At 43.5% G+C, this 288358-nt stretch overlaps 7 protein-coding genes, 1 non-coding gene and 2 pseudogenes across 34 annotated transcripts in view; 6 read left to right on the forward strand and 4 right to left on the reverse strand.

Annotated features, from left to right (window-relative positions):
• The window catches only part of SCAI (suppressor of cancer cell invasion), a 138840-nt gene extending 109910 nt beyond the window's left edge, over positions 1-28930 (reverse strand). For all 3 annotated transcript variants that reach the window (XR_013443844.1, XM_036112929.2, XM_036112930.2), the window contains exons 1-2: positions 28806-28930; positions 28041-28085 (exon numbers count right to left, since the gene is read on the reverse strand). Coding sequence is in view for 1 of the 3 variants with exons in the window: in XM_036112929.2 (XP_035968822.1) it covers positions 28041-28085; positions 28806-28858 (98 nt within the window). In the remaining 2 variants the exon portion in view is untranslated. The remainder of the gene's footprint in view (positions 1-28040; positions 28086-28805) is intronic.
• Positions 28931-32150: 3220 nt separating this feature from the next.
• PPP6C (protein phosphatase 6 catalytic subunit) lies at positions 32151-70893 on the reverse strand. 2 transcript variants are annotated; one of them, XM_036112920.2, is made up of 7 exons: positions 70703-70891; positions 47297-47392; positions 41145-41210; positions 39890-40031; positions 36963-37042; positions 36580-36789; positions 32715-35411 (listed from the first exon to the last, which is right to left on the reverse strand). In XM_036112920.2, exons 1-7 carry the CDS (start codon positions 70775-70777, stop codon positions 35163-35165), a joined length of 918 nt encoding a protein of 305 aa, XP_035968813.1. In that variant the 5' UTR covers positions 70778-70891; the 3' UTR covers positions 32715-35162. The 2 variants fall into 2 exon arrangements, with proteins under 2 accessions (XP_035968814.1, XP_035968813.1); XM_036112921.2 differs by lacking the exon at positions 41145-41210 and having other exon boundaries at positions 32151-35411; positions 70703-70893.
• On the forward strand, positions 54357-54811 carry LOC118548800 (mitochondrial import inner membrane translocase subunit TIM14 pseudogene; annotated as a pseudogene).
• A 5283-nt stretch (positions 70894-76176) lies between the features above and the next one.
• On the forward strand, positions 76177-98440 carry RABEPK (Rab9 effector protein with kelch motifs). 4 transcript variants are annotated; one of them, XM_036112919.2, is made up of 9 exons: positions 76261-76284; positions 78229-78287; positions 79392-79464; positions 80958-81115; positions 84372-84524; positions 88158-88319; positions 90876-91025; positions 93326-93475; positions 93969-94290. In XM_036112919.2, the coding sequence occupies exons 4-9, from the start codon at positions 81106-81108 to the stop codon at positions 94259-94261; spliced, it is 918 nt and encodes a 305-aa protein (XP_035968812.2). In that variant the 5' UTR covers positions 76261-76284; positions 78229-78287; positions 79392-79464; positions 80958-81105; the 3' UTR covers positions 94262-94290. The 4 variants fall into 4 exon arrangements, with proteins under 4 accessions (XP_077917887.1, XP_035968810.2, XP_077917886.1 ...); XM_078061761.1 differs by lacking the exons at positions 79392-79464; positions 93969-94290 and adding an exon at positions 98135-98440 and having other exon boundaries at positions 76177-76284; XM_036112917.2 differs by lacking the exon at positions 79392-79464 and having other exon boundaries at positions 76177-76284.
• Positions 96375-100832, reverse strand: HSPA5 (heat shock protein family A (Hsp70) member 5). Its single transcript, XM_036112916.2, has 9 exons — positions 100690-100832; positions 100389-100608; positions 100056-100287; positions 99501-99638; positions 99046-99158; positions 98574-98964; positions 98204-98441; positions 97713-97880; positions 96375-97278 (listed from the first exon to the last, which is right to left on the reverse strand). The coding sequence occupies exons 2-9, from the start codon at positions 100508-100510 to the stop codon at positions 96716-96718; spliced, it is 1965 nt and encodes a 654-aa protein (XP_035968809.1). The 5' UTR covers positions 100511-100608; positions 100690-100832; the 3' UTR covers positions 96375-96715.
• Positions 100833-101012: 180 nt separating this feature from the next.
• LOC118548798 (hypoxanthine-guanine phosphoribosyltransferase) lies at positions 101013-108813 on the forward strand. The gene is made up of 2 exons (XM_036112922.2): positions 101013-101499; positions 106251-108813. The coding sequence occupies exon 2, from the start codon at positions 106344-106346 to the stop codon at positions 107013-107015; it is 672 nt and encodes a 223-aa protein (XP_035968815.1). The 5' UTR covers positions 101013-101499; positions 106251-106343; the 3' UTR covers positions 107016-108813.
• Positions 108814-110545: 1732 nt separating this feature from the next.
• GAPVD1 (GTPase activating protein and VPS9 domains 1) lies at positions 110546-188210 on the forward strand. Of its 11 annotated transcripts, XM_078061754.1 has the most exons (29): positions 110553-110729; positions 118386-118433; positions 120922-121093; positions 136979-137196; positions 139441-140284; positions 143448-143534; positions 145149-145283; positions 145429-145618; positions 147373-147453; positions 148965-149125; positions 151930-152059; positions 153965-154090; positions 160164-160337; positions 162166-162306; positions 163379-163513; positions 163990-164109; positions 168146-168223; positions 168349-168719; positions 169700-169787; positions 170778-170858; positions 174220-174342; positions 176001-176130; positions 177161-177270; positions 177556-177715; positions 178375-178562; positions 179159-179372; positions 181297-181369; positions 182460-182657; positions 184192-188210. In XM_078061754.1, the coding sequence occupies exons 4-29, from the start codon at positions 137012-137014 to the stop codon at positions 184330-184332; spliced, it is 4464 nt and encodes a 1487-aa protein (XP_077917880.1). In that variant the 5' UTR covers positions 110553-110729; positions 118386-118433; positions 120922-121093; positions 136979-137011; the 3' UTR covers positions 184333-188210. The 11 variants fall into 11 exon arrangements, 10 of the variants coding, with proteins under 10 accessions (XP_077917880.1, XP_035968800.1, XP_077917881.1 ...); XM_036112907.2 differs by lacking the exon at positions 120922-121093; XM_078061755.1 differs by lacking the exon at positions 120922-121093 and having other exon boundaries at positions 151930-151996.
• On the forward strand, positions 186580-190605 carry LOC118548751 (single-stranded DNA-binding protein, mitochondrial pseudogene; annotated as a pseudogene).
• Positions 190606-194398: 3793 nt separating this feature from the next.
• The window catches only part of MAPKAP1 (MAPK associated protein 1), a 281556-nt gene continuing 187596 nt past the window's right edge, over positions 194399-288358 (reverse strand). For 7 of the 11 annotated variants that reach the window (XM_078061773.1, XM_078061770.1, XM_078061762.1 and 4 more), the window contains 4 exons: positions 283457-283597; positions 268954-269091; positions 246219-246316; positions 240546-241067 (listed from right to left, as the gene is read on the reverse strand). In XM_078061773.1, coding sequence (XP_077917899.1) covers positions 240942-241067; positions 246219-246316; positions 268954-269091; positions 283457-283597 — 503 coding nt within the window. In that variant the 3' untranslated portion in view covers positions 240546-240941. The other 4 variants (XM_078061769.1, XM_078061768.1, XM_078061767.1 and 1 more) reach the window with 4 other exon arrangements.
• LOC118548809 (U5 spliceosomal RNA) lies at positions 229108-229220 on the forward strand. The gene has a single exon (XR_004923756.1). It is a non-coding gene; the product is annotated as a U5 spliceosomal RNA (small nuclear RNA).

Below are 288358 nucleotides of genomic sequence, written 5' to 3' on the forward strand. Positions count from 1 at the left end.
ATTTTCTTTGAGTCTTCTTCAGTTTCTCTAAAAAAAGATCCCTTCAATTTCCTGAATTAGCCACAGAAATCTGGTGGCCAACGGTCAGGAGCAACAGTATATTTGGGAGATGAGGTGAGAGGTTGTAGGTCCATTGTTCAATACACAGATAGTCTCCACTTTCCGTCCCATTTGTCACTCCATCCTGAAATGTCTTCAATTTAGAGATCCCTGAATAATTGAGGGGGGGGGAGGGCAGGTAGTTGCCTGGCTGCACACTGTAAGGCAAGGACCTGGGGATCCAACATTTCAGTAAAGAGACTCTGAACCAATGCCTCATTTTCGGTTCAATGTCTCACTCCCACCTCTGAAGTACCTGATGCCACTTGAGAAATTTGTGGAGTGAATCAGTTTACTTCTTATAGGCACCACATCTTCAGATCCTAAAGATAATACCTAAAGGGTAATAACATTTCTCTGTGCTAATATGTCAGTTACTTTTTCCTCTATCAAGTTTCTATCATCAAAATTTTTATTAAATCTCTCATCAGCTACTCTGCTCTCACTCTCCTTATTTTTAGTCTTAACCTTTTCTGCTTTTTTAATATTAAAAGAGAAATGTATATGCATATGGAAGTGCATCATTTTTAAGCAAAAGTTAATCTAAATTTATAATAACATTGGGAGGAAGATCCTATGAAGTACCTTTTAAAAATAAAAAAATTAAGTCTCAAATGATAAAATAAAATGCAGAAAGTAAAAAAAGTAGCAAGTGACAGAAACAGAATTTTAATCTGTCTATTAAAAGAAGAGTGGAATGTTAGATTTGAGACCAATACAAAATTATGTAAAATATAAAAATAGGCTAAGAAATATAATATTCAACATACAGATGAAGAGCACATATTCTGTGTACATTTCTTCTCATTCTTGGAGTAAATCAAGAAAATTAAGAAAAGATGGAACTCCAAGAACCAGGAACTCAAATATAAAACACAAAAGGATAAGCTTAAAAGGAAAATGATTGATCCAAGAAAAGAAAATGAGTAGAAAAAATATATTTCCTATCAGAACTTAAAATAGTGCCAGAAAGAGCAAATGCAGAAGCAAAGGGAAGGAGAGGATAAGGAAGGCAAAGGGATGAAGAGGTGAGGGAAGGAAGAGGGGGAAGAAGAGAATGAGAATACCATCCCTGACCCAGCCCTCAACGCTGGGAGTGGGGTACGAGCTCAGAGAGAACCTCAGCAGAAAGCAATGTGGAGACTACATCGGGTCTGACATAGAGACTATGAAGAGAGCCAGGACCTTAAGCCTGGTGCTGATTAGATGGGACTTCTGGGTTGTCTCTGGGGAGCAGGGATGAGTAAAGTATTTTATAAGGCTAAAAAGGGAAGGAAATGTTTATCACTAAGAGAGTGCTTTGCAGAATACTGAATTACTGCTTTACACTTTGGAAAATGCTAGTTTAAACCACTGAATTTACTTTAAGAACCTAAAGCCTATTACATACTGACTAAAACCGCCTAATAACAGTAAGAGCTTGCATTTCCTGAATACGTACTAAGCCAGATTCTACGAGCTTTAAATGTTATGAGAGTAATAATAATAGCTAACATCTGCAGAGTACTTACCATGTTAGGCACTATTTTAAGCAATTCACAAGAATTCATGTAATCCTCAAAACAAAGTACATGAGGTACATAGTATTTTACAGTTGAAGAAACTGAGACACATGCAAGTGAAGTAACTTGCCCAATAGTCCAGAGCTAGTAAGGGACAAAGCTCTAGCTCTAAAGTGTGATTCGACACTGCCTCTGCTGGACAGGTTATAATGCAGCTGCAGCCTGAGCCCAAAATAAAACTTTTCTGGGGGCACCTGGGTGGCTCAGTCGGTTAAATGTCCAACTCTTGATCTCAGCTCAGGTCTTGATCTCTGGGTCATGAGTTCAAGCCACATATTGGGCTCTACGCCCAGTGTGGAGCCTACTTAATAAAAAAATTTAAAAAATAGGGGCGCCTGGGTGGCTCAGTCGTTAAGCGTCTGCCTTCGGCTCAGGTCATGGTCCCAGGGTCCTGGGATCGAGCCCCACATCGGGCTCCCTGCTCCGCGGGAAGCCTGCTTCTCCCTCTCCCACTCCCCCTGCTTGTGTTCCTGCTCTCGCTGTCTCTCTCTCTGTCAAATAAATAAATAAAATCTTTAAAAAAAAAAAAAAAAAATTTAAAAAATAAAAATGAATAAAAAACTTTTCTGTAAAAAGAAATTTTTATCACATTTAGTGGCACATTCTTTGTCCTCTTCAGAAAGTTCTTTAATGTTGTTATGAACTGTATGCATTTTTAAAATAATTAGTATCAACATTCTATGACCCAGAAGTGAACCAGACTGATTTTAAGTCTTGCCCTAGAAAAGATTTTAACATAGATCAGTTACAAAGACTACCTATAACTAAAATTACAGGACCATCTCTATTCCTTTTAGTGCTTTATAACATTAGTTTAAAACCTATCTGTGAATGTCAAGGGGTACTCATAATGGAAGAAAGCGTGTCACCAATGTAGAAGCAGCCTAGAAAGCTTGTAATTTCTTAATAACCTTCTCTCAATTTGAAGAACCTAAAACTACTCTTATTTAAAGTGTCAATACTGTTTGTTTCCTGAATAATAATGGTTTTCAAAGGGTTTGGCAGTTTTTACTTTTGTTGGTAGTGAACTAAAAGCTGATACACCAACGGTTAGAAGCCATGAGGTGGCAAGAAAAGCAAGGCCATCACCATACATTTGAAATTTCAAGTAACTTACTAAACCAGGCTCTATTTCCCCAAGTGCCACAAGTATTCTTACCCCCTTCATGATACTAGGCAAGTTATTCATATCTGAACTGTACCTGCCTTGTTTCTCCTACCCACACAATAAAGGAATCCAAATAGATGTTCCTTAAATGTCCCTTAAGCTAGGGGGCCTGGGTGGGTGAACTGGTTGGGCGTCTGCCTTCGGCTCAGGTCATAATCCCAGGGTCCTGGGACCGAGTCCCACATCAGGCTCTCTGCTCATCAGGGAGCCTGCTTCTCCCTCTGCCTCTCTCTCTCAAATAAATAAAATCTAAAAAAAAAAAAAAGTCCCTTAAGCTTGAAATTTCTATAATTCTCTATAGTATATATCTGAATGTGTATAGTAGAAATGGGAAATGTATTTTAGAAATAAAAAGAACTACAGATAAATACTTTGGCACAATTACTTATTTACATTTTCTACATTTCCATTTTGGGCACAGAAAAGGAAATTGTTTACTTACTATATTTTATTCCTAAGAACTTAAAGCCCCTCTCCCAATACATTTCCAAACCTAATCTCAGAGAATAAACACTATGTAAGAAAAAGAAATAATACTTCTTCAATATAAAATTAGGAAAATTCTTAAGTTTTGGTTTAAATTTTTTAAACAGTTTAAATTACCTAACTGTAATTCTCAAATGCCTATTCAACATAAAAGCGTGATTAAAAATACAAACATTGGGAGATTTATTTCCAATCGCCTAGCCATCCAGTAAAATTTTTTTAGCATTGTAAGCTTTATTTCCTGTCTGACATCCTCAGGGATCTAGTTTGACAGCTCCCCTGTACAATTTCTACTATAAGACTTTCCCAGCCTCTCTTGGCACATGTAAACTGCTGCTAGGTAATATTTCTTTTGGCAACAGACTACATACTTGATAGAAACAGACCTTCAATTGAACCCTCTCCACTCAAATTCACATTCTTCCGCAACATGTGAATCTTAAACTGAGTCTACTATAACAAGATGGACACAGTTTATGGTATTGAAATGTTACATATTCACTAAATTTTCCCTGAAATAGAATCTTAGTTACAATGTCTCTTGAACAGATATAAAAAAAATGGTTTTGGCAAATCATATTCTGAACTAGAGTTATTTTTCTTTCTTTCAATTGCCCTAGAGTCACAGACAGATAACTCATCCTACTAGGTTATTTAGGAAATAAAAATAAAATCGAAATCTAGAAGAATAAATGCAACAATATGAATGTTACTTCTAAAGTGTAAGAACTATACTGCTCCCACCTTTTTCTTCAATATGTATTCTAACCAACAACAATCCACTACCAAAGAGGTAAAATGTACCTTTTAGAGACTGAAAGAGTCCAAATGAAGTACTAAAAGAACTCCTTAAATCAAAATCTCTTCTTTTAAAATCTCAATACAAACCCCAAATGTGCTTTAATTTAATTTAAATATCTATTTGGCCCTAATCCTCCAGTGATACTAAGTTTTATCAGAGATAGAACCTGCCTGCTAGTTTATAATCTACATTAGAGGATAAAAGAGTATACAAATTTAAAAGTATAGATTATGCTGGTATGACAAAGTTTGAAAAAGCACAGTCTTGGAAGATTTATTCATTATTAGATCTATGACCTTGAACAGATCATTTGTCTTCTTAGAAAATCAGCTGACCAAAACTCAAATGTAAACAAATGAAAAATCTGAATGGTCCTATGTCTATTAAAGAAATAATCTGTAATTAAACAGTTTCCCTAATGAAATCACCACATGGCTTCACCAGAGGATTTTTCTAACCATTTATGGAAGAAAAAGCATCAATATTAACAAAACTTTTCTAGAGAAAAAGAAGGAATGTTTCCCAACCCATTTTATGAACCAGGATAGCCTTGATGTCAAAATCTGAAGAAGGGCAGTATATGAATATAAACTCAGATGCAAAAACTCTAAAAAATATACTAGTTCCTCTAAAGTATATATAGCAATATATAAAAAAAGATAATGCATCATGACTAAGTACAGTTTATTCTAGAAATGGAAGCTTGATTTAACATTAGAAAAAAATCAATGTAATTCAACACACAGTAACAGAAAAAAAAAGAGGAGAAAAAAAATCATATGATCATCTCAATAGACACAGAAACAACATTTCATAAGATTAAACACCCATTCATGGGGCACCTGGGTGGCTCAGATGGTTAAGTGTCTGCCTTCGGCTCAGGTCATGATCCCAGGGTCCTGGGATCGAGCCCCACATCGGGCTCCCTGCTTGGCAGGGAGCCTGCTTCTCCCTCACCCTCTACTGTTCCCCCAGCTTGTGCTCTCTTGCTCTCTCTGTCAAATAAATAAATAAAATCTTAAAAAAAAAAAAAAAAGATTAAACACAGATTCAGGATTTTAAAAAAGATCTCAAAGACTTCTACTTCTGGCCAAGATATAGTAACAAGGACCAGATTTATCCCCTTACATTAAACAACCAAAAGAAAGCAGACAAAATAGTTTAGACAACAGACTGGTTTTCAAGACACTGTACATCAGGCAACAAAAAACAGTATCTCTGAGAACAAAAAGTAAATCCTACAATTGCCCCAGCTTACCACTTTGAGAGCATTTCCAAGGTGTGGCACAGGGAAGAGGAGCCCAGGCAAAGCCCAAGGAATATCCTAAGTTGAAAAGATGGAGCTGAGAGTCCAGTAAGACCAAGACAGCTAGAGTTCACAGGGTAGAATACTGTAGAGGAAAAAAGCTAAACAGAGAGAAAATACTAGAGATCTGTAGGGAGTTCCTTTAAAATATTCCACTGAATATGCACTGGCCCATGCATCCAAGAAAACTACCAAACACAGAGGAAAAAAATCACCCAAGAGGGATTGCGGGAACAGTGCCTAGAGTTTACAAAGGCCAACAATAGTGCCTATTCCCATTAGCCAGACTTAGAAAACCTTTTAATTTCCTGCTAGTGTATTCCACAGGGTCTTGCCACATAATAAAGAATAAGCCCTAGTACTGAAAGCCCTAAATGTTGCTTTGATCCTACCCAACAAAGCTTAAAACCAATACCCAAAAGGATCAAAATATTTCTATATAATTTAACTGCGTCCCCGGAAAAATCTCCAGAAATGTGTAAGAAGGACAAAAACAAAACCAAACAAAACTCCAGTCGCTCCACAATGTCTGGCATCCAAACAAATATTACTAGGTATCCAGAGAAATAGGAAAATATGACCAGTGATGATGAAAAATTCAACCAATCAAAATCTACCCAGAACTGACATTAAAATAGCTAGCATAACTATGAGCATAAGCAGTCTTTTTCTGTAAAGGGCTAAATAGTAAATATTTTAGGCTTTGTAAGCCATACAGTCTCTGTCACAACTATTCAACTCTGCCACTGAATAAAATTCTTAAATAGCCTTGTCACATGAAAAACAGGACATACAAAAACCAATAAACATCTATAAAGGTACTTGACTTCATTAGTCATCAGAAAAATGCTAATCAATACCACATTGTACCCTAGTAGCAACAAGCACACTCAACACCTAGATCTTGATTTTTTTTTTTTTTTGAGTAGGCTCCATGCCCAACATGGGGCTTGAACTCATGACCCTGAGATCATGAATCACATGTTCTACCCACTGAGCCAGCCAAGTGCCCCCAGATCTTGATTTTTAATACCATTCTCCACTAAAAGGAAACAGGATTCCATGGAGAAATGTCTGATTCTATGACTGAGGCAAGAAATATACAAGATGAGCCTGGAGCATCTTGTAGTGCCAAAAAGTAAGGAAGCATTAAAAAAAAACTTTTTTAACCCACAATGGTAGGAGTATGTCAAAGGGACACAGCAGCAAATTGAAGAGCACCCACAATGGCCAAAACTGGAACAATTTAGGCACCAAAAAAAAAAAAAAAAAAAAAAAAAGAAGAAGGTAGTGTTGGAATATAACCCAATGTATTAAAAAAGAAAAAATCCAGGGCAGCTGGGTGGCTTAGTCAGTTGGGTATCTGCCTTCAGCTCAGGTCATGATCTCGGGGTCCTAGGATCCAGCCCATCGGACTCCCTGGCTTCTCCCTCTCCCTCTATCCCGACCCCTTCCACTCATGCTTGAGCATGCACTCTCTCTCTAATGAATAAAATCTTAAAAAAAAAAAGAAAAAGAAAAAAAATCCATGAATCCAATTATATAAATAAATGCCTGAATATAAATAAATAGACAAATAAATAAATGGAGAACAGACAAGTCTCCTATAAAGAAGAATTTAAAATAATTTATATACTTTGTCTTCAAAGAAGTGACACATAACACCCATTCTTTAAGTATGGACTGCACATAATGATTCCCTATCAAAGAGTATAGTATGAAAAGGGGGAATAAAGGAACAACTTTACAGTGAATTCTCACAAAAGTAGCTGATGGGAGTGTAAACTGGTACAACCACTTCAGAAAACAATGTCAATATTTAGTTGAAAATACCCATTTTATATGACCCAGAAAGTCTTTAGACGTATACCCTAAAAAACTCTTGCACACATACAGGAGATGCTTTAAAAAAATGTTTGTGCTTGCATTATTTGTAACTTAGAAACAATTCAATTATTCATAGGAGAATGGATAAATTGTGACACAGTTGGGCGCCTGGGTGGCTCAGTCACTTGAGCATCTGCCTTTGGCTCAGGTCATGATCCCGGGGTCCCGGGATCGAGTACCGCATCGGGCTCCCCGCTGAGCAGGGAGTCTGCTTCTCCCTCTACCCCTCCCCACTGCTTGCGCTCTCGCTCTCTCTCTCACACTCTCTCTCAAATAAATGGATAAAATCTTTGAAAAAAAAATTGTGACACAGTCAAGTAACTGAATACTATGTAACAGTGAAAACGAATGGCACATCTATGTGCATCAACATGAATAGATCTCAAACTCCTAATGTTGAATGAATAAAGCAAACCAAAGAACAAATTCAGTATGATTTCATGTATATAAAGATTACCAAATCTAAAACTAAACAATATATGTACAGTTACATCCATATGTTGTAAAACCATGAAAGAAAATGCAAGGAAATGAAAATGATTTCAAATAGTGCTTTCCTCTAACAGGTGAGGGGAGGAGGTGAATGCCATAGAAAAGAGGCATATAAGGAACTTCCAAGATATTGATAATATACTAATTTTAAAGTTGGCCAGTGGGAACAAAGATATTAATTTTCTTCTTATTATTTTTATTTATTTTTTTTAGAAGATTTTATTTATTTATTTGACAGAGAGAGAGAGACACAGCGAGAGAGGGAACACAAGGAGGGGGAGTGGGAGAGGGAAAAGCAGGCTTCCCGCTGAGCAGGGAGCCCGATGTGGGGCTCAATCCCAGGACCCTGGGATCATGACCTGAGCCAAAGGCAGACGCTTAACAACTGAGCCACCCAGGCGCCCCTCAACAAAGTATTTCTTAAATACCTATTGCGTTCCAGATATTTTCTGTGCTTTATAAACAAACATACATTCCTGTCCTCACAGACCTTACATTCTAGTAAAGGAAGAAGATCTCTAGAAAGCAAAACCTAGATTGAATGAATGGGGGAAAAAAAAAAAAACACAACTTTTTTTTAAGGGGGGGAGGGGCAGACAGAGAGGGAGAGAAGAGAATCTTAAGTAGGCTCCACAGCCAGCTCAGAGCCCAATGCAGGGGCTTGTTCTCACAACCCTGAGATCACAACCTCAGCTGAAACAGAACTGAACACTTAACTGACTGAGCCACCCAGGTGCCCCTAAAATCCAACACTTTTTTTAATTAAAAAAATCAAAAGTAGAGCAGAGAAAGGGATGTTGAGAGTACAGGGCAGATTGCCATATGAAATACTGAATTTAACTTGAGACATTTAAATTTTTTTTATTACAAGTAAAGCTGTATTACAGAAACTCTTAGATGTTTACCAGTTTATAAGAAACTAGGAAAAGTCAGGAAACCTGGGTGGTTCAGTTGGTTAAGCGTCTATCTGCCTTCGGCTCAGGTCATGATCTTGGGGTCCTGGGATAGAGCTTAGCAGGGAACCTGCTTTTCCCTCTCCTTCTGCTGCTCCCCCTGCTCGTGCTCTCTATCTTGCTCTCTCTCTCAAATAAATGAGTGAAAAAATCTTAAAAAAAAAAAAAAAGAAAAAAAGAGGGGCACATGGGTGGCTCAGAAGGTTAAGCGTCTGCCTTTGGCTCAGGTCATGATCCCAGGGTCCTGGGATCGAGATCCACATCTGGCTCCTGGCTCAGTAGGGGACCTGCTTATCCCTCTCCCTCTCCCTCTCTCCCTGCTCATGCTCTCTCTCTCTGTATCTCTGTGTCTCAAATGAATAAATAAAATCTTTAAAAAAAAAAAAGAGAGAAACTTAGAAAAATCTAAAAGATGAAAACATCAACAATATGTTAAGGGAAAACCATTTTCTGCTTTTGGTATTCTTTTTTTTTAAAGATTTTTAAAAAAATTTATTTATTTGAATGAAACATATGAGTGGGGGGGTGGACGGGTAGAAGGAGAGGGAGAAGGAGGCTCCCCACTGAGTAGGGAGCCCAATGTGGGGCTCGATTCCAGGACCCCGGGATCATGACCTGTGCTGAAGGCAGATGTTTAACCAACTGAGCCACCCAGGTGCCCCTGCTTTTAGTATTCTTGAGAATGTCAAGTAAACTATCCATTAAAAGTCCTCAGAATATTAAAAAAAAAAAGTACTAAGCATACCTAGATACTTTTAGAATATCTGTTAAATGACTGGCTGCACATGAAATCTGTCTTAATGACTCCATTTTCAGAGCTAGCATTTTTCATAAAATAAAGAAAATTTTTATTTTATTTTTTTAAGATTTCTATTTATTTGAGAGACAGTGAGAGCAAGAGAGACCACAGAGGGAGAAGGAGAAACAGACTCCCCGCTGAGCAGGTAGACTGACGCTGGGCTCGATCCCAGGACCCTGAGATCATGACCTGAGCCAAAGGCAGATGCTTAACTGACTGAGCCACCCAGGTGCCCCAATAAACAAAATTTTAAAGAATTTCTGAAAATGAATGGCTCAGCTCTCATTTACCTTTCCATCTGTTACCTTTATTTCTTTATGTAGCGTCAATTTTCAAATAGAACACACACAAAAAAATAGAATATGCTGCAAAGGATAAAACAATGTAAAATATGAGAGAAGAAAGAAAAATCTGAGAGCTTCAGGAATACCATGCTGATTGAATCAAAGACTACATTCCTGCACCTGAAGATTTCTCCACTCGGTAACATTTCAAATTACTTGTCCATCATCTAGTCTTGAGCACGAGGTCATTTGTTATCCAGGAAAATTAAGTAACATCACTTACATTTCTACCTTTAAATCTTATATCTAAGAGACGTGTAATAGCATAAACTGTCTAGAAACAGACTTCTTTTCATTCTTAATGGTCTTTATTTTCTTTATTTTCTTATTTACTTTCACTTTAAAAGTAAAATTGCACTAGGTTATCCCAAACAACTAATTTTACCTAATTACCTTAGCCATTGGAGAGGAATATCTGATAAACTACACTATGTCAATTACAGAAAATGGTAAAATTAAAAATAATGGTTTTAGTAGGAAATTTGAAGTACTTGAAACTAGAAGACATGCATTTCAAGAATCGTTTTCATTTTACTTATGGGACTTTAATAAACCCTCATAGGAAATTATCTCCACTAAAGTTTAAAAAAAAAATGCCAGTGTCACTATTTCACTCTGTAACCACAAAAATATCATAGAGAGAGAAAAAACTGTGTTTTGTCCTGCCTGAGCCACTTGCTAGCTGTGTTACTCTAGGTTAAATCACTTTACTTTCCTGAGCCTCAGCTTCTCTATTTGTAAATGGGAACAATACCATCTGTCCTCTAATGAAGTAACAAACATAAACCTGACCTGATAATAAGCACCAATGAGCAACCTGGGAATTATCTTCCCTTGGTCCCCTCCTCCCATTTAGTTCATTGACTCTACTCTGTAATCAACCTGAACACTAAACAATTAAGAATTGATAAAAACAAATAGTTGAACCAAATACTTAAGATCTATACATTTTATTGCATGTAAAGTATTCATTAATAAATTTAAAAGGGCTTGTTAAAAAAATGAACTAGTGACAACAGGTAATATATATGAGAAATCACTGGCTAATATATCAGTAAATGCCAATCATTATCAAGAAGTCCAAAAACCAGCAACAGCCCACCCTGATTCTGAAATTTCTTCATCACCTTTTCCCTAATCTTCTTTCCCAAAGGAGTCCCTCTGGTCTTCACCTCTTAAGTGCAACTTTAAGCCTTATAAAAATCTAAAACACATTTATTAATTCTTTAGGCACTTTAGACTTCCCGACATCCCTCTGTCCCTAACACTGTAGGAATATTTACTCCATCATTTCAGACTGCAACCTTTCTGCTGGCTATCCTTCCCCTCCCTTGTCTAAAAATAATAATGCCATTAATAGTAATAGTGACCAGCAGTATTAATGAAGAGCCAACATTTTGTGACAGGCACTATCTAAACACTTTGTATGTATATAGCACTGAAGACTCACAACAACCCTATGAAGTAGAAACCATTTTATACAAGAAACTGAGTTACAAAGAGGATGTTGTTTTCCAGGGTCACACACCTCACCTGAATCATTCCAAAGTCACTGCTCATTATTAACATGCATACAACCTTCTATATCAGAAGGACTTAAGAATGGAGTTATCTGGGCAGGGACATTACTTCCAATTTTTGCTATTTTGTACTATTCTTTAAATTTAAAAGACCCATAATTTAATAAATACATAAAATGAAAGCCTAGGAGATAAAAATCTATAAGGGAAGAGGATACAGAATCTGTTTTTCTTCTTTTATGATACTAACAGCGGTTCTGAAGGTGGAAATATGTCTTGTTTCTAAGTTGAAGCACGTTAATATATAGTAAGGTCTCTTCTCCAAACTCTGGCAAAATGGAATACCAAGTCAGTCATCCGCTATTGTATAACTTAGCGGCTTAAAACAACAGTCTTTAATTGTGCTTTGAATCAATCTGCAGTTGGGTAGGACTTGGCAGGGACAGCTCTTCTCTGCTCTACATGGGCACCCACTGGGGCTGTATGATGGGGATCTGGAGGATTAGGATCCACTTTTAGGACGGTTCACTCACATGGCTGGCAAGCTGAGGCTACATGTCAGCTGGGAGTTCAGCTGGGGCTGAGGGCCAGGAGCTTCAGTTTCTCTCACACAGACTCTCACTTGAGCCCTCATAGCACAGCCTGGGAACTTGGTTCCAAAAGTGAGTATCCCAAGAGAGGAAGGTAGAACCACATGGCATTTCTGTGACCTAGCCCCATGAGTCAGACGGTTGTGCCTGAGCCATGCTCTATTGGTGAAGGCCTGCTCTGGTTAAGAGATGGGGACACAAACCACAAGAGCAGATGGAAGGAGTGTCAAGGTCACAATGTGAGGAGAACATGTGGAATGAACCCGGCAAAAAGCAACAGGTAAAGAGACTGAAAACAGGGGCTACTTCTCCCTCTCCCTCTGCCTGCCACTCCCATGGCTTGTACTCTCTCTCTCTCTGGGTCAAATAAATAAATAAAATCTTTAAAAAAAGAGAGACTGAAAACAATAACCTGGAGCTTCTCCTCCTCTGTGGTGAAATGAATTCGATGGCCTACAAGTAATTATCTTCAGGGCCAAATGATAGAGAAAAAGAGAAGAAAAGATGGTTAGGTACTTCCCAGATTAAGAGAGTGACAAAATGAAGGAAAGTGAGTAACCTCTCCCTAAAAATTAAAGATATTTGAGTTGGAAGAAACTTCTGACATCACTTAGTTTATTGCCTTTATTCCAGCAACTACTAGAAAATTGAGCTCTATTCATTTACTCTTCAACAAAGGTTAGGGAAACCTCTTATTTTTAATAAAATTCTAAATTCTAAAATGCATAAGATTTTATTCATTCATTTCATTCTCTATTGTTACTGGCAGTAAAAACCCTTGAAATTGAAAAAGCATCAAACATTTTCAGAGTTAACAAGGTAAGGGAAAGCTGAGGCACCTGCATTCTCTTTCAAAGAAGATAGGTTTATGGGCAGAGAGAACAACAGATTACCAAATGACTCTTGGAAAAAAGATGAAATCAAACCCCTAGGGCATGTAGGGAAAAAAAAAAGAAAACGAGTGACTAGAAACCAGCCAAAGCCCTGGGGATTTCACCAGCATGCTCTGGGATGCTCTTCACACACATCCTTACACAGACTCCATCCCTAAGCCACAGTTCTCTCCCACATATCAGAGCTAGAAATAGCTCTAAAGATATCTAATCCAGTGGTTTCCAACGTTTTCAGGTATAAGAACCTCTTTTTAAAACTAAAAAATTCTATGGCCATATATATAACAATTGTGGTTTTGTTATCTGTTTTGTTTTGTTTTATTTTAAGATTTTACTTATGTATTTGAGAGAGAGAGAGAGCATGAGCAGTGGGGAGGGGCAGAAGAAGAGGGAAAAGCAGACTTCCCAATGAGCAGGAAGCCTGACACAGGGCTTGATCCCCGGACCCTGGGATCATGACCTGAGCTGAAGGCAGACGCTTAACCGACTGAGCCACCCAGGGGCCCCTGTTAACTGGTTATTAAGAAAAATCAACAATGAGAGAAGTACCTTGAACTCACTAACACCTCTACTAAATGCCATTGGTATTTTGTCACAAGGGCATATAAAATACGGAATAGCAGGTACATGAGACATTTCATTCGGATAAAATTCTTAGGAAACACTGAAATACATGTCAGCTATTAATGAACATGTAAGTAAACCATATTTGAAAAGACGGAGACTGAGGAATTTCAAAGGACCTCCTTTTCTGGTATGTTACAGTAGGATTTCTCCTACTGTGCTTACTGCTGCATTCAGTAATGAATCTTTCCCAATACAGATTCTATAATTCTCTTATAAATTATGAAAAGCATTCCCCTTCTAAGAATGTAGCAGGAGGGGAAGAATGAAGGGGGGGAAATAGGAGGGGGAGAAGAACCATGAGAGACGATGGACTCTGAAAAACAAACTGAGGGTTCTAGAGGGGAGGGGGGTGGGAGGATGGGTTAGCCTGGTGATGGGTATTGAGGAGGGCACGTTCTGCATGGAGCACTGGGTGTTATGCACAATGAATCATGGAACACTATATCTAAAACTAATGATGTAATGTATGGGGATTAACATAACAATAAAAAATTAAAAAAAAAAAGCATTCCCCTTCTTTTAAACTTGTATCTCAATAACTGAAAACTGGTTTGAGACAATATAGATACATATTCCTATTTTTTAAAAAAGGTAAGAAATCTCTTACTCATTGATGACAATTTCATTATCACCAGCTAGGAGTCACCACAATAGATAAATGACTTGCTTATCTATTGTTAGAAAGACAGGCTAATGGCAACTGTTCTAAATCTAAAGTCTTTGGGGGAGGAGGGCCAATTGTTCTCTAAAAATATGTAGATAATGCTACAGTTTGGAATTATCACAATAACTTAAAAATTCTGGGGCACCTGCCTGGCTCAGTCAGAAGAGCACGTAACTCTTGATCTCATGGTCGTGAGTTCAAGCCCCATGTTGGGTGTAGAGATTACTTATAAATACATAAATAATAAATAAATAAATAAATAAATAAAACTTTAACAGTTCTGACTGCCACTTTGCAGGCTTTTGGAAAACCATGTGTGAGCACCTTCATCATGGGCTCCTCCATCCAGGAAGAATGCCCAGGATCCTGCCAAACAGGCACATATGCTTCTGAGGCCCATGGGAGTATATGGAGAGAGCTTGGGAGAAGGAAACCCAACTGCAAAACAAGAATATAAAGAATGATGCCTAGCTTTAGTGTGCAATGTTTCCAAAACAGCTGCCCAGTTTATGAAAACACAAGCATTTCTCCTTTTGTTCAGCTCGTGGTGAAGATGGACATTTCACGGCAGACTGCATCCATGAAGAGAACCCACAGCTAATTATGCAGAAACTACGACAAATTTAGGAGCACTCTGGCAAACTAGGGATGAAACTAAGGCCACAAAAAAGATGAGGCTTATGTATCAGTCAGAGTTCTCCTGAGAAACAGAACCAACAGGATGTGTGTATGTGTGTGTGTGTCTAGATAGATAGATAGATAGATAATAAAGAATTGGATTATACAATTTTGGAAGCCAAAAAGTCCCAAGATCTGCAGTCAACAAACTGGAGACCTCAGGAGAGCCGATGGTATGATTTTAGTTGGAGTCTGAAAGCTGGAGAACCAGGAAAGCTTATGGTTTAAGTTCCAGGCTGAGAGCCAGCAGGCTAGAGACCCAAGAAGAGCAAGGTTTCACCTCAAATTGAAAGCAAGAGAAGACTGATGTCCCAACTCAAGCAGTCTAGCAGGGGAAGTTACCTCTTATTCAGACTTTTTGCTCTTTTCAGGTCTTCAACTGATTGGATGAGGCCCGCCCACATCGGGAAGGTCAATCTACTTTACTCGGTCTACCAATTCAAATGTTACTGTCATCCAGAAACAGCCTGACACACACCCACAATAACGTTTGACCAAATATCTAGGCACCAGTCAAGTAGATACATAAAATTAACCATCACCCACTCTTCCCAGACAGCCAAGAAGGGGTTGAAAAAAAGTTCAAAACCTAGTGACAGATACCAGGCAGAGGAAAACTGAATTTCATTGGGCAATGACCTTTTGGCTCTTGCCTTAATAGGAGTGAACATGAGCATGGACTGCCTCCCAATCTGTGGGACAAAAGATCAGGGACAGAGCAAAGACTCTGAAGAGGAAAGCAAATGGTTAGAGATTTGGCTATTACGACAGGCACACATCACTGCCTGAAAGTCAGTTGTCCTGCAATGCCTTTAATCAAAAGATAGCTGCTTCCGAAACATACAAACACACACACACACACACACACACACACACTCTCTCTCTCTCTCTCTCTCTCTCTCTCTCTCTCCCCCAATGCCCATCAGAGACCTACCCAGAAGGAGAGAAAGCTTAGCCAGAGACTGATCCCTTGGGTACAACAGAGCCAGTGTCGAATGAAAGGAGACCCTCCCCACCCCCCAAATCACAGGCTTATATCTCAGCCCTTGTGAAGCCAGGATAGTGAGTCAGGCTGTTGGCCAGGGCTGTAGTCATTTCAAGCTCAACCAATGCAGGACCCTCTTCCAAGCTCACTCACGTGCTTGCTGGCAGGCTTTCTTTCTTACCATGTGGCCCTCGCCATTGGCTGCCTGTCTTCACAACATGGCAAGTGGCTCTCGTCTGTCCAGGGCAGCCTCAAATCATGGCAGCTAGTCTCCCATAGAGCAAGTGATTTGAGAGAGAAAGGGAAAGAGTACACCCAAGACAAGCCAAAGTCTCCTGACGACCTGATCTGGGATGTGAGGTCTCATCACTTCCGCCGTTTTCTAGCCACTAGAAGGGAGACACAAAGTCCATCCCACACTCGAGGGGAGGAGAATTAAGCTCCATCTTTTAAAGAAAGGAGAACCAAAGAATTTGTGGACAGATCTTTAAAACCACCACAGGGACTAAAAGAATTATTGAAGGAAAAAAAGTAGCTGGAGAGTTATTAAGACATCAATGAATGTTTTATTCTCACTGTATTCCCCAGTCTCCAAGACAGTCCTAGCCTCAAGGGAGGTTTTGCTTGTTTTCTGAAAATGTGAGCTCCTTGAGGAGATGACGCTGAGGGAAGGGTGGAAGAACAGTACCTTTGAGGGCAGAAAGGCAGAAACAAGAAGAAAAAAGGAGTGAATTATCTAGTAAGGGGAAGGACTTCTTTAGGACCCACAAAAAGAGGGGGCCTGCAACCCCACTTCCTAGCAGTGCTCTAGATAAATGACAGGTCCTGGGAGGGAAATGGGTGTGTGCTATACCTAGGAAAACTGAAACTTCTACACTGGAATCCCCATACCTAGCAAAAATTCATGTGCCTGAAGTGGGCCATAACTGTCAGAACCACCAAACATCAAGGAACCATACTCTCTCAGACAACACTCTTACCAGTCACAGCCATTATGAACTGAAAACTTACCTTTCACCCTTTGCCTGGCTCCTCATAAGGCTCCCAGATTCTTATACAACCCTAAGGAGGGGAGGATGCCCATTCTTAATCACTGAGATTGAATTTTTCATCAGTGTGGTGGATTGGGGGTGGGAGGGGCACATGTCCCAAGGTTGGATTTAATTTCATGTGAAGGAATTAAAATGTTGTAACATTTCTTGGTTACCTGATTTTGTGAAATAAAATTCGTACCTACTGGGGCACCTGGGTGGCTCAGTTGGTTGAATGTCTGACTCTTGGTTTGGACTCAGGTCATGATCTCAAGGTTGTGGGATCAAGCCCCACATCAGGCTCTGCACTCAGTACAAAGTCGGCTTGTCCCTCTTTCTCCTCCTCTGCCCCTCCCCCGGCTTGTGTGCCACCCCCTGGAATAAACAAATAAAATCTTTAAAAAAATTCGTAGCCCTACTATATAGTCAATTAATTTACGGATATCTTTTACAACTCATTAATCTTGGTATTTTTTTTTTTAAGATTTTATTTATTGGGGTGCCTGGGTGGCTCAGTCGTTAAGCGTCTGCCTTCGGCTCAGGTCATGATCCCAGGTCCTGGGATCGAGCCCCGCATCGGGCTCCCCGCTCCGCAGGAAGGCTGCTTCTCCCTTTCCCACTCCCCCTGCTTGTAAGCACAAGCAGGGGGAGTGGCAGGCAGAGGGAGAAGCAGGCTCCCCGCTGAGCAGGGAGCCCAATGAGGGACTCGATCCCAGGATTCTACGATCATGACCTGAGCCGAAGGCAGACGCTTAACCGACTGAGCCACCCAGGCGTCCCAGATTGTGGGAAACTCTTAATAACAAACATACTTCTTTCAACAAATAAAGAGCATGGGGAAAAATAGAGTGGGAAAACTACAGACTTAAAAGAACTTGAGATCTAATCAACAAATTGCAAGCTACAAACCTGACCTGGATCCTGATTTGAACAAACATTCTATTTTTACTTATTCTTTTAAAAGATCTATTTACTTTAGAGGAGGGGAGGGGCAAAAAAAGAATGGAGAGAATCTCAAGCAGACTCCCCACTGAGCACAGAACCCAAGGTGGGGCTCAATCTCATGACCCTGAGATCACAACCCAAACTGAAATCAAGACTTGGATGCTTAACCAACTGAGCCACCCACACACCCCGAACAAACAGACATTTTAAAAAACGATCGGCCAAATGTGGAAATCTAAACGCTGACAAGATATTTGATGATACTAGGGGAATACTGTTAATTTTTAAGTTATCGTTAATGGTATTGTGGTAATGTGTTTTAAGAGTCCTTATCTTTCGGGGCGCCTGGGTGGCTCAGTCGTTAAGCGTCTGCCTTCGGCTCAGGTCATGATCCCAGGGTCCTGGGATCGAGCCCCGCATCGGGCTCCCTGCTCCGCGGGAAGCCTGCTTCTCCCTCTCCCACTCCCCCTGCTTGTGTTCCCTCTCTCGCTGTGTCTCTGTCAAATAAATAAATAAAATTTAAAAAAAAAAAAAAAAAGAGTCCTTATCTTTCAACAACACATACTACCATATTTAGACGAATACCATGTATGGCATATGTTTCAGGTAGAGTAGGAGGGTATATAAATGAAACAAGATTCAATTGATAATTATTGAAGCTGGATGAACAATTTAAGCCTTCTAATTTTGTCTGTATTTGAAATTTTCCACATTAAAAATACACATACAGACATATATGCACACATACATACATAAAAGTCAAAGTGGAGCCTTAGAGGCTAGCCTGCTTAACTTTCTTCTACCTACTCCCACCCTCCAGGGAGCCCCTGAATTAGTCCCAATGAATCTTTGGGCTCATTTATTTTATTTTATTTTATTTTATTTTATTTTATTTTATTTGACAGAGCGAGACACAGCGAGAGAGCGAACACAAGCAGGGGGAGCGGCAGAGGGAGAGGGAGAAGCAGGCTTCCCGCGGAGCAGGGAGCCCGATGTGGGGCTTGATCCCAGGACCCTGGGATCATGACCTGAGCCGAAGGCAGATGCTTAACCAACTGAGCCACCCAGGTGCCCCTGGGCTCATTTCTTAACACCCTTAAAAAATCACTGCTTGAGCCAGTCTAGGTTTTATTCCTGAGTAAAATATTACCATGAAAATGCTTAGCACTTTGACCATACTATCTTGGGCCCTGTAAAATCTGTTTTTGCAGAACTGAATTTTAGTATGTCCTAGGTTTTCACTGACACATGCTGTAAGAAACAGCTTTACCAAAACCACCGCATTTCTGTAGGGATGTTACTAAGGCAAACACCATCATACACAAACTCTCTAAGTAGAGGATATTCCTGTGTTTCAGTGTAAACTGGAAAATGTTCACCTGGTTTTCAATATAACTACCTCCAGAATCTGTTCCTCACTAAAGAGTATGGAGATCTATCTCCCAGAGATAAACATTACTTGTTTGATGATTACATAGAGAAAAACTGCAATGGACAGATAATACTGCAAAGAAAGAACATCCAAAAAACAGAAAGCAGTCTGGTTTATTTCCACACCATGCTATTACAACGCTCTACTCTTCTTCACATTTCACTCAAAATGGTCTCCGTTAGTTATTTCATTCATTTGCATAACGTGGGTAACTATTTACTGATGACTTCCAACTCTGTATCTGAAGCCCTACGCCCTTTTCAGCTCCAGACCCATATTTCCACCTGCCTGGTGAGAGATGGTGAACTCTGAAGCACTTTACACTCCATAGAGTCAAAATAAACTCATAATCTTACCCTTCCAAATTTGCCCGTCTCTGCTGTCTCCATTAAAAGTGTTGCCATCCAAACTATTATTCAAGCTAAAGATACTGTGAAGAAAAGGAAAAGGCAAGCCATAGACTGGGGGAAAATATCTGCAAAACATTTGTTTCCAGAATAAAGAACCTTATAACTGTATACAGACAAACAACTGATAAAAAATGGACAAAAGATTTGAAAAGAAAACTCACAAAAGAAGTTTTATGAATGGCCAATAAATACATTAAAAGATGTTCAACACGATCAATCACTAGGGAAAGGCAAATTAAAAACATAATGATATATACCCCTAGGCAAACAATGGTGATGGTTTCAAGGGTATACACGTGTGTCAAAACTTATCGAATTGTACACTTTAAATATGTGTGGCTTATTGTATGCCATTATACCTTGATAAAGCTTTTTAAAAGAAAAAGAATGGCAATACCAAATATTGGCAAGGATATGGAACACGTGGAATCCCAAACATTGCTGGTGGGAATGCAAAATGGTACAGCCACTTTGGAAAACAGTCTGGCAATTTCTTAAAAAATTAAACATACACTTACTGTAAGACCCAGCAAGCCCACTCGTAGGCATCTATCTACTCAAGAGAAATGAAAACATATCTGCCTGAAGACTTAACTCAACTGTTCATTAACAGATGCATTCATACTAGCCAAAAACCAGAAACAAGCCAAATGTCTGTCAACTGGTGAATGCATAAACAAATTACGGTAAAATCATATAATGTAAAAACATACATACATTGCTCCCAAGCGATAAGAAGAAATTAACTACAGTTATGAACAAGAACATGGATGAATCTCAACAGCATTATGCCAAGTGGAAGAAGCTAGACACAAAAGACTATCTAATGAATGATTTACTTACATGAGATTCTAGAAAAAACAAAGCTATAGTAATAGGGAAAAAAGATCAGTGGTTCCCAGAATCATGACAACAAGGCAACATGAGCAAATGTGGGGGTGGGGAGGGTAGCAATGGCAGGTTCAAGATCATAATTACAGTGGGTGGTTACACAATGTATACATTTGTCAAAACTCATCAAATTGCATACTTAAAATTGGTGCACTTTTTTTTTACACTAATAATACCTTGGATCAACATGTTTTTAAAAAGACTAGAAGGAAAGGCAAAATAAAAATATTTAAACTAATAACACTCACAGGTATCATTTATTAAATATTTAACGCATGTCAGTAACTGTTATCATGTACTTTACATTCATTACTTCAATGAATCTATTTTTTAAATAGACAAAAATCTCTGCATTCACACAGTTTACATGCTATTGAGGGGGGGAATAATCCTCCAAAGGAAGTACTGTCAACACCTGCTTTTTGCAAAAGGGCAAACAGTTCAGAGATTAAATCTATACTTTGTTCTAGAGCCCAAAGGCAGTATTTGGAAGAGCTGGGATTCGACTCTAGTCCAGGTTTTCTCGACTTCAGCATCACTGACAATTTGAGCTGAATAATTCTTCAACGTGGGAGGCCACTCTACACATTGTAGGGTGTTTAACATCATTTCTGGCCTCACCCACTAGATGCCCTTAGTTTAACAACCAAGAATGTCTCCTCCAGACATTGCCAAATGCCCCCAGGAGGCAAAACTGCCCCTTTTTGAGAACCCCTGCTTAATCTCTAAAAACTGAAACCACAGCCCAAACTATTAAAAACACCTTTCTTTTTTTTTTTAAGATTTTGTTGATTTATTTGAGATAGAGAAAGAGCAAGCGAGAGAGAGAGAGAGAGAGAGAGAGCGAGCATGAGCAGGGGGGAGGGGCAGAGGGAGAAGGAGAAGCAGGCTCCCCACTGAGCAGGGTGCCTGATGTGGGGCTTGATCCCAAGACCCCAGGATCATGACCTGAGCTGAAGGCAGACACTTAACAGACTGAGCCAGCCAGGCACCCCTAAAAACACCTTTCTTTCCACACCTGACACTGCCCTGGTTCAGGTCCTAAATTCAGCTCACTTAAGATCTTGTCATTAGTCAGTCCATCCAGGGTCTACTCTGTCTTTCAATAGTCACACTATGCCAAAGTAACCTCCTAAAAACCTCCAGGGCCTAGATGAGATGTCTGTGAAAAGTGCCCTCACCACCCGTATGCAGAATTACTATAAACCCTTTGTATACATACAAAGTCATTACACTTTCCCATTGTTTGGGTCTGTCTTCTCCACTACCACATGAGTTTTACCCCAGCAAGGGCCAAATCTTACTTGTGTCTGTATCCCTGGTACCCAGGACTAGAGAGCATTTAAATGGTTTTAGAATTCAAATGTAATTCAAACAAATTACATATACCAACAAAATGCTTAGATCTCGGGGCGCCCGGGTGGCTCAGTCGGTTAAGTGTCTGCCTTCGGCTTGGGTCAAGAACCCAGCATTCTGGGATCGAGCCCTGCACTGGGTTCCCTGCTCAGCAGGGAGCCTGCTTCTCCCTTTCCCTCTGCCTGCCCATCTGCCTACTTGGGATCTCTCTCTCTCTCTCTGTCAAATAAATAAAATCTTTAAAAGAAAAATGCTTAGATCTCTTTGCTTAAAACACATCACTAAAAAAAGCCCGCACATCATACAGTAAAGCTTTAAACAACAGGAATCCTATGCAAACAAATGGGTCTTGTTCCTGATAGGATGAGAGGATGTTCTAACTCATAACCCAAACATTATTAAGCAGACATGTTGAGGTCTTCAGAATTTTCCAAAACCACATAGAGATCAAATTTCCTAACCTTAAAACTCCTTTCGGTCTAGTACAGTTTATCAGCGTCCTTAAATAGTGTCACAGTATTTTGGACCACTAAAGCTCCAACCTACACTAACTCCCTCTTGCTACCAACGCATTTATTGGTTCACTATAGTTTTACTGAGCACCCACTCAGTGCTAAGGGTACAAAGATGTACTAAGATAAAGAAATAAAAGTTTTAGTGAGAAAAAAATACAGGAAGAATTAATAAGAGTAGTGTATGAAATGCTTATCTCAAATTATCTTAGTTCTTCTTAAACATTATTATAGTTTGGTGTGTACTAGGAATGTTCTCAAAAGATACGAGGGGGGAGGGGAGTGCAGGATGGGGAAACGTGGGATTCAACAGGTGCTGGGGATTAAGAAGTCCCCTCGTGAGGAGCACCAGGTATTGTATGTAAGTGTTGAATCACTAAATTCTACACCTGGAACTAATATTACACTATTTGTTAACTAACTGGAATTTAAATAAAAACTTAAGAAAAAGAATAATTCAGCCACTAACTAATGTCTATCAAAAAGAATGACTTAACACCAACTACCCTAAAATAAAAATGATACTTTTGGCAACCGTTTTCCCAACTATAACAGGATATATAGCCTAACAGTCAACAACTCTACACAGCAGGCCAACTCAAAGGGGTGCTTAAGACCAAGTTCAACAATTAATTCATCTTGAAGTGTTAATCAGGAAGTCATTTCATTTGATATTGAGAGTTTTTATGGCCACAGTATGCTACTGATAATAACAGCTATACAAAATTTCTGGCTAGGATCATTACGTCCTTTCTTTATAATCCATCTTTAGGGCCTTAATTAGTTATTTTGTTCTCTATTTTTAGAGCAATTCCAGAACTGTTTTCTGGGGAAAATCACGGTCTTGTCCACAGGACCTCTTCAGAGATGTATGCTGGCGGTCCGTTCAGTTCTAAATCCTGACTTGATCAGGGTCTGACCTAATCAGACATGCGAAATACATGCTCTCATGATTCTTGACTAAGAATAGAAGCCTCAACTCATTGCTGCCTGATGCTTACTAAAACTTGGTTACAAGAAATAATATTCAGGAAGCCTACACTGGGGACTCCCAGAGGCAGCAATTCTGGAGAAAGGAAAGGCGCCTCAAGGAGGGACCTACTGTTAAAGGAACATCCCAAGAATTGAGAGTGAAGGACAATTTAATCTTTCTTACAATATGTTCTCTCATACAGCTCTCAAACTTGTTGGTCGCAGGAGAGCCCCTTAACAACTCTTAAAAACTATCTTTGTGAGTATATCCATCGATATTTATATTAGATTGTAAAAGAAAAATTTTAAACACAGTAATACAGAAACACATATTCCATTAGCCCTCAGAGTTGAAGTGAAATCACTCCTACTTGTAGCCTCAGAAAATTCCACTGTGAATGAGAGTGAATAATAGCAAAAAAGGCAAGTAAAGTCTCAGTATTATTAAGAAAATAGTTTTAGGGGCGCCTGGCTGGCTCAGTGAGAAGAGCATGTGACTCTTAATCTCGGGGTTTTAAGTTTGAGCCCCACGCTGGATGGAGAGATTATTTAAAAAATTAAATAAACAAACTTAAAAAAACAAAGACAGTAAAAAAAATCTGTTAATTAAAAGAAAAGAAATAATATTCATAGAGAAGTATTTAGGACACATTCATTCAATAATTCAACCAACTATTTTTTAAGTGCCAGGCACTAGTCTAGATGCTGGGAATAAACAGAATCCCTGCAGCTTCTTCATCCTTGTTTATCTCTGAACCAAGCCAGCCATCAGTGAGATGTATATTTATACACTGATTTGGCTCTTTGGAGAATGTTCACTGGCATTACATGAACCTGGGTTGAGAAGCATTATAAGAAGCAATCTTTAAAAACTCACTACTATGTTTATTATTAGGATTCCCTCCCCCCAAAACACAGGTCCCCACAATGAAGACCAGTGAGACAAATTTTTCTCAGATCTGACAATCAAGGGGCACCTGCGTGGCTCAGTAGGTTAAGCGTCTGCTTTCAGCTCAGGTCATGATCTCAGGGTCCTGGGATGGAGCCCAGAGGCCAGTTCTCTGCTCAGTGGGGAACCTGCTTCCCCCTCTCCCTCTGCCTGCCACTTCCCCTGCTTGTGCTCTCTCTCTCTGTCAAATAAATAAAATCTTTAAAAAAAAAACCTAACAATCAAAAAAAGTTGTACTTCTCTTAAACAACATGCATATGGGGGCACCTGGGTGTTTCAGTTGGTCAAGCATCTGCCTTCGGCTCAGGTCACAATCCCAAGGCCCTGGGATCAAGCCCCCCAGGGGGCTCCCTGCTTCTCCCTCTGGCCCTCCCCCTGTTCCTGCTCTCTCCCTCTCTCTCTCAAATAAATAAACAAAATCTTAAAAAACAAACAAACACGTGTTTGATTTTATAAACACCATGAATCTGGAAGTTGAGCTTTATTTTCTTCTTTGCTTTGTTTGAGAAAACTAAGAGCCAAATACGGAACCCATCTTTAGTAACTACAGTATTTTCTAGTCTATATACTAACTTTGCCACTGGTTTATTATTCTTCTCTCATTTCTTCTTTGCCTTAATACCTTATTTTTAATCCTTTAGCCTGTATACATTTAGAAAAGAGGCGGGAAATAAAGAGTATTTGATGGCTGCTTTTTTAACATAAAATTGATTGTGTACTTTCTATGTGCCAGGTACTATTTATACTAAGCACTTTACAACCCTCTGAGGGTTGGACTTCTTTTTTTAAATTATTCTTTTTAAAAGTTTTTTTTAAAGATTTTATTTAATTATTTGAGAAAGAGAGAGAGAGCACAAGCAGGGGGAGTGGCAGAGGAAGAGGGAGAAGCAGGCTCCCACTGAGCAGAGAGCCTGACTTGTTTTTAAATTTTTTTTTAGGTAAGCTCTACACCCAACATGGGGCTTGAACTCACAACTCTGAGATCAAGGGTTGCCTGCTCTACCACCTGAGCCAGCCAGCCATATATAGATAATATATGTATATTATTTCCATATACAGCTGAGGGAACTGAGGCTCAAGGAGGTTTATTAACTTACGTATGATCTCACAACTTGTATGTGACAGAGCTAGAATTCAAATGCAGCCCAAATCATTATACCTAGGCATACGTACAAGTTATCACAGGATCAGATTAGGTGAAGGAGAGGGTGGGAAAGTCCACACACAGGATGTGACATTTGAGCTAACAGTCTTAAAGGAGGGAGCTTGCCAAGGAACAAGGAGAAAGTATTCCAGAGAGAAAAGGAAATCATGTGCAAAAACCCAAAGCAAAGAGAGAACATAAGTTCTGGGAATGGCAAGCAGAACATAGAGTTACATTCAGCAATTCATTCATTGTGCAGGATTCACCAGAAAGTTAAGTCATTTAATATTAGACATTTAAGAGGTCCAGTATTGAGAATTTCCATGGCCACAGTATTAAACTGTCACTGGGAAGACAAGCAGAAGTGAAATAAAGGCAGTCTCTTTTTTGGGGGAGGGGGCAAAGGAGAGAGAGAGAGAGAGAGAGAGAGAGAGAGAGAAGAGGGACAGAGGGAGAAGGAGAGAGAGAATTCCAAGCAAGCTCCACGCTCAGCACAGAGCCAGATGCAGGGGCTCGATCCCACGACCCTGAGATCACAACATGAGCTGAAATCAAGAGTTGGATGCTCAACCAACTAAGCCACCCAAACACCCCAAAGGCAGTCTCTTTTTATCATTAGGCTAAAAAGTCTGAATTATGTTCAATAAGCAATGGGGAACCATAGAAGGATTGAAGCAGGAGAATTACAAGATCAACTTGCACAGCATGATGAATGAATTACAGATTTGAGGTAGAGAACGCAGTCAGGAGGCCACAGCAAGAGACTGACAGCAGAGTAATGAGAGTTAAAATCTGTCCCAAAAAAACATGTAATGTAAGCCACATATATAATTTTTAATTTTTGTATAGCCATGTTAGAAAAGTAAAAAAGAAAAAAAAAGAAAATAATTTTAGTAATACTTTTATTTAATCCAATATATCTAAAACATGATTTCATCATATAATCAATATAAAAATTAGTAATAAGAAATTTTGCATTCATTTTTTCATACTAATCGGAAATCTGATGTGTATTTTTACTTAGAGCACACCTTGTTTTGGACATTAAATTTTCACTGGAAATATTTGATCTGTATAGAGATTTCATAAAACTTACAGATGGAAAAGTAGATTCACATACCCAAATTTTTCCACACATACTTGATTATTTTCCAGGGAGTCAAGTACCAGTTTTTGAATTTAAATTAATTACAATAAATAAAATTTAAAATTCAGTTCCTCAGCCATGCCAGCCGTATTTCAAGTGCTTTATGGTCATATATGGCTACCATATTGAACAGTACAGACCCAGAATGACAAAGGACCTTTGGCTGGTAGCACTTCTGTCATCAGCATTTCATATCTACTTACTGTTGAGGTATTCTGTGTCCTAACATCGGTAACTTACCAAGTATTAACTATGACAGTGGTCCTACTGGTCACATCCTCGCTGCTGTAGCTTACTTTCTCTCTAGACCACTGCCTACATCTGTGCAAAAGAAATCTTCTCATGACCACACAGAATTGCTATATAGTATCTGACATGTGAAATGCACACAAAAATGTCTGTGGGATGGATATATGCTCTTCTTCATCACTCAAGTAGTAATTCACTTGTCTATGGACTACTTAAGCCCTCCGTTTCTATTTCCCTATGGTTTGATTATTTATTAGACTCTATGTACTAAGTATGATGATAAAAGAAAAAGCAGTAAGAAAATCTATTTTCAATTGCGTGTTTATTAGAGGCATTATAGTACAATGGGTAAGAGCCTAAGTTCTGGAGTCAGACTGCCTGGATTCAGATGTGGGTTCCGTTATTTATTAGATGAGTGATCTTGGCCTCCCTGTGCCTCACTTCCCTCTTCTGCAAAATAGTGATAACAGTACATACTTCCTTGGGGTGCTTCAAGATTATAGAAGATAATACATATAAAGCACTTGCACATGGTACTTGGCACATAGTAGATGTTCAATAAACATTAGCTTTTAATATATTTTATTTATTTTTTAAAGTAAGCTCTATGCCCAACGCGGGGCTTGAACTCACCACCCTGAGATCAAGAGTCGCACACTCTACCAAGAAAAGCCAGCCAGGTGCCCCAACATTAGTTCCGTTTTGTTTTTAAGATGTTATTTTTAAGTAATCTCTACACCCAATGTGGGGCTCAAATTCACAAGCCTGAGATCAAGAGTCTCATGCTCCACAAACTGAGCCAGCCAGGTGCCCCCCCACCACGCCCCGAAACACCAGCTTTTTAAACAGAGCTGGTGAAGAAGTTGAAATTATAGCTAAAGTAAAAAACTAGGATTTCTCAATTACCCACGTCTCTTTCCCATATAATCTTACACACACACACACACACACACACACACATACACACACGGTACAGGTAGTACACTGACCTCCTCAAAAGAAAGGTCTTGCATGTAGTTATATTCATTACGAAAGGAGCTAAATAAAAAACTTCATCTACTGACAGTGTATAACTATGCAGTATGGCATAGGTGTAGCCAAGCAAATGGAAAAACACGAAGCAAAATAGGAAGGCATTTTGCCTTACCTGCTTTTCCGTTTTCGAGGTGGTTTCTCCACTATGCCAGTCAGTCTACAAACCAAACAAATAAGACGGTAACTAAAAGTAACATATAAGAACACATCTCCTGGCCCTACTGTGCCAGTCAAAAACTCAGTGTACCACCCTCTAGGACCACAGGCTCGCTAAGCTCATACCTGACCTTACAAACACCTTATGCTCTGTTTCCCCTATTGACCAAGACCAAGCAATCCTGGGACTCACGGTTCCCCTAATGTCTGCTTTGCCCAAACCCTGCTCTCCCTGCTAGTCCCTCACTCCATCCTCAGCTCCTATTCGTCACAGCCCCGCTCCCCAAAACCACCCACCTCCACCTACTCATTGTCTGCCTCGTCACCCCCGAAAGCCCCTCCGGCCTCCCCTCTCGCGTGCCCACCCCCTCCCGAGCGTGCACTGCCCCTCCGAGCCCCGCCCCCCCGACCCCGCGCCCCCCGCATTCCACGGCCCGTCCACGGGGCGCGCGCGCCCTGCCCCTCCCGGCCCCGCGCCCCCAGTCTCACCCCTCGGCGTCCCTTCCCTCACACGCCCCTCTCACCCGGCATCGAGGATGCGATCGCCGCCCAGCCCACTCCCCCGCCCCTGGATGCCCCCTAATCCCCCCTCAGCCAGAACCCCCCGCCCCTCCCGTCTCGGAGCCCCGAATGCTTCACGGCCCCGAGCCGCTGCCCCTGGGCCCGCTCCCGCGCCCCCACCCCATCCCCAAACCCGACCTCGACCCAGCTCCCGCCCCACCTGGGGGCCAGGCGACTCCGCGGCTGCTGGGGCTGCCGGGCTCCTCTGACCATCCGGCTCCTGCTCCGCCGCGGGAGCTGCTCCGGCGGCCGCAGGGCTCGCTCGGGAAGCTGAGGCGGCGGAGGCTGGAGTAGGCGGAGAGGCGGGAGGAGGGCCTCGCGCCTCTGCCTGGCATGCCGCGGGGCCCGCCCCCTCCGCGCCTCTCCCCGACTCCCATTGGCTAGAGCCGTAGTGTGGCCGAAAACCTGGCAGTCGATTGGACGCTCGGGCCGTCACATCCCGCCACCTAGGTTTGGTTGAGACTGCAGGTGGCGGCGGAGGTGCCTTAGAGACTGCTAGCAGGGCAAGGGAAACCTAAGCGCCACCATGCGCTGCAAAGTAGAAACTGCATCTCAGGCTCCAGACACCTGCCGGCAGGTTCTCCTGGCTCTGCGTCCTGCATTCCACACACCAGCTGGCGCCCCCCAACACTGCACCACGCCAGGACCAACAGCCAAGCACTGCAATTTCCCAAACTCTGGCAGGTGCGACCGTGAGGTAACTCTCCAGAACGAGCTTCATTTTGAACCACTTCGATGCAGTCCCTAACTCCACATCATGCTGAAATGGTCTCACAGCTCACAGGTACCTTTCATAGAGGATCCAGCAAGAAAACTGCAAGAATCTACCAAAATAAAGCATGTTTCAGATGCTCAGTCCCCTGCAGAAAAGATCACAAACTTGTGTGCAGACTTCCAAGAAAGCAAGAGGTTTAAAAAATTACCATGAAAGAAAAATCATCACTGCAAACAGAATTGATGCCATAACTAAAAGCAATGTGTTCCATTTTGGAAGGACTAAGTAGAATGGATCCTTGAGTGTGTACTAACCATCCTGTGACACTGCAGATGATTGTAAATTCAATGCCAGTTAATCGATTTAAAAATAAATTTCACTGCATTTTTATTGTTGACAGACCTAAACATGCAAGACTACCAGCACATAAGCACAGTATTAGTTACCATTCCTATTATACTTGAATAAGGCCATCCTTGAGAAGAAGACATAGCTCATAAGGGGCGCCTGGGTGGCTCAGTTGGTTGGGCGACTGCCTTCGGCTCGGGTCATGATCCTGGAGTCCCAGGATTGAGTCCCACATCGGGCTCCCTGCTGAGCAGGGAGTCTGCTTCTCCCTCTAACCCTCCCTGCTCTCATGCTCTCTCTCCCAAATAAATAAATAAAATCTTTAAAAAAAGAGAGAGAAGAAGACATAGCTCATTAACATATTAAATTCTTCCTTCAATGTAGTCTACAGCCTCTCTACATTCCACATGAACAGGTTTTTGTTTTTGGTAGATACTTGGCAACTATTTGGAATTGGGAGGAGGCATCAAACTTTCTTTTGCTATTGCCTTTTTATTAGAAAATGTTTTTATGCATCAATAATGCGACAGCCTAGAGTAAATCACACCAGCACGCTGGGGACAAATCTCTCACTGACCCTCACAAATGGCAAAAATTAGGACACTAGCTTTTCACAAAACCGAATTTATTTGGTGGAAAGGGCTATCCTTTATTCTCAGATGGCTCTTTTCTATCTTTCATGTTAAAAATGACATTCCTTCTATGAAATAATGGTAAATTGTAGTGGGGGGTTTTAAATGGCTTTGACAAGGAAAAAAATGTCGAACGTCTGTTGGTTCCCCTAATTTTTATGTAATCCCCAAATCACCAAACTATGGACAGCCTTGATCTCAACCAAACCAGAAGGGGGGTGGGGGCAGAATAATTTGTCAGACAAGAGTGTGGCAGGTGGAATAGGAGTCCTGGTGGGGAGGGCCATCAACTCACTAGGAGACTGATCTTGAAATATCACTCATTACATTTCTTAAAAATAGGGATTAAAATCTTGTGTCATTTTCAAGATCTTTTATAATTGGCCAACTCCTGATACATGGTTCTGCCAATAGAGCTGCTGCTTTCATCTCTTAAGCCTTCCCAAGGGGCACCCTCAGTCCTATCTTCATGTCACATGCAAGTTCTAGTAATCTCTGTTCCTGTTTTTACTAAATAAGAAATGTACATCCCATCATTCTTGTCCACATTTAATTCACACTTCCTCTTTTAAGCCTTTCCCAATTACTCCATTCTACATCACTTTCTTCTCCAAATTCCTTGTACTTTCATAAGCTACTGTATCAGCAATTATATATTGCCTTAGATTATTCTTACTTCCCATCTACATTTAATTTGGGCAAACGGTATATTAGAATGAGCCCTCAATAAATGGCAGCTTTGGGCCAGGGACTGGGTACTTTATGTGTGCTATTTTTAATCCTGAGATCAACTCTGGTATTTTCTTATTTTAGACACAGAATTTTAAGATCCAGAGAACCCAGCTCGTGCAGGGTCACATAGCTACAATAACCAATACTGCTTAAGATGGCTTAAGAGGGTTTAAGACATACTCTTGTATGCCCTAAAGGGGTTCAAGTTCCAGCTTTCCTTTGCAACCTTGGCAAAGTCACCTATCTAAATCTGTTCCTTCATCTGAAGGGGGTCAGGGGAAGAAGTAATACAGTCATAGAACCATGGTAAAGGTAAACACAAAACAGGGCACATACAGCTTTCAGCTGAGTTAGCTATTACTGCCTGGCAGAGCTGGGTTTTTTTACCTACATCTGATCCCAGAGCCTATATTCTTTACACTACTCCATAATGCCACCATGCAGTCTTTTATATCTCATTCCCATTTATACACAAAAGCAGAGTGCTGAGAACAATAGTGGGTGTCCAGGGATCGAGTGGAATATACTTATGTAATAAGTATTTTGTTGATACACACACATACAAAATCCTCATAAATTTCACGCAGTTTGAAAAGGAAATATTTGAGTGATCCAAGCCAGCATAATCTCTCATGAGGGTAAGGAAAGGCAATCACCAACTGATTGATAAGGAAATAGAAAATTAAGAGGGGAATAAGGAACAAACATTCCCCAGGCATCTACTGTGTCTGGCACCAGACTAGGGGACTTTCCAAATGCTTTTTGGTGTTTTATTACTGTACACTTCATCAGCATGAATGCACACTGTAAACATACAATTTGAAAGAGTTGGGATGATCTCATGATGTATGGTTCTGGGCACTGGGTCCAGGACGTAACAATGAATCTTGCCTTTAAAGAACTGGAAAACGTAGCTCAAAGTCAAATGCAGAACAAGAAAAAGTTTCACTTCTGTTTACTAGTCAAGCAACCAAGTGAAGGAATAAGCATTTTTTAATTTAAATTGTGTTCTATAAAACGCTAACTTCTTCTCGGGACAGGCTACAGACTATGCATTAGATAAAAGTTTCTGACAAACTTCCTATAATCTTTTTATTAGTTTACACTGAGAGAATATAGCACCCTTCATCCAAGGAACTGAAGGTGCTTTACAAACATTAGCATTTAAAAAACAATTACATTTAAAAATCTGGATTCGTGCTGTTAAATCTCTTCAACTCCAGATACACAATTTTCTGTAGGCTGATGGAAAGAATTCTATTTCTGACAACGAAAGAGGCTCAGAAAGAGTTCGGATTTGCTTTCGCAATACAGGCATTTTCAAAACCTGGTGCTGGGCTTACAAAGCAAAAACACACAAATCTGAATGCAATGAACAATATTTCAAACCTTATTTCAAACGCAAAACCCAGGGTTTAAGACGTCACAATCTTCCAACAGTTCTGGTCATCCAGATGGAGTAGGAGCTGATGCAGGTTGCATATTAGATGTGCTCTTGATCCAGACTTTTTAGGATCACACCCAAATGAACACATTTAAAGTGGTGCGATATTTCAGGAAAAAGCATTAAACCAATAAAAAGCTAGCCAAGAGCATATCAGGAAAAGGGGAAAGAAAGTAATTGGCAATTAAAAGTAGACAGTTCTCACTAGAGCCTAGGACACTTTATTAGAAACCAAGTATATCATCAGCAAATAAAAATAGTTATTACCCCCATTAATACAACATAAAGGATTTTACATTCAGCCTAGATACAGGGAGTAACAGATCCTCCTGCCTACAAATCTATGACTTGCAAGTATCTTCCACTACATGATTACTCTATATCGTACATAGCCCTTATTTATTAGAGGGATCCAAATATTCCTTTTAGGCTTACAAAGTCCAATACATTCACTCTCTCTTCCCTTTACATGTCTAATAGTAAAAACTATTTTTTTCATGCAAAAAAGCTGTTATTCAGCTGAAGAGAAAAAAATCAGACAAAATAGAGATGGCAATTAAGGAATGGACAGAAAATTATTGGCACATGCCCAACTAGTGACAAACAAATGCAATACACCATGACTTAAAAATAAAAGTCACATTACAAGGATAACTAAAACAACTACATCATTTTAAGCTAAGGAGTGTCAAATGGGAAGGGGAGGCTGAGGTTACCGATTTTATTGGTACAACTTAAAAGCAGAGGAGAGCAAGCACTTAAATACAATTTATGGTAACAGAAAAAAACACTGCAGAGAGCTGTTCAAAGACCACACCAAGTTGTCTGCATCATTAATTTCCAGTGTTTCACAATTAGTAAAATACATAGCTACATATCCCTGTAAGATAAAAATACGTTTCCCCCTGAATTACACTGGGGTCAGGGCAGTAACAGAAAGCTACTGACCCAACAGTTCAAGTGTGTGCAGCAAATGTCTTAGCCACTTCTTTCATATAGCTATACAATTAAAAACTAAACAAGGAGCTAGGTGGTTGCAGAAAATAAAAATCAAAATTATTGTGCTCATTTAATAAAAGAAAAACCCTGATGAAAAATTATGTGCCAAGAAGCTTAGACTATAAAGATTTTTATTGCATTTTTAGGTAACCTGGAAGTTCTTATCCTGAAGGGGAAAAGTTGGTTTTCAAAACTACCTGAACAGATACTAAAGTGCTTTATTAATTGGCTGGCTTCACAAAGATTTCCTGGAATGACAAAAAATAATTATAGTAGTAAAGGGATACCAACTATTTCACAAAATAGTAAATTCCAACATCATTTATGACCACAGTCATAAGAGACACTGGAACACTTGTCCTTATTAAGTGGACAGTTGCATATAAAGAACTGATCATCACACCCTTTGGATATTCAAATTACTTACACAAAGCCGAAACATGGTATCACAGACCTTTACAAAATAGGACAATTTGTTTCTTTCTACACTTTTTAAAATTTGCTTCAAATTACAGTTCACAAATACAAGAGTCCTGACTTTTCAACCTTTCCAGTTGCAGTTAAAAAATGAACACGTTCTAAAAGTTAAGGTCAAGTGTTACAGCAAGAGGAGAATGATTCCTATTGAAAAGTACACAGATTTTACTTAATGATACTCATGATAGATTGTAAACTGGATCTATCACATTCTACTCAACTGGTATCAAATGAACATATCAGCATTACAAGTACTAAATGTTTTTCTATTACTATAGAGAATATAAACCAAAACATTAATATGGCAGTTATGTTCTTTAGGCACAGTTTAGTGATTTTTTTTTTTTAAATAAATACTATTGAATTTCAGTTGAAGTTTTAAACTCAATAACCAAAGGGTCAAAAGCTCTGATTGGGGGGGAAAAAAAGAATAACTTTAAACTAACAATGTAAGCTGTTTAAAATTTCTAACACTTTAACCTATCTGGGTTTTATTTAAGATTACTTTATTAAAAAATACAAGGAATCTGAAAAAAGATCAATACAATTATCTTACTGTACAAAGTCATAAGCTGTAGCAGTTTTAACTAAAATTTAAAAACACAACAAGGAGGGCAGCCCTTTAGACCAATTTATTTTATATCCATTTAAAATATCATCCAACAAAGGACAATGAAGTTTACAGCTGGGACAGGTATACATAACTCGAGGCATCTGCAGTCCATCGTGCCCACTGAATAACAACTTTGCTGCTGAAATTTCTTAAAACTTACCAAACTAAAACAAAAGGCTGAATGATACAAAAGGAGGAGCATTTCGGTGTAGTCTGTTCTGTCAATTGGCTTTTTAAAAAAGAGGAAACACATCCTGTTTCCCCCAGACCAGTAAATAAGCAAGAGCTACATGCAGCAGTGTGAGTATTAAGACATTTCTCAAGTCTTCTCAAATGAGTCCAAGGTGGGGACGGGATGGGGGAGAAAATTGATAGAAAAACATTGCTGTAGACACCATAACAAACAATAAATTTAGATAATTTAAAATTAAAAAAAAAGGCAAGAGGCAGCATTTCAGCAGCAAAGTGCTTGATAAAAAGTATATTGTAGAGGGTAATACACAAAAGTTGGGGTAAGAAGAGGGAAGAAAAATGGGTCAGCAGGATGGGCGAAGGCCTCAAAGGAAATACGGCGTCGTCGTTCTGGGAGGAATAACACGTTCTGAATCTGGAACTGCCCGGAATAACTTTGGTTCTCTTGTATTTACATCTTTGAAGACCATGATCGAGGCAATATTTCCACAACGATAGCAGTAATTAGGAGCAGACCATACTGTTACCAGCTTCTCATCAAACATAAATTTATAGCCTTCGTGCACTAGTTGGTGTGCTCTGCAGATGAGTTTTAAGTTGTTGATATGAACAAACTGCAATTTAGAAAGGTTTTGTTAAGTATCTAGCACATTTTTTAAAAACCATGCTATAAATATATTATATATATTTTATATATATATATATATATATATATATATATATATATATATATATGAAAATAATATTTAAATAAAGTATAGGGGTGCCTGGGTGGCTCAGTCAGTTAAGCGCCTGACTCTTGATTTCCACTCAGGTTATGATCTCAGGGTTGTAAGATCGAGCCCCATCCACACTGGGCATGGAACCTGCTTAAGATTCTCTCTCTCCCTCTCCCCTCCCCAAATAAATAAATAATAAATAAATAAATAACAAATCTTTTTACTACTAAAGTTCTCATGATTATAGAACCCATTCTACTAGTTATCCCCACTACTTCCAATAAGTTATAGACAAATAGAGCTGCTTTGGCCTAAGTTATAGAAATCACACAGTCACATAATTTATTAGAAGTTTCTGGAAGAAAAGCATTCTATAAACACTATCAGATATGAAACAAAGTTTTTATGGTATAATAAAAAATATATCGCTATCAGTATCATTTACTGAGGGTGCAGTATGATTCTTACAAGAATTCTGAGATTTATTATTCTTCTTTTGTACCTTAAGGAAACAGAGGCTCAGAGAGCATAAATAATTTACCTAAATTATGCTGAACCTAACTCTCTAATTCCATTGTGCTGGATTACTTCCCAATATAAGCTCATCCCTATGTGCGTATATAATGTCTATGTGTGTGTTTTTTTTAATTGAAAACAGCTGAACTTCAAAAGTTGGCTTTTCACTATATATATATCTCAAATCATCATGTTGTACATCTAAAACTAATATGTTACACGTCAATCTAAATTGAAAATATATATTAACATTTTCTATGTATATGTATATATGTATATGTATATATATATAAAAGTTGCCTATCTTGCCCTTGCTATCGTATTACTTAATTGAAATATTTGAAAAAAGAAAAAACATTTATTTTACACATATTACCAAGTGGATACTGAAGGAGGTGCTTTCATTATGTGATCTCATTTAACCAATAAGGAAAGACCTACATGATAAACTAGATGAGAAACAGAAGGTTGTTATCTATAGCCACAATAGTTCTTTATGTAGTCCATTAGCACCAACAAACCATTTTTCAAAAAATATTGGCTTTACCTCATTTGTGACCTTTGCGCCAAAAAGCCAACCTGCTCCTCGGGGACTGATTGCCCAAGTATCCACATCTTCAGGATCTGACCAAACCAGATCACAAAATGCTCCTTTATGAGGAATTTCCTGATTCCGTTCAATGGTTCGAATCTGATCCAGTGTTTTGATATCAGGAGATAAACCACCATGAACACACAAAATCTGCTCATCTATTAACTAGCAAAAAGGATAATAAGAGTTGAAAGTATAATAATAAACTCAGTCATATCTAAATTCATCAATGAACGTTAATGATGTCAATATAATTGAGATGGCAATTAGATAAAAGTATGCAAAGGGTTATTGGCAGGAAAATACTTGAGGTTTTACAAAGATTTACATAAACTTACAGCTGCTACTGTGAGCATGTCAAAAACTTTGGTACAGTATCTCCAGGCATTAGCATTTCCATATTTGGTTTGGCACTCATCTGTGAAAGAAACAGAAGAGTTTCTCATTAATGAAGTTCTAAAGCTGCCAATAAAAATAAAGAACGCATCCAATACTAAAGAAGTTTAACTTAAACTAGGACAGCAAGCTATGACCTGGTTGGTCTTCCACGTAGAGCCATGAAGGAGACTTATGTTTAACTAGTCTAAGTATGTGGTCCTGCTTTTCATTCCAGAAGTGGCCCTACAAAGCAGTTCAAGTTATTGATCAAAATGCTATGATCAGAAAGAGCTAAATATTAAATTCATATCCCAAAACAAATGCTTTGGTCTATTATGTTATGCATATGGGACAATTCTATCAAACAGAGTAATTTATTTAATGTGACCACCTTACTCTAGTAGGGTAATCAAACACATCAGAGGACCCTTAATTATAGGAGCATTGGTGATTCCTATCTCAACATTTCTCAGGCCTAGGTTGTCTCTTCTGAGATTTTCTGCACATTGTGCAATGAGATACTCGAGCTCCAGTAAGTACACCTGCAGTCACCACTGGAGACAGACTGCCAATCAGGCTCTGATATATTCCCAGCTGAACACTTTCTCTGTTGTCTACAACAGTTAATAGGATATACATCTCTTCTTTCATTAATATCATGGAAGTTCTGTTCTTTGACTTCTTCCTTAATTTGAAAAAAACCTGACAGGGGTGCCCAGGTGGCTCAGTCCTGCCTTCAGCTCAGGTCATGATCTCAGGATCCTGAGATTGAGCCCTGCATCGGGCTCCCTGCTCCACAGGAAGCCTGCTTCTCCCTCTCCCACTCCCCCTGCTTGTGTTCCTGCTCTCGCTGTCTCTCTCTGTCAAATAAATAAAATCTTTAAAAAAAAAATTAAAAAATAAATAAATAAAAAACCCCTGACATATCACTATTGCCATAAGTACAAATGAAAATGATATAGAAGACTATGGGGTATGATCAATCCTCATGGTTTTCTAAATTACCTCTATGTGTGAAGCAGGATCCTTATGTAAACTTGCCATGAGAGCACTAACACTGGGCTGAGCTTGCAGGCAGGAATCTTCTTTTTCCTCTTTATACATATACAAAGCATTTGGTTCATAATAACTGCTCAGTATATGTTTATCAGTGTGAAATGAAGGCCCAATATAATTAATAGCTATACATGGACATTTTTACTACTTTATTTATTTATTTTTAAAGCTTTTATTTATTCATTTGAGAGAGACAGAGAGAGAGAGAAAGAGAGAGCACAAGCAGGGGAGAGAGGCAGAGGGAGAAACAGACTCCCCGCTGAGCAGGAAGCCCAATGCGGGGCTTGATCCCAGGACCCGGAAATCATGACCCCAGCCAAAGGCAGACGCTCAACCATCTGACCCACCCAGGCGCCCCCATTTTTACTACTTTAAAATCAATGTTAAGTTCCATGATAACTAAAATTATCTCCCGCTTGAGAAGCTAGTGGGCTTCCTTTTATTAAACAAAATAATAGATGAGCACAGCTTGGGAACAAAAGAATTCAATACTAGATGTTGCGCTGTTATCATTTTCTTCAGTCAAGGCATCTTGATTAAAATAGTCCTCTTTCCTCTCCCCTTTTATCCCTTTGCCCTACACTGATAAATGTTGGTCAAATTTTGAGGTGTAATTATAACAATCTTAGAGCCAGTTGCTTTTACTAAGCTAACACCACAGTACGTACTATCCAAACTATTGACTATTCTTGCAAAAGAATCAAAAAACTTTTATTTTAAATGGTACTTGATATTTTGTGAATGAAAATCAAAAGTAACTTGTAAAAAGGAGACAAATATTAGCGATCTAACTTTTCAATTACTATAAAGAGTTATATAAATCATAAATTATCAAAATTTCTCAATTTAGTAATTGATAATGGCTTACAGATTGAAGAGTAGGAGTTTAGATTATCTTTATTATGACAGAAAAGAATCCAAAATATAAAATCTAAAACTAAAGTGTTATGAGATTAATATTTTCAAATATCTCAATATCTGTCTTAATTATGCTTAAGGAAAATTCATGTTAATAATCTCAACAGTTCTGCCATCTCCTTCAAAGAGCTTCCTAACCTCATTTTTTCCCCCCAACCTCATTTTTTAAAACTTTAAACCATATAAAAGTTTTATAGAAGCAGATATTTTGCTTTTAAAGGTTAAGTTTCGTTTCTGACCCCTGAGGTCCTAGCATTCTCTGGATGGAGCAGATAGATAATTATATATATTATACACATATAATATTATATATATGTAAAAGGATATTCATTCAGCTATGTGTGTAACAGCAACTTAAAAACAATTCCAATGTCCAATGTTAAAGATACTGGTTTAATCAATCATAGTACAACCATACAGCATAATACAATGCAGCTATAAAAATAATGTCAATGAAGTAAAGAACGGCTGGTAGCATTAAGTGAAAAAAGCAGGTATGTGCACACACAAATATGTTCACAAACACACACACGTACATATATATATATTTCTCAAACTTTCAAATGCAGAACATTCACCTTCAGCAGATTCTAGGATTCCCACCCCAAGAGGTTTCAGTGGGGCCCAGCAATGTAATTTTTAACAAGCACCCCTGATGATTCATTTGAGCTAAACTGAGGGCTACACTTTGAGGCAATGATCTAGGACAATGTACACCAAAAGTTAAGAACAGTTCTCTCTCCATGGTAAGGTTCTCAATTGATTGGGGGAAGAAGAGTTAAAGGTTGAGAAAGTGGAAAAAGATGATCTGTATTTCTAATTTTACTATAAAGCACATGTATGACTTGTATGGCTTTTCTCCCAAAGAGGAAAGTAAAACAATATTCAGAATCAGAGAAATAGAAAGTCTTACCATAAAATCCATACACTTGTGTTATCTGTCTACTCTCATGATTTCCTCGCAAAAGTGTAATACGATCAGGCCATTTAGCCTTTAGTGCAAGAAGGTAAGTGAAGGTCTCCAAACTATAGTAACCTCTGTCTACAAAATCACCCTGTAGAGTAAAAGTTTAGAGTTAGAAACAATACAATAGCAACAATATTTTTTAAAATTATACCAAAGTGTGCAAACTCAGAGACACGGCCAAAAATAACAAAAATGAAGAGTCACATGTTGAATTACTTGGAAATTGGGTTTTAACAAAAAACTCAAAGTAAATAAGCGGTCTCTACTAAATGTGCTAGTCTTATGATTCAGGAGGCCTACAGGAACCTGCTGTGCAATTCTCTCAAGGATCTTCCCTGCAAAGCCATCATTTTTCCAATTCTCTATTACCTACATTAGCAGATGTTTCTAAAAGGTCATATGAGAATCAAAAATTTTTAAATGAATTTAAAAATCACTTTATTATTTTTTAATATTTATTTATTTAAGCAATCTCTACACCCAACATGGGGCTCAAACTCACGACCCCGAGATCAAGAGTCGCATGCTCTTCTGACTAAGCCGGCCAGGCGCCCCCAAAATCACCTTAACTATATCAGAAAAACTATCAACTCGAAGAAATAGTGTTTTTGTAAAAGCAGATACCATAATTATAACAGTGTTCTAAGTTCAGCTGTGTATTTAACAACTGCATGTGAAGTCATACTATTTACACTTCCCATTAATGTTTTACTTGGGACAATGTTAGATCAATAGGAAAACAGCTGAAAGAATAGGAAAATGACCCAGAAATCTTTAGAATGAAGGAAAATGATAGGATTTAGAAAAAATTCAACAGTAACATTACATTCCAAAAGCAAAGTAAGCAAATATGTGCATATATTCATCAATCCACAGATTGATAACAGATGAAAATGAATGCTCAAAAAAAGTGTGATAAAATAACAGTAAATTGAAGATCTGTGCCTTAAAGTTGGGTGGTTCTGGACTATTTTTCTGCCAACCATTACTTAGGGCTACAACCCAGTCCTATGCATATGGCAATTTACTAAAGCAATTATTTTCAACTAGACAACATGGCAAAATGTAAAAAAGTATCGCATGGCCTTTTCATATAATTAGTGAATGTCACATGACAATGAAATTATTATGTAATGTACATGTAACAAGTCAGACCCTTTCCATTTTAAATAAGTATGTGGTATCATTGGGGTTTACATACCATAAATATGTAGTTTGTGTCAGGAACCTGACCTCCAGTTCTGAATAGTTCACAAAGGTCATAAAACTATAAAAGAAAGGCAATATATGCTGATTACAAATTCCTGTGAAGGAGTAAAATAATAAAACTGAGAGCGAAATGTGTAAAGAAGCATGTAATTAAGAAGCCCTCAAATACTGACACTTATAAAAAGAAATAAAGTGTAAGCAAAACTGCCAAGCACACAGCTCTCAAGTCTAAAAAAAGCACTAAAATATATCTCACAATTACCAGTAGAGTCATTCCTAGATCATTAATGTTATAGGCCTTCCCCCTCAAATTTCTTTCATTTTATCTTGTCATCTAGAATTTTTTAAGTAATCTCTATGCCCAACGTGGGGCTTGAACTCACAACCGCAAGATCAAGAGTCACATACTCCACCAACTGAGTCAGCAAGGTGCCCCACCATTTGAGAATTTGAAATAACTGATCAGTTATCTAACTTGTTAATAAGCTAACCTAACCACCCCACTCCATACTCAGCATCTATTTTAATGAGACAAAAGATAAGGAAACGAGTAGATAAGAATTTTTTTTGAATGAATTTACATGACACTTCACAGCATCATGTAGAGCACATCAACCTACCTTCCTACACTCTACTTTGGAGATGTATACCCTCAGGCTCTTTAGCTGTGGAGTGTCTTCTCAATAATCAGTAAAAAAGAATTGTATATTTCATCATATTCTATTTCACTGAAAATTGGTAATTGACAAATTGTACATGTGGTAATCTCAGTCAACTAGATTATCTTAATCCTAATTCCTAAAGAAAACTTCAGTTTTTCTAAGAAAGGATTTTGGATTAAAGGAATTTACTATAATATATTGTACCAAGTACAGCTAATCATTTCCTACACAGTTATCTTTTACACTTGAAAATAAAATTATTAAATTTCTAACACTTAAAACGGTGGTCACCGTGAACAAAATTGAAATTTAAATGTTAACTACTAAAAGAAATAAAGCACTACGCTTTATAACAGTATTTCATAAGTCTGAAGTTGTTCCTTGCTTAGAGTTAAAAAAAAAACTTTAGAAAGTTTAAAAAAAATTTTCCTTATCTTCTTAAAATTAGCAAGCAAATAAATGAAACAGTGTTCAATTTCAGTCAAGTGGTAGTCTATTATTTGTCCAACATATTTGCTGTCCATTTCTACCATGTGGAGCCCTTCCCTTTGAAAGTATATTTCTTAGGGCACCTGGGTGCTCAGTCGGTTGACTGTCCGACTCTTGGTTTTGACTCAGGTCCTGATCCCAGGGTTGTGGGATTGAGCCCCACATGGGGCTGAGTCTGCTTGGGATTCTCTCTCCTCTCTCTGCCCCACCCCCTCCAGAGGCTCTCTCTAAAATAAATAAATAAATCTTTATAAAAAAAGTACACTTCTCTATTCCCATCCCACAGATGTATATATGATGCATGTATATCATATATCATTTACATAGCATATATGTTTATATATATACACACAGCATGAGCAATAAAAATATGTGTTACTCTGGCTTAGTAATTCCACTTCTGTGACTATATCCTAAGGGCAAAAATAAATAAATAAATAAATAAGTACATAAATAAATAAGTAAATGCTGTGTGAATATATAGAAAATGTGTTACAACATCATTTATAATAATAAAAGAAACAACCTTCATGACTAACATAAGAGACTATTTTAATAAAGTATGATCTACCAACTCAAGACCTGGACCAATCATGAATAAAGATTATGATGGAAACTATGTAGCAAAACGGAAAAATGATTAGGGAAAAGAATGGAACACAAAACTATAACTATAATAAACTACACAATTTTACTATGTATACACACAGAGTCAGAAAGGGAACATTTAAGTTTCATGAAACAGTTGCTTTTGTAAAGGTATGGTGGAAGAGTGAGCGTCCTTAAACTTTTCTATTGATAGTTATAGAAATATGTTCTTAAATAAAAATGTAAGTTTCCATTTACCCTATATATATTTAATAGATGATCAAATATTCTGCTTCAGGGACCCAACAGTTCCTACTCCATAATGGAAGTTTTTTCCAAAATTCTTTAACATAATAAACATTTACTGAGAACACGTGCAGACAACTAAGCTCGTCCTACATTACTGGAAGCTCACCTCATCATTTCACAAATAATTTCTACCACCTATTATATGTTTTCCACATCATGGACACTCTGTAAGTCTCATTTTATTTTTTTAAAAGATTTATTTATTTATTTTTAGAGAGAGAGACAGCGTGCACATGAGCGGGGGGAGGAGCAGAGAGAAAGGGAGAGAAGCAGACTCCATCCTGGGTGCAGAGCCCAACATGGGGCTCGATCTCACGACCCTAAGATCATGACCTGAGTTGAAACCAAGAGCTGGGCACTTAACCGACTGAGCCACCCAGACACCCCTGTAAATCTCATTTTAAAATAAAAGCAATCCTGAGGGGCGCCTGGGTGGGTCAGTTGTTAAGCGTCTGCCTTCAGCTCGGGTCATGATCCCAGGGTCCTGGGATCGAGCCCCGCATGGGGCTCTCTGCTCAGCGGGAAGCCTGCTTCTCCCTCTCTCACTCCCCCCTGCTTGTGTTCCCTCTCTCGCGGTCTCGCTGTCAAATAAATAAATAAAATATTAAAAAAAAAAAAGCAATCCTGAGAAGTGGATTTTATTCCATCAATAGAGACAAGGAAATAGTTGGCTAGCTCAGTAGTTTTTAAACTTTTTAGTTTCAGGACCTATTCATAGTCTTAAAACTTACAGGTGCCCAAAAACTTTTTGCTTATATAATTTATATCAGTTGCTACTGACCATATTGGAAATTAAAACTAATCATTTTTAATATTTAATTTTTTAAATCAATAACAACTCATTAAATAGTAAGATATACATATTTCTAATGAAAAATAAACAAGGTTTTCAAAAATAAAACAAATCTAATGTCTGGCTAAACTGAATATGGCTAGATTTTCATAATTTGCCTCTGCATTAATCTGCTGGGATATAGTGATGAAAGTATATGAAGAAAATCCAGCTTCACACAAGTGTATTTTACAAAAAGGAAGAATATTTTAATAATCTTTAGAGATAATGGTGCATATTCTTTTAATATATCAACACTTGATAAATGATCTTTTTCCTATTCTGTTAGTAGGGCTAACACTCTCAGTGGCTAACACAATGGTCATTTGGAAAACAGAAATGATATTTCATTATACATCACCAAAAAACTGTATTTGTTACTATCACCACCAACAGAAAAGTCTTCAAACATCAGAAGCTGACACTCTGCCATCAAGATGGTGGGCTCAAATTTTCTAAAATTCTCATTATTTGAAAACTCAAATTTTGTCACTGGCAATAAATACTGTCAATTGTTTTCCTTGAAGTGACTGGCTCACTCCTTCACTGTTGCAAAGATGGTTGCCAAATACCCATAGCTTGTCATTCATTCTCTCAAGTAAAAATAGTGTTCCATAAAAAGAGAAGCTACTTCAGCTTGTGACACAAAAAGCTACACAACTATTTTCCTTGAGCAAACCATCTTTCCTTGGTATGCAGCAGATGTGCTCTATGCATACTTCCTGTTTCCATCATAGGACTATTCAAAAGATGTATCAACTCAAGGGTTAAGAATTACAATTAATATTACTGCTTCATCAAGGACATTCTTTGTGATCATGGTATCTCCCCTGCCAGGTCAGTATCATCATCAAGGACATCCTTAAGTGATACTGGCATTTTATTTTACTGTGCATGCATGTTGGTGAAGAATACACTAACAATGAGCACAGTCTGGTGCTACTCCCTTGATTCATGCTGAGATACCTGCAGTTTTACCCTCAATTGATTTTGTACCACCTTACAGACCTTCAAAGGTCCACAGGCCATACCTAAAAAACTTGTGACCTAGCCGAAGTGACTTCTTGAACAGTTAATGTGTAGCCAAGCCAGGATTTAAACCAAGCTCTGACAATGAAGTCCACAATCTCCTCACTAGCTTACACTGTTTCAATGCTTCTCAGCACTTTATGCTTGCCAAAATTTTTTAATGAGTTTATTTATACTCATAATCCAATCTTACAATGCCAGAACTGGCCCAAGGAGAAGACAACTCTACAAATCCCAAAGGATATATCTTACATACATTTGGAAGCTCCAAAAGTCCCATGCTTTTGATTAGCAAGTGATATAAAGGGTCAAGTATAAGAGAAACAATATTCAATTTGGTGGTAGTCTTAACATGGGCTTACACCTGAAACTAATGTAACCCATTGTATACCAACTATACTTCAATAAAAAAAATTAAAAAGAACATGGACACCAGCACCAAAGTTAAGTTTCAAATCTCAACTATGTCCCTTAGTAGCTGTGTGAGTTTGGGCTAATTCTTCCATCTTTCAGTCTAAGTTTCCTTTTCTACAGAATAATCCAATCTTACAGGACTCTTGAAAAAATACGACATGGAATATGTGAAAAAGCACTTTGCTAACCTTCAAAACACAAGAAGATGTTAGCTAGAATTGTACATTTGACTGAAGGTGTATATATACTACAAAAGTAAAATTTTATTATTTTAATTAATTTTAGTAGTTTGAAGTTGTCTCTAATTTCCTGACCTTTGATCATGGCTGTAAATTACATACTAAAAAGTGGCTGTAAATTATGTACTAGAAAGTCCTGATAACCCAGGTAATCCATCAATTTTAATATTATAATCAGGGGAAAACATTACTTGATTTATTTCAGCACTCAGGAACGTGTTATGGCATGCTTATATTAGTATCATTTATCTTAGCAAAAATACAAATGTTTATTATATTTTTGCAGAGAACTTATATGGAAATTTTAAGAAATGCACTCCTAAAGTCTACTCTAGAGAACTAAGATTTTAAAAGATCTGAGATGGAGGCCTAAGTGGCACAGTCATTTAAGCGTCCAATTCTTGGTTTCAGCTCAGGACTCGATCTCGTGATTTGAGATCGAGCCCCGCCTAAGCTCCGTGTTCAGCACCAAGTCGGCCTGAGTTCTCTCTCCCTTTCCCTCTGCCTCTTCCCACCCCTCCCCCCACCTCACATAAATAAATAAATCTTTCAACAGATCAGAGATGACATAATGGGCTCTCTATTTAGAAGCTGATAACACGCAAATGCCAGATTTATTATGACCTCAACTACCCAGAGAACAAATTGAAAACCAAAAAAGAAAACAGCCCTCTAAAGTGGTCAAAATAGAACTTAATTCATGGAGCAGCCCTCAATCACAACCAATTTACACACATTTCTGCTCCTTTAGGCAGTCATTCAAGGCAGGGAAATGGCACAGATGACAGCAAGTCCTGCTGGCATTGATAAATATATTGTTTACAATATATGTCTTATAGCCACAACTCCATTGTATGCATACAGCAGACTGAGTGAGTGTTCTGTTCAGCTTTCATTCCCAGTTATAAAAAAACATACACACACACACACACACACACACAACACCTCTACAAATACACAGAGGGTTTCCAACCGGGCTACACACTGACATAAGAATCTAAAGATGAGGTATACTCCTCCTGCCACTGTCTTCAAACTCTTAAAAACAAAAACCCAGCAGATGAAAACACAAGACTAATCTTTCTCCAATTCTAGCAGTGACTTGCTGTAAAATCATGCACCAACAGTTTTATCTTTCTGAACCTTTGTTATTCTCATTCCCACTAAGGAAATGATACATTTTCAATAAAATGTGACGAGTGAATAGAATGAATAAACAGAAATGAATAGAATAGAAAATAGAATAGAAAATTAGCACCTAAAACCAAAGCACCGCCTGTTAATCACAATCACTGTGAGCTGTCCACATTTATTTTCTCTCTCCCCCTTCACAGAGCAATAATGCTGCATTCTATCCACTTTGCAAGTATAATTTCAACAAACTCCATGAATAATTTGACCACTGCTTTTACTCACTGTAACAGTAACCAGGAATCATTAGTGTCACACAGACTGAGGCAATCTATCAAATGACCAGCTGTTTTTGTTTCTTGTTTTTCTGGTGGCTTTTTTGCAGCATAAGTGGAAACACACATGGACTATGGACAGTACAAAAGCTAAAAATCTGCTCATGAAATTTTACCTGTCCGTGTATGTCTCCACACACTGTTACTGGTGTCGATACTGGCTGGACATTTGACTCTTCTAAGAGGAGGTCACAAACATAGTCACATAGCCGCTGTAAGAAGAGAAAATAAAATGCAACCTTTCACTACAATATTAAAACTAAGGATCGAATACAAAAAAGACAAGAACTAACACATATATTGTTTCATAGGAAAGGAAACTACCCTTTAACGATTCTGTGGTTTGATTCGTCAGCTTCCACCTTCATCTCATAATGCCTGAGGATGATACAACAGCTATTCCAAAATGCAAACTCCCTGGCCACACAGACAATAGGTTCTAGAACACAGCTTTAAAGAAACTGTAAAATGATACTTTTCACCAGCAAATGTAAGAGTAAATAATTCTAATAGGAAAAGGTTTTTATCTACTAATTTTTAAAGTAAATGGCAGGGCACCAGGGTGGCACAGTCAGCAGAGCACCCGACTCTTGGTTTTGGCTCAGGTCATGATTTCACGGTTGGGAGATCAGGCCCTGCAGCAGGCTCCATGCTCAGCACGGAGTCAGCTTGGGTTTCTCTCTCCTTCTCCCTCTGCCCCTCCTCCTCCCACCTCTAAAATGAATTAATGAATCTTTAAATAAACAAATAAATACAGTAAATTGCAAACCATGCACTTACCATATGACCTAACAACTGAACTCTTAGCAATGAAAATTTATGTCCACATAAAAATCTGTGCACAAATGTCCACAGAAGCTTAATTCATAACAGCCAAAAACTGGAAATAAGTTGGTGTCCTTCAACAAATGAATAGTTAAACCAATTGTGGTATATTTATCCCATGGAATACTATTCAGCAATAACAAGAAACTACTGACACACCTGGATGAATCTCAAGAGGTTTACGCTGAGAAAAAAAACCTATCCCAAAGGTTACATACTGTATGATTCCATTTATATAACATTCTTGAAATAACAAATTTATAGAAATGGAGACCAGGGGTGCCTGGGTGGCTCAGTCGGTTAAGCATCTGCCTTCGGCTCAGGTCATGATCCCAGGGTCCTGGGATCGAGCCCCACATCGGGCTCCCTCCTCTGCGGGAAGCCTGCTTCTCCCTCTCCCACTCCCCCTACTTGTGTTCTCCCTCTGTGTCCTCTCTCTGTCAAATTAATAAATAAAATCTTAAAAAAGAAAGGAAGGAAAGAAGGAAGGAAGGGAGGAAGGAAGGAAGGAAAAAGAAAGAAAGAAGAAAAAGAAAGAAAGAAAGAAAGAAAGAAAGAAAGAAAGAAAGAAAGAAAGAAAAGAAAGAAAGAAAGAAAGAAAAAAAAGGAAGGAAGGAAGAAAGAAAGGAAGGAAGAAAAGAAGAAAGAAAAAGAAATGGAGACCACCTTAGTGGTTGCCAGGGGTCCAGAAATTAGGGGTGGCAGGAAGGAAGTGGGTATGGTTATAAAAGGACAAAATGAGGAATTCTTGTGGTAATGGAAGTATCTTGAATATGGTATTGGATACATAAAACTACAGATGTAATAAAATTGCAGAGAAATAAATACACACACACAAATGAGTATAAGTAAAACTGGAGAAATCTGAACAAGATCATGGGTTGTATCAACGTCAATATCCTGGTTCTGGTATTTTTACTATAGTTCTACATGACCTTACTAGGTAAAACTGAAGGAAGGGTACATGGGATCTCTCAGTATTACTTCTTACAACTACAAATAAATCCAGTTATCTCAAAATTAAAAGATTAAGGGCGCCTGGGTGGCTCAGTTGGTTAAGCAACTGCCTTCAGCTCAGGTCATGATCCTGGAGTCCCTGGATCGAGTCCCGCATCGGGCTCCCTGCTCGGCAGGGAGTCTGCTTCTCCCTCTGACCCTCCCCCCTCTCATGTGCTCTCTCTCATTCTCTCTCTCTCAAATAAATAAATAAAATCTTAAAAAAAAAAAAAAAAAAAAATTAAAAGATTAAAATTAATTAATTACAAATGTAAACCTAAAATTGAGGCGTCAACCCTACTTTTTAAAAAAAACTCTTTAAGTGTTTGCATTTAAAAAATATTTATCCTCTGAAAACACTCATATCAAAAGATTTCGAAGAAAGAAAATGATTCTCACAACAGTGCAGTGGAGAAGGAAGTGTACAGTCCTGCTGCACATGGAGAACTGGGGGAGAACCTACCTTCCATCTGAGACCGATTTATAGTACAGTCAGAGGCCCTACCAGATTTTATAATAGGTCGGCCAAGAAAGGAGAAATTAAACTACACAAGCATTAAAAAAATATTTAAAAATAAAAATTAGTTGATTAATTAAAAAGGGGCACATTGCTGGCTTCTCAGGGTCATGAGTTCAAGCCCCACGTTGGATGTAGAGCTTACTTAAAAACAACAACAACAACTACACAAGCATAATGAAATGATTAAGAAATCTAAGAGCTTCCTGGGGGGCGCAGTTGGTTAAGCCTCCAACTCTTGGTTTCGCCTCAGGTCATGACCTCAAGGTTGTGGGATTGGCCCCACATCAGGCTCCATGCTCAGCATGGAGTCTCAGTTGGTAGAGCATGCGACTCTAGAACTTGGGGTTGTAGGTATGAACCTCACATTGGGTGTAGAGATTACTTTAAAAAATAAATAAATAAATAAAAATCTAAAAGCTACAATTTAGGGTGCCTGGGTGGCTCAGTGGGTTAAGCGTCTGCCTTTGGCTCAGGTCATGATCTCAGGGTCCTGGGATCGAGCCCCGTGTCGGGCTCCCTGCTCAGCAGGAAGCCTGCTTCTCCCTCTCCCACTCCCCCTGCTTGTGTTCCCTCTCTGTGTCTCTGTCAAATAAATAAATAAAATCTAAAAAAAAAGATTAAAATTAAAAAATAAAAATCTAGGGGCGCCTGGGTGGCTCAGTCGTTAAGCGTCTGCCTTCGGCTCAGGTCATGATCCCAGGGTCCTGGGATCGAGCCCCGCATCGGGCTCCCTGCTCGGCGGGAAGTCCACTTCTCCCTCTCCCACTCCCCCTGCTTGTGTTCCCTCTCTCACTGTGCCTCTCTCTGTCAAATAAATAAATAAAATCTTTAAAAAAATAAAAAATAAAAAAAAATAAAAATCTAAAAAAAAGAACTAGGGACAGAGACATATATATATATATATATATATATATATATATATATATATACACACACATACACACTTCTATTACCTCACTGCATTAAAAACCACCTGTGTCAAATCTTTCACTTGACACAGATGATAAGACTGAGACCCACAAGCACTCAGGTCACTAAGCTACTTAATCTTAGCAACAGATCTGGAATCCAGGTTACCTACCTCTTTTCACTGTACTATCTTGAATATTTACTGAGAGCCTAATATGATACCAGTAATTCCAGAAACAAAGTAAATAAAAAGTAAAGACCAAACAGACTAAAAGCCCTGCTCTCAAGAGGCTTACACTCTAATGAGGAGAGATATAGAAAATAAAGAAGTAAGTAAAATATATATTCATACTACTTTTTCAGATAGTGGTAGGAGGAATGGAGAAAAATTAAGCACTGTAACGGGAGTAAATAGTGGCAGGGGCAGGAGGCAGTACTGATATCTTAAATAGGGTGAGCACAGAAGCCTTACTGATGAAGTGACTTTTGGGCAAAAATCAGAAAAAGGTAAGGTTATGGGGGAACAGTATTGCAGCCAGAGAGAATAGTAAGTGCAAAATGCTTAGAAGAAAGCATGCTTGCTGTCTCAGAAACATCAAAGCTGGAGTGGTTAGTGGACTGAATAAAAAAAAACAGGAGAGCACCACAGAATATTTTTAGGTCCTTGGGGGTGAAGGTAGCTTTTAACAGGAAGCCATTGGGAGGCCCTAAGCAGAGGAGTGATTATGATCTTATGTCTGCTATGTTTTATGGGCTATGAGGAACTCAGGAATAGGAAAAAGGTAAAGGCAGAAGCAGGACACCACTTAGGGGGTTTCTACAATAATCTAGGTAAAAGTTAATACTGGCTTGGACCAGCATCATTAAAGTAGGAAATGGTCACAAGTGAACAAATTCCAGATGTTTTCTGAACACAGCATCCACTAGATTTGAGAACAGTTGGAAAGAGAGTATTGAAAGAAAGGAATCAAGGATGACTCAATGTTTTTGGCTTAAGGGGCGCCTGGGTGGCGGTTAAGCGTCCAATTCTTGGTTTTGGCTCAGGTCATGATCTCATGGGTCGTGAGATCAAGCCCTACATTGGGCTTCGCTTCGCGCTCAGTAGGGAGTCTGCTTGAAGATTCTCTCCCTCTGTCCCTCCCCCCACTCGTGTGCTCTCTCTCTCTAAAAAATAAATCTTTTTTATTTTTAAAGATTTTATTTATTTACTTGACACAGACAGAGAGAGAGCACGCACAAGCAAGCAGAGCGGCAGGCAGAGGGAGAGGGAGAAGCAGGCTCCCTGCTGAGCAAAGAGCCCCACATGGGGCTCGATCCCAGGACCCTGGGATCATGACCTGAGCCAAAGGTAGACGCTTAACTGACTGAGCCACCCAGGCACCCCAATAAATAAATCTTTAAAAAATTTTTTTGGCTTGGGGTGCCTGGGTGGCTCAGTCGTTGAGCGTTTGCCTTCGGCTCAGGTCATGATCCCAGGGTCTTGGGATCGAGCCCCGCATCGGGCTCCCTGCTTGGCGGGAAGCCTGCTTCTCCCTCTCCCACTCCCCCTGCTTGTGTTCCCTCTCTCGCTGTGTCTCTCTCTGTCAAATAAATAAATAAAATCTTCAAAAAAAATTTTTTTTTGGCTTAAGTAACTGCAAGGGTGTTAATAGTCATTATTGAGATAGTTAAGACTCCAAGGAAAGACTTTCTTACTGTTTTTACCTTTTAAATAGAATTTATTTTTTAGAGCAGTTTTAGGTTCACAGTAAAATTGAGAAGATACAGAGAATTCCCATATATCTGCTGCTCACAAACACATACATACAGCCTCTTCCACTATCAACATTCCATATCAGAGTGGTACATTTGTTACTGATGAACCTACACTGATGCATCATTATTATGCAGAGTCCATAGTTAACATTAGGGTTCACTCTTGGTATTGTACATTCTATGGGTTTGGACAAATGTATAATGACATGTATACAGAATTGTAGTATCATACTGAATAGTTTCACTGCCCTAAAAATCCTCTGTGCTTCAGCTATTCATCCTTCCCTCCCCCAAACCCTGGACACCACTGATCTTTTTACTGTCATCATAGTTTTGCCTTTTCCAGAGTGTCATACAGTTTAAATCATACATAAGTAGACTTTTCAGATTCCCTTCTTTCACTTAATGACATGCATTTAAGGTCCCTTCATGTTTTTTAATGGCTCGATAGCTCATTTCTTCTTAGTACTAAATAATATTCCTTTGCCTTGATGTACCAGTTTATTTACCCATTCACCTACTGAAGGACATGTTGGTTTGTTCCAAATTTTAGCAGTTATGAATAATGCTACCATAAACATTCATGTATAGGTTTTTGGGTGAACACAAGTTTTCAATTAATTTGGGTAAATAGCAAGAAGCGTGACTGCTAGACTGTACAGTAAGAGTTTGGCAAGAAACTGCCAAACAATCTTCCAAAGTGGTTGTACTATTTTGCATTCCCAGCAAGCATGAATGTTGAGTTCCTATTGCTCCCCAACTTTCCCAACATTTGGTGATATCAGTGTTCTGGATTCTGGCTGTTCTAATAGGCTTGTAGTGGTATAACATTGCTGTTGTTGTTGTTTTTAAAGATTTTATTTATTTATTTGATAGCAAGAGACACAGCAAGAGAGGGACCACAAGCAGGGGGAGTGAGAGAGGGAGAAGTAGGCTTCCCGCCAAGCAGGGAGTCCAATGCAAGGCTCGATCCCAAGACCCTGGGATCATGACCTGAGCTGAAGGCAGACACTTAAAAAGACTGAGCCACCCAGGTGCCCTGGTATAACATTGTTTTAATTTGCATTTATTTTCCTAATGAAGTGTGATGAGGAGTACCTTTTCATATGCTTGTCATTTGTAGATCTTCTTTAGTGAAGTGTCTGCTCAGGTCTTTGGCCCATTTTTCAATGGAGCAGTTTGTTTTCTTATCGCTGAATTTTATGAGTTCTTTGCATATTAGGGATAAAAGTCCTTTATCAAATGTGTATTTTTTTTTTTTTAAGATTTCATTTATTTGCGAGAGAGAGAATGAGAGACACAGAGCATGAGAGGGAAGAGGGTCAGAGGGAGAAGCAGACTCCCTGCTGAGCAGGGAGCCCGATGTGGGACTCGATCCCGGGACTCCAGGATCATGACCTGAGCCGAAGGCAGTCGCTTAACCAACTGAGCCACCCAGGCGCCCTATCAGATGTGTATTTGCAAACATTTTCTCCCAGTGTGTGGCTTGTGTTCTTGTTCTGCGAGTGTCTTTTACAAAGCAAAAGTTTTTAATTTTAATGAAGTCCAGCTTATCAATTATTTCTTGCATGAGCAGATTGTTCTGATTTGTTTCAGTTTAGTTTGGGGGATAGGGAACAAAGAATTTGATTTTTTTAATTTTTTAAAAAATTTTTATTGTTATGTTAATCACCATACATTACATCATTAGTTTTTGATGTAGTGTTCCAAGATTCATTGTTTGCTCATAACACCCAGTGCTCCATGCAGAACGTGCCCTCTTTAATACCCATCACCAGACTAACCCATCCTCCCAACCCCCTCCCCTCTAGAACGCTCAGTTTGTTCTTCAGAGTCCATCGTCTCTCATGGTTCGTCTCCCCCTCCGGTTTCCCCCCCTTCATTCTTCCCCTCCTGCTATCTTCTTTTTTTCTTTTCTTAACAAGGAATTTGATTTTTTTTAACAACCTCATTGAGATATAATTCACATACCAAAAAATACCCCTTTAAAGCACAAAATTCAATTGTTTTTTTAGTATACTCAGTGTTCGGAAATCATCATCATAGTTTTAGAACATTTTCAGTGCTTGCTGGTGGTGGCTGGGTCACTGTCTGGTAGAGGCATGGGAATGAGGCCTTTGAGCTGGGATGAACCTTGCTCTCGGTGAAGGCCAGGGAGCTGAGCGAGAGCCATGGACAGTATAACGGTAGCAGCTGGACTGACCGCTGCTGCTGCAGGATTTGAAGGATGTTATGTTTTGCAAGCCATGAAACATATGGAGCCTCAAGTGAAACAAGTTTTTCAATGTCTACCAAAATCTGCCTTCAGTGGTGGCTTATAGAAGTGGGTTGGAACCCAAAATGACAAAATGAGAAGCAGCATTAATACTAGGCATACTACTGCCAATAAAGGAAAAATAAGAGCTGCTCATCGATGAATTATGTTTTTAAATCACCCAGGCAAGGGAGAATCTCCTTATATAGCAGCCAAAATCAATGAAGCTGAAGATTTACTAGAAGGCCAAACTAAAAAGTGAAGTAAATGTGTGATGAATTTTAAGTTATTGTTAGTTTATGTATATGAGTGACAGCTTTTTATAATAAAATGCCTCAAAGCTACAAATTAAAAAAAAGAATGCTTTCATCATCCCTCAAAAAGCTATGTACCCATTGGTAGCCTCCTCCCACAACCCCACCCCACAGCCCTAGGCAATCACTTATCTACTTTCTATCTCTATGGCTTTGTCCACTCTGGACATCTGGCCTTTATGTGACTGGTTTCTTTCACTTAATATAATGCTTTTCATTATATGTAATGAAAATGCTTTTCCATATTGTAACATGCGTTATTACTTTGTTCCTTTTTTAAATAAATAATATTCCACTGTACGTATTTATCACATTTTACTTATCCATTCACCAGTTGCTACACATTTGGATGGTTTCCATTATTTGGCTGTCAGAATCTGATTTTGACACATTAAATCTCAGACGCCTAATCTGATTTTGACACATTAAATCTCAGACACCTATCAGACTTCCAAGTGCCCCAGATGTGCTGTAAACAAGTGATCAAATGAGTCTTGAATTCAAGGAAAAGGATCTGAGCCAGAGAGACCAATTTAGAGACTGTCAGGATATACATACACACATACATACATACATGAGACTAGAAGACATAACTAAAGTGGTAGCTACAAAGAGAGGAAAGGATAAGATCAAGAAATGATCCTTAAGATACACCAATATTTAGAAGTTAGGGAAAATAGGAGGAACAAGCAAAAGAGACAGCTTGGTGAGACAGAAAGGCAACCATGAGCATGTGGTATCCTGGAAGTCCAGTGAAGAAAATAGTTCAAAAGAGGAGTGATTGGGGGCACCTAGGTGGTTCAGTCGGTTAAGCATCTGCCTTCGGCTCAGGTCATGATCCCGGAGTCCTGGGATAGAGCCCCATGTCAGGCTCCCTGCTTGGTGGGGAGTCTGCTTCTCCCTCTGCCCCTCACCCCGCTCTTGTGCTCTCTCTCTCAAATAAGTAAATAAAATCTTTAAAAAGAGAGAGAGAGAGTGATCAAGGGGCGGGGGCAAAAAAGGAAAAGAGGAGTAATCAACTGTGTTCAATGCTGCTGGAAGGTCAAATTTTGGAGAAGTAGAGTAGGGCTGAGAGGGAATACTCCTTTAAGCCTAATCAACAAGTACCATTCCCAGAATATTTTATACTCTAAGAAAAGGAGCATACCAATTAATACCATGGTATAGTTCAGAGGTTAAGAGCACAGCCTTTAAAGTCCAAAAAGATCAGAGGTCAAAATTCAGCTCTACCTCTTACCTATTACTTAGCTTACTGTTTGTTACCTTAGCTGTGTACCCCTGAGCAAGTTACTTTATCTTTCTCTGTGTCTCAGTTTCCTCATCCACAAAATAGAGATACTTACCTGGAGATTCTGAGGATTAAATAAGATAGTGCATGCAAAGTGCTCTGCAGAGTTGTTGTTGTTGTTTTTTTAAGATTTTATTTATTTGAGAGAGAGAATGAGATAGAGAGAGAGCATGAGAGGGGGGAGGGTCAGAGGGAGAAGCAGACTCCCCGCTGAACAGGGAGCCCGACGCGGGACTCGATCCTGGGACTCCAGGATCACAACCTGAGCCGAAGGCAGTCGCTTAACCAACTGAGCCACCCAGGCGCCCTCTGCAGAGTTTTATACATATACACAGGGTTATATACTCAGTCTGCCACATATATATGTACTCTGAATTATAAAACATGACCTAAAAGGATATACACCAAGCCCACAATAGCAGTTGCTGGAGATGTCAAACAAAAGGAATTCTACTTTCATCTTAATTTCTTTTACTTTCTAAAAAAGCATGAAAAACATTTATTCTTCATGGAAGGAAACAGATATATTGGTAGATTATTTTTCCTATTTTTCAGTAGTTACTGCATTTCTTAAAAAAAAAAAAAAAAAAGACGACTAAAATGTCAAAACTAGAAAAGAGCCTTAACTGAAAAAAAAAAAAGCAAGATGCAAAATAATGTACATGCTACCTCTTATATTAAAGAAAAAACAGGGCACCTGGGTGGCTCAGTTGGTTAAGCGACTGCCTTCGGCTCAGGTCATGATCCTGGAGTCCCTGGATCGAGTCCCGCATCGGGCTCCCTGCTCGGCGGGGAGTCTGCTTCTCCCTCTGACCCTCCCCCCTCTCATGTACTCGCTCTCTCTCATTCTCTCTCTCTCAAATAAAAATAAAATCTTTAAAAAAAAAAAAAAAGAAAAAACATATATATACACACACATATACATACACACACTTGCTTGTACTTAACTTGTACATGCCTAAACTGTCGTTTCTGTAAAGATCCATAAGAAACACAACACTGGCTACCAATATGAGGAAGGGAACTGGGTGCTGGGGGCAGAGGTGGAAGGAAGACTTAACATTTATATTTATAGTCTTTTATACCTTCTAAGTTTGGAAAAATATGAATGTATTACCTATACAAAAAAACTTATTAGAAACATATTACCAGAAAGAATAGTCTTTCCAGCAGATGGTACTGGGGCAACTGGATTTCCACATGCAAAAGAATGAAACTGGACTCCTACCTCACAGCATTTACAAAAATTAATTCATAAAGGATGAATGACCTAAATATAAGAGCTTAAACTATGAAACTCTTAGAAGAAAACATAGGGGTAAATCTTCTTGACCTTGGATTTGATAATAAAGTCTTAGATACATCAAAAGAATGAGCAATAGGGGTGCCTGCATGGCTCAGTTGGTTGAGTGTCCGACTCTCGATTTCGGCTGGGTCATGATCTCAGGATTGTGACATCAAGCCCCACATCAGGCTCCATGCTCAGCACAGAGTCAGCTTGAGATTCCCTCTTCTTCTTCTCCCCGCCCCCCAACACTCGCACATGCGCTGTCTCCTTCTCTAAAACAAGTAAGTCTTAAAAAAAAAAAATGAGCGATAAAAGAAAAAAATAGATAAACTGGACTTCATCAAAATTAAAAAACCTGTGTGCATCTAAGGACATTATCAAGAAAGTGAAAAGACAACCAACTCACAGAATGGGAGAAAATATTGGAAATCATATATTTGAGAGGGGTTTACTATCCAGAATATAGGAAGAACTAAAACTCAACAAAAAGATAAAAAACTCGGGCGCCTGGGTGGCTCAGTTGGTTAAGCGACTGCCTTCAGCTCAGGTCATGATCCTGGAGTCCCTGGATCGAGTCCCGCATCGGGCTCCCTGCTCGGCAGGGAGCCTGCTTCTCCCTCTGACCCTCCCCCCTCTCATGTGCTCTCTCTCTCTCATTCTCTCTGTCTCAAATAAATAAATAAAATCTTTAAAAAAAAAAAAAAAAAAAAAGATAAAAAACTCAATTTAAAAATGCGCAAAGGGGGTGCCTGGGTGGCTCAGTTGGTTAAGCGTCCAACTCTTGGTTTTGGCTCAGGTCATGATCTCAGCGTGGTGAGATCAAACCCTGCACCCAGCTCCCTGCTCAGCAGGGAGTCTGCTTAGGATTCTCTCTCTCCCTTTCCCTCTGCCCCTCCCCTCATGCGTGCGCACTCACACTCTCTCTCTCAAATAAATAAGTCCAAAAAAAACGGGCAAAAGATTTGAATAGGCATATTTCCCAAGAAAATATACAAATGGCCAATAAGCACATTAAAAAATACTCAGTATCGGGCGCCTGGGTGGCTCAGTTGGTTAAACGACTGCCTTCGACTCAGGTCATGATCCTGGAGTCCCAAGATCAAGTCCTCGAGTCCCGCATCGGGCTCCCTGCTCAGCAGGGAGTCTGCTTCTCCCTCTGACCCTCCCCCCCCATGTGCTCTCTCTCTCTCATTCTCTCTCTCAAATAAATAAATATCTTTAAAAAATTTTTTTTAAAAATAAAAAATACTCAGTATCATTAGTCATGAGGGAAATAAATGCAAATCAAAACCACAATGGGGTAACAATTCAAACATACTGGGGTGACTACAAGTTTTTAAAAATGAAAAATAACAAGTGCTAGCAAGAATGTGGAGAAACTGGAACCCTCACACATTGCTGACAGGAATGTAAAATGGGACAGCCACTTTGGAAAACAGTCTGGCAATTCTTCAAAATGATAAAAAGAGGGGCGCCTGGGTGGCTCAGTAGTTAAGCGTCTGCCTTCGGCTCAGGTCATGATCCCGGGGTCCTAGGATCGAGCCCCGCATCGGGCTCCCTGCTCCACGGGAAGCCTGCTTCTCCCTTCCCACTCCCCCTGCCTGTGTTCCCTCTCTCACTGTGTCTCTCTCTGTCAAATAAATAAATAAAATCTAAAAAAAAAGAAATGATAAAAAGAATTATGACATGCCCAGGACTACCCCACCTAGGTATAAAGCCAAAAAATTGAAAGCAGGGACTCGAACAGATACCTTTACACCAGTGTTACTACAGCATTATTCACAATAGCCAAAAAGTGAAAACAACCAAAGTGTCCATCCACAGGTGAATGGATTAACAAAATGTGGTACATCCACACAATGGAATATCATTGAACCATAGAACAAAATGAAGTAATGGTACATAGTAGATGAGCCTTGAGAACGTTATACCAGTCACAAAAGGCCACATACTATATGATTTGATTTATTATTTTTTAAAGATTTATTTATTTATTTATTTGACAGAGAGAGAGAGCGAGCGAGAAAGGGAACACAAGCAGGGGGAGTGGGAGAGGGAGAAGCAGGCTTCCCGCCGAGCAGAGAGCCCGACTCAGGGCTCAATCCCAGGACACTGGGATCATGACCTGAGCCGAAGGCAGACGCCCAACAACTGAGCCACCCAGGCGCCCCTATATGGTTCAATTTAAACGAAATGTTCAGTATAGGCAAATCCATAGAGATAAAAAGTAGATTAATGGTTGCCTATGCCTGGGGTTTAGGATAAGGGTGAAATGGGGAGTTACTGCTAACAGATATGGAATTTCTCTTTGGGGTAATGAAAATGTACAAACACTGATTATGGTGATAATTATAGAACTCTAAATATACTAAAACCCACTGATTGTACACTTTAAAAGTTAATTTTTTTTTTTTAAATTTTAAAAAGATTTTTATTCATTTATTTTAGAGAGAGAGAGCAGGGGGGAGAAGCAGAGGGAGTGGTAGAGACAATCTCAAGCAGACTCTGTGCTGAGTGCACAGAGGCCAACGCAGGGCTCAATCTCATGACCCCAAGATCATGACCTGAGCCAAAATCAAGAGTCGGACAGGACACTTAAGCAACTAAGCCACTCACACACCCCTTTAAAAGTTCATTTTAGGGGTGCCTCACCGGCTCAGTAGGTAGAGCATGTGACTCTTGATCACAGGGTCCTGAGTTCAAGCCCCTCCGGCACAGAGCTTACTTAAAAAAATTTTTTTAATTAAAAAAATTTAAAAAAGGGGCACCTGGGTGGCTCAGTCGTTAAGCATCTGCCTTTGGTTCAGGTCATGATCCCAGGGTCCTGGGATTGAGCCCCACATCGGGCTCCCTGCTCCATGGGAAGCCTGCTTCTCCCTCTCCCACTCCCCCTGCTTGTGTTCCCTCTCTGTCTCTCTGTCAAATAAATAAAATCTTTAAAAAAAAATTAAAAATTAATTAAATAGGGGCGCCTGGCTGGTTTAGTCGGTAGAGCATGTGACTTTTGGTCTCAGGGTTCTAAGTTCAAGCCCCATAATGGGTATAGAGATTACTTAAAAATAAAATCGTAGGGGCGCCTGGGTGGCTCAGTCATTTAAGCGTCTGCCTATGTCTCAGGTGGTGATCCCAGGGTCCTAGGATCGAGCTCCCCATCAGACTCTCTGCTCAGCAGGGAGTCTGCTTCTCCCTCTCCCTCTGTGCTCTCGCTCTAAGTAAATAAATAAAATCTTTAAAAATAATAAATAAAATAAAATCTTAAAGAAGCACCTGGCTGGCTCAGTCAGGACAGCATGCCACTCTTATCTCACGGTTTTGAGTTCAAGCCCCACAATGGGCATGGAGCCTACTTAAAATTTAAAAACAAATAAATACTCTTAAAAATAAGTAAAGTTAATTTTATGATATTTAAGTTATTTCTCAATAAAGCTATTATTTTATTTAAATATATATATTACCTGTTAAAAAATAATAATTACCACCTTGATGAGAACCACTCAAAACCACTCCTCATGGACATGGCTATCCTTCCAATTTCAAACATTTCTGAAATTTTGTTTCTGATGTTATACAATTTTTTTTTTAAGATTTTATTTATTTATTTATTTGACAGAGAGATATCGGAGGAGGAACACAAGCAGGGGGAGTGGCAGAAGGAGAAGCAGGCTTCCCGCTGAGCAGGGAGTCCAATGCGGGGCTCAATCCCAGGACCCTGGGATCATGACCTGAGCTGAAGACAGATGCTTAACGACTGAGCCACCCAGGCGCCCCGGTGTTATACAATTTTTAAAATAAAACAATACAGTGATGTTTTCTAAAATATTTTATTTATTTATTTATTTGGGGGAGAGAGAGCACACACGTGCACGAGAGCACATGAGGGTGGGGGGGACAGAAGGAGAGGGAGAGATGATCTTAAGCAGACTCCCTGCTGAGTGCAGAGCCCAACGTGGGGCTCGATCTCACAACCTGGAGATCACGAACTGAGCCGAAACCAAGAATCGGACACTTAACCAACTGAGCCGACCAGGAGTCCCTAAAACAATACAGTCATGTTTTCAAGTACCTATCTTGGGACCTTATCTACCTTTTTTAGGTATAATGCCTTGCCTAATTAATATTTGTAATATTTTTTTAGGTACACTCACCAAACCTTCTCAAAGAGAATTCTACCAACGTATTTATAGAAGTGCTTTGCTGTAATCTGTACAAGAGTGGGCAGAGTTTTCTGTGTTGCCCATGAGACCTGCATGTTATCAGGCACTTGTCCCATCCACACTTCCTTTTGGATTTTATATCTTTTAAGAACAGGCCAAACTTCTATCAGAGAAGGTCAGAACCCATACCAGGAGCACAATTTGAATATATATTTCCCCCAACACATCCTTGGACACAAGCCACCAAAGAAGTTACCTCCCATTCTTCTCTCCACAAGGCATCTCTGAAAGAGAAAAGTTCTCTATCTCCTACAATGTTGATTTCTCTACTTGCCCACCCTCACAAAGCTGTTGGTTACTTGTAAATTTGGGGGCTCCACTGCTTACACCCCTAAAAGATCAATTACTAAAATGTTACCTAAGGAAACCTACTATAGGGGCACCTGGGTGGCTCAGTAGCTTAGCCATCTGCCTTTGGGTTGGGTCATGATCCCAGGGTCCTGGGATCAAGCCACACATTGGGCTCCCTGCTCCGAAGGGAACCTGCTTTTCCCTCTCCCTGCCCCTCCCCCTGCTTGTGCATGCTCTCTTTCTCTCTCTCTCTGTCAAATGAATAAATAAAATCTTTAAAAAAAAAAAAAGAAAAGAGAAGAAAGAAGCCTACTATAAACTCGACTCTGAAATAAGCCACACTGTCTTTCAGGGAGGCCTGTCATCACCCTGCATTATACTGCCCTCCTTTCCCAATTGCTTTTTCCCAAATTACACTTTAATGTCACGCCATCCACCTGTGGTAAGGGGCATTATAGGAACAGAGCTTGTCATCCTGTAGACTATAAACAAGATGCATAGGATGCTGTTATTAAACAGTTACCTTCAAGGAGGACCCAGGGGAGGACCGTCTCTGCTCTCTCTATCAAGGATAGATGTGATTTCCTGAGAAGCTTGTGTTTGTCATCTTTTAGACTTGGGGAATTTTTTAGCTGATCAGTTTCTATCTTTCAGTAGACTCCTTGAAAGCTTAGGGCTTAATCTCAAAGAAGTAATCTGGTCATCACAGCTTTTATTTTATATACAATTCTTACTTTTAGGGGCGCCTGGGTGGCTCAGTCGTTAAGCGTCTGCCTTCGGCTCGTCATGATCCCAGGGTCCTGGAATCGAGCCCTGCATCGGGCTCCCTGCTCAGCAAGAAGACTGCTTCTCCTTCTCCCACTCCCCCTGCTTGTGTTCCCTCTCTTGCTGTGTCTCTCTCCATCAAGTAAATAAATAAAATCTTTAAAAAACAAAACAAGTCTTACTTTTACTGCTGGCTCCATCTTGGTTTCCTAACTTTACATTCTGTCTCATTTTCCTTACTTATTCTATATGTAATTTATCTTGCTATATTGAATACACCTTTGTAAACCATTCTATATCCTTTTTGGAACAAATTAACATTTTGAAACTAATCACAGCACAGATTCCTGAGGGACTCCATGATTCCCATATATGAATGTGCTAGAATTTGTACCCACGTATGTCTGGCTCTCCTAGCCCATAATGCCCCTTGAACTGCAAGTCACCCCTGGTAACTGGCCCACACCCCCCAGTGCTGACCTGAAAGTAACAGTACAACATAAGCTCAAGAACGTTACTGTGAAACCTTGCCAATCTCAAAAGCTGGAGAGTGTCTAGGGAACACACGTAAACTACTTAGGCAGCATCTTCAACCCGAGACCAGGCACACTACCTTGAGTAAAATAACAGTTGTCTCCTGTCACTGCCACTTCTGCAGTCCCAACTGAGGATTTAGAGAGTTGAGTTTCTAAGCCAAAGCTATTGCCTCTCATCTCTCCAGTTCAGCACACACAAAAATAAGTCCATTAAATCTCAATACAAATTCTATATAAGTCAGCCAATTACACACACAGTGGCCTCAGAGAGCCCAGCCTTGCCATGGGAGAAGACACATGGTCCTTTCTTCCAAAGCCCTTCACAGCTTTGTTCTACTGCTCAGTTTGTACAAAGCGTGGTTTCTCTTACTGCTCCAAAACAGTCTCTGAGGCAAGATTCTCAATCTTCTCCAACTTTGGGGCAAACGATACCCATCTCTCCCCACGGTGCCCAATTAGTTCCTAATCTTGAACAAATAGGGGTTGATAGCCCCCTTCCTAGAAGACCCTATTTCCCTTCTCTACCTTTTTTCAAGATACTTAGGGTTCCATTCTATTCTCTGCTCCTGTCTCTCTGTCCCCTCTTGTCCCTCAAATACACTGGGTTTTAAATTTCTGTGATTCTCTGTTTTGACCCTGCTATCTAAAACATATCATTTCCTTTATTTACTTCAACATACTAGTACTTATACAATCTCTTGGCTTAAGAAATAAAAATCTATCTAAAATTATTTTTTACATAGCCTTTGTATAGAATTCCTACTATAATACAAATCACTGGGAATGAGGAGCTGGAATCCAAAATGATAATAATATTCACACCCTTACAATCCAGAAGGAAATATCCGTATCTTCAGTCTAAACCAGAGTTTCTCAGCCATGGCACTACTGATAATTCTTTCCTTTGGGGGGCTGCTGTCCTATGTGTTATAGGATGTTTAGCACCGTATCTGGCCTCTATACCCACTATATACCCATAGCAACTCCCTAGCTGTGACAATCTAAAATGTTTCCAGACACTGCCAAATATCTTCTCAGGGGCAAAATCACCCCCAGCTGAGAATCAATGGTATAGACCTTTCTTCTGAGTTTACTACTATTAGAGCTATTTACGTCTGGAGCACATTTGACAATCAGTAAATATTTGTCAGCCTGTGAATCCAACACATATCTGGACATCTCTACCTCAATATCTTGACTTGGCAGCATCTCAGACTCAGTACAGCCCAAACCAAACTCCCTTGTATTCTTTAATCTAGTTACAGTATTTACTAAGTAATCTATGCCAGAACCTGAGATTACACTGAATTCTTCTCTCTTCCTCATAACCTAGACCTAACCTGTCAACAGGTCCTAGTGTACCTTCTTCAACTCCTTTTATTTATTTATTTTTTTAGTAATCTGTACACCCAGCACGGGCCTTGAACTCATGACCCAGAGATCCAGTTGCATGCTTTTCTAACTGAGCCAACCAGGGGTCCCCATCTCCTTTTAAACACCACAATCACTTGTCACTGCCTTACTTTAAATTCTCATGTCACCTGGCCTACTGCTTCTATGACATTTTTGCCCATTCCAAACCATGGTCCACAAATGTTGCCAGAACCTACTGTCACAGTCCTCCTTAAAAATTTCTCAAGAGCACTCCTCTATGGCAGTGTTTCCAAAACTCTACTCAGATACCACCTTTATGATTTTTGTCATATTCCTACCACATACAACAGTATATCCCTGTAATAGTTTTCTTTGAATCTACTTTTCTTTTTAGTTAGCTACATTTTATTTTTTTTAAAGATTTTATTTATTTATCTATTTGAGAGAGAGAGAGAGCACGTGAACAAGTGGAGGAAGGGGCAGAGGGAGAGGGAGAAGCAGACTCCCTGCTAAGCAGGGAGCCCAACATGGTGCCTGATCCCAGGACCCTGAGATCACGACCGGAGCTGAAGGCAGATGCTTAACCCACTGAGCCACCCAGGCACCCCAGTTAGCTACATTTTAAACAACATCCCAAAGTCACAGTATGATTTGTTTTTCCCTGAAATATAAAAGCATTTCAAAGTGTCTATCCATGTACCGCCTAAAAGATAAAAATCCAAGTTTATCAGCCTAGTCTTCCATGATTAGCCTCTGCCTGCCTTCCCAGCACCACTTCCGGCCATACCAAACTACTTGAACCAGCCATGTTCTTTCAGATTAAGTTATACGATTGCATATGGTATTTATTCTGCTAGCACATTTCTTTCCTTCCTGTTTTGTCTACCTGAACACACTCTGCTCATCCTCTCACTGTTCCTCCTTGGTGAAACCATCTCTAGTTCCAGTTAGATGCTTTTAATACGTTCCCCAATATCCTGAACAGCCCTCTATTATAGCACCTAACACACCATGCAACAATCATTTGTTTACCTCTCTATCTCCTTTACTATATTGAGAGCCCCTCATAAAGAAGTACCAGATTCTATCTCTAGCACCCATAGGGAACAGTACTTGACAAAAGGAGACATCTGAAGAAATGTTTGTTGTAAAACAGTATACAATTAGATTCAACAAACCTTAACCGTTTGTCTATCACATACAAGACAGTGTTCTAAGACTATGGAGAACACAAAAATAAACAAATATGATCCTGGCCCTCAAGATGTTTGTAGTCTAATGGTAGAGACAGACATATTTGCTATCATAACAACACAGAGTGGTAAAAGGAGCAATAAGGTGCTATGGGGCAAAGGTCAGTACAGAAAAAAAAAAGGGAATTTTTTTTTTTTTAAGTAGGCTCCACGCCCAGCATGGAGCCCAACCAGGGGCTTGAACTCAGCACCCTGAGATCAAGACCTGAGCTGAGATCAAGAGTTGGACGCTTAACCAACTGAGCCACCCAGGTGCCCCAAAAGTGGGAATTTTCAATAGCAAATAAATGCAGGTATATACTCCACTGAGTCACTGTGGCAAAACCCACATAAACCTCAAGTCCTGCTCTGATATTTGTTCTGCCTTACACAAGGATTGTGTAAATGACAGAATGGACATGAAAGTACTCTGAAAACTGTAAGCAGCTATCGTACATTCTAATCATTGCTAATAATTCTGACCGTGGAATCCAGGAGCCCTGCATGGAGAAAGTGGCATCTGAGGCAGAGCTCAAAAAGGACATGGAGGGTATTGTATAGAGGAAACACAAATGGTAGTTATAGATGTGAACCCTGGACCCAGACTACCTAAGTTTGAATCCCAGCTCCTCCACTTACTTACTAGCTGTATAACCACATAAAGATACTTATAATCTGTCTGTGCTTTAGTTACCTATCTATCAAATGGGGCAAATATTAGTAGCCAACTCACAGATTATTAAATGATTTATTATTTGTGCTATGTAAGTATTAAAAATACTAGGTGATAGAAACAGACTGAGCAAGAAACAAAGATGGAGAAAGTACAGAGCATATTGTCAGAAGAGGGCAGTCCAATGTGCTTAGAATGGAAGGTAAAAAGAAACTTGATGAAAAAAAAAAAAGAAAGAAACGTGATGAAGTGGAAGATGTACCTAGAAAAGCATGCTACTTGTCATCCTAAAAAAAAAAAAAAGCTGTTAACTGTATCATTAAGAGCTCTGCACAGGAAGATTTCCAACTTTATTCACTGATTAGGTGCACATCCTCAGGCAGATCATAAACTCTATGAAGTTCAGTATACCCTCAGTAAAGTAAGAAGGGTATGGAACTAGAAGAACTCTGATTCTCTCTTAGCTCTGAAATTCTAGAAAAGGGACTAGGGACTCATTAGAGATGTGTACCTTCCCATAGAACACCCACAGCCACACATAACTACTGAGCACCTGAAATGTGGCTAGTCCAAATTGGGATGTGTCATAAATGCAAAATATACACATTTCACAGAGAGTACTCAAAAAAGGGCAAAATATTACATTAATAATTTTATATTGATTACATGTTGCAATTGGGTTAAATAAAATATTACTAAAATTAATTTCAACTGTTCCTTTCTATTTTTTTAAAATGTGACCATTCAAGGCTCATGTTTCTGAGCATTTCATTTCTACCAGACAGCACTGTTGTAGACTGTTTTCATAAAACATAGGGGAATGTGATTCTGTGGCCCAAAAGACAAACAAAATGCCAGGTATTATCAGAAAGGGTCTTGGAAACACAACACTCTTCCAGCCCTATATAATGCCCTAGTATGTCCCTAACTACCACACTGTGTTCGGTTTTCCTTGCAGTACCTGAAAAAGATACAACAAAAAACCAAACAACTTGGGTAAACGGAACGATCAATGAAACAAGCACTAAGATGAGTGACTAGACTAACGGATTGCAAATCCGGAAGGATAAAGACTACCATATATGATGAGAATCTATAAAATCAGTGTCTGGAATGAGGAGGTGCAAAAGGCTATTCACTAAATCTCAGAAAAAAGCAAAGGAGAATTTTTTGAAGCTTTATGGAGGCATTTCAAGTAAAGGTATAACTTTGCTGAGCAAGTAGCCTTATATGAAGAACTCAGAGATGGCTCAGACTAAACATAAAAGTGAGTTCCAAAAAGATTACATTAACTATTAATTCATAAAAGTGGTTATTATGGAATTGCACAATTCCTTATGCAATCTCTTTACCTACATGTCACCTTTAAGAACTGTCCAAGAGATCAAACAATCCCCAAGTTATAGAACCCTTCCTCCTCTGAAATTCTTAAGTATTCAATACACCCGCCTTTTATCATTCATTCTTCCACTTGGCCAGATATGGAATCTCTATCTCCTATTACTCTCTCTGAAATCTTTATTGTGGATGAGAACCACTTGAGCTCTTTAAGAAATGTTTTGTTTTGGCCCACTCTCATATATTTCATCTTTATTCCTACAAAACAGTTATGCAGATTCAATCTAGTACTAATGATCTGACCACTTCCAATTTAGATATAGAGAAATCATAATTAGATGTAGAACATCCTATGCACTTATTATTTTATTTAGTACCTCCAACTTCTAGTCAAATTAAACACACAGGTGAATTGCTGTCTTCTTTTCTAACCAGAACAAATCTTTTCCATAATGATCATTAAGTGGCTCCAATGATTTTTCTTCCTCTTTTATTTTGGCTCTAAAGCCTCAGAAAAGGTGCTCCTGGAATACTTGGCTTGTCTAATTTTAGTTTCCATTTCATGCCAAGAAGTAGAAACAAAATTAAATTTCTTTTAAAATACACCAGACATGAACAGCACAACTAAATTCATCCAATAAAACCACTTCCAAAACAAAGAAAAGCATCCACTTATAGAGAAATATTCATAATTATTTTTTCCCAGTAGTTGTCTAGAAGATTGAAAAAAAGAAAGTTTATTAAGAAACAGATATACACTAAGTACAGCCCAATAGGTTTGCAAAGGGAAATGAAATGGTTTAATACCTCTATTTCCTTAAGGTGGGAAGGAAATCTAATGTTTATCAAACTAAGAGATCTAAAGAAAACCCAACTGATTATCTTCCAAATCATATAGCCAATCGCAAGTTATTATCAAGACACACTATAATAATAAGCAACATTTTATTCATTAAAAACAAAGCTCAAAACAGCTTTACACGTGCTAAAAAAAACAGAAAATTCCACATCAAATCACTGATAGGAGAAAATCAACTTGATCTATGGAATTAACAATGCTACCAAAAGATATCTGGTTAGTTTTCCATGAATTAGGTCCCAATATTGGTTGTATCCTCGGTTCCTTTAAAAAGCATTTAAACAGAAGGAAACCACAAAATGTCTGAAGGACTAAGATGAACATAAATAAAAGCTACATTGCTAATATTGGCTTTGTCCTCATTTTAATCAAAGTATCCTATTTAAAAGGGGAAAATGCAGGGCGCCTGGGTGGCTCAGTCGTTAGGCGTCTGCCTTCGGCTCAGGTCATGATCCCCGGGTCCTGAAATCGAGCCCCGCGTTGGGCTCCCTGCGAGGCGGGGGGCCTGCTTCTCCCTCTCCCGCTCCCCCTGCTTGTGTTCCCTCTCTCGCTGCGTCTCTCTGTCAAATAAATAAAATCTTTAAATAAATAAATAAATAAATAAATGGGGAAAATGCACAAGAATGACTCCCCTATCATATAGCACATATAATTAACATGTAAGTACAATGAAGTTACATCCATGAGAGCTGGTGTGTGACCTTAAACATTTTGCATATTTGTTGACTGATGTTAAATATCAACTTCCTGTATGAACAGAGCAAAAGAAAAAACCAGTAATCTCTTCCTTAAGAGAAATTTACAAAGATAAATTGCTTTACATCCATAGACTAAAGAAAAAAAACAAAAAACTCAAAACTACCAACAGTTTACCCACTTACCACACAGCAAATCAAAGTTAACTGAGCAAAACAGGCACGGGCACTATCCGCTGAACACTGTCAGACGCCTGAGCGCTGTGCATGAAAACACTTCTCAGAAAAGCAATATACCGGGGCGCCTGGGTGGCTCAGTCGTTAAGTGTCTGCCTTCAGCTCAGGTCATGATCCCAGGATCCTGGGATCGAGCCCCGCATCGGGCTCCCTGCTCGGCGGGAAGCCTGCTTCTCCCTCTCCCACTCCCCCTGCTTGTGCTCTCTCTCTCGCTGTGTCTCTCTCTGTCAAATAAATAAATAAAATCTTTAAAAAAAAAAAAAAGAAAAGCAATATACCAAAAACCTACATTCCTTTTCTCTTACATTCATTCCTTTATCCACACATACATTTATTGTTACTTGCACTAGGCAGTAGCAAGGAACAATTCACCTCCTCTGGGAAACCAAGAAAAGGAAATCTTCAGTCAAGAAGGGATTATGAGGAAACAACTTAAGAGGCAGCCACCGCTCATGCAGAAAAGTATTTGTATTGAGGCCCTACTACTTTATCCACTGAAATTAGCTCAACAACGTACTGGAAAATGGGTTCATATCTGAATTAACAGAACTAAAGCAACACTCCTAACAAGCAATTGAGACGAGGCGTACGGAAAGAGGGACGACCAGCCGTTCTCTGACATCACTACCAGACCGCTCTGGCCCACCGTCTTCCCCTTCCGCAGGGACCTAAACACACTGGGGCCGCGTCCCGGGAGCTGGCGGCATCTCCTGTCAGACGCCGGCCACCCAGAGCTCCTGTCACCACCTCTGGGGGATGATCCCATCCCGAGGGCACTGTCCGCTGGGGCTCGGCCGGGCTCCGGGAGACCGGGGTCGGGGTGAGCGGAGAGGAGTCTTCCACGCAAAGCTGTCAGGGCTCGGAGCCCTGGGGTAGCCCAAAGGCCAGGAGGGGCAACCTTGGGGCAGAGGCCGCGACATCCCTCGCGACCCCACGGAGGCAACCGGGAGAGCATTCGGGAGACTCGAGCTTCCCCCGCTCTCCGCGTCACGCCTGGTCGGACCGGGTCGCTTCGCCCCGCGTTAGGCCCACCACCAGGACCGGACCGGACGGGATGCCGGCGGGGGTCCGGCGCAGAGAGGAAGGGCGGGCCGGCGAGCGCCCCACTGCCGGAAGGGGCGAGCCCCGCAAGCAGCGCTCCCGCCCCAGCCGGGCTCACCTTCAGGTCGTTCTCCGGTAGGTACTTGCACAGCCGCGCTATCTCCACATACTTGTCCAAGTCTAGGGGCGCCATTTTAGAAATAACAAGCCCCGACGGCTTCGGCGGCAGCAGCGGCGGCTCTAGTAGCGGCGGCGGCAGCGGCGGAGGCCGAAGCCGGAACTCTTCCTACGTCACGTCCGGCCCGTGAGAGGCGTCTGCGCAGCGGCGTAAAACTTGACCCGATTCTCCCCGCTGCCTTCGCACGCCCCACGTTCTCTCCGGCTGAACCCAGGCTGCGGGTCCCTAGAGGCACCCCTGGTCCAGCCAGTGAAACCTGCTGGGACCCGTAGTTTTCTGCCGCGTGGGGTACTGGGATTTGTAGTTTTCAGTAGTGGCCAGTTACCCCACTTTTTCTCCCCTTCCCTTCCTTTAGACTTTCACTTCTGTGGGCCCAGCGAGGCTTTTCCGATGCAAAAAAACAAAGTAGATGACCCTAGCCATTTCTTGGTTTCTCACTTCGACCCTTTTAAGCATTCTCTCACCAGAACATCTTCAGTTAAAAATTGAGTAAGCCTGGCCGTAGTTAACCTGTTCGCACCTTTTCAAGTCCTTGTGAAAACCTTGCTTAAGCTTGTGGCAGAGACATCAGGCTACCAATCTTGCAGCCCCGGAAGGAAGGGACTCAATGATTAAGGGTTTCTTAGGCTAAATGCTATATAAATGCTGTTTTTCCGTTTAATCCTCATAACAATTGATAGGAAAGCAAGGTTCAGAGAGGTTAAGTAACTTGCCCCCTAACTCACAGGAACTAGGCAGGGGAGCAGAGACCAGAACATGGGTCTACCTGGTTTAAATATGCTTCAGTGTGAGTCTCATGAGGGCAGGGAGTGTTTTGTTCTACCCCCAGTGCAAAAAAACAAAAAAACAAAAAAAAAAAAAAACAGGACCTGTCACTTAGTATAACTTCAACAGTCGTTCATTTAACAGCTATTTATTGAACACCAACTATATGCCAGGTACAGTTGTAGGCACTTAGGATATTTAGCAAGCAAAATAGACAAAGATCCCTATCTTCAATCTGTAACTACATTCTAGAAGAAGAGGCAGAACATAAAATAATAACTGTATAGCATATTAGGAAGTGGTAAGTGCTAGAGAGAAGGAAAAAAGCAGAGGTGTAAGGGAGATGGCGTGATGCATTTCTAAGAACCAATAAAGAGGTAGGGGAGTTAGCCATTCAGATGCTTGAGGGCAATCAGAGGGAAGAGGCTGACACAGAGGCCCTAAAATGGAAGCATATCTAAATGGAATCTTGGAAATGGCAAGATTAGTGTGACTGGAGCAAGAGGAGAAGGGATGAGAGAAAAGAACGTCTTTACTTTTAATCTAATGGGGAGTTACTGCAGGGTTTTGAGCAGAGGAGTAACTTGTGTAACTCATTTTAAAAAGGATCACTCCGGCTGCTGTATGAGACTCTATTAGGCAATGGTTGCAAATGAGAGACCAGTCAGGAGACTTATATAATCCAATAGTAGCAAGTGCTTAATAATATTTGTTGTTCAAGTGACGCTGGCCTGGATCCTCTTGCTCTAAAGTGCATTTTGGGGAGCGCCTGGCTGGCTCAGTGAGTGGAGCATGCGACTCTTGATCTCTGGGTTGTGAGTTCGAGCCCCACATTGGGTGTGGAGATTACTTTAAAATAAAATCTTTTAAGTCTCATAAATAATAAATAAATAAAATCTTTAAAATCTCAATCTCATGACCCTGAGATCACGACCACAGCAGAAATCAAGAGTCAGAGTCCCAAACGACTGAGCCACCCAGGCACCCCAAAATTAATTTTTTTTTATTTTGTTTGAAGATTTTATTTTTAAGTGATCTCTACACCCAACATGGGGCTTGAACCCACAACCCCAAGATCAAGAATCAAATGCTCTATAGACTGAGCCAGCCAGGCACCCCTAAAATTAATTTTGAAAAGTTTGCTGCAGAATTAATGATGCCCACAAGCATACACTTCTTCATTTATTCAACAAATAGTTATGTAGCACTTACAATGTGAATGAGACAGATAGGATCCTTGCCCTCATGGAGCTTACAATCTGACAGAAACTAACAAAATACATATAAATGAGCAAATCCTAACTGCAAAGTGTGATTAGTGCCTAAAAGGGAAAGAAGGGGTACTGTAAGAAAAATGGAGTGGAAGAGGCCTACTTTAGGTTGGCAATATAGTAGAGGTAAGGTGCAAACTCTAGCACCAGATGGCCAGAGTTCAAGTCCAGGCTCTATTACCCATAGTGTGACTTTGGCAAAGTTATTTATCCTTTCTGTGCTCCAGTTTTCTCTGCTTCAATGTGGAGATAACAACTGTCATCATATTGTGTGCAGATGATAAGAATAACACTTACCTTAGAGGCTTGTACTGAGGTTTAATAGAGTTAGTATACAGAAAGAGCTTAAACGATATCATGTACAAAGTGAGTACAATGTGAATGTTAGCTCTTAGTATTATGTGGACAGGAAAGGCCTTTCTGAAGAGGTAACATTTAAGATTTTAGGGGAAAAAAGTATAAGGATGACATGTTCAAAATTTCTTAGAGAAAAAGTTCCAAGTGAGGAAAAGATGCTATTGTTTTTGACTTTTTAAAATTATTATTACAGTCCTCTTTAGAAAGCTGGCAATTCACTTTTCAGCTTTGAACCTCAGTAACTGGGAATTAATCCTACTCAAGATACCTTCTCAGAACTGGGAAGGAAGGCAACTAAGGAGATGGACAAGACTGTTCTTTACAAATTATAATATGCTTGAAAGGGAGAGGTCATTGCTTCCCTTGCTGATAAGTCAGTGAATGAACAGGTAGGTAATGAAAGTGGATGGTATCCCCTTCCAGCGAAAACAGGTTGCAGTCCTCACATTACCAAACCATCTGGTGAACTCCCCTCTGTGGCCCCATCTCATTCAGTGAACCTCACTCTTGATATACACAGCAGAGAGAAATAAGGGAAGCATCCTTCAGAGTGTTGGGTGACCTCTTAGAAGAGGTGATAGACACATTGGTCATTTATTTTGGAAACTGTACAGAACTTGCTAACTGGAATGTATTCTTAGTCTTCCTTGGGCAAAGGAGGAAACCTAGGCTCCTGGTTCTGCCATTTACGTAGGCTAATCATTTTAAGTTCTCTGGGCCTCCATTTCCATTTTTAAAATAGATCTCAAAAGTTCCTTCCAGCAATTTCTGAAATGTGATTTCTAGTATAAAGCATAGGTCTTACAAAGAAAACTGGTCACTATTTTGCCCACAAACCTCTTCCAGTTTTTCTTATGTACAACTCCAGTTTGGCCTCTTGAAATGGAGCTAGCCAAAAAACACAGGGTCCATCAGAGCATTCTGCAGCTCTGAGCAGAAATCTCCATCTAGATGTGCATGGACATACGGCAGAGCCAACCTAGCCTTCATTTTCTTTCCTGAAGGAGAGCAGAATTACTGAATACTCCTTTTTTTTTTTTTAAGATTTTATTTATTTGAGAGAGACAGATAGCAAGAGAGAGCACGAGCAGGGAGAAGAGGGAGAAGCAGGCTCCCCGCTTAGCAGGGAGCCCGACACAGGGCTTGATCCCTGGACCCTGGGGTCATAACCTGAGCTGAAGGCAGACGTTTAACCAACTGAGCCACCCACTCAGGCGCCCCCAGAATTACTGAATACTCCTAAAATCCTCTGTGGCAGACAGCAATGGAGATTTTTCCATTAAAATGGGAACTCATAGGGGCGCCTGGGTGGCTCAGTCGTTAGGCATCTGCCTTCGGTCAGGTCATGATCCCAGGGTCCTGGGATCGAGCCCCGCATCGAGCCCCGCATTGGGCTCCCTGCTCCGCGGGAAGCCTGCTTCTCCCTCTCCCACTCCCCCTGCTTGTGTTCCCTCTCTCTCTCTCTGTCAGATAGGTAAAATCTTAAAAAAAAAAAAAAAAAAAAAGGGAACTCATAAAGACTTCAGGTGTTTGAAAAGCAGTTTTTTTTTTTTTTTTAAAGATTTTATTTATTTATTTGACAGAGAGAGACACAGCGAGAGAGGGAACACAAGCAGGGGGAGTGGGAGAGGGAGAAGCAGGCTTCCCGCGGAGCAGGGAGCTCCATGCGGGGCTCGATGCGGGGCTCGATGCGGGGCTCGATGCGGGGCTCGATGCGGGGCTCGATGCGGGGCTCGATCCCAGGAACCTGGGATCATGACCTGAGCCGAAAGCAGACGCTTAACAACTGAGCCACCCAGGCGCCCCAAGACTCCAGCTGTTTGAAAGAGGATATCTGAGCAGTGAGGAGAGCTGCAGACCTCAAATTCCACTTTGTCAATAAATTGCTGTTATAATTTCAAGAACTGGTATTCAAGGTATTACTATCCCCATTCTAGAGATGAGGAAACTGGGGCTCAGAGAAGTTAATGGACTTGCCAAATGTCAGGGTTACATGGTTAGTGCTGGAGCCTGGATTTGAACCCAAGCATGTCTGTCTGGTTCCCACTAGGGTACCATGGCTCTATTACTTGAGGAGCTCCTCTGGTCTCTTTCCTTTGCTTTTTATTCTATTTCCTAAGACACAGCAACTGGCCTCAGTCTTCCCAAGTAATTGTGGGGTTCCTGGAACATAGACATGGGTGAGCCACCTCTCCATTTTCGGGAAAGCTTCAGGGAACCTATGGTTATGGAGACCAGAGATAAGGCAAATGAGCAGTCTAACTCAGGACTGGTGTCTAAACTTCATTTATAGCTAGGAATAGCATTACGCTCTACAGAAGACCAACTCTGTGCCAGCCACTGAGCACTTTATATTCATTAGCTCATGTCTTCCCCACCATAACCTTGTGACAGAAATGTTATCAGCTCCATATTCCAGATGGGTGACCCTGAAGCCCAGAGAAAGGTAACTTCCCCAAGAATACTCTCATTGATGAACTTTTTATTCCTTGCACTTTTTGCAAATGTACCTAGTTATTTGTTTTTTCTGTTTAATCTCTCTCTCTCTAAGTTAGACTGTAAACTCCAGGAGGCCAGGGGCCACATTTGGTTCGGCATAGTGCCTGCCATAGTCACAAACGCTAATTATGGAATGAGTCAGCTGTTTAAGGCGCCAAAGGTTGAAGTGGCCTAAGGACCGCGCAGGGAGATTTCACACCTAGGAAAGCATCTTTAACTCTCCCTTTCAAAAAACCATTTCGAACAGCCGCTGGAACTGAAAATACCCTAGTCCTGCTGCCGAAGGAATTTGGGTCGTCCAAGTGGACGCCCAACCCCCGGCATTTCGCTTGTAAATCGTTTCCAAGTAGCCCTGGCTTATTCACTCCGCTGGGGAGGACCGGCTCCAGGGACCGCCGGCCTGTTTGGTTCCCGAGACACGCACAGCCTGGCCAACTCTCCGGGCTGGCGACGGGGGGAGCTCTCCCGGTCCCGTTCCAAGGGCGCGCCCTGGAGGCCGGGTCCTGGGAGTCGAGAGCCGGAGAGCGGTTGGCCGCCGCCCTCTTCCGGGTCTGGGGGAGGGGCGAAGGCCCAAGCCCCGCCCACGTTAGGGGCGGAGCCACAGCCCGGGACCGTCCTAAGCTGCCGCAGGTAATGCGGTCCGGGTCTGGGGTTCTCCGGACGGTGGGTCTCACGCTATCCTGGGCGGGGGCGGTCTCATCCTTTAGGGTAGTGGCCCCTGACCGGGTGGAGAGCCCTGGGGAGGGCGTGATCGGACTCCGGCCCGGCCACATTGACGGAAAGGAGCCAGTCTGTGCTCTCACGACCCTGACTCCTATCCTCTATCGCTGCCACGCGGGGATGGGACTGGGGGATGGGACTGGCAGGGGTGGCTGTAGGAAGTCCCCGCCCATGCGAAGTTTACCCCACTGGGTTTTGGGGACCGCGGCCAGGGGCTTAGGCCAAAGGTTGGATTTATCCATTTATCGCCCAGAAATCTCATCCATTTTCTTTCTTCATTCACTCATCCCTCAGTTCTACTCTAAGCTGAGCCCATTGGTAGGTTCTCTGAATGAATCTGAGAGGCCCACCTCTGTTGGAATTTAGTCTAGAATCTAATCTAGAGACCTTTAAATAGATAATTACATTCAGGGTGATCCCTGCAATGATGGTGGCTTGACAGATAACCTTCAGAGGGAGAAGGAAGTAACTTGAGGATGTAAATGGAAAGCAACAAATCAGGGAAGGTTATACTGAGAAGCGGGGGGGGGGGGGGGGGGGGGGACATTGAACTGGGCTTTGGAGGTTCACTGGGAGTTTCCTAGTTGACAAGAAGGGAAGGGACATTTCAGGTAGGGGAAGTAGCACAAGATGCAAGATATGAAGGGCCTGCCATGTTAGAAACAACAAATATAGCAAGAATAGCTCACTATAGCAAGAAACTGTGGAGCTGAGTTCCTGAGAAGAAGGTTGAGTCCAGAAGGCTTTCAATGCCATGCTGAGGCCAGGATTTATCCCAGAGTTCAGTATTTCCCAGCCTTTTAAAATATTTTGTTTGGAGTGCCTGGGTGGCACAGTCCATTAAGCCTTCAACTCTTGGTTTCCAGCTGGGGTGGTGATCTCTGGAGTGGTAGGATCCAGCCCACTCATCAGACTCCAGGCTGAGTCAGCTTGGGACTCCTTCTCCCTCTCCCTCTGCCCCCCCCAACAAATAAATCTTTAAAAAATAAATAAAATATTTTATCTTTTGGGGTGCCTGGCTGGCTCAGCTGGAAGAACATGTAACTCTTGATCTCCGGATCATGAGTTTGAGCCCCATGTTTGGTGTAGAGTTTACTAAAAGAAATAAACCTGGAGCGCCTGGGTGGCTCAGTCGTTAGGCGTCTGCCTTCGGCTCAGGTCATGATCCCAGGGTCCTGGGATTGAGCCCCATGTCCTGCTCCCTGCTCAGCAGGGAGTCTGCTTCTCCCTCTCCCTCTGCCCCTGCTTGTGTTCCCTCTCGCTGTCTGTCAAATACATAAATAAAATCTTTTTAAAAAATAATAAACCTTAAAAAAATAAATAAAACATAAAACATTTTATCTTTTGATGAGTGTGAACATTTTATGACCCCTGGAAAAAAAAAATTAAGATTTTATTTATTTATTTGATAGAGTGAGAGAGAGAGAGAGCACACAAGCAGGGGGAGCGGCAGGCAGAGGGAGAGGGAGAAGCAGACACCCTGCTGAGCAGAGAGCCCAATGTGGGGCTCGATCCCAGGACCCCGGGATCATGACATGAGCTGAAGGCAGACGCTTAACTGACTGAGCCACCCAGGCACCAACCCCCCCCAAAATTTTTTTAATTGAAAATCACAGACACACAGAAAACTTTAGCCAAAAACTTCTATAATTGTGTTAGTAAAGTTGTGTTATATTTGCCTCCCAAATATAAGTTTATATCAAAGGGTTGGTAATGCTTATTCAAATTAATCGGGCCCTAGAAAGTGGCACATCAAAAGGAAAGTTTTTAAGGAAGGAAGTGACCTGATTTGTTCTGTTTTAGGTGGAAGATAATCATTAATGTCTAAAAGGTACCTTTCTTTCTTATGCATAGGACACCATGAAGCTGCTACCAGTGTTGGAGCCTGGAGGCAAGCCCAGGAAAGCAACATGGTCTGTAAGGAAGGAGTCAGACAGAGAAAAGCATGAGTTTTGTTTCATTTTACATAGTTTACTAACATATTTGATCATCTATGAAAAAGGGTAGGAATGAAACTGTCTGTAGTTGCTGGTAATTAGACTCAGACTGTCTGAAAGGGTCTTCAGAGGAAAGATAGTGGGGCAATAATTATCACAGAGAGATGTTGATTTTATTAAAATCCATTTGCTAGGAAGAGTAAGGCACTGACCATCTGGCATCCTCAGCTCCAACACTGTGTCTTCCCTCAAGCTGTGACTCACTTGTAAGATTTTCAGGGAAGTGGATTTGGATTAAACTGGCCTTACTGTTTCTCGGCCGCTGGCTCAACCAACCCTTTATTCAGCTAACACTGGCCTGGCGGGCAGCTGCTATGTAGGTGCTGAAGGTACAAAGGTGAATAGTCTCGGCATCACTTGGGCTGCACTGAGCAGGTGATGGTGAGGACTTGTGGTCAGTACTGAAACAGGGCTCACGGAAGGCTTCAGGGAGAAGGCAGTGCTTCTGTAGGACCTTGGAGGAGAGTCTTTCAGTTTGGCTTCCCGGTGTCCCCTCTTATTCTCCAGCCAACATAAATCTGATCCTGGCATTCCCTGGTTTAAAACCCTTTTGTGCCTCTCTGATGTTGTTTTTTTTTTAAGATTTTATTTATTAAATTGAGAGAGAGAGAGAGAGTGTGAGCACATGAGGAGGGGGGGAAGGGGCAGAGGGAGAGGGAGAAGCAGGCTCCCCGCGGAGCAGGGAGCCCAACGCAGGGCTCAACCCCAGGACCCTGAGATCATCACCCAAGCCCAAGGCAGATGCTTAACCACCTGAGTCACCCAGGCACCCCTTGTGCTTCTTCGATCTTAAGATAAAAAGCAGAGTCCTTAAAATGGCCCATTGGACCTTGCATGATCTGTCCCTGCCTGTCTTTCCAACCTCAAATACCCTAACTCATCCTTTGTTCTCTTTCTCTTCTTTAACATGCCTTGCACTGCAAACGCCGGTACTGTATGTGCTGGTCTCTACCTGGGGTCACTCTTTCCCTCCATCTTTCATCCCTCTCTTTGCCCTGCTAACTTCTACTCATACTTCAGAGCTCAGTTCAAATGATGTCTCTTCAGGAAGCCTTCTCTGACCACCTCCTTCTCCCACCTCTCCTTATATAGGGTAAGGTCCCCTTATGATATGTTGTCATGCAATATTTCCCTTGTACTCCTTTATAGCACAATTAAAATAAAATGGATATTTGTGAAATTATCCATTTAATGTTTCTCTTCCCAACTAATCTGTAAGGGCTCTGAAGGCAGGAACTTTCTGTCTTATTCACCATGTATCTGGGTGGCTGTGTGCTCTTGGATAAGTTATTTAACCTTTCTAAGTCTTGGGCCCTCAGTTGTAAAAAGCAGGTGATGATAATAGTACTGTCCTCAAAGGGATTTTGTGCAGATTAAGGGAAACCAGGATTGTAACAAAATTAGCAGCAGGCATGGTATATTGTTAGTAATCATTCAGGTGATACTAGGATGTGTGAGTCTGGTTATCAGAAGAGAGATCTGGAAAAGAAATAGAGACTTGGAAATCACTGATGAATATATAGGTGGGTGGTAACTGAAACAAACCATCAATGCAGATGAACTTGATAGGGTAAGCGAACGTAGAGGAGGGAAGAGAATCCAGGGGTACTGAGGCTCAGGAAACAGCTAGTGGGAGTGGGGTCAGAGCCAGGAAACAGAAAAGAGCAGCCAGAAAGATGGGTGGAGAACCAAAAGTAAGGGATGTGGGGAACCAGATAAGGAGAAAGGTATGAGAAGGAAGGAAGAGTCAGGACTTACCAAATGCCAGAGAGGTCTAACGAGACAGGGTCTGAAACAGCTACAGAATTTTCTTTTCCAACCAGGAAGTTTGAAGTATGTTTTTAGAGTCAGTGTTCAGAATAACTTTAGAGAATGGGATGGATGGATCCTATATTTGGTTTTTTCAGAGTCCCAGCTCTGGCTTCCATCAACTCAAGCGTTATGAATAATCTGGGAAAGCTCTTAAAATCAATACATCCTGGAGAATATTACTTCACAGTGCCTCGCGGGCTAGTGGCTAAAGAGCGTTAGGACAGTAGATTCCTATGTGAGTGCACCTGAAGCTCTAGCCACCATTTACTGAGCTCTTCCCGCGCTGTTACAAGACCTTTTCTTACCCTTCACGGGTAAGAACTACTGCCATCCTCATTTTACAAACGAGGAAACTAAGGAAGGTTTAGAAAGGTTAAATGACTTCTGAAGGGTCACACATCTCGAAAGCATCTGACCTGGGGCTTGCGCCTGGTCTGCCTGAATTCACAAACCATACTCATGACTCCCATCTCGTGCCAGGACACACCACTGAACTTTTCTGGCTGTCAGTTTCCCTCCCCACCCAATGGAGACAGTTACTAGTCCAGTGCATCCCATTAGGTTAATGTGAGACAAAAGTAGTGACAAAACTGAAAAGTCAAAGGTTATGTGCAAATGGAAGGTAGTGTTATTAATCGGGAAAACACCGCTTTGCTGGATACAACTTAGTGTGTATGTGTGTGTATGAGAGCCCTCATTCTGGGGAGTATTTCATGAGGAGTGGAAAGAACACACCGCTGCCCGGGTCTCCTGAATGCATCCTCCCTCTGGCAGGTACACCTTGACCCCCACTGGAGACAGCCCCTGTGCTCGGGTTGGCCACAGCTGTTCATATTTACCCCCAGTCGGTGACGCCAAGAGAGGGAAGGTCTTCATTGTTGGCGGAGCAGATCCAAACAGGAGCTTCTCAGATGTGCACACCATGGATCTGGGTAAGACCAGCAGCTGCGGGGCAGGTGCCCTGTAGCCAGAGAGCAGAGCTGGTGCTACTGGACATGACGAGAGCATTCGTAAGAACACCGTTCAGGCCAGAGAGCAGGGTTCTCCTCTAAGAAAATGAACATCACTGAGAAGTCCCTAAGGTCTCAGCAGACCTCTAGAATACATCCACCCAACCAATACCTTCTTTTTGGGGGCCACAGAGTCTGTTTAGAGCCCTGGACATCCAACCATTCCTTCATCAAATATTCCTCTGGGAGACAGAGGAAGAGACCTCCTCTTCTATCCACATATCCAATTAATCACCAAGTCCTAAGTCTCTCCATCTTCATCCTTGTCTGTCCATATTGCCTACTGCTACAGTCCAAGCATTATTGCTTCTCTATTAGACATTCCAACAGCCTCTTCTCTGGTCTTACTGCTTCCAAGTTTACCCCTGGATGATGCATTTTCTATACCTAGCCGGAGAGTATTGTCTAAAATACAAATCTGACCATGTCACTCCCATGTTTCAAGCCTTTCCCAACTCATTTCTCGGCTCTCCCAAACTCATATTTGCTACACTGAGTATCCTTCAGTTCCTTGGACATGTCTGAATTTCTGGTCTCCAACCCTTTGTACATATTGCTCCGTCTGCTTGGAAAGCTCTTCCCTTTCCTTATCACCTGGCTACTATTCATCTTTCCAATCTCAGATTAATGATCACTTCCATTAGGAAGCTTCGCCTGATACTTCTGGACTAGTTTAGGCACTATCACCGGAAAGGAGAAACCATTCTGTGTTCCTTCTCTACTCGTATCTCTCGACACTAGTCTCAGTACTTCATTTCTGGCCCCCAAATGTCTGGGGATCTTTCCCCACACCAAGCAATTCTGCAGCACCTGCTGAGTGTCCTCCAACTCAATTCAGTTCTGACAAGATCCCCCAGGACTTAGCATCAGATCCCACAGGTGAAGGGCTCAGTCCTCCCACCCCTTCCCTACTCCAGACACTACTCGAAAGTTCAGTTCGTTACCTGTGCTTCTGACCTACCAAGTATAAATCAGAGATTCCCATGATCCCCTCCTCGGTTTCCATTAATTTGCTGGAGTGGCTCACAGAACTTGGGAAAATAGTTTACTTACTAGATCACCGGTTTATTATAAAAGGATATAACTCAGGAACAGCCAGGTGGAAGAGATGCATAGGGCAAGGTATGGGGGAAGGGCACAGAGCTTCCATATCCTCTACAGGTGCACCATCCTACCAGCACCTCCATGTGTTTACCAACCTGGATGCTTTCCAAACTCCTTCTTCTGGTTTTTTTTGGAGGCTTCTTTACATAGGAATGATTGATTAAATTACTGGCCATTGGTGATTGATTCAACCTCTAGCCCCTCTACCCTTCCCAGAGGTGGGGGTGGGAGGCTGGGGCTGAAAGTCCCAACCTTCTGATCATATGGTTGGTTCCCCTGGCAACCAGCCTCCATCCTTAGGGCTTTCCAGAAGTCCCCCCATAAACATAAACCCAGGTATGGTTGACAGGAGCTTGTTACATAAGACACCTTTTTCAATCTTATAATATGGGAAATTCCAAGGGTTTTAAGAGCTCTGTGCCTGGAACTGACAAAGATAACATATATATTTCTTAATATAAATCACAATGTCATAACTCGCCCTCTATATTTCCATAGTATTCTTCACTTTCCCATTCCCCCTTCACAACCCTTACCACATGTGATTGTCTGTCTTCCCCACAAGAGTATAAGCTCCTTGGAAACAAGGAACATAGTTATATTATTCACCATTCATTGTATCCCCAGCCACTACCATAGTGCCTGGCACAGAGTATGTGCTTTTTAAAAAATTAATTTTTTTTTTTAAGAGAGAGAGAGAGTGAGTGAGGGCACAAACAGAAGGGGGGGGCGGAGAGAGAGGGCAAGAGAGATTCTTTAAGCAGGCTCCGTGCTCTGAGCGCAGAGCCCCACTTGGGGCCTAATTTCCTGTCCTTGAGATCATGACCTGAGCCAAAATCAAGAGTCAGATGCTTAACCCACTGAGCCACCTAGGTGCCCCCAGAGTAGGTGCTTTTTAAGTATTTGGGTGGATAGATTGATGGATGAATGAATGAATGAAGAAGGAATGAACGGTGACCACTCTGTGCTATACACAATGGGCTGAAGAAAACCAGTGGCCCACATATATGTTTTGTTAGGTCCATGTCACGTTGCTGTTATCGTTTTAATCTAAGTTGTTCACCAACTGAATGTGCAAGGGTCTACATATAAAAATGGAAATGGTTTGGCTTCTCCTGATAATTTTGGGAGATCTGACATCAGTAGGCCTCCATGTCTACATGGCAACAGTAGAGATGCCGCTTCTCATTGGGGTTCTCATCCCCCAATTTGCCACGTTCCCTCCTACATAGGCATTTGAATTTCTACACCCGGCAGTAGGAAATCAAAGGCAAGTGAAATCTCTTCCAGCCCTCAAGAAACTCACTGTCTAGTTCATGTACATCTTTGGTGGGACCTAGTACTAGCTTTGTGACCCTGGCTAACCTGTCTAAACCATCTGGGCTTCAGTGTCCTGTAAAATGGGGATAATAGCTTACTCCCCTTGGCGTTTGTGAACCTGTTTGAGCCAGAAATTGTTTAGTTGCAGGTAATAGAAACTCTCTTAAACTGGCAAAAAAAAAAAAAAAAAGGGAAGAATCCAAACATAGGAAACACAGCCTAGCCTCAGGAAAGAGCAGAAATAGGAATTGGAAAGCCATCAGAAACCATCTACCTTCTCCCTCACTCTCTCTAGGGAGATCTGCTTCTTTATGTAGATGTTTCTTTTCTCTTCTCCATACTTTGGCTTTAGCTGCTTCTCCACATATGATAGAAGAAATCCAGAAATCTGTTTGAATTCCAACTTCTCTGGAAAGAGGATCTGATGGACCCATTTTGGGTCAAGTGACTACCTTTGACCCAATCAAAGCCAAGGTGTTGTAGTACAAATAGGTCTTCTGCGATCTCTACCCCCGGGGTTGGGAGAACGGGGACAGTTTCCCTAGAGGAGGGTTTCTGGACTAGGCAGACAGCCCCTGAAGTTCTATTATAGAACTTTTTAGAATTTGATCATATTCCCTGTTAGTGACCTGATGGTTGTTCACTTATGCCTTTGACCCCTTTCTCCTCACTACCGTCCCCCAAGGCTGTCAACTGATAGAAGCAATTGGCAGCTCCAATGCAGGGTGATTGAAATGAGTGAAATGTCTTCTAGGAACACACCGGTGGGATTTGGCTGCCGCGGAGGGCCTTTTGCCCCGTTACGAGCATGCCAGCTTCATTCCCTCTTGTGCACCTCATACCATCTGGGTGTTTGGAGGTGCTGACCAGTCAGGAAATCGAAATTGCCTACAAGTTCTGAATCCTGGTAAGTAGCCAAAAGTTATTTTTATTTACCTAAATAAAGAAATAAATCCGATTCCATTTCCTGGATCAAAACTCATTTGGATTGTCCTGAATAATTCATTTAACTTTGCTGACCTCATAGAAAATAAGAATTTTTATTTTTTATTTTTTTTTAAGGATTTTATTTATTTGAGAGAGAAAGCGAGAGAGCACAAGCGGGGGAGAGGGCTAGAGAGAGAGAGGGAGAAGCAGACCCCCCCCAATGAGCAGGGAGCCCGATGTGGGGCTCGATCCCAGGACCCTGAGATCATGACCCGAGCCGAAGGCGGACGCTTAACTGACTAAGCCACCCAGGTGCCTGAAAATAGGAATTTTAACTTCTGGAAGAATATGAAAATAACAGAATTACATCCCCACCCTGCCCCCACCCCCCGCACCTCATAACATGTCCAATTATCAACTTCTTAAAAGCCAAAGCTGGAAGAAACTTCAAAGAACAGCTATGCCAAGTGGGCGACCCAAGTCCAGGGGAAGTGAGTTTCCTAAAGTCACCAGGGAGTTAGTGACTAAACCAGCCTAGAACCTGTTACCTAGATCAGGGGGTCTCAAGTAGGGGTGATTGTGTCCCCTAGGGGACATTTGGCCACGTTTGGACACATTTTTGGTGATCAAGCTAGGGACTTGGGGGGCTGCTACTGGCATCTAGTGGGCAGAGGCCAGAGATGCTGCTATCCATCCTGTAGGACACAGGACAGCCCCCATAATAGCAAATTATCCAGGCTCAAATGCCGGTAGTGCCAAAGTTAAGAAACCCTGACCTAGATCCTCCTTTTATGTTTCTTTTAGCCAAACAGTGCAAAGTTCCTGCCTAGTGTAACTGGCAGTTTTATCACAGATGAAGCAGTTTAGGAACAGCTCTCCTGAGAGGATGTTCCTGAACCACCATGGGAAGTGGACGTGTCTTTTTGCTAAAAATTGTAGTTAAAATTTTTTTTGTTGTTTTCTCTTTATAAACATAATTCATTGTAAAATATTTGAAAAGCGTAAAGTGGACAAAAGACATCCACGATCCTGTGACATTCAGGCTACTGATAACCTCTCTGTATACTTCCTTCCTTTTATTTCTCTGCATTTCTGTAAGTCTGAGTTCATACTATTTCACCCCTACACTATTGTACCTTTTTCCTTTGAATTTCGTAATTACTGTAGAAATGGTTTCCTATTAACTTTGCTTTAACATCGCTTTTAATGGCTGCATGATACTCCATTTTGTGATAATACCATGATTTAGTTTGTTTTCAGATTTTTGCCATTATAAATAACGAAAGTGTGAACATCTTTGTTCAGAAGTCTTTGACAGTTGTTTGCTTAGAATTCATGCCCAGAACTAAAAAACTTTTGATACATGCTACCCAATTGCTCTCCAGAATTTTCCAACTGCTCCTCCCTCCAGCTATGATCAGTAGTGCATTTTCACTCCTGACTGGCACGGAATTTATCTTTTTTTTAATATTTTATTTATTAATTTTAATGGGGCTTGAACTCACAACCGGGGGCTTGAACATGGGGCTCAAACTCACATGGGCTTGAACTCACAACCCTGAGATCAAGACCTGAGCTGAAATCAAGAGTCGGATGCTTAACCAACTGAGCCATCCAGGTGCCCCAAGATTTTGTTTTTAAGTAATCTCTGGGCCCAATGTGGGGCTTGACCTCACAACCCTGAGATCCAAGAGTCGCATGGTCTACCTGACTGAGTCAGCCAGACACCCCTTAATTTATCATTTTTAAACACTGCTGATTTGATAGGCCAACAAATTTGTATCTATTTATTTAAATACACATTTTGTTAACGATTAGCACCCTTGACATTTTTCGCATGTCAGCTCTTGCCCAGTGCTCTCTCAATCAGATGCTTGTTTGCAAACAGTTGGTCTTTCATCACATTGGGATAGTCATAGTTCTTACCTTGTTAAGTTTGGCAAGGATTTAAATTTACTCAATGCCTGGCACACAGTTAATGCTCGATAATTGTGGTTGTGGTTGATATAGCTATGGTTTGGCAGATGGAAATCAGTTCTGGATCCCTGGCCTGTTGATTTTCAATGATGGCATCCATTTGAATAAAATACAGAGAATTTGGGAAGCCTCTGTCAGAGGAGTTGATTTTCTACCAGATCCCTTTCCTCTCCTAGAAAGTATAATTTGACACCATGCCCGAGAAATATGAAAAATGTGAATCGTTAGCTATTTTGTTACTAAGGCCAGTCTGTCAAATGGCTTAGGACTCCTTTGTGATTATTTGTGCTAGTGTTTTGACTTGGGAGCGACACAATCTCAGGATCTTCTGATCCCCGAGGTTGTGCACCTTCTAACTCCCCTTAAGATCCAAAAGCTCCCCAAGATCCATAGCTCTAGAGAGAATTACATTTTGCTTTGGATATAGGCTGAGACTTGTTTCGTCTCGAGGTTCATGTTTGAGTCCCATACATATTACAGATGCTTCCTGTGACACTCTGTATATGCTGAATGAAGACCTTTACAAAAGGCTCAGAATTTCCCAGGCAAGAAATCCTGGTGTGCTGTGGTGGTGCGAGTGTGGGGGTCTTGACAGATCTGAGTTCAAACCTCTGCTCTGCTACTCACAAGCGCTGTGACCTGGGGGGAAGGATTTAAATTTTCTGAGCTTCAGTTCCCTCATCTGCAAAATGAGGATGCTTTCCAGCCACCTCCTAGAGTTAAGTGGGGATGACAGACAGAATGCTAAGGACAGTGATTCTGCACAAGGAAGGTGCTTGATTAATGCATCTGTTTCTATAAAACTCATGCTGTATTCTAAAAAGAGAGAAGCTTCTTTGCACCTCCCCCAGGTGGCTAAATTTTATTCTCAAGTCAGAAGAGTGGAAAATATGTAGATCTTGGTGTTATCCAAATGGAATCTGAATCCCAACTCAGCCATTTATTAGCCATGTCACTTTATTTTATTTAAGATTTTATTTTTTAAGTAAATCTCTACATCCAGTGTGGGGCTCAAATTCACAACCCCAAGATCAAGAGTTGCACACTCCACTGACTGAGGCAGCCAGGCGCCCCTAGCCATGTCACTTTAAACAAATGACTTCATCTGTCTCTGCTTCAGTTCCCTTATCTATAAAATGGAGAAACTAATATCTACTTAGCACATACTATTTAGAAGGAGCTATTATTATTACTGCTGACACTGTGATTGCTTTGTCTATTTTCTTTTAATGGCCACGTGTTCTGGGAAATTGGGCACATTTAGTTCTAGCCTCTAGTGGGGAGAATTTTGGCAGGTGTTGGGCTCCTCTGAATGGGCCCAGGGCAGGGAAGTGAACAAAGGAGAAGAGCGTTCAGAGAGGATGTTTGAAGGAAGATCTCCAAAACCAAATCGACCTCATTCTTAATTGTGTGTGTGACTTTTCAATCTTGGGGATTTGACTCAATCTGGGAAAATTCTCAGTATCCCCTGCTACCCTGCCTTGACTTCGCTGGCACAAGAACCCTACTTACCTGGACCTCTGCTGTCCCCGTTGGGGTTGGGGGTGTGGAAGGTAACCCTGCCTAGCCTCAGAGTCAAGATCAGAGGTCCATCAGCCTGGATATTTTAGGTGCCTGCCTTCTCTCTCTGGACCAGAAACGAGGACTTGGACCATGCCAGAGGTGACCAGCCCTCCACCATCTCCAAGAACATTCCACACATCCTCTGCAGCCATTGGAAACCAGCTGTATGTCTTTGGGGGCGGAGAGAGAGGTGCCCAGCCTGTGCAGGATGTGAAGCTGCATGTGTTTGACGCAAGTATGGACTGGCGGGTCCCTTGGGGCTGCCACTTAACCAGGTCAGAGCCACCCCAGCCTGCAGCTTACCTGATGTAGGAGGCAGGGGATAGAAAATGACACTTTGTCTGAGTGTCTCACTTCTAGATGTCTTCGACGTGTCCGTTAGCTAATATGTTCCTCCCACAGCAACATGTGCATTTAAAAAGGTATAAATGATCAATTTAAAATATTTAAACAGCGTAATTTATAAAGCAAAAAAAGTGAAAGTTTCCCCTTTAGCCTTTCCTTCCCACTCCCCAAACAGAGGGAAAAACTCTTAGCAGTTCCTGATGTCTCCTTCCAGACTTGCCTATGCATTTCTAAATCATACATATATGTGTAAATGGACATTTATGAATTTTCTGTGAATTTTGAAATGATATAGAAACCTTAAAACACATACATGGGATCAGATTATAAATACCGTTCTACAGCTTACTTAGGCGGGGGTGAGGCTAAATCTCAGGAGCTGAAAGCATGTATTTCGAGGCCACCTAGCCTGGATGCAGGACCAGATCTGACACATACTTTCTGGATTACTTTTGATTAGTTAATCTCTCTAGGTCTTAGTTTGCTGATCTGTAAAATAGAGATAGTAATAGTGCCTACTAAAAAGAGCTGGGAAGATTAAATGAGATAATGTGATATAGTGCATAGCACAGTGCCTAGCATATAGGGAGCACCTCAGGAATATGAACTGTTAATGGTCCCTCCATTTAATAACACATCATGGATGTCTTCCAAGTCAGTACCAATTTCCTTGCAGAGCATATCCTGTGGGTATTCCTTATTCATTCATTCATTCATTTTCCTACTGATTGGCTTTTTGCTGACAGTGTTGCAGTGAACATATACATTAATTTTTTATGTATTACAAACATTTATATGGAGGAGATGGAGTGGAATTACTGGGTGAAAATGATGCAAACATTTAGAATTATGAGACCTCTTGCCAGGATTTTGTGTAAGGAGCATTTATTTGCACTTCTTCCTCTTACTAGTGGGCATTTATGAATAACAATTTACAAATAACATGTGACAAAAATAGTTTTCATGTGTGTTTTTCACAAGAGATGCAGCCCTTTTTTTGAGAAGATGTAATAAGCAAAATTTCAAACTTACAAAGTAAAATGGGAAGAATGAAGACACATCACAGTATGACTTTTCTCTTTCCTGAAAGAATGGGCTTTGCAAATCTTTTAAGGCAGTTTTTAAAATGTTAAATAATGTTGGTTTTGAATACATGAAACTCTAAGGAATGAGGAAGAAAATGTATGTATATATATATATATACTCTATGTACATATATATATAATACTATCACTCCCAAAGTATTAAGATCTCAGTGTGTTTCCATCCAATCTTTTTTTTTTTTTTTTTTAATAGCAGAGATGGGGCACCTGGCTGGCTCAGTTGGTAGAGCATGGCACTCATTGGGGGTAGAGTTTACTTAATAAAATAAATAAAATCTTTAAAAATAGCAGAGATAATTCTACATGTAATATTGTATCCTATATTTTTCACTTAAGCACTTCCCCTGTGATCGTGAAGTCTTCAATATTTTTATTTATTTGTTTGTATTAAGTAGGCTCCACGCCCAATGTAGGGCTTGAACTGACCCTGAGATTAAGAGTCCCATGCACTGTTGACTGAGCCAGCCAGGTGCCTCAATTATCAACATTTTTAGTAAATACATAGTATTCTATCTTGACTGTAGCAATAACAACCAGTCACCTGTTGGTGCACTGAAGCTATTTTCAGTTCTTCTCTATTACAAACAATGCTGTGATGAATGTGTTTGTGCATAAACCTTTTTCAGATTATTTCAAACTGTATTCCTTCGAACAGTGGGGCTCCATGCACAACCTTCAGGCACAAACAGTAATTCTAACACAAACTCTCATGCACTGAGTGCTTCCTCTGAGCCTGTGCTTTATGTACATCATCCCATTTAATCCATACTTGAACCCTGAGAGCTAGGTAGTATCTTTATCCCCATTTTACAACTGTAAAAACTAGAGCTTAAGGAATTCACTGGTGCGAGGCCACAAAGTTATTCAGTGAAATGAGCCAGTTTTAACTCCATGCCCTGTGTTCTGACTCTCACCTTATACTGCCACTTTAGCAGGTCCTGCTAACTTCCAAAGTAGTCTTTTTTTTCCCCCACGCTTCCAGCAAATCAATTAAAGATATTGTCTTGAAAAAGGAAGACTCTGAAGGTCTGTCAGGGAAGAAGCAGACTCATTCTTTTGAACTCCGGGGCAGTTCCAGGTCAAAGCAAGGAATAGTCTCCTAATGCCCTGTAGAAGGGGCAGGCATGTTAGGTAGTGAATTCTCCAGCCCCGGAAGTGTTCAGGCCGAGGCTGTGCAGGCTGTAGGAGAAGGGAGGCCTGGATTGGGTTGGCACGTTGGAGTGAATGACCCCAAGGTCACTTTCTGCTTTGAGCATCTGTGCTTGCTGGGAAATGAAGCTTGGGTCTGTTTCTCATGTTCTTCCTAGCTTTTTCATCTGATGTCAATGAATTTACTTTTCTAGACACTCTGACCTGGTCACAGCCAGAGACACTTGGAAAACCTCCATCCCCCCGGCATGGTCATGTGATGGTGGCAGCAGGGACAAAGCTCTTCATCCACGGAGGCTTGGCAGGGGACAAATTCTATGATGATCTCCATTGCATTGATATAAGTAAGTAAGTAGGGTAGAGGGCATGGGGGCTTGTCTGCTTAAAATTAAATAATATTTTATTTAATAAAAGCATATTTGCTTTGATAGAATATAGCTTTGCTCATAAGTGTGGGTACCTTGGCCAACCAGCAGAATCTTGGCTAGATTTCTGTCAAATGTGGCCTGAATAATAATAATAATACGAATGAAAGCAATCCCTTTCTGAGTACTTGCTATGTACACAGCCATTAATTATCTCTTATGCTTCCAACAACCCTACTCTTTCATTAAAATTCATTATGCTTTGTGTTCCCTGACTGGATTCCCTGGCTGGCATCAACGACTAACCCTATGCCCATGAGGGGCATGGACAACTTCGAGTGTGTCTGGAGGTTGGTGACCAGAATTGCCATGGTAAATGGTTGAAAACACCAGGAAGAAGAGTGCCTCAGTGGCTCAGTCGGTTAAGCATCTGCCTTCGGCTCAGGTCATGATCTCCGGGTCCTGGGACTGAGTCCCACATGGGGCTCTCTGCTCAGCGGGGAGTCTGCTTCTCCCTCTGTGCTCTCCCTCTCTCTCTCAAATAAATAAATCTTAAACACACACACACGAGGAAGAGGAAAGTTAGGGAGAACATGAGAATTGTCTCTAAGGGTCTGAAGGGCTGATGTGTCATAGAGATCCTCCACTTATTCTGAGTCATTCTTTCAGACTGTGAGCTTCCTTAGGTCAGGGGCTATGTCTCTTTTGTTTCCCAGTATATTTCCAGCACTTAACACAGTGTCTGGTAGATTGAGGGTGATGAGTGTGTATCTTGAATGGGCAAACAAATGAACATCTTTTGCGTTACTTTAGACTACAAGAATTGGAACAGTGGGCAGAAGGCACGAGAACTGCTATGTAGTGTATTGGGCTACCTTGCCCAACAATGGATTCTCTGGTTTGGTGACATCTGAGGCTAGGTGACACTGGCTGGGATTCTTGTTTTGGCTAGGTTGGGTGATCTCCCTTCCAACTCTGAGATGCTGGGCCCCTGCCTTGAATTGACAGATGGAAAATATCTTCACAGAAGTGTTCCTTGCAGTAGTCAACTGGGATTTTATTTTTAAATTATTTGTTTATTTTTTAAAAGACTTTATTTTTTCAACAGTGAGAGAGTGAGAGCACGAGTGGGGGGATGGGGGAGGGGCAGAGGGAGAGGGAGAAGCAGGCTCCCTGCTGAGCAGGGACCCAGACACAGGGCTTGATCCCAGGATGCTGGGATCATGACCTGAGCCAAAGGCAGATACTAACCGACTGGGCCACCTGGGCGCCCCTCAACTGGGGTTTTAAGGCATATATTTTTTTAAGATTTTATTTATTTGACAGAGAGAGACACAGCAAGAGAGGGAACACAAGCAGGGGGAGTGGGAGAGGGAGAAGCAGGCTTCCCGCGGAGCAGGGAGCCCAATGCAGGGCTCGATTCCAGGACCCTGGGATCATGACCTGAGCCGAAGGCAGACGCTTAACTACTGAGCCACCCAGGCGCTCCTTAATGCGTATTTTAAAAAAGAAAGCCCTACTCCCTCAGCTGAGGAACTACTTTCTGGCTATTTCTCTTCCTTTCCTACCCTGGTAATTCTCTAAACCTAAAATCCAATAATATCATGCCTCATTTCAATGCTTGTTTGAAAAGATGCAAATATCCTTGCAGAAATAGGTTGGGAGCAGGTGCTTGAGGCAACACCTTACGGTGTGGAGAACACAGGTTCTAGCATCAGACCCGAGTATCAGGCTAGCTGTGCCTCTTGCTGGCTGTTTGATCTTGGACAAGTGTCTCCCTCTTTGATTCTGTTTCTTCACCAGTAAAAAGAGAGTAGGCAGAAGTAATAGCAGTTTCAGAGGACTGTCGTGAGCAAGCAAAATCTTTAAAGTGCCTAGCCAGCACTCATAAAGTTGCTTTCTAAGGAACTGCTAGTATTTAAAACGTGCACACACAGACATGGAACTCAACTTCTTCCGGGCTCCAAATTAGTAAATGGTGACAGTCACCAAAGATAATATCCTATTATTCAGTGTGCTCCAAAGACCACTTATATCAGAATCACCTGAGACGCTTGCTAAAACTATAGACTACTGAGGTCCTCCTCCCTCCCTGGACACCCAAACAGAATTTGAAGCTCCCCCAAGTAATTTCTGTGCCCCTTAAACCTTGCTGTATTACCTCCCACAGTGCTTAGCGAATGACCTTCAGTGATTGGTTTGCGCACTGCAGGAGTCTGACAGGTAAGGTGGAGTCCATATTCTAGGTCACATTGTACCCGCTCTCTTTCTCTTGGCAGGTGACATGAAGTGGCAGAAGCTAAGTCCCACTGGGGCATCTCCCACAGGCTGTGCTGCCCACTCAGCTGTGGCTGTGGGGAAACACCTGTATGTCTTTGGAGGGATGACTCCCACAGGGGCCCTGGATACAATGTACCAGTATCACATAGGTGAGCAGGTGTTCACTGTGGGTCTTTAAACAAATGTGACCATTCTTTGAAAAGTATTACAGTGCTTTGGCTTTTCCCTCCACATCTAAATCCAAAGGAATGAAAACCAAACTTCTAGGGAATGAATGACATCATGGAAGCAGTAACACTGCCATTAGTTTTTTGGTTTTTTTTGTTTTTTTTTTTTAAGATTTATTTATTTTAGAGAAAGAGAGACAGCAAGAACGGGAGGGGCAGAGGGAGGGGGAGAATCCCAAGCCGACTCCACACTGAGTGCGGAGCCAGATGCAGGGCTCGATCTCACAACCCTGAAAATAGGACCTCAGCCAAAACCAAGAGTCGGATGCCTAACCCGCTGCACCACCCAGGCGCCCCAGATTTTTTTTTTTCTTTTATTTCCTATTTCTGTTAGGGCTGATACAGCAAATCACTGAGCATTTCTGGAAATGTCTTAACACAGAGTCTTTGTATATTTGTCTTTTCTCTAACATAGAAAAGCAGCATTGGACCTTGCTTAAATTTGATACTTTTCTACCCCCCGGACGGTTGGATCATTCCATGTGTGTCATTCCATGGCCAGTGATGTGTACTTCTGAGAAAGAAGATTCAAATTCTGTCACTCTAAACTGTGATACAGAGAAAGGGGAGTCCACCAAAAAAGGAGTGACCCAAGGTGGTGATTTACATGAGGAAAGTCAGACAGACACATTGCTCTGTTTTGTGTTCGGCGGGATGAATACAGAAGGGGAAATCTATAATGACTGTATTGTGACTGTAGTTGACTAATAAATTCTACATTTTTATTAAATGACAAACTTTCAGGAAAGTTAAATGAAACCTTAGCTGTTTGATACCTCCAAAATATTTTTTTTTTTTTAAGATTTTATTTATTTATTCATGAGAGACAGAGAGAGAGACAGAGGCAGAGGGAGAAGCAGGCTCCCCGCGGAGCAGGGAGCCCGATGCGGGACTCGATGCCAGGACCCTGGGATCATGACCTGAGCCGAAGGCAGACGCTTAACCAACTGAGCCACCCAGGCGTCCCTATACCTCCAAAATATTTTTTGCACTATACATGTAGCCCTCTTGCTCTTACCTACTTTGGTAGGTGAAAAAATGGATAGCCCAAGTGCAAAAACCTCTATTAAAAGGGTTTTACCAGCAATACAGCCTAAGTAAGTGTGATTGCTTCAGAATATTGATCACAGAGGAGCACCTGGCTGGCTTAGTCAGTAGAGCATGTGACACTTGATCTCAGGGTTGTAAATTCAAGCCCCACATTGGGTGTAGAGATTACATAAAATCTTTAAAAAAAAATTGACCCCAAAAATGTTGCGGAATTAGGCTGTATAAATCAGGGAGTGGACATTTACAGGTTGAAGTGTATCTTTCTAGAATTCAGAGCTGCTCTCCAGAAAGAGGTGCAGCCTGTTGGCATTTGGTACTGAGAGCTGTTGGGGACAGGGATGAAGACTGGCCCTTGTCTTTCCCAGCCACCTGTGAACACCACAGCACACAGCACTGCAGGTCATTTTTAAGGTTTGTATTGAACTTGGCCTGAAGACCTTTGGTATTACACTCCAGGCTTGTCCAAATGCTTCTGGGGCACTGCAGAAGGGATCTGGGCCTCAGAGTAAAATAATCATGCCGTCAGGTTCCAGTTCTGCCAGTTAGCAAATTAACCTTTCAGCTGGTTGCCCACCTATAAAATATTTATTATCCTTGAGCAGTATTGGATTTCTTATTAGCACCAGAGAGCCTGCCCTTTATTGATCACACAAAATTATTCGTTTAGATCATCCCTTTCCTCAGGGAGCCAATCCAAGTAATCTTGAACCTCTTTTGATACAAATGACTGCCTTTGATCCACAATTGTAGTAGGGCTCAAAGTAGTTTCAGGGTCACCATCCTAGACCCCCCTCCAGACCACTAATGAGAAATGTCAGAGATGGAGATTCTGACATAGCAGAGGTTTTAAAATACACCTTTGTATCCTAAAATAGTGAACTGAATCCAAGTGTATAAAGTTAACATCAGTGATCCATCACTCATAGCAAGTCTTACTTAGAACTCCAGCCGCTGCGAAGCATTAGTAATAAAAAGCCACCAGAAAGTTTTAAAGATAAGGGGAAATCAGAAATTTCAAGTATGTTCAAGACAATTCCACCCTTCGGCACTGTAAAATGGCCCTTGCCTAGGTAAGAATGTTTACCTTTCCTGCCCCTTTCTCTTTTTTTAAGATTCATTAATTTGACAGAGAAAGAGAAGGAGAGTGGGTGTGCCAGCACAAGCGGGGGGTGGGGGTGGAGGGGCAGAGGGAGAGGGAGAAGCAGAACAGGGAGCCTGATGTGGGGCTTGATCCCAGGACCTCTGGATTATAACCCGAGCCAAAGGCAGAGGCCCAGCTGAGTCACCCAGGTGCCCCTCGTTTTTTTTTTTTTATATTGTGGGGGGGTGTGGGGGAAGGGGCAGAGGGACAGGGAGAGTCTCAAGCAGACTCCATGCTCAGCATGGAGCCAATGGGGGCTCAATCTCATGACCTGAGGTCACAACCTGACCCCAAACCAAGTCAATTGCTTAGCTGACTGCACCACCCAGGTGCCCCCCCCTTTAAGATTTGAGAGAGAAGGAAAAGGGGGGAAGAGGGGCGGAGTGAGAAGCAGAGGGAGATGGACAAGCCGACTCCACAACATGGAGATCATGACCTGGGCAGAAAGCAAGAGTCAGATGCTCAACCAAGTCACCCAAACGTCCCCCGCCCATTTCTTAAACTAGATTAACTGTTAGGCAAGTTCCCTGAAAGTATTAAATAAAAACCCCAACCCCCTCCACACAAGTGAGACTCCAACCTTGAAGCAATGGACTTAATTAGAAGCTTATCACAAAAATTAGACCAGTGTAAATAACAAACATTTATTGGTGTCACTTATGGTAGAAAAAGTTCCTACACCAGATGCGCATGACCCAATTGTTAAATAGAACATTTCCAAGGTGAACACACCCTAACCCAGCTTTTTTACCCACTTTTTAAGATAGCCAATTCTTCCTTTCCCCCCACCCCAAGACATGTGAGCAACTGCTAATGAAAAGCAGTAAACAGCCACTTGGGCTATAGCATCTTCAACTCCACTCCAAGGTGAAGATTCCAATTACATTCGAGACTTAAGTTCTCTCAATTTTCTCCTAACGAAAGTTCCTGAGTCCAGTATTTACAATATTACAGCACTAGCAGAGCAATGTCTACAACTCATCTTTGTCTGCTTGTTCCTCATCACCAGTTGGGGGAGGGCCTGCACTTCCATAGAGTTTGCTGATAATTGGCTGAACAATTTCTTCTAGTTCCTTCTTTTTAGCTTTGAAATCTTCAATGTCAGCATCTTGGTGACTTTCTAGCCATTCAATCTTTTCCTCTACAGCTTTTTCCATGGTCTCCTTATCTTCAGAGGAGAGTTTACCTCCCAGCTTTTCTTTATCTCCAATCTGATTCTTTAGAGAATAGGCATAGCTTTCTAATTCATTTCTGGTATCAATGCGCTCCTTGAGCTTTTTGTCTTCCTCGGCAAACTTCTCAGCATCATTAACCATCCTTTCAATTTCTTCAGGTGTCAGGCGATTTTGGTCATTGGTAATTGTAATCTTATTTTTGTTGCCCGTACCTTTGTCTTCAGCTGTCACTCTGAGAATGCCATTCACATCTATCTCAAAGGTGACTTCAATCTGTGGGACCCCACGGGGAGCAGGAGGAATTCCAGTCAGGTCAAAAGTTCCCAGAAGGTGATTGTCTTTTGTCAGGGGTCGTTCACCTAGAAGTTACACCAAAAAAATAACTTGTTAGTTGTTACTGACAAACATTAGTGCATCTGGATTCTTACACTTCAGTCTGTTGGAGCCTACAGTGGCAAGGGCATGCTTATCAAGCTAGAAGTGGGTCAGTATTGATCTATAAGGAGTAGCAAGTGGGACTGTGTTAAGTTACTACTAACTTTTAATTGAATTTCTTCTCTACAGCATTATGAACTCTTCTAGGAGCCAGAAGTTATTTTTAAAGGCAAAGAGTGCCAGGTAGCTAAATAAGAACTCGATTTTGGGGTTGACTCTACCAAACTCAACACTAGTCATATTAGGGACCCCGTCTGAAAAGAGGAGATATTTCTAGCCCTTCTCATTTCAAAAGAATATATGAAGAAGTCATGCTTCTCAAAAACATAGTATGTCATTCACAAATATAAGGTATTACCTTCATAGACCTTGATTGTAACAGTTGGTTGGTTATCAGAAGCTGTAGAAAAGATCTGAGACTTCTTGGTGGGCACCACAGTGTTCCTTGGAATCAGTTTGGTCATGACACCTCCCACAGTTTCAATACCAAGTGTAAGGGGACATACATCAAGCAGTACCAGATCACCTGCAAAGGTAAGTTAACCAAGGTTAAATTCTAATTCAAGAGTCGCAGGAGCACTACCAAGCAGTCTCCCCCTCAACTGTGTAACTTTATCTTCTCCATCTTGCCATTTAATGTGAGGTTCTATGCAAAATCATTTCAGAAGCAGTGAATTAAATATAATTGCTAATGATCTTGAAACTGAGCCAGGTCTTATCCTCACTTTACCCTTTACTAGCTATGTGACCTTGTTGCTCATGTTCTATTACCTTCTAAAGCAACAGATAATTATACTCTTCCTATCAAGCTACTGAAGTGCCGTGGAAAATGCTGTGACAGTGACATACCTGTATCTTGATCACCGGAGAGTACGCCAGCCTGGACAGCAGCACCATATGCTACAGCCTCATCTGGGTTGATGCCACGGGATGGCTCCTTGCCATTGAAGAACTCTTTAACCAGTTGTTGAATCTTTGGGATTCGAGTAGAGCCACCAACAAGAACAATTTCATCAATATCAGACTTCTTTAAGTCAGAATCCTCCAGCACCTTCTGAACAGGCTTCATGGTAGAACGGAACAGGTCCTAGAATAGGAAACACAATTACTGTGATGATGCCTATTGTACCTAAACATTGTCTACATATCTAAATGCAGTACCTCAAACACAGAGTCTAACTAAATCTCATTAGCAAAGCAAAAAAAACAAGGAACATACCATATTTAGCTCTTCAAATTTGGCCCGGGTCAGAGTCTCAGAGAAGTCTTCTCCTTCATAGAAAGACTCAATTTCAATTCTTGCTTGATGTTGAGAGGACAGGGCCCGTTTGGCTTTTTCTACCTCCCGCCGGAGTTTCTGCACAGCTCTGTTGTCTTTCCTAACATCTTTGCCAGTCTTCTTTTTGTAGAGTTTGATGAAGTGTTCCATGACACGTTGGTCAAAGTCTTCTCCACCCAGATGAGTATCTCCATTAGTAGCCACGACTTCGAAGACACCATTGTCAATGGTGAGAAGAGACACATCAAAAGTTCCACCACCCAGGTCAAACACCAGGATATTCTTCTCCCCTTCCCTCTTATCCAAGCCATAAGCAATAGCAGCTGCTGTACTGTTAAGGAGAAAGGAAAAAAAGGCTTAGTTAAGTTTACATTTCACCTATTTGGCAAATATGCCATAATTTAACACTCACGGCTCATTGATGATCCTCATAACATTCAATCCAGCAATAGTTCCAGCATCTTTGGTTGCCTGGCGTTGGGCATCATTGAAATAGGCTGGTACAGTAACTACTGCATGGGTAACCTAAAAGGATAACAAAAAGTAATTAAGCGTATTTTATCACACGGTTTTAACTCTTACATGAATTGCACTCAAACCATCATTTTAGTTTCCAAGACAATCTGTTTGTTAGATGGGTATAATATACGTAATTTTATATCCATGGATTTTCAAGCATTAAGTGGTAATACATGAAAAGTCCCTAATATTTTGTTTGGCCTACAGTAAAACATGCAAGTGATTACAACTAATATACACGGATGTCATTCAGATTCAAATTATTAAAACAATGACAGCATCTACACAACATAATAAATCAAGAATAGGAAAAATAAAATTACTTAACAATGTTCTAGAAATATTTACCTTCTTTCCCAAATAAGCCTCCGCAGTTTCCTTCATTTTGGTGAGAACCATGGCAGAAATTTCTTCAGGAGCAAATGTCTTTGTTTGCCCACCTCCAATATCAACTTGAATGTATGGTTTAGTCTTCTTCTCAACCACCTATTTTAAAGAATGATTACTGTTTTCAGGCACAGAAGCAGGAACATTTAAAACTTACTAAGTTAGTAACCCACTTCCTCCCCCGTAGTTTGGTTTACTCTGGTCGCTTGGAACTGCGTATTGACTAGAAATGCTTAAGGAGTATGGGTGCTTTACAAAGACAAGCCTCTTCAGTTTTCATCAGGCTCTTAATCCTAAACGATGCAGACAGAATAGTTGTGTGTGAAACGACTTTGCCTGCCAAGCTTACTTTAAGCAAGTTTTGTAACATACCAAGATTACTCAATACAAGTTATTACAGACACACCGTGTTTGCCTCCTTTTTGTTGTCTCAACAATTTTTCAGTAACTTCTTAATCTTAAACACTCCGACCACCACCGCCCACCTCTATCCCGGCGAGGAAAACCCCATCGAACCTTGAAAGGCAAGAACTTGATGTCCTGTTGCACGGACGGGTCGTTCCATGTGCGGCCGATGAGCCGCTTGGCGTCGAAGACCGTGTTCTCAGGGTTGGACGTGAGCTGGTTCTTGGCTGCATCGCCGATCAGACGCTCCCCTTCAGGAGTGAAGGCCACATAAGACGGCGTGATGCGGTTGCCCTGATCGTTGGCGATGATCTCCACGCGGCCGTTCTTGAACACCCCGACGCTGGCGGAAACATCACCAAGAACGTAAGGAATCAGCACCGCGATTCTCACAGCAGCCCAGGAGGCCACGCCCCATTCCCCCCTTCCCCAAACCCCACGTACCAAGAGTAGGTGGTCCCCAGGTCGATACCGACCACCGTGCCCACGTCTTCCTTCTTGTCCTCCTCCTCGGCCCGCGCCGCGCCGAGCAGCAGCAGCACCGCAGCCACCAGGGACAGCTTCATGTTGCCGGCGCCGTAGGCCAGTCGGTCAGCAGGCAGGCAGGACGTCACAGGCAATCCAGCCACAGGCCGCAGCACCCGAGCGCACCGAGCTTACTGATCTGAGGGTACAGGGCCCGGGGTCAGCAGGAGCAGCAGACAAGGCGAAGGGCAGGTCCGGAGAGACAGGCCGCGGCGCTTACCTCTCAGACGCACAAAAATCCCCCAAGTCGATGATTCTGTGATGTCCCGACCAGCGTCGACCGCGCCGTCGCCGAGGGCGCTTATATACCCTCCCCCCAGCCCCGTCGTGGAGGCCACCGATTGGCGCAGGCCCTGCTCGTTGGAGGCCTCTGATTGGTCCAGGCCACCAAGCTGGCCGCCGCCGATTCGAAGGGGCCTCCTCCGCAACTAGCGTCACGGCTACGCCCCCTCCGGCGGACTCATTGGCTGCTGGCCGCACCCGACAGCCACCAATGGGAGGCAACATCCGCCCCAGGCGCAGGCCCCATTGGTTTAGCAGCTGCCTGTCCCTCGTGCGACCTCTCACCCGGAGGCCGTTTCCGCCGGTAACGGCAGAAGTCCCGCCTTCCACGCTGGGCCCTGGGGGCCCCGGGCCGGTGTGGTGTGCGTGATTCCCCCGAGGCGGTGGAATTTGGGTCCTTTGCTTCTCTTTCTCCACTGTCCGCCTGTCCCTCCTCTGTCCTTCATCTCGAAGCGGGAAGCGGCTCTTCCTCCTCCCAGCTTCCAACCCGTCCCAGGCAGGCAGGTCTCCGCGTAGATTCTGTGATCACCTCAGAACAAATTTCTTTGCCCTTTATAGCGGCTACGGTGCTGGGGTGTCCGAGCCTCAGGGCTTTTTGTTGTTGTCCGGCCCGCAGCCCTCGAGCTGGGGCCTGGCCGGAGCACTGCACGGCCGCGGATCGTGCGCTCCTAGCCATTCTGTCGGCCCCGCTCTCCCTAGCCCGCTATCTTTGTCTATACCAGGTTTCTCCACATTGCCCTACCCCACGGTAAGTCACAGGCCTGGCCAAAGTAACTACCTCCTCGCCCTGAGTCCCCACCCCAGTGTGGCAGCCCTCTCCTGTCTACGGCCATACCACCCTGAACGCGCCCGATCTCGTCTGAAAAGCTTGCTAATGCCATCGCTCCCACCTTGGGATGTATCATTTTTCCAGCTTGCCGCCCCTTGCCTTCTCCTCTGCTCATCTTTTTTTTCTTTGTGGCCCCGGGTTATCATTTGCAGCCTTCCTCCTCCTTTATTCTTGATACCTTTGTAACTTCATTCTTCCTGGAAAAGGTCAGATTGTGCTTAAACCCATCCGATAGACAAAGATGTCTTGATACTGCCTTTTGTATAACAACCTGTAGCAAAAAATAATAGACTGCTATTTACTTTAGACTTACAATGTGCCAAGCATTGTTCTGTTTCCTATGTCATTCGGTGCTTATAATTTAATACTTGGCATTTCCCATTCTCCAGATGAGAAAATTGTGACTGAAATATTAAATAACTAGCTTAAAGTCATAGAGCTGGTAAGTGATAGAGTTAGAATTGATATCCAAGTCAGCTTGGCTCCATAGCCAATGCTCTTAGTTTCTTTTAATTACTTAATTCATTCAACAAATCTTTTTGGAGGACCTGCTATGGACAGACCAAAGGTCTGATACAAAATATTTTGAGAAGCTTACAAAAAATGCATGGGACATTATCATAGGAACTGACGACTCCAGTATTTTTCCACTAAATGTATTCTTGAGATTCATGGTATTCATAATACCCTGTCCAGATAGCACTGAAACATCTTACACACAGATTACTACTATGTTCAGCCTAGGAGTCAGTACTCAAGAATTTTCCTTTCTCCTTCAGTGCTTCTCAAAGGTTATGCTGGTGACTCAGAATTGACTATAGAAGTTGCATCACCCATCTTACAACAGGGCTTGTAATACTGCCATAATACTGACTCTCTATAGATTGCATCAGTTCATTATTAAGATAGAAATCACCATCCAGCCACTTCACAGCTTCGTATCATTTCAAAGAAACTTTGTATATATAACATCCATTTCCCTTAAAAACAAAGCTCTCAGTTTCAGCCTTTTCCTTGATTGATGGAATAATCGTTTTTGCAACTCTCTTTTTCCTAAGATTTAGATAAGTGATATCTGGCTAACTTCCAAAGGGAATGAGTATATTGGTGGTTGTAGTATCTTTTTTAAAACCAAGTATATTAGGTGTATATTATTGTATAACCCAAAGTGCGATCTTTTATGGATTGAATAGAAAAGTGCATAGATAAATCTAGTTTCCTGAATGTTAAATGCCAATAATAGTATTGATGCCAAATTATCAATATTTAACTAAGCGCTAGATACTATGCTAAACACTTTATGTGCATTATCTCTTTTAATTCTTATGAAAGCATTTTTTTTTTAACCCTTAATTTAGAGCTAAGGAATCTGAAGCCCCGAGAGGTGAAGAAACTTGCCCAGGAGATTACACAGCTGAGGAGATAGGGAGCCAGGATTTGAGCCTTGGCAATTTGACTTTTAATTTCTGTAGTCTAGATTATCATCCTGAGTTTTGGGTTTATAAGATGTATATCTTGTTTAGGATATAGAGTAGTTACATAGTTTGCAAATATTTTGGTAATGAGTGATAGACAAATGTAGATTTTTATCCAGTAATTTAAACCAGCTCGTTTCACTTGTGCTCCTTTGGGTGAGAAAATAGATTTCTATTTCCCATCTGATCTCAGCTAAGTAGAGTTAGGACTGATTAGGATTGGATGTCATTTAGTTCCTAAATCTTCCTTTTTGAAAGGAAATTACAGGCATAGAACAGGAAGGAAAAGGAAGACTTACGTAATTGACAAATTGAATGTTTAGACCCTGATAATTAAGAATTTTCCACATCCTTTGTTGGGGAGAATATACAGCTAAGAGATAAGGCACATGATCTTGGGAGAAAAACCTGCCAGAGCCTCAATTTTTTCATCTATTGAATGTCAGGGATTTCTGTCCTGTTGGTTTTAGTAGGCTTATTTCCAGGATTAGATAAGATACTGTGTGGGAGATAAGAAAAGTGTGTGGGAAGTTGTAGGATAATAGGAATACTATAAATCATGTGAATATACTATGAGAAGAAATTTTAGAAGCTCTTCAAGAAAACCATCTCTTGAGAGTCAATTTTCAAGATTTCTTTCAATGGAAAGTAATGTTTGGTGATTATGTTGAATTTGACAGATTATTGGAAATATTTTTTTAAATGTTCTAATTACTGTCTTCTATTGGCTATGTAGATGTCTTTTGTATTAAGAGACTGGGCCCTTAGACCCCTGACCCTCCCTTTTCTTAGAGCATTTACTTCAAGAAAACTCTGATTGTAGGGGTACCTGGCTGGCTCAGTCAGTAGAGCATGCGGCTCTTGATCCTGGGGTTATAAGTTTGAGTCCCACACTGGGTGTAGAGATTACTTTAAAAAAATAAAATCTTAAAAGAAAAAAAGAAAAGAGAGACTAGGCCTTAACCTTTATTAAACAACTGAAGAGTAAAAAGTATCTCCCTGACACCTGAGCCAGGAACAATACTAGGTATAAATCATGTAGCCTTTTTTTGTGTGTGTGTGTGCTTTTGAAAGTGCAATGTGCTATGCAATTAGTTTTGTTTGTCTTGACTTTTTTTTAAAAAGATTTTATTTATTAAAAAAATAAAAGATTTTATTTATTTATTTGACAGAGAGAGAGAGTGAGCACAAGTGGGGGAGCTGCAGAGATAGAAGGAGAAGCGGGCTCCCCACTGATCAGAGAGCCCAATGTGGGGCTCTCTCAGGACCCTGGGATCATGACCTGAGCTGAAGGCAGACAGCTTAATCTACTGAGCCACCCAGGCGCTCCTGTCTTGACTTTTTAAAAGTGAATTTTATAATAGGGAACCTTCCCCACAGACAAATGAAAAGTTACAAGTAGTGCATCTTCTATTCTTTCCTCCCCCCCACCCCCCAGGTGGGAGGCATTTAGGAGGACATGCTGTGTCAGATAGTATGATAGAAAAGCCCATGGGGTTTGGAAGCATAAAAACTAGAGTTCTAGTTCTGTCACTCAACTAGCTATGATTTAGGGCAAGTCAGTCTCTCTGAGGCTCTCTTCACTAGCCTCTAAAATACATATAATTTTGCCTCCTCACAAGGCTGTTGTTATGATAAAGGTATTTTATGATTTTTAAACAATTTTTAATGTGTGTTTTTTTTTAAGATTTTTATTTATTTGAGAGAGAGCACAAGCAGGGGGAAAGGCAGAGGGAGAAGCAGACTCCCCGCTGGGCAGGGAGCCCAACGTGGGGTTTGATCCCAGGACCCCAGGATCTTGACCTGAGTGGAAGGCAGACGCTTAACAGACTGAGCCACCCAGGCACCCCTGTATTTGATTAATTGAAAAGCATTTTAGTTTTATACAGAAAACGTTTTAATTTTTCTTCTGTTTTAAATTTTCCATTGAAGTAAAATAAGCTACTAATTATAAAGAGCTACCTCTATAGAATTTGAGTGATAATATGTATCCAAAATCTCTAAATTTTTAAAATAGGAAATATAGGGGCGCCTGCCTGGCTCAATCAGAGGAGTGTGCAACTCTTGATCTCAGGGTCGTGAGTTTGAGCCCCATGTTAGGTGTAGAGATTACTTAAATAAATAAATGCTTAAAAACAAAATGGGAAATATATGTACATGGTATAAAATCCAAAGGGTACAATATACAATGAAAATAAATCGGCCTACCACCCTATCCCCAGCCTTATTCCTCTACACTGGTAAAGATAACCACGGTCACCACTTTCTTGTGTAGCCTAGAGAGGTTTTATTCATATTCATATGCAGTGTGTGTGTATCCCTATTTTAAAACTAGTGATGGAGCATGCTACATGCATGGTTCTGCTTCCATCCAGTTAGCTATATTTCTTGGAGATTGTCACAAATCCACTGCCTCTTTTTTTTTTTTTTTTAATGTCAATAGTAGCTACACTTAATTGAATATTTACTATGTGCTGGATGTTTTACATATCTTAAACCTTTTTATTATAAATTGCAATGTGAATACAGAAAAGTACGTAAAATGCAAGTGTATGGTTTAATGAATAATCATAAAATAAATCCCTAGGTATTCAATATCCAAATCAAGAAGAAGAATGTCAGCACCAAGAAGTCCTCACTTTTTCACCCCAGCTGACCCTATATCCCTCTTCCATAAAAAAGTTAACTTTTCTTTATTGTTACAGTCTTTAGATTTTTACCATTTATCATATTAACTTCTGCCTTAATTACTATAGCTTGATATCCAGTAGAACATGTCCTTCCATCTTCAGGAGTGTCTTGCTATTCTTGGTACTTGTATTTCCATATGAATTTTAGATTTAGCTTGTCAAGTTGGCAGAACAAACCTATTATATATTGTTAAGTAAGAAAAGTAAGGTACTTAACAGTATGATAATACTATACCATTATTTTTAAATACACTTTACAAAGTCTTAAATCTCAATTTCTGTATTCTAGAATTTTTTAAAAATTGCATGAATTTAGTATTTAATATCAGGAATGAACAATTTTCTGTTTTGAAATGATAAGTTATGTTACTTCAAGATGATGAAACATTATGTAGCTATTAAAATTGTTGATATCTATGTTTTTCAAAGAGTAAATTGTAAGTATGTTACTTTTTTGTCTACATTTTCTTGTTATTTAAAAAAAAAATCCCTGTTTATCTATCAGGAATTTACTGAGCTTGAAAAGCCTTTAAGAACTTAAAACTAAAAGTAATACAGAAGAGAACTGCCCTCCGTCCACGCACCAGCCAGCTCCGTTATGGCAACCCGAAGCCCCAGCCTTGTGATTAGTGATGATGAACCAGGTTATGACCTAGATTTATTTTGTATACCTAATCATTACGCTCAGGATTTGGAAAAGGTGTTTATTCCTCATGGATTAATTATGGACAGGACGGAACGGCTTGCACGAGATGTGATGAAGGAGATGGGAAGCCATCACATCGTAGCCCTCTGTGTGCTCAAGGGGGGCTATAAATTCTTTGCTGACCTGCTGGATTACATTAAAGCACTGAACAGAAATAGTGATAGATCCATTCCTATGACTATAGACTTCATTAGACTGAAAAGCTGTAATGACCAGTCCACAAGGGACATAAAAGTAATTGGTGGAGATGATCTCTCAACTTTAACTGGAAAGAATGTCTTGATTGTTGAAGATATAATTGAAACAGGCAAAACAATGCAAACCTTGCTTTCCTTGGTCCAGCAGTATAATCCAAAGATGGTCAAGGTTGCAAGTTTGCTGGTGAAAAGGACTCCTCAAAGTATTGGATACAGACCAGATTTTGTTGGATTTGAAATTCCAGACAAGTTTGTTGTAGGATATGCCCTTGACTATAATGAATATTTCAGGGATTTGAATCATGTTTGTGTCATTAGTGAAACTGGAAAAGCAAAATACAAAGCCCAAGATGAGAGTTCAAGTTGAATTTGGAAACATCTAGAGTCCCATTGAAATCACTAGTAAAATGATCAAATGTTCTAGTTCTGTGGCCAACTGCTTAGAGGGGCTTCTTGCCTGTATCTTCTAAGAATTTTATCTGTTTGGTATGTTTGTTAGAAATGTCATTTGCTGCATTCCTAAAGTCTTTATTTGCACTATGAGCCTATAGACTATCAGTTCCCTTTGGGTGGATTGTTGTTTGACTTGTGAATGAAAAATCTCTTAAAACACACCACTGTTGAATGAAAATATTGAAATTGTATTTGTAGGAAACATTTAAAGAGAAGATATATTAATTTTTAATTGGCATTTTAATTTTTATATATTCAGGAAAAAACAAGTGATTGAATATTGTTAATTATGCCACTGTGTTTAGAAAAGTAAGAAGCAGTCAGTTTTTGTATCGATGACAGCGTTTAAGAGGTATTGTTTTGTGGGATAAACCATGTGTCCTTGAATTATTTTAGTGTTTCAGTATTAACTGTATTTTTCTGCTTGTTCAGATTATTTCTGGTGAATCTTTGTCAACAGTTTATTTTAAATACAAATCAATAAATTCCAAAATACTTAAAGAAATAAAAGTAATACAAGAGAACAAAAAAGGTCAGTGAAAGATGTTTAAGATACAACTACATTGGGGTGCCTGGGTGGCTCAGTCGGTTAAGGGTCTGCCTTCAGTTCAGGTCATGATCTCCGGGTCCTGGGATTGAGCCCCACGTCGGGCTCTCCACTTAGCGGCGAGTCTGCTTCTCCCTGTGACCTCCCTTGCTTTCACTCTCTCAAGTGAATGAATAAAATCTTTAAAAAAAGGTATAATTACATTAAAGTTATTTCATATGTTACAGTCATAGGTTAAAACAAATACAGGTAAAAAAATAAAATAAGACAAATACAGGTAATGTACCAAAATTTGATTTTGCGTTAACATGACAGCTCCCATCAGTCTGGACATCCCTGATACTGATAGAAAGATAAGGTGAGGTTTTTTTTGTTTGTTTGTTTTGCTTTGTTTTGTTTTAAGTAGGCTCCACACCTAGTGTGAAGCCTGACACAAGGCTTGAACTCATGACCCTGAGATCAAGACCTAAGCTGAGATCAAGAGTTGAACACTTAACCAACTGAGCCACCAAGACACCCTAGAAGGATAAGGTTTATAGTAGATTTCACTGTGCAGAAGTGCAAGTTGCATAATTTATGACTCTGTTCTATAGGCGTCTTTTTCCTCATTTTCGGTATTCTCAAGTTTTGGGCTTTTATCTGTTGCCCTCAACTGAGCCAATAATTAAAAATTCTTTGGCAAATGTTGCAAAACCATATTGACTGAATTGCTTGGGCCTTGGAAGAAACCCCAGGCAAGTGAGGGGCCCTAAATCATAAGCTCCATCAGCTTCATAGTAAATCCATCTCTGAGTACTGCTACTATTTCTGAGCCTGCCAGTGGGAGCCAGTGTAAGACAACCTAGGGCCCAGAACATGGAGTAAGGTTATGACTGTAGTCTTGTCCTTTGCTTGCAACTGGGCTGTTCCAAAGGGCAAAAGCATTTTATAAAGAAATACTATCTGCCACCTGTGTAGAACAGCTTCCATCCATGTGTTTCTGAATTTTTTTGTTGTTTACAGATTGCCAGAGCTTTAAAAAATTTTTCCCTTAAAAATCTTTTTAAACTGGGGCGCCTGGGTGGCTCAGTCGTTAAGCGTCTGCCTTCGGCTCAGGTCATGATCCCATGGTCCTGGGATCGAGCCCTGCATCGGGCTCCCTGCTCAGCGGGAAGCCTGCTACTCCCTCTCCCACTCCCCCTGCTTGTGTTCCTGCTCTCGCTATCTCTCTCTCTGTCAAATAAATAAAATCTTTAAAAAAAATTTTTTTTAACTATGTTAAAAAATAACATCGTTCATTCACATGTATTTTTTGTTATTCAGAATGTACAGTCAACGTAAATGTCAAAATCAATAGGGGATGCTAAATCAACTATGGTAGGTGATACTATGGGTATACTGTGCAAAGTTTCAAAACTGAGGTAGATTTTTATGTATTGATATGGAATGAAGCTCAGGATTTATTTTTAAACGAAAAGAACAGAATGGTATGTACAACGTGATCCTATTTATGTCCCCCCAATCTAGATAGATACCTATCATTGACAAGAGTGGCTCCCTTTGGGTGGAATTGGATGGGAATCGAGGGGACTTTTTTGACTTATTTGTATTGTATACAATACAATTTTTTGGCCAATTTTTAAGGCCAAGAATGAATTTCTGTATTACTTGTTTGATTGAAAGTGAATTTTAGAAAAGAAATGTAGTGAATGTAATGGTTCAGTTAGCTTTTAGCATTGAAATTAAAATATTTTTATTTATTTTTAAGGGTTATACATCAAGGAGAATGACTAAATGGAAAAAAGCGTGGGAGTTGATTCACATTTGAAATAGTTGGAAAACTGAATGTTACTTTTTTCTTTTTTTTTTTGGCCTGGAGACTCCCAGTGTTGGAGGATATAATTGTTGTTTTCAATTTTTTGAAAGGCTGTCAAATGGAAAACATTTTATATTGCTCCAGGCATCAGAACTTACAGCCCTGGAAGGAAGTAAAGGGAAGCCGATTTCACCGAAGGCAGAACTTTCTAACCTTTAGAGCTGTCCAACAGTGGAGCGGGCTATCTCACTTAAGATAGTGAGCTCCCTGAAATTCGAACTGTGGAAATATAAGTTGGAAGACGGGGGCACCTGGGTGGCTCAGAGGTTAAGCCTCTGCCTTCCGCTGGGGTCGTGATCTCCGGGTCCTGGGATGGAGCCCCATGTCGGGCTCCTGGCTCAGCGGGGAGTCGGCTTCTCCCTCTGCCTCTCCCTCTGCTCCTGCTCGCTCTCTCTCAAATGAATAAAATCTTAAAAAAAAAAAAAAAGTTGGAAGACCATCTGGCTGGAAGATACAAGAGAGAATTCCTGCCCGGGCGGGAGTTGGACTAATGACCTTTAAGGTGTCTTCCAATTCTGAAGTTTCTATGACTATTCAGCTCCGTTAACTTGACATTTGAATATACCTGAGTTATTTTTGTAAAATAACATTTTATCAGATAAATCAGTCAACTTAAAAAACTGTATGGTCAAATTTACAGTAAGTAAAAAGATAAAACGAGGACTGGGAAATCAGGTTTAAAACTGAAAATCCAGATACCCCTGAAAGCAACTTGCGAAACTTTTAACAGAAAGGGGGGGGGGTGTGTGTCTGTGCGTGCGCGTGTGTGTGAGTCGAGTGATGTGTCCTGGGCAAGTGACACTTGTTACCGAAGATGCTAATGCGCTAAATCTTTTACTTTACACGTACTTGCACAGGAGTGTTTTTCACACCCGGCAGCACCGTACGCGGAAGCGAGGTCGCGCGTCTGATGAGGAACAATTTTCCGGAAGGCGCTTCGCGGTACCGCAGACGCCCACGACCGCTCCAGCCGGTGGCCGACTGGGCTGGCTGAAGCGGAAGGACCGCTCTGGCCGCCCGCGCGAACCACCAGTCCCAGGGGCCCCCGCGGCGCCGCGCACGCGCGATGGCGTGGCGGCAGCGCCGCCGCAGGACGCAGGAAAGCCAGCTAGCGAGTAGTGGCGGCGGCGGCGGCGGTGGTGGCAGTTCGCGACGAGGGTGACGGCTCCGAGGCCGAGTGGCGGTGCGGTTGAGACCTGGGTGCCTTCCTCCGTGTGATCCCGGTGGTGAGTGCGCGTCTCCGGTTAACTCGCGCGAAGTGCGCGGCTCGCTGCCTGGCGGCCGGGCTGGTCTGGCCTAGGGCCGCAGCCTGCGCCTAATGGCCGGGCCACCCAGTCCAGCTGACCCCCTGGGCCCTTCCCTCCCGTGTCGGTGGAAGTGGGGGTAGGGGGACACACGGTTAGGCCCAGGGGACAGACGTGGCGGCGCCCGGGGGCCAGGGCGGCCGGGGGCAGACAGGAGCGGGGGGATGGGATGGGAAGGGACCGGAGAACGTAGGGGCGGCTTCGGGTGGGGACCCCAGGCGAGCGACCTGGCAGGTAGAGAACTGAGCATAGGAGGCGAGAAGGAGGTGGAATATCTTCTGAGTGTCGCTGGTGAAGATGTCATGCTTCGGGGACTCTTGACAAGCTGGACTCATGGGTCTAGGGGCAGCCCACCTTGGAAAAACACACACACACAGTATACTTGGCATCTTTCCACTTGCTGTTGATGTCTTGGAAGTGAGGGACTGTTGGTTGCTTCCATCTCCTTTCCTTCAACTTCACCTTTTATTGACTGTCAAATTTAAATGGGTGCTGGCTAGGCAAACCATAGAAATAAACAGTGTTCTGTGTATAAGTCTGTGGAAAAACAGGCATGGTGGTATGTTCAGATGAGAGCTAGGCCAAAGGAGGAATCATTGTTTTTATTTTAAAATTTGTGACAGAAGTCAGTTTGAGCACAGCTTTGAACTAGAAAGTATTTTAACCTGGGAATTCACCAGTTGGTGGACAGAATATAGGGGATTTTTGAACTAGAATGGGGATAAAATCACATCTATTTTTATTATCTGGTAACTAATTTATTCGTTCCTTCAATTATGAATGTAGGCAACAAACCACAGTGGAATTAGCAATGCCTGTGACTTTGTCACCAATAAAAATTACAAATATTTTTGTATCATGTTTACAGTTTTTGCATATATCTCAGAATATCACTTATGCTTATAATTTTTTTGAATTTATGGCATTATTAAACACACAGATCTTGTTATTTAATGTGATGATAAAGCTGCACATATATTACCAAATCACTATATTTAAATAACAGTTCCGTATAATTGGTTTCTTTCATAATTTCATATGTTTAATTATGTATTTAAAAGCAATCTGAGGGGCGCCTGGTTGGCTCAGTTGGTAGTGTGTGTGACTCTTGATCTCAGTGTCGTGAGCTCCAGCCCCATGTTGGGTGTCAAGATTACAATCAAGAAAATAAAAATAAAAATCTATCTGAGAGAGAGCCCATAGGCTTCACCAGACTACCAAAAAGATCCATGGTGCAAAAAGATTAAGAACTCCTGAGGTAGAAGTGTTTGGGGATCCATAAGTCAGCCTGGAAGGATATTTGAATCTTTTTATTTATTTATTTTTTAAGAAAAGACAAGGCAGATAGGATTATAGTATAGATGAAAGGGAATTTTGTACACAGAGAAGTAAAAGACGATTTGGCTGCGTCAGAGTAATAATTTTGAAAGATAGACTGCAGATGCCTCATTCAGGGGAATCAGCAAAATAATCTGAGGAAAAAAGGGAAGTGAATATTTGGCCCTTAGATTTTTGTAGTAAGGCACCGCCTAGTTCTAAGTGGTTGAAGCCTTCTAAGCTCTTGTGTAAGCCTGTGAAAGGAAATTTTAGTGCGTGCTGGTCTTCTTTAAATCATGTAGGTAGTGTGGCTTTTAAAGAGGGGGATATTCTTTTTTTTTTTTTTTTTAAAGATTTTATTTATTCATCTGAGAGAGAGAGAATGAGTGGGGGGGAAGGGGCAGAGGGAGAAGCAGACTTCCTGCTGAGCAGGGAGTCGGGCGGAAGTGGGGTTCCATGTGGGGCTTGATTCCAGGACCTTGGATCATGATCTGAGCCCAAGGCAGACGCTTAACCAACTGAGCCACCCAGGTGCCCCAAAATTCTAATATTTTTGTCCTTAAGTAAAAACTACAGGATCTCTCTTCAGATATATTTTCCTATTGCTATTATTCTTTTCATATATGATAGAAAGTAAACGTGCAGGTGATAGAGTTGGGAGAATTAGTAAATCATTTTCTCAAAATTCCATTTTAAATTCTTACAGTTCAGTTTTATTTTGGCATCAGACTTCTCACTGACAGATCACAGTTAACATTTTTTTTTTTTTAAGATTTTATTTATTTATTTGACAGAGAGTGAAAGAGGGAATACAAGCAGGGGGAGTGGGAGAGGGAGAAGCAGGCCTCCTGCTGAGCAGCACCCTGGGACCACGACCTGAGCCGAAGGCAGACGCTTAATGACTGAGCCACCCAGGCGCCCCACAGTTAACATTTTTTTAGAGTATATGGGACTTGAAATTTGCAACTGTTTGTAAAGCACCTGTCATGATTATTTTTTTTCTTCCCCTCTAAAAAAATAGCAATAGTGGAAAAACCACTACAGCAAACTTTTTTTTTTCTGGGAAAAATATAGGGGGGTATGGAAAAGTGAAGAAGAGTATTTTGTGAAAAGATATTGGTGCTGAAATAGTTTATGTTGAATTGAACACACCATATGACAGAAATCACTGCCTTGGAGAGAGATTGCCTGGTACTTTGTCCTTACGCTGTCTCCTTTGTCATTCTTTGTCCCTGCCCCTTTACTTTTTTAATAGCATGTATTTATCTGATATCATATTATTTGTATATTAGTCTTGTAAATTTTTGTCTCCCCATTAGAATGTTAGCTCTGTGAGAATAGGGACTTTGTCTTTGCCACAATGCCAGAATAGTGGCTGGCACGTAACAGGTACTCAGTAAATACTTGATGAATGAGTAAATGAGTTAATTTATAAGAGCTAGGTTATTTATTTCTAGGAATAAAATATCTGTTTTTTAAAATCTTACAAATAGTATTATGTTTGCTGGGTTGAATTTGAACCTTTTCATCTTACGTTTTTTAAAAGACAGATTATTTCCCAAACATTATGCAGTGCTTTCGTGGGCATTTGGTTTCATGTGGGGACTAATCATTCTTAGTACTTGCTGCCATGTAGGTTTGATTATCCTGAACGTTCTACAATGATGTGATAAAAGGAAGGGTTTGTAGATGAAGTTCTTATTTTGCTAAGGTTCTTTTACTTTGTGATCCTAGGTTGGTATAAATGACACTGAATTTTTCACATCAGATTGATAAAAAAATTTTAATGTCTGACAGTATCAAAGTTAGTGAAGATGTCTCTGAAAATGGTAATTTAGAAACTGCGGTGGGACAGTTTCTATGTAGGACAGATTCTAAACGATGTAGGAGTTTAAATTGGTACAGCTGCCTTGAGGGACAACATTTTCAGTTATTTAGTAAAGTTGAAAATGGGCATACCTTACCTCATAATTTTGCAACTTCTAGAGGGCAATAAGAATGGGTGGAGGTGGTGCAAAGGGGATGATACCGTAAGTTTTCTTTAAAGACGAAAAGCAACTATGATGATGTTAACAGTTAATTCTGGAAGGCAGAATACAAGTGCTAAGTCATCTTTGCACCTTTCCCTATTTTCTGTTGATTTTGTTGTTTTGAATCCATAACTTTTTTTTTTAACTTTTTTTTTTTTAAAGATTTTTTATTTATTTATTTGAGAGAGAGAATGAGATAGAGAGAGAGAGCATGAGAGGGGGGAGGGTCAGAGGGAGAAGCAGACTCCCCGCTGAGCAGGGAGCCCGACGCGGGACTCGATCCCGGGACTCCAGGATCATGACCTGAGCCGAAGGCAGTCGCTTAACCAACTGAGCCACCCAGGCGCCCCATAACTTTTTTTTTTTTTTAAAGTAATTTCTACACCCACGTGGGGCTTGAACTCTCGACCCCGAGATCAGGAGTTGCATGCTCCTGTGACTGAGCCAGCCAGGCACCCTCCCCCACTCCATAACTTTTAAGTATTGTTTCCCAACTCTGAAAAATTGTAACCCTACAGAAGAGTTGCAACAGTAGTATAATAATACCTTTGTACTTCTCATCTAGATTCCATAGTTGTTAACATTTTGCTGTGTTTGCTTTATGCACTAGTAGACACATTTTTTGCTGAACCCTATGGGAGTTAGGTATAGATACCATCAGGACACTTTACTCTCTAAATACGGGTATGTATTTCCCAAGAACAAACACTTTCTTCTGCATATTTGCAATTTAGTTGTCACCCTCAAGAAATTTAACACGGATATAATATTATTCTTTAACACAGAGTACCTATTCAAATTTCCCCAGTTGTCCTAATAATACTGTCCTTAGATATTTGGTTTTGTGTTTGACCCAAGATTAATTTAAGGAGCTTGCATTGCTTTCAGTTACCTGCTTGAATCTGGACTGGTTTTCCAGCCTTTTGGAGGGGGCGGGGCGGAGGGTGTCTCTCATGACCGTAAGTATCCAGACCAGTTGTTTTGTAGGATGCCCCTCAATTTGGATTTGTCTGAATGTTTCTGCATGATCAGATTCAGGTTAAACATTTTTGGTTGGAATGCTGTGTAGTGGATTTTAGGTCTCAGTGTATCCCATCAGAGGCACCAGATGTCAGTTTCCTTATTGATATAAATTTGATCATTTGAATAAAGTAGTATCTACTAGATTTATATTGTAAAGGCACCCTTTTTCCTTTGTAATTAATAAGTAATCAGTGAAGTGATTTATTTCATTTTATTTAAGATTTATTTATTTATTTTAGAGAGAGAGAGCATGCACTTGGGTGTGCGGGAGGAAGGGCAGAGGGAGAGGAGAGGGAGAGAATCTCAAGCAGACTCCCCGCTAAGCATGGAGCCCAACATGGGGCTTGATCCCACAACCCCGAGATCAATACCTAAGCCAAAATCAAGAGTTCAACGCTCAACCAACCACCCAGGTGCCCCGTTCTTTTATTTTTTTTTAATGTAAAAAAGTCTTTTTTCCCCTTTTTAAAAGATTTATTTATTAGAGAGAGACAGAGACAGAACGTGAGCAGTGGGGAGGAGGCAGAGGGAGAAGGAGAAGCAGACCCCCCCCCACTGAGCAGGGAGCCCGATGTGGGGCTCGATCCCAGGACCCTGGGATCATGACCTGAGCCGAAGGCAGATGCTCAACTGACTGAGCCACCCAGCCGTATCACCTTATGTTTTTTTTTTTTTAAAGATTTTATTTATTTATTTGACAGAGAGAGACACAGTGAGAGAGGGAACATAAGCAGGGGGAATGGGAGAGGGAAAAGCAGGCTTCCCGTGGAGCAGGGAGCCCAATGTGGGGCTCGATCCCAGGACCCTGGGATCACGACCTGAGCCGAAGGCAGACACTTAACGGCTGAGCCACCCAGGCGCCCCCCATTATGTTTGTTTTAAACAGCACTGGTTTAAGGAGCACCTGGATGGCGCAGTTGGTTAAGTGTCTGACTGTTTTGGCTCAGGTCATGATACCAGGATTAGGAGATCCAGCTGAGTGATGGGCTCATGCTCAGCGTGGAGTCTGCTTGAGTTTCTCTCTCCTTCTCCCTCTGCTCCTCCCCCCCCGCCACATGCGTGCTCTCTCTCTCTCAAATAAATAAATCTTTAAAAAACACCAGCACTAGTTTAAGACAATAGACTTCTAAACCTGCACACAGAGTAATAATACATGCAATATGTGTTGGGGCTATACTCAGAATTTTATACTTAATGTATTTATTCATTTCTCAGTTCACACTCTTCAACCTATCTTCCATATCAAAATATCAAACATATCAAATATTTTTATATCAAAATATCAAAGTTTCAGAGTCTAATGTGAAATTGTTTAGCAGAGCACTAATAAATATTTGTGTACCACCGTGCACAGGGCATTCAATCCATAAAGTAACTTGTTCTGGGGCACCTGGGTGGCTCAGTTGGTTATGCGTTGAACTCTTGGTTTCAGCTCAGGTCGTGACCTCACAGTGTTGGGCTCTGTGCTCAGTGCGGAGTCTGCTTCAGATTCTTTCTCCCTCTCCCTCCCCCTCTGCCTCTCCCCACTCCCTCTCTCCTTCTTCTTCCTCTTTTTTTTTTTTTTTTAAGATTTTATTTATTTATTTGACAGAGAGAGACACAGCGAAAGAGGGAACACAAGCAGGGGGAGTGGGAGAGGGAGAAGCAGGCTTCCCAGGGACCAGGGAGCCCGATGTGGGGCTCAATCCCAGGACCCTGGGGTCATGACCTGAGCTGAAGGCAGCCGCTTAACGACTGAGCCACCAGGCGCCCTCCCTCTCTCTTTCTAAAATAAATAAATAAAATTAAAAAAAAAAAAAAACTTGTTCTGCTACACTTCAGTAGCTGAAGGGACACACATTCTGTATCTGGCTAATAGGCATTCTGCTCCTGCAGTGTGCCTGGCACCATGCTAGATGCCTTACTTTCACTGACCTATAAAATCCTCACAACTACCCTATGTAGTAGGTCCTATTTAAAGAAGAAACGGAAGCACATAGAGGTTAAGTAACTTGCCAAAGTCCCACAGTCTGTGGAAGGTAGGTTTCCAACCCAGCAGGCTCAAACCAAAACCACCACACATTCATGGGGCTCAATCTCACAACCCTGAGACCATGACCTGCGCCAAAACCAGGAGTCTGAGGCTTAACCGACTGTGCCACCCACGTGCCCCTGAAGTGATTATTTTAAAACTTTATCAGACTCATGAGTTGTTTATAGAGGTACCAGTATAAAGGGTAAAGAAGATTTAGATTGGAGATACTACCACTGAATGGGAGAGTGGAAGATCAGGGAATGCTGGATGAAGGAGATGACATTTGAACGGGATTGAACATCATAGATGTAATTAGCTATAGGGCTATTGGAGAAGGGCTCCAGGTGAAGGAATAAGCTGAGGAATGAAGAGGGAATTTGTAAATTAGATAGAATATCCAAGTCTTTTTACTTTTTTTTCTTTTCTTTTTCTGGCTAGTGTGTTAGGTCTGTGAAATGGAAAAATGGGAGGAAAGGTTGTAAAGGTAGCTTGAGATGAAGAAATACTGAAAAATTGAGGCTACCCAGATGATAGTATGTGATCATTTGCCTGCAGGTGTATCGCTCCCTTCCTAGTGCTCACTACAGTGAAATTGCTCACAGGGAACCTGAAGTCAGTATTCTGAAGAAGAGCCAGAGAGGCAGCGCAGGGGCATGAAGAGTGGGGGCTGTGAAGTCAGACAAATCTAGTTTTGAATTCTCTGCTGCATGATAGCTGAGTGGTTAGGCAGTAAGTTATTTGACTTTTCTAAACCTGATTCCTCATCTGTAAAGTGGGGGTGATAGGATTGACTAATAACAATAGCATATGAAAAGCATCAGGAACGTGGCTTTCGTTTAGTAATTGCTAGTTACCTTTTGGTACTCCAGCTCTCAATCTTCTTTAACTCTTTTCCACCTTGGTTCCACATCCCTGACTTTAAAACAAGCCTTAGTCTTCTGGTGCCTTCTTGGCCACTATCACAGTGCTGTCACTTCTCACTTCACCCAGTTGGCTCCACTGTGACTTTGTGAGCTGCTTTCCAGTGATGGCACAGAGTGCTTCCCACCTTACAAGGTGATGCTGCCTCGTAATGGCATTTGGAAAAATTACCCCTAATTATTGTAGAAAACTGAAGAGGGAAAGTGGATATATTCCTAATAAAAAGACATTTCACTTTATTTGAAAAAAAATTTTTTTTTAATTTTTTTTTAGGATTTTATTGGACAGAGTTGGTTCTACATTACTCTAGGATTCTGCAAGGTAAAGTATGATTTATTTTTTAATTTAATTTTATTTTTTTGTAAAAGGCTGATATAAGTGGAATCTCTGTTACTTGCTGTGGAAAGACTAGTACTTGAAAAAAATTTCTCAAATGGTTAATTTTTTTTTTCCTCTTCAACTTCTGTTTTTTCACTACATATAATTCCTTCTCTGGAGTTAATCTTTTCATAGTCATGAAGGATTTCAATTATGTATTTTTTTGCATCTGAACTACCCAAACTTGTGTTTGCATGAAATTATTTGTGGCTTTTGCTCCTTAAATAATCCTAATCAAGGTATTTTCATTTTTAAAGGAACTAAGATCAATGATTTCTATATCATGTACACATTTTAGAAGAGGCTTTAGGCACCGAGCTGTTTGATTTCTTGTTTTTATTTTTTTTTGTTTTTGTTATTTATTTTTTTTAAATTTTAAGTAGGCTTCACACCCAATGTGGGGCTCAAACTTACAGCCCTGAGATCCAGAGTTGCGTGGTCTACAGACTGAGCCAGCCAGGCGCCCTTCTTGTTTTTAAATTATAGGTAATTAAAATTTCTTTCTTTAGGGCACCTGGGTGGCTCAGTCGGTTAAGTGTCTGCCTTCGGCTCAGGTCATGATCCCAGGGTCCTGGGATTGAGCCCTGCATCGGGCTCCCTGCTCAGTGGGGAGCCTGCTTCTCTCTCTCCCACTCCCCCCTGCTTATGTTCCCTCTCTCGCTGTCTCTCTCTGTGTCAAATAAATAAATAAAATCTTTAAAAAAAAAATTCTTTCTTTATACTTACCTATATATTTCTCATTTTTTGGAATATGTTTCAATATGTATTATGATTTTGTAAAAACATTTTCAGTAGGGCAGTTTTTCATGGTTTCTAAGCTGAAACCCAGGTTTTTTTTGTTCTTTTTTTTTTAAGTTTATATCTGTACACCCAGTGTGGGGCTCAAACCTATGACCTTGAGATCAGGAATTGCATGGTCTTCCAACTGAGCCAGCCAGGTGCTCCTGAAACCCAGTTTTGAACTCTGCAATGCAAAAGTCAGAAGTGGTGAATGTTTGTTGATACTTCAAGTTGTTGTATTTAATATATATAAATGAATGGTTAAGCAAATGTTTAAAAGTATAGCTTAATGCTAACAGTGTAATTATATATATATGTGTATATATATAAAGCCAAAATTATCTTTGTATATTTTTTTGTATGCTGTTTTTAAAATATAAGGCTTTAAGTCTACTGTTGTAACTGTAAAAGCAGGCAAGATGTCTGCTCATTAATCTTTCTGTCCGAAAAGATGCTTGCTTGGTCTTGCTCCCTTATAATGCCAGTACACCCACGCTAGACCCTAGTGGGAAGCGTGTCGTCAAACATGTTTAGTTCTTCCTTATTTTTTTACTTACTAATTTATGTTTCCAGTTTATTTTATGTGAATCTTTGAAAGGATTAAAACTGGAAAATTTAAAGGACAAAAGAATTAATCAAGGGATATTAGCCTATTTCTCTTTTTACAGAATCAGAGTCAAATTATCTTCCTAAGCAGTCTTAATTTTATCCAAATACATGTATTTTTAAAGTTTTTAGGACTTAGGCTAAACTCATCTTTTGTTTTTTAAGATTTTATTTATTTGGGAGAGAGAGAGAGAATGCGCATGAGCAGGGGGAGAGGCAGAGGGAGAGAGAAAGGGAGAAGCAGACTCCCCACTGAGCAGAGAGCCCAGTGCAGGGCTTGATCCCAGGCCCCTGGGATCATGACTTGAGCTGAAGGCAGACACTTAGCCGACTGAGCCACCCAGGTGCCCCTAAACGCATCTATTTTTAACCCACTCTAAACTGTCTCCTTTCATTTTCTAATGCAAAACTCTGACCCCATCTATTGATTTTACTTCCATTATTTGTAAATCATGACTACCTGACAAAAATACATTAGGTCTAAAAGTCACAAGGCAGAATTGCAAAAAGTTTACAAATACAGATTTCTGTATTGAAAAGCTTAGGAAAGACTAGGTGAATTCTTTTTGCAGAATTATTTCATCTTTAGTACCTCCTTTAGAACCCAAGGAGTCTTTGAGTCCTCTAAAACCAAGTGTTTATTAATATCTGACTATTCAAGGTTGTGATGGGCCAACTTGGATTCTGTGAAAAGTGACCTGTTAAGCCTCCTTATAAGTAAGTTTCTGTTCCATCATTAATGATAATGATAACTAGCATTTTTGAGTTCTTTCTTTTTTTGTAGGCATTATGTAAACTAGTTAAAATTAGGAATTTCGTAATTCTATGGAGGCATCTTAATGATTGGTTCTTTTTGAAAAGCTATTTAAACTAATTAGATTTATTTGCTATTTATTTATTTATTTATAAATAAAGGAGTTTCCTTCAATGATAATAATGCTTCTTGAAGCTTGATAATATTTATAATTTTATGAGATACCATTCTGGTAAATGTGATAAAATGAACATGACAGCCTGCTGTTCATATACCTTCCTTAATTTTTAGGGTGGATCTTGGATCTTGAAACAGGCTTTACCAGTATTACAGCTCAGCAGAAATGCAGCTGAAGCTTCAAGTTCTCTTTCTGCTCTGCTCTCTGGTGGTTTCATACACTCGCTGTATTTATGGAGGAAGCTATGTTTATCCAAGGGACCGAAGCTTCCTGAAAGCATGTGAGGTGGTGAAATCTTCCTCTCAGAAATTCTCAAAGGGTTCTAAGGATTTTAGGTTTTTAAAAAATCATTTGGTTTATCTTGAACTCCAGATTTATATATGTCTTAGTGAGTTGTCATTAGAGATTGTTGAATAAGAGGAAATTAGATTTGGTGGTATTTAATTTCAGACTAATAAAATTAATGGAGATTTATCTAATTGTGAAAGTTCCTGATACCCATTTCTAGATTGGGTACATATTTTTGTATAATTTATTGCTTCTGGGAAATCAAAGGACGTAATTTTAAAGCCGTTGTAGTTCTGCTTATTGGTGTGTAGCTTGTTATTGTTGAACTGTGTCCAGAAGTACTGTCCTTTTTGTTGCACTTGAAAACTTTCACAGTTTTAATATATAATTATTCACAGAATTTGTCTGGTCCTGAGTGTTTAAGTAATTGCACTAGCAAATCTTTCAGCAGGGGGGGTCTTAGTGCCGAGTTTTTATTATGTTCTCATTTTTTAAAATTACTAAAGTAATGTTCTTTATTTAAAACAACAACAACAGCTGGGTGCCTGGGTGGCTCAGTTGGTTAAGCGTCTGCCTTCAGCCCAGGTCATGATCTCAGGGTCCTGGGAATGAGCCCCGCATTGGGCTCTCTGCTCAGAGGGGAGTCTGTTTCTCCCTCTCTATCTGCCCCTCCCCCCTGCTCATGTGCGCGCGTGCTCTCTCTCTCAAATAAATAAAATCTTAAAAAAAAAAAAAAAGCAAAAAAAACCCCCAAAAACTTAAGGGGCACCTGAGTGGCACAGTCAGTTAAGCGTCCAACTCAGTTTTGGCTCAGCTTGTGATCTTGGGGTTGTGGGATCAAGCCCTGCATTGGGTTCTGTCGACTTGGGATTCTCTCTCCCTCTGCCCCTGCCCCCCACTTGCTCATGTCCGCGCTCTGTCTCTAAAATAAATAAATCTTAAAAACAAAAAACAAAAAACTGGAGCACTGGGTGTTATACGCAAACAACGAATCATGGAACACTACATCAAAAACTAAGGATGTAATGTATGGTGATTAACATAACATATAATAATTAAAAAAACAAAACAAAACCTAAAAACAATGCAGAAAAGGGGTGCCTGGCTCGCTCAGTCAGAAGAGCATGTGACTCTTTATCACAGGGTTCTGAGTTTGAGCCCCATGTTGGGTATAGAGATTACTAAAAAAAATAAATATAAACTTTAAAAAAATGCAAAAAATGAAAGCTTTTCTTCCCCACATATACATGCACATACTATACATCTTGGGTTTTGTGTTGGTTTTTTTCCCAGAAATTATAGTTAACGCTTGTGCTTGCATAGTGCTTTACATATATTAACTTGTTGTTGTTGTTGTTGTTGTTTTGAGGGGGGAGGGACAGAGGGAAAAGCTGAGAGAGAATTCTAAGCATGTTCCATGCCCAGCGCGGAGCCTGACATAGGGCTCGATCTCACATCCCTGCGATCATGACCTAAGCCAAAATCAAGAGTTGGCCATTTAACCAACTGAGCCACCCAGGCGCCCCTAGGTATATTAACTTGTTAAATATTCACAGCCCTGTGAACATACCTTATGAATTAGATTCTATTTTATATCCATTTGCAGATGAAAAAAGTGAGGCAAGGAGAAGTAATTACCAAAGATTGCACAGCTAGTGAGTGGCAGAGCTGAGATTTGAGTCCAGGTAGTCTTGCTCAAGTGATGTGTTTTAGCTGCCTCTGGGGTCTTACCATGTGTATTGTCCTGCGCTGTGCTTTTTGCATGTAATGGTAGATGATGGACAACTTTCTGTGTACCTCTGTCTCCTTAATCATTGTGTAGTATTTGATGGCAGAAGTGTGCCATAACTCACTTAGTGTCTTTCAAACTCAATCTTGTTTAATACTGCCAGTTACATTAGTAATGGTTTCAAGTAAGATTTTAAAAAGTCAAGATTTTTGAACTGAAACAGGTGAAGATACATTAGTATTTACGAAGTAATGCATATTTGCTGTCCAGGTTTTTTTTTTCTTTTACTGTCCAGGTTTTGATATTCTCTCAGTTTAGTTGTATAATAAAATCCAAGCTTAACCCACAGGCTATTGGGTATGCATGAATTTCATTATTTTTGGGGTCTGTCTTCTTTAGTTCTGGAAAATTAGTAGTGTATTGGGGGTAAAAATCTACATCTATTTGGATTTTATTTACTTTGGTAGGGTCTAGAATTTTGGTGTCATAACAAGAAGTCTGGTGTAGTGTTAACTTGAGATGTAAATACTCTCTGGCTTTATATTACTTGCCTCTTCCAAGTAGGGTGCCTTTTGGTTCCTTGTTCTTGTGCCAGGAAGAGTTGGTACTAAGTCTGTTTTTTTTCCTACGATGGTTTAGTATTGTTTCAAATATACCAACTGAAGATATTAGAGTATCATTGTTTCCTTTTTTTCCCCTTATTGATAGTTATATATTTAAAAAAAATTTTTTTTTAAAGATTTTATTTATTTATTTGACAGAGAGAGACACAGCGAGAGAGGGAACACAAGCAGGGGGAGTGGGAGAGGGAGAAGCAGGCTTCCCGCGGAGCTGGGAGCCCGATGTGGGGCTCGATCCCAGGACCCTGGGATCATGATCTGAGCTGAGGGCAGACGCTTAATGACTGAGCCACCCAGGTGCCCCGATAGTTATTTCTTAATTGTGAGGAAGTATCTTTTTTAGTACATTAATAATTATTTCAAGTATGCTTATTAGAAATATAGTAGATATTTTCAACTTAAATTTAGTTACTGTTCTTTAATTATTTTGGAACTGGTTAGAAGTCGCTTGGCTGAGTCCTAATTAGCACACTGCTCGTCATCATTCAGTCCTTTATTAACTTTTTATAAATGCAGACATTAAATCAGTACCTGCTAAACACCAGTCTGTCTGCTAAGCAGTGGGGATACCAAGATGACTATCTCCCTACTTCAGGTAACTTGGAGTTTTGTTGAGAAAACAACATTTTGTTGCTAACAGTATAAAATACTGTGATAGAGATGAGCCCAAATGAGAAAGTATGAGAATGGCTAGGAAAGGTTCCTTGGTTTCAGCTGGGCTCTGATGCCTAAGTGAGATTTAACTGGCCAATGACAAGAGTGGGCGAAGGATTCTAAATAGAGGGTATATAGAAATCTGATCTGTGAAAACCGTTCAGAATTGTTATTATCACGTACAGTGTGAAAACATGGGCCCCTTAAGGGCAGACCTTACCCATCTTGTTCATCAGTGCCTAGCACACTGTAGATGTTTAACAAACATTTGTTGAATGAATGAGTGAAGGAAGTGTGTTAAGCTTACTGTGCTTGTCTGTCCATTTTTTGGAAATAAATGAGTTCATTATTTTTAATACCTGACGATTTTTAGGTCATATAATTTAACAAAACATTATAAAATGAGTAATAAACTATTGCTGCACTGAAGGAGGTTAAGTCTCGTAGACATGTACACATGTAGACTTTGTCATGTAGACAAATCCTTGTAATTCAAGATGGTAATTTATATTTATAAAAAATATTTGCAAGGGATGTCTATCTCTTGTATGGATTGGTTAGATTCCTGAAAAGTGGTGGGTAGTTAAATCCTCAAACTTAAAATATTTGATTGATAAAATATAGGAGCTAACATTGTGGCAGGTATGTCATTAAAAATTGGCAGTCATGTCCTTTTTTGCCATATCAGGTTCATACGAATATTATGTAAGCACTAAAAAAAGAAAAAAATATATTATGTAAGCACTGGAAGTACCTATATAATGAACAAGAAAAAAAGTAACTGGCAGTTCTGTCAGGGTGTAGGCATCAGTATCTAAAAATGTTTCCCATGCTTAATCCTTGAGTAACATCATAATTTTTCCCAAATCTGCATCCTACTTGTACTATTATTTATTTGTCTTTTTTTGTGGACAAAATTTAAAAATATTTTTCAAGAAGCTTTATGTTGGGGCGCCTGGATGGCTCAGTTGGTTAAGCGTCTGCCTTCGGCTCAGGTCATGATCCCCAGGTCCTGGGATCGAGCCCTGTGTTGGGCTCCCTGCTCAGCGGGGAGTCTGCAGCTCCCCCTGCTTGTGCTTTCTCTCCTGCTCTCTCTCCAGCTCCCTGTCAAATAAATAAAAATCTTAAAAAAAAAGTTTTATGTTATTACATAATGAAAGGCTAATAATACTTTATATTCTAAATAAAAAGCAACTTAAATATAATAAAAACAAAACAATGTTATGAAACCTAGCTAGCTACTATTTGCAGGAGGTCCTGGGTTTGGGGCGCCTGGGTGGCTCAGTCAGTTAGGCGTCCAGCTCTTGGTTTCGGTTCAGGTCATGGTCTCCGCTCAGGTCATGGTCTCAGGGTCTTGAGATCAAGCCCCTCGTGGGATTCGTGCTGAACGTGGAGCCTGCTTAAGATTCTCTCTCTCTCTCCCTCTGCCCCACCCCTGCTTGCACTCTGTCTCTGTCTCTTGAAATAAATAAAAATTAAAAATAAAGAAAAGGTGCTGGGTTTGAGGCCTGCTATCCTTTAATTAAAAGGAGAGATTAGCAAAGTGGTAGAGAAGTGTTGAAGACAAATTGGCACCTTGCTTAGATTTTCTCCATGATGTAAATAGAAGGACTGAAAGAGACTTGAAGATGGGGTAACTTTTGGGGTATTTGAGTGGCTCAGTCAGTTAAGTATCCTACTCTTGATCTCAGCTCAGGTCTTGATTTCAGGGTCATGAGTTGAGGCTGCACGTTGGGCTCCACGCTGGGCATGGAGCCTACTTAGAAAAAGAAAAAGAAAATGGAGTAACTTTCCTACTTCGTGGTTCATTGTTGTTTAGTGTCATTAAGGAGGAAGGGATGCACTCTGTTGGTGGGAGTAGTTCCCCCAGAGCTTCACAGAGGGAAGAGATTCGGGGACTGGGCCTTGAAGGATAAACCTGAGTTCATTTGAACATAAGGAGGCTGTGGGCCTTTTGGGGCCTATATAATAGTATCTGCTCATGTTGGAGACTTTAGGATATAGTATGGCAGTAACAGCTACTTTTGGGGAAGTGAGGAAATGGTGGGAGATGAGTTAGAAGATGTAAAAAGAGGGATTTAAGGAATTAATCTCTAGTAACTTTTTCTTTTTTCTTTTTTTTTAAATTTTTTTATTGTTATGTTAATCCCCATACATTACATCATTAGTTTTAGATATAGTGTTCCATGATTCATTGTTTGTGCATAACACCCAGTGCTCCATGCAGAACGTGCCCTCCTCAATATCTAGTAACTTTTTCTAAACTTTCATATATCATTTCTTTCGTAGAATTTGAGGGAATATATTATTTATTTAGTCTCGAAATCCAACTAAATCTGACTTTGTCAGACAGTTTGAAACTTTCAAAGAAAGGGGGACTTGTCCAAATACTGACTCGCATATTAACAGTTGTCCGAAGATTGGGGTGATTAAAAGTGGCCTTGACTGTGAATTATGCACTCACAGATGGCATAGTAGTAAAAGCTCGGTGAGCCACATGTACCTGGATTCTACTCTCAGCTTTGCCAGTTACTAACTTGACCTTGGGCAGATTATTTAATTTCCTCAGTTTCCTCACCTGTAAAATGTCGATAAGAATACCTACCTGCCTTTCAGGGGTGTTACGCAAATTAGAGGAGAATATCTATGTTAAAGCCCCTGATTGGTGCCTAGTTCATGACAAGCCTGAAATATGTGGTAGTTGTTGTTGTTGCTGTTTTAAGATTTTATTGATTTATTTGTCAGAGAGAGAGAGTGCACAAGCAAGGGGAGCAGCAGGGAGAGGGAGAAGCAGGCTCCCCGCTGAGCAGTGGGACTCAATCCCAGGACCCTGGGATCATGACCTGAACCGAAGGCAAACACTTAACCAACTGAGCCACCCAGTCATCCCAGTTACTATTCTTTTTATTTCCTAAACACCGATATATTTTACTACCACCAGTCAATTAAAATTCTGTTCAAGTTCAGCCATTACTATTTATAATGCCTTTTAAGAAAGTTTGCTATTAAATGGATATTAATGTAAAAACACTTTTCTTAAACAATTCTGGCTAGGAAGTATGTTTGCCTTGCTTCACTTGACCAGGAATTAGTGCAAAATGTAATGTGCCTGTGGAAATTTTGTTATGAAGCATCTGTATTTCATTTCTGATCATAGTAAACCAAGAGAGAAAATGTTTTCAGTGTGATAACTGTGTTGGGGCACCCGGTTGGCTCCGTTGGAAGAGCATGCAACTCTTGATCTCGGGGTTGTAAGTTCAAGCCACACATTGGGTGTAGAGATTACTTAAAAATAAAATCTTAAAAAAAAAAAAATGAACACTAAAATGTGTTACCAGCTGTTAATGGATCCTGGAACATCATGTGGTAGCTGGTAATCCTTTTTCTAGATGGTGGTTGTTGAAGATTGTGATAAATTACGGTGTTCACATGTTTTCCTAAGTTAGTATACTTTTTTTTACTGAAAAAAAAATTTGCTAAATTGAATCCGTGGACTTAGAAGTGTATTACTTGTGTAATTAAAAAAAAAATACGCTTTATTTTTTTTAGAACAGTTTAAGATTTACAGAAAAATTGAGAGGATAATACAAGGAGTTCCTCTATACCCGGCACTAAGTTGCCCCTGTTCCTAACATCTTACATTAACATGGCATATTTGTTACAATTAGCGAACCACTGTTGACACATCATTGTTAACTAAAGTTCAATTTCCTTAGTTTTCACCTGATGTCCTTTTTCTGTTCCAGGATCCCATATTATATTTAATTGTCATTATCTCTGTAATTTTTTTTTTTTTTTTAAGATTTTATTTATTTGACAGGGAGAGAGAGACAGCGAGAGAGGAAACACAAGCAGGGGGAGTGGGAGAGGGAGAAGCAGGCTTCCCGCTGAGCAGAGAGCCTGATGTGGGGCTCGATCCCAGGACCGTGGGATCATGACCTGAGCCGAAGGCAGACGCTTAACGACTGAGCCCCCCAGGTGCCCCGTCTCTGTAATTTTTAATTAGATCATCTTAAATTAGGCACATTAACATATTTGCAAACATGCTTTGTTCTCAAATTTCAAAGCCATACTTGCATGTGGCATTTATGTTACTAAAAATGCTTAGGCTGAAGATTGTGGCCTTTACTTTCAGTTTTAATAAGCCTTTTACAAGTGTAGGTTCCACAATCTTAGCAAGTAGTCTAACCTGTTAAGACTTTAATACTTCCCACTTACTTTCATGGAAAGGTTCATTTTGGTCAGTTCTCTTATGCGATGGACATGGAGCTGTGTCCCCTTGAAATGATAGACATCACCTTTTAATTAACAAGAAGAATGATGTCTTACATTGTGTAGTCATTTACACTTTCCAGTCATCTCATATGAACTGTACAGCTTAGCACATGAGAGGGACAGGGACACTCCAGTTTTGGAGATGAGGAAACAGAAACTTAAGTGAAATGACTAAGTTTCCAGTAGGTCACACTGCCGGTAGGTGTAAAGCCCAGTCTTAAATGCCTCAGATCTTCTGACCCCAGTTTTGTTATCCTTTTTGCTATGTTGTTTGACATAGTCTCTAAAATGAGAAAGGAGCAGGTGGTCTTATATAATATGGGCTGTCTCATAAAGTTATTCCTGAATTTATTAGATTAACAAAGAGATGATTAGTTTGTTTACTTGAAGTCTAGCTGTTAAAGTATAGAACCATTAGATACCTATCATTAACTTGGGATCCCTTTAATTAGAATTTTCAACAGGGAAAACATGAAACATGATTCTCATTCCAAAAAACATTTGAAATAATTTTTTTCCTAGTATAGAGTCCTTCTCTTGAATCATAGGAGTTCATTCAGGCATAGTTGCTAACATTTGTAATATGTGTATCCTCCTTGGAGCATATTTCCTAGTTTGCACATTTCAGGCTGTTCTTCCTCTCCATGCTCTGCATCAGAATAGGTATGCTTACTTATCAGGAATTGGCAGACTTTTTCTGTAAAGGGCCAGATAGTAACTATTTTAGGCTTTGTGGGCCATATGGACTCTGGAGGACTCTGGCAACTATTCAGCTCTGCCATTGTAGCAAGAAAACAGCCATAGATTATATGCAAACAAATGGACATGGCTCTGTTCCAATAAAACTTTATTTATAGAATCAGGCCCCTAGCTGAATTTGGCCACAGGCTGTAGTTTGCCAGGCCCTGCTCTGTTACCATTGTGGAAGGATACAGAAACCCATTGTGCTTTACTGCTTCAACTAAAATCTTCCCACTGTTCTCTCACTGATATGTTTTCATAACATGAATTGAAAAGCTTAAAATTTGATTTAACGTGCATGGTATATAATGAATTTTATTTTTGTAGAAAATGTGGTAAGTGGAACTGAAGTTACAGATTTTCATAGTCTAATTTTTTGCTATAAAAAGAAATGAGCTCACTTGGAAAATGCGTGCAAATTTCAGGATAAAATTCTGTTTGTTGTTAGATATGTTAATGCCTAATGTTAATTTACAATCTTTTATTTTACTTATGTTCTTTTTCTTAGAGCAACTTGTAACAATGCAATTAGCAAATATATATGAGCGCTTCTTGAGTGTGCTCATGGTATTGGGGGCTAGGGATACATCCATCTAAAAGATGCTCTCAGCCTTTGAAGGGACCTGTCATTTTTGCTGGAAAGACAGGATACAGACATCAAAGATGAAAAGATGTTGAGTAGGTAGTTGCAAATTTGGATCTGGCATTCAGGGGAAACGTAAAGTCTAGAGATACTAATTTGGGAGCTGCCAGCATTTTGATGGTTCTTAAGCCATGAGATGGAATGAGATTGCCTAGTACTGAGTGTAGATGGAAAAGGAAAGTTCTCAAGACTGAGCTTTAGGGTAGGGTACACCAGTGTTTTGAAATCAGGGAGATGAGGGGCAATTACAAAGGAGACTGAGACTGAGTGGAGAAGACAGGGGAACACCATGAGAGTGTGGCGTCCCAAAGTCAAAGAAAGTGTTTCAAGGAGAGTGGTGTCAGATGCTTCTGTTAGGTCAAGAAGAGGAGGAATGATAATGTATCATTGGATTAATAATGTGCTTATTTATTTATTTATATATATTTTTAAAGATTTATTAGAGAACGGGGGGGAGGGACAGATGGAGAGGGCGAGAGAGACTCAAGCAGAGCAGACTCTACACTGAGCATGGAGCCTGATGCAGGGCTCGATCGCACGACCCCGAGATCCCAACCTGAGCCAAAACCAAGAGTTAGACACTTAACCGACTGTGCCACCCAGGCACCCCACATGTGCTTATTTATTATTGGTGAATTGAAGTCTAGCAGTTTTGATGGAATGGTAGGATAAAACTTATTGGTGTGGGCTCTGGAGGGGATCAGAGGAGAGAAACAGGAGACAGTGATTATAGACATCTCTGTCAAAGAATTTTCTTCTAAAGGGAGGGAAAAAATGGGGGTGGAAGCTGAAGGGGAGACATGAAGTAGAGAGTTTTTTTTTTTTTAAGATGAAAAATAATAGCATGTTTATATATTGGTGAGAATGATCCAGTAGAGAAGGAAATGTGGATGGGAGGGGGATAGGGTGGTTGGGATTTCCACAGTAATGTTCTTAAGTAGATGTGAAGGGAGGAAATTAGCATACAAGTGAGGCTTGGCTTTAACCTAGAGAAAGGCAGTTCATTCAAAGTAAAGAAAAGTGGAGCGCGCGCGCGCGCGTGTGTGTGTGTGTGTACATATATGTACTTGTAGTTACTTGTAGTTTACTTGCTCCTGGCTTCATAGTTGACTAAGCTTTGCGAGGACAGAGGCTGTCTGTTTTGTTCTGTCCTGTACTCTTAGTGCCTGGGTACAGTGAAGACATTCAGAAAATATTTGTTGATTTGAATTAAATTGGAGAAGATAGCTTTTAACAGCCTTTCCAATTCTAAGATTCTATTTTGATACTAAGATCATAGAGGAGGGACGCCTGGGTGGCTCAGTTGGTTAAGCGTCCAACTTTTGATTTTGGCTCAGGTCATGATCTCAGTGTTGTGAAATCAAACCCTGTGTCGTGCAGAGTCTGCTTTTCCCTCTCCTTCTACCCCCCCCCCGCCGCTCATGCTCTCTCTCTCAAAATAAATAAATAAGTAAAATCTTAAAAAAAAAAGATCATAGAGGAAATAAAGAATTTAAGCTCAGCCAAGAGGTGAGAGTTGGAGACACCTGTATTTTAAATGATATTTGAGCGTAAACTCAGATGAAGTCGATGTCACTAGAAGCCAGGTGAAGTTCTGTAAAAACCAATAGATAAAAGGAACTTTAAGGAGTCAATTATTAACAGAACTGGAAATTAAGGTAGATATGACTGACAAAATGTTTAGATTAGTTGGTTGAGAGGAAGGGCTGCTTTGGAACCAGAACTGAGTCAGTGTGAATTTTGATGTAGCTGCTTGCTAGGTATGTCAACACTTTTCTCAACTGTGAAATGAAGTTAATGAGAGCACAGTCATCATAGGGTTATAAGGATTCAGTGAGGAAAAAAATAGCAGTGCCTGGCATGATAAAGTTCTAAACAAATGGTGGCTTGGTATGAGTATTGTTATTGTTAGTTTGATATTGATATTGTCATTGTTACTTTTCAGGAAACTAACATATTTGCAAATATTTGTATTTTCCTGTTGTCTTCAGTATGGTAAAATCTCCCCACTCTAGTTATTTATGCCTACATTTTATTTAAGCAATTTCCCAATAGCTGTAACTATTGTGTTATAGTGGTGCCTTAGAAGAGCAGAACAACTTCATAGACAAACCCTTTTCTGCAACTGTTGTTTTTAAGTAGTGACCTGTTAGGTATTATTTGTGTGTGGGGGGGTATTTTTTCAAAATGTATGAGCCAGTAGACTTGGGGCTACCTGAATTGAGTTCAGTTAACATGTTTGAGCTCCTGCCTGCCATCAGCTATGTTAGGACACAAAGTTGAATTCTTTCCCTCAGTGTTTACAGTCTAAGGGGAGAGAGAGAGCTATAATATCATTATACTCTGGCATGTGCTACATGTTGTATAAAATAAGTATTCAGAACATGATTTTAATTTAGGTAAACTGTGGACAAAAATATAGGTCAGAGTTAATTTATATTTTTAATCTCTTGCATTTTACCCAGTGGTCTACTGACACTTTTTAGGGTGGGGGGGCAGAGGGAGAGGGAGAGCAAGAATTTTAAGCAGGCTCCACACCCAGCATGGAGCCAGACACAGGGCTGGATCTCACAATCCTGAGATCATGACCTGAGCTGAAATCAAGAGTCGGATGCTTGGGGCACCTGGGTGGCTCAGTCAGTTGGGCATCTGCCTTCGGCTCAGGTCATGATCTCAGGGTCCTGGGATCGAGCCCCTCATTAGGCTCCCTGCTCAGTGGGGAGCCTGCTTCTCCCTCTCCCTCTGCTGCTCCCCCTGCTTGTGCTCTCTCACTCTCTCTCTCTGTCAAATAAATAAATACAATCTTAAAAAAAAAAAAGTCAGATGCTTAACTGACTGAGCCACCCAGGCACCCTTATATAATAATGTTTTTAAAAGTATTATTTTGTAGGTTAAGTTATTACCTGTTTTTTGGCAGCACCCAGACCAACTTATTATAGAAAGAAAAGCATTAAAGCAAATAATTCTTGAACTTGATGAAAGAAATAAATGCTTAACAAGTTTGTCTGGATTTATTTAAAACATCTTTGAAGACATTTGGAACTATTAAAGGATTTAGAAGGTGAATTCTTGTTTAGACTAGGTGGAGCATTACTTTCATGTGTTAATTTTTTTAAGTGAAGCTGTATTTGAAGGTTTTAATTTCTAAATTGTATAAATTGGTTCATATTTTGCTGTGTCATTGGAAACATTTTATGTGTCCTATCTTGAACAATATTTTGGTTATAATTAGACTGTGAGCTCCTTGAGATTAGGGGACCTGGCTAGGCTCCAGCCAAGCTCAGTAATATATTTGTTGAATTAAGTTGTATTAAAGCAGCAAGAAGGGCACAGTTTGAGAATTTCTAAAATATTTTTCCCTATTTTTTCATTATGAAAAATTTCTAACATAACTGAAATTGTTGAAGGATAGTATAATGGTTATCATCTACCCTCCACCCAGATTCAACAGTTGTTTATATTTTGCTGCATTTTAAAAATCTCATTTTTTTGCTGAACCATGTAGAAGTAAGTTGCAGACATCCTAACGCTACTTTTACATACTTGAGCATGCGTCTCTTAAAAAGAAGATATTCTCCTAAGTCACCGCAGGATTTTTGAGTCATTCTTGTAGAGATCAGGGTAATAATAGTAGTGTACTGGCTCTGTCATCTCTCACTTGTGTGCTCCTGGGCAACTTACTTCACATCCCTGAGCCTCAGTTTCCTTAGCTGCAGAGCATTTATCTCAGAGGAATATTATGCAGATGAAGTGTGTAAAGGCACCATTTTCAGTTGATAACGTGTTTTCCCCATACAATACTCAAGTGTGGTGAATTAATACCACACCCACCCTTGTTCCCAGAGTTGGAAACTTTTACCTTTTTTTCCCCATTTGTTGTTAATAAATCTTGTATTTCTATCTTGTAACATTTCTCAAACCTGTCCTGTTCTTTCCATTGCCACCACATTTCCTGCCTGTCAACAATTTTAGTCTCTCTTCTTCTGGTCCCATCCTCACCTCCTCATCCTTTCCTTACTGCCAGAGTTTATGCTCCCAAATATAAATTTAATCTTGTTAATTTCCTGTTTAAAACTTTTCCCATCACCTACAGTGCAAGGTCCAAGTTTCTTAACTCTGGCTTCTTTGTACGTCTGTCTCTGCAGCCTTATCTCTTATTATGCGCGTTCCCTCCCTCCCCCCCCTCACTGAACACACAGACACAGTCCCCCAAACTGTAGCAAGCCATGGATAGCTCTCTAAATGTACTCTTGGTTACACACATCTGTGCCTTTGCTTGGTTGACTCCCCGTATCTGGAATTCTACCCCACCTGCCATCCTCTTTATGTCTGGCAAATACTCATCTTCTCCCCTCTCCCCAGCTTGCCTTTTAAGACTAGGTGCAGGTTCCTTCTCCTTTTCCCCCTCTCCCTGTCTACATTGTACAGTCTTCTAGCATAATACCCGTAACATTTTTGGACAGCCATTTGCTTGCATGTCTGCCTCGTTCTGCTAGGTTAGAAAGTCCTTGAGGATACACAGGTTTTATCCCTTTTTGTATTCCTAATACCTAATATGTTGCTTGTACCAGGGGTAAAATAAATGTAGATATTGAGTCCACATTTTATGGGTGAAAAAAATCCGAGGTTCAGAGAATAATCTTTATGTGCCCAAAGTAACAGAACTAATTAATGAAACATTCAGATCTTTAAGAGCCCATTTCAGTATTGTTCCCATTAACTATAATAGTTCTTAGTCTGTATACTTAGAGCTCCCTAGAGGATGTTAGAGTTCCCACATGGAAGTCTATAAAGTCGTATATGAATTTTCTGTAAATTGAGTCAATACAATTATATAAGTATATGTATGTCACCAGTTTTTCTTAATGTACCCACATGGTTTTGTTATTAACTTAACAACATCTTAGTGGACATACTTATATTTTTTTTAAAAAAGATTTCATTTACTTGAGAGAGAGAGGGGGAGGAGCAGAGGGAGAGGGACAAGCAGACCCCCACGCTGAGCACAGCCTGTCACGGGGCTTGATCCCACAACCCCGAGATCATGACCTGAGCTGAAATCAAGAGTCGGATGCTCAACTGACTGAGCCACCAGGAGCCCATACTTTTATCTTTTGAGAGGAGAGCGGTATGAGGGCCTTCATGATACAGGTGATTTGGAATAACAGCTTTGCATAATTTGCTAGGGAATTGATAAGGTATAAGAAAGTTTTTTTTTTTTTTTTTTTAAGATTTATTTATTTTAGAGGTAGCACGAGTGGGGGTGCAGAGGGAGAGAGAGTCGCAAGCAGACTCCAAGCTGAGTACTGAGCCTGACTCGGGGCTCCATCTCATGACCCTGAGATCATGACCTGAGCCAGAACCAAGAGTTGGACGCTCAACTGACTACACCACCCAGGTGCCCCAAGAAAGTGGTTTTTGAAAGCAGTAAGATTCAGGTTAGATGGTGAGATCTGAAATTTTCTTAGTCTTTTTTTTTTTTTAAAGATTTTGTTTGTTTATTTGACAGAGAGAGAGAGACAGCAAGAGAGGGAACACAAGTGAGGGAGTGGGAGAGGGAGAAGCAGGCCTCCCGCTGAGCAGGGAGCCCAATGTGGGGCTCAATCCCAGGACACTGGGAGCATGACCTGAGCCGAAGGCAGACGCTTAAGGGCTGAGCCACCCAGGCGCCCCTGAAATTTTCTTAGTCTTCAGTAGTTCATTAAAATAAGAAAGTTAGGGGCGCCTGGGTGGTTCAGTCGTTAAGCATCTGCCTTCGGCTCAGGTCATGATCCTAGGGTCCTGGGATGGAGCCTTGCATCGGGCTCCCTGCTCAGCGGGAGGCCTGCTTCTCCCTCTCCCACTCCCCCTGCTTGTGTTCCCTCTCTCGCTGTCTCTTTCTGTCAAATAAATAAATAAAATCTTTAAAAATAAATAAATAAAATAAGAGAGTTTAAAAATTTCTAAAAACAGGGGTGCCTGGGTGGCTCAGTCATTAAGCATCTGCCTTCAGCTCAGGTCATGTTGGATCTCAAAAAAAAAAAAATGTGGTCTGGCAGGCATTCTAGGTTCAAGGGTATAGCTTAAGTAATAATGCTTTAAAATATGTATGCTATTTCTGTCAGTTTGTTTAGCTACTAGATAAATAAGATTCGTGTGATTTCATTGATTCCTTTGGCGAATATTTGTTCAATTCTTGCTACGAACCAGGTGCTCTGCTCAGCCCTGAAATTACAGCTGTGAGTGAATAAAACAGACAAGCCTTACCCCTCCTTGGTGGCCCTTACCTTTTAGTGGGGGAACCATACTCAGCATAATGAACATGCAAGTAGGTATCTGTAATATAATGCTAGACAGAGGCAAGTACTTTTAAAAAAGGTCAGAAAAGGGAATAGGAAGTGACAGTTTCTATTTTAGGAGTTATCTGAGAAGGCCTTTCTAGATAGACATTTAAACAGAGAGAACTGAGTGAAGTAAAAGTACTCGCCGTGCAAAGATACCTGGAGGAACAGCCTTCCAGACAGAGGGATCATCAAATGCAAGAGGCTTTGAGGAAGGGGCATGCTTGGCCTGTTCAAGCAAGGAGGCCAGTGTGTCTGGAGCTATGTGAGCAAGGGTAGAATGGTAGGAGATGAGGTTGGAGAAGTAGCCAGGGGTAGATCCTGTAGGACCTTTAGATTTCATTCTAAATGTAATGTAAGCCTTTGGATGGTTACTAGTAAGGCGATAAGGTGATCTGACTTAAGTTTAAAGGATACTCTATGCTATGTAGAGAACAGACTCGAGTAGTACAAGAAAGGAAACAGGGCGATCAGTTAGGAAGTTGGTGGTTATAGACCTTTGGGTGAGAGATGATGATGGACGTGGCGAGAAGTAGATTGGAGATATATTTTGAAGATCGAGTCAACAGGTTAAGTTGATTGATTGCAGTGTAGAAGGGAGCAGTCAAGGAAACTCTAATGCTAATAAATAGACACTAGACTTGAAAGAAATACACACGTTTTTACTGTGGCGGTCTCCGAGCAGTGGCCTTATTAGGAGCTTTTTTTTTCTTTTCTTTTATCTGTATTTACCAGTTTTTCTATACCTGTAATGCTTCTGCAAAAAATATATAGATTATTTTAAAATTAGAGTTAATCAGAATACTGAATGTAGCCTCTTAATGTATTCTCTTATCCCTTTTGATTTTGGAAAACAGTCTAAGTGACACAAAATTTCTAAACCTGTCTCTTTACTCTTAGTGATCAGCCTTTGTACCTTCTCCACATCTGAAGATGGTGAAGCTGGATATTCATACTTTGGCCCATCACCTTAAGCAGGAACGCTTGTATGTGAACTCTGAGAAACAGCTCATTCAGAGGCTCAATGCAGATGTACTTAAGACAGCCGAAAAGTTGTATCGTACAGCATGGATTGCTAAGCAACAGAGAATTAATTTGGATCGGCTTATCATAACCAGGTAAAAAAAAAAAGGTTTTGAGGCATTAAATTTTATGAACCACTGTAATTCTGTGCAAACTATAAATAAATAAATCTATTTCCAACAAAGTGTATGCTTTCAGATAGTTTGAATCAACGTTAAGGTGAGTCTTATTTTGTCTGTTAATTAACTTAAGCCTTTTATAGAGAATTTTAACTTAAGCATTAATATTTTATACCACACCAATTAATTTTGTATCTTTGTATAATAACATTTTATTGTTGCTAAGAGTAAATTATCTTGTGTTCCTTTTTTTAAGTAGGCTCCACAACCAACGTGGGGCTTGAACTCACGACCCTGAGATCAAGAGTCACACACTCTACCCACTGAGCCAGCCAGGCGCCCTTCTACTTTTCTATTATTATTATTATTATTATACTAAGATTAAGACAGTTTATTTTGAGTAATCTCTATACCCAACGTGGGGCTCAAACTCAACCCTGAGATCAAGAGTCACATGCTCCACCAATTCAGCCAGTCGCTCCCCTTTTCTCCTGGTATTATTTAATATACAGTTGGCCCTTGAATACTGGTTTGACCCATGTGGGTCCACTTATATGTGGATTTTTTTTTTTTTAAGATTTTATTTATTTAGTTGACACACACAGCGAGAGAGGGAACACAAGCAGGGGGAGTGGGAGAGGGAGAAGCAGGCTTCCCGCGGAGCAGGGAGCCCGATGTGGGACTCGATCCCAGGACCCTGGGATCATGACCTGAGCCGAAGGCAGACGCTTAACGACTGAGCCACCCAGGCGCCCCTATATGTGGATTTTTTCAGTAGAGTACTATAAATGTATTTTCTCTTTCTTACGATTTTCTGAACAATATTTTCTTTTCTCTAGCTTACTTTATTCTAAGAATACTGTATATAATATGTATACAAAATATGTGTTAATCGACTATGTTATCTGTAAGGCTTCTTCTTTTTTTTTTTTTTTCAAGATTTTATTTATTTGACAGAGAGATAGTGAGAGCAGGAACACAAGCAGGGGGAGTGGGAGAGGGAGAAGCAGGCTTCCCGCTGAGCGGGGAGCCCGATGTGGGGCTCGATCCCAGGACCCTGGGATCATGACCTGAGCTGAAGGCAGCTGCTTAACGACTGAGCCACCCAGGCGCCCCTATCTGTAAAGCTTCTGGTCAACAGTAGGCTATTAGTAGTTAAGTATTTAGGGAGTGAAAAGTTATGCATGGATTTTCCACTGCACAGGGGGTCAGTGCCTCTAACCCCCACATTGTTCATGGGTCAACTATATGTATTTCCATGTTTTGATTCTGTATATCTATGTCCCAGTTTTATTTATTTTTTTAAAAGATTTTATTTGACAGAGACACAGCGAGAGAGGCAACACAAGCAGGGGGAGTGGGAGAGGGAGAAGCAGGCTCTCCGCTGAGCAGGGAGCCCGATGCGGGGCTCGATCCCAGGGCCCTGGGATCATGACCTGAACCGAAGGCAGACGCTTAAGGGCTGAGCCACCGAGGCGCCCCTACTTCTCAGTTTTACAAACCATTTTTTCACTGTGTTAATACCTTATTATTCTGTTGTTTCAAGAAGTAGTTTTTAGCTCTAAGAGTGGTACTGAGGTATAATTTTGAGAAAAGGAGGCAGATACAGAAAAGTACATACTGTATGATTCCATTTATGTGAAGCTGAAAAAAGCAGGACTGATCTTTGATCATGGAAATCAGAAGAATGGTTATTTTTTTTTTAATTTTATTATGTTATGTTAGTCACCATACAATACATCATTGGTTTTTGATGTGGTGATCCACGATCCATTGTTTTCATATAACACCCAGTGCTCCATGCAGTACGTGCCCTTCTTAATACCCATCACCGGGCTAACCAATCCCTCCTCCCTCCTCCTCTCTAAAACCCTGTTTATTTCTCAGAGTCCATAGTCTCTTATGGTTCATCTCTCCCTCCAATTCCCCCCTCCCCATTTTTCCCTTCCTTCTCCTAATGTCCTCCATGCTAAGAAGAATGGTTATTTTTTGCTATTTTTCATTGAACCTGATTTACTAGGATGAATTTATCCTCCTTTGTACTTTTTGGTTTTGCCTTTCTTTACATATTCAGATGCTGGTGGGCTGAAAGATTTGAGCAGTTCGGAGTGATCTCATTGCTAGGACTATAATCAATCTACATTTCCAGGTTTCAATGGAATGTATGTATTGTATTATTTTTATTGATTTTATTGTTTTGCTTGTTTGCTCATTTTTTAGTGCTGAAGCTTCCCCTGCTGAATGTTGCCAACATGCCAAGATTTTGGAAGATACACAGTTTGTTGATGGATATAAGCAATTGGGATTTCAGGAGACTGCTTATGGAGAATTCTTGAGTCGGTTAAGGGAGAATCCTCGTCTTATTGCCTCCTCTTTGGTTGCTGGGGAGAAACTTAATCAGGAGAACACACAAAGTGTTATTTACACAGTTTTTACCTCCCTCTATGGCAACTGCATTATGCAAGAAGATGAAAGCTACCTCCTTCAGGTTTTGAGATACTTGATTGAATTTGAACTTAAAGAAAGTGACAACCCCAGGCGACTTTTGAGGAGAGGAACTTGTGCCTTCAGCATCTTATTTAAACTTTTTTCTGAAGGACTGTTTTCCGCCAAACTTTTCCTCACAGCTACTTTACATGAGCCAATCATGCAATTGCTTGTTGAAGATGAAGATCACCTGGAAACAGATCCAAACAAGCTAATTGATAGGTTCTCCCCATTACAACAGGAAAAACTCTTTGGAGAGAAAGGCTCAGATAGATTCAGGCAAAAGGTTCAAGAGATGGTGGATTCCAATGAGGCCAAACTGGTGGCTCTGGTGAACAAGTTTATTGGTTATCTGAAACAGAACACATACTGCTTTCCACATAGTTTGAGGTGGATTGTGTCACAGATGTACAAAACCCTCTCCTGTGTAGATAGACTGGAAGTTGGGGAGGTTAGGGCAATGTGTACTGATCTCCTGTTGGCCTGCTTCATTTGTCCTGCAGTTGTCAATCCAGAACAGTATGGAATAATTTCTGATGCTCCTATTAATGAGGTGGCAAGATTTAATCTGATGCAGGTATGCTTTTGCTATTATCATTAATATGGCATTCAGTTGAAAATCAGTTGAGTGAGTAGTGGGGTGGGAACAGAAAATATGATGACAATATGTATATATTCTTACCATTCCCTTTCCTCAAACTGGCTTAAATATTTGCTTCTTAAGAGATAAAAGCAGTTACGGGACACCTGGGTGGTTCAGTCAGTTGAGTGTCCCACTCTTGGTTTCAGCTCGGGTCATGATCTCAGGGTTGTGGGATTGAGCCCTGCTTTGAGCTCCAAGGTCCGGCTCCACCTTCAGCGGGGTGTCTGCTTGAGAGTCTCTCCCTTTGCTGCCCCCCCGCCCCCCGCTTGTGCGCGCATGTGCATGCACGCGCACACACACTCTCTCTGAAATAAAAGAAATAAAAGCAGTTATATTGGGATTTAAAAATATTGTAGTCATAAAGTATTTTGTTAGTTTTTGGGGCACCTGGGTGTCTCAGTCTGTTAAGCATCTGCCTTCAGCTCAAGTCATGATCCCAGGGTCCTGGGATCAAGCCCTGAGTCGAGCTCTCTGCTGCGGGAAACCTGCTTCTCCCTGTCCCTCTGCCTGCCACTCCACCTGCTTGTGCTTGCTGTCTCTCTCTCTCTGTCAAATAAATAAATAAATAAAATCTTAAAAAATATATATTTTGTTAGTTCCCCAAAGATTTAGTTATTTATTTTAGAGAGAGAGGGAGAGCACGTGAGTGAGGGGAGGGACAGAGGGAGAGGGAGAGAAATCCTTGAGCAGACTCCCCACTGGGCTCGGATCCCAACGTGGGGCTCGATCCCAGGACTCTGATATCATGACCTGAGCTGAAACCAAGAGTCAGATGCCTAACTGACTGAGCCACCTAGGTGCCCCTTGTGTTAGTTTTTATTTATTTATTTTTTAAATTATTTTTATTTTTGAAATTTTATTTATTTGAGAGAGAGTGTGAGAGGACAAGTTGGGGTAGAACAGAGGGAGAGGGAGAAGCGACTCCCTGCTGAGCAGAGAGCCTGATGTGGGGCTTGATCCTGGAACTCCAGGATCATGACTTGAGCTGAAGGCAGATGCTTAACCAGCTGAACCACCCAGGCGCCCCTAGTTGATTAGATTTTCTAGAATAGGGCCACCATCCCTTTCCCATGATTTCAAAACCCAGCGTGATTGAAATTATTTATACATCATCTTTTATGCATTATTTGGTAGCAAAACCTGACTTGAGCTAACATGAGACTATTTATCACTGCTAGTTATTCCTTTTAGGGCATGAATACTCATGTTTTGCTGCAGAAATGCGAATACATTTGATTACAGGATGCCACCCTTAATACTGCCTATGTTACATGTATGCACTAATCAACCTTTCTAAAATCTTCAAATTTTAAAATCTGAAACTCTTCTGGACCTCAGTTTCAGAAAGAGGAGTTTTGGATTTATGTTAGCACTTTTCCCCTTTATCATGAGAACTACTGGAATCATGTTACTTATTTTTTTTTTTAGAGAAGAGGAGTGGGGAGGGGCAGAGGGAGAGAGGGGGAGAGAGAGAATCCTAAGCAGGCTCCACGCCCAGTGCAGAGCCCGATGTGGGGCTGGATCTCACAACCCTGAGATCATGACCTGAGCTGAAATCAAGAGTCGGATGCTGAACTGACTGAGCCACCCAGCCACTCCCATGTTATTATTTCTTAAGGGAATCTTTTAATCATATCCTATCCTCCAGAAATACTATAAAGAAGAAATTGAGTTTATTTAGAATATAATATATCTTTGGATGATATTTTTTTTAAAGATTTTATTTATTTATTTATTTATTTTTAAATATTTATTTATTTGACAGAGAGAGAGACAGCGAGAGAGGGAACACAAGCAGGGGGAGTGGGAGAGGGAGAAGCAGGCTTCCCGCGGAATGGGGAGCCCGATGCGGGGCTCGATCCCAGACCCCGGGATCATGACCTGAGCCGAAGGCAGACGCTTAACGACTGAGCCACCCAGGCTCCCCTTAAAGATTTTATTTATTTGACAGAGAGAGAGAGTGAGAGCGGGAACACAAGCAGGGGGAGTGGGAGAGGGAGAAGCAGGCCTCCCGTGGAGCAGGGAGCCTGATATGGGGCTCGATCCCAGGACCCTGAGATCATGACCCGAGCCGAAGGCAGACACCCAATGACTGAGCCACCTGGGTGCCCCTGGATGATGTTTTTTTAATGATAAGTTTTTTCTTCCCAAGGACATTTCTCTTATGTTGGTATGTTTAGCAATTAACTATATAAAAATCCCCGAAATAAAATTTAAAGTTTTTTATCATCTATGAAACAATAAATTTATTCTTAAGATAGTATAGTTGTAGGTTTTTATTTTTGTCATTCCAGTAGAGATTGAATCACTTATTTTCTCAAAATGAGTAAAAAAGGGAATTGTACCAGATATTAAGATGATACTGTATGATATGAGCTTTCCTCAAAGTGTCTTTAAAGAGAATAGATTAGGGTCGCCTGGGTGGCTCAATCGATAAGCGTCTGACTCTTGATTTTGGCTCAGGTCATGATCTCAGGTTTGTGAGATCGAGCCCCATGTTGGGCTCTGTGCTTATTGGGGAGTCTGCTTGAGATTCTCTCCCTCTGTCCCTCCTGCCTCTTCTGAAATAAATAAATAAATCTAAAAAAAATGTAAAGAGAGTAGATTAACAGTTCTCTTTTACCAGTAAGGAACTTGCTCTGTGAATTAACATTTACTTTCCAAGCAGCTCTGTTCTGTAGGATTTTTTAAATCTAGAAAAAAAATTCTACCTTGAGAATTTTGTGAACTATAAAGGGAAAAGTATTTAATATTAACTTCAGGTAATTTGAATCAACTTTTGCAGTGAATTTTAAAATTCCTAAATGTATGAAAAGTATAATACCAGAAACAGAGGTATTTTATTTTTATTTCATATTGTCAATGTAATGTTAAAATAAAAATTTCTATTTATTGTCTATAACTCTTCATCTAAATATAGTAAAAGCTGATGTAGAGAAGATACACGTTTAATTTGGGACCCTGCTTTGCATGCCTGGTCAGATGGTGTAAATATTATTATGAAACAGCTTTTTAGACTGGAATGGAAGCAGTTTCATAGAGAAGAATTTGTAAATATCTATAGTCCGTGTCTCCCAACTACTGCTTTGGGTTACAGGTTGGCCGCCTTTTGCAGCAGTTGGCAATGACCGGCTCTGAAGAGGGAGATCCCCGGACAAAGAGCAGCCTTGGAAAATTTGACAAAGTAAGAATGAATACTATCTTGTGTGAAATACCATTTATAGAAAATTTTGCCAAAGTATTAGTGAACTTAACTATTGTCTTTCTTTAATCTTGTCCTTTAGTTTATTAAGAAATTACTCTTTTCAATTACCCTTGGTATAGCTATAGAGAATACAATGTTGGATCAGCAGCATTTAAAGGAAGATGTAACTAAAGATTACTAATTCTCACTTAATTGAAGTGTTGAGGAGATGCCACTGTAATGAGAGCCAAAGAGCTTTTAAGATTATTTTATTTTAAAAATTTGATAAGGCGCCTGGCTGGCTCAGTCAGTAGAGCATGCAACTCTTGATCTCGGGGTTGGAGTTCTAGCCCCATGTTGGATGTAGAGATTACTTTAAATATTTTATTTATTTATTTATTTATTTATTTATTTAGAGAGGGCGTGCATATGCAGGCAGGGGGAGGAGCAGAGGGAGAGGGAGGGGGAAAGAATTTCAAGTAGACTCCATGCTAAGTGCAGAGCCCCATGTAGGGCTGAATCCCATGACCCCGAGATCCTGATCAGAGCAGAAATGAGGAGTCCAATGAGCTGCTCAGGCTCCCCGGGGCATAGAGATTACTTTAAAAAAAAAAAAAAAGTCTTAAAATAAATAGGATGGCTCAGTCAGTTGAGTGTCTTGAGTTTTGGGTTCTGTTCAGATCATGATCTCACGGTCCTGAGATTGGCCCAGGTTAGGCTCTGTGCTCAGCCAGGATCTGCTTTAGAGTCTCTCCCTGTCCCTTTCTTTCTGTCCCTCCCCACTGAGTGCATGTGTGTGCACACGCATACGCACTCTCTCTTTCTAAAATGGATGAATAAATCTTTAAATCGTGTAATTAAAAAAATCACAAAAGGAAATGAGCGACAATTGTATAATTTTAAGTGTATTTCATAAATATGTTTTATAGCATTGTTCAGTTAAATTAGATTTTAATCATATTTGAGTAGGCTATACATTCAGCCTTATTTATTTATTTATTTATTTTAAGATTTTATTTATTTTTCAACAGAGAGAGAGAGACCGCGAGAGAGGGAACACAAGCAGGGGGAGTGGGAGAGAGAGAAGCAGGTTTCCCGCTGAGCAGGGAGCCCGATGTGGGACTCGATCCCAGGACCCTGGGATCATGACCTGAGCCGAAGGTGGACGCTTAACGACTGAGCCACCCAGGCGCCCCCCCCATTCAGCCTTATTTAAAATTCAGAGGTTTATAGTGAAATTCCACTTTTACCTCTGATCTCTAACCTTTATTTCCTCCCCAAAAGGTTCTCGATGTTCTCAGTGTTTCATGTTTTCTTCAAGAGGTCTATATGTATACAAGCAAATTCTTACATATGTTTTCCCAGTCACCCCATCCATCCCTTTTCACAAATGGTAGGGGAGTGTGTACTGTTTTGTGTCATGTTTGTTTCACATACCAGAATTTCATGGAGACAATTCTGTGTCAATTTAAAAAGAGTTTAATTTTTTCATTGTTGGGTTTAATATAATTTTCAAGAAGAAAAACTTTTGCGTGCTTGTCTACCTTAACCAGAAATTTTGTCCCCTTATTTTAAAGAGGAAATATTTCACTGTGATCTTTTCCTGTTTAACAGAGCTGTGTTGCTGCTTTTCTTGATGTTGTGATTGGGGGCCGTGCAGTGGAGACCCCTCCAATGTCCTCCGTTAATCTTCTGGAAGGATTGAGCAGAACTGTGGTTTATATAACCTATAGTCAGCTTATTACTCTGGTAATGGCCTTATTCTTTAATAGGATTTTCTCAAAAGTAATTTATCTAAGCATGGGCAGAGTCATAGATAAGTACATTGTGTGAGAAATAGATATTGTGTTTGAAAAATTGATCTCACTAGCTAATGTCCTTTTACCTTTGCCAGGTGAATTTTATGAAGAGTGTGATGTCTGGAGATCAACTGAGAGAAGATAGGATGGCTCTTGACAATTTATTGGCAAACCTGCCCCAGGCAAAGCCAGGAAAAAGCAGCAGTTTGGAAATGACTCCCTATAATACTCCTCAGCTGTCTCCAGCAACCACTCCAGCAAATAAAAAGAATCGATTGCCTATAGGTAAAGAGCATTTCTCATATTCGGGCTTTCCCTTAAGTATAGTATTTTTTTATTGACCTTTATTACTGCTCAGTGTTTTGGAATATGGTTTTAAATAATTTGGGAAAGCCTTTCCCTTTGTGTTTACTGATACTAATACAATTTTTAAAAATTGGACCAGTTAAGGTTTATGTGTAGGCTTTAGCTTTATCTAGACATACTTTTCATAGTTAATTGAGATCATGCCACCTACAGTATACTTTATTGATATTTTTGTAACTTTTTTGGGAAAATTTTGAAAGTGTCAGTATTTGAATTATGTAGCCCTGTCATTTCTTCAAAGTTCTAAATAATATAATAATAACGTAGAGGTTTCTGTCGGTAAAGTTGAAAATACAGTTACAACTTTTCCATTATTGTTATTTTTAATAATTTTTATCAAGTGAGCTAAGGTTATCTTTGTTATTTTATAAAATAAAGGTTTCATTTTGTCAAGTTTAAGAATTGGGTTTAATTAAGTTTTATTCACTTAGTAAACATCTGTTATCTATACACACACACACACACACATTTAGTATTACCATGTACTCTGTACCAGACTGTGGATGAGCACTTTATAGATGTTGTTTCATTTAATTCATGCAAAAAATCCATGCAAAAAGAGTAGGTGTAATGACTATCCTGCATGGGGGGGCACTGTGTTAGACACTGGGGATACAAAGACCACTAGGATATGCCGTTGCTCTGGTAGTTGCTGATAGTCTAGTTGGGGAGAATAAGAGGAGACCAATTGCTGTCATTATGCTGTGTTTGATGGAGATAAGCATACATGGAGGCTTATGGGGCACCCATGTTGGCGACGGTGTCAGGAGAAGATCCTGGAGACAGTGAAGCATATACCTTCTCTTGAAGGATGAATGGGAGTTAGACAGAGTAGACCAGAGAGGGAGAGAAAGAGTGTTTAGGCCAAGGGAGCAGTGTTTTAGTGCCCATTTTTTAATGAAAATGAGCTTAGCAACAGTTAGTGAACATTAATAGTTATTTTACACATTTTGAAGAATGGGATTTCATTTTTAAACTTCCATGAGCTGGTTTGTTAAGAACTGACAGTTTCTTAAAATTAATCCATCTTACATTTAACCTAATATGGAATAATATCATCAACAAAAATATGGCATCGTATCTTCAAGCCTTTGGCTTTCATCATCCCAAAATGTCAGTTTTCAGAATTAAAAATAGAAAAAAAGGAAGTTTGACACTCAGTGATTTTTAAAAAATATTTATTTATTTTAGAGAAAGAGAGAGGGAGTGGGAGCACACGAGCAGGGCAGGGGGCAGAGGGAGAGAGAGAGACGCAGACTCCCCACTGAACGTGGGGCCTGATGTGGGGCTCGATCTCACAACCCTGAGATCACAGCCTGAACTGAAATCAAGAGTTGGGTGCTTAACCAACTAGCCATCCAGGTGCCCCAGCACTCAGTTATTTTTAATATTATAACCTGTTTGCACTTTTTTAACATGAAGAAATAAATGATTTTTAGTAAATCAGAGATTTTTTCCTCCATTATTCACTCCTGTACATTAGTTCTTTCATTTCTTGTCATCTAGAAGTATCATTAAATATGGGTATAATGGAAAATAAACTTCAAATGTTTGCCCACTATTAGCTTGTATAGTCATATGACCTGGTCATTGAATTTATTTCATATTTTTAAAAAATGTGTCCATTATTCAGAGGGTTGATTTTCTTTCTGTTTAATGCTTTCGCAACCCAGGACAACAGTTAGCAGCCATCACTGCCTGGGATCCCTCAGCCACCAATCTCACTGCTCATATTACTCTAGTAACCCCATTTGGTGGGTAATAGGCTGTTCTTCCTCTTCTTATATAACTTTCATTTAAGAAATAGTATATGAAAGTGTGCTCCATGTGCATGTTGCTTTTGCTTTATGTAAATTGCTACATGGATTTTGATTACTTGCATTTTTATAAATTATAAGGTTTGTTGCTTAAGATTCATGTAGTTGTTCATAAAGTTGGATTTAAGTTCACAGTTCAGTAGAAGACAGTGAGTGAGTGTCAGCAAATAAAAGGTGGGAGTGAGCCTTTGTTCGACTTTTGGAAATTGATCTGTGCTCTGGATTTTGAAAGTAAGAGTGATTAATGAACAGATCTACAGCATTGTGTAGAGGACTCTCTATTTTTTTTTTTAAGATTTATTTATTTATTAGAGAGAGTGGGTGCACACACCGGGTGGGGAGGGGCAGAGAGAGAAGGAGAGGGAAAGAATCTCAAGCAGACTCCCCGCTGAGCGCAGAGCTTGACATGGGGCTCAATCCAACAATCCTGAGATCATGACCTGAGCCAAAACCAAGAAACCAAGAGTCGGAAGCTCAACGGACTTAGCCGCCAGGCGCTGGAAGAGGATTCTTTATATTTCTGTCTTCAAGTAGGTCAGCTTTCACTCAAAGTGAAGTTGAAAGACTTTTGTTATTATAGAGTGTTTTTGCTTTATGTCTGTGCTTTTGATTATTTTGCACTGAAGTAGAATTTCTATTTAGTATTCCGGTTGTACTGAATTTTACTGCCGTCTGAAAGAAATTTGAAGCTTATCACGGAAGACTTAAACTTATAGAGAAATTGTCAAACTATCTAAATCTTTCAGTGTCCAAAAGTTCTTGTAAGATGTGTAGGATGATTATTTTAGAAAAAAGTATTACTTGTTTTTACTTATAGGTAAAACTTGCTTACTTATAGAAAAAAAGCACCCCAAAATAATTAGATTTTTCATTAATTTAGAATGTTTCTATAAAGCAGAAGGGAAGGGAAGTCTTTTTTCCTGCATTTTTGGAAGGAGATTAGTACATTTCAGGAAAATCAATGTGTCTTCAAAAACTGATTCTGATTTTGTCAATGGTTGTCCAATTAGCATATATTACTTTATATGGCTCTCAGATTTCTGTATGAAGTTTTTTGATGCTTGTAAGTTCAGTGACAGTTAAATCCTTTTATAGGAGAAATAGTTGAAGGTATCTTGATAAGAAATAAGGTAGTGCTCTTCTTGTTACTCCAAGCCTTAAGCTGAGAGATGTGTTTGCTGTTCTGCAGGCGTGCTCATCCGTGTGTCACTCGATGTCAGATACACATAGACTATTGTTTCTATCAGTTTTGAAGGAGAATCTGTGTCAGTCATCAGAGTAACTGGGAAGATGTAGGGTTTTTTTTTAAATTCATATTCTCACCCCTCTTTTTTTGTGCATGTGCAAATGTCCTACATTAATAGAAGATACATTTTTGTATTTACTGTACCATTTTCTTCGTCTTGTCTTGTTCTCTAAATTATCATATTTGAATATTTTTTTATTAGCAGCTCGAAGTAGAAGCCGCACCAATGTGCTAATGGACTTACATATGGACCATGAAGGGTCATCTCAAGAAACCATCCAGGAAGTACAGCCAGAAGAGGTTTTGGTCATTTCCTTAGGGACAGGTCCCCAACTCACTCCAGGGATGATGTCGGAAAATGAGGTATGAATGTATTGTTAATTTAACTTATAGCCATCAATATTAAGGAATTAGCTTCTTTTTTTTCTCATTCATGGTCTCTTGCTTCTATAAGTCAATATGCATTTAATGAGTGCATTAAATGCCAAACTCCCTCTGAATAGTTCTAGGGGGCCTTTCACATTAATACATTGAATTGATAGCATGGTAGCTGGTGATTAGGTCTACACCAAGAGGAATTTTCCTCATTGTGTAGAAGAGACAGGAAGCCAGGAAATTGTAGTATGGAAATTGAAAAGACTTTTCCAGTGACCTGTAGGAAATGTTTTTTGTTTCTTTCTAATGATGTAGTGGTATTCTTGCTTTAGAGAGCCAGATTGTTTAGAAATACTGTCTGTTCTTTGGTTGGTTAGGAAGAAATGGAAGACAGAACTGAAAACGAAGAAAGTAAAATATTTTGAAGAAATGGTCTTGGGATGTGGGCATCGCTTTTAAGATATTTGTAAACAGAAGAGCTTGGGACAGAGGGAAAAAGAATGAAGAAATAAAAAAGAAGCAACATTTTATATTCAACACGGACTGCTTATTAGTCAAGAAAACCTATTCATGGGGCACCTGGGTGGCTCAGATAGTTAAGCATCTGCCTTCGGCTCAGGTCATGATCCCAGGGTCCTCGGATCAAGTCCCGCATCGGGCTCCCTGCTCAGTGCAGAGCCTGCTTCTCCCTCTCCCTCTGTCATTCCCTCTGCTTGTGCTCTCTGGCTCTATCTCTGTCAAATAAATAAATAAAATCTTAAAAAAAAACCAAAACAAACCTATTCATGACCTGGGACGAAGTGACCAGTTCTAGTGGTCGATGAAATGATGGTAGTGGTTGATACAGCCGTATTTGGAACTGTGGCGTGACCGTTAGGAAAGAGTTCTGTCAAATTCCAGAACTCTGTACACACACACACACACACACACACACACACCACAAATGAGCTGGCAAAAACTGTCTGAATTAACTTTTTAGGAACTCTGGAATGTAATAAACTTATAACATCTAGGGGAATGTTGAATGAGGAAAAACAACTGCTGAATTTCAGTCAGGGAGCTCTGTGGCATTTTACCTTCCCGTGTTAACCTTCCTCCAGTTCCCAGCTCTGGCAGCCTTGAATCCCTGTGTAGGGAAATATCTTCATTATGGTATGAGCCTTTTGTTTGCTGTTAATCTTATCATTCTCTAGGCCTTTAGATATATTTTTCCTGAAGATTCTTTGTACGTTGCTCACTATGAGTTTAAAGTACCAAGTTATCTTAAAAATACAAAATGTAAAAATTTTATGTCTGCATTTAATTTCAAGCAATAGGAAAATAATTCTATTTTTATTTATTTATTTATTTGAGAGGGAGGGAGGGGGGAGGAGCAGAGGGAGAGGAAGAGTTTTTTTTTTTTTTTAAGGATTTTATTTATTTGAGAGAGAGCACCAGCAGGGGGAGGGGAAAAGGGGCAGAGAGAGAGGGAAAAGCAGACTCCCCGCTGAGCAGGGAGCCCAACATGCTGCTCGATCCCAGGACCCTGAGATCATGACCTGAGCCGAAGGTAGACGCTTAACCCACTGAGCCACTCAGACACCCCAGGAGAGAGAGAATCTTAAGCAGGCTCCACACCCAGTGCAGAGCTGGACGTGGGGCTCCATCTCACAACCCTGAGATCATGACCTGAGCCAAAAAGAGTCAGACGCTTAACCAACTGAATACCCAGGCAGCCCAAGATAACTCTATTTTTAAATGGCTTTTTAAAAGCATCACATGAATAAAGGTATAGAGCCATTAAAAAACCCTCTAATTTACTCATTTAAATGCAGGGCCAAAACAGCACCTAGAGGGTTTTGGGTTTTTTAATTTTTCTTCTTTTTAAGTGAGGAGACTATTCTTCCTTCATATTCTGCCAACAGCCTAGGATCTCAGTGGCTGTGATTTCGAGTTCCAGGTGTGCTTAAACATGCTGTTAGACTTTCAGCAAAGCACTCAGTTCTTCATTAGGTTGGAGATACATGTTTCCAGCAGAGTTACGAGGCTTGTATGTAGTGAAAAGTAATTCTGTTATTTGGAAGTCATCTAACAAATAGAAACCTTGTAAAAAGGCCATCAGCTCTAAGCTAGAGATGGCTGTGAAGTCACACTTCAGCTTCTGGTATGGACTTTTGTGGCTGTCTATATGGTGATCGAGACAAGGTTCAAACTGGATTGATTGAATTCTGGTGCCTACAAGATAATTTGTTCCTATGTTTTCTTCCTGTTAAATTAGCTTATTAACTTTCAAAAAAATGTACTGCAAATTTAATGTCATTTTGCCATGCAGAATGCTTTCTGTGCATTTTTTAATTTAATCCTCAACAACTCCATGGCATGAATACTGTTACCATGATTCTTTAAAGATAAAGCTTAAATCACTTACCCAAGATTACATAGTTGGCACATGGCAGAGCCAGAAGGACCACCAGCTTGCTGATTCCAAAGCCTTTTGATTCTTATGATCCTACCCATTACTCACTATACCCGATTGCCTGTTCAATCTCTGATACCTGGTGATGGAAGGGCATAGGTTCACTTTTGTTTTAACTGATCTACTTTTATTCTAAGGGTACTTAAAAGCTTGATCAGAATCTTGTGAATGGGTTTTTAGTTAAAAATGAGAATTTTAAGATTAAGAAGAACGTAAATATGCATTTGCTGTGGTCTGTTTTCCTATTAGTAATCTTTCAGTTCTGATAAACCAATGACATTTTATTTTTTATTTTTTTATTTTTATTTATTTTTTTTTCTGGCATTTTATTTGTCAGGTCCTAAACATGCAACTTTCAGATGGAGGACAAGGAGATGTCCCTGTCGATGAAAACAAACTCCACGGTAAACCTGATAAAACCTTGCGCTTTTCCCTCTGCAGTGATAATCTGGAAGGAATATCTGAAGGTGAAGGGTTACTTCATTCAAAGAGTTGTGTGATTCAAGTAATACTTTGTTTTGTGATCTTTAAAGGAGCCTTATAAATTATAATTATACCATCTGTTCCTCAACCTGAGGAGAGTAATGAAGTTTTCCTCTAATGACCTTGAACAGTTGGCTATAAAGATTGTTTCTGGAATAAATGAAGATTGCAAGAAAAAAATTAAAAAAGAAAAAGATTGCAAGAGACCTTTGATCATATAAAATGGAGAAGATACAAGTCTTCATTGAGACTTGAATAATGCCAGGTTTCTCTAGTATTAATTAATGTATACCAAAGCTTATGGAGCTCCTTTAGAGGGATATAGTGCATGTCTAGATGGGAAAAATGGACTCACTAGTATTTTAGGATGTTGTGTATACTTTTAATGTTCTGTATTTCTTTATTTACACACATGCACCTTTATGAAGCAGGAAGATACAATGGAAATGGAATAAAATTAGAAAATTAAAAGCGTAGATTGTGAAGTGAGAATTTGTCATTTCATGTATGAGGACAGACTTTTTTAATGAAGAAAGTTCAGTTTACTATCTTTTCATTTTTTTTAAAGATTTTAATTTTTTAAAGATTTTATTTGTCAGAGGAAGAGACAGAGCGTGCACAAGCAGGGGGAGCGGTAGAGGGAGAAGCAGGCTTCCTGCTGAGCAAGGAGCCCGATGCAGGACTCGATCCCCCCAGAACCCTGGGATCATGACCTGAGCTGAAGGCAGATGCTTAACCGACTGAGCCACCCAGGCGTCCCAAGTTTACTATCATTTTAAACAAAACATAATAGCTTTTCCTTTTTCTCTAACTTTTTAGAACAGAAGTAATGTACATTCATTCTAGAAAATGCAGAAAAGAAATGGAATCATCTGTAATTTTACCATTCTGTTTTTTTCCTGGGTGTGGAGCCCAACATGGGGCTTGAAATTATGACCCTGAGATCAAGACCTGAGCTGAGATTAAGAGTTGGATGCTTAACCGACTGAGCCACCCAGGAGCCCCTACCATTCTATTAAAACAGCATTTCGATTTTTATTTATAGCAAAAGTAGGTTTATGTTGTTTTGTAACCCTTTTTTGTTTAACAGTATAGCAGTGACATTTCCCTTTGTAATTTAACATTCTTAAGTATCTTAGGTTCTTAATGGTTTTTTTTCTTTAACTTCAAGTGGGGATAATTTAAACATTCTTGTATGATTAAACATATAGATTGTTTCTGCTTTTCAAGCATCATAAAAAGCCCTTTGACAAGCAACTTTAGATGAATTTTTGAATTGTTTCCTAGGATAAATTCCTAGAAGCACAATTGCTGGCTTAAAGGGCGTGTGTATTTTTAAGGTATGGATGCAGTATTAAAAGCACCTCGGGGCACCTGGGTGGCTCAGTTAGTTAAGCATCCCACTCTTGAGTTCGGCTCAGGTCATGATCTCAGGGTAGTTAGATTGCACCCCATGTTGGGCTCCATACTGGGCATGGAGCCTTCTTAAGATTCTCTCTTCCTCTCCCTCTGCCCCCCCAAAATAAATAAAAAAATTTAAAAAGCACCTTAATAAAAATAAGTACATAAATAAAAGCACCTTGGGGCACCTGGGTGGCTCAGTTGGTTAAGTATCTGGCTCTTGATTTCGGCTGAGGTCATGATCTCGGGGTTGTGGAATCAAGCCCTGCATCCGGCATGCTCAGCAGGGACTCTGCTTGAGATTCTCTCTCTCCCTCTGCCTCTCCCCATGCCCCCTGCTTGTATATTCTCTCTCTTTAAAATAAATACATACATAGCAATAAATAAATGTACCTTAATCAGTCTTCAGTCTGTTTTGAAGGCATGAAAAGTTGCATGGTGGCTCATGACTTTTAAAAAGCTCACTCACAGTATAAACATTTCTCTAGGTCCGTCAAATCGCTCCAATTCAGTATCCTCTCTAGACTTGGAAGGAGAGTCTGTATCAGAACTTGGAGCAGGACCTTCTGGGAGTAATGGAGTTGAAGCTCTACAGCTATTAGAGCATGAGCAAGGTAAAGTGAAGCTGAACACAGTTGCTCAAGTAGCAAAGAATTTACCTGGCTGCAAGATAAACTGTGTGTTTTCATGTAGATTGGCTGTGTTCAGTAAAAGAATAAGTTTAAGTTGATTATATAATGACTATTAAACTTGCGTTTATTCATAGTTCTTTCAGTTCTTAAAAATGTTTAGTTGGTAAATGAATTTTTTAGGCTTAAGCTACATAGAATAATTAAAATGAATTGCTTGAATTCTATAATAGTTAGCATTTCAATTCTGTAATATTGACATTTTAAGGGATACAAAGATAAATACTTGGGGTTAAAGGAACTTAGAATAGGGAGAAGATGGTATACAAATGTCTAAAAGTGTTATAAAAGTGCCTTGGCAGTTCTGAGTGAGAGATACATGTGGTTGGAAGTGTAGGGGAAAGCTTAGTGGAAGAAAATGCTATAGCCTTAAAGCCCGGCTCACATTGCGTTGGCAGAAACTCAAGATGGGGCATTCTAGGTGAAGGAATAGAATAGTATAAGCAAGTCAGGGAAGTGGGAAACCATAGTACTTACTCAGGAACTATCAAATAGGGGAATAATGTGGGGTAAGGATTGAAAAGTAGATGGATACATATTGTGCTTTAAGAAGATTAATTTGAAAAAGTTCTTTGGATTTGTTCATTTAAAGATCACTGGTGGCCTTCGAGGGAGTGTTGAGGGCAGATTGCAGATCAGCTGGGTCTGAGACCTCAGTTCATTTTCATAAAGGAAAAGAGCATTGCCAGTTGGGATATGTGTGGCTTAAATAAAAGTAATATTGTATTTTACTGGATTAGTTTGTCATATCAGTTAGGATTAAATTTTCTGCACATAAGAGAGAAACCTAAAATAGTACCTTAAGACAGAAGTTGAAAGAATATCACTTAACAAGCCCTCTAGGTGATTCTGATGTAGGTGTGGCTGTTCTGATGTAGGTGGTTGGTGGTCTACATTTTGTGAACACTAGGTTAAGAAGTAAATTGGGACAAATTATAGACTGCTTCTCATTAGTCAAGGGAAGAGAGAAAACTCTTTCAGGGGGATGTATTCAAGTCAAGTGAAGAAAATATTTTAGTATGGGCTTATCAGTTAACTATTTCCAGAGTAATTGCTACATAACAAATCATCTCAAAACTTAGTGACTTAAAACAACAAACATTTATTTGTGCACTCATGTCTGTGGGTCAGCTGGGTGGTTCTGATTTGGACTGGGCTGACTCATGTATCTGCAGTCACTGGTGGTTGAGTAGGGAGCTCTGCTAATCTTAGCTGGGGGATAGTTGGTCAGTGAGGAGAGCTGGCTGCTCTAGGATGACCTTTGCTTTGTTCCATGTGGTCCCTCATCCACCAGCAGGCTAGCTTAAGCTTGTGCTCATGGCAGAAGCAAGGATGAAAAAGAGGGCAGAAGTTTATAAGGGTCTTTTGAGGCCTAGCCTTGAAACTGGCACACTTTTTTACTCTTTTAGCCAAAGCAAGTAACAAGGCCTGTGCAAATACACAGAGAGGGAAATATATCCCATTTTTTTTTATTAGCACATAATATATTGTTTCAGGGGTACAGGTCTGTGATTCATGAATTACACAATTCACGGCGCTCACCATAGCACCGTGAGCACCCTCTCCAGTGTCTGTCACCCAGCCACCCTATCCCTCCCACCCCTGTCTTTTGTTTGTCTCCCTCTCTGATTTCATCTTGTTTCGTTTTTCCCTCCCTTCCCCTATGATCCTCTGTCTTGTTTCTCAAATTCGTCATATCAGTGAGATCATATGATACTTGTCTTTCTCTGATTGAGTTATTTCGCTTAGCATAGTACCCTCTAGTTCCATCCATGTCATTGCAAATGGCAAGATTTCATTTTTTTTTTGATGGCTGCATAATATTCCATTGTACGTATATACCACATCTTTATCCATTCATCTGTTGATGGACATCTGGGCTCTTTCCATAGTTTGGCTATTGTGGACATTGCTGCTATAAATGTTGGGGTGCAGGTGCCCCTTCGGATCACTACATTTGTATCTTTGGGATAAATACCCAGTAGTGCAATTGCTGGGTCATAGGGTAGCTCTATTTTCAACTTTTTGAGGAACCTCCATACTGTTTTCCAGAGTGGCTGCACCAGTTTGCATTGTGAAGGAGGGTTCCCCTTTCTCCACATCCTCGCCAACGTCTGTCGTTTCCTGACTTGTTAATTTTAGCCATTCTGACTGGTGTGAGGTGGTACCGCATTGAGGTTTTGATTTGTATTTCCCTGGTGCCGAGTGATGTTGAGCACTTTTTCATGTGTCTGTTGGCCATTTGGATGTCTTCTTTGCAGAAATGTCTGTTTGTGTCTTCTGCTCATTTCTTGATTGGATTATTTGTTCTTTGGGTATTGAGTTTGATAAGTTTTTTATAGATTCTGGATACCAGCCCTTTATCTGATATGTCGTTTGCAAATATCTTCTCCCATTCTGTCGTTGTCTTTTGGTTTTGTTGACTGTTTCCTTTGCTGTGCAAAAGCTTTTTATCTTGATGAAGTCCCAATAGTTCATTTTTGCCCTTACTACCCTTGCCTTTGGCGATGTTTCTAGGAAGAAGTTGCTGTGGCTGGGGTCGAAGAGGTTGCTGCCTGTGTTTTCCTCAAGGATTTTGATGGATTCCTGTCTCACATTTAGGTCTTTCATCCATTTTGAGTCTATTTTTGTGTGTGGTGTAAGGAAATGGTCCAGTTTCATTCTTCTGCATGTGGCTGTCCAATTTTCCCAACATCATTTGCTGAAGAGACTGTCTTTTTTCCATTGGACATTCTTTCCTGCTTTGTTGAAGATTAGTTGACCATAGAGTTGAGGGTCCATTTCTGGGTTCTCTGTTCTGTTCCATTGATCTATGCGTCTGTTTTTGTACCAGTACCATACTGTCTTGATGATTATAGCTTTGTAATAGAGCTTGAAGTCTGGAATTGTGATGCCACACAAGCTTTGCTTTTCTTTTTCAACATTCCTCTGGCTATTTGGGGTCTTTTCTGGCTCCATACAAATTTTAGGATTATTTGTTCCATTTCTTTGAAGAAAGTTAATGGTATTTTGGTAGGGATTCTATTAAATGTGTAGATTGCCCTAGATAGCATAGACATTTTCATATATTTGTTCTTCCAACCCATGAGCATGGAACATTTTTCCATTTCTTTCATGAGTATTCTATAGTTTTCTGAGTACAGATTCTTTGCCTCTTTGGTTAGATTTATTCCTAGGTATCTTATGGTTTTGGGTGCAATTGTAAATGGGATCGACTCCTTAATTTCTCTTTCTTCTGTCTTGTTGTTGGTGTATAGAAATGCAACTGATTTCTGTGCATTGATTTTATATCCTCCCACTTTACTAAATTCTTGTATGAGTTCTAGCAGTTTTGGGGTGGAGTCTTTTGGGTTTTCCACATAAAGTATATCATCTGCAGAGAGTGAGAGTTTGACTTCTTCTTTGCCGATTCAATGCCTTTTATTTCTTTTTGTTGTCTGATTGCTGAGGCTATGAGTTCTAGTACTATGTTGAATAGCAGTGGTGATAGTGGACATCCCTGCCGTGTTCCTGACCTTAGGGGAAAAGCTCTCAGTTTTTCCCCATTGAGAATGATACTTGCCATGGGTTTTACATAGATGGCTTTTATGATATTGAGGTATGTACCCTCTGTCCCTACACTGTGAAGAGTTTTAATCAAGAAAGGATGCTGTACTTTGTCAAATGCTTTTTCTGCATCTATTGAGAGTATCATATGGTTCTTGTTCTTTCTTTTATTAATGTATTCTATCTCATTGATTGATTTGCGGGTGTTGAACCAACCTTGCAGCCCAGGAATAAATCCCACTTGGTTGTGGTGAATAATCTTTTTAATGTACTGTTGGATCCTATTGGCTAATATTTTGGTGAGAATTTTTGCATCCATGTTCTTCAGGGATATTGGTCTGTAATTCTACTTTTTGATGGGGTCTTCGGTTTTGGGATCAAGGTAATGCTGGCTTCATAAAACGAGTTTGGAAGTTTTCCTTCCATTTCTGTTTTTTGGAACAGTTTCAGAAGAATAGGTATTAATTCTTCTTTAAATGTTTGGTAGAATTCCCCTGGGAAGCCATCTGGCCCTGGGCTCTTGTTTGTTGGGAGATTTTTGATGACTGCTTCAATTTCCTTACTGGTTATGGGTCTGTTCAGGTTTTGTATTTCTTTCTGGTTCAGTTTTGGTAGTTGATACATCTCTAGGAATGCATCCATTTCTTCCAGATTGTCTAATTTGCTGGCATATAGTTGCTCATAATATGTTCTTATAATTGTTTGTATTTTTTTGGTGTTGGTTGTGATCTCTCCTCTTTCATTCATGATTTTATTTATTTGGGTCCTTTCTCTTTTCTTTTTGATAAGTCTGGCCAGGGCTTTATCAATCTTATTAAAATTCTTCCAGAGAACCAGCTCCTAGTTTCGTTAATCTGTTCTACTGTTCTTTTGGTTTCTATTTCATTGATTTCTGCTCTGATCTTTATTATTTCTCTTCTCCTGCTGGGTTTAGGGGTTCTTCCTGTCAGTCCCATCTGTTCTTCCTCCAGCTCCTTTAGGTGTAGGGTTAGGTTGTGTATTTGAGACCTTTCTTGTTTTTTGAGAAAGGCTTGTATTGCTATATACTTTCCTCTTAGGCCCGCCTTTGCTGCATCCCAAAGATTTTGAACAGTTGTGTTTTCATTTTCATTTGTTTCCATGAGCTTTTTTAATTCTTTAGTTGACCCATTCGTTCTTTAGTAGGATGCTCTTTAGCCTCCATATATTTGAGTTCTTTCCAGCTTTCCTCTTGTGATTGAGGTCAAGTTTCAAAGCATTGTGGTCCAAAAATATGCAGGGGATGATCCCAGTCTTTTGGTACCGGTTGAGACCTGATTTGTGACCCAGGATGGGATCTATTCTGGAGAATGTTCCAGTCTCGAGAAGAATGTGTATTCTGTTGCTTTGGGATGGAATGTTCTGAATATGTCTGTCAAGTCCATCTGGTTCAGTGTATCATTTAAAGCCTTTATCTCCTTGTTGATCTTTTGCTTAGATGATCTGTCCATTTCAGTGAGGGGGGTGTTAAAGTCCCCTACTATTATTGTATTATTGTCGATGTGTTTCTTTGATTTTGTTAGTAATTGGCTTCTATAATTGGCTGCTCCCATGTTAGGGGCATAGGTATTTAAAATTGTTAGATCTTTTTGTTGGATAGACCCATTAAGTATGATATAGTGTCCTTCCTCGTCTCTTATTATAGTCTTTGGTTTAAAATCCAATTTGCCTGATATAAGGATTGCCACCCCAACTTTCTTTTGATGTCCATTAGCATGGTAAATGGTTTTCCACCCCCTCACTTTAAATCTGGAGGTGTCTTTGGGTCTAAAATGAATGTCTTGCAGACAGCATATTGATGGGTCTTGTTTTTTAATCCAATCTGATACCCTGTGTCTTTTGATTTATTTTAGCCCATTTACATTCAGGGTAGCTATTGAAAGATATGAATTTAGTGCCATTGTATTGCCTGTAAGGTGACTGTTACTATATATTATCTCTATTCCTTTCTGGTCTATGTTACTTTTAGGCTCTCTCTTTGCTTAGAGGACACCTTTCAAGATTTCTTGTAGGGCTGGTTTGGTGTTTGCAAATTCCTTTAGTTTTTGTTTGTCCTGAAAGCTTTTTATTTCTCCTATTTTCAATGACAGCCTAGCTGGATATAGTATTCTTGGCTGCATATTTTTCTCATTTAGTGCTCTGAATATATCATGCCAGTCCTTTCTGGCCTGCCAGGTCTTTGTGGATAGGTCTGCTGCCATATATCCCAATTTTTTATCAGAGTCACACTGCAGAGGTTGCCCCAGTTAATCTGTCAGAAATGGGGGTACATATGCTGAGCTTAGTTCAGAGAGGGAAACAGTACATCTGTAGGGGGATAATTCAGTGTTGGTATTGCATGCTCAGTGTTACTGATAAAATATGTATCTTTAAAGTTGATTTAAAAAAATAGCTGTGCTGCCATTTTTAAGGTGCATAATTTTGTTTCTGATAGCTACAACACAAGATAATCTTGATGATAAGTTAAGGAAGTTTGAAATACGTGACATGATGGGACTGACAGATGACAGAGATATATCAGAAACAGTGAGTGAGACCTGGAGTACAGATGTCTTGGGAAGTGATTTCGACCCTAACATTGATGAAGATCGCTTACAAGAAATTGCAGGTAACTGCTGTTTAATTTCTCTGGAAGATTGCTGTTTAGTTATTCATATCTACCTGCCCTTCATGGGCGGGGACTTCAGCCTCAGACAGACAGACCTAGGAAGCTGAGATAACTGTATGTAACAAGGCATTTGTGTCTTTTTTTCTTTACCGAAATATAGGTAGCATTTTTCCCTATCTGCGTTTAACTCCCCCTCCCCTGCCAAAAAAGAAAAACCAGTGTTCTGAATTAGCTTCTTGTTTTCAGGGCATAGTATATATTCTGAGGATATTCTTTTTGAGACTACACACCTTACCTGAAAATGAAAATTCTTATAGATTATAGCCATAAAATCTTTCAGAATAATATAATACTGAGATTCTCTAAAAATTGAATTTAATAGGGTGCCTGGCTGACTCACTCGGTAGAGTATGCAACTCTTGATCTCAGGGTTGTGAGTTGAAGCCCCATGTTGGGTGTAGAGCTTACTTAAGGAGAAAAAAAAAAGGAATTTCTTCTGGAAGGATTAATTCATTTCCAAAGAGTGACTAGTTTTTTCTTTTTTTTTTTTTTTTTTAAGATTTTATTTATTTATTTGACAGAGAGGTAGAGAACACAAGTAGGCAGAGAAGCAGGCAGAGGGAGAGGGAGAAGCAGGCTCCCTGCAGAGCAGGGAGCCCGATGCGGAACTCGATCCCAGGACCCTGGGATCATGACCTGAGCCGAAGGCAGCCGCTTAACCGACTGAGCCACCCAGGCGCCCTCTTTTTTTTTTAATATCAATTTTATTGAGATACTATTTACATACTTTAAAATTCACCCTCTTTAGGATACTGTTCTGTGAGTCCTGAAAGATTTCATACAGTCCTATAAGCAGCATCTTCATTTTCTCTTTAAATCATGGAGCGTTTCAGGCAAATACAAGAGGGAAGAACGTACTCTGTGTATCAGTCATTCAGCTTCAACTATTACACATGCACACATGGCCAGTTTTGTCTCATCTCTTCTCCCACTACCCCTTTTACCCTGTCTCCCCCTGTTATGTTTAGGCAAGTTCCAGACGTTATTTTATTTGTAATTATTTTATATATCTTTAAAAGGTAACTTTCACCAGTAACCTTTTGCCAAAAGTTTTTTATGCACTGCAGTAGAATTGTTCTTTTGTTAGGCGTTATCAGATGTCATGGAGCATCCTGAACTTGAGTATTTGTAACACGTGTATAATAATGTTTAATCCTTTCTATTTGTATTTTTAAGTAGTGTAAACAGATTTCTTAATTGGTTTTGCATTACTTTGTTTCAGGGGCCAAAGTAGTATTCTTCTTGGCAGAGAGCTCTGTTTGAGCAGTGAGCTGTATTTGCAGTTGAATGCATGCTACAGAGATGTGTATTTTCCTGCAAATATATTTTATTGCTCTAAATATGTGGCTAATGTGCCAGAAGAGAACATATTTGGCCAGTATAACTTTCTGTGGTTTAGTGTCTCCATTTGAGTGTTTTTAATCCCTGTGAGGACTATACATTTTAGGTATTTTGGGGCACATGTAAAAATGTGCTACAAAACCAAGATGAAAGCTGGTTGAAATGACTTGACCTAATGATGGATGTTTTCTCTATGGAGAGTCCAAGGTGAACAGGAGGAAACTGGGAAAAAGGAGCTTGTGCCATTGTGACCAAAGTCGGAAATCTGTGTTTCTAGTGGTGCTGTTGATTGAAATTACACTTACCTTGGCTTCCTTCTTGTGGCTAGAGTAGAGAGGACAGTTAGGTCAGTGTTGGGCCTTCTCCGTGATTGCTGCTCTTTCCATCAGCATCCTCGTTAACCCTTTGCTCCCCACTGGTTACACAGGTGCGGCAGCGGAGAACATGTTAGGCAGTTTACTGTGCCTGCCGGGTTCAGGGTCAGTGCTCCTTGACCCCTGCACTGGCTCGACCATATCAGAGACAACGAGCGAGGCCTGGAGCGTAGAGGTATTGCCAAGTGACTCAGGTGAGCACGCCGTCGTCGTTTGCTGTTTGATTTGCACAGAAGTTTTAAATGTAAGGTATCTTAATTCCTATACTGTGTACATTTTGTCAAGTGTGACACAACCATATTACTAAGAATTTCAGATGGACAGTTAGGGCATTTTCTGTCCATCAAGAAAAAATGCAGTTGGATGGCATAGGCTAAGATGGCAGGTGCTTTTTGACTCTGTGTTCAGTTATTTGTAAGTATTTGTTAGCAACTCACCAGAGTTGTGTGTGTGACACTGAGGTTGGTATCTCCCACTAACTCATCACAAAATAGGAATAGCAGTACAACTTGAACCCTGAGCGGTTGGATGCGTGGCAAGCACGCCCAGATTCCTCCCAGGGAGAACTTGACCCTTTAAAAGAGATCTAATTTTGAAATGTACTGAAATTGAGACTCTGGAGTCCTGAGAATTATTTTGTGTAGGATTATTACAAATATATATAAAGTGTTTTGTACTTTCTCTTTTCTCAAATATTGCATTTCTTTTTTTTTTTTCTGATTATGAAGATAAAACTTTGTTTTCAATTAAATGTCAACTACCAGAATGCAAATTTAAGTAACTGTATATCTGAATTACATTCTATCTGATCTACTGGGCTCAAGAATAATTAAGTGATTCTGATATGTTTTATAATATTAATGCACTCAGACATGCTGACCTTTACATAAGGAGACAGTAGGATTAGCGTACTATCTATTGAGTGTCCGTAGGAGTTATTTTTTAGAAAATGTTTGGTTTAATGTTAAGCTATTCTGTATTCTCTTCTTGAGTTTACTTCTTAACCAACAGCATATTTTATGAGATTAGTGATCTACAGGCAGAGTTTTCACCTTTGCACAACAAACTGGCCTATATTGGAATGAAAATCACAACCTAAGCTTCTTTAACACTCGATCTAACTAACTTTGCTAACTGGCCCAGACTTAGAAATCTGTTTACAATGATTTCATTCACACTCTGGTAGCTTTCCTCATGTGGGTCACAAGCTGAATCTGCGGCGTGCTAACAGAATCACTCACGTGGCACCTCATGTCTTCTGTTTAGAGGCCCCGGATCTAAAGCAGGAGGAGCGTCTACAAGAGCTGGAGAGCTGTTCTGGACTAGGTAGCACATCTGATGATACGGATGTCAGGGAGGTCAGTTCCCGCCCCAGCACACCAGGCCTCAGTGTTGTGTCGGGTATGTCTGTCTTGTTTCAAGGAATAAGGATTGCAAGGTGTGTTCCCACCTCTTCATTTATAAAGTTGATAACAGAGAGATGTTGTATTTAAGAGTTGAGGAATTTCCAGGAAACAAAATTATTTCCGTGGGACCTTAAATCTATGAGAACTTAACATGTGGCTTTCTAGAGCCTGTTGAAGTAATTGGCAAACAGTCTGTGTGTTCCCTCTCTAATTCCATCTGTTCTTAGTGGCCTCTGCTACTGTATTTAGATACCACATGATACTTGTGATTATGTTGTACAAATCAAGGTAAGCATATTTAGGCAGTAGTACAATAAAGGATATGATAACCAAACATCTCACACGTATAGCACTTGGGACATAAAAATTTTGAGAATATTTACATTTCTCCAAACTTCATATACTTTTTGTGTGGTTATTTTGTTCTTCTTGCTGTTTATTTTTTGCCTTTTTTTTTTTTTTTTTTTTAAGGCATTAGTGCAACCTCTGAGGATATTCCCAATAAGATTGAAGACCTGAGATCTGAGTGCAGCTCTGATTTTGGGGGTAAAGATTCTGTCACTAGTCCAGACATGGATGAAGTAACTCATGGTAAGAAGGGGAAAGGAGAATGACTTAAAAATGATCACATTCACAGGTGAAACTGGCAGTCTTATACTTTTACTGGTGATAATATCAGGTGATAGAGCACTTCGGGGCATAATTTGGCAGTACGTATGTAAGGCCTTGAAAATTCACAAACCAGGGGCGTCTGGGTGGCTCAGTTGGTTAAGCGTCTGATTCTTGGTCTCAGCTCAGGTCTTATTCTCAGGGTCATGAGTTCAGGCCCTGCGTTGGGCTCCACACTGGGCATGGAGCCTACTTAAAAAAAAAAAAAAAGAAAAGAAAATTCACAAACTAAATTTGGTTCACTTTAGGAATTAGTCATCAGGAAGCCATTCCATGTATGCAGAAAGTCTTATGTTCTTCATAACATTTATATTGGCAGAAAATGAGAAACAACCTAAGGGTTGAAAAATAGAATTGCTAAGTGAATTTTGATGCACCGACTCATAATTTATGCAGCTGGGTTTTGTTTTTGTTTTTGTTTTGTGGCTGTTTTTTTAAAATCTTTAAACATATGAAATAGCTTCAAACTCTAGAAATACTAGAACATAGTATCTCTTGGGAAATTTATCCTGAAGAATTTCATATATAAGATAATAAAACATTAAAAAAACTACCATAGAGAAAGCACAGGAAAGAAATACCAAAATGCTAGCAGTGGTTTAATGTACTGGGGTTTTAGATACTTTTTCTTTCTTACAAAAAATGTCTTTTGTTCTAAACCAAGATTTCTCATCCTCAACACTATTAACATTTTGGGCCAGGTGGTTCTTTGTTATGGAGACCTGTTCTGTGCATTATAGGATGTTTAGTGACATCTCTGGCCTCTACCAGGAACACAGCACCCCCTTCTTCCCCTGCGGTTGTGACAACCAAAAATGTCTCCAGATACTGCCAAATGATCCCTTGGGGAACAGAATAGCCCCATTTGAGAACCACTGTTCTAAATAAGCAATTTTCAGAGTATAGGCTCCATGGACCACTGAGGACCCTTAAGACCCTTTTGGGGAGTGAGGGGTAATGAGGTCAAAACTGTTTTCATAACAGTAAAAGGTTGTCCTTTTCACTATATTGACATTTGCACTGATGGTGCACAAGCAAAGGTGGGTGAATTTGCTAGGGTGGGCCTTAGCATGAAGCAAAGCAGTGGTACTGAACAGTTAGCAGTCACTATATTCTCTCGCAGTTAAAAAAGAAATCTTTCATGAAGCAGTAAAAATTATTTAATTACATCTCAACCCTGAATTACACATCTGTTCAAAATTCTGAAGAAATAAGAAATACTCCTAATGCGTGGTGGTGAAGTATCTCAAGGAAAAACACTTAGCTGGTTATTGGAGCTGTGAGCTTAATTAGCTGTTTCTTCTCTTGTTTGTTTTTCATGACACACCATTTTTACTTGAAAGAATGACTGACAAACTGTAGTTATTCATATTTGGGTATTTGGCAGGCATTTATTGAAAATTAACAAAGTGAGCTTATCACTTCAAGGAAAACAACCGACAGAGTAGAGTTTGTTGCCAGTGATAAAATTCAGGCTTTCAGATAAAAATGAGAATTTCAGAAAACTTGTATCCACCTTCATGAGCTTGACAGCTTTCTGATATTTAAAGACTTTTCTGATGAGATTGGTGGTTTTCTGATGAGCATGTGATTTTTTGATGTTATATATTGAAATGTGTCAACATGTGGAAGATCTGCATATCTCATTGAACCAGTATTTTCCAGGTGATCAATGCATGATGTTACAAAAATCATTTAAAGTGGAAGACAGACCAAATAATTTTAATGTAACAGAGTAAAAGTTCATTGATTTGGTTTTAGGTTCCAAATTATAGCTAACCTTTAAAAAACTACTAATCAAGATTTGGTGTTGTATCATAGAAGAATGTCCACAATTATCTGAGAAGGCTGTTAAAATATCTTCCCTTTTCCATCTACATGTCTGTTTGAGGCCAGCTTTATATACTTCAGTCAAAATATGTATTGCAGCAGATTGAAAGCAGAAGCTCATGTGAGAATCCAGCTCTGTTCTATTAAGACTTACATTAAAGGAATTTGTAAAAATATAAAACAGGGTCAGTTATTTTTTTATTTTGGAAAATAGTTATTTTTCATTTAAAAGGGTTATTTGTATTACCATTTAACAGATATGTCTAAATGAATTAATATATAAATATATATTTGTTTTCATTTTTAATTTATGATATGGTAAGTGTCAGTAGGTATAACCAACATATATAGGCTCTTTGGGGCAATAATTTTTAAGAATGTAAAAGTGTCCTAAGACCAAAATTTTAGAACTGATATTCTAAGATGTCTTTCATAATAATATACTGTTTTTATAATTTTAATATAAGAAGGTAAATGTATAGAACAAAAGAAAAATCAAAAAGCATAAAATCAAAGTACTGTCATTCATTAACATTAAAGAGTTCAGACTCAAAGTTTAGAGTAACCGTTTCTTTTCTTTCTTTCTTTCTTTTTTTTTTTTCTTAGAGAGAGCGAGCGAGCCCTGGCGGTGGGGGAGTGGGGGGATGGGTGAGGGGAGAGGCAAAGGGAGAGAGAGAATCTTAAGCGGGGCTCAGTCTCACAACCCTGAGATCATGACCTTAGCCGAAATCAAGAGTCAGATGCTTAACTGACTGGGCCACCCAGGCACCTCTAGAGGTTTCTTTTATATATTTGAAAGTTTTAGCCTCTGCATACTTACCTGTTTTAATATTTCTGATTTTGGTTGTGTAGATATATGCTTAGAGGAGTCATTTTTACTCCATAGCTGAGAGTAGTTTGAATCTGTTTTGTGGTGTAATGTAGTATTACTCATTTTTATTTAGGAGTACTTTTACAAATTGTTATTTGCCGAGATAGGAATTTCAAATTTTACGACTTTTTATTTATATTCCTTCTAGGTAATATTGCCCTTATTTTTTTTTTTAACATATATTGTATTATTTGTTTCAGAGGTACAGATCTGTGATTCAACAGTCTTGCACAATTCACAGCGCTCACCATAGCACATATATTGCCCTTATTTTTTTAAAGATTTTATTTATTTGAGAGAGAGAAAGAGCACAAGCAAGGGTAGCGACAGAGAGAGGGGGAGAAGCAGGCTTGACACGGGGCTCCTAGGACCCTGGGATCATGACCTGAGCCAAAGGCAGACACTTAACCGACTGAGCCACCCAAGCACCCCTGCCCTTATTATTATTATTAATATTATTTTTTGCCCTTATTTTTATAGGTGGAAGGAAGGTGAGACTCAGGGCAGTTGTGACATTTTTTTTTTTTTAAGATTTTATTTTTTATTTATTTATTTGACAGAGAGAGATAGCGAGAGCAGGAACACAAGCAGGGGGAGTGGGAGAGGGAGAAGCAGGCTCCCCGCCAAGCAGGCAGCCCGATGCGGGGCTCGATCCCAGGACCCTGGGATCACGTCCTGAGCCGAAGGCAGATGCTTAATGACTGAGCCACCCAGGCACCCCCAGCTGTGACATTCTGAAAATTTTGATGATTTACATCTTTTGGCTCTACTCCTTGCATTAACTATAATGCAATTTGGCCATTAAAAGTAATTAACATGCGGTTGCTATACCACTTAAATGTAGATAAAAACATACCATGAATTTGAAGTAATCAGAATATGATATTTATTAGATTCTCTTTTTTTCTGATACGCCCCTCAAGTTCTATTGATCAGAAAAGGAAAACTGGGGTGCCTGGATGGCTCAGTCGGTTGAGCGTCCGACTCTTGATTTCAGTGTGGGTCATGATCTCAGGGTCGGGAGATCAAGCCCTGTATGGGCTTGTGCTGGGTACGGAGTCTGTTAGGGATTCTCTCTCTCTCCCTCTGCCCCTTCCCCCATGTGTGCACTCTCTCTCAAATATGAATCAAATAATAAATCTTTAAAAAAAAAGAAAAGGAATACTGTGGAAGAATGCTAGAACCTTTTTCACTGTGTAGAAACTCTTACTGAGTGATGAGTTCTGATTGGTCTTACAGTTTGCCCATTTATTTTAGGCGCCCACCAGCTGACCTCTCCTCCTTCTCAGTCAGAGTCTCTACTTGCCATGTTTGATCCACTGTCTTCACATGAAGGTAAAGTAGTCAAATGAGCTTTTTGACTTAACCCTGGGCAGAAGAACAGAACCAAAACCCTATGTTGATGCCTTTGTTGGATCAGTTGTATCTCAGTTGCAAACTTTTTTTTCCCTGTGTTCTAGGGGCGTCTGCAGTGGTAAGGCCAAAGGTTCACTATGCCAGGCCATCGCATCCACCACCAGATCCCCCAATCCTGGAAGGAGCTGTGGGAGGAAATGAGGCCAGGTTGCCAAACTTTTGTTCCCCTGTTTTGAATCCAGCTGAAATGGAGGCATTCAAGCAAAGGCATTCTTACCCTGAGAGGTTAGTTCGCAGCAGGAGCTCTGATATAGTATCATCTGTCCGGCGACCTATGAGTGACCCCAGCTGGAACCGTCGTCCAGGGAATGAAGAGCGAGAACTCCCTCCAGCCGCAGCCATTGGTGCTACTTCTTTGGTGGCTGCACCTCATTCATCATCTTCCTCCCCGAGTAAGGACTCCTCAAGAGGAGAGGTATGGGACACAGGCCATCTAGAAGAATTTTGCTAATTGTGGTCAGCTTTAGTGTTCTGTCCGCTTGGTTCTCTTGATATGTGAAATTAACATGGTATATATAAATCTTAAGAGTGAAGATGGACAGCAGTCATGATTAAAGATGATCTGTCAGTCTAGTTTGTCCACAGTGTAACCCATGGGAAACCTGTACTATTTTGGTTTTGTAGTCATGTATTTTGCATTTTTATGACACTTTGAACTTTTCTCCAAGCAATTTTGTATCTAATTTCATTTAAACCTCACAGTTTCCTTCCGAGATGAGAAATTAAATGATTTGTCTAAGGTCACTTGATAGGCTGGTAAAGGAACTATAGTCTCAGCTCTTTGACATGTGATTTTAATAACTCAATTTAATTGGCAATCAAAACATGAACTTTGAAGTTGTTTGCATCTGGGTTTGAGTCCCAACTATGCCACATGCAGGCTATATAACTTTGGGGAAGATAGGGAGATAACCTTTTTTAGCCCCTTATTTCTCATCTATAAAAAGGGCTTAATAGTAGTATTTATCTCCTAAGGCTACTGTGAGGTTTAAATGCAAAAATATGTATCCTTAACACTTGGTATTTGGCACACAGTCCATACTCAGTTTTATTATTACTGCTACTGTGTCATCTCTATTACCCCTCTAGACTTCATGTGCATTGCGCTTACTCCTTCCAAAAGTATTTATTGAGTGCCTTACTCTATGCTAGGCTCTGTATTAAGGTTTTTGTTTACTAACAGTAATGAGATAGTGCCTGCCCTCAAGCAGATCATAGTCTGGTGCTCAAAAGGTATACTTCCATGTTTCAGAAGTTGCCTGTACACAATAAGAACAGTTTTGCTTTTAAGACAAACAAGAGTGGTTTTTGTATTTCACAGACAAACTGAAATCCTTTTCCTAGTAATTTATCCTGCTGTCCAACTCCAAATAAAGCATCAAACTTTTTCTACAGACTGAAGAACGCAAAGATAGCGATGATGAGAAATCAGACAGGAACAGACCTTGGTGGAGAAAACGTTTTGTTTCTGCCATGCCTAAAGGTAATTTTATAAAATATTAGAATTATATTAGCAACAAGAAGCAAAGCCCCCAGACAGAGAGCCAGTATGTCAGCTCCTCTGTGTGGCTTGCTGGGCCTAAGTTTCTAGCCGTTTGGAGGGTATAGAAAATGGTTTCACTCAGGTGAATGCTAAAGGCAGACCTTTAGAAATGATAGTTCTTGTTCTTTGCAGGAAGTGGTAGTGGTTTCATAAGTGGAAGTCAGGCAGGTCACGGTTGTTTAAATATCATATGCCATCAGGGTTAAACGTGGGACTTTTAACATATGTATTGTTAATAATTATTGCAGGAAAAAGGGATGATATTGGTAATTAAACATTGAAAATTCATCCTTTACATTCCTGGAGTAAACTTAAGCTTTTTATGTTTATGTTTGTTGAGACTGTTTATATCCTGAATATTAGTGAGTGTTTATTTTGGAAGGCAGTTGTATAAAATTGTTTGCTTTTTTTTTTTTTTTTGTGACTAGCCTGGCATTGTAGCAGTAAATATTGAGATTTGAGTTGGCAAAAGTGTCTCTTCCTGCAAGGAGAGATCCTCCAGGGTTAAGGCTAGGGACGTCTTCCGAAGTCCTCTTCTCGGCACCGTGGCGCTCAGGAGCTGAGGAGCTCTGCTTTCAGCTGTACTCAAGCCTCCTTGATGAGGACAGATTGAGGCTCAGAGCTTTGCATGTGTTGTTTTCGAGCAGAGGTTAAGAGGCAGTGGTTTTGATTTAGTCCCAACAGATTCGAGTTAAATCATTCTTCCTGTGACAGATGACCCCAAAGCTGATCCTGAAAGCTTCTTTAAGAACCTTCAACACTGTTTTAAGAATGATTATCAGTGGACACTCAGGATATCTTAGCTTTTAAACTTTTCACCTTCCTTCACTTAGAAATGTTGGCCCACCAGTTAATACTCCAAAATGACTGCTGTCTTCCGAGTAGTGCAGTATGTTATGTGTCACGCTACTGACTTTATTTAATTTCCAGCTCCTATACCATTTAGAAAGAAAGAAAAACAAGAAAAAGACAAAGATGATGTGGGGCCTGACAGATTCTCAACACTCACAGGTTTGTAGACCGTGGACTTCCTGGCTCCTTCATTCCCAGAGCACATATTTCATAGCACTGTTTCCTGGGCGTCATAAGCGCTGCCTTTTTAGAAGAGTGTGTCTGTGTGTGTGCAGTGGGGAGTGTGTTCTTCATAGTTCTGTGGCTTCCAGGCGGTGGCCCCAGTGAACCTCAGTGTGCTCTTCCTGCAGACTGCCACCGCCATCCTCATCCTCATTATCATAACTTCTGTGTATGATGAGGCCCCTGAGGCTGAGCCTCTAGGCACAACCCTACAACGCAACATCCCAGGGGGACGATGCCACATGGGGCCTTTTAGGAAAGTGTGGTGATGGTTGTAGTGCGATGCATGCCACATCTTTGGATCATTGATCAAATAGCTTTCTCTAACGTTGATCATAGAATTCTAAATTTATTCCCATCTATAGTTCTTGATTATTCAGGATCACAGTGAAATTCTGTTCTACCTGATCATTTCCTTTTTTTGTGATAAAGTGTTCAAACAGTATCATAAATTTATAAACTTTACTAATTTTTTACAGCTTGAATCATTTTAACATTGCTATCTGACCCAAGGAAAATACAACTGGGGATTGGATTCTTACCTTATTCAGCAGTTGTGTTTTTGCAGCTTCTGTTTGGCACATTATGATTGAGCACCCTTAAAGGAATGAGTTCGAGAAGTAGTGTTAATGACCCCACCTTGAGTTTGATAGCTTTGTACTGTTTCTGATGGCTGTAGAGCATCTAGACCAGAAATTAATTTCTCGCCTCTTTTTTTCTTATCTTGATTTTCAACTATGTTATCCTACTAAATTAAAATGAAGATTTTTATAAAAAAATGGTATAGGTTTTCAAAGAACATTCTCCTCAAGTAGCTCAGCGTAGTACAGGTAGAATCCCATTTTAATGCATGTCATTCTGGTATCTGGTTCCATGTATTTGGATGTATTTCCATGGTCTCTGGCATACATCCCTGCTTTATCTGGTGCAGTGACTGTCCTGGAATGAAGGGTTTTGAAGAGCAGGAGCTATGTGTCCAGGCCAAGGTTCTCTGCTGAGAGCCATCAGGCCTATCTTACTCAGTCAGCAAATACTTGTTGAACATCTGACTCATGCCAGGCACTGTGCTAAGTGTTGTGGTTATTCAGTCAAATCACAGGAGCCTACAGTCTGATTGAGAAGAGTTGGAAACGTATTAATGTTTTCTTACCATGTTCTTGGTGTTAGACCACCACCAGTGTTTATGGAATGAAATACTCTTAATGAAATCTAATGTTTTTAAAATGTTGAATTAATAACTGGAGAAGTTATAAATTATTTTTTGCTTGTGTCTTTGGGCAAACATTTTCCTTGGTTCTTGGTGCCTGACCTAGAAGCTAAGTAAAGTTAAGTGTTTTTTCTTTTTCATAAGGTATTTCATTTTCTTTGTGTTTGATTCAAGCAATTTAGCTTTCCTACTAGTGCAGAAATTTCTGCCTGGTCCTAATTAATGACCTGTTGAAAATTATCATTAAATCAGCTTTTAAATGATATGAAAAGAAATTTCTTAACAGTCTGTCCATAATGCAGTCACCCTAACTATCCTTTTTTTTTTTCATGTTCTTTCCCAATCTTTCCATATTTGTACATGGCTTTTTCATGATTGAATATTGTGTAACTTTGTATTCTTCTTTTACTACATGTTATTTCATAAACCCTCTCCAGTTTCTAATAGACATGGTTGGTTTTAATAATTTGTATTGGCTCGCAGATAATCCGTCATATGATTTTATAGCATTGTGAATGTTCTCCTGCTTTTGGATACTTGAATTGTATCCAGTTTTTTACAGTGAAAATATTGCTCACAGCTTCGTATATGTAGTATATTTTGTTTGTTTTCATTACTTTCCTGGGATAAAGTTCTTAATGGCATAGAAATAAAGGTTATAAGCGACATATGGCTTTCCCTATGGTTAGCCAAATTTTATTGTTCCTTTTTCAGAACACTCAACAGCACTCAAAACCAATAGCAAAAAAGTACTTCCTCTCTAAAGAAAGATTTTGTAATGATAAAAGGTTTATCAGTTTACATTTTGAAGATGATCAGCTTTTATTAGGATTCTCTTCTCAAGCATTCAAATACCATTAAAGCAGAAAGATTAAATTAGTTTGGAAACCCTCTACAGTTTATTGCAATTTTACAGAGACAGGGGATACTAAATTTTTTTCCCCATGGAAACAGAAGAGCCCATGAGCATACTACCGAACCTCTCTGTACCTGATTTCCTCGTCCATAAAACGGAGGTGGTAACAGTACCTCCCTGTAGGGTTGTTGTGATGATTAATTGAGATCGTTCATATAAGGTGCTTAGCACAGTTCCTGGCACGTGGTAAGTGCTCAATAAATGTTAGCTGCTATTATTATTAGCTGCTATCAACACACACACATATATAAAATCTAGTGTTTTTTTGTGTGTTTTTAGACTTTTTGAAAAATGGGATTCTACCAGAATGTGGACATTTATGGTTACCTCCTTGGTCTAGATCTACCTCAGGAGTTTACATTTCACTAGAGAACTTGATTTTGTCCCATAGATCTGTAGCAGTTCTTTGCCTTGATGACTGTGTCATCTTAGACTTCAGGAACACATTTTGATGTGCTGATTTTGCTGACAGGATAATGGTCCTGACAGTAAACAGTGCTACGTCTGTGATGGTGATAAGCTTTTTCTCCGTGTGCCCTGGCTACAATTCCAGCACTTTCCAGCAGTGGCTAGAGTCTCTCGGAGGGCCTCTGGCACCATTGCAGGCACCAGAGTGCACTCTTCCAGCAGCTGCACTGTCGTGGTGATTCAGGAAGACAGAATATTGATACCTGAAGTTTTCAGATGTGGAGCAGAGAGTCATACAGGAAGAGTGGAGGAAGGCATTTTTTATTATTTAAAAGGGTTTAATTCTAAATTTGATACTTTTTCCCCTCCTTCAGCATGGAGATGTCTGAATACATGAATCTGCATATAAAGATGCGCTGTTGGAAGTTCTGTTAGCGTGAACTGCTAATAACAGTAACTTGAGTGGAAGCGCTTTAGAAACCCATCATCCATGTAGTTTGCACTGAACTTCCCGACACTGTCATGCAGAATTTTGGCAGTGATGAGAAAATGGAGCCAATCCTCCCAATTTTGTGCCTGGGCAAGGCTCTCAGACCGAGAAATGGGATGAGCAGGCAGCTGCATGGTGCCTCTTAACATTGAGATATGTGCTCTTTTTAAGTCTTACCTCCTAATCCGCCTTTGGGATTATGCTACTGGTATCATACTAACATCAGAATTGCTACCAACCAAGGGGAGCTAATTCTCTGCTCTCCTTTCCCCTGCAGATGATCCCAGCCCTAGACTCAGTGCACAAGCTCAGGTCGCTGAGGATATTCTGGACAAATACAGGAATGCCATTAAGCGAACCAGCCCCAGTGAAGGAGCAATGGCAAACTATGAGAGTGCAGGTGATCATCATGATAAAGATTTGAATGCAGTTGACGCTGAACAACGTGTGGGGTGTGGGGGTGTGTGTGGGGCGGGTGGGTGGGGACACCAACGTCCCACATAGGTAAAAATTTATATGTGACTTTTGACTCCCCAAAAACGACTGATAGCCTCCTGTTGACTGGCAGCCTTAACAACATAGTCAGTTAAGCATATTTTGCATGTTATATGTATTATATACTGTATTCTTACAATAAAGTAAGCTGGAGAAAAGACAATATTCTTAAGAAAATCATGAGAGAATACATTCACAGTACTGTATGTATGTACTGAAAAAAAAATCCACATGGGAGTGCCTGGTTGGCTCAGTCAGAAGAGCATGTGATTCTTGATCTTGGGGTTGTGAGTTCGAGCCCCACACTGAGTGTAGAAATTACTTAAAAATTAAAAAAAAAAAAAGAAAAAAAATCCATGTATAAGTGGACCCATGCATTTCAAACCTGTTGTTGTTCATGGGTCAAGTGTTCTAACTTTGGTATCACAGTGAAAAGTGATCTGAATAAAAAGTAGCTTTTTTTTTTTTTTTAGAGATTTTATTTATTTATTTGAGAAAGAGAGAAAGAGAGAGCACCTGAGAGGGGGGAGGGTCAGAGGGAGAAGCAGACTCCCTGCCAAGCAGGGAGCCCGATGCGGGACTCGATCCCGGGACTCCAGGATCATGACCTGAGCTGAAGGCAGTTGCTTAACCAACTGAGCCACCCAGATGCCCCTAAAAAGTAGCTTTTTAATAGCTATTTTGAATAGATGTCAGAAAAATATGGTATAATCCCTAAGATAAAGTAAGAGGAAAGAAATGTATATAAAAGCATAAATTACATACTGCATGTGTTTCTGCTTGTGTGGTGCACAGAGTGTCCCTGGAAGAATCTGACTGGTAATGTGAGATGGCTCAGGGAGAAATCATAGGGAGCATAAAGGGAAGCCAAAGTAGAGGCGGATTTCCCATACTTACTATTTTGAAAAGTTTCAAAGGACAGAAGAGTTGAATAGTACAGTGAAGGTCCATATTCTTTCTACCTGGACTTTATCAGTTGTTAACATTTTGCCGCATTTTCTCTCTGTAGATTTTTTCCTTTTTTTCCCTGAAGCATTTGAAATTATCTCCTAATAAAGATAGTTGTCCTACGTAAGCACAGTATCTTTATTACAGTATGAGTTTTTATTCCTTTTGATTTTATATATGAATGTATTCTCTAAATTGGTTAATTAAAAACATAAAACCAGCTGCAGGAGCCACAGATCTGTCCCAGCTCATCCTTGGGCAGTGGGAAAAGCTCTAGTAAAGAGCCCTGGAGAGCTGAGGGCAGGGTTCACCTTAGCCACCAGGTAGCTGAGGGCTGTCCAGCAAGCCACTTTCTGCTTGGGCAGGATTCCATGACTATAACATGAGGGTGTTATGTAAGATGATTTTTGAGGCCCCTCTTAGTTCTGTGGTTCAGCAATTCTGATTAAAGGCAATGAAAGTCTGTGACTTAACAGATAATGCTCCAGTGCTTCATTGAACAACTCTGACTGTAAAGTACAGTGCTAATTTATGGTCGAGTAGCTCGAATACCTCCTTGTGCTAGACGCTTCCAGGTTAACCTGCTTTTATCCTGTCTTGGGTGGGTTTGTGCAGAGGTCATGGGTGATGGTGAGAGTGCACATGACTCTCCTCGAGAGGAAACGCTGCAGAACATCTCGGCCGATGATCTCCCGGACTCTGCGAGCCAGGCGGCCCACCCTCAGGATTCTGCTTTCTCGTACAGGTATTTCTTTGATAGGATTTCAGATTTGTGGGTTTGGACTTTTCATCATCACTGCAGTTGCTTCAAGTCAAATGATTCATTGAGCCACCGAGTAAATGTATAGAGCAGAGAGATAAGAATGAAATGCTTTTTCCTGAAAAGACTGCTTCACTGTGGATGCCATATATCAAAGGCTTTAATTCAGGGGTGAAAAACCAACCACATGTGCTCACAGGGGCCACGTCAGTCCTTTAAATGACACAAGTGGCAGTCCCTTTGCCCACACCAAGCTCCCCGGCCACATGGGAAATGCTGGGGGAGACTGAACGGATGGCAGGGTCAGCTGCAGTTTCAAGCAGTAGAGCAATAGGAGGGGCTTCTTGTCAAGTGGTGAGCTCGTCCTGTGGCGGGATCAGGCTTTCTCAAGAGATGTGGTGGAGGGCATTCTTGGTTTGCGTGATGAGATGGTTCTGGTGACTTCCGTCTGACCCTCTCTGACCCTGCTGACCCTGGCATAATGCCCCTTTCTCATTCTCATAATGTTCGTTGTGAGACTCAGTATATGTTGCAGGGTCCAAAGGACTTGTTGTTTGACTGATTCTGGTGACTTTACAGAATGATCCTGCCCAGAGCATTTTTATAGCCTTGCTCCTTGGGTAACTAGAAAGCCTGTTCCTTTAAGTGAGGTGTCAATAAATTAAAAATTATCTTTTTTTTATGACTGCTTGAAACATTTGAGTCCTGAGGTAGCATATTAATTTATATAGTGAGTGTTCATAAACTGTGACCATATCTGCATAAAGAAATTACTGTACTTTTGGGGTGTCTGGGTGGGTCAGTCGGTTGGGTGGCTGCCTTCGGCTTGGGTTGTGATCCCGTGGTCCTGGGATCGAGCCCCGCATCGGGCTCCCTGCTCGGCAGGGGAGTCTGCTTCTCCCTCTCCCTCTGCCCTTCCCTCCACTTGTGCTCTCTCTCTCTCCCTCTCTCTCTCCAATAAATAAAATCTTAAAAAAAAAAAAAGAAATTAATGTACTTTTGACTCATTCTTCAGAGATGCAAAAAAGAAACTGAGGCTTGCTCTTTGCTCTGCGGATTCTGTTGCTTTCCCAGTGCTAACCCATTCAACAAGGAATGGTTTACCGGACCATACAGACCCAGAGGGTAAGTTTTTCCTGTATTTATGGGTTGAACCATGTGAAACTGCTTGTACACACCTGTGTAAGCTATGTAGCAATTCCATGTTTCCATTAGTATATTCGTATTAGCATCAGGTAAGGGCACTTTGATTCCTGATGCTTCATTGAAGTGAGTGGCAGTACAGCTTAATTCTGCTGATCCGTGGTTGAGCAGAACTGACGTCCCAAAGGCTGAGGGATGGCATGCAATGGAAATTCTCGACAATAACAGAATTCTCTCTCTCTCTCTCTCTTTTTTTTTTTTGTTTAGACAATGAAATTGTATGCTTCTTAAAAGTTCAAATAGCTGAAGCAATTAATTTACAAGATAAGAACTTAATGGCTCAACTTCAAGAAACAATGCGTTGCGTGTGCCGCTTTGATAACAGAACTTGCAGGAAACTGCTGGCCTCTATTGCCGAGGACTACAGGTATTTACCCCAGCCTCCTGCACCTGTCGCCCGGCGTCAAGGATCTTCTTCCCTGTCTTGATTTCACAAGTGAATCTAGGCTTACTGCAACATGCTGGGCTGTGTTTATCTGGATGTAGATTTCCAAGGAACACATTTGGATATTTATCTGGAAATGTAGTTGTAAATGAGCAGCTCTCACTAACAGAGAAGTGCACTGTCCTTCAGCTTTGCACTGAAGCAGTGTTAGCAGAGGGGATGGGCGCTCTAAGGATTGTTACAATTAGACTATAAGCAGATAATCGCTGATATGTTTAATGATCTAGTGGTATATTAACCTGTATTTTGTTGTTTTAGTCTTCTGTAGCAATCAGTTTCCTGTGAGGTGTGAGGTCTTACAGCATGGAGACCATGGGCCAATATAAAATAGATCAAGGATGCCTAGGGACTTAGTAACATGTAGTGAGTTAGGTAGCTAAGTGGTCAGCCCAGTAGGTGTTACTCTTCACCAACACGAGCTGGCAGCATGATTAGTTCTCAAGACAGTTGTCTGCAGCCTGACATGGTTAATTCATAAAACCAAAGGTCGTATTTTTTTAAAAGAAAAATTAGGACTCTTCGTCTCCAAGAAAGTGTGCACTGTATGTATATGATGTCCTGCAAAGTCTGTTTCCTTTTAGGAAAAGGGCGCCCTACATTGCTTATCTCACTCGCTGTCGGCAAGGGCTGCAGACCACGCAGGCCCACCTGGAGAGGCTACTGCAGAGAGTGTTGCGGGACAAAGAGGTGGCCAATCGATACTTCACCACTGTCTGTGTGAGGTTGCTGCTTGAGAGCAAGGAAAAGAAGATCAGGGAATTCATTCACGGTAACTAAAGACCTTTAGATTAAGCATCTCTTCAGCCATGTGTTAGTGGGGAGATTCAGAAATTTTTGTACCGCTGGTGTGAGTAGTTGCATGTCTAAGAGTAGGTGTTTTATGGATTCTTAATCATTAAACCGTGATGTCGAACCAGTAAATTTCATTTTTATCATGGATCGAATATCTGTAGTTTATACAAAATTGGGAAAATTGGTTAAAGTTTTGGGTTCACAAAATTCTTCTCATACTTAAAGCATATCATTAAAAATTTTTTAATTTTTATTTTTTAATATTTTAAAATTCCATTACAATTAATGTACAGTGTCGTATTAGTTTTAGGTGTACAGTATAGTGATTCAATACATTAGTCAAAGTATGTCATTTTTATAACAAACCCCTTGCTCTTAAACTTTTGCATATTTCTTACCTTTCTCCCGATTTTAATGATTTGGCCACATACTCTCCTAAAATAAACCATACCCAGATACTTTTGGCTTTAAGTGCATAATATCTGCGTAGCTAGTTATTAAAATGATTTCTGTCGTTTCCTTTTTAAAATTATTCAGATAGTGTATTTAAAAAATTATTATTTTGCATTGGAGACTTTCAGCAACTCACAGCAGCTGATGATAAAACTGCTCAGGTAGAAGATTTTCTGCAGTTCCTTTATGGTGCGATGGCCCAGGATGTCATATGGCAGAATGCGAGTGAAGAGCAGCTTCAGGACGCTCAGCTGGCCATCGAACGGAGTGTGATGAATCGGATTTTCAAGCTTGCTTTCTACCCTAACCAGGATGGGGACATACTTCGTGACCAGTGAGCACTCCCATGTTTACTGCGCCCGGGTTGACCACATAGGGGTCCATCAGCCAGTCCCTTGTTTCACACCAGTGGTGCTGAGACTTAGTAGGTGACCGTGAAGGCAGTGCGTGTTGCCATTTCTCACCCGTCTGATTCCAAGATCAGAAAGAAGGATAACTGTCTGTTTTCAGGGCAGTGGGAATGAGGCCGGAGGGTGTCTCAGTTGCTGTGGCCTTTTTGGAGGGCCCCGCTGCTCTTCTGAACCAGCTGTTCTCCGCTCCTCTCTTCCTTCAGACCTTGACTGCAGCCCTGCCGCCCTGACCTTTCCGGCTGGGTCCTGCCCTGGCAGGGCTCTCCGGGGCCTGTGTACCTTTTGTTAGCACTTGCCCTCCTTGTGCTTTGACATTCCTCCGCCTGGTGCTACTGACATTTTGGGCCCGGTAGTTTTTTGGTGTGGGAGGCTGCTGTGTGCCTTGTGGGATGTTTAGTGGCATCCCTGGTCTGTACACTCCAGCTGCCAGTAGTGCCCCCTGCTGTGAGAACCGGAATGTCTCCGGGCGCTGCCAAATGCCCCTCAGGGGGCAGAATCACCCCCTTCGTGATCACCGCTGTGTGTGGTCGTCTGGTGAGCGCCGCGCCCCTCCACTGGGTCATCGGCCCCACGAGAGCAGGAACATCGTGCTTTGTATTCACCACTCTCCCCCAGCATCACGCACAGTGCTTGACTTCCATATGCCCATTATCTGTTTAGTAGGAATGAAAAGCTCTACGTTTGGGTATCAAAAAATATCTGGAAATGTATGGTGTATGAGTTATGTCTCAATAAAGCTGATTTTTAAAAAATAATCCTAAAAAAAAATTAATCCTGAAAAAAAAAATACCTGGAGTGGTAACAGGGGTTATATTTTGAGTAATGAGAATAGGGATGATTTCATATTTTCATGTTTCCTTTTTTGCATTTTCTTGAGCACTGCTTTCCAACCCTGTGTCTGCCCCGAGCATGCTGAGGTGGCTTCCGCGCTCCCCAGCAGTAGCACTGGCTTCCTGTGCCAGTGGCTGTCAAGGGGTCCATGTGCTAGGACCTCGGGGTGACTCATGAGTGGTTTATAGAAGGATTCTTTCATGGAAATGCTAAGATCTTGCGTGTATGTTCAGTGAATGGGTTAGGATTGTTCCAGCCTGCCTCTCCCACTGGTTCATGCTCTCAGAGATCTACCCAGGCTTCTGTACTTAATTTGCCAAATGGGACCTGTTTTCTCTCCAGGGACCAGTTTTTGGCTTCCAGAATGGGATAAGGAGTTAGGGACATTCAAACTATTTACCTCAAAGAGTAGCTTTGAAGCAGATTATTCCTACCCACTCCTCCATGGCATTTCTGCAGGTGTTATAGAGTGGACAGTTAACATAGTGTTCTGGAAAGAACAGTAGAAACCAAGAAAGCTGGGTGTAGCCCTTGCTACTAATCCCTGTGTGACCTTAGGCAAATCCTTCACCTTTTTAAGCCTGATTATTTTCATCTATGAAATGAGAGAGAGTTTGAGTGTTCTCAAGAGCCCTTCTCTATCTAAACTTCTGTGATCTTTGGTTTCTGGCTTTTGATCCCTATACTTCCTCTGTGCTTTGTACTAATTAGTGTGTCCAGGTGGCTTCTGGGCTAGGGCTCCCCTCCTTTGTCCCTTGGAATGTGCTGTCCTCGGCTAGGAAGGAAGGACTTCCCTACTCTCCTTGTCTCCCCTCAGCTCACTTAGCATTTCTAAGCAGATCCTAAGTGTGAGACTTTTTTTGACAAGACAGAATACTTATAGCTAAGAGATACTCTCAACTGTAATTGTAATCTGTATCTCAAATTAAGTTTAAATGTTTTGAAAAAATCAATTATGACTCTTTGTGTACCTTATCTGAAATATGTATTTACATATGTGTTTTGGGGGGTTTACAGGGTTCTTCATGAACATATTCAGAGATTGTCTAAAGTAGTGACTGCAAATCACAGAGCTCTTCAGATACCGGAGGTAATGCAAGTGTGTATGGCACGGGCGGTACTCGTAGTTGCTCCGTATTCCATGTGCATGGAGACAGAACGTAATGAATTATAAAGCACGACTCGCATTAGCTGTAATTCCAACTGTAAAGTTCTCAAAGGTCCTGGGATTAAAATTGCCTGGCATGGAACAGCACCTCAGTGGGGAGATGAGGAGGAGGCTGCGCTGAGGGCCCTGAAGCCACCCTGCCTCCCGCTGCCGTGCTCCCCATGGAGGTGTTTTGTTTGTTTGTTTTAGAGAGAGATTGTGATGAAGGAGATCCGAGGGGGAGAGAGAATCTTAAGCAGGCTTCGGACGCAGGGCTCTATCTCACAACCCTGAGATCATGACCTGAGCCGAAATCAAGAGTCGGACACTTAACCAACTGAGCCACCGAGGCGCCCCCTCCATAGATGTTTTTATTGTCCTGTTTCTGCAGAAAAGTCCCATTTGAATAAGGAATCTGGTGACACTCCACAGAGTGTGACTACTATCATTCCAGGGGAGGAAATTAAATCCGAATGTGATGTCAAAATTACCTTTTTAGTGTCATACAGTTTTACAAAATAATAGGAAAATTTCAGGTATTTGAGCTTTCTGGTTGTTTTATTAAAGTCCCCACTAATGAAATATTGATTAGCATGAGTTTTTAAATTATCTTTTGCCTTTTTGAATCTGTTCTTTCTAGAGCTACTGCAACAAATGTACGTATTTTTAAATTTTTTTCTTTCAGAAGTAGCTTGTTTGTGTTTTTAGAATCAGCTACTACATGTAGAGAAGTTCCATTCTAGCTACTAAAGAAAGAGAAGTATTTGAAACTTTTTGAATTCTAGGTTGGGTGTTATCGTATGCCCTTTTCTCCATTAATGGATATCTGGGTTGCTTTATTTGAAAATGTAAAGCAAATTATTTAAAAGTTTAAAAATTAAGCTTCAGTCTTAGTGGGAGGGGAAGGAACAGCAACCTAGCTTTACTGAAGAAAGGAAAAGGCACCAAGCTTGCCCTTCTGCTTCCTGACACGGAGGTTGCTGTGGTTGCTGTTAGATTCAAGATCTGTCTGTCTGTCTCTGGTCTCACTTAGGTTTATCTTCGGGAGGCCCCATGGCCATCTGCACAGTCGGAAATCAGGACAATAAGTGCTTACAAGACCCCCCGGGACAAAGTGCAGTGCATTCTGCGAATGTGCTCCACCATCATGAACCTCCTGAGCCTGGCCAATGAGGACTCCGTCCCCGGAGCAGATGACTTTGTCCCTGTTTTGGTATTTGTGTTGATAAAGGTGGGCCCCTCACTGTTATTAATGAAAAGAGTTTATTTGGCATTTCTAAGCAGGGTGGTGCAGGTCTTCCCATGCTCCAGAGACCTCAGCTCTTCCCAGTCTCAAGCTCTGTGTTACCCAGAAAGAAAGTGTCTAATGTGAAGTTTGGTTCTGTCCAGAAGTTACAGTTTTCAAAAGAAAGAATAGGAGGACCAGATTGCTAGATGAACATTTCCAGCTGTTATGTGCCTGAGGTTCTTGGTTGGGGCTTGGTTGTAATTACTGAGTGAATGAATGAAGGAATGAATGAGGGCAAGTTCTTTTTGTTGTGCTTTTCCCATCTTCTTCCACATTGAATTCTTCATAATACTTGTCACATGAGCTATCAAATCTCCCAAATACCTCTTTTCTCTTTTAGCCTCTTATTTTGTAATTGTGCCATATTATTTATTTATTTTATTTTATTTTATTTTTAAAGATTTTATGTATTTGACAGAGACAGAGATAGAGCAGGAACACAAGCAAGGGGAGTGGGAGAGGGAGAAGCAGGCTTTCCACTGAGCAGGGAGCCTGATGTGGGGCTCGATCCCAGGACCCTGGGATCATGACCTGAGCCGAAGGCAGACGCTTAACCAACTGAGCCACCCAGGCGCCTGTGCCATATTATTTTAAAACGTACTGACATCTCTCTCTCTTTTTTTAAGATTTATTTTATTTATTTGGGGGGGGTGGAGGGAGGGGCAGAGGGAGAGGATCTCAAGCAGTCTCTGCACTGAGCACAGAGCCTGACATGGGGCTCGATCTCACAACCCTGAGATCATGACCTGAGCCAAAATCAAGAGTTGGACACTCAACTGATAGAGCCGCCCAGGCCCCCGTATTTGTGGTATTTCTGCAGTCTGAACTCTTAGCTCAGTCAACGACCCATAGGATCAGTGTGCGGTCAGCCTTCGTAACTCCTGCTGCTGGCCTCACTCTCCTCTCTTCCACATGTGGTGTGACTAGTTCCTGTGCAGAGTCCGTTTGAACGTGTTCTGAGGCACAGGCCTTACCTTCTCCCAGCCACTTAAAACACCTGTGTCCGTCCTTTCCCCATGAAGAAAGTCAAAAAGCAGGAGATGCTCTGTTACCTCTGGCAACAGAGGGCATGTTCTCTTTTTAGTTTTTTTCTTTCTCAGCTGATTCTGCCCGGACTTCTAACTCACTTGGCGTATAGCATTTATTTCCTTATCTAATATTTTGGAATCCTGGGATGTTGAGGAGGTCTGCGGGGATGAGTTCAGCCTCCTTAGGGACCAGCAAGCTTCAGTGACTTACAAGGGTGGAAAGCTCTAGGTAGTTCAGCTGGCCCTAGAACCCGAGTTGCCTTTCCAGTATACTGTTGTTGCTCGTAGTGGCTAGGGTTTATAAATCACTTCCAGAGAAGAATTTGGGGATTATTTTCAAAAAGGACTGGTAGCTCTTCCACAGAAAAACATTTGAAGATGTTAACTTAGATGATTTTTGCAGAGCTCTACATCTGAGTATTTGACTCTCGTATTTTTCACTTCTCTAGGCAAATCCGCCCTGCTTGCTGTCCACTGTCCAGTATATCAGTAGCTTTTATGCCAACTGTCTGTCTGGGGAGGAATCCTATTGGTGGATGCAGTTCACAGCAGCAGTGGAGTTCATTAAAACTATCGACGACCGAAAGTGACCAAGACCAAGGCCCACCAAGGCCGCAGACTGTTAGGCGGGCAAACAGATCTCTTAGAAAATGTACCAGCTACTTGGAAGGCTGAAGATTGTTTTTGTATAATATTGTACAGCATTCAGACATTTTAAAACAGATCTTTACTAAACAGATTAATGAGCTAACAAGCAGGTTCTCTTTTCTTTGGGCTCTTTTCCTTTCTGTTGCGTATTTGGTTATTTTCTTGTCCCAAGTAGAGAATTAGTACTGCAAAAAGGGACCACATTTTTCAGGTATTTTGAAATATTAAAAAACAGAACAAAATCTAGAAAATTCCTAGATCTCCATTCATGGATACCCATTCTTTCCTTTTATTTAAAAAAATAAAAAGAACAGTACACCTCTTTTTAGATGCTGTCTAATCTTACAGGCATCTAATGGAAGGAGAATTCCAGCTGCACTGAGAATTATAACGGTGGTGACATCAGTGGCATTATCTATAGATACACTCACCTCGATTGAAAAGCTAAGAAGGAAATGTAAATATAATATATATTTATATTTGATGTAATATGGACATCTTCAGATTCTAATAAACAAGGAATATTGCTGATAGTAGGTTGTGACGTACCCTCTTGTGAAATGGTTTCCTGGACAAAGTTTAAGCTGAGCTTAAAAGCAACAAGTACACAGAAATACTAATTAAAGTGGAAAACAGTTTCTTGAACTTTCTAGGTGTGGAGTTTGATGCACAAGGCTGCCTTTGATGAGGGGTATAACAATCACTTAGACATTCCTCACCACAGACGTCTTCGAGCCTGCAGGAGGAAGGAGGTAGACCCTTTAATCGCCATGCATTGCGTACAAAGGAACGATAGACACCTGATACGTTACTGTGGTTCTTCTTATCTGAAATACTGAACACAGTGTAGAAACCCCAAACAGAACTCCTTTCAAACCTTCGATTGTAATATATTTTTGATGATTATTCACATTGAATGACAGACCAGGAATTCAGTGAATGTCATTTTTTTTAAAAACTAATTTGTATTGTCTGCTCTAGTGATACAAGTTTTACTAGTGATAAACTATTTTAATCAACCATATTATTCTTATGGAAAAAAATCTATTTTGGCAGGTTTCTGTGCCTTTATTTCCCTCTTTGAACAAAAGTCTATGTTTCAGTATTTTGGTTTGATTGTATATTGATAATCAGGAGTGGGTTTTGGTGTCTGAGAAATTGGCCAAGGAGGCACACCAAAGCTTGAAGCGCAAGTCTCGTACCTAAGTCATGACTGACTGGTTTCACTTTGTATGTTTCCTAAACATGGTGAGCTGCTTTTATAACGCACCCGGTCCCATACTTTGAGTCCCTTGTTGCAGGCAGCATTTCTAGGCGTTTTTAAGGGAACTGTGACAAACAACCTTGAGCAGATGAGTACAGAGGCTGTCTTCTTCTCTCCAAGACCTCTGTGTTTAATTGTGCCTGAAGAGGCCGGATTTTCTTTATGCCTCCACCTCTTCTCATTCATTTATTTTAAAATACCAAAATAACAAGTTGCATAGGAGTGTGGGATGTGGTTTCTGCTTTTTAGGGAGAGATCAGAATTAAACTAGTACTACAAAATGTCCTTTGGGATGTTAGGTCAAGCAATCTGTGTGGAGTCCTGCGCTTCAGGGGCTGTAACTGTCAAACTTGCCTGCGTATTAGATTGTCCAATCCTATCCTACACACTTTACGAGACGAACAGTCTGACACGATTTCTAAGACCCGAGGGGGAGTCCATTTACTTCAGCATTTGATTCAATAAATGTTAAGTCAGTAGAAGACTCGGAATAGTTGGAATGCATTATTATGGGATTTCATAGAGATTTTTTTCTCCAAATGGTTCTCCATCTCTGCTGTGTTATCACTGTGGAAATAAATGCGAAGCTGTGGACGTGGCACAGGGCTCTTTCCTGGGGAGGAGAAGGTGGTGAGTTGGGGGATTTCAGGCTGCGCTGGAGGCAGGAGGTAAGGGCCGAGCAGCGCTAGAGCCAATGGTGAGGGTAGAAGCCCACAGACCTGGCACCAGACGACGCCGGAGACAGGCAGGGGCGTGGGTCTCCCCTCAGGTGCCGGCAGCGCAGCCCCGCTGTTTAAGGAGCAGCGAAGTTTCCCGCTGGAAACCCGCTTAGGAGCACGGACAAACCAGCATTCACCATTGCCGGTTTCATGTGGCATCATGACTCATTACGGTGCCAATCTCTGAATTGAGGAGTTGGTAACGCATGGCCGTGGTAGGGCATGAGACAGCCAGTGATTGGATTTCGCTCCTTCAGGAAGGAGGAACGGTTGTTCCTCGGTTCTTACCACACTTCCTCCCAGTACCTGTTTTGTATGAAGCATTAGTGCAAAAGTGTAAAATCACCCATAGGAGACATTCAGTAGCCATTGATTATTACATGGAATTTGCAACGATAATGTTAAATGGAGAGAGAGTGGCTCAGTTCACTGAAATCTTAACGCAGTTAACTTCTGGAATGAGAAATGAGTTTGTATTTTGTGTTAATATTCTGCTTCTGGAGACGGTTAGGTAATAGGAATACAGATTGAAGATTGTGTTTCCTTGTGAAATTGTTTTTTTTTAAAACCTGGTCAACGTTTTGTTTGCTTTCTCCACTTTAGTTCACATCTCAGCCACAGTAATTGCTTTCTTCTGATTTTTCTTTTAAAAACCTGCTGATGAAAGCCTTTTTTAAATACAGATATTAAATCGCTGTAGTAAGAGAATTAGGCTTTGTGAGGGATTGAGAATAGACGTGTTGCATGGTTTTTCTTTTCCTGTTGTGTCCTAGAAGCCTTTGTTTAACACGGACTTTCAGTATACGTGTTGCTGAGGTGCACGAGCAAGAGAACAGAAACCGGGCCCAGACAGTGGCCAGGCTGTGCTGAGACCCTGTAGCCGACTGCGCATGCCCATCCAGCACCTCTGTCGAGTCGCCTGCCATGGGGATTCCAATTTGGGCCAAGTAAAGGTCAACTACATAATTAAAATGCGGGAGACTAAATTTAAAGATTCCTCTCTCTGATGTGATTGGGTGTGGAAAGGGGAAGTTGGACCACACTTGCTCAAAATTATTAGTGGATTACATAGAAGTGATAGAAATGTAGTGGGGTTAGCTTCCTCCATGTGTGTCTTAGACTTTCTCTTCCTGCCTCTCCATTCCTGCTTTATTTCTTTAAGGAAAAGTCTGTATTTGCTGTCTTTTTAGTTCTTTTAAGTCTAGTGGATTTACTCTGTATGCAATTGCCATCATTGGGGCGGGGGGATCAGAAACAATCTTGTTGAAGCTCAAAGAATTTTTAGTAGGTTAACAGTGATGAGACATTTGAGATATTTTGAATGCCAAAATGCTTGAGAACTTTGCCAGATTAATACTTAATATATTTTAGAATGTAGGTTACCCAAGAAGTAGGATGACCAGGAATCACTTTATTCCTCCTGAGAACACTCGGAGAAAGGAAAACGTAGTTTGCTTCAGTGTCATGGTTGGTGTGGAGTCACCGTGGAGCTGGTGTGTCCCACAGGCCTGCACTCAGCAAAGGTTAAGTTCAAGAGGGAGGAAGTCCTCTCCACCGGGTTCGTGGCAGATAGTGTGGGCAGCAGCCACACGCCGTAAGAATTCACCTCTGCTGAGCTGATACTCTGTCTTGTTTACCGTATTCTTGTGCTTCACCTGTATTAAAAAGCGTTGTACTGCCTCTCCTCTTGAAACTGATAAAACCTTCTATAAGCCTCAGCTAATGAGCTTGCACAATCTTGTATATGTACAGGAAACTCCTCCTGTCTTCTAATGTGATGACTGATGTATCATTCTGTAAAGCTGATTAAAAAGGGAGAGCAGTTGAATTCACTGGATTTTATGTTTCCATCATCTATTTTATACGCAGAAGCAGTTCTGAAAGTTTCTTTGACTTCAAATATTACTAATTTCTCCATGAATTCACACTTGTCTTTTTCTCCTGAACGTCTAAGGATATTTGTTAAGTGTGGTCCAGGAAGGAATGAGCATGAACTCGCGGTTGCTAAGGCGATGGTGAACATTTACTGGTTTCACACAGTTTGTTTCTGACCCTTGTATTCGGTAGCTACTCATCAGCCTTAGTTCTGCGAACAGAAGTCCCCATCACGGTATTCACTGAAGCCTTTATTAATCTTTTCAGCTGAGGGGAGGTGCTATCAGACAAGGAGCCCTTGTCACAAGCTCACTCTGCAGGCTTCCCTCACTGGTGGAAAGGTGCTTTCCCTATATTGATTGCACTTCATTTAGAAGGAGACATTAAAAATTTTGATTAGGGCTCCATTTTCATTCAGTCTGTTCAATATTAAAATCAATGCTATCACTTGCCTAAAACTGAAAATAGAATTCAACTTTTCTTGCCAACTTGGCATTACCTCTGTGCTTGGACTCCTGTTATATTTTACCCACTCAGCCCCGGTCTCCCAGTAAGTGGCTCCGTAGCCTTTCCCAAAGGATGCTGAGCTATGTCACTGTTGAGCTAGGCCTCCCTGTAGTGCTGCCTGTAAGATGTGTCACGATCCTGAGAAGTGAGATCATTTCTCAGAAGCGCTTCTTGGCTATAAATGTGTCCTCTGCCTAGAGATGTAAGGATTCATTAAAGAGCTTTTGCTTCAGTCATTTCATTCCAGAAGAATCCTTTTCCATCTTCTTGGGGTACCAAAATGCAGTACATAGACTTCAAAAAAAAAAAAAAAAAAAAAGTCGACCAAAGAGACCAGAAAAATCTCTGGCTGTGGGGATCCTGAAAACATCTTCCACATGTGGGAATAGCTCTCAGTTCCAAGTCATTGAACCTGTTGTAGATGCTGAACATGAAAACCACAGTAGACTTATTTCTGTTAACTAGGAATTCAGCATATTGCTGGCCGAAACCATTAAATTTTATGTTCCTGTGAAAAGAGTATCTGATGTGATTTTTTTAAAGTCATCTCTATGCCGGACGGGCTTGACCTCACGACGCTGGGATCAAGAGTTGCATGCTCCACCGACTGAGCCAGCCAGGCACCCCTTTTGATGTGATTTTTTATTTTTATTTTTATTTATTTTTTAAAAATGTTATTGATTTATTTGACAGAGAGAGACACAGCGAGAGAGGGAACACAAGCAGGGGGAGTGGGAGAGGGAGAAGCAGGCCTCCCACCGAGCAGGGAGCCCGATGCGGGGCTCGATCCCCGGACTCTGGGATCATGACCTGAGCCGAAGGCAGACGCTTAACTGACTGAGCCACCCAGGTGCCCCTGATGTGATTTTTTTAAAAGAGGACATTTTCACCTCAGCTTTCCTTACCCCTCTTAATTTGTAGGTTTGACAGAAGTTTTGTAACCAGGGCTGTTGATTCATATATGTAGCTGCTGATGTTTCTTAGTCATTCCTGGGGAATTCAGTCGGGATCTGTCCTGACTCTGACCAAATGAATTATAATCTCCAGGAGTGGGACCCAAAATTGTGCCCTAGGGAGTTCTGTGAACCATTGTTTTCCAAACTTCCCTCTTGAGAATCACCTGGTACTCTTGTTTGTAAATCCGAATTTATTGAGGATGGAACCAGGCATCTTTACATCCTTTACATCCAGGCTCTAGGCTATCTGGGCTAGAGAGTCAGGAAAAGACCAAAGATTAAATTTTAAAAAAGGAAACGTAGAAGCCACCTTTCAAAAACCTGTATTACAGGTACTTGATCAGTGTTTCAGACGTGAGTCTGAAAAAGTTGGCAGCTTGGTTCTCGGAAGATCTCTGAATCATGTGCATTTACCAGGGCAAGTGGTCAGGACCCCATCATGAGACAGGTGGAAGAAAAACACCCAGTCACAGCATTTTCTCCAGCAACAGAGGAGATGTGGCAATGAGGGAATAGTGAAGCATACAAGGGGTTGATGTCAGTCAAAAGACGACATGGCACAGTATATCGTTATTCCAGGCAGGTCTCAGAGATGGGGCCTGTGGGCATATGAAGAAGGGTCTGGAATTTATGGGGAAGGGGAAGTAGACTATGGTGAACTCACAGATATAAACAATGGAAGGTGACCAGCAACCACAGTCCTAGCTGATAACATTTTATTTCTGAGTGACCAAAGGCATGGGATGGACGATTCTTTTTTTTTTAAAGATTTTATTTATTCATTTGAGACACAGAGATACAGAGAGAGAGAGAGAGCATGAGCAGGGAGAGAGGCAGAGGGAGAGGGAAAAGCAGGCTCCTAGCTGAGCCAGGAGCCCAGTGTGGGGCTTGATCCCAGGACTCTGGGATCATGACCTGAGTTGAAGGCAGACGCTTAGCCCTCTGAGCCACCCATGCGCCCCTGGACGATTCTTTTTTTTTTTTTTTTAATTATTTATTTGACAGAGAGCACAAGTAGGCAGAGAGGCAGGCAGAGGGAAAGGGAGAAGCAGGCTCTCCGCTGAGCAGGGAGCCCGATGCGGGGCTCGATCCCAGGACCCTGGGATCATGACCTGAGCCGAAGGCAGCCGCTTAACCGACTGAGCCACCCAGGCGCCCCCCCGGATGATTCTTATTTGGCCGTCATGTGGTAGTCTTATTTCCAAATCATATACAGTCTTTATAATTTTTAATAATTAAAAGTATCTTCTATAAAAACAAAAGTAAGTCCTCCAGGTGACATTCTCAGGGAAGTTTGAGAAGCGCCCAGAGAGCATTTCACAAAGCATGAACCAGTGGCCCATCTGCACCACCCACCTGGGGATGTCCGTAAGCTTGTGATTGCACCCCATAGCCCCTGAATCAGAATTTCTGGGGGAGGGCCCAGCAATCTGCATTCCTAGCAAGCTCCCCATCTGACTCTGATGCTCGCTAAAATTTGGGATCCACTGCAGAAGGTGTTCAATTCCTGAAGGCTTGGCTCCAAGTCCTGCAAGGGTAACAGGTGTGAGGAAGACAGGCTCTTTTAAAGGAGAACTTTTGCCAGACAGCCAGTCCAATTTATCCTCTAAGGATGGCTCTTTTTATTTGCTTAAGCCCAAGTGTTTTCTTTATAACCCGTGTGGTTATGTAAAAACTCTCTTCCCCAAACCTCAAATGGCTAAACATCCCCAGAGGATCTCAGTGTTCAGTTTTCGGTACGAAAAGGTATTTATCTAATCTTCCTGTTTTCTTCGCTTTCAACGTGTCTCTTCCATTTCTGTTGTGTTTTGTTTTCCCTTCATAACTGGTGTCCCCGTGTGAAATGACAGCATTGGTTCCAGCAGCCCCTGGCTTCTGACTCGGCTTCTCCCAAAAAGCAGCCTGGGCCTGGCCCTGCTGACAGCGAGAGAACCTTCGCTTCCCTCATCCCCTATTTTGGTTCCCCTCCATCACTTTGTGGATTCCAAGTCCTGGATTTATTTTCCTCCCTCCTGCTCACCTCCCTTCTTTTTTTTTTTTTTTTTTTAAGATTTCATTTATTCATTTGAGACACAGAGATACAGAGAGAGAGAGAGAAAGCATCAGCAGGGAGAGAGGCAGAGGGAGAGGGAGAAGCAGGCTCCTCGCTGAGCCAGGAGCCCGATGTGGGGCTCGATCCCAGGACCCTGGGATCATGACCTGAGTCGAAGGCAGACGCCCAACCATCTGAGCCACCCAGGCACCCTCACCTCACTTCTTGATCACCAACAACCCCGTGTTCCCTCTTTTGTGGCGACGCTAGTGACAGGGGCCACGCTGGGGGAGCGAGTGGGGAGTGAGTCTGAGGAAGGGGAAGGAGGCAAGTGGGTAGGAACGGGACAGATGACACAAAGGGAAGGCGATAAGGGCCTCCTTCCAGCACCTCCCCCACCGCAAGGCTGGACCACACCCACCAGCCCGAAGAGGGTTTTTTCCCCCTCCCCGGAAGACTCCTGCCACCTCCTGAAAAGCCACGGTGTTGCGTGGTGTCTGGTCGTAGTACCTGGTGCGGGAGCCTGAAGACGGTTCCCATCTTAGCTCTGCCTCTAACCAGACCTGAGGCAGGTGACCCCTTCCTGAATTGGGCTCTATTACCTCAATGACTCTTTCAGTCTCTGGTTTGGTCACATGTATATTACAATTATATATATAAAATCTTGAAATAGTTCTCCTGTGCTATCATCTAACTGAGGGCTGGAGCTAAAGCGCACGGACACTGTGGAGGTCACGGAAAGGGGGCAGCCCTGGCTAGGCCCCTAGACATTCCAGGCACGGTCAGCTGAGGAGCACAGAAACCACTCGAAGGGAACCCAGTTTTAACTGAAAGGCTCCATTGTGAACCTACATCTGTTGTGCTGTGATCGTGAATACTAACCATAGTGGAACAGTTTCTGCAGCTTAAAACCTTCCGGATTTGGATACTTGAGTCGGTTCGTGCCCTGCGGTCCTGCCTCTGGGGTTCTTCTTCGCTGCCCCCATCTCTATATCGCCCAGACCTCCTGAGCGGCTTCTCCGGAGTGTGCCTCCACCCCCACGGCCGCTTTTCCCCAGCTCTGTTCTCACAACCGCCTCCCTCTCGCCCTTTCTCCTAGGTGCCCTTAGAATTGATCAAGTCTGATCAGATTCCTCTTCTGCCTAAAATCTTCTTTCTTCTATTTTGGTTCCAACCTACTTTTCACCCTTATGCCTCTGTCCTTCTCCAGCTCCCACTGGGGCCTCAAAACGCTCACCTCTGCCCCCAACTGTCATCCTTCGCCTGCCTGTAAGCCTCTGTCTGCCGTTACTGAGCCCTCTGGTTTCAACGCCTCTCCCTACCAATCCAGCTTCAAAGGGAGGACGGCAGACCCCCCCAGAAGCCCCCATCCTTCCCTCTGTCCCCAGTGAGGCCTCATCCCCCTGTACACTTCTCTGCAAAGCACTGATTGCCCCGGAACCCATGCTCTCCAGGGACTGTCCCACCCCAAATGGCAGGTGTCGCCAAATGTCTGCAGATGGGGGTGGAAGAGAGGACAGACCATAGTAGCTCCTCGGCAGGGAGATTTCACTATTTTTTCTTCCCAAATTCAGCCCCTGTAGGGACAGGGGCTCTCCCTCCCCCACCTTCACATCCTCTGGGAAGGCGCCTTGCCCCAAAGCCCTTGGCCTCCGCCTCTGTAGCCCCAGCTGGCGGAGGAACTGATAAGGAGCCTTGTACCCAGCAAAGTGTGGGCACAGTCATACCAAGTCCCGTCTGCAAGGAACTTAGACTGTATGCTCAGCCTCCGGGCCAGGGTCAAGGTCTGTGGGCCCTGCGGGCTCAGGCCGGGGATCCAGGGTCCCTGGGTTCTCCAGCTGCAGCTGGTCCTCAGGTCTGGAGACACCAGGGCATTTGGCTGGCCCTCAATGTCTCCTGCTGTGCACCCCTGGCTGGGCACGGGGTCCCTGGGTTCCAGGCTGCAGCCTGCCCACCACTGGGGTGGTTCACTTGGGGCTGCCCCAGGGGCGCCAGGGCTGGGGTCATGCCCTTCCTGCCACTTCTTCCCTATTCCAGATCCAGGCGCCAGGTGGCTGCCACGCAAAGAATTGTTATGGGCCCTGCTGGGCCACGTGGAGCTGAACCACCAGGGAGATGGAGTCACCAGGAAGAGGGAGCCTGGGGATGCCCTGAGGGGCAGAAGATATGCCACAGTGTCGCCTCTCAGGTGTGTGCCCCCCACACCTTACCAAGCACAGGATGGGGATGGAGGATGTCAGGTACCCTGCTGAGCGCCAGGCCCAGTGGCAGCCCACTCACACCCAAGTCCGGCTGTCCGTTTGCACCACCCTCTCCTGACCCTGGCTCCCCAGGCACTATTTAATCCTACTCTGTGTAGTGGGGATTATCATACCTATTTATTAATTTGGGGTGGGAGCTACAAACCAGTGTTCTCTGGGACAACAGTGTCCCATCCTGCAGGAAGTCTGGAATTTGAACCCACCGCAGCATGCCCGTCTTTGCTGGCTCTTCTGAGGCTTCCCCGGGGTAGGGGCCATGTGAGAAGGGCTGGGACTTGCTGTTTCCTGGGTTGCTGTTGGGCTGGCCGGTTTCCTCCCAGGCCCCTGCTTTGCTGTTCCTTGGGTGACATCTTGTGGCCAAGGACAGGTACACACCATTGGCTGGAAAGGCTTCCTGGTGAAGGCCTGGTCAGGCCCTTCTGGAGGAGGGGTCAGGATGCCCAGGAGAGTGGGTAGGTTCCTGGACACGGGAAACACCAATCAGTGCCCCAACTCTTTACTGGGACAGCTCTAGACAGACGCCGGGACTCATGCAGGCCCCCTCCCACTCGACACACGCGTACACCACGTTCCTCCTTGCCTGCCCTATGTTATAGCAAACAATAACCATTTTTCTCAATATACAAAGGTTTTTTTTTTTCCTTTTTTAAAAAGTAGTCTGTACACCTAGCGTGGGGCTCAAACTCACAGCCCCGAGATCAAGAGTCTCATGCTCCACCAAGTGAGCCAGCCAGGCGCCCCTAGGAAGTGTTTCTATAGCAACCTAATGGCAAGGTCATCCCCATTTCATAGATGAGCCAGCAGCCCTGAGTCACATAGCCAATGAGGAACCAGGTCAGGACTTGAGCCCAGCTCTGACAGGCTCCTGGGCTAGATGACCTCGCTGGACAGTCTAGTTCTCAAACTGTGGGGACTCTCGGACCCCATCCTTCAGGAAGGTGCCACCAAGGGTGTGCATATTGTTAGTCACAATAATGCCTCGCGTTCCAGGACCATTTTCATGTGCCAGGCACAGAGCTGAGTGCTTTATACACGTTATTTCACAGAAGCTGGGTAGTATAATGAGCCCCATTTTACAGATGAGGAAGCTGAGGCTCGGAGTGGTGAGGTGGTTTGTATAAAGCCACGTAGAAAATAAATGGCTGAACTCGGATCTGATCCAGGTCTAGAGGATTCCCAAGTCCTTGTTTTTAGCTACTGAGGGGTCCTGTCTGCCCCTCTGCAAAATATCAGCCCAGCAGGATTGGGGGTGGGGGCCCCTCCCATGGGGTGGAAGCAGAAGGAGTTTTGCCAACTGTAGAGGATGGTACCCATGATAGTTCTTTATTATTCTGATCCTGCTGTGCACTTCTCCTGTGCCTGTGATCCTCTCCAGGGCAGGGCTGGACACGGGTGGCCTCCCTAGTACCCAGCATGAAGCCTGGCACCCAGCGCACACCAGCAGATCGGGCTAAATAGGATTCTCTGGAGCACGGAAAGCCGACCTCCCTGCTTCCCCACACACAGCTAGGTCCACTCCCCAGTGTCAAGGCCACGGCAAGGACAGAGGGAGCGTCTCCACCTCCCCATTCTCCTTGTTCAGAAGAAGGGGTGACCTTCGCCTCCTCCTTTGTTGTAACAGGCTGGCACCTGGATTCCCATGCAGGGCCCGGGGTGGGGGGAGAGGACCTGGTTGCTGGGGACCCCTCGCGGACCCCTGAGAAAGCAGCAGGGCAGGCGGAATATAAATGCGGCCGTGAACGCAGAGGAACAGATGAGAGAGAGCCTGCAGGTGACTGGGTGGAGAGGACCCACCAGGGCGGCCGCCTCCTCTCTGAGCACAGATTGAGCCCATGATGAAGATGAATGGAAACCCCTTTGCTGGAAAATGTGGAGGCAATCAAGAACGCTACCTGTGCCGAGGGGCCCTCCCACCAGCTCTGAGCCGGGAAATGTTAGGATTTGGAATTTCAGCAGCGGCCACGTGGTTAGCCCGGAAATCAGGCAAAACTCGTGACAAGCAGCCCCAATTACAGGATAAATGATACAGGCCGCCCGTTAGCTTGGCAGGAGTTAGTGGACTCAAACAGCGGCGGCGGGCGGGGACCGGGCAGCCCCCGCAAGCAGATGACAGCTCGCTCCAAAGAAAGGCAGCCCGGCTTGGTGACAACCGCTGGCCCCTGCCTCGGGCCCCTCGGTGAGGCGGTGTTAATGACCAGAAGCTTTTCGAGCCAGTGGCTGTGGGAATTTTAAAGGTGGGAGAGTGTTTTGCGGGTTATCTGGTGTTTGCTGATGAAAACAAACCAAACTTGTCGCTTCCAAATCCCACACTGGGAGGCAGGACTGATGAGGACACTGTGTCTTCATTTTCCAGGCCGAAAAAAATCCCAATTTTTCTCAATATGTCCACCGCAGAGCAATATGTGATCATTCGGTCGCACGCACGGTGGACCAGGAGGAAAGGTTTGCGGAGAGAATTAATATTGTTGACGAGATTGCAGGGGGCATGTTTAACTCACTTCAGGTGCTCTAGAAGATTCGCACAATGGATAAGCTAATTACAAATCATGCCTATTTATTCATTAAAAAGGACCTGGGGGAAATTCAAAGAGGCAACACTGTCTTAACTTCATTCAATTTGCAGTCTGTGATTAAACGGAACACAGCTGTAAGACTCCAGAAATGTTGCCTAATACCCGCCTTCTCCCTGGTTGCGACTGACCTCTTCTCTGGGGCCCTTTTCCACCCTCCAGCAGGGTCTTGTTGTCCTTCTGCGCTTTGGATGCTCACTGGCTACTTGGGACTTTGGGCAAGTCCCTGTGCCAGCCCGCGTCTCAGTTTCCTCATCTGTGAAGTGGGTTCATGACCCTCTGGCTGTCGGGATTCCTGAGGAATAAGGAGGTGACGGATGTTCAGGGGCTGTTCCAGAGCTCAGACCGTAGCTCTGTGGGAGGGGCCTTCTCTGCCGTCTCGTTCTGCCTCAGTACACCGGGCTGCTTGCCCGCCCAGTGCTGGATGGAACGGGCCTGACGCCTCCACCCATGACCCCGGGAGTCCAGCTGTCCTTCTGGGGCACAGTGACCACCAACTGTCTCAATTTTCCCAGGACCGAGGGGTTTCCTGGGATGTGGGATTTTCAGGACTAAAACCGAGACAGTTCCAGGCAAACCCGGACAGTTAGTCACTCTGTGCTCAGAGCCCCACAAAACTCTCCTTATCTACGTGGCCTAAAATAAGTGAAAAATAGAGCTAGCTTTATCTTCAGTCCTTGCAAATGTCTGGGAAGCCCTAAGGTTATTTATTATCATCAATAAATTATAAGAACCAAACAGCCAACGTTTGCTTAGCATTTTCCAATTCACGAAGTGCTTTTAATTTACGGGATGAGTGTTATGGGGCTTCCTTTCCATGTACTCAGCACCCACTCGCTGAACCCCCAGAGCGGATGTGGGAAATAGGAGTCCAGGGGCTGTGGCAGGTTCTTGTCCCTGGTCCTCTGTGAGGCCACAGACCCTTGGATTCTGCAACTCGGCTCAGTGCACTGTTTCTGTCCCTCTGTCTGCCTTGTTCAGAGGCTTCCGTATCTTAGAAAGGGTCCCTAGCCACAAAGTAAAAGATTAGCCTGAACCGAATGAGATCACCCTCTTTGTGGATCCTAGTCAAACATGGGCAGTTTCGTATGGTTCAACCTAATACAGTAGTGGTGATGTTCAGGCCACGATGCAGCTTGAGACACTTACTTCATTTCTCTGAGCCTCAGTTTCTCATCTGAGGAATGGGGATATTAATAGTTTCCATGTCCCACGGTTGCTGTTGGAATTAAACCAGATCGTCCGTGGATGGCATTTCAGTAATGCCATGCGTGACACAGAGTAGGTGCTTTCTGAATGAGGGTTCTTATTTTTGGCTTGTACCCGACTGTGGCCTTCATCTTTCTGAGTTGCCTGTGGTCAGCCGACAAACGGCGGAATGAAGGAGCGAGAGTAAATGCGCGCATGTTTCCCAAATGACCTTGAACTCACATAGGCTGCTTCCCCCTCTGCCAACCAAAGGGCTCTTCCTCTGCCCCCCCTTCCCTTGTAAGCCTCTCGGTAAAACACCCCATTTCCCATGGCTCCCCTCGGGGGGCCTGATGGGTTGTGAGACATTTTTCCATCCCCCCTATGGTTTCTAAAACATACAAATCATTCTGGCTGCACTTCTGTGTTTCATTACTAGGGATGCACATTTGAAAACAGAGGGTGAGGTTTAAAAGCAACATGCAATTTTTATTACATATATCTCCAAATCTGCCATTAGGCCCGTCCCCGTGGTGTTATTGACCTTGATTCTTTCTCATTTGCATCCTGCATTTTTCATCCTTTGGAATATGGTGTTTTGGGACTTCTCCATCATTAAGTGGATTTACAGCAATTTCCCTGTGTGTTTTCTCCAAGGGATTCTGTTATGAGATGCACATTAAATCTCCATTAATACCTCATTATCCGACTGATAAGATTACCATGATAATGAGGCAGAAATTCTAATTGTTTCACTTCTTATTGTGCCTTCCATTTAATCCTTTACTCTACCTGGAAGTTGGTCATGAGCTGGTGAGCACCAGGCTGAAAAAGACTTTCCAAACAGAGGACCAGAGGCCGGGGTTGTTGTGATCAATAGTGACTGGGGGAGAGAAAGGAGGTGGGATAGTGTTTAAATTAATTACATTTCCTGGGCAAAAAGTTTGGGGGTGGAAAGCTATCTGAGGTGGACCTAGTTGGCTTATGGAGCTCCTCGGCTCCTGTCCCAAACACACACACACACACACACACACACACGCACGCATATGTGTCCACATGCACATACATGCATGTGTATGGATGCATGGGCACGTATTCTCACACACACATAACCACTCACACATGTGCACATAAGACACGTATCTGAACTCCAAGTTCAAGAGAGCCTAGCCTCTTGACTTCATGCTGTTTTCCCACTGGCCCGGACCCTCTTCTAGACCTTTCCTAGCTCTGGAGCTCTCCGTGAACCTGCCTTCCAGATTGATGAACTCATTTGACAAAGAGTGAGAGGCACTGAGCCAGAAGACATTGGGGGGCAGGAAGGGAGGGTTAGAGACAGCGGGAGAAGGGGTCTCTTCCAGGCAGAGCCTGCGCAGGACTGTCTAGGAGGGCTGCTCCCACCGGGGCATGTCCACACCCCCCTGCCCCCGCCTCCCTCCTGTGTCCCGAGTGTGCTCATCTGCTTCAGGTCAGCTCCCACATCTGTTGGGGAGGGAAGTCCCCTGAGACTGTCCTGGTGAGGCTTGCTCCCAGCTGCACATCCCCAGGAAACTCCCCTGAGTGGGGTTGCTTGGACTTTCGAAGACATGGGCTCTCCTTGGCCCTTATCCTGCCCTTGTGCTTGGAGCGCCGACTCCCACCCCCACAGGAGCCCTCCCTTGAGGCAGAAAGAGCATTTCCAAAGATGTTGCAGAGATTTGGAAGTAGCTAGCGGGATGGTGGCTGCAGGGGTGGAGGGTCTGTGGCCGGAGAAGCGGCATGTTGGTGGGCCCGGGAGGCGTCGGGAGGCCTGGCCGGGCCAGGAGGGCAGGGAGGGCGGGAAGGGCAGCACGGCTGCGGGGGCTGGGGGGCTCACACGTTGTAGACACGCGCACAACAACACGGTTTTTCCCGTTATCTGAGGTTTAATGGCAGACTGGTGCTAATTTTCCCGTGGCCTGCTGTGTTTCCCAGGCTGCTGTCAGAAAATACCACAAACAACAGAAATTAATTTTCTCACAGTTCTGGAGGCCAGAGGTCTGAAATCAAGGGGTCAGCAGGGCCGTGCTCCCTCTGAGACTCCTGGAGAGCCCTTCCCGCCTCAGCCTCTGCGGGCGGTGACAGTCCTGGGTTTCTTGGCTTGTGGCTCCACTCCCTGCCACTGTCGTCACGCGGCCATCTTCCATCTTCCCGAGTGAGACTCCCCCCCCTTCTCATGAGGACAGCGGTCATATTGGATTAGGGACCACACCAATGACCTCACCTTAACCCGGTTACATCTGCAAGGACTCTCCCCAAGTGAGGCCACATCCCCAGGTACTGGGGGTTAGGACTTCAACATATCTTTTTGGGGGACACAATTCAACCCATAACACCTTCTGAAATATGTCCATGTAATTAATATATTATCAGTAACATTAGGCAAATACTAGTGCAGTCGGCGGGATTTGTGAGTGGGTTCTCAGATATTGATGTCCGGGCCACACTGTTATGACGTGGCCAAGGCTGGACCACATCAGATGGTCCTCAGGGTCCCATTTGCCAAGGCAGTTGAAGATCCACAGATTGGTGGACCTGGAAAGCCTTCCCGGGACCCGTTCGACCCCACCTTTTAGCTGTTGTGAATGATGCTGCGTGAGTACGTACGAACACGTCTTCAAGTCCCTGCTTTCCGTTCTGTTGAGCATACCCCAAAGTGGAGTTGTGGGATCATATGGCAATTCTACGTTTAATTATTTGAGGAACCACTACACCTCCTCCACAGTGGCTGCACCATTTTACATTTCCACCAGCCATGCACAGGTGTCCCAGTTTCTCTGCTTCCTGAACAACACTTGTTATTTTCTGGGGTATTTTGTTTATTTTAAAGATTTTTATTTATTTATTTATTTGAGAGAGAGAGAGCACATGTGAGGGGGGAGGGTTAGAGGGAGAAGCAGACTCCCTGCTGAGCAGGGAGCCCGATGAGGGACTCGATCCTGGGACTCCAAGATCATGACCTGAGCCGAAGGCAGTTGCTTAACCAAATGAGCCACCAGGCGCCCATATTTTGTTTATTTTAAATAATAGCTGTTCTAATGGGTGTGAAATGCTATCTCACTGTAATTTTTTTTGAAGATTTATTATTTATTTATTTGACACAGAGAGAGAGAGAGCGAGAGTGCGCGCACAAGCAGGGGGAGCAGGAGAGGGAGAAGCAGGCTCCCCAAGAGCAGGGAGCCCGATGCAGGACTCGATCCCAGGACATTGGGATCATGACCTGAGCCGAAGGCAGATGCTTAACCGACTGAGCCATCCAGGCGCCCCTCTCATTGTAATTTTGATTTGCATTTCCCTAATGATTAATAATGTTGAGCATCTCTTCACGTGCTTATTGGCCGTGTGTATATCTTCTTGGGAGAATTGTCTTTTCAAGTCCTTTGCCCATTTTTGAATTGGGTGTTTGGTTTTTTTGTTGTTGAGGTCGGTTTTATACACACACACACACACACACACACACACACACGTAAATGTACATTCTTGATATTAATCCCTTATCAGATATGTGACTTGCAAATGTCTTCTCCCATTCTGCAGGCTATCATTTCACTTTCTAATGTTCTATGCTGAGAATGTATTTCTTTTATTTATTTCTTATATTTATTTTTATTATTATTTTTTTAAGTAATCTCTACACCCAGCATGGGGCTGGAACTCATGACCCCGAGATCAAGAGTCACGTGCTTCACTGACTGAGCCAGGCGCCCCTCCCAGGATGTATTTCTACTCCTCCCCCAGAGTTGGAGGGTTTTTCTGTTTGATTCCCCCAACTGTAATAGGTCTGGGGGGTTTTCCTGCTCTGTTCTCAGCTACTTAAGGCTCTTGTTCCATAGGGAAGAGAGTGCAAAAGGCTTTGTGTCTTTTCCATGGTGACTGGTGATCTAGGGGGCCTCTTGCCCTGCCCCCAATCTTTCTTGTGAGCATCAGGTGAAGTGCTTGGAGGTGAGCCTGTGAGTGGGTAGGAATTCCCCTGCGTCTGTGGCTCCCGGGGATTCTATACCTTGCACTAGCTCACACTTCACCTTTAGTAAGTTACCCAAATTTTTAAGTGAATTCTTTAAAAAAAAAAAAAAAAAGATTTATTTATTTATTTGAGGGGGTTGGAGGGGCAGAGGGAGAGAGAGAGAATCCCAAGCGGACGCCCCGCTGAGCACAGAGCCTGATGCGGGGCTTGATCTCACAACCCTGAGACCATAACCTGAGCTGAAACCAAGAGTCGGACGCTTAACTGACTGAGACCCCCAGGTGCCCCCTTTTAGCTGAGTTCCTCACAGCCTGTCCAGTGTCTGAAGTCTGTGCCATCATGTTCTGTCTCTCCTTGGAGTTTAGTTAATGGCCGTATGACCTTAGCTTAGAAAAGTTGTGATTTTGTTCATTATCTACCTTTATAGAAGCCACGATTCTACTGTTGGGCTCTCACTAAGTACCTTCAGTTTGCCAGGCTCCACTGGGCCCCAAAGGGGACAACCCAGGTGCAGGCCCCGCCCTCAGGGACACACAGGGCTGTCCCGCTGGATCGAGTTGGAGCCTCTCAGCGGCCGGAACGGTTGGCAATTCCCGTCTCTACTGCACAATGGCAAGACTGAGCTTCGGAGGGGAGGCCGGCGCACCAGGGCTAGGGAGGCCGTTCCAGTCCTGGTCCAGCGGACAGCCGAGTCCTGCCTGGGGCTGGTGTCCAGGGCCCGGTCACTGGGCCTCCTCTTCCCTTCCTGCTTGCTCATCAGTCCACGTCCTCAACCCCACAGGAGGGGGACCGGGCCCTGTAGTCCATTTCTGCAGCTGAGTGTGAGGGAGGGTTGTTGGGAGGCCAGGCTCAGGGGCCCGGTTGCCAGGTGTTGGATCTTGTTCTGTCACTTGTCAGCTGTGACCCCGTGGGCAGGTGAATTCCCTCCTCTGAGTCTCAGTTTCCTCCTCTGTAAAATGGGAATAGTTTATCCCTACCTTGCAGGTGGTTGTGAGGGGCCCACCGTGCCAGGCCCCCGGCAAGGGCAGAGCTGGGTGGGGAGGGGGCTGCTTTGCCAGGAGCTGCTGGGCTGGTTTATCAGACCCTCCTGGGCGGCGTCTGCCATTGCCCACCATGCTTCCCCCAGACACCGCTCCGAGCGGGCAGCCTGGCCGTCGGCCTTCTGAATGAACTGAGACCAGCCTGCTGTGAATTTAACACCGGGACCATCCAGGCAAGATTTGGGGCCGCTCAGGGCCCAGGTAGCAAATCTGGGCTCTCAGCTACTGTTAGGGGTTGACTTTGTCTCTCATACTCTGCCCCCCCAACTCATATTGAAATCCTGACCCCTGGTACCTCAGAATGTGACCTGATTTGGAGACAGGTCTTTACATTGGTAATCAAGATACAATCTTTTAAATTTACTTTTATGTGTCTGGGAAGGTGGAGGAGTAAGTGCAGATCCTGACGGCGGGGCTGGGGGAGGAAGGGCTGGGGCAGGCGGAGGGACAGGGGTGGCTTAGAGACCGGGCAGTCAGGCCCGAGGCCCTGCGGCCCTGACCACTCTTCCCAGGGGAAGGCTGATCTCCAGGGATCTTGGATGATCTACGGGGCGACTGGAGAGTGCTGGGATGAGAAACACCGGGGTGCCCTGGGTGCCAGAGGCCCCTTGTCCCAGGCTCGGCCACGAGGGGTCTGGCTCACACCACCTACGACACAAACCCGAATTCTTACCCGCCTCCCCGCCCTCCCCCCAGAGTCACAGCTCAACAGGGCTTCAGCTCAAGTTAAAATACTTGATTACCTCTGTAAAGACCCTGTCTTCGAGTAAGGAAGCCGTTAGTCATTGGGCCCTAATGCAAGATGACTGGTGGAGCCTGGTGTCCTCACAGAAAGGGGGAATTTGGACACAGAGCACACGGGGAGAGCGCCGTGTGAAGTGACGTTAGAGATGGGGTGATGTTTCTAGAGCCAAGGGCCACAAAGATTGCCCCCCGCCCCCAGAAAGAATCAACCTGGCTCACACCCCGATTTCAACCTTCTGGCCTCCAGAATGGTGGGGGCAGTAAATTTCAGCTGCTCCATCATCTGCTTTGTGGTCCTTTGTGGTGGTAACCCTAGGAAACCACCATAGCCACGAAACCACACTGCCTTCACCAGGAAGGGATTGGGGGCCAGGCCGACTCCAGCTCCTCTACCCCTTACTTCCCGTGGTGCCTTGGACAAGTTACTTACTTCCCTCAGCCTGGCTTTCCTCATCCGTGCTGGGGGGGTAAGCGTCCCCACCAAGCCCCCCCGCCAGGGCTATTTCCAATGTCACTGCACCACGTGCCCTCAAGTTTGGAGGGGAAGTGTCCCCCTTCTGCTTGGCCTGGGCCCTGCTGTTCTCCAGCCACCACCAGACACCACTGTCCACCTTCCAGGCCTCGGACATGGCTCAGGGCCCAGGGCCCGCTGCAGGGCTGGTCCAGGGCTGGAGCCATGCTCTCCGAGTCAGGTGTCGCGGGGCAGGAACACCTGCTTTGTTGTTGTTTGTTTGCTTTTATTTTTTTAATAGGGGAGGTTCTGTTCTCCCAAACCAGATACTTCCCAGAAGAGACTCAGCAAATTTGGAAGCTGGAAAAGCTTTCGTGGCTGAGTCTTCCTTCCCCCTTGTGTGCAGGTAGGGAAACAGGCACAGAAAAGGCAGGGCTTGGCTGAAGGCCCCACAAAGGGGGGTGCGGGGGGTGGGCAGCAGGCCTGGCTGGCAGGGCAGGGAGGGGACCTTGGTGGCGTGAGGCCGTGAGTTTCCTCACGCAGAAAACATTATCTGGTGGAGGGACCAAGGCCTTCCTCTCTACCTCCTCCCCTGGAGCTGCTCCTCCTTCCCTTCTCCGCTCGAGGAGCAGACAGAACGTGCCGCCATGCTCTCTCACCTCCGAGCCCTGGCACAGGGGTTCCTGGGGCCCATCAGGGTCCCTCTGAGCCGCCCAGGGTGCTATGGGACAAGAGGTTGGTATACTGTTAGGCCCGACACGGTGTGGGGAAGTGGCCCCCAAGGAGAAATTGGAGGATCAGGGGAGCGATCACCGGCCAGCCTGTCTGAACCCAGTCAGCCACAGCTCTTGGCTACAAAGGGGCACTCAGGGAGAAGTCTACACGGGGCGGTTGCTAATGGGGGGCTCCCCCTGGGGGTCTGCAGCTGTGGGGTACACAAGGCACACAAAGACCCCTTTATTCATGTTGGGATGATGTTTATTTCCCTTCCAACTGTGCACGGATAGTGCTTTTGGCAGGGAAATCCGTACTCAGAATCAGTGTCTATGCCAAGGGGAGCGAAGTTCTCCTCCTTCTACGATGGAGGTGGCAGGCTGTAATCCACCTGCCGCCAGCTGTCTGATATCCTTGGGGAGTGGTCGTCCAGGGGGTTCAGGAGACGGGTGCGATAGTCTGCAGAAGGGAGAAGCTCTCCCAGCCCCTGGGGTCTGGTTTGTGAAAGGGGGCTGGGTAGTCGACATAACCCCGAAGGCGGATGGGAAAGGTATATTACTGGCCCTGCCAACTGAAAGTAAACTGCTTTGATCAGAGAAGAGGAGCCAGATGTGCCGAGCAGCTCCAGCAAAGAAGCCACACCTGGAACAGCAGCTGCAGTTGGAAGCACCACCTGAGCACGTTTACACGGCCTCCTGCCCTCCTGCAAGCTCCACGTGTCCCAGGTGCGTCGAACGGGGACGCGGTGGGAACAACCACCCCTGCATCCTGCGCGTCTCCGGTGTGGGGCACGATCTCTGCCATCCCTCCGGGAACGCGGTTCGCTTCCGCTTTACCATTTTGGTGGGGGGGCTCCCATGTGGCCTTGCCTCCCATAAAAGCCCTCGCTGCACAGGTGGGGAGCGGCTGGTTGCTGAAGGTGTCAATTCCAGCTGTGCATTCCCAAGCTGGAAAAACAACCCTGAGCTCTGCTCTGGGACCCACTGGGTCCACGTGAGCTGGAGCTCAGCCAAATGATCCTAATTACCTGATGTGATGTCCTGCAATATTCTTTTTTTTTTTTTTTAAGATTTTATTTATTTATTTGACAGAGAGAGAGAGAGAGAGAGAGCGCGAGAGAGGGAACACAAGCAGGGGGAGTGGGAGAGGGAGAAGCAGGCTTCCCGCCGAGCAGGGAGCCTGATGTGGGGCTCGATCCTAGGACCCTGGGATCATGACCTGAGCCGAAGGCAGACGCTTAATGACTGAGCCACCCAGGCGCCCCTTCCTGCAACATTCTTAACACACGGCCAGACGTGCTTTGACATTTCCCACCTCGAGAGGTGGGGCCTGTGTCCCCTTCCCTTGAATGTGGGTGGGCTGTGTTGCTTCAAGCGATAGGGTATAAAGGATGTGACACTATGTGACCTCTGAGGCCAGGTCACACAAGGTGAGGCACTTTCCACCTTGTTTGCTGGTCCCCTTGCTCAGGGAACCTACAGACCGCCACCAGTCCCAGCTAAGCCCTGCCTGCCGGCCATCCTTGCCAAGAACCCAGATACGTGAGAAGCTCTCTGGGACCCTCCAGACCAGCCCCTTGCCAGCTGAGTACCCCTGAGTGACCTCGGCTGACAGCACGAGGAGCGAGAGAATCTCCCACTGAGCACTGTCTGCACTCCTGGCCCACAAGCTAATGAGACACAGGAAAATGGTTGTGGTTTGTTACACAGCCATGGATCTCCAGAATTCCTCCAGAAGCCCGTGCTCTGAGTGGACCACGGTGGCCTTTTGGGTCTTCTGGAATTAGTGGCGGCTCCAAACCAGTATCCAATAATCCCTAAATTATTTCATATTTCCTCTTCTCCAATGCACACTCTGGTAAGTGGCTTCAGGGCCCTTTTACAGAAAATCAGGAGGAAATATGCACTTTTGGCTCTGTAGCAGGGTCCTTCCTTAAGTGGATCTGGCCTGTCATTCCAGGGGCTCTGCGTCCATGAACTGCCCAGTCCGAGGGTCACAGTTCTCCATTTTGTTGCTTCAGTTAGACTTCTGTTTCCCAGACCTACAGCTTTTCTGCTTTTATACAAATCAAGACTTTATTAGGCTGCCCACTTATTTCAGTCTTGGGGACATCATGATTGATCGATTGATCAATTAATTAATGAATTCCCCTGTCTACCCCCTGAATGTGGTGAGGGGCTGGTTGAACGGGTATTAAATAATAAGTCTACTTCAGCATTCAAGCCCTCTCTTGAATGTTTTGAATACTGTCTTCTACACTAAAGAAATTCTGGCATCTCAGCTTCCCTCCGTATAGGCTGCCTTTGGGGTCCAGGTCTCAAGGAACCAACTGAGCAAATCTTTAGAGCCACTCTGGTTGCTTGAGCTGACACAAGGAACTCAGGATCTCATGGAGCGCACCCACCCACATCAATAAATTTGCCCAGACCTAACATTATATCCCTTCCCTTAGGATGCACCACACTTCGGGTCCATTGTCATACACGTTTCCCTGTTGGCACGAGCTGGCAACATCTTGTGATGCGTTGGTGCGCCCCACGCCTCCTCATGGGCCACACCTTGTACCCAACCCCCTGAAACTTGCCAGGTCTTGAGTCTGGTAGTACATCTAGAAGCAACTAGAAGTAAGGGGTGAGGGGAGATGGTCTTGAGGAAGATCACTTTCCCCCTGCAAGGACATCCCCTGAGGAGAGGCCGCTAGGGTTTCTCCAGGCGTAGAGAGAACCTTTGGCTCTTCACTCAGACATTGCTCTAGAAAGCCCGGAGCTCATCGCTGTTTTTCTAAGTTTTCCGGTGCACTTAGAAGCATCCAAGCAGCGCCACGGTCCTTCTCTTTATTTCCGCTGACCCAGGCCATGCCCGCAGCTGCTTGGTCACCCAGACCCCGCCACAGGCCCTGACCGCAGGGGTCTAGAGGTGAGCATTTAAGTGACTACTTCGCTCTTGCATGGCATGGACCAGCAGAGTCCTCTGCACCCCCCAGCACGTATTTAACGCCTCCAAGTCTACTCAGAACAGAGAACCAACGCCAGATGCCCATCCTGAAGGTTTTCTGTTCTGGAAGCTTGGCCACTGCCAGTAACCATCAGACAGTGTTGGGTCGGACAGCAGAGCCACAGTGAGCGTTACAGGACCGGGACTTATTATGTTTATATTTTATTAGTCCTGGCATGATTGTGGGGGTTGGGGGTGCTGGGAACGCGAAGGTCCAGAGGGGCCTTGGTGTCAGAGAAGGAGCCTCCCCGGGGCGGCCTGAGAAGCCAGGCGTGTCCACGGTCTCTGGGAGCGGCTGCCCCTGTGGGTTCTGGGCCTGGGGCCGCTGTCGCTGATGTGCAAGTCAGGGGTTCTTGGGTAAACGAGGGGAATTGCGGTGCTTTCACTTATTTCTCCAGTTATTATCCGTACTTTTTAGACAAAAGGACAAAGTCTCAGAGAAGTCTCCTTTTAGACAAAAGGACAAGACTGCTGGTGGCAGGGCCAGATTTCATGCTCAGCTCAGTCTGACTCTAGGGACCAATAAACACAGGAAGTCATGTGTTGAGTAAGAAGAAAGGAAATCAGGCAAAGACTCCTGTGAGGTACTCATTTTTAAATTGTTTTTTATTTAGCACGTGCTGCCCTTACCCCAGGGCAGGCCCAGGGCTCACAGTGGCAGTGACCCTGCTGCTGTTTGCTTTTCTTGAAAGGGGAGAGAGCAGGCCTCCCAGGGCCCAGCCCAGGGGCCGCATTTGAGTCTGAGGGGGCCTCTCAGGGCAAGCCTCCCCCTCACAGTGGGTCATAAGGAAGCTTCTGGAACAGCGTACCTGGACTCAAATCCCAGCTCCACCCTCCACCACTTACTAGTGGCGTGACCTTGGGCAAGTTACCTCTTTTGGCCTCAGTTACCCCATCTGTAAAATGGGGTAATAGTACCTACCTCACGGGGTTGTTACGAAGTTTAAATAAATTAATATTTGTAAAGAACATAGAACAGTGACCGGCACATAGTAAGTCCTCCATCAGCATTTGCTTAAACACACACGCACAAATACACGTGCATATATAATTATTAGAAAATGTTTGAGAGTAACTTGAGCAGCACATATCAAACTTTTAAATGAGCAGCGATGTCGCTTTGTGGACTGTATCGATAGACACACTCATACAAATTCATGATAAATATTGAAGAAGGTTGACTGCAGCATTATTTGTGAGGACAAAAAAAAGGAAACAACACAGATGTTTATCCAAAGGGGGGTGGTTAAATAAGTTAAGGTGCGTCCACAAGTGGGGGACTACCCACAGGGGAAAAGAAGCAGTTCCATACCTTCCGTCGAGTCACGTGAAATTGCTAACATTTGGCCATTTTTGAGTTACGAAGTGGTAACACGGCAATTTCAGACGCTGTAATCTGAGCGAAGGCCCTTGTGTTAGAGCCGACTGAGCTACAGTAACAAACAGGCCCGGGCGTGTTTGCCGCTGGAGTCCGAGTCCCAGGTTGCGGATGGACGCGAGATAAATAAAGGAGGAGGGGGGCTCGCCTCCCTTTGGTGCTTCGGGGACCTGGGCTCAGGGAGGGTCCGACATCTTCAGCGGGTGTGTCTCCAAGGCTGTTGCGTTGTGTTTCCCGGCAAGAACAGGAGAAGCATGCAGGAGCCTGTGACCCAGGCCTGGAAGGGGCACCCCTCCCTTCGGCTCACATTCGGTGGCAGAGTCGTCAGTCACATGGCCACATGAACTGCAGGGAGGCTGGGGAGTGTGATCTCGCTGTGAGTCTGGGAAAAGGGAAAGAGGGGTTTTGGTGGAGGGACAGGCTGTCTCCGCCCCAGTACCTTCTAAGCCTTTAGAACGGGGGCAGTGCTATTAGCCACCGCAGGGTGAATGGTGTCATGCCTGTGTCCTTAGCACAGCCCCGGCCCGCCGGGAACATTCAGCAAGTTTCAGCGTGGCAGGCGACCTCCCAGAGGCGCATCCAGTCCCTCGGTGCGCAAGGGAAACTTGCCTGGTGACTGGGGCAGAGTGTATCCCCCCACATACAGGGGGCCGTTGACATCCCACCATCCCTGAAGCTGGGCAGACCTTCCCGACGGGCAGCAGAAGTGATGCCTCGTGACGTCTGAGGCTGGTTTCCACCTGTCTCTGTCTCCGTCTCTCTCTGTCTCGATGACTGCTGACTGCTCTTGGAACCTAACTACATGTTTTAGGAGCCCAGGCCACCTGGAGAGGCTACATGTGGGGGTTTCAGCTGACAGCCCCAACGGGACCCCCAGGGTGTGAGTGAGTGGCCCTCCGATGATTCCAGCCCCAGACTCTGAGTTTTCCAGCCAAGGCTCTAGACACTATGGAGCAGAGATCATTCATCCCTGCAGTCTGCTTTCCTGACCCACAGAAATCTTGAGAAGTAACAAGTAATTATTGCTGTTCTAAGGTACTAGATTTTGGAGCAGTTTGTTGCATAGCAATAAATGACCGGGACAGTCATGCACTGTTTGTTGGTTGCTTCCCTTTCTTTACCTTATTTCCCCACTTCCCTTCCCTGGGTCACCTCACAGACCATGCACCTGCCTTCTGGTTCCCGTCTCAGGGTCTGCCTGCCAGGCAGCTGAGCTGGGTGGGGCGCATCCTTCTCCCTCCTCCTCCTCCTCTTCTTCTCCTTCTTCTCCTTTATGACTTACATAAACTGAGAAAGTTGTGGTATAGACACATAACATACAATTTACCATTTAGCTGTTTTAAGGGTACAGTTCAGCGGCAAGAAGCACATTCACACTGTTGGGCAGCCCTCACCACCATCCGTCCGCAGAACTTTTTCATCTCCCCACGCTGAGACTCGTACCCCTTAAACACTACCTCCCCACACCCTCCTTTCCCAGCCCCTGGCAGCCACTGTTCTGCTTTCTGTCTCGGTGAACTCGACTGCTCTGGGGACCTCATATCAGGAGAATCACACACTGTGTCTGGCTTATTCCCCTTGGGGGGGTGGTTTCTGAAGTGGTCCCAGGATCACTCTCATGGTCATGGCCATCGGTGGCCACGCTCCCTGGCATGAGACCTGCACCTGCCCTACACAGGTGTGGCAGGCGGACGTGGCAGGTGGACGTGGCTGGTGGACGTGGCAGGCGGACGTGGCAGGCGGACGCGGCTGGCCCAACACTTCGTTCCGGACCAGCTCATGGTGCCTCCCCTTCCCCAGTTCTGAACAGAATCGCCGGGCGAGGGTTAATCAACATTCAGTCATGTTTCCAAGTTTAAATGGAGCATTTGTTTAATTATGTGTAAGTAGCAATACATTGTGGCCATTATCTAAATCACTATTTTATTTCCTGGATGTGGTTTCATAATGCAGGGTTTCTGCTCCAGCCTAGCATCATTAACAGAGAAGAGTTAATGAATATAAAAGCGTAAAGGCTAATTACACTTTAATTTACAATCATGGTCTCATTTTGGGACCACATGAAATCTGTTTTGAAAACAATTAAAAAAAAACCCCGCTCTTGCCCTGGTAAGTGGAGGGAGCCCGGCCAGGAGCCCGGCTCTGTCTGCCACGGCGTGGCTGAGTAGCACTGGTTGGCACGGATCTCCTCTCTGGCGCCATCACTCATTGCTGGGAGGCTGCTGAGGCCAAGTTCAGCGCCCTGTGACTCTGTCTTTTGTTTCCAGCAATTTTCCTCTTGCCTTCAGTGTCTGCCCTTGTGGCTGCTAGGGAGAGTTGGGGGAGCCCCATCTGGAGCCCTGGTGGCCTGGGCACACTGCTCCGACGTGGCCTCACATCGAAGCAATCTGCTTGGAATTACCGTATTTTTAAAGGTGGTGGTGATGGAAGTTTGTGGACTCAGTTTACTAAGTTCCTACTGGGTGCCAAGCACCAGGCTCGGTACTTTTACACATATTATGTATTCCTTGAAATTGCTGATCAATGGCAATTGGGCTCCCTGAAATTTGAATTAGTTCCTCTGAAATGCTTAATGGAATGATGGAATAATTGTACATTTTGGGGGGGATAATAAAGGCATTGTAGTTATGCAGGAGAATGTTTTTATCTTAGGAGATGAAACGTTTGGGAGTGAAGGGTCATGATGTCTTCCACTTACTTCCAAATGGCTCAGGAGGGAAATATTAATATATACAATAAATATATAAAATATTAATATTATGTATTATATGTAAAATATATTAATATTAATTATATATAGAGAGAAAGAAAGAGAGAAAGAGAGAGACAGGTAAACCAAAGTATGAATCGTTGCTGAATCCAGATGGAGGGTATACGAGTGTTCATTGTACAATTCTTTCAACTTCCCTATGTTTTGGAAAATCTTATAATAAAAATTGGGAAGCAAAAACATCATCCCTCTGGCTGCCACAAACTATTTTACCTTCTTGTTAAATAAACTCCTTTTCCCCCAACTGAGGTCAAAGTTCCGTTTAATTAAGCTTCGACATTGTATAGTTTTGCTTAATGGATTACTGAGGTCTGGAATAATAACTAATCAGATAATCAAATAATAATTAATCAAATAAATATGCACAAAGCCAAAAAACAAAATAAAGCCACAGAGGGGTTAGTCAGCCGTGGGGCCCACTTGCCTCTTTTCCTTCTGAAACCCTCAATGCAGGCTCCCCTTGTAAAGAACAATCATTTAAGAAAATACCAGCACCTACTGCCCACTGATGCCCCCTGGCAGTAAAGGGACCCTGTCAGCCACGGCCAGTGGGCTGGTGCAGTACAGGCAGCTGCCATCTCCGGGAATTCATCCCCAGGAGACATCGGGGGAGGGCTGTTACCTGCAGCATCATTTATGTTAAAAATAACAGTAGAGACAACCAAAACAGAAAAACCTGAAAAGAAACATCAAAAATTTCTTTATATGGGGCCTGGGTGGCTCACTTGGTTGAGTGGCTGGCTGACTCTTGATTTTGGCTCAGGTCATGATCTCAGGGTCCCAAGGTCCCAAGGTCCCACATGGGGCTCCCCACTCAGTGGGGAGTCTGCTTGGGATTCTCTCTCTCTCCCTCTGCCCCTCCCCCCTGCTTACTCTCTCTCTCTCTCAAATAAATAAATCTTTAAAAAAAATTTCTTTACAATTCAACAGTAAGGTGCATTTTATTTTTTTTATTATTTTTTTTTTTTAAAGATTTTATTTATTTATTCGAGACAGAGAGAATGAGAGAGAGAGAGAGAGCACATGAGAGGGGGGAGGGTCAGAGGGAGAAGCAGGCTCCCTGCCGAGCAGGGAGCCCGATGCGGGACTCGATCCAGGGACTCCAGGATCATGACCTGAGCCGAAGGCAGTCACTTAACCAACTGAGCCACCCAGGCGCCCAGTAAGGTGCATTTTAATACTTTCTGTATGTTTCAACAGGTTTTGCAAGGCCAGCTCACAAATCCATGGGCTATGCTCCCCAGGCATGGTGGGCAAGGTGACTGGCAGCCCTGTGACCCCGCCCCCTTGGCCATAGATGATTGGACCAGGACAGGCAATGGTACCCAAGCTGGGCCAATCAGAATGCCTTCCCCAGGAATTTGGAAAGGAGACTCAGTGTGAACCTGGGAGCTGTCAGGGGCCATCTGCTGCTGCCAGGGGCTGAGGACCCTGAGTGCCACGACACGTATGAAGCAGACACATGGAGAGAAGCAGGAGACAGGAGGAGAGCGCTGCAGACACCCAATAACCTTTCCTGGTCCTGGGTCCAGCCTTTGGATTTTAGAGACTCCCCTGTAGCATTTTATGAAATTCCTTTTTGTCATGTTTAACCTGGCTTGAGTGAGTTTCTGTTACAACTAAAGTAGTTTTAATATATTGAGCATGCATTATTTTAATAATAGAAAGGAAAACAAGAGAGGGTCCCTGGGTGGCTCAGTTGGTGGAGTGTCCCACTTTTTTTTTTTTTTTTTAAAGATTCTATTTACCTATTTGAGAGAGAGAGAGAGAGTGAGAGAGAGATCACGAGCAGGGGGGAAGTGTAGAGGGAGAAGCAGACTCCCTGCTGAGCAGGAAGCCTGACGTGGGACTCAATCTCAGGACCCTGGGATCATGACCTGAGCCAAAGGCAGATGCTTAACCAATTGAGCCATCCAGGTGCCCTGAAGTGTCCAACTATTGATCTCAGCTCAGGTCTTGATCTCAGGGTCGTAAGTTAAAAAAGAAAGAAAGGAAGGAAAGAAGGAAGGAAGGAAGGAAAGAAGGAAGGAAGGAAGGGAGGGAGGGAGGGAGGAAATAATAGGAATTACAATCATTCACTGTGCTGTGCTGCCCCTCTCCTAGATGGGCCCTCTCTGGTTCCAGCCCCCAGCAGGTGGCCCTGGAAGCCCCATCTCCTCCCTGTGTGCCCAGATGGAAAGCGGCTTCCTGCTACAATAATCTCTGGGTCACTGTCCCCCAGCCCCCCCCCAATTTGGCTTCTCAGCTCTTCTGTGTCCTGCGTGGTTAATTCCTTGGATCACATTCTCCATGTAAATAAATACTCTTTTCCTGGTCGGTCGTTAACTGATACACATATGTTATCTCATTTTGTCCTCAAAATGCCCTTCTGAGGAAGGTATTGGGATCCCTACTTTGCAGATGAGGAAGCTAATGCTCAGAGAAGCTGAGTAATGTGCCCCAATATCACATAGCTTGTCACAAAGCTCACAAACTCTTGGAGCTTGTATCACTATATTATACTGTACTGCTTTATACAATCACCTCTATTTTAAAAACAAAAAGCCCAACAAATCCTGACTTCCAGGCCCTTCCAGCCTGCCCGGCTGGACAAGTGCAGGACTGATTAGAAGGCTCTGGGGTGGCCCCGCAGAGTAAGTCCAGCCTCTCCCCCTGCCCCGGAACAGTGTAGGCGCTGGTCCTGGAATGCCCCGCCTCAGCTCGCTAGCTGAGAGCCCTTGGGCACTCGGGCTCACCCCCCTCTGTCACCACAGACATCATGTCTAGCGGTGAGCTCCTCGGTGTCCCTGGCTCCCCGCAGAGCCTGGCACGAAGCGGCCTGGGGCAGCCGTCGATGCTGAGTGGCTGCACACTGGCCAGAGTGCCCACACACAGCCTGGCACGGACTCACACCCAGGAGCCCGCGTCCCCTTGCCAGGGGTCTGCAGCCGCCTCTGTGCAAATGGGGGGTGGTTGACGCTGCGTCTCAGTCCCTCCCAGGTCCGTCACCAATGCCACCTGTTCTCATTTACTTGTGATTTTCCTTGCTGCAAAAAAATATGTTCATTTTTAATACCCATGAAATGCTGGACTTGAAGGGCTGGGTATATTTTTTTCTGACATATACGGAATTAAATGTGTAACACGAAAAACGCTCTTGGGAAACCATGGGAAACCCCAAGCTTGGACACAGAGTCCCTCTGCGACACGGTCTCCAGCTGCCTCAGTTTCTTCCACTGTATCCTGCTGCGGGGTTGGGTGAGGATTCATGGTGGTGTCAGTCACTCCTTGAGGGTTGTGTCCAAACTCGGGGAGCGCTCCCCATACCTTTGTAAGTTCTGAACCTACAGTGTTTGGGGATGGAGCACATCTGATGTCCCCCCGAGGGCAGTCCGCTCGCACACCTCTGGCTGCAGGAGGACTCTGTGCTACCTCTGTCCCTCTCAAGGGCGCTGGGCTGGGCAGCTCCTGCTGCTTCTGGCTGGATTCTCCCGGAGCTACAGTACAGTTATGGGGGTTGTACACTGCTCAATCCTAGGGGCATTCTGGCTTCGTGTCATAGACATGGCAGATTTTCTTTTATCTTTTTTAAAGACTTATTTATTTATTTGAGTGGGGGAAGGGCAGAGGGAAAATGAGAGAGAATCCTCAAGCAGACTCCCTGCTGACGCGGGGCTCGATCTCATGACCCTGAGATCCCGACATGAGCCAAAACCAAGAGTTGGACGCTTAACTGATTGAGCCACCCAGGTGCCTTGACGTGGCAGATTTTCTAAAGTTAAGACAGTTTCCTGAAAGATGGGAGTAAAGAGGAAGTAAGGGTGTCTTTTCGAATTCTCAGAGATGCCATGTGAACCAGAATCATTTCTATTTTGGGGGAATGACATCTCAACCCAGTGAGCTCCCATTCAACCTTCCAAGCCTAGCCCCAGTGATCCCTCCCTGGGAGGCCTTCACCCTCTGTGTAGGAATCACTGCCCATTTCCCCAGCCAGACCTCCCTCAGCCCCTTCCTTCCCTCCGCCAGGCTCTGAGCTCCTGGGAGCCGTAATGGCTGCACTGGATGGGACGCTACCCACCCCCTGGCCTTTGCCTGCCTAAAGAGAGCGTCCATGGGCATTCTAGAAGACCAGCCTGGGCCGGAACCAGAAGGCCACGTGGAGTTTCATGAGGTGCCTTTAATGGTGGAGCTGGGAGCACTAGCCAAACTCTCATCCTCCCCCATTTTACAGATAGAAACACTGAGGCCCAGAGCAGGGAAGGACTCGCCCAAGGTCCCACAGTGAGTTGGGAGCCAAGGCCTCTTGACTCCCACTGAGGCCGCCTGCATCCGCTTCCTGCTACATGGCAGAGAAGCAGCCCGGGGACGCGGGACCGGTGGTGGCGAGGATGATGTGGGGATGCTCAGGCCACCGCTCCCCACCATGGCCCCAGAAGTCGGTTCCAAGCCGCTTCCCAGGGAGGAGAGCTCCCGACACGGAGTCAGGATGTCTGACTCCTTGGTGACCGATTCTCTGGCACAACTGTGGAGGTCTGACTACGGGTCTGGGGGCCGAGCGAAGACCCCGCCTGCAGCTGCCTGGGCACAAAGTGACCCTGTGCGCCCTGCCTGCTCGAGCGCCCCATCTCAGCTCCCGTCCTCGTCTGATCCACTTCATCCTGCCGAGATTTATTCCTGGGCCTCAGAGCCTGGAAATAATTTGCTGACAAAGCCCCATCCCAGGCAGGTGCTTTAATTGGTTTTGTGGGAGCAGGTCTGGGAGCATCTATTTAGAAGGAAATAGAAATTATGGCGGTGCCGCCTGTCCTTTCTCTGTAATGGGGACTTGGGAGTGTGGCTGTGTGTGTGGTGGGGGAGGGACGGCTCTGAGGAAAGCAGAGGCCCGGTCACAGGGAACCCCAGGTCCTTCTCTGGGGGTGCAGGTGCTTGGGCCTGGGGCGTCTGGGGCCACGGCTGCAGGCGGCTCAGCCTCAGAATCAGGCGGAGGAGCTTCTCCGCCTCACAGAGCTGAGGATGAGAAGCATCAGGGCTGAGGGGGCGGAGGGCCAAGGACATGGCTGGGGTTAGAGCTCAAGGCCCTCTTCTCTGTCCTTCTTCAGGGACACCCCAGCCTTTGCTCCATGGGCACCCTCTAAAACACAAATCCCATTTGTGACTCCTAGACTCCAAGCCCTTCCACACCGTCCTGCTGCCCTCCGCATGAGGCCAAATTCCTTAGCTTGACTTTCAAGGCAGCTCCAGGTCTATCTGACCTCTGATGACCTCTGCAGCCACCTCCTTCTTTGTTCCTATCTGCTCCCTGCCAATAGTCTCGGGTCTTCCCTCCTGGGTACCCATGTGTTCCCTCTGTGTGTCCCACCTGTGCCAACCCTGCAATTGCCCCTTGACTGAAGGGATCACCATTACTTTCATTTTACAGATGAGGAGATGGAAGCTCAGAAGGTTAAGTCACAGGCCACAGGTCACACAGCAGGGCTGGGGCCCCAGTCCGGGCCTATCTAGTGCCCAAGCCCATACTCTTAACCACCAAGGTATAAACCGCCTCACGCCAAGCTCCCTTAGGCTCCCAAACCCCATGTGTCCCCTGAAATATCCCTGCCTGCGTTTTTCCACTGGCAAACTCCTACTCATCCTTTAATGCCCACTGGATGTCACTTCCTTGGGACTCCTTCCCTGGCTGACCCCTACCGCATCTCGGCTCTTCCTTGGGCTTCCCCCAAGCCCCAGCCAAGCGCTTGTCTCAGCTCTGACCTCTGGGTTTGTTATTGTTTGTGTCAATACGTGTCCCCTCCCCTTCATCCCTCTGTTCCCAGACGGAGAGCTCCAGCTACACGGTTGATCCTGCAGAGTGGGGACCGCAGTTCTGGCAGCTCAGCTGGGTCCTGGACTCTTGTCTAGCCTGGGTTTTTGAGCAGCCTTGACCACAGCCGCTGTGTGTGATCCTGAGCAAGGCCCCGTGTCTCTGTGGACTCAGTCTGCCTGGATGTGAAACTGGAGGGTCAGCCCAGAGGCATCTGACATGTAGGCACACGGAGGGCTAAGCCTCGGGTTGGCACCTTACACCCCGTGACCAATGTGATCGTGACTCTTGCGTGTATGAGTGAGTGGGTCATGTCACAAAGCCAGTCTCAACCCTGCCCTTCACCTGCTCCACGTGAGCTTGGGCAAGCCTCCCCGACCTCGCTGATTCTCAGGTTAATCTGTAATAATAACCCCCCCACCCTGGGTTGATTTGTGGTGAGGATTGCAGGGCCTGGTCCAGAGCTTATGTTCCAAAGGTTCTCACTACTGTCATCAGTGCAAAACAACAACAACATAAAACACTGGGTGCCAGTCCCCGCAAGTCACAGTGGGGGGTGGCAGAGGGAGGGGCCTGAGGATCTTTGTCTAGACAATCAGAGTAACTCACGGAGACCAGGCCAGAGCAAAGGACCCTGCACAGGGCTTGGTTTTCTGGGCCCAGGGTGAGCAGGGAGGCTGGGTCTCCAAGCTTCTTTTTTCCTGGTGTGATTTTCCTAAGACTCCAGGACAGTGTTAAATAGGCGGGAGCAGCTCCTGAGGACAGACAGGCAGGCTGTGGGTCCGGGCTCAGAGGAAGGCTGGGGGCAGGCGGATCTCCCTGGATGAGGCAGGTGGTGCGGAGGCGCTCGGTCCACGGCCCCGGAGGTGGCAGGCCAGCTTCAGCTGCCCCCACTCCACATGCCCGGAGTCAAGGCGGCGGCCTGGTCTCCCCACTTCGGGGTTGTGGGCCCAGGCTCCGTGTGCCCCTCTGTAAGGGCGGACAGCAGGGCAGGGGGGCAGGTGAGGGGTGCCTCCCCCGGGGCTGAGTGCGGGAGAGCGGCGGGGTCCCGGCGGGCGCCCCGAGAGGACGAGAATGTGCACGACGGAGCCGCGGGCGCCTGGGGCGGGGAAGCCGGCGCAGTGCGGACCGTAGGTGGCGCCACGAGGCTGCAGTTGGGCCTCCCCGGCGACTCCCGCGGCCGCGCGTCCTGGCCGTTCCGGGTCCCGCGTGGCCGTCCCCGCCGCCGCCCACCCGTCGGTCCGCGGAGACCCCCGTGTGTGTTTGGGGCGTTAGGGGTCGTACTCCCGCCGGCAGAGGCCAAGGCCAAGGCCCAGACCGACGCGTGGCGTGGGACAGGTGGCCGGACCCCCAGCCTCTACGCGGTCCCCGCAGCTGTCCCCCCCCACCCCCCCCAGCCCAGGCCTCGGCGACCTAGCTGCAGAGATGCGGGCCCCTGCACCCTCGGGCTTTCCGGCCGGCGCGGAGGACGGTAGGCCGGACTGTGTCCCTGCCCCCTGTCGTAGCGTGTGTGTGCGGGGTCCTGGTGACTGACAGCAAGTGCCCGTCCACCCGCGTCCTGAGAGTAGCCACGGGTGGGAACAGGGACGCGTTCAGGACTCGTGAGTCCGTGGGGAGGCCTGCGTGTGGTGTGCACGGGTGGAAGCGCCTGGGGTTGGTGCTGGGCGTGGGCACGTCCAGCCTGGGGAATTCTTCCTTTGTTCCAGGGGAGGTCCCCGCAGGGATCTGCAGGCTTGGGGGACTGCCTGCAAGGGCAGAGATATGGGGTGTCTCTTCATCTCTCTCAAATCCCTCCCTTGGAGTTCCCTGGGCTCCTTCTCCAAAGGGAAGACTTGAGTGGGAGATGGGCACCAACCCTATTTGAAGGAAACAGCTGGGGTGCTGTGTATGTGTGTGCACGCCTGCAAGTGTGTGTTTTGTAGGGGCATCCTCTTGAGTCTCTACTGGGCCTGGAGAAACCTTTTGATCTCCCAGAGAAGGCCCAGAGGAGAAGCCCTGAAGGCAGGTGAGCTCTGGGGCCAACCTGACGGGTGGGGGTGGGGACTGACTTGCCCCAAATCAGCAACAGAAGACATGGCCTTGGAGATGGTGAGCTGTCTGTGTTTGGAGGGTTTTGAGCCTCAGGACTTTTATATGCTTCCCAGCTCATTCCAGAATCCACACATTTCATAAGCAGCTGCCCTGAGCTCTGCCCCAGGAGTAGGAGGCATGGGAGAAGGGGTTTAGAGAGGGGTAAGGTCCCACTCCTGTCGGCAGAGCAGGAAGGACATGTCTTTGGTGGCTGCACATGTTGGGGGGTGCGATCAGAGGGGGAGGTGAGAAGAGAGAGAGCCTTGCAGGGGCCAGAGCTTGGAGGACCTAAATGCCAGAAAAAAAGAAATTTGGACTTTCTTCCACAAAAGCCAAGAGAATCTCCCCCCCCCAAACACTGTGTCACCACCCTCACCCCACACAGACTTAGACACACACGCACATGCACACGCACACGCACACGTGCATGCGTGCAGATTCAGGGCATGCTGTGTGATCTGGGAGGGTTGCTTAACCTCTCTGAGCTGTATTTTCTCCCCTTCCCTTCTGGTAGCAAGCCCGGTGCTCACTACTGAGGACAACAAAGGAGGTACGATCCAGACCTGGCCAATCCACGTGCCCATCCTGGTGTCGTGGTTGGTTCAGAGAAGGGCATGTGACCCCCTTGGCCAGAGGCTTTGGAATCTTCACTATCAACATTCTTTCTTTGGCTTTTGAGCCATAAATCCCTTATTGACTTTAGCTGGTTTGCATTTTTACTGTCTTGCAATTGGGAAAGTCCTGAGCAGATCAGAAATAATAAGGTATTTCCCGTGTGGCCGGTTCAGTGACACGGTGTGTGGAGGGCCCGCTCCTTACGGGAGCTGCTCTGGGCAGGGGGAAAGAGCTGGAGTTGAGAGTCAAAGAGATCTCGGGGACCCCCTCTCTGCAGTTTCTCTCTGAGTGACCCTGGACAGGTCACTGCTCCTTGCCGAGCCTTTGCTTCCTTGGGCGTAGAATGGGTCACGTAGATCCTCTGTCAAGGCCACTGTGAGGACTCAGTCACAGCCGTGGCAGGCCCGCTGGAGGGCAGGAGTGGCTGTCCTGGGCCTGCCGAGTGAGAGGGTATGATGGGTGAGCAGGGTTCAGAAGAGGGGCTGTCGGGAGGCAGAAGGCTCCCTGACTGAAGAGGGCTGGGGCCCGGTAAGTGTGGCCACCATGGGGAGTGAGGGAGTGTAGTGGTAGGGACCGGGGGACCCCCATTCTTGCCTTGCTCAGATCAAGGGTGGGGGGCTGCGGTTTCCCTGGTGGGCTCAGCTGGGGGACAAGGAACCGGGAAAAGCCAGCAGGAGAGAGATGGGGGCAGACTAACTGCGGACTGGAGCCAGTGGGTGGAGACGCTGTGACAGGTGCATGAGTCTCTGAGCCGGGACACCTGGAGCCCCACCAGCTCGGCTCACCAAGCGGCGATGTCTGTGACTATGTTGCTCCCATCCCTGAGGTCTCCGGCCCACCCTCCCTCCTCACCCCTCCTCTCTCTCTCTGGCCCCTACTACCCCTTCTTGTCCTCCAGGGTCCAGTCTCTCTCACCCACTCCCCACAGGAAGGCCTGGTAGCCTTAAGCCCAGATGTGACTGTGAGCCTCCCTGGACCAAGTCCTGAGTCCCTGAACCACCTTCTGGGCCCTTCCCGGCCCTCAGCTTCCGTCTTGCTGCGCGGCATCCCCAGGTGCTGGGCGAACTGTGTTCTTGAGGACCTCCTGACCCTGCACACAGGCCTGGAGCACAGAGATGAGGGGCGATGTCCTCTCTCCTGTCCTGTCTGCGTGTCGCTGGCGAATCCCACCTTCTGTGCGCTAAGGTCCCAAGCCCACAGGGGATCACGTGAGCCCCTGCTGTGCCAGGTGTCAGCCAGTGTTGCGCCCGGGGCCTGGCTCCCAGAAAGGGCCAGACCCGGGGAGCCGTGATTTGTTGTCATGGTCAATGCTGGTCTAAGGAAGCCCCATCCAGGCTCTTAACCCAGCCCCCCAGGAGCTCTCGCTGGCCATCCCTCGAGGCTTTGCGCTCCCACCGGGGTGGCAGGACCAGTCTTTGGGGTGGGGCCGCCGTCCCCCACTGGGGCTGCTTGTGTCTCCTGCTACCCTTCCCAGGAACTCAGACCCAGAGCTGGAGACGGTGGGGCGTTTGGCCCCAGGGGTGGCAGAGAGCCCCGAGAGGGACCTGGACAACAGACACAGAGCTGTGACATCATTTCCAAATCATTGCGGCATCAAGAAAGACTCCACGTTGTGTCCTGCCAGAGGGAGGAGGACAATTGTGTCATGAGTGTGGCAAAACTTGACCTGAGCCCACTAGCTTGGGCGGGGTGGTGAGCGCATTGCCAGCCGGAGGGCCATGGCTAACTAAGTTCTTTCCCAATCCTTAGTTTTTCATTGTTTTGTTGTCTAGGCTGATGAAAAATGTACTCTTTTCCCATCATCAGAGAACAAGAGAATGATGATGCCTATTTACCATGCACTGCTTCTGCGTCCTCCTGTCTGTGATCCTGTCAGGGGTTCCTGCTTCTGGGAAGTTATGGAGGGATGTGGAGGGAGGGGCACGACCCCCACCCCTTCCCTGAGCCTCCCCTCTTTCCAGCCTGCTTCACCCCACCCTCCTCCTTGGGTGCTCCTTGGGGCAGGTCCATCTGGCTCTTCCCCCGGCCCTCCACTCTCAGCAGGGCTGGCACTGTGGAGGGTTTGAAGGACATGGAAGGGCTGGGGGTTGGAGCTTTTCTTTATGCAACAGTAGTCATTTATTGAGTGCCTACTGTTTGCTAGGGCCCATGCTGAGCATCATGAGCCCAGCCTCCCTGGGTTCCAGGTCTATGAAGGGCTGGATGCTAATTATATATTATTTGATTTTAAGGAAGACAAGAGCTCATAGCAGGGCCTGGTCTCCACTGGGGGTGCGGGGAGCTGGGACCTCAAAGTTGAGAGGAGGAGGGGCCCAAAGGGCAAGTTTGGATAAAGGGACCAGCCAGCCAGGTGCAGGTCCTGAAGCAGGAAGGACGTCATTTTTTGAGGACAGGAAGGCAAGCCATGGAGCCAGGCTCTGAGAGGGGGTGAGTCGTGAGGGTCGAGGCAGGTGAGGCCATGGAAGGCTGTGGAAGGCAGGCATGTAGGAGCCCAGACCGTGGCACGGACTGTGGGGAGCAGCCCCTGGAGGGTTTTAGAGTGGGGTGGGGTGGTGGAAGGGCCCGACTGGATCTGGGTTTGTCTTTCTTTCTTTCTTTCTTTCTTTCTTTCTTTCTTTCTTTCTTTCTTTCTTTCTTTCTTTCTTTTTCTTTCTTTCTTTCTTTCTTTCTTCTTTCTTTCTTTCTTTCTTTCTTCTTTCTTTCTTTCTTCTTCTTTTCTTTCTTTCTTTCTTTCTTTCTTTCTTTCTTTCTTTCTTTCTTTCTTTCGTTTCTTTCTTTCTCTTTCTTTCTCTTTCTTTCTTCTTTCTTTCGTTTCTTTCTTTCTTTTTCTTTCTTTCTTTTCTTTTTCTTTCTTTCTTTCTTTCTTTCTTTCTTTCTCTTTCTTTCTTCTTGGTTTTTTTCTTTCTTCTTTCTTTCTTTTCTTTCTTTCTTTTCTTTTCTTTTCTTTCTTCTTTCTTGCTCTTCCTTCTTTCCTTCCTTCCTTCCTATTTATTTATTTTAGGGAGAGAGAAGTCGCACGCATGCGTAAGCAGGGGTAAGAGCAGAGGGAGAGGTAGAGAATCTCATGCAGACTCCCCACTGAGCGTGGAGCCCCACACGGGGCTCGATCCCACAACCCCGAGATCATGACCTGAGCCCAAACCAAGAGTCAGATGCTCAACCAACTGAGCTGCCCAGGAGCCCCTGGATCTGGGTTTCTAAAGGATCCCCTTTAGGCTGTTGAGGGGAGGATGGTTGGGGGTTGTGGAGGGTGAGAGATGGGGGTGCTGGGCCAAGGGAGGGGGAGGTGGGGCAAGGAGAAGTGGTTGGATTGGGGATGTGCTTTGTGGTGGGGGTGACGGCACTTGCTGAGGGAGGGGATGGAGAGTGATGGGCAGCAGGCAGGAAGGCCCTCCCAGGTTTCTGGCTTGTACAGCCTAGTGGATGGCAATGCCATGGCCTGGAGAAGGAGCAGCTCAGGGGCCCCCAGCCTGGCTTGATGGGAGCCATGGTGAGCCTTTGGCCCCGATCCATTGCCGGGCTCTGGGACTTGGGACTTGAGTGGCCGATCTACATTGGATGTCAAGCCATACGGCCTCCAGATGTTTTCTGATCATTACAAAATGTGAGTCCTGGGCAAGTGGGCCTGTGGCCATGGCCGTGGTGGGCTGCTGGGCTCCCCCAGATGGGCTGACCTGCCTGGGGTCTCTCAGCCCTGCCCAGCCCGTCACCCAGGGACACAGGCCCTGTTGTTAGAGGGACAGGAGGGGACTAGGGAATGAGGGAGAGCCAGGCCAGTGGGTTTGCCCAGGGCCCAGGCTCCCTGGTGTCTTGGTCAGGGGACTGGACTTGGATTCATGGTATGGGGCAGTGCGGGAAGCCTGGATCTGGGGGTTCGGGGGAGGCAGAGTATGGGGGTGGCAACGAGCATCGTCTCTGGAGTCAGACAGACCTGGGTTCAAATTCTGACTCTCCCACAGACTGACTTGATGTTGGGCAACTGGGCCTCTCTGAGCTTCAGTCCCCCCATCTGTAAATGGGAATACTGATACTCCCTGCCTCCTCCTAGGGTTGTTGGAAAGACTAAAATTAGAGAACATGCGTGAAGTACTTGGCTCAGCACATAGTAAATGCTCAATACATTTTAACTGTTATTACTATAGATCTTGGAAACAACAGTCAATGTTCTACTTCCAGACCTTTACAAATGCTGTTTTCTCCACTCAGAATGTCCTGGTCCAGTTGGTTTACTCAGTGCCTAGGTCAGGGGGCTGGGCTCACCCCAGCACCCACCTGACTAGGTTCACCCCTTCATGAGCCACCGTCTTCACAGCACTCACTCTCCAACGGCTGTCTCTCCTCTCCTAGACTGGCCACTAAGGGTGCTGGGTCTGACTGTTCTGTGTCTCCAGGACCCCGCCAGAGGCCCCAGAACCCCCTAGACCATTGCTTCTGGCTCCTTACCTGAATTCCGAATCTCTTTCCTCTCAGATGAGTAGGGCCTGGACTGGGCTCAGCACTGGGAGGCCTGGGCAGGGCCCAGCAGTGGGGTGTGGGATGTGGGGCACCATACAGCTTAGGAGGGCAGGATCCATGCTGGCCTGGGCTGGGCTAGGTGTGAGGAAGGGGGTCGGGAGGCCCAAGGAGAGCTGAGGTCCCTATGGTGCAGGCGTTGGAAGTTGAGCTCACATGACCGAGGCCTACGGCATCCTTGAACACAAATACAGGTAAGAGGGAACAAGAAATGTGGGGGTCCCTGTCAGCGGCCAAGGCCCAGGCAGGCAGATGGCCTAGGCCCAGGGACACGGGCAGTCCTGCTGCTCTGTTGGCTCTCGGCTGAGGTCAATTCCAGGCCTCTCTCCTCAGCCTGAATGGGAAACCCCGTTAGCTTGGTGTTGGGTTTTGAGTGGAGAGGAGAGATTTTATGGCCTTGGTGAGGGGAAGTGGAGGACAGGCAGGGGGTAGATGGCTTTCCCGGAATCCCAGATCGCACTTTAATAATTTGTTTCAGAATTAATGTCCATTCACGCCGTCTTCACTGTTCCAGCTCATTGGAAGATTAAATAAAACCCTGCGCCCTCCCTCCCCCCCAAATGGAGGGAGACCAGCCCCGTTCTTTCCGCCTGGGCTGGCTGCCTGAAGCCAGCCCAGGAAATAAATCTCTCCGAGAAAACCACTTTGCTCACACGATTTCAATCCAACAGGGCATAGTGGCCCCGGTCACTTCTTGTTTTATTTAGTTGATAATCTTTTATTGTATAAGGAGACCCTCTCCAAAGCACCATGTCTTTACAGGCCCAAGGCCTCCCTGAACACCTGGGCTCTGCCTCCTAAGTGGAGCATGGATTCTCCCTGTCTCCCCAGTGTCTTGCCCCTGCTGCAGGTCGCAGAGCCAAGGGCCCAGAGGGGTGGGTTCTTGGGTGCCGGGGCACCAGGGAGGGGACAGGCAGTGGCCGTCCTTGGCTCCAGGGCACAGGCCCGGGCCTCTGTGGGGGTGGAAAGGCGGCACTCGGTGTTCTGGGTACCAGGCCTGGGGAACCCAACCCAAGGAGGCCCCCTGGCTCGTGAGGCCAGGGACAGAAGTCCAACCGAGGTGTCACTCACTCACTCACCCACCCACCCAGCAAATTCTTATTGTGTGCCCTCTCTGTGCAGACCCTGGGAACAAGAGGTGATGAGACAGGTTCCTGCCCTCTGGGGGTATAGCCTGTCCTGGAGGAAGCCCTTGTTTTGCTGTGTTATCTGATTAAACTTTCCTGCTCATGTTCCATGTTCGGACTCAGGCGTAGTCTTTTTTCTGTTTGTTTGTTTGTTTTTTTCCTCTGGGCTACCACGTACAGAAGCCAAGATATTAATTAACAATGTTTAGAGATATCAACAGCTGATAGAGTATTCCAAAAATGAGTAAAAACAAGTCTTCACATCAAAGAGGCACGTGATCATGAAAAATCAGATAGCATTAAGATACTAGAGTACCGGGGCGCCTGGGTGGCTCAGTCCGGTGAGCGTCTCTTGATTTTGGCTCAGGTCGTGATCTCAGGGTCCTGGGACTTAGTCCCCCGTCGGGCTCTGCGCTCAGTGGGGAGTCTGCTTGAGAGTCTCTCTCTCCCTCTGCCCCTCCCCCCACGTGCACTCTCTAAATAAATAAATAAATAAATAAAATACTTTTTTAATAACGATACTAGAGTACTACTTCATCCAATATTTATGATTGTATCCCCTATTTTCTTTTCAGTGTGCCTCTTTAGGCTGGTATCAGCTAAGCTTTGTTATGTATTTTTTTTTTTTTTAAGATTTTATTTATTTATTTGACAGAGAGAGACACAGCGAGAGAGGGAACACAAGCAGGCTTCCCGCCCAGCAGGGAGCCCGATGCGGGGCTCGATTCCAGGACCCCGGGATCATGACCTGAGCCGAAGGCAGACGCTTAACGATTGAGCCACCCAGGCACCCCTTTGTTATGTATTAATAACTGTCCCACCCTTTCCCAGACTAAGTTCTTTGAGTTTATAAATCATATCTCTCCTACCTTTTTCATAGCTCAACCTGGGTCACTAGACTGTTCTGAATTCTCTCCAGGGCTTAATAAATGTTATATACATAGAGATTTGATTCTGATTTCAACACATTTCTTGTTTTTAAATTTTCTAAAAAACGTTTTATTTTAACGTTAATGATAGACTTACAGGAAGTTGCAAAAATAGTAGTGAGAGTCCAGGATACCCTTCCCCGAGCTTCCCCCAGAGGTGGTACCTTGCACAGCTATGAGACCGTATCAGCTGGGAAATTATGTTCGTACGATTCTGCTAGAGAAGCACAGCCTGACGTAGGTGTCACTAGGTTTTACAGGATTTCATTTATGTTTCCATGCAGTTTAATCCCATGTATAGATTCGTAGGACTCAGATGCATTTAACATTATTTTTATTTTCCCTAACTGTTGAGGTATAGCTTTCATAGGGCAAAGTGCACAGAGCTTAAGTGGAGATGTGTGACCGCTCTCCAGATGGCACGGCCCCTGTGAAGGCTGGTAGCATGGAAGAGTTTTGCCTGTTCTTGAACTTCCAGTAACAGTTTCTGCTCTCCTGGGCCTGGCTTCTTTTGGACGGTGAAGGGAGGTTCTGGGAGGTTCTGGGCGGTTCTCGTGGACACCTTTTGTTGCGGGTATAATGTGGTTATTTCACTGCTGGCATTAACCGTGGTTAGGGAAGTCTGTGTTGATTCCATTTGTTCAATAAATGTCTACGGGCTGTGTTTTGGGCAGAGCCCAAAAGAGCCTTTACTGTGGAAATGAACGGGCAAGGCCACATAAGCACGTTTGAGTTGCTTGGACTTGCTATGGGAGGTGGTCCTGACCAGGAGCTGGAGGCCATCAGACGGAAGCTGTGGGTCATGGGGTGGGTCCAGGGGCTGGAGCAGCCCAGGGTGCAGGGCCCGGGGTGGGGGAGGGCACAGGGGCCGTGCAGGCCGGGCAGCTGCTGAGCCCTGGGACCCCCATGGAGACGGTGCCGTCGGACCACAGATCAGCCTCTGGCCTAGGAGCTGGAGGCCTACTCCAATTCTTGTGAGAGGTCCCCTGGGTCACCGTGCCATGTGACAAGTTCTCTGGATGCCCCAAGGGCTATGCCTACATGGAGTTTGCCACTGAGAGCTCAGCCCGGGCTTCGGTGGAGCTGGACAAGAGTGTCTTCTGAGGCCGGGTCACCGCGGTGCTGCCCTCAAGGACCACCTTGCCAAGGATCACATGGACCACGGGGGCTTGCGGAGACAGCCAGGTGCCCGAGGAGAGCCATTCCCCCCCCGCGGCAGCCGCCAGGATGAGGTTCTCATGGCGGTATTCACCCTTTCGGAGGGAGGACCCCTTTGAGAGTAGGGTATGGTGGGTCAGGAGGAAATAGCTGTCCTGCCCCCTTCACTCTCCGGGGCTCTTGTTGCGGGGCTGTGGTGGGTCCTATGCTGGACTCCTAACCCCAGCCCCTGACTGGTGTCCTCATGAGAAGGGGGACAAGCCAAGGAGAGAGGCTTCAGGACAAACCGACGCTGCCAATACCTTGATCTTGGCGCTTCCAGCTTTCGGAAGTGTGAGAAAAGAAGTATCTTTTGTTTAAGCCGTCGGCTGTGGTACTGTGTTCGGCAGCTCTGGACCCGAATCCGCTCTCCGGGGTCCTAATCTGCACTCAGGGGAGTGAGCGGGGCGCCTTCCAGGAGCTGATGCCAGAGGAAACACGAGACACCCAGCTCAAGTGGAATCGCAGGTAAACAATGAATAATTTGTTTTGCATATATTGAATGGGACACATTTACACTAAAATAAATTCATCGTTCATCTGAAATTCAAATTTCGCTGGCTGTCCTGTATGTCCGTTTGCTAGACCAGGCCACTGGCCGGAGAACCAAGGCAGAGGGTCCAGGCAGGACAGCGGCTCAAGGACACACCGCCCAGCCCTGCTGCCCAGACTGGGGTGAGAGCCCGAGGCTGCTTCCCAGGCCTGGGCCTCTCTCCCCAAATGGTTCCCGTCTCCCGCACAAACATATTTATTGGGCTTGATGGCAAACAGATTATGCTTGTCCCGGGAAGGGCAGCTCGGGAGAGAAAACCTTGAAGTCCGGGAAATAATGATGAGGGGAGTTAAATTAAAGTGCATAAAACCCTCCCGAGAGATAACGTCAGGGTGAGTTACAGGCCCGATAAGGGACTGGGGGCTCGCAGAGGGGGCTCAGAAAGGTCGCCCGGCGGCGCGCAGAGGACCAGGAATCATAAATATGGGGCAACATGCCCAGCCGGGGTCGCTGGGGTGAAAATATTGGGGTCATTCCAAAAACAATTATCCTGCTTGGTTTGCTCTTCGGGTCTTGTAAATCTTTCACCTTTTATAAAAGATTTCTGGGGAAAGAAGCACTTTGGAAGCTGTAACTGATTTTTGCGGCCGCTTCTTGGTGGTTCTGCTAAAGGAAAACAAAAAGACAAAGGGGAAAATGTAATTACCCAGCATTCTCAGGGGCATGGGGATGGGCCGACTGGTTTCTTCTCACTCCTTGGAGAGTTTAGGCTGTGCTGGGTTTTGACTCACTCCATTTGGAGCCTGGTCACAGTTCAACAATTAATTTGTTCCGTTTCGCATCCAGGCGCAGTGGGGCTCTTGGTACCCAGTGGACCCTGCGCTCGGGGGCAGACGTGGCCGCCATGTGGTGGCCGCCATCTTGACTAACGGGTGCTCAGCCTGGCTGACAAGGCCGTGGTGTTCTTGGCCAACAGGTACCCAGGCTCATGCGCCCACACGGGCTCCCGGAGCTGGAGCAGGGGTCTAGGCTGTGCCTGGCCTCAAGCTCACCGCTCCACTGCCTCGCTGGTTTTCCCATGGTCTGTCCAAGGGGACCCCAGTTCAAGCTCTGTGCCTCTGTGTCCCTGTGTTCTGGGCCAGTCTGCAGCCCCAGCAGAAGATGACAATTCGTTCCGCATGAGTTCGTTGAGGGCTGTTGTATGCCAGCCACCATGTGGGCCCTGATGCCTCAGCCTCAGCCAATGGCTTCATTTTGGAGGCAGGCATTTCCTAGGCTTCTCTGTCCTCTGGACATACACGGCCACAGAACTGGCACTACCTCAGAAATCTCTCTCCCATCTGCTAGCTCGTGGAGTCCACATTAGGGATTATTAGCCCTATTTTACAGATAAGGAAACTGAGGCTCAGAGAGGTGACATGACTGGCCTAGTGTCACACAAGTTGGGGGAGAAGCAGAGGTGGGATTTCAACCTTGACTCCAGAACCACGTTCTTCCCTGTGTCCCATGCCATCGTTCTCCGTCAACAACGACGGAGGGTTAAGACTGCTGGGTCTGGAGTCAGATGAAACCTGCTGCCCCGCTTCCCCCTCGCTGTGTGATCTTGGGCGAGTCTGGGCGCTCTGAGCCTCACTCTCTTCATCGGTGTGATGGGCACAAGGCTATAGTCCCGCCCCAGGGGCGTGGCGCGGAGTCAAGAAGCTCATCCCCAGGAGCACCGAGCCCTGACCTGGCACCTCTAGCTCCCTCCAGAGGTGGATGTTGTTGTTTAAATGCGTATGTGAGAAAGAGTTTCTCCCAATCATGTTTCTGGTCAGCCAACTCCCAAAAGAATATAATTATTCAAATTGAATAAATGTTTGCTGAGTGGGTCATGGACTTCCTTTAGGTTCAGGCCAGACTGAGGTGCAAGAGAAGGGTAGGAGGAGGATCAGAGTCGGGGGGTGGCCAGGCCTGCCCCAAACTAAACTCAGTGTTCACATAGGAACAGCATTCATTCATTCATTCATTCATCTAGCAAATGTCATTGTGTGCCAGGCCTGTTCTGGGTGCTGGGAATACAGTGAATGGGGAACAAGAGGACCTGAGTCCCCTGTGCCCAGAGATCATATCCAAGGCTGAGAGGCAGAGGGGAGTTAGAGAAGCCAGGGAGGAGGCCATTGCTGTGTGGTAGAGAATGGCAATGATGGCAGCCGGGACAAAGATGGGGTGGCCCTGATGATCCCCATGGAAGTGTATGGGGTAACTGTGGCTTAGAGAGGCCAAGTGACTGGCCCGAGGTCACACGGCTAATAGGCAACAGCACTGGTGTGCCTGACTCCATGTTTGGAGTCTGGTACCATGCTCTCGGCTGGTACCTGACACAGCTTCCCTTGGACCGCCTGGAACAGCATTACCACCTGAGTTCTAGAAATGTGCACACAGGCTTTGGCAAGGTGCTTGGGCAACGCTGCATGTCACCTCCCTCCCAGAGCATAGTGAACGGTGGTTCATTAAAGGCTCTGAGGGGTTCTGTAAGAGAGGAGCCTGCTGAGCAGGTTCAACACAGCCTTTCCCATCTGTGTCCATTTGGGGACCTGGTCCTTTTGGGGACCAGGACACCTTTTAACATTCATTCCACTCCTTCACAAATATTTGTTGGGCAGGTGCTACCTGCCCGCACTGATGGAGCAAAGAAGGTGGGGTCCCTGCCCCCAGGTTGCAGACAGTGTCATTACTTCCCTGGGGCTTCACCCTGAGACAGAGCACCCAGGCAGGAGATCAGGTGATCGCCCGCCTCCACACTCCTGACTTCCTGTGCACAGACAGACACCTCCCTGCACTGCCCCCCCAGGCCCAGTCAGGGCTACATTGCTGGTCCCGCCGAGAACCTCCCTCTGGGAGTTAGTGCTCAGGGGTGGAGGAGTGGCGGGGGGTGGCGATGCAGATGCGGAGCTCGCGGCCTTGGGGCTGGGGGTCACGGGCATCCTCACCACCGGGATGCCCCGAAGGAGACAGAGAGAGGGAGAGTCCTCAGAGAAGGGGAGTGTGCTCGGTCCTCGAGGGCCCGGCTTGGTGCCCACGGTGCCAGGATGGGCTGAGGACTGTGGATTTTTACGGGACCCCCATCGCCTGCCTTCTCGTGGGCTCCTATTCCTTGCAGTCAAAACGTCTTGGCCAAGAGGATGACTTCAGGGGGTCCGAGCCAGCCAGCGCTGGCGGGCCCCTCCCTGGATGCTCTGGAAACAAGAGACTCCAGTGGGCAGCAGGTAGGAGCAGAGTGGCAGAGGCAGGCTTCTCGGAGGAGGAGAGGAGGTCTTGGAGTCAAGCCAGCAGGACTCAGGCATCAGCTGGAAGACTGTGGACATGACGGTGATGAGCAAGGGCTTGGGCTTCTGGAAAGGCCCTGTTCAAATCCCAGTTCTGCCCTTAGCAGCTGTGTGACTTTGGGAAAATGACATGACTCCTGTGAGCCTCGATTTCCTCATCTGTCAAATGGGATAAAGACAGAAGCTCAAGGTGATCTCTAAGGCCTTAGCCCAGGGTGGCCCAGAGGAATATTCCATTGGTGTGAGTGTTGGCCCTGCAACAGAGACAAGATTCTTTCTCTTCTCTTCACATTCTTTTTCTCCTCTGAAGAACGAGAGACTCTGGAAAATACTCCTTGACCTGAAAAAGCCCCAACTGGACGCTCCTGTGGGTCTGTTACAGACACGACTTTGCAAATCAGATGTGACAGGGAAACGTGTGGCAAGATGGTGGCCAGCTGTTCGGCGGTGGGGAAGGGGCTGCTTAGAGACGCGTGCGGCCTCCTCAGAGAGCAGACGGCCGTCAGCCGGGGCTGTGCCTGAAGCACAGGTGTGTGAGGGCAGGCGCCCCTGCCTGGGGTGGGGGGAAGCGTTAACGGGCCGCCGGTGGATTAATCTCACCCCCCCCACACTCACACTCACGCACACTCACTGACGCACACTCACGCACACCACTATTCCTGAGGGATGTGGGGGTTGAAGCGAGGACTCCACTGTGCCCACATGGAGGAGGTAGCCCCACAAAGTGGAGACATTCGGGATTGGAGCCAGAAGCAGGTGCAGGTCCCACGAACACCCCTTCCTTGTTGGGCAAACTCCTTCACTCCTTAGGCCTGTTGTTGTGGAAGGATGCTATGGGTCCCTGCTTCTCGGTGAGTTTGAGGAAATTTAAAAAAACTTAATTTTTTAATTACAGTGGTTGGCACATAGTAAGTGCTAAAGAGATCCACTGATTTTACCCGTCCCCTCGCCTGCTTTGGTAAATGGGGCCCCTTCCCCTGAAGCCCATGGGCTTGGAAGGGGTGCCCATTGCAGTGGCTCATTTCCCAGCCACAGGGATTGGCCCAAGGATGGATATGTGACCCCTGCGGGGCCAATCAGAGACCTGGCCTGGGATGTGTTTATGGAATTTGGGAGAGAGGTCCCTCCTTCTGAGGCTTGGAAGTCTTGTCTAGGTTGCTCTTGCCATGTGGAGGATGTCTTTTTTTTTTTTTTTAAGTTTATTTTTTTCGTTTATTGAAGTAATCTCTACACTCAACGTGGGGCTCAAACTCACAACCCTGAAATCAAGAGTTGCACGCTCCACTGACTGAGCCAGCCAGGCGCCGCAAGGATGCCCCTCTCAGGAAGAGGAAATGAGGCCCAGAAATGGGACAGTCGAGCTGCGGGTCATCAAGGTGACCCAGGGCAGCTGCTGACCATCCGGCCCGCTGGTGACACACGCATGGACCAAAGGCTGGTCTCCGGTGTTGGGCATCATGAGTGTCAGCTGGGAGCCGCTCTGGGGCAGCCTAAGAAGGACATCTGGGTCCTGTCCCCGAGAGCCCCTCATGGCGTCCCAGGCAGTGACACAGATAAGTCCCGCCCCTGAACCCAAAGGCCTCCTTTTCCAACATGGGAGAAACCAACCATCGGGAGTAGCCACCAGCAGGCCCTCTTTCCGCAGGAAGGGGAGAATCTCTTGGCGTAAGGATGGAGACAACCATTTGGCACGTTGAGCCCCAGGCCCCTGCGGCACCGCAGCCGGAGGCCCCCCAGCGAGGCTGCCTGAGCCCAGAGCGGGGCTGGGCAGCCATCTCTTGCTCACACCTCTGCCCACAGACGGGCTGGACTTGCTGGACACTCTCCTTTCTCCTGCTTGGAGAGCTCTTCTTGGGGTTCTCTGCCTCAGAATCTGTCTTCCCCAGGATCCACCAGCTTGTCATCCTCCGACTGGATCAGAGGCACCCAGCATCTTTACCAGGAACGTTCTCAGCCCCTGGCTGCAAACAGAAGAAAGGCTGTGTCTGCTGTTCAGACATCTGGTCACCTGAGCACTAGAGACTGGGCCATGGCCTCATGGACCAGGAGTTCCCAAGGACAGGCTCCGCATCAGATCATTTCTATACATGCAGGGCCTGTTCAGGCGTAACACAAGGTAGGCATTAGTGGACACTTGTTGAATGAATGCTGAATGCTTACATTCCTCCAGAGCTGGGGAACTCACTCCCCATCAGGAAACGGCTCTCATCTTATAGTCGCTGCCTTGGAGGGATTCCTTGGGCTTCTTCTGGGGTGGGTTGGAGCGGGGGGGGTCCCTACCTGGCTCCCGGGTCCTCCCACCATCCCACACAAGCAGCAGCTCCCTCCCCCCATGCCTTCCTTCTGCCAGGATGGAGACACTCTGTAAATCTAAGTTAACAAGGTGGCTGCTTTCGTCACAGACACTGGTTGGAGCCTAAACTGTGGTTTGTCTCTGTCGATCAATGCATTATATCTTCCCCTGAAAGTGATTAGAGAGCAGAGCTGTCCATCTCACCGGATTTCATGTCTCCACACTGTAAATTTGTAATTCTGCTTAATGATTGCTTGGACAGACGACCAAGTGAGCCCTTCCCTACACGTTGCCTTGTTCCTGAAGGTTCCTCCTGTGGGTGATATCGCCGGGTCCTCCCAACCACCTCACGAGGGGGGTTTTATTATTTCTTTTTCTTTTTTTAAGCTTTTGTTTATTTGAGAGACAGAGAGAGTGAGAGAGAGATCATGAGTGGGGGGTGGGGGGGAGGGTAGAGGGAGAAGCAGGCTCCCCGCTGAGCAGGGAGCCTGACGTGGGACTCAATCCCAGGACCCTGAGATCATGACCTGAGCCAAAGGCAGATGCTTAACCGACTGAGCCACCCAGGCGCCCCAGGCTTTATTATTTCTGCTGCATTTCACAGATGGGCCATCAGACAGATGGAAGGATTCCCTCGAGACCCCTGGCATGGTGACTCACGGCAGAAGGGTGTGGGCCTGGTCAGTGGAGACCCAGACCCCAGAGTGTGAGGCTGTGGGGAGAGCTCTCAGGCAGGCCCCAGCCCTTGACCTCAGAAGCCCTAGAGGACATGAAGTCCCTACCTACTCTCCCCCAAAGGCAGCTGTGAACATCCTTCCTTGACATTTTCAGAGCCTTCTCCTGGCTCTTCTTGGCCTACCCCAAGAGGAGGAGTATGGCGAGGTTGCAGCCCCTGGGCCAATCAGGAGGCTTTGCTAAGACACCCTTGTGTGTGTGTGTGTGGGGGGGGGGGGGGTGACTGCAATCTTACTCTAGGGGCTGGAGCAGGGTACGGATCAACCAAAAACGATCTACTCGAGTAGAACTGTCCACAAGTAGATCGTTACACACACGTCATCACCCTGAACCCCTCGGCAAGGCCAGCCAGTTCACCCTGGAGCTCACCTCCTCTGTGGAGCCGATAACCACCCCCTTTCATGTGCATTCACTCAAATATCACCGGTGCACAAGCTGACTTTGGCCCCGTTTGGGGGCCAGGAAACAGGCACAGGAAAGCATACCGAGGTCACCTGCCAGCAAGTGGCAGAACTAGGGCCCGACTCCACCCTGAGTGCAGCACCCATGCACTTGGCCCCAGGCCACCCTGGCTCCCCAGACCTGGGCTGCTATGGTGAATTGCCCTCGTACCACATAAAGCCAGTCACACCTGCTCTTTCCAGCAAGGAAATGGAGACTTCTGACACCTCCCCAGGATCCCAGGGTTTGACTCAGGTGCTCCCCAGCCCAGAGGAGTAACTCCCAAGGTGCGGTGGGTGCAGAGGTTTGGGGGCCACCTTGCTTCTAGAACTTTCTCTCCTAATTTATAGCCTTCGCCAGCCCTTTTCTCCAGTGCACATCAGCTAAACCCTTAAAAGAGTCAAGGGCTTGAAGAATGCTAAAAATTTAATGTATGTTAAAAGGATATTAAATTCTAGGGCGCCTGGGTGGCTCAGTTGGTTAAGCGACTGCCTTCGGCTCAGGTCATGATCCTGGAGTCCCGGGATCGAGTCCCGCATCGGGCTCCCTGCTCGGCAGGGAGTCTGCTTCTCCCTCTGACCCTCCCCCATCTCATGCTCTCTCTCTGTCTCATTCTCTCTCTCAAATGGATAAATAAAAAATCTTTAAAAAAAAAAAAAAAAAAAAAAAAAAGGATATTAAATTCTAAACTAAAATTTACATGGAAATATGACATTAAAATATTTTTAGCTTTCAGGAAGCTGGGGGCTGGAATGCTATAATACAGATGAATTTTATCATTTTAAAAAGAATTAGCCTCACAGTATTTCTTACGTATTCATAGAACGAATGCATAAAGATGGGAGCCCTGCCTGGAGCTCCTCCCCAGAGGCAGGCCGGGGTGGTGAGAGGGGGGCCTGGAGGCCGCTTCCCTGGGGGGCCAGGGCTGCCCCCTGAGGCCTGAAGTCCTGCTGGCAGGGAAGGACTTGGCCGGTGTGTTCCCGGTGACTCTGTGCCTGGGCACCCTTGTCTCCATGGCTACCACCCTCTGTTGTGCACCAGGCCTGTGACATTATCTTATTTATGCCTCACTCAACTCACTGCCACAGGGCTCCCTCCAGCCGGTGGCCCAGCTCGGGAGCAGTGTCCCGCTTCTGAATTGGGGGTGGGGGTGCCCCAGGGACAGGCAGAGCTGGGATCCCAGCTGCCTCTGCCCCAGCCCATCCCTGCTCCAGGCCTCGTCACAGAGCAGAGAGCCAGAGGGCCTCCTCTGCCCCCACGCTCTGTGGCCGTGTGACCCAGCAAGTAACTGTCCACAAAGGCCTATTCTGCCAGAGGACGTGGTCAAGGGAGGGCCCAGCACTTGTGGGCTGTTCTCTCCTTGTCACAGCCTGGGGGGCGCTGACTGGGGACAGTTGTCCTAGGCAGCCCAGAGTGGGAGCTGAGGGCAGCACCCGCCCAAGCCGGGCCCCTGACCCCTCACCACTGAGATGAGCTCTCTTACTTTCCCCATTTTACAGATGGGGAAACTGAGGCTCCTTAATCAAGGGCAGGGTCGGGGTTCCTACCTGGGGTTTTGACTTCAGGCCGTGGCTGTGCCCTGGAGGAGGCCCCTGGGCCCCGGGGGGTGGCAACAGCCGAGAGGCCCAGCAGGTAGCTGAGCGCATCCTCAGCCCCGGCTAGGACAGAGTGGGGAGCGTGGCTCAGCCTGGCAGCCAGCTCCGGTCCCCGGAGGAATCCTGGCCAGGGCAGGGCCTGGCGCGGGCGGAAATGACCACTCGCTGCCTGGCAGGCGTCTCCCCGCCACCACACCTCCGGGAGGTCACTCATTGGCAGTTAAAAATCTATTGTGACTTGTCAGAAAAATGAATAAATGGGCACATTATTTTTTCATTCCAGACCTCAGCATCTGTTTGTCTAATCAGGAAGGAGAGTGGGGAAGTCGGCAAGGGCTGCCTTGCACGTTTCATGTAAGTTTTCCTCTGTCAGAGGAGTTTAAATGGGTAATGAACAGGCTGTGGTGATTTGAAATATAATCCCATTACGCTGACGAGATTACAGGGCTTCGAGACTTCACAAATCACTCTTAGGGCTTTTATAGCCAACACCACCCTGTTGGGACTTTGCATTTAAGCAGAGGTGTTTGGTGGGAACATAACATGACAGGCTTAACTCTTTCCTCCTCCTGGGCCGCTTTCCCAACAGCAGGGCCCTCCCCGTGGGGCCTTGGTGGCGCCTGCAGGATCTGGGGCGTGTAGGCTGCATGGGCCACCGTGGGCCCCCGACGGAGGCCGGCTGGGCAGGGGGCGGCAGGTGGGCGGTGGGAGAGCCGACTCCGCCACCTCCCCACTGCACGGCCTCCGGTGAGGGACCGTGCTACTCCGCCTGGTACCTCCTGTGGAGGATGAGATTAGGTGGGCATGAGGATGGATGGCCGGGGGCCATCAGGCCGGGCCCTCGTCAGCCCTGTTGGTGAGGGCCCATTGCAGCTTCTTGCCATATTCCTGCACACTGTGTCACCTTCCCCTCGGGGAGCTCCAGGACACCAGGGACACCTCCAGGCCTCCAGGTCCATGCGGCCCCCCCCAGAGCCTCCATGGCATTCACTCTGGTGTGGCCTGGGGGTCACCTGCCCACCTCCCTGGCCTCACCAGACTGTGGGCATCTTGACCGCTACGTCAGAACTTCGCTCCCCTCTGTGCCTCTGAGGTTTTGCAACCTGACCTAGGGAACGGGAACCCTGAAAGCAGCTGGTGGGTTTTCGGGGACACGACAGGGGTGGGGATAAGCTCCTTAACCCAGGAAGAGAAGACTCTGAGGGATGTCAGTGTGGTCTCCGAGCAGCTGATGGGGCTTCTGGGGCAGTGGGGACACCGGTCCTGGGGCCCAGGTAGGAGGGTTAGGAGGCAGTTGGCGCCCAGGGTGGAAAGAGGGATCTGACATGCAGAGGCTGAGGCGCGTTGGGTGGGTTCCGGGGCGGCCACCGGTGCAGGTAGCCCAGGGTGACCAAATGGGCCAACAAGAAAAAGCACTGACCCGAATGGCAGTGAGTGCCCCATTGCTAGAGGTGTGCAAGCAGAGGCTCTAAGACTCCGGGAGGGAACACGCATTTGCTGCCCCCAGAGAGGAGGAGGGACTAAGTGGCCTCACAGTATTTCTTAGAATTCTTGCTCAGAAGCAGAGAAGCTCCTGTAAGTTTTGGCGCACAGAAACCCCTGACAGGAAGGTTGGGCTCACTGTGATGGAGACATTTAAGACATTCTCTAGAAAGGTCTGCAGAGGTCCCCTCCTCCGGAGGAGACGGAGGCCCCACGGAGTCGCTGGCTGTGGCGGTCAGAGCACGGCTGTGGGCTCAGAGTCCTGGTGAGACCTTTCCAGGCCCCAGGCCCTCACCTCTGGAACGCAGGCAATGACAGGACCTGCCCCGCATCGGCTGGGGGAGGTACGCGGGCTCACGCTTCCTTGTAAGGGGCCAGCATGCAGCCCGCCTGGCGTGCTGGCGGCCCTCAGACCATGGGGGGCGCTCCTCAGTGGCCAGCCGAGGCCAGCAGAGCCCTGGTGGGGACTTAGCACGTCGGGGTGGGAGCCAGGTCAGGAGATGCTGCTAGAGAGCCGTGGTGGGGCCTGAGGGTCACCCGTTTACCTCGGGATGCTGAGCTCCTGCTCGGTCAAGTCTGTCCTCGAGGAGCTCATGGTCTTATCTTAAAATCCAGGTGGGGGTAAGAGAGGGGCCGAGGAAAAGCTGAAATTCAGAAGTCCTGATATTCGGTTGACCCGGGAGGTTTCACAGTGTCCCCCCTTAAATTCTTCCTTCGGGTGGACAGATGAGCTTTCCGTAACTGCCGGCGTGCTGTATGTCGCGACAATGGTGTTGGTTTTGTACTTGAGGGAGGTGAAGCTTTGAGTGTCGCCCCTGAGTGAAGAGGGTCATCCTGTCTTGGTCAGTATCTAAGGAGGCCCACGGTGCATTTCAGGGACCTTCGGTACCACGAGAACTGGCAGCAAATGCCACTACCCTGAGCGATTCGCTGACACTCGCGAGTCAGGATAACGTACTCAAGACTTCAAGAGTTCAAAGCAATACACAGAAGATGGTATTTATCTGACTTTTATTTTAATATTTTAATATTGAATATGCCACAAGATTTAATGACCAAATTAGTCATTTACATTTTTCAAAGATATCTAAATATAAAATTGCTAAAAATTCAAATACAGAGAGATAGCAAGCTACAAATAATATTTCTTTCGTTTCTGGGGTGGGCGGGAATGGAAGACGTTAGAAGAGGATGCTTCTGTTGGCTGAACAAAGATCAGAATGAAAGGGGAATTCATTAAAATGCCCCCAGTGCAAAGAAACACACTCGACTTTGAGATGCTGTTTTCGGCACATCTCTTCCTATACAACAATTTAAAAAATTGTTTGAAATGCAGGTCCTCGGTGAAACGTCTGGTCCTCGACCCCGGCCGGAGACAGCTCGAAAGGATGTCACCCTGGGAGGGACCCTGGAGAGGCTGGTGAGGACTGCAGAGGCATCTGGTGTGGCCAGAGGTGTGGTGTCGGCCGGTGCTCGACCCCCTGCCTGCCCGCCCGAGCAGTCGGAGCCCGCGGGAGCAGGCTCCCCTCTGCTCTGCCGCCTCTGCTCACCCTCGCTCCTGACAGAGGGAGAAATTGCAGCTTCCCGCCTGCTCAGACAAGGAGGCAGGCACTGCATGGAGAGGAAGAAGGGGAGCAGAGGCCCTTCTGAGTCAGTAGAGCAGAGACTCTGCCAATTCCAGGAGAACTCCCCCTGCAGGACCAATGGCTAGCTGAAACACACACTTGCTATTTAAGAAATGGAAAAGCCCACTTCTGGCCGGGAGCTCAGTGCGACCTGAAGACCAGCTGTCACCCCACTCTCCCAGCGCCCCCGTGCTTGGCCCACAGTCCTGCATCTCTGGACCCAAGAGGTGCCAGGACGAGCTGAGGAGAGGTGGTTTCTGAAGGGGGGGGAGCCTGGGACACCCACCACCAGGCCCCCCATCCTAACTTTAGGAAGATACTATCCTCAAAGCAATGCACTCATTTAAACAAATGGCATAGTTAAAACTATTGACTAAGCCCTAAACATTTCTTCTGAGAAATCGAGCCATAGCTTTTCCAATCTGCCTGTTCAATATGGGAACAGGTTTTAAAGAGAATGACATGATCAATCCTCTGCCCCAAAGAACGGCCCGTCATACCAACCATGATAAAGAGTACACCTGTTTATTAAAAGGAAAAAAAAGAAAAAAGAAATGTACATCTTTGTTCTTCGTTTGTTTTAAGAAATTTGATCAAGTTGCAAGGAAATGTCTGGGCATGGCTATGTACATCCTCAGGCAGGGCCGTCGGGCAGTGAAGATGGCTGGGCGTGTCGTCTGTGTCGTCGGGCCCCCTGGCACTGCTCATGAAAGCCCCTGCCTCTCAGTCTTCGGTCCCGTGGAGATGTCCCCAGCTCCATTCCCCCAAGAGCCCCCCAGCCTTGTGTCTGTGAGCCAGGGGTGGCCTGCCCCGAGGACTGCAGGACTCGGGGTGGGCTCTAGGGCCACCTGACCCTGGCAGGAAGGCTCTGAGCTATGGTGACAGATTGGGGCTGGAGGCCAGTGTCATTGCTGCCCTGATTTCTTCTCCTTCTGGAAGCTGAAGCTTGTACGTCTGTTCAGTTTTCTTTGTTTTTGAGCGAAATAGTCAGCCCGGGCAGTGCTTGCTCGTGATTCCAGGATGTAGTTAACCTAGAAAGCAAGAGGACACAGCCCGGTCACTCGGCAGCCACTCTGTTCGCTCAGGGCAAAGAAGGGAAGGGCCCTGACCCGGGCTGGGAGCCCCAGGGCCAGCTGCTCTCTTGTGCGTGGAGCCGAGTCATCACAGCAACCTGGCAGGCTGGGACGGAGCCCACTTTATGACGGGAGAAAGGAGGCCTGGAGACGACCAGTCGTTGGTCCGGGCCTTTCAGTCCTGTGGGGGGTTGGGGGGAGCTTTCCGGATTTCACAGCCTGTGTCCCTTCCTCAGCACGTGCTGCCTCCCAGAAGGCCGTGCGCCAGGCTTCCTGGTTCTGCTCCTCACCTGCTGTGCAAGCCTGGGCCTGCGCATAACTCCCCGGAGCGCCCCCTTTCCTCGTCCGAAAGACAAGAGCATGGCAGGGACGAAAAACCAACTGAACCCAAGGCTCCATTTTCAGCCTCCCCCTGGTAGGTACAGAGCTTCCAACTACGGGGTTTCATCTCCTGCCCACGGGCACCCTGCCAGCCAGGGCGCATCTGATAAGGAGTGAGGCTCAGGAAGAGGGCCGAGCTGACCAGGATCACCTGGAGGTCAGGGTCAAAGCCGGGAGAGGGGCTGTGGAAGTCCCGTGTGAGGCACGCGCTGCCGGGCCGCCCCAGGGCAGCACCCGCCACGTCCGAGCCTGGCTGCAGGCTCGGTTCGAGGGACAGAGGGAAAAGTAAGACTCGGTCCCTGTTCCGAAGAGCTCACTGCCTAGTGGGTTCCAACAGCAGGACACGTGTGACCCCAGCGATAGAAGGAGCAGGAAAGAAGGGGGTAACTACCGGGGACGTACCGTGGGGCAGGGAAATCTTGCCGAGGAATGTGTGAGCTGGGTTTTGAGAGATAAACAGGAGTTCGGGGTGTACCAGGGGCAGGGGAGAACGAGCACGTATCCCAGCACAGCCGTGGACGGCGGGGGGCGGGGGGGGGGCGGGTAGGTGGGTGGGAGTCTGGGAAACTTAACTGCTTTGCTCCCAGGCCAGGTGGGGTGGGCAGAGCCAGGGAAGGGCAGTGATGCTGGGATCGGACCGGGCCCCAGCGCGGAGGCTGAGCCCCTGGCCGAGAGTATGGTCACTGCAGGGCTGCTGGAGTGCTTTCCAAGGACAAACTCACGTAACCTTCACAACAGCCTATGACACAGATGCCACTACCATCCCATTGTGCAGATGAGAAAATCAAGGCACAGAATGGTAGTGTCCTTTACTCAAGGCCACAGAGCTAGTAAGTGCCTGGGCCAGGATCCCCCTTGATTGGCATACTTGTAGCTCCCCAGGCCCCTGGCCTCCCCAGAAGTGCTCCCACCTCCTTTCCCCCTCAGATACGCTCCTCCCTCTGCTCCTGCCGCCAGCCTCTGGCTGGGGCTTTTCGTGAGCGAACACCTTTTCTCTTCGCTCTCAAATATCTGTAAGTTATGACCAGAAGCCCAAACACTTTTGACTACAGAGACCTCTGATTCTCCTCTGAGGGCCGCGTGCCTACGCCCCGAGTGGGAGCAGCCCCCGCTGCCTCCGAGAAAGAAGCTGAGGGTGTGCAGGGGAGGCAGGCAGGATGGCGGGCCTCCCGTGGGCCGAGGCTCCAACACTGTGTCCCCTCCAAACTTTCTGCTCTGATCGTCACCAGCAGCAGGCGTTAAAGGCTGGTGTTTGAGTACAGGCCTGACGAGCTTGGCCCACTGCCTCGCTGAGTTACCAGCTGAGAGCAATAAATCATGAGGACCGCGGGGCCGGGCTGACGATCTGGGACACTACAGACAATGTATGGAAATCAGAGGTTTTATCATTCTTAATAAGAGCCATCTTTGGATTATACTGTTTGCACACTCAGCCAACCTAGTGTTTTCAGTGTATTTTTGGCACATATAACTTGACGAAAGCATTTAAAAATGATCCTTAACTAGCCCACTATCTCCTAAATTTATTATCTTCAGTGCTTTGTGATAATCACATAGATAATTTTAATGGAAGATTAATGTAATAATCAAAAGATAAAAACGCCCTTTGGTCTGCCATTAGCTGGTTAATATGCTGTGGCTTAAAACTTGCACAATTTTATGCACTATAGAGTGTTTCACTTTCAATGCATTTTACAGCTTAAGGCATAAAAATATAGGGAGTTTTCATGGTCAATAAAGCCACAGCCTCCATCACTCGATCACAAGAAGAACCCAATTTGAAGAGACCAATGATTCCTCTGAGATTCATCTCAAAACCTGCAGAATTAGGACCCACACATGGCTTAGCTCACTGATGGCTTGGGGTGGAAGGGACTCCTCAGGGCTGGGGCTGGAGCTGAGGCTCCACCCTTGCACACTCCGCAGCCGTGGGCCTCTGTCTCCTCATCTACAGAATGGGGAAAATAATGTCTACACTCTGCAGGGCAATAGTGAAGACTGAATAGTTACGTAAGATGTCTTGTATGCAGTTGGTGTTCAATAAATGGGACACATACGTAACAGTTTCTTGGACATCGGCCTCTGGCCCTTATCTTCTCCTTCAGTTTCCATCTAAGGCTCTCGTTTTACGTCAAACTCCTGAATTCTAGAACCGTCACATGCATCACTTGTGTCTACGACCCACTCCTGGAAGAGCCTCTGGTGGAAACATTTCGGCCAAACTCTGGGACACAGGGCTGGGGCCTCAGTCACTTGGTACTGGTGCAAAGCTCAGACACTGTGGGGATGGCAGAGAAGGCTAAGTATTTAAATTGCTATAAAAATCAGAGACAGAAAAAGTGAAATTTAATCTTCCATCAGGATCATGACCATTAGCTCTCTAAGTAAATCAGGCCTGGGCACGCTGTGACTCTCCTGGAGTCTCGAGCATGATGCAATATTTCTACAAACATTTTCATATGAAAACAGACATTTCAGGGGAGGCGATAGGCCTCAGGGATTTTGCAAAAAAGCATCTGCTTCGAGGGAGCATTTGGTCCTGTAAAATGATTTCTCTGCACTTGCTCTTGCAGAGCCTCATACTGAAGTCATAAACCTGTGTTTCTGTCATCAATCTGCTGTTGTGAAAATTATTTTGATGTCAAACACAGGATTATAATTTTACTAGAATCCTTCTCAAGTCTTGAATATTTTAATGCTGGCTATAAAAAAAGGCCAGCCCCTGATGGGGTAATGGAATATGTCTTTACCTGGTCCCCAAACACTGAACAAGTTCCCTGTGCTGTCTGGTGACAATCTGGCAAGTAACTCTTAGCTCGCTGGTTTCAAGCACTGCAGGAAGGCCCTGTGTCCTACAGCCTGGTCCGAGGTGGGCTCTGGTCCCAACTGTCCCCCCAGCAGCTTTATCCTTTTCATTTTCATCTACTAGATTTGGAAATCTTTTGTAGCCATGAGGACTTGACCTCCAAATGTATCTGCAAAACAATGCCGTTTGGTTGAAACCTCTCTCTCATTCAACTCCTCAAGGGTACACATATGCGGGGGGTTAGGAGCACAAATTCTGGAAGCTGCCAAACCCGGGGTCAGGTCCAGTTCTGTCAATCATGGTCCTGGCTAAGTTTCTCTGTTTCTGAGCCTCCGTTTTCATCTAGGAAATGGGAATGATTTTCCATTACTGTCTCGCAGAACCATGAAGGTTCTGCGGAAGGCAGGGTAAAGTGCTCAGCTCAGGTCCTGTACTCTGCAATCCCTCAGTACAGCTTAGCTACTTTTTAAAAAATTTTATTTTACTTTATTTATTTTAGAGAAAGTTGAAGAGAGAACACGAGCAGGGGGAGGGGCAGACAGAGAGGGAGAAAGAGAATCCTAAGCAGACTCCACGCTGAGCAAGGAGCCCGATGTGGGGCTTGATCCCAGTACCCCGAGACCATGACCTGAGCTGAAATCAAGACTTGGACGCTTAACCAACTGAGCCACCCAGGCGCCCCCAGCTTAGCTACTTCCATTATTATTACTTGATGGCTTTTACTCTCAAGAGGAGAATGAATATTCATCTAGGTAGGTTTACGCTACCTCATTTGATCTGTGTTCTAGCAGCCCTTTGCTGGGGCGGGGCAGTGCACCTGCCACGATCTCCATTTTATAGGCAGAGACACCGAGGCCCTGGGGTGATGTGATGAGCCAGAGTCACACGGCTACAGGTGGGGAGCCCTCTGCCTGTAAGTCGTGGTCTGCCACAACCAGCAGCTCGGTGTTTCTATCTGTTCCGTCTACGTAAGATTCGGCTGGAAGAAAGGACTCTTGAAACCACTCGTCCAGGGTGCCTCGGAATGCCGTGCAGAAGCCAACAGCCTGGGCAGCACCCGCGAACTTCTTAGAGATGCTCAGTCTCGGGCCCTACCCCAGGCCTCCCAAACCAGCAAGGCCCCAAAGCAAGGCAGCTTTTCTCAGCCTGTCCCCACTTTGCAAGGCTCTGTGTGACCTGGCCTTTCCACCCTGCTCTGCTCCAGCCACATGTGCTCGCCCCGCCTCTCCGTCCCTTCACAGGCTGCTCTCTGTCTGAGACGCTGTTTCATTCTCCTCGCCTGCTCAAATCTGTGCTTTTGCATCCATCCTTCAGGGTTCAGCTCTCCCTGAGCCCCACCACCCCCTACCCCGGTCAGTTTACCTTTTTCACATCCACATGGCACCTTTGTGACTGTTTAACAATCTCTTTGTAATTCAATGTTACTGTCTGTCTCCTCTGACAGAGGAAGAGCTTCCTGGCGGCAGGGCCTGGGTCTGTCACTGCAACATCCCAAGGACTCGCCAGGCACACGGAAGGTGCTCAGTGAGCGCTGCTGAGCTATGGCAACATACGATTGTAGCATAAAGATGAATATGTTTAGAACAGTTTGCTAAAAGACTACACTGTCTTTACCCAATAACAACAATTTCCTCTGAGTCCGTTCCAGGAGCCTCAAGGAGCTCCTGACAATGAATGGGAGGAAGTACATGGTGCATGAAAAGGATAAATACACCAAGAACCAGGATGACTGGGTTAGGGAGGAAGCCTTTCAAAGGGTCCCGCTTTGGCTGAAGCAGGAGAAGGGCAACTGACCTGTGGTGTGGCCCTGGGTATGGATGCTCCCCAGCTGGGTGACCAAAGGCCGCTCATCCTCTGCAAACCGGGCCCAGGCAGAAGCCAGCCCTTCGCACCCGGTGCCCGGCCTGGGGAGGAACACTCACCTTGAGCACGATTTCATTGACAGTAGCAGCGTCAGATTCAAAGTAGAGGTGTTTATAGTCATGATTGCTTAGATACGTGAGTTTAAATATTGCGTGACCTGGAGAGAGACAAAGAGAGAAAAGGCAGTGTTGAGGGGGTTCTGGTGAGTTCCCCTTGGAAAGGCGACCCCATATTTTCCCCTTGGCATTCCAGTTCAAGCGAGAGCAAGTGGACGCGGTAAGGCCAACTGTTTCTGGGGGCAGGTCATTTTTCTCATCACAGGCAGGGGAGAAAATGGACAGGAAAACAAACAAACAAAATCAAATGGCTAGTTAGGTCTCATTCCACCAAGTGTGTTCAGGGCAACGCCACATTAGGATGGCTTTACAGAACTACTTCTAGAGAACAAGTACATGGAAGAGGTGGTATCTTTAAGGCAGAAGGCCTAATAACTCTATATTATTACTCTAAAAATAAAATAACTGTGCTTAAAGCCAAATAAATGCGCAGTAGGAAGGACAAAGGCTGCTGGTAATGCTATCACGGGGCTTCTCCATAGCCCTGGCTACTGCAGAGCTGGGGAGTCCTGGCCTCGTGACCCTGCCTGGAAGCTGCTCCTGGGCCTCCAGTCATTTCTACCCAAGGAGGATGGCACCTCACACAGCTGTCCGACCTCAGGGGGTCAGATCCTCTGAACACACGAATCTCTCCCAGAACCAAATTCTTTCATGCCCCTTTCCCACCACCTTCAGAATAACCTTGTCATTTCTGGGACTGCTTCGCGCCTCACCCCTCTCGCTTCATCTCACTCCCATGCACAGGCAGGCCCGTGGCACTGCACACTCCCACCAGCCTAGGCCTGGCATGTCCTCTCTCGCTAAACTGTCTGGGAAAGGGCTGCCGATCTTGGGTGACTCAGCTCACCTGGTACCTGCTTGGGCGAGTCTTCATAGCTATACTTCTAGGCACCCTTCTCAGGCAGCCTCCCATACCATATGTGGCCTGTCAAAGAAACCTGCTTACTATATCGTGATGCCTGCAGACAGGTGCCACGTGCCTGTCCTTTGGGCCAGACATGCCAATCAGATCCCCTCTTCTAAGCAGACACGGATGCCAGCCTGTCTCAGTCCCAAGTGAAGCCCTCCCCGGCCCATCAGCACATGCTGCCCTTGAGTTATGGGAGACTCTGTGGCCCTCCAAGAAAGTCCTCTTTCTCCTTAACTATTTTGAAGTTGGTTTCCATTACTGGCAACCAAATGAGCAATGCTTCCGAGAGACACGTAGCCAGCGCTCAGCAAAGTTCCCAGACTGGGGAGCAGCTGGTGATATCCTCCTGCAGACAGCCTTAGAAACAACCTTCCCTAGTCTGCTCTGTAGTCCTCAGGGCTGGTGAGATTAAGCATATCCTTTCTAATAGGCCTTCTAATCCGTTTTCCTTTTAATTGAAACAGCACTGGTCATAGTTATTAATTAATAATATATCACCCATATTACTGTAAGTTCACCTCTTTCCCGGAGAAATCTTCTTGGGGACTTTATTTACAGTAGCTAATTCTTCAGATCTCTAAAAATAAACTGATATATGTTGTACATTTGTGGCCAGAAAAGTTGAGCTGCTGGTATTTTATCCTGGAAACACCATTATGATATACTAATTGTGACTATAAATTCTATATTGAAAAAATTAACTAATAATTTCTGAAAAACCTCACTTCCAGTCACTTGACAAATTTAGCCTGATTCTAAATAGTGGTACTAAAATGTCAGAATTCTTAGCCAGAAGCTAATCATCCTGTTAATATGTAAATTACTTGTTTCTGATAAGAAAGTGAATCTCACATAAATAGATCGGTATGTACGTGTATGTGTTCATTTTCACAGGACCATTTTGGAAGAGTAGAGTCTTGTTGGTGAGCTCACTGTGTAGAAGGACAATGCAGTTATCTGTTGGCCATGCTGTGACCAAGCAGAGACATCCATGAAGGCCACAGGGCCGTGAAGGACAAACAGAGACATGCCCTCCAGGAGGTCTTACTGCGGACACCTGACCGTGACAGACACAGACACCAGGGCCTGGGGCTAAAAAGGACCAGAAGGCCTCAGGGAGGCCCGTTGACCTGAAGCTTCAGGGTTCACTGACCACTCTGATAAGGGAACTCACGGACTGTCTATACCACCTGCTCCCACTCGTCACTGACAAAACCAAACCAAACCTCAAGATGCTAGACCCTGTTTTGCCCAGACAACTGAGATGCTATTAAAAACCTTTTCTGCACTCTTTAGGTAGAGACAAATCTATACGTAGCATGTGTGATATGCAGTTTGCACTGGCCTGGGAGCCTCTGGAAGCTCTAACACTGTCCTCTTGGGATCACACTGCCTGTGCAGTATTACCGGTGGTGGTGGGCTTAGAGAGGGGAGGCCTGCAGCTCATCTGCGCCAGTCACATGAAAAACAAAAAGAAAACATCCCAAGTCAAGTCTCCTGAAAGGCTGCATATTTGGGCCTGGTGACACCTGTATTTTCCTGCGTGTGCTCCTTGTCTGTCCCTGGTGCTCATTCCAGAGCCCCAAGGAAGAGTGAAGCTCCAAGGAATGATGAAGAGTCTGACACTTACCATCTCTCTGAAGCCTCTGATTTATTTGTCCTTTCCAGGGAAAGCATTCACGTCACAGAGAGACAAGAGCTCTGAGAATGTCATCTGCAGGACTCGTACTTTGGTGATGATTACAGAGCCACAGATGTTACTAACTGGGATGAGGTGTGGTGAGACATAACAGCACAGAGCCCTTTCATACACCGCGGGAGAAATTCGAGGGACAGCTCTGGTGTGTAAGCTCAGGTTAAAATCAGCGGCCAGAGTTTCACCCATACTGGAGCCATGGCGCATGGAGCCGACAGAGTCCAACAGAGTTTTTGCTGTGAGGACTTTGCACCCACTCCAGGGATCCGTTTTGCTTGGTGGCCAGAAGGGAAATTTTACTCCATTCAGGCCCCACCAGCAGCACAGGCTTATGCAAAGGCCAGAGGAATGAACAGAGGCGAGAAGAGTGAGCGCCAAGAGGGTGCTAAGTGCAGGTTGCTGCGCGGAGACCGCAGGTGGAGGCGGATGGCCCAGGCAGGGAAGGGAGAGCAGACATAGTTTCTTGGAGGAGCTGACACTGGAGCAGTCTTAAAGGAGGACAGGGAGTGAGCTGGGTAAGGGTAGGGGTGGAGAAGGATGCAGCAGGGTCAGGACAATGTTCAGGGTCAGGAGGCAGCAGGTGTCTGGGGAGATCGGAGCAGACAGTCACATGCAGTGGGCGGGCAGGAGGTGACATGTGGCCGGGCATGAAGGCCTGGGCATGCTGGAGTCACCAGATGAGGGAGCCACTAGTGGGTCGGAAAGCTGGGCAGTAAAGTAAATGGTCAAACTGTGCTTTTGGGGGTTCCCCCTGGCTCCCCAGGGCCAGGAGGCAGGGAGATCAGCCACCACAGTCACCCAGGTAGGAGTGTATGCAGTTTTGAGCTGGACAGAGGCAAAAAGGAGGCTGAGAAAGGGACTGACTTGAGAACGGAAGAGAATAAAACATTGGCAGGACTTGGGGATTGTTTTACGACAGAGTAACAGTTAATAAGCAGGATTCACACTTGTGTAATTTCACCTAGTCCCGGACCTATATATTAAGGTGTAACAAGTTAGTTGACCTCTTGCCGGAAACGAATCTATCAATAAACATGAGTCATACATGCTACATGGTAAACTTCCACCAGAGGTGGAAGCAGAGAAGAAGGAATCACTGGTATTTCAACACTGATTGAACAGGTTAAAAACAGATTAAGAAAAGTCTGTTATCAAACACTTTATCCGCCTTAGGCACCTCCAGGCTCACCTTCAGTAAGGGAGGAAGAGGGGGCAAATGACCTCCCCAGCTGCAGCCTACCAGGGCCTCTGTCCTGGGATGTTAGAAGGAATCTGAGCTGGGCAGGTTATCCTTGAAAATTCAGAGAACGTCAGTTTTCATGGGGATGGGGAAGCCATAGGGGCAAAGTGACTTTGTAAAAATGCCAGTTGAGAAAAAAGTATGTATTAGGATGATTGAAAAGAAAATGCAAAATCTAATATTCCAAGTAGTCTGAATTATTTTGCTTGTATTTTAAATTCTACTTGGAAACTAAGGCATGACAAGGGCCTGGGAGGCAGAGGGGAAAAGCGTAAGCTCTGGACTCAGGCTGAGGATGAAATTCCAGCTCCGCTGTGTTCTGGCGGTGGGACCTGAACAAGGCACTGTCCCCGCAGGCACCCAGGTTTGCCCTCAGGCATCTCCCATAGCACCCAGATATAGTGGGGCTCAATGGGTGGTGGCAATCATTCTTACAACTGTGATGGAACAGATATTCAAACAGAAAATCCTCATGATTTTGAAGATTTTGTTTTTAATTGGGCCGCCTTTGAGCAGATTTGCTTTTAGTGTTGTAGGAATAAAATGCAATATAACGGGGCATAAAATGGGCATCTAAGCACCGGTCACAGGCTCAGGGCAGACACCGAAACTATACATTTGCTTCTGAACACTGAAATGGAAATCTGGATATGTAAAAATGTATTTACACTACATACTCATTTCTTTCTCTTTTAAGATTTTTATTTATTTGTCAGAGAGAGAGTGAGAGAGAGCGCACAAGCAGGGGGAGCGGCAGAGGGAGAAGTGGGGGCCCGATGCGGGGCTCAATCCCAGGACCCTGGGATCATGCCATGAGCCGAAGCCAGACGCTTAACCGACTGAGCCACCCAGGCACCCCTGGGGGGCTTTTTTTCTTTAGTTAACATTTTACCATAGCCCTTTCCATGTTGCTACACAGTCTCTACAACCACGTTTTTCAACAAGTGCATTCTTTTGCAACAAGTAACAAGTGGATGTGTGCCAAGGTTCATGCTCTCATGGGCATTTGAGATATTTGTAAAATCGTCAGTATTATCAATAAAGCTACGAAAAACATCTTTGAGGATTTGGATTATTTCTCAATTCCTTTATATCAGGCCTTTGGATGCCTTTTTAAAAAATTTTTTAAGAGTAGAATTCTAATTTTACTGAGAAGGAAACACTTCTTTTTTAAAAAAAATTGTGGTAAAATTTACCATTTAGGCATTAAGTTTAAGTGTAAACTTAAATTGTATAAAGTGTGTTTACAATGTTCTACAACCACCACCACGATCTCCTTTTCACCATCCCAAATAGACATTCTGTACTCACTAAACAGCATCGTCCCTTTCTCCCTTCTCCCAGCTGCTGGTAAACTCTATTTTACTTTCCGTATCTATGAGCTTGCCTATTCTAGGTGACAAATATCAGTGGAATCATACAGTATTTGTCCTTTTGTGTCTGGCTTATTTCATTTAGCATGGTTTTCAAGGTTCATCCATGTTGTGGACCATGTATCAGAATTTCATTCAAGGCTGAATAATATTCCAGTTCATGTATCTACCACATTTTGCTTATCCATTCACCCGGATGTGGACAGACATTTGAGTTGTTTCTACCTTTTGGCTCTTGGGAACAGTGAGGCCATGACACTGGAGTATAAGTGTCTGTTTGAGCCTCTGCTTTCCGATCTTCTGGGCATATACACAGAAGTGGAACTGGCCAACCACATGGTAACTCTACGTTTAACTTTCTGAGCCAAACTGTTTTGTGCACTGGCCGCACTGTTTCACCTTCCCACCAGGATTCCACGAAGGTTCTAATTTCTCCACATCGTCACATTAATTTTTTTCCTTTTTCTTTAATAACAGCCATCCGAATGGGTATGAAACAGTATCTCGGTGTGGTTTTGATTTCCCTAATGACTAATGATGTTGAACATCTTTTCATAAGTTTATTGGCCATTTGTATATCTTCTTTGGAGAAACGTCTATTCAAGTCCTTAGCCCACTTTCGAATTGGGTTGTTTTTGAGGAAACTGAGTTTTAAGGCATTTGTAATTTGTATTTGTATTGTCCAAGATTCTAAGTGGCAGAAGTAGCACTCAAACTCTATGGGGCGGGTTCCCAATCCCTTGCTGTCTTTATATTTCCTAAAGGCCTCCTTGCAAATCAGTGTATCTTAGCCAAAATTCATTCTCCCTGCCAAGGTGACTCAAACAAGGAAGGAAAACAAACATTTATAAACTGTAACAGCTACTACAAATACATTTTAAAACCGGGTTTCCAGGGTCTGATCTCCTCTGGTTCCTCTGGCCTGGAAGGAAGTGGAAAACTCTCATTGCAATTCTTGGGGGAAACAAATGGGAACAGGTGTTCTTTTAGGCAAAGCTGTACCTTTCTATAGACCCTGGAGGAAAGGGTGGGCTGGAATTCTCTGGTTTCTAGGCTGAAAACCCCCTCTGGATCCAGCCTCCACTGTAAGCAGCAGTTCTGAGCTGCCTGTAGGAGCTTCAGGTCAATGTAATTCAACTGTCAAAGGCTGGCTCACTTCCCTAGCACTCCTACAGGGCAGAGGCCTGGGGAACTATAATGACCTCTTTGACCTTTAGAGCAGGGGCCGAGTCTGACCTACTTACGTTCTGCCTGCATTTTTCAAACCTTCTCTCTCTCTTACTCTTTGGCTCCTTCCTAAAAACATAATTAAAGCTCTCTGATTATAAAAACTCCCATGGCAATGTGATTCCCCTCCTTCCTCTAATTTATTGAAAACATTTTTGCTAAGGTCACTGCGACCTTTATGTTGAGAGACCCAGTAGATACTTCTCAGCTTTTCGTTTGCTTGGCTTCTCAGCTGTATTTGATACTTCTCCCTGAACTCTTCTTTTCCCTGGATTTCCACCCAACCACAGTTACCTGATCCTTCAGTACACATTTCCAGCCAATCTGCTTCTCATACTTCTTTTGTGATCCTGTCCTTCATCTGTCCCTTAAAAGACAGTCTTCCCAGTGTCCTGTGCTTGACCGTCGTTCCTTCTAACTCTGCATTTCTCCTCTTTTAGGTTTGCCCCTTAGGTTTTAATTACTACTCATGTTGATGATCCTGAAGCAGAAATCAGGCCTAGACCTTTCTCCAGGGTTTGGAGCCAGCCACTGAGGACTGCTGTCATCTTCACATGCCTACCATGTAGCATGTCCAGAATCGATGTCAACATTTCCCTTTAAATCAAAAGCTGTTCCAGGCACCCGGTCTCCTAAATAGTTCTCACATATTCATCTTCTGCCCCCTTCCATCCTGTGGCCATAGCCCTCACCCAGGTCCTGACCATCTTGCCTCCTCTCTGGCTTTCCTACTTTCGATCATGACTTCTTCAGATCCAAACATCTACCCGCAGGAGTCATCCTTCTGTAATACATATCTGGTCACGTCACTCCCCTAGACCCCTGCTTGGCTTCTTTTCCTGTTGTCCTCACAAATAAAGTCCAAATTTCTTAAGATGATTTTCAAGACACTCGATCAGCAGTTCTCAAACTTTGGTCTCAGACTCGCTTTACATCACAAACATTACTGAGGAGCCCAAAAAGCTTTTGTTTGTGTGAATCATATCAGTATTTATTGCATTAGAAATTAAAACTGAGAAATTTAAAAAATATTTAATTCATTAAAAATAACAATAAGCCCATTAATATAAATAATGTATTTTTTTAAATGGAAAAACCCTGGTATTTCCCCAAACAAAAAGTTTAATGAGTGGAATTATTTTATATTTTTGAAAATAGCTGTATTATCCTATCTGCTTCTGCATTTTGTCTGTTGTGATATACTGGTTTGGCTGAAGCATATGAAAGAAAGCCAGGCTCACACAATATGTTTTTGGAAAAGGAAGGCATATTATTATATTCGTCTTTGCAAATATCTTTTTTGATACTATGTCAAACTTGATACATGGTAGTTTCTTAAAGAGTAGTTGCAATATGGAATCTAAAACCACATTAATAAACTTGTTGTATTCTATTACATTAAAATCCATTGGTCTGTCTGGCACTTTGTTTTTTTTTTGTTTTGTTTTGTTTTTGGTCTGGCACTTTGAATGAATCTTTTACTCTTGAATGATTTTTGTAACATCGTGCAGTAGTCTGGAAAATATTGGTTCATGGAGTTATGCAGGTCTTCCAAATGTGGACACATTTCATTAGGCAGAAAGTGTCACAAAAAAATCACATTCATTAATATCACCACTGACCTCATCAGAAAAGTCTTTTAGGCTATGAGAAACCAAGCTCGGTGACAGATACAACTTTTCCAAAATTCTGTCACCTGAAATCTTCAATTTCATCATTGGTATCAAATATTATCACTTCTTTCCTTGAAGTGAAAAGGGCTTCCCTCCTTCATTTTCAGGAAAATGTCTGCCAAGTACTCAGATTGGAATAACCATGGTTTGTCTGCTTCTTTCAAGTGAAAGTGGTGTTCCGTGAAATAAATGGCTAGTTCAGCTTGCAACTCAAACAACCATATGAGTGCTTTTCCTTGAGACAAGTATTCTACTCTCATATGCAGCAGAAATGCTTATGTGTACTTCAGGAAATGAACTAAGAACAATGGTTTATGGAGTCTTTTGATTCTTCGATTCATGTGCAAGCTGTTCTAACAAAATATCATATGGCATTTCAGTAATCAAGTACTGGTTGAGTTTTACCCTTTAGCTTTTAGAGAGGTAGACAGACAAGAAACAAGTTTTGTATCTGGACATTCCTCCACAGTTTGTGACAAAAAGTTTGAGTTTCCAAGTACCCTTGGGAGGCTAAATTACAACACATGAAACCCCATCTATCCAGAATCTTTAGAGCAGACAGCTGGTGTTAGCTTTGTGCAAAAAAAAGCCTTTTTCAATTTTAAGCATTAACATTTCACATTACAAAATTTCCTCCTGGATTAGAGTATAAGGAAAATAAAATTACTGTGTTATGTTCATCTTTATAGGTACGGAATATTATGATTTCCTCGGGGTTGCAAAAGGCTCTATGTCTTGCCACAAAATAGTTCTATGCTGCCGTACTACTCCGCTGAGTTCTTGGATCGCTTCTTAATAGTTTTTGTTTTGGTCAACTCTTGTAAGTTTTTACATCCCATTGTCTTTATTGTCATTCTTTCTCTCCTTCTTCTAATTTTCCACATTTAATATCCTTTAGGATGAAAAACCAGATAATCAAGCATGGTTGAAATCTGTTAAAAAAGAAGACTTTAGAGTCTGAGCTGGGGCATGGGATAGTCTTCCATCAAAGCAGCATGGAGGTTTAAGTGCCTTGGCTCCGTGTCAGTGGCAGAGAGAATATAAACCTCTTACCATTTATACAATCGACCATTGAACAACATGGGTTTGAACTGTGTGGGTTCACTCATTACTAGAGTTTTTTCAGTAGGTATATAAACTTACGGTATCAACAAATACAGTACAGTATCATAAATGTATTTTCACAAGTAATCCTTATGATTTTCTTACAATTTTCCTTTCTCTAGCTTACTTTATTGTAGAATACAGTATGTAACGTAATACATATGATGTACAAAACATGTTGATCTACTGTTTATGTTACCAGTAAGGCTTCTGGTCAACTACATGCTATTAGTTAAGTTTTGGGGGAGTCAAAAGCTATACACAGATTTTTGACTATGTGGGGGTCAGTGCCCCTAATGCCCCATGTTGTTCAACTTCGGACAAGTTATGTAACTTCTTGAAGTCCCAGTTTCCTCAGTACTTTAAAATAGGAATAAACTCGGCCTCATAGCATTGTTGCTAGGATAAAATCAACAATTCTATAATTCTATAATAAATGCATATAAAACCTCACAGAGCTGTTGTAAAAATTAAATAGTGCATATAAAGCATGTGGGACACTGACTGGTACATGGTAGGTTCCCTTTGTCTTTTTACTTCCACTCTCTAAGACAAGCAAACCTTTCCTGAAAAGGACCAGATAGTAAATATAATAGGCTTTGCAGGCCAAGAGCAAAATTAAGGACATTTCATAGATACTTATGAGAGAAAAAAAATTTCCAAATTTCTTATTGCCAAAATTTGAAATGTAACAGTCAAATGCATTTTTTGGCGGGTGTAATACAGGTCTATTAAAGAGGATAGAATTTTTTCCAGGTGGTAGATAACTTTGCTTAAATGGAATTCACAGTTAGTGTTCCCTATCATCAAATCAATTACAAATGTTCACCTGTAAAAACCATTCTTAGCTCACAGGTGGTAGGCTAGATTTACCTTTGGGCCATAGTTTGCCAATCCCTGTTCAGAGGCCTCTCTTGCTTATTTCCTTTTCCTTGGTTCATTCTGTGCAGTTGCTAATAATGACATTTTGAGTGCTCCTTGTGTAGATCTGGGTTTCTATCTGGCATTTCCACCCCCTCCAGCCTTTAACCTTTCTTGTAGTGAAGGCTTAATGGCAATACGTTCTTTTCATCTTTTGAGTGTCTGAAAATGTCTTTATTTCACTTTCATTTCTGAAGGACATTTTCATGGAATATAGAATTCTAGATTGACAGATTTTCTTTTAGCACTTTAAGAGATGTCACTCCATTGTCTTCTGGATTGCATTATTTCTGATGAGAAGTCAGCAATCATTCTTATCTAGGTTTCCCTGGCTGTTCTTTTTTTTTTTTTTTTTTTTAAGATTTTATTTGAGAGAGAGTGAGAGAGAGAGAACAAGTAGGGGGGAGGGGCGGGGGGAGGGGCAGAGGGAGAAGCAGACTCCCTGCAAAGCTGGGAGCCCCATGTGGGGCTCGATCCCAGGACCCTGAGATCATGACTTGAGCTGAAGGCAGACACTTAACTGACTGAGCCACCCAGGTGCCCCCCTCTTTTTTAAAGATTTATTTATTTATTTGAGAGGGACAGAGACAGTGAGCACAAACAGGGGGAGGGGCATAGGGAGAGAATCTCAAGCAGACTCCCCACGGAGCATGGAGCCAGATGTGGGGCTCGATCTCACAACCTCGAGATCATGACCTGAGCCAAAATTAAGAGTCAGACGCTTAACCAACTGAGCCATCAGGTGCCCCTCTCTGGCTGTTCTTAAGATTTTCTTTATCACTGGTTTTCAGCAATTTCATTATGATGGGTCTTGATGCGGTTTTCTCTGTATTTATCCTATTTGGCCTTCACTGGCCTTCCAAAATTGGTGGACTGGTATTTTAAATCAAATCTGGAAGAGTTTTCTCCTCCATCCCTGAGACTAAATTACCTGTATGTTAGAACACTTAATATTATTCCACAGTCTGTTCTCATCAATTTTTTGTCTCTGTGCTTCAGTCTGAATAGTTTTATTGTCCTGTCTTAAAGTTTACTGATTGTGATAGGCTGATTCTGAAGTGGTCCCCAGTGATCCTGTCTCCTGCTTTTCATACTCTGTGTCATCTCCTTGTGTGTGGCCTAGACCTAATGACTTACTTTTTTTTTTTTTAAAGATTTTATTTATTTATTTGAGAGAGAGAGCGAGCTCAAGCGGGGGCGGGGAGGGGCAGAGGGTGCGGGAGAAGCAGACTCCCCACTGAGCAGGGAGCCCGACCTGGGGCTTGATCCCAGGACCCCGGGATCATGACCTGAGCTGAGGGCAGATGCTTAACTGACTGAGCCACCCAGGTGCCCCTAGTGACTTACTTCTGATGAATAAAATTCAGCAAAAGTGTATTTCTAAACCACTTCTAAGGTTAGGTTATAAATGACAGTGACTTCTTTCTTGCTAATACTCTCTTACTCTTGGTTATTTTGTTGAAGCCAGCTGCCATCTTGTGAGCTCACCTATGGAGAGGACTGTGTGGCAAGGAACTGCAGGTGTTCACAAAGAAATGAACTCTGCCAGCAACTACTCAGTGAGCTTGGAAGCAGATCCTACCCCAACTGGATCTTGAGAGGATTGTGGCCCTAACTGCAACCTCAGGAGACCCTCAGCAAGAGTACCCAGCTAAGCTGTGCTAGATTCCTGACCACAATACTGTGAAGTAGTAAATGTTAATTGTTGTTTTAAGCCACCAAGTTTTGGGGCAATTTGTTATATGGCAATAGGTAACTAACACACTGACCTTTTAAACTGATTTCCTAATCTGGTCACATCAGTGTTGATTCAGGGATTGTATTTCTCAGCTCTAAAATTTTCATTTGGGTCTTTTTTTAGTAGTTTCCATTTCTCTTCTTTTTGAGTTCTTGTTTTCCTTTAAATCTTTAAACACATTTATAATAGCTATTTTAAAAGTACTTATCTGCTAACTCTGTGATCCCTGCCATTTCTGGCTATTTCTATTGATTGAATTTTCTCCTAGTTACAGGACACATTTTCCTGTTTCTTTGCATATCTGGTAATTTCTTATTGAATGCTGGACACTACAGACATTACATCATGGGTTGTTTGCATTCTGTCATCATCCTTTAGAGAATGTTGGGCTTTATTCTAACAGCCAGTTAATTTACTTGTGGATCATTTTGATCTTTTTAGGACTCCTTTTTTTTTTTTTTTAAGATTTTTTTACTTATTCATTTGAGAGAGAGAGAGCAAGTGAGAGAACAAGCAGCGGGGAGGGTCAGAGGGAGGGAAAAGCAGACTCTCTCACTGAGCAGGGTGCCGGACACGGGGCTCGATCCCAGGACCTTGGGATCATGACCTGAGCCGAAGGCAGACGCCTAACCAACTAGGCCAACCAAGCGACCCTTTTTAGGACTTTTTTTTTTTTTTTAAAGATTTTATTTATTTTTTGACAGAGAAAGAGACAGTGAGAGAGGGAACACAAGCAGGGGGAGTGGGAGAGGGAGAAGCAGGCTTCCCATGGAGCAGGGAGCCCGATGTGGGGCTCGATCCCAGGACCCTGGGATCATGACCTGAGCCGAAGGTGGATGCTTAATGACTGAGCCATCCTGGTGCCCCTTTAGGACTCCTTTTAGAGGTCTATTCGGCAATCACTATATTGTACACCTGAAACTAATATAACACTGTATGTTAACCAATGGAATTAAAGTAAAAACTTAAAAAAAAAAGGCTTTATTAGGCAAGGATTAGAGCAGTTATTAATCTAGGGCTAGTTTAACCTTACTCCTAAGATATGGCCTTTGTGGAGTCACTGCTACATGTCCCGGAAGCTCCCCTCTGGTTGGCCAGAACTCCAGATTATAGCGCCCTTGTAATTGTGCTTTGACCAGACTTGTGAGGTCCCACTGTAGGCATGCACAGCTTAGTATACAACGGAAGATTTGAGAGCCTCTTTCTGGAGGTTTTCCTCAGTGTAGCTCCCTCCTCTCACACTTAATTTATTGTAAATTTCAGCCTCCTCCAACTCTGATTTCTGTCTCTGAGCTTGCTGAGCCTGCTATACTCTCCTTGGAAAACCCTGAAGAAAGCCGAAGTGATAGTAAGTCTCACCTCATTTCTTTCCCTCCTCTCAGGGCTCACGTCCTGTGCTGCCTGATTTCCAGTGTCTGAGAACAGTTTCTTATATTTTGTACAGTTGTCCAGTCATTTATGATAGAAGGGCTAATCTGGTAGCAGTTAGCCTGTCCTGGAAGTTGCCTATGGGAATCCTGTAAGCAGTACACACTTTGATTTTAATGAAAAGAATGGCTTACTTTTTCCATGTCTGTGAGAAGAACTTAAAATCTAAGCACCCCATTTATTTATTATGAAAACACAATTTGGAGCTTGGCAGGAGGCAAGGGAAACAGATTTTTCCTATCATTTATCCAGCTGCGAAATCTTTCACAGTTTTTCAGTAGGGAACAGTCTCTGCCCTTACCCTCTTCTCAATTAGGATCTCTTCTGATGTTAAAATCAGGAAAGAAAAAATTTGAAGAAATGGTAATCAAAATCTAGGCAAATATAAATGTATGCAAATTTTCCATTATACCTGTTTTGTTATTACGGGTCCATAATGCCCAAGTCAACAATTAAGTGAAAGCTTAATAGCAAAAAAAAAGCTTTTTCCAGGAGGAAAAAAAGTTGATACCCCTAAATGTTTTCTACTCTAACAAATATCAACATTCCAACTGACATAAACATATTCTTTGTTCATTAGTAAGTCCTAGGGAAAAACGAAGAAGGTCTACAGAGAAGATAATGAAAACCCACTAAGAATCTCAGCACCAGACAATTTTCCTCAGGAACACAGACATTCTTACATGTTATGTAGTTAGCAAACATGCCCCCCAACAACTCCTATGAGCAACTGTAGTATGTGATAATGAATATGGCAGATGTGTTGTTCTTATCTGTCTGGGGCTCAGAGTAGAATCTCCTGCCTCCTAAATTCAGAGTGTTGACCTTCCCGAGACCACACACTGTACTGAAACACCTCTTTTCCACGAACTACAGAGACAAGCACACTGGTCCCATCTATCATATGCTGAGGGCAAACAGCAATAGTAGGTTAAGAACAAGATGTTGGGTTTGCCTTTTCACTACAATCTTGAGAAGTTCTCCACTGTACCTCCATATCTCTTTGTTGAACAGCCACACTTGCTCTTGGCTAATTCCAAATTCTAGAAGCAACTTTTAAATGCTTCAGGTGCCTAGGCAGAGTTAGAGAGTCACTGAGCACTGATTTTAGCCCCTGGACAGAAGCTGCTGGATTTCTAAAGGACGTAGCTGGGAGCATAAATAGGCATGCCTAGTGCAAACATCAGGTGTCAGTTAATAATGACCAGGTCAACGGCACACGTGCTGGGTTGGTTCCCACCGGTTGAGTTCTCAGGGGCCTGGCCAATGTTATCCAGCCCCAGAGAACTGTTCCCTGAAATACAGTGATGGCCTATTTAACAGCAGATCACAGCTTGAGGTTACTGGAAACCAAACTGGGTCAGAGAACCTAAGAATACAGCCTGGCAGTAGATGATGCATGCTGGCCCCAAGCTTAGAGTTTTCCCCCACCTTTATTCTGTGGCATACTCCAGGTCTTTCCCTCCCACACACTTGGAAAAATTGAGGTGGTCCCCCTGGTTGCCCAAACCCATCTCCCCGGCAGCTCCCTTGTTTTGGAAGGAGATGATAAATAAATCAAAATGCACTAAGCAGCACTTCCACAGGCACTCGCCTCCTCCACTGAACGTGCACCTCATCAATCACACTATTGTCTGCTTGAAAGGCGAGCCTTGTAAATGTCATATCCACTCAGGCCCAAGGAGAGGCGCATCCAAATGCAGCAAGGAGTTTTAATTGGATAGTGTAATTAAACTAAAAAACCCCAGCAGACTCCCTTTGACAGGATAGATGAAGACCCCTTTTAATAGGGCTAGGAAACATATCTGTTAAAAGGATGAGGCACTGCCTGCTCCTGATTGTGCTCCAGAGTACTCTTATGAAAAGGCAATTCAATAACTGGGGCATTTAATATGTTAGAGTCCATTGTGTTCTGTAATCTAGCAGTACTTACCGTATTTGATCTGGAACTTATGAAGTAAGTCCTTGTCAGAGAATAAAAGCACTACATAGCTTGTCCACCTGATGTTTGGAGTACCTGCCACCTGATGTTTGGAGTACCTGGACCTCCTGGGAATCATCCGAGCCTAAGGATGGGCTGTGGTCTTCCTGGTTACAAGCCCATCTGAGTATAAATGCACGTGCCTTACTTACTGGGGCCTACATGGTATGGTTGTGGCCATCCACCCGTCACCCAGGGGCTGTAGCTCTTTCATCCAGGGGTGGCTAACGTCATCCTCATTTCTCTTTTATTCTCACGAACATCTACTAAAGAATATGACAAAATTCTTGGGTATGTCCTCTTTTAGGAACTGGAATGCCTGTCACATCAGTGTGTGCGCGCGTGTTCTCTGCTAGAACTACTACCCCCATCAAATAGGAAAAAAAGAAATCAGGTGATCAGAGGATTCAAATATGGATTGGGGTGTGCCCAAGTCAATTTTAGTAACAAAACCTGAGTCCTTCTGCCACTCTCCCTACTCTTCTTTGTTGGGACAGGGGGTGGGGGATGCACACAAAGGCACGTTCAAAGACACACACACACACACACACACACACACACACACACTAATGGCCTGCAGCTCCACAAGGAAGGTAACAGAATTAGTGGGAACACAGGAAGAGGTTCATATCTGCCCGGGGCTGTCTTACAAGTAGACCATAACAATCCCTTTCAGATGGAATGCTAGTGTCCCAAGGACAAGGTCAGGGAACTCAGCATCTGGGTGGATCAAGAGAGCCTCTGAGCTGGGGCTGAGGTGGGATACACACAGAAGATTTCAGACTTCCCTATCTGTAGCTTTCCAGAAACAGTGAGACACTTTGCTTTATATACAAAAACCTCAAAGTCAGTTTGCCTGGGCCCTCAGACTGATTTTTCTTTTTTAAGGATGGTGAAGGTTTTGTTTGATGACTGCTTTTACTCCTCCATAAAACCTGCTTGAAGCTCTTTTGCAAAGAACACTCTTAAAGCTGGTCTTTCACTATGAGTTGATGAACCCATTAAGGACATATAAGCGAATGCTTATAATCTATGAAAACTGGATAGTGAATTAAACCATCAAATACCTTTAGGTTTAAATGAAAACTACATAAAAGCATTTCAGCCATCAATTTGGCTATCACTTCTGGCCAGTATGAATTCTGCTGGAAAAGCTATTTTCGTGCAGATGTGGAATTCAATGGGAAAGACTGACTCGTGTACCAACATCAATCAAAATGTCGACTTCCCTGGCAGCTCTCAACAGTAAGGCAGGTTCAAAGGTCACAGGATAAAGAAAAAGCCAAGCTCTGGTTCAGCTCTAATATCTCCTCTGTAGAAGTCTTGCAAAAGTACCCCCTTCTGTATTAGCCTTGCTTTCATTAATCTTCTTGCCATCTTCTTTAACTAGTCATGCAGAACCGCTCGATAGCAAGACGTATAATGGGGAAGGCCCAGTGCCTATTACCGCGTTAACATTCTCTTAAGCCCAGTGCAACAATGGAACGAGAAGGCAAAGGAAACCTGCAACTGCAGGGTGCAGTGTAGCCAATTCAATTACAGCCTGGGCTTACCTATGTACTTCTGACCTATAAAACACAAGAGGCCTTTGTGTCTAACTGGCTTGGCCATTAAGGTTGCTGAAGATCACAACAATGCTGATCTTTTCTATTTAAGCTAAATCAATGTGGACAAATCATTATTCAGTAGCTTTAATTTAATTAGTAAATTAAATACACTACTTTACAGATCTTGTCAAGTACTTATGAAAAGAAAGATTCATTTAGGCGGGAGGTCACCAATAAGCCCAGCTAATTTAACTCATAACCTTAACTGAATCTCATCTCAAATATGTAGCAGGTTCTATTCACGAAGGCTTGACAGTCTCCGGCAGTTGTGGTTAACTCATAATCCCAAAGAGTTCCTATCCTGTATCCAAACACTGTTCTGGACAAAAACAAAACAAAACAAACAAAACAAAAACAACCAAACAAGCAATCCCCCACCCGCATCAACACAATCAGATTTCCTTTAAATTATACTATTGCAAGAGAACATAATCAGGTTACCTCTATTATGTTGCTTCCTTAAGATTTTCTATTATCTATACTTAATTGAGATACAGAGCTCTTTTCAGCTATAAAGAGGACAGCTACTTTATTAAGGTTTAAATCTGATTTCTTAATGATAGGCTGCTTCCTTTAAAGACTCGAAACCTGCACAACCTTCTTATGATAAAACCAGACCTGGCATGGCTGAGCCTGCTACTTTATTTAAATCCAGCCTGAGAGTCTTTGAAGGGTATTAGTTTAAAAGGAAGGTCCCCTGCTTTTGTTTCAGTGCTGGAATTTGAGGTTAGCACTTTAAAGAGAGAGCCTGCTACATCCAAAGCCTAGGTTTAGACCTGTATAAGGATGGAGAATGCCATGGTAGTTTCTGATATGGGAACGTTCTCCCCTCCTATGTGCTGTACACATATTTGCTCAATTAAAATAAATTAAAATGAATTCATCTTTTAGAGGTTTGTGACAGCCTTCAAAATAGCAAAAGCTATCATAAGGAGTAGCAAAACCAGACTGCGAAATCACTGATTTGAGTAATAATGGCAGCATGCAGCCTTTTTTCCCCCCCCCAATCTAGAAAGGCAGAATTTATTCTTAATTTCTCAGGGCTTTTGATACGCAGATTTTTCTCCTCTAACTCTGGTAAGAGTCCATATTTATATGTACAAATTTCTTCTAAGGCATGTATCTATTTAGTCATTAAGTTCCAGGTCCTTAAACACTCACATGGACAGAGCAATAAATCTTCCCTCTGAGAACGCAGCCTAAGAGGGAGAAGTTAGGGGAAGGAAAGAGAGCCATAGAACGGCTATTTATGGAGCCCGGCTGCAGAGTCTGGGTCTTTTTGATCCATGGTATGTGTAATTATGTGTCTCACTGCAGGCGTTCTATTGCTCAGTCCCTTTGCCAAGTCTGCTATTCACATACTTTTTGGATATGGCGTCAATTAAACTTGAGCTGTGTTCCTTATGACGACCAAATTAATGGTTTGACAGAGGCTTTTTCAATAAACATTGCAAACTGGCCATATTCGAAGGTTTTAAAAACCGTTTCTTTTCTGTTCAAAATTCTGACAAACATGTCTCAAGACAGACCGGGACAACTTCATTATCCTCCCAACACTTAATGCCTTTTTGTAAAGAAGGCTGTTTAATAACACGTCTGCTGTTTTCACAACTAAATTATTCCAGTTGGTCACACGTTCCAGTCTTCAGCAAGACACTTGTGTTACGAGAGATAAAAACATGAAAAAGGAAATATATTGCAGAAATCAAAAACCTTATCTACTTCTAGACTCTCTCTCTTTGCCATAATTCATTCAAGAAGGCCCCAAGAATAATTTTTGATGTAAACTCAGCTACAAACATACATCACTATGCTGATAAAAATCACAGGCTAAACTTATGAAATATAGTGACTTTCATTTCTTTAGTGCTGTTAAAATAACTTTTTTCTAAGGTTCAACAGACACAAAAGATAAAAAGGGTTACCATTAATCCTTTAAAAAAAGAAGAAGAAGAAGAAGCAGCCCCATAGATTAATTCTGTGGTCTGATGATGGTCTTGAAGATGAACTTTTTAGATTAAATCACTGAATTAATTTGATGAAAATACTGGAAATCATAAAAAAAAAAAAAAATAACACAGCATCAAGCCGATTCAGTTAATACATCTTTGGGCACTTTACAACATAAATTATGCTGAAAAATTTTTGGTTTCTAAATTCTGGCCTCATTCAGTTCAGTTTGAAGACAGCAAACATTCACTGAGATTAACTCTGCAGGCACAGCGCTAGGGATGGGGATACAGAAACCACTTCCTGGATCAATCAGTTGAGGATAGAGAGGGGGGTGGGAGAGAGCGACAGACTTCAAGTCAGTAACTACAGCACAGTTTGAGAGGTGCTGCACCAGAGATATGGGCAAACTCCTGGGGACAAAGTTACACAGAGAGCCTGACACTGGAACTGGACCTTGAAAAATGAGGGAGCCAGGCATGAGGAGCTGGAGGCCCCTGTCAGCTAGAGGGAGCGTCTGCGGGGAGGTATATTCCAGGCAGTGGGAACAGCAGCTGCACAGAATTCAAGGTGTGTTTGTGTGCAAACAGTTCACAGTGACCGTAGCCCAAATTCAGGATGGGAGATGAGGGGCTATGAGCCTGGAGTGGTCAATGTCTGTAAAGACTCCAGGCTGAGGAGTCTGGATTCTATTTTGTGAGCCTGTAACTTTCAAACTTTTTTTTTTTTTTTAAAGCAGCAAAATCCTTTTTAATTGGTTGACTTTTAAAATGTAGAATCCCCGGGGCGCCTGGGTGGCTCAGTTGGTTAAGCGACTGCCTTCGGCTCAGGTCATGATCCTGGAGTCCCACGATCGAGTCCCACATCGGGCTCCCTGCTCAGTGGGGGGTCTGCTTCTCCCTCTGACCCTCTTCCCTCTCGTGCTCTCTGTCTCTCATTCTCTCTCTCAAATAAATAAATAAAATCTTTAAAAAATAAAATAAAATAAAATAAAATGTAGAATCCCCAAGTAGAAAAAAGTAGCGCTCTACTGGGGAGGCCTTATGCCCAAACCTGTCCCTTCCCCCACCCCCAGGCCCCTGAGGTCCCCCGAGAACCTAGAGATTTGAGGAACATGGTTTTGGAAAGCACTGTGATAGGGGCACAGGGCCTTGGGAAATGTCTGACTGGGGCAGTGTGCTTCTTTGTTCAGGGAAGTCACAAATTCTAGATCTCTGGAGCGAGAGTGAGAGAGAAAGAAATCTCTTTAAGACCCACATGTGCAGTTTTTACACAGAACCACCCAGTAGGTCTGAAAATAAGACAAAAAACTCTCTTGCTCGATTGCCAATATTGAAATGGTGGGCCCCACGTCTGCTCTGTATCCCCAAGGCTTGGAACTTGGCATCACTCTCAGAGATGCATAATACTTCCTTCCTGACTGCCTGATGGCAAGAGGCAACTGGGAGGTGGTGGCTGTGCATCTTTTCTTCCTTCCCTCTCAGATGGGGTGTGTTACACCCCTCACCTTTCAGTGCCTGAATCACACACAGCCTTCCTTGGCAAGTGAGTGTCTTTGTATGAGTGTAAAGGAAATCTGAATCCTGTTTCTAGTTCTTTCCCTAACCTTTCTACTCCAGCTTATCCCTCTATGCAACATGTAAGTGATTGCCTTTCATTTCTCAGAGACATGGAGAATTTACAAAATGTTACTTTTCAAAGCATCCTGAATTCTTGGGAAGAAAGATGCTAGAACAATGACATCTTTATTGGCTGATAAGCTGGAGTGAGAGGAATTAGGAAGAAGATGTTTATCTAGAGGCAGAGGCAAGGGCCCCACAACAGTAAGCAATTTTCTCACTAGCCCTTTCTGGCAGCATTCTTGAGGAATCTCCTGACTGGGATGACAGGAATGGCAGGAAGGGGGGAGGGGGTGGGCACGGACTGCCTCCTTTCCCCCTGTACCACTAAGTTCTCCCTTCTTGCCAAGCTGGAGACTAATGGGTTGAGAGGAGGAGACTATGTAGCCTAGCACAGCTGGATTTGACAAAACAAACACCCACCCATAAATGAGGCAATGTGGCAGGTGCCCTGTCCGTAGCATCCCTTCAGGGGGCTCTGTGCTCTTTAGGTCCCTGTTTAGTCAGTATTATCTCAAAAACTTGAACCATATTATAAACACTTGCTGGCCTTTACATTTCTTATTGTTCCTTTTGAGTATGTCATTCCTTATAACATTTGTTCCCTAATTCATTGGGCACGGGAATAAAGGGGATTAACAAAAATTAGAAGCTCACATCATCCTCCAAGTTAATGAATCAGAACCCACTGGGGAGGGGCGTCTGGGTGGCTTAGTCAGGTAAGCGTCTGACTCTTGGTTTCGGCTCAGGTCATGATCTCATGATCTCATGAGTCATGAGATCGAGCCCTGCGTCAGGCTCCCCACTCAGCAGGGAGTCTGCTTGAAGATTCTCTCCCTCTGCCCCTCCCCCTACTTGTGCACATGCGCTCTCTCTAATAAAATAAATAAATCTTAAAAAAAAAAAAAAAAAAGAAAGAACCCACTGGGGATGGGCCCTGGAGAACTGCATTTTTTTTTTTTTTTTAAAGATTTTTTATTTATTTATTTGAGAGAGAGAGAATGAGAGAGAGCAAGCACATGAGAGGGGGGAGGGTCAGAGGGAGAAGCAGACTCCCTGCCCAGCAGGGAGCCCGATGCGGGACTCAATCCCGGGACTCCAGGATCATGACCTGAGCCGAAGGCAGTCGCTTAACCAACTGAGCCACCCAGGCGCCCTGGAGAACTGCATTTTAAATAGGCTCCACAGGCAATGCTAATATGTACCAGACTCTGCCGACCGCTGTCTTGCAGCCTTTCCCAGGCAACTAACAAATTCTTGTATGGTTTAAACTTTTTCCTTCCATGGAGGGATTTCAGTGTGATCTGTGTCCTTTCTGCCTCTCGATGGGACTGAAGTCTTAAAAATGATTAATCTAGGGCGCCTGGGTGGCTCAGTTGGTTGAGCAACTGCCTTCGGCTCAGGTCATGATCCTGGAGTCCCTGGATCGAGTCCCACACCGGGCTCCCTGCTCAGCAGGGAGTCTGCTTCTCCCTCTGATCCTCCCCCTCTCATGCTCTCTGTCTCCCATTCTCTCTCTCAGGTAAATAAATAAAATCTTTAAAAAAAAAAAAATGATTAATCTAAATGCTACACTCAATTACTTAACGGCAAAAATATAATATGCCAAAATATACAACCAGACTGTATCTACTTTGATAATTTAAGCAGAGGAGTGCCAACCCAGCAGCGATCTCTTCTGCAGGACCAGGCAGGAGTTTAATTATGAGCTGGTAGGTCATGCAGCTGCCAATAATCTGGAGGGTGTTGACACTTCCGGCTTGATGGATATCTAAATCTAGTCTTCAGCTGCCACAGGAAATCTCCCAGCTTCCCTCGATCTGGCAAAGAAGGAAGGCAGGACCAGGTCTGACTGCTCAAGTCCCCCAAATGGGAAGAGAAAGGGAGCACAAAGTGAAATGAAGGCTCTCGTGAGTCAAATTCTCAGCAGGAACCTGCCCCCCAGGCCTCCAGCCCCCAGGGCGGGGCTCCTAAGGTCTGAAGCGGGGCTGTGAGGTTCTCTGCTGCCATCAAGACCTAACAGGATGGGGGCCCATGTCAGGCTCTGGGCACCATAATACAATCCTGTTTGATTAAAAGAAATTTCTGGTAATGAATTAAACAGACCCAAGGAAAAAAGGACACGGTGGCAATATATTCTCCTGGCACCCAGCACACAGAAGGGAAGAGGGGGAAGAGAGAAAGGAGACATAAATAAAAGGGACTACTCACTGGGGCTTTTCTCTTCGGCAAGGTCACAGGCACAGAGCAGGTCAGAATCGATTGAGATGGGTTTCTGCTTAATCCAAAACTTAGTGCTGGCTTTCTGATTCGTAACAGGGTCTATCTCTACTTTGTCTCCAGAGATACCTGTAAGGCCGGGGTGGGGGGTGGGGTGGGGGGGGAGGACAAAAAAAGAAGCCACAGAAAGTGGAAGGTGTAAGTGATTTCAGTGTAATCATTTGACCTGTTTTGTAAATCCTAAATTGGATGAACAAGAGCTCTTTCTTACGGCTTTGGGGAATGCCACCGGCTTAAGAGACCCTAAATGGCACACAGAAGTGCACAGCCTGGTTTCCTGGGTGGGTGAGCTGGGGGGAGAAACCACCAAAACCCATACAAAAAAGGTATTAAGAAACATGCCATCCTAGATGTACCACAGATATAATACAGTTTACCTACATATTGTTAACCCTACATAACACCTCTGTATTGTAATGAAATAAACCGTAACATAAGGTTCATTTAAAAAAACAATTTTGATCAGTGGTCTTTTTTTTTCCTGATCTAGAAAAATCTTAACGCACTAAAAATAGGAAAAATCTATCTTCTCCCTTCTCTGACACTAAATAATTATCCAAGCTATATTGAGAGGAAGTCACAGGAGGATCAAAGGGTCCTTTACATAAAACCTTCCAAGTTTAAGTCTTGGAGCTTGGCTTCAGTCTGTGGAGGTCACTGCTTCTCCGCTGAGGGAGAAACAGCACTGGGTGTGAGCTTTATGCAACAAAGACTTTATAACAGGAATCCAGCATGTTAAATACTGGCACTTCAGGTTTCATTTTCAGAGCTGTGAAAGACGTAACATATTGTACAGTGACTGGGAGCAAAGGTTTTCGGAGAACAAAGGTAATGCCAGGGATGAAAGGTGTCCAAGGATAACTGTGGCATGCACAGCAATTGCTCTCCCAGTGTCACTGAGCAGTATATGCTCAGCTTGACACACACGGTCTAGGCTAGACGCTCTCTTTTTCCCCCTTTTGCTGAAAATTGAGGAATCTGTTCATGAAATGAGACAAAAACCTTCAATATGCCTTCCAGAATGGGCCCCAGAGAGAATCTTGAAAGTAATTAATATTTAGGCCATACTTTAAAGGTCAGAGGCAAAGTGGAAAAAAGCAAAATCAAGTAAAAATAGGAGATAATTAAAACTATCAAATGTACATACTGTAAGAAAAAGACAGTAAGAATGAATACATTTCATCCCATGGATCACACTCAGAAATTTTTCAAGACAACATGAGAAAACTTCGTAGACCGAAAGAAAAGGCCAATAAAAGAAACAGCTCAATTAAGAAACAAACAAACCAAAAACCCAAATAACACAATGACTATAGTCTTAGAGCAAATTTAAAATTAAACAAGAAAACAAATATAAAAAAAATTCTACTGATTAGGTCTGCCACACACTCATTTCTATTTTAATTTAGGAATAAAGAAATCCCAAACAGCAGTCAGACAAAGGCAAGAGACTGCATAGACAGACTCTGGCGGAGTCTCGTCTGCTGTCTTCAGAGGAGACAATGCGGTACAGTTGCTTAACCCTGGTCATTTCTGTGTGGTCTTTGGAACAGATGAACAATTGGTATTTTTTTATTAATTGAATGCTGGAATTTGTCACTAGACATATTTCAGGAACACCATATTTCAATTAGGCATAATGTCATAAGTCCAATGGACTCTGGCCGTTCAGGTCTAGATGATTTCAGGAGGGTGAGAATGTATCAGGAGACCAATTTTATTACATTTCACTTAAAATAGATTACGACTACCCAGTTACACTCTTCCCTCCAATTTGGTCATTAATTGTTAAAGATCTGGACATTTCTATAGTTCCCTGAAAAAAGAAAAGTACTTACGCCAAGGCTGTTGGTAGCAAGTGTTTTTTTTTGTTGTTGTTGTTTTTGTTTTTTTGTCCCCCCTCCTTTCTCTGCTTCTTATTTTGACTTTTATAAAAGTCAAAAACGAGCAGAGCAAAATAAATGTGCATATCTCTTATGTGGAATAAACCCTGCCCCACATTCCCTTCTCAGAAAGAGAGGGTGAAAAAAAATCATCACCAGAGAGGCACGGCTTTAAAATTTTGTTCTATGGCCCCGCAACTCCTGAAGCCGTAGTCAGTCAATATTGTTAATGTACCTTGTTAATTTGATAGGATTTGTCAGGTAACTCCACTGGAAAATTATATAAAACTGTTCCAGATGAAAAGATGATAGTGACATGAATTAAAGTGATAGAACAATAGTGGAATATAAACCAGAAATGACACCCAAAGTGGCTGTTGATTTATTGCCGTACTGAGTTTGGTTCTGGGCTCCCATGTATATTAGTGCTACAAATCTGGGTCCATTTAGCAGAGGGATGCTCATACATACATCACCAGCTCCTGCTCCAAGCCAAGGTCACTCCCCATGGCATCAATCTTTTCAACAGAGCCTACTTCACAAAGCAGGACTTTTGTAACCATCTCAGATGTAACAGACTCTCATCCTCTTTCATCTTTCTTTTATCATGTAAAGTACACTTTAACTTCTATTATTTTTATCTGCAAATTGTTCCTGTATAGTTCATCCATTTCGGGCTGTATCTCTGCATCAGTTGCCTGCGCTCTGCACGGCCACAGTACACTTTCCCAATGACGCCCTTCCCGGGGGTTATTGTGCAGTCACTGTTCGCAGAGGGGACCCCAATTCTGGCGTTTGGGGATGAAGATGTGGGAGATGAATGCATCAGGTTCAAGATGGGCAGGCAGGTGGAACACCATTTAAACAACTGGGGTGTTCCAAAAAAGTTGCCTGTAAATCAGATTTTCTTCTGAATCAAATCACATTTTCCCACTGACTTCTAGTTCCAGAGATACTTTATATTCATTTTGGATTGATCTGTAATTGGCAGGGGCTCCCAACACTTTAGTTTTAAGTTTCTCTGCCCTGCAGGCTTTCAGTCAAGTAGTTAATGATCTGTAAAACACTCGCCTGCCTAGAGGAGTCACTATTTAAAGGAACCTGTAGGGGCATCTTTCCTGATGGGAAAAATCCTTTTGTACATTAAATAATCTCACCCTACGTGAGATGTGTGTGAGTCTCAGCTTCTTAAAGCAGGGCACACAGCCCACAGAGGCTGATTTGCTCTTGCTGCACAAGTGACAACCCTCTGCTTTCCAGTTTAGGAGGGCCTGAGGCAGTCTAGCCTTGGAGCCCATTCTCCTGAACGTACCCAGAACCCACTGCTGAAGAGAGTCTCTAGAACCTAGCCTGGAAGCAAACAGAGACCTCTTCTGGGGATCCCTGGGAGTCCAGGGTGTCCTTCTTGGTTGGAAGGAGGTAGCAGCCTGGTGGAGAGGAGACCAGTTAGGAGGCAGGCACCACAGTCCAGGCCAGGGGCAAAGAGGGGTGAACATTACCTGGCAGCAAATACATGTTAGTTTGGTTAGAAATCCTTTGTTTGCATTGATTCAAATCTCAGGACACCCTTATCACATTGGTTCCTGTATTTATCCCTATTTTATAGGTGAGAAATCTGAAGCACAGGGAGGTTAAGTAACTTGCCCAAGATCACACAGCTAAAAAAGCGGCAAAGCTAGAATTGGGAGAAAGCCAGGAAATTTGGCTCTAGAATCTGTCCTCTTAGCCACTATGCTATTCTGCAAGAACTGTGCTAGGTGTTCTATATAACAATGCCCTAGGAGGGGTGAAGGTGCTTGTCCAAGGTTGGGGAGCTTTTAAGCCCAGAGATGCCTGGTTCCCAAGTATGGTACTTCCCAATGCTCTGCACAGCCTCATTCAGTTGGGTCCAGACGTAATGAGGAATGCTGCTTAACTAGTCTTTAGTATCCTCTTACGATTTTTACCAAGGAACAAATAAACATTCAAATGTGCCAATAAACGCACACCTATTTTTGTTCAGACATGGCAAACCGGAGCATGAAATCCTATCAATATTCTTCTGTATGACCACTGAGTATGGTTTTAATGTCCTTGGCTAAAGCTTTTGTGTAAAGTCACAAAGGAAAGACAGGCGCGCTCCTTAAAGTGTCACTTAAGCACTGTTTTCAAGTAATTCAAATTATAAACATACGTCCAAGAAAACAACGGAAGTTAGCTTTCGTTAAGTTTACATTTCTCCAACTTAAATGGCCAATAGAGGAATAGTTAATCCAACCATGATGGAATACAACACAACCATGAAAAACTATGTCTGAGAAAAGCTTTGACTTGGAAAAATTCTTGTGAAGCTAAATGAAAAGGACAGGAAAAATATTTATAGAAAGGAGATCTAATAGATACGCTCCAAACTGGTAACAGTGGTCAATTCTGGCTAGTAGGATTACATCCTTTCCTTTTCTGTATTTTTCCGAAACAGAAATTTCACCCAAAATAAAAACAAACATCATTTTAGGAGCTGACATTTTCTTGGTTTCTACTTCAGGATTCAGTACCCTTTCCCAACTTTTACAGTGTGGGGAAGGGAGTATGTTGAATCCTGTGATTGATAAGCATGAAAGCAGCCCTAAACGAAGACTACCTCCATCTAGCAGTTCTCAAGCACCCAAGTGGCTGAGCCGCTGGGAAGGGCTCCCGTGGCGGCACCACGACCACCCTGGGGCCACACCCACAAACGGCGCCTGGCAGGCTCCACCCGACCAGCTGTGGGAAGCGAGGAAGACAGCGTGAGGGCTGGCCCGAAGTGGACAGGGTCAGCCGCTTCCCTCAGAAATCAGGGAAGCTCCTTGTCTTTTTTACCAGCTCTCCTCCCCTACCCACTTATCCATGGCCATCCGTCATGACCTTTTCATGCTCCCACTTCTGACAGCTTCCAGATACAGTGAGTCAAACTTCACTGGAAGCAAACTATCACGCCAACTGTCAAAGGCAGAAAACAATGTCTGATTGCTGTCCTGTGTCAATGCCAGCATATAAATCCTTCCCTAACAAGACAGCTCAAAATAAACAAAAATGCAACTCTAATGTATGTACAACTCTCTGGGGAAACCACTTGTCCAAGGCTTTAGAGTTATCACAAGGAGACCCTCGTCTGTTTTAACTAACCAGAAGATTTCCATAAAAGGAAATTAGCATGTACATCATCTTCTGCTAATAGACTGGTACCTACTTTGGGCAGCCCCTGTGCTGGGTCCTTTTGTGTAGAGCGACTTACTGAGAGCTTACCACACTTCTAATCAGGAAGGCAGTAGTGCAGAGAGGTTAGGGATAGGGACTTCAGAGTCAGAAAGTCTTGAGTTTGAGTATCAGTTTCCTTACTTCCTAACCATGTGACTGACTTTGGGCAAGTTACTGTAAAATGGTGATGATAACGGAATTTACCTCTTGGGCTTTTGTGATGGTTAAATAAGACTTGTAAAGTGCTTGGAATGGTGCTTAATACGTTGCTGGTGACCTTTACCACTACTTCTCATGACTGTTGTTAACAGGGGTTAGGCACTGGGCTAAGAGATGTGGCATAGATCCAGCAATGAGGGTCTGGAGAGGGAGCTCAGGGAGCCCCAGGAGGGATGTGAACAAGGGACCTGCCTGGCCCTCTAGTCTGGGGGCATTGTCTCTGGGACCTGCTCTACATCCCAGCTTTGGAAGCACCAGGATCCAGAACGAATGTCCAGCTGGGGAGACCAGTACCCTCACCCTATGCATCCTTGTAGTGATCTCCCATCACCAAGTGTCATTGGCCATACTTCTTCCCTGCAACCTCCAGGAGTAGTTCAATTCGACATCAGGAAGACTGTTCTCACAGCTGGAGCTGTGGAAACATTTGCACTAGGGGAACCCCCTGCCACCACCCATGCTCCTGCCCCCGACTGCCTCCAAGGTCTCTAGGTCATTAGTTTGGAGATCTTGATTTTGCCAGTGCGTTCCCACTGTTGTTATCCTGGGTGAATGTACTTCTCCCCTAGTAAGCTTGAGCCTCCTCCTCTATAAAAAGGCATAACAAACAGTACCAACTCCCAGGATGTCATGAAGATGGGGTGGCATAAGCATGTAAGAAACTCAGCAGAGTGCCTGGCACATAAGAGGGCTCATTCAGTTATTAGTAAGATCATTAGAGATGAAGTGCAGAAAGGTGAAATGATGTACTTACTCAGGGTGAATCAAGTCAGTAAATGGCAAAGCTGGGCTGAAGCCCAGGTCTATCTGATCAACTCTAGGGTGTGTCCTGACCATTGTCCCAGAGGCCCACGCCTGACTCTCAGGAGGCACAACCTCCCCCTAGGGCCCACTTAAAATGCCCTTCTAAGAAGCTAAAATACCAATTCAGCAAAAATTAGGGCATTTAATATTCCGTGCCTCAGTGTATTTCCTGAGTTATTATTTATTTGCTCAGACATCATGAGCTGTGGTTCATTCATCAATTTCCTACAACTTTGAATCTAAGACTAGAAAAGCTCCACTGTTGTTAAATCCTGGAGTAGCTTTTTATATAATTCCACAATCCTCTTGTCTTCGGGTTACCTAGAGCCTATGAAAGCCTGGAAAAGCCCCTGGGAGTGCCACTGAACAACTCTTTGCTGGAGTGGATTGTGCTGAATCCACACAGCCAATCGATAGCATCCATAGAGCAGTCAGGGAAGTCTTTGAAACTTGTCTGAATTTACACACAGGATCAGATACAAAGGCTGTTCGGGCTTAATGAGACCTCAGAGATCACCTAGTCTGGGGCTTACATTCTCCATATGAAGAAATTGAGGCTCAGGGTGGGGATATGACTTGTCTGATGTCACGCATTAATGACAGAGCTATACCCATAATTCATATCCCCAGACTATCAGCCAGGGTTTAAACAGACCAGCTCTCCTGTCTCAATGCATTAAGTTTATATAGTGGGTATATTCACATCGTGATCAAATGCATTACAGTATGAAAAGCACTGTCTCCCTTAGGGACCCAAAATAGATGAGACTATCATATTTTGGCCACAACTAGAATGAGACCCAGTAGAGCCTTACATTCTTGAGATCAAGTGGGGTACTGGGCCCCAGAATCACTGGTTCCATTCAAGGGCTAACCATCTGAAACCTTTTGGGAACCACAGCTAAGAGCTGCCAGTTCCAATGTGTGGTCAGTTAGAGACTCAGTGACAAGTCTGAGTGTACTTGACTAGGCCATTATCCTTGGAATGAAACCCAAGGGGTGGCCTGAACATGAATGAGACCATGAATGTACAGCCAAACTCAGCACAGCGCTCAGCACAAGGGTGGAGCTTACTGAATGAGACCTGGGGCCGTTTCACCCAGTAACACCTGTCCCTGGATGAGGACTAAGCCCTCTCTGTAAAGAAGGCACTTACAAAGATTGTGTATTAGGGGAGATAGTTTCCCAAACTAATATGCTCCTGGTAAATAGATACTTCAGGTGAGCTTACAGTGTCAAGTTGGGAAGCAGCATGCCATTTCCTAAGAGATTTATGATATCACTTGTAGAGTGGGGAAAGACCAGATCTTCCTCATGTTCAGGCCCTGCCCTAGTACACCGTTGGAGCTCAAGTGCGAAGGGTGAGGGCGTGGTAAAAGGAATACAGAACCTTGATGGACGCTCCCTTATCCCACCCTTATTAATTTCTTTATGCTAGTGGCTCTCAACTTTTCCAATTCTCAAGGCTTTCTCAACCATCTGAGGAACCTGTCTGTCAATAGTAACCCTGGATTATTCAACAGGTATTCTCAAAAGGGTAGATCTGGAGCAGGGAATTAGAGGAAGGTACACACTTAGGAAAAACCCTGAGTTTCTGACATTCCCTGTCAGGGGATTTTCCCTCAATCCAATCATTGCATTAAGCACTAATGTGGTTAAAAAAAAAAATTTCTGGAGGCAGTCTTGATAGTATTTGTCCTGCTATTTCATAAGCTCATTAGTACTTGTTAAGCTCTATTCCAAATTTTGGTTCAGAAAATGTTGTCACAACAATCAAGTGATATTAGAATTGCCATCCTCAAATTACTCAGTGGACCCAGGGATTTTGGAGCTAAGTGTGATGAATATCTCTCATGATCATTTTCGTGCATCTGAATGGAGGAGGGTATCTCCTTAGTATTCAGTAAGAAAATGAAAGAGAAATATGGAAGGAAAAGCCATCCACTTGCTGAGAACCTGATTTCCAGATTATGTAATTACTCGAACTATACTCCATAGGTACCCCAACTGGAAAATAACAGGGGCAAGTATTTTATTCGTAGAGCCACACAGAGCATCAGAGTTAAAAAAAAAAAAAAAAAAAAAGTGCAGGCCACAGCCGTTTGCTTTCACTCACTTAGCTTTGTGTTAACGTGCTTCTTAAGTCTGCATATTGTACATTAAGAAATGGTACTGTAATGAAGTCTTCCTTGAACGTTGGCTTGTAGGTATTGACTAGGGGGTTAAATAATAACTGCAATAGGACAGATAAACCAGGGAAGACAATAGATGGCAAATATGCTGCCTCTCATCATGCTCAGGCCCAGGGCAGGCATTTTTAATCAATCACAGAGTTTCTTTATGTTGCCCTCAGACACAGCTCCAGATGCTGCCTCAGCATAATGCTCTGGGCAGCCATTACAAACTTGATTGGAGTCAGTTTATGAGATGAAACCACTATGCCTTCTCTATGATATGTGCTATTGTACTTGATACCCTTGATAAATAACTACTATGATCACAAGTGTTATGATTATACATATGGATTGTTTTATGAAGAGATAGTGGAGGTAACCATGGAACCTTTCAGCAAGATTATTTTGTGACACAGTCTTTATCTGTAAATCCTACCCAGAATCTGTATATCTTCTACGGAATGATGTTAGGTTATATATGCAATTATGACACAGATGGAGTTCACGGGATATTACAGATTCAGTAACCTAAACCTTTGGTGCCATGGGGAAGGTCTAGCCTGACAAATGATAAGGTGAAGGAATCAAGTTAGCACAGTGGCACAACTATCAAAGCACTTCTCAGCCTGAGACCCTTTATCAGGGAAATCAGGCTGACCTGCCCACTCAGTAAAAACAAGCCTTGGACAAAGAGATAAGGGTTTCGCAAGGAAGTCCTTTGGAGACCGAGAGGCTGTATTTCCCAAGCCACATAATTAAGGGGAGATTCTGAGCTAGCAGGTCTGGGATGAGGTCAGGGACTTGGTGATTCTGATACGCAGTCAGGGTTGCAATCACTGCTCTAACATACTGTTTAATAAGAGGAATACAATGGTGGTATCTTGGTCCTCTCCGCTTTGTTTCTTATATGGGTTTCCGGCAGCCCCTTGGCTAGTGCATCATAATTCAGCTTCTGCCAGGCAGCCAACAAATACTTACTGATAGTATACTATGGCATTCCTAATTAGTGGCTGGCATTCACCATCTGACCCTTTTAGTTTGATTTTCTCCATACCCACTTTAAGCTGTCAGCCTTGGCATGTTTGGGCAGCACACATGTCCTAGTGTCTGATCCTATGGTCAGGCACACGGGATCAGATACACGGGAGATCACGTTAATGGAAATGACCTCAACTTGGTATAAGCTCAAGAAAAGTGTACACTTAAGGGCACCAGTACTTTCAGGCCCAACACAGAGAGGAAGCAGACAAGATGAAATATTCCCAGAATGTTTTTGAGAAACCACGGAATGGTTAGGCATGATGGTTTTGTGTGGTAAACTTTCCAGGCTGACAGAGCAGGGATGGTGAACAGACTTCACCTTAGGAACCAACTTCAACTGACTGCTAGGAATTGCTTAGAGGGCTGTGTTAGAAAGGGTTCTGAGGTCGGGTCTGGGCCCAGAGGGAAGAAGTACAGGGACTGACAAACGAGGTGAACGGAGGATGGAAGAGCAGCGCACGTGCTACACTGATGTGACCTCCAGATGCAAGGGCAGGGACAAGAGTGAGGATGTGCAGAATTTTTGGAACTGGCCATCACCAAGTAATCACTTCCTTTGTGAAGGCAAGTTATTAATGACTGAGGCATCCACGGCCTGATGGATTGGGTCTGTTGTACGGGACTGGGCTTCAGTCCCAGTTCTGTTACTGGGACTGGAACTGGGACTGGATATCCCACTGTATATCCTGATGGCTGGGAGGGAGGGAAAGAAAGTTAGTGCTTATTAAAATAGTAATAGCTGTGTGCCAGTAAACACTAAATTCTCTGTATACATCACATTACTTCATTTATTTCTCCAAGCCTTGTTTTTTTTTGAGTCCTGAAATGGGAGTAGTATCATCAATGTTCTGTGTGGATTAAATAAGGTGATGGGGTGAAAGTTCACCGTATACTGCAAATTGTCCTAGAATTCTAGAGCATGAGTGCAATGACCATTTGCATTCAGGGCATAATACAGTAGTTAGGTGCAGGACTCAGCCTTAGGCAGTCTTGGGTTCTGATCCCAGCTTCATTACTTAACAAGTAATTGTTCCCTATATCCTAGTTTCCTCATATAAAAAATGGAGATAGTATCAGTACTATCCAGTAATAGTGATATGATTACAGGAGACAAGAATAGAAGAGTGATCAGCAAAGTGCCTGGCACATAGCAACGAGCACTTGATAAATAACCACTTTCAAAAACTGTAATTCTTCATGTTAATATTATTTAAAAAGATCAGGTCTTTGCCATAAGTTTTACTAATGGACTCCAATAAAGTTTTTCAATCACAGAAAAGTCTGGTGGAAAATCAGTCTAAGTTTGGGTCTTGCAGATCTGAGTTTGAGTCCCTCCCCGCCTGACTTTCTCAGAAGCAGATGGCAGATGGTCAAATGGGAGCATGGGCCACGTCTACCCTGAGAAGCAGCTGTGAGGGCCCTGAGGAGCTGGGGAATGCTGCTCGCTGCCGCCGCCGTGTGCTCCTACATACCACGGACTCAGAGCGGATGGGCAGTTTTCTGTGGAATCAGCAGGGCTGCTGGGGAAATGCCGCACACAGACACTTACCACTCAGAAGAACCTGCCACAGGGGGCAAGTGAAATCTCTGCTCTGACTGACACAGGATGGATGAGTGGAGGAGACCATCCATCAGTGTCAGGAAAGATCTGAAGCACCTGGCTAGTCAGTTGAAATAAAATAAATTATTTACTGATCTCAGAATCCAGCTGCTCACTCAAATGCTCGTAAAAGGTGCGTTGTTTGCTGCCCTGTACTTTACAGTAGATTCAGTTTTGGAAAGAAAGAATTCCTGGATCACTCTGCAGGTTTTTGTTGCTGTTACTGTTAAAATGAAAGGGTGTTACCTGCTTTGCAAGGAGGGAGAGGGGTTCTAAAGTCACATACGGAACTCATCTACACGGCAACAGGAAATAAGCTTTATTTCCTGCATGGTATGGTACTCATGGGCACCGTTTCTGTGACTGTCACAAAATTCCTTAGGACTAATTAATGAAATTTCTGTTTATCATGCTAAAGATTGAGCTTCGATTCATAATTGAAACACGTATTCTGGCAGCACCTGACTGTTTAGAAGCTCCTTGGAGCTATGTCTCTCCACCAGAGGGTGCCATGTGTACCATGGAAACATCCAGAGGTGACTGAGACCTGGCTTCTAGACACACTTCTGAGAACTACTGCTCTAGGGAGAGATACCTGCATCGCTGTCATCATCCATTTCTACCTGACAAGTCTCCTCCACTGTAGCTACAAGTGAGACTTGGCCAACAGCGCCACTACCTCATCTGACTGACGTGGTTAATTTCAAGATGGTAGACAGGACAGAAAGCCATAGGCAAAACAGGGAACAGTGACAATACTAGCAACACTAAGAGAAGCCAGCCTCTGTTCAGAATAGAGCTTCTATGGGCCACTTTTTTTTCTATCTTGAAAGGTAAATGTTACAATTCCCATTCTATAGATGACAAAAACTAAGACTGAAAAGAGAAGGGACTTGTCCAAGGTGACACTGCATTAAGTGCTAATGCGGGATTTAAACCCAGTCCTGACTACAGACTAGGGCTCTTCCCACAGATCCTTTTGTGGGCCTCCTCCTTTAAGTGAATATACACGTCAGAATCTGATGAATTAAAATTTGGCTTTTTTGCCTTTGGAAAAATGTGTGGGAAAGAAGCCCACGATCTTGGTTATCTTTCCAAAGCATTGCTTTTTTACCTCGGGAATCCGTGGACTTACTGACGATGCTCACCTGGGAAAATCCCCGCCTTGTACCCTGGCGGCAGCCAGGCTACTTACTGGGTTTCTTAAAACTAGACTCACTCCTTTGTTACTGGGAAGGTACTGCCGCAAACACAAACTAGACGTCTGAGTAGAATTCTTATTTTAGTGAACTTTTATTAGAAATATACAATAGAAAGTGCATGAGTCCTAAGAGTATCTATAACTTGATTTTTCCACAAAGTCTACACACTCACGTAATCAAATCAGTGCCCAGATCAAGAGACGAAACCTACCAGCGTCCTCAGACTCCCCTGCCGTCACTACAGCCTCCTCTCCCCCTAGAAAACCACCATCATTACTTCCACACAATAGATGATTGTGTAATTCTGGAAGGCAGTTACGTTTACCACTATAGCACCAACACTATTTTTGTGTATTTTTGAATGTTATATAGTAGAATAATATAGTATGGATCTTTTCCCCTTTTTTTGAATCTGGCTTCTTTTTGAACAGCCTCATTATTTTTATTTGTATGAGAAGAACCAGGAAAAGCAGCCCTAGGAAGAAAGACACCAGGGATTTCTATGTTTTAAGAATCAACATTATAAATAAGCATTTTTTTAAAACCATTTTAGATATTTAGCATTTTGTTTGTTTTTGTGAGGAGGCTGAAACAGGTCCAGAAAGGAGAAAAAAGGTGGGTTCTATGGTTTGGTTCAAAGTTCCTGGGTGCTAATTCATCAGGTCAGTCTGTTAGAATCACCATCATCCTAGCAGCTGGTGTTTACTGAGGCCTTGCTACGTGCCAGGTGCCTTCCTCGGTGTTCTGCATGTGTGAGGACATTTCATTCCCTTACGTACCACATCTATGAGACAGGGACTATTGTCTTCACTTTACCAATGAGGAAACTTGAGGCTCTGAACCATTTGCCTGTGGTGATGCAGCTAATAAATGAGCCAGGGTTTGAACCCTGGCTTCTAGCTCCAGAGTCTGTCCTCTGCGTGTTCCACTAACAGCTCTCATTTACAGGAAGCTTGCCACCCACCAGGCCCCGTGCTAAGTGCTTCACATGGCCTATCTGACTTGCCCCCCGAGGCAATCTGAAGAATTTGGTGCTACTGATACTCCCACGCAGACAGAATGGAATCGAGGCTCGGCAAGATGAAGACACTTGCCTAATGCAGCTGATTTCCGGCAGAGCCACGAGTCAGAGCTGCTGTGAGTCTGATGTCCCTCTCTGACTTACTCAGCTGTCCTGTCAGTGTGCTTCAAGCTCCAGTCAGTCAGGTTGGGGAGGAATATTTGAAGAGATTTTTTTTTTTTTAATTCGAAGATTTTTGAGGCTTATTACAAATTAGCCAAACTAACACCAAAACTGCAAAAGACTTTATTATGAGACACATACAGAGCATTTGTGAGAAACCTATAATTAGTGGGCCTCAGAGTTGGCATGCAAACTTCCTCCCTTCACACACAAGCAGACGAGGCCTGGGAAGGGGCGGTGTGGCCGAGGCAGGTGGCAGAGCCAGGGTACAGGTCAGCTCCCTAAGCCTGGCATCCGCAACTGCTCCCCGCTCCTCCCAGTGTCCTTTCTTAGGGAGCAGATGCACTTGAGTTGGCCAGACCAGTGTCCTGCTCCTGACACCACCTACCTGCTGTGTGAGCTTGGGCATGAGACGTCACCTCTCTGGCACCTCATTTACCTTCTTTGCTAGGTGGGGAAGGTACAAATACCTACCTTTTATGTAGTTCAGAAATGTACATAAAGCACTTAGCGCAGGGCCTACTACACAGCAGGTCCCTGTAAATGACAGCTGGGCTGCTGATGTAATATTGACTACGATGACACTTTTTCTACTCCTGTTATGTGTAAGTCAAAACAGAAATTTAGCACTTAATTGGAACAAATTAATCCCAAATATTAATTGAAAGTTAATTCTGGATTATTTGGTGAGGATCCAAATATAACTTCCGAGATCACTAAAAAGCTTCCTGAATAAAGGCATGAATGAATAAGCAATGAATTCACCTGAGCAAAAAAAGGCAAGTGGCAAAGCTACAGAGCAGTTCTAAGGATAGCATGTAAGAGAATTACAGAATGATAAGAATTATGGAACCTCACAGAAGTCAATCAGTTTGAAAAGAGTCTCAAGTTAGTTCTATTTCTAATCTTCTGCTTCATAAAAAAGAAGACAAGACAGAGCACTCAGGTGGGGACAAGGAGGTACTTTATATTTCACTGTTTAACCATTTTCTCTGAAAACAAATTACCGTTAGTCATTCAGGTCACATAAAAGTTGGATGTTGTTTCATTCCCTGTTTCCACGCTGACCACTGATACAAAGGGTCCGGTCCATCATTCGTTCATGCACTTACCTAACTGGACATCAGTTGTGAATCGTAGTCTGTGGATCATGCTGACTTTGAATGACTTGTAATGGTGGCTGCTAAGCATATCCTGTACTGTAGCTATGTCAATCTGTGAATCCTCCTCAAAAACTCCGTCTGCCCTTGAACCTGGGGAGGAAAAGCAGTTTAACACATAAAGATACATGAGGCTTGGCAAATGGTGTCTGCTTAAAATGCTTTGGGATAAATTAAAATAATATGGGCTATTTAATTTGGAGAAGAAAAGGCTGAGCGATGACTTAATAATGCCATTCCAGTAAACAGAGAATGGTAGCATATTCATCATTCAACAATTAATTCCACAAACACTGCCTATTCTATGGCAGGCCCTTGGCTGGGCAGCAGGGATACGCAAGGACAGAAAAACTGCTGCTTGCCAGAAGCTCTCCATCTCCACGAGAGTAAGTTAAAACCACAAAAGCATGGGTGGTCGCACTTCTTGTTTCTTCTCCTAATAATACTTTTTCTGATCATAAAAGTAATCCATGCTCTTGAAGAATTCTCATGCTTTCCAAGATTCTCAAACTGTCTGTTCATCAGCTTCCTGTCTTGTGCCCCAGTCTCCACTGGTGTGGGCACGAGCCTGCTCCTGCTTGGACGGCTGTTAACAGTCTCCTCACTGGCCTTCTGGCCACCAGGCACTCTCTGCAATCCGGCCACCACAGGACTTTCTGATTCATATGGCTTTCTAAAGCTTTGATCATTTATTCACTCATTCAATGTTTAGTGAGAGCTTTGTGCACGCTCAGTACTCTGATATGTGATACTGGGGACAAATAAGAAGGCTTGTGCTCAAAAATCTTCCCTGACTTCCCATGGCCTCCTGAATGAGGCACTGTTTTCAGCCAAGCAATCAAGGCTGTCTATAATCTGGCTGAAACATAATTTTTCAATTTTACTTGTCATTTCTCATCCATACCTTTTGCAGTTCCTCCCAAACTCCTCAGACTGCACACAAGTCCAGGTTTTTCTACTTCTGGGCCCTTGCCTAGAACACCCCACCCAACCTTACCCTGGACTTGTCAAAACTCTACCCAGGGCAGCTCAAACTCCACTTCCTGAATTCCATAGCAGTTGGTTTATACTGGACCCTGGAGTCAGAAAATTCAATTCAATTTTTAGCTCTGCCTCTAACTTGCTATATGATCTTGGGCAAGTGACTTTATCTCTCTGAACCCCAGTGTTTACCATGCACAGAATGCCAAATATATTTAAAGAATCAAACACAAAATACACTTAATAAATAGCAGTCATGATTATTTTTATTCTACTGTCATAAAGGACCACATTCAACCTTGCACTAAAATTGTTGAGTGGTTGGTCTGGCCTAATTTGGAAGCTTTTTGACAATCAGTAAAGTTTCTCATTCATCTCTGTATCTTCTGCAAGCAGTACAGGCAGCTGGTATGCTCTTGTTAAATTTTGCTAAAGAAAGAAAATAAATTAAAATAAAATAAAAAATAAAATAACATAAAGAACCAGTGTGTATGAATGCTAAGCACTTTACACATGCACTTAAGCCTCGTGACAACCCGGTGGGTACTGATTTTCTGTATTATACAGATGAGGAATCTGAGGCTTTGGGAAGTAGAGTCATGTGCCCAGGGCCACACTAAGCAAAGCTAAATTATCTCCCATCCCCCAGAGTTTAAAATGTGGTCTTCTGAAGGTGCAGTTGCTGGTGCCATTCACCAGTGGGACGGGAGCACCTGCGCAGCAGAGGCCGACCAGAGCAGGTGCCCTAAGTCTTGTTGTGTGGAACACCCAGAGATGGCCCACAGGGAAACCCAGACAGAACTCCTTGGGACAGAGTTGGAGGAATGGAAAACTCGAGATTTGGGTATAAAATGGGAAAATTCTGTGACATAACTGGCAGCCTGACAATTACATGCTTTTCCTTCCCACAGTTATTGCTTACAAGGTAAGCTTTTAAGTCAAAGTTGGTTTCTGATGCCTTTACACTGGACTCATTTATTAGGAATTGTGCATTTGATTTCCAAACCCTACAATTATTCCCAGCTAAAATTACTCCAGCCCCTATAATAATGCTCTCCCCACAGTGAAGATGCAGCCTCACTCTTAATGGGCCATTCACTGAATGTCCGTGATATGGTCCCATCTTTGAGCATCTGCGCATATTGTCTTCTTTGCCCAGGTCACCCTTCTCCCCACTTCATTCTCTCCTGACCTATTCCCCCAGGTCTCCTCCCTATTCTTCCTGAAGAGCTTAGCTCAAGTGACACTCCAGGGAAAGCTTCCCTGATCCTGGGCCCCCAAGTCTAGTACAGCTCTTTTCGACACTGCACCCAGCATTTTCCTGCAGAATGCTGTCACAGCTAGTCATTATCTGTCTCTGCCCCAAGAGGGCAAGCAGAGTGACTGCTTTACTCACCATTATAGCCTAGATCCTGTTAGTGCCCAGGATAAAGCAAGTGCTCAATAAAAATTTACTGGATGAATACAGCTGCCATGTCCACAAGAAGGTGAAGATCAGAGAGGCTGAATGACTTAACCAACATCACCTCACTAGGATCAGAAGAGTTGCACTCAACATCTATAAGGGCCATTAGGTAACCTTGCTAGCTTTCTTTGGGACACCTGTAATTTTGGACAGAGGTGCCATCATTGCAAGTACTACTGTCTTCTGGGTAATGTCCATCTCTTAAACCAAGATGCTGGCTAGAATTTACAGAATTTCAAATAATCGTTCATTTTCCCCAATACACACTCCACTGAAACAGAACTGCGGAGATATGTTTATTTCTATTTTTAGAACCTTTTAAATACGAGAGTTGTGGAGAATTTTGGTGAAATATTGAAATCCTTTCATGTTTTAAAAATCAGTTAAAGCCATCTTATCTGAGAAAATGCCATTATTAGATACAACTTAGCTCAAGAACTTCTGTTTTCTTTACTAATTAGTATTTTCTAAATATTGCAGGTATTTGATTTGGAAAGGGGTAACAGCTCATTATGCTAAAATGCCAATTACTAAAAAAAAAAAAAAAAAACCCACACTTAAGAGTTTTACATTTTATGATGTTGGATTAAAACCAATTTAAAAATTACTATAACGTGACATATAATTTTTTACTGAGCAATTTCAATGCCAGCTGCTAATAAAGCATATTAGCTGTAAATGATAATTCAGATGCTTTTAGATAAAGTGGTGCATAAATATGGCTGGAAATTGATTTAGCTTCTTACAGAAGCTACTGAAGAATGACATATTTTGTTTAATACACCAGCTAATGTAGTCCTAAAAGCTCAAACAAGTGCCAGTTTTCACTCCTAAATTTGCTGTGGGAGATTAATGAAAACTTTATATTTTGCTGAAATGTTAATAATGGGCAGATGAGATGATAGGATTTTAGTAGAGGTCTTAAAGCTATGGAATAACCAGCAAGGCTTGTCAATTTCCTTATATTAATTTTGTTCAAGACTTACATAGCTGGAGCTGGCTCAACACACTAATGCTTCTTGCATTGACCTTCTACTCTCCAACAGTGTAAATTCATATCCCATTTGAGGATTTAAGCCCCCCTGATACTTGGGTAAATTCTGAGCCTTGCCCCAGATGACAAGGGGCGTGTTTGCTTTTGTGATTAAAAGGGCAACAGCACCTGGGAGAGTAGGAAAGGAAGGAAGATCTCTGTGCTCGCCTCTAGTACATGCTGCCCACCCCCAAGCAGGTCATCTGATGAACTGGTCTCGGAGTTACACAGCCATTTTTCCAAGTAGGCTTAGGAGTGCCATTGCTTGGAGGGGGCATGTGTGCGTGTATAGATCAGTCACCCATATAACCTGCAACGACTCTCCCCATACCAGCAGGATGCTAGACTATGAAGGCACACTGGTGAGGATAAGGCAGGGTTCCTGATCTTTAGGAGCTTACAGACTTCCTATTAGGAACACAAAGAAAATAGTACAAGGCAGAGATAAGTACCCAATAAACGGTGCATGCAACAGATACTTTATATCGAAGCAGAGCATTATACCAAAAGCATGTTTTTGGAGGAGAAAAGTTCAAACACTTTGCATGTATACCTTTACTGTTTGTATCCTTCCAGAAAGGAATGAACCCAACCATACATCGGCACTATACCATTTGCATGTTAAAATTATTACAAAAAGCAACTTCACATTTAAAAACCCACTTCTGTTCAAGAGAAGACATTTTTATCTACTCAAAGTCAAAAAAAAAAAAAAAGAGAGAGAACCAGAATGTCTTAGAAATAAACATATTAAAAAAACCACTCCCAAAGTGTTAATTTAATTGAAACATAACCCTTTGGTATTTTGTTAAATGAGCAATTAAAAAGGTCACAAGCAATTAAATGAAACAAAAGCCACACTGTGTTCATCTACATTAATGCTGAACTGGGTCTCCTCCTGAATGACAAGATAAATTGTAATGGTGCCTTCAAAGACTTCACAATGTATTTTGTCAAAGTCGGGAGTGTTAATGTCTCTATGTGCCATGGATTACCATAATGTATCGTGTCAAAACGCTCGAGCTGCAATAACTCAAAGGTGTATTGTGATAGATCAAATTTTGGGGTGGGACCTAAAAGTGACTTGAGCACCAGTGCGCTCAGATGGTCTGACACCAGGCTCTGGAAGAATGACAGAGAGCCCATTTGCAATTTGTAAAGGTTCGTGGGACAAAATCTAAGAGGGGAAGGAGCCTAGCTATCTAGAGGAAAGAGGGAGAAAGGAGGAAACAGGAACGGCACCTATCTTAATGGCAAAACCAGGCCGGAGCAAGAGCGGGTAGAGGGAAGGAGTAGGCAGGCAACATCTAGGGTCTGCAGGAAAGGAAGGAAAGGAAAGAAAGAGGAGGTGCTGAGGGCGCCAAGGGCTGGGAAG

This window comes from Halichoerus grypus, chromosome 14, assembly GCF_964656455.1.
Source record: "Halichoerus grypus chromosome 14, mHalGry1.hap1.1, whole genome shotgun sequence".
Taxonomy (NCBI): domain Eukaryota; kingdom Metazoa; phylum Chordata; class Mammalia; order Carnivora; family Phocidae; genus Halichoerus; species Halichoerus grypus.

Coding starts and splice junctions, on each gene's coding strand:
- PPP6C (XM_036112920.2), bottom strand. CDS start 70,777: ATGGCGCCCCTAGACTTGGACAAGTATGTGGAGATAGCGCGGCTGTGC. Junction 47,393..70,702: donor TACCGGAGAACGACCTGAAG/GTGAGCCCGGCT, acceptor CTCTTCTTACAG/CGGCTATGTGACTATGTTTG. Junction 36,790..36,962: donor ACATGCTCACAGTAGCAGCT/GTAAGTTTATGT, acceptor CCTTTTTGCTAG/TTAATAGATGAGCAGATTTT.
- RABEPK (XM_036112917.2), top strand. CDS start 78,235: ATGAAGCTGCTACCAGTGTTGGAGCCTGGAGGCAAGCCCAGGAAAGCA. Junction 78,288..80,957: donor AAGCCCAGGAAAGCAACATG/GTCTGTAAGGAA, acceptor TCCCTCTGGCAG/GTACACCTTGACCCCCACTG. Junction 81,116..84,371: donor TGTGCACACCATGGATCTGG/GTAAGACCAGCA, acceptor AATGTCTTCTAG/GAACACACCGGTGGGATTTG.
- HSPA5 (XM_036112916.2), bottom strand. CDS start 100,510: ATGAAGCTGTCCCTGGTGGCTGCGGTGCTGCTGCTGCTCGGCGCGGCG. Junction 97,881..98,203: donor CTCCGGTGATCAAGATACAG/GTATGTCACTGT, acceptor TTACCTTTGCAG/GTGATCTGGTACTGCTTGAT. Junction 97,279..97,712: donor TACAATCAAGGTCTATGAAG/GTAATACCTTAT, acceptor TGTAACTTCTAG/GTGAACGACCCCTGACAAAA.
- LOC118548798 (XM_036112922.2), top strand. CDS start 106,344: ATGGCAACCCGAAGCCCCAGCCTTGTGATTAGTGATGATGAACCAGGT.
- GAPVD1 (XM_078061754.1), top strand. CDS start 137,012: ATGGTGAAGCTGGATATTCATACTTTGGCCCATCACCTTAAGCAGGAA. Junction 143,535..145,148: donor GCCTTGGAAAATTTGACAAA/GTAAGAATGAAT, acceptor CCTGTTTAACAG/AGCTGTGTTGCTGCTTTTCT. Junction 182,658..184,191: donor TGGTATTTGTGTTGATAAAG/GTGGGCCCCTCA, acceptor TCACTTCTCTAG/GCAAATCCGCCCTGCTTGCT.